The 272165-nt window shown below is 43.3% G+C and overlaps 6 protein-coding genes, 2 long non-coding RNA genes and 1 pseudogene across 30 annotated transcripts; 4 read left to right on the top strand and 5 right to left on the bottom strand.

The window, feature by feature from the left end:
• Nucleotides 1–57201: 57201 nt before the first annotated feature.
• Nucleotides 57202–59503, bottom strand: LOC106613047 (zona pellucida-like domain-containing protein 1). The gene is made up of 6 exons (XR_006756806.1): nt 59404–59503; nt 58548–58731; nt 57973–58165; nt 57667–57734; nt 57362–57459; nt 57202–57223 (listed from the first exon to the last, which is right to left on the bottom strand). It is a non-coding gene; the product is annotated as a zona pellucida-like domain-containing protein 1 (long non-coding RNA).
• Nucleotides 59504–63212: 3709 nt separating this feature from the next.
• On the bottom strand, nt 63213–67492 carry LOC106613048 (zona pellucida-like domain-containing protein 1). Its single transcript, XM_014214925.2, has 11 exons — nt 67357–67492; nt 66890–67003; nt 66510–66730; nt 66126–66307; nt 65689–65761; nt 65386–65483; nt 64844–64924; nt 64445–64616; nt 64108–64210; nt 63747–63776; nt 63213–63432 (listed from the first exon to the last, which is right to left on the bottom strand). The coding sequence occupies exons 2-11, from the start codon at nt 66993–66995 to the stop codon at nt 63257–63259; spliced, it is 1242 nt and encodes a 413-aa protein (XP_014070400.1). The 5' UTR covers nt 66996–67003; nt 67357–67492; the 3' UTR covers nt 63213–63256.
• Nucleotides 67493–85230: 17738 nt separating this feature from the next.
• On the top strand, nt 85231–111605 carry LOC106613010 (phosphatidylinositol-binding clathrin assembly protein). 16 transcript variants are annotated; one of them, XM_014214826.2, is made up of 24 exons: nt 85231–85772; nt 97759–97901; nt 98198–98273; nt 98449–98551; nt 98975–99068; nt 99349–99460; nt 99685–99791; nt 99964–100005; nt 100789–100800; nt 101539–101624; nt 101954–102077; nt 102296–102429; nt 102712–102812; nt 102975–103130; nt 105198–105281; nt 105642–105737; nt 107086–107190; nt 107270–107383; nt 107607–107637; nt 107744–107843; nt 108035–108097; nt 109127–109234; nt 109577–109681; nt 110177–111605. In XM_014214826.2, the coding sequence occupies exons 1-23, from the start codon at nt 85643–85645 to the stop codon at nt 109667–109669; spliced, it is 2214 nt and encodes a 737-aa protein (XP_014070301.1). In that variant the 5' UTR covers nt 85231–85642; the 3' UTR covers nt 109670–109681; nt 110177–111605. The 16 variants fall into 16 exon arrangements, with proteins under 16 accessions (XP_014070301.1, XP_014070298.1, XP_014070306.1 ...); XM_014214823.2 differs by having other exon boundaries at nt 98434–98551; XM_014214824.2 differs by having other exon boundaries at nt 85232–85772; nt 98434–98551; nt 102302–102429.
• Nucleotides 111606–112129: 524 nt separating this feature from the next.
• Nucleotides 112130–137991, top strand: LOC106613012 (uncharacterized). 2 transcript variants are annotated; one of them, XM_014214837.2, is made up of 19 exons: nt 112131–112543; nt 114850–115102; nt 123347–123501; nt 123959–124067; nt 125974–126040; nt 126228–126333; nt 126838–127749; nt 127998–131084; nt 132219–132323; nt 132459–132509; nt 134898–134992; nt 135095–135211; nt 135519–135688; nt 135855–135957; nt 136075–136236; nt 136510–136588; nt 136780–136888; nt 137128–137333; nt 137444–137991. In XM_014214837.2, the coding sequence occupies exons 2-19, from the start codon at nt 115002–115004 to the stop codon at nt 137590–137592; spliced, it is 5883 nt and encodes a 1960-aa protein (XP_014070312.2). In that variant the 5' UTR covers nt 112131–112543; nt 114850–115001; the 3' UTR covers nt 137593–137991. The 2 variants fall into 2 exon arrangements, with proteins under 2 accessions (XP_014070313.2, XP_014070312.2); XM_014214838.2 differs by lacking the exon at nt 135095–135211 and having other exon boundaries at nt 112130–112543.
• Nucleotides 137992–150052: 12061 nt separating this feature from the next.
• On the top strand, nt 150053–157149 carry LOC106613013 (heat shock cognate 70 kDa protein-like; annotated as a pseudogene). Its single transcript, XR_006771181.1, has 9 exons — nt 150053–150275; nt 151913–152122; nt 152223–152428; nt 152606–152758; nt 152907–153462; nt 153886–154088; nt 154315–154513; nt 156214–156446; nt 156621–157149. The product of XR_006771181.1 is annotated as a heat shock cognate 70 kDa protein-like (transcript).
• Nucleotides 157150–157869: 720 nt separating this feature from the next.
• Nucleotides 157870–160005, bottom strand: LOC123744745 (uncharacterized). Its single transcript, XR_006771182.1, has 2 exons — nt 159841–160005; nt 157870–158510 (listed from the first exon to the last, which is right to left on the bottom strand). It is a non-coding gene; the product is annotated as an uncharacterized lncRNA (long non-coding RNA).
• A 5223-nt stretch (nt 160006–165228) lies between these two features.
• On the top strand, nt 165229–166240 carry LOC123744744 (heat shock cognate 70 kDa protein-like). The gene is made up of 2 exons (XM_045724640.1): nt 165229–165524; nt 165699–166240. Exons 1-2 carry the CDS (start codon nt 165321–165323, stop codon nt 165897–165899), a joined length of 405 nt encoding a protein of 134 aa, XP_045580596.1. The 5' UTR covers nt 165229–165320; the 3' UTR covers nt 165900–166240.
• Nucleotides 166241–166775: 535 nt separating this feature from the next.
• On the bottom strand, nt 166776–168921 carry LOC106613049 (lens fiber membrane intrinsic protein). 4 transcript variants are annotated; one of them, XM_014214930.2, is made up of 6 exons: nt 168625–168823; nt 168482–168544; nt 168008–168195; nt 167508–167657; nt 167220–167354; nt 166776–166951 (listed from the first exon to the last, which is right to left on the bottom strand). In XM_014214930.2, exons 2-6 carry the CDS (start codon nt 168487–168489, stop codon nt 166890–166892), a joined length of 543 nt encoding a protein of 180 aa, XP_014070405.1. In that variant the 5' UTR covers nt 168490–168544; nt 168625–168823; the 3' UTR covers nt 166776–166889. The 4 variants fall into 4 exon arrangements, with proteins under 4 accessions (XP_014070405.1, XP_014070406.1, XP_014070407.1 ...); XM_014214931.2 differs by having other exon boundaries at nt 168008–168183; nt 168625–168799; XM_014214932.2 differs by lacking the exon at nt 168482–168544 and having other exon boundaries at nt 168625–168921.
• A 24069-nt stretch (nt 168922–192990) lies between these two features.
• Nucleotides 192991–249514, bottom strand: LOC106613016 (roundabout homolog 2). 3 transcript variants are annotated; one of them, XM_045724639.1, is made up of 26 exons: nt 248987–249514; nt 226608–226934; nt 218988–219145; nt 218467–218587; nt 218023–218161; nt 213905–214032; nt 211953–212077; nt 206986–207157; nt 206557–206762; nt 205033–205114; nt 204595–204769; nt 201892–202058; nt 200881–201002; nt 200530–200746; nt 200146–200264; nt 199276–199459; nt 198789–199007; nt 198418–198460; nt 198017–198159; nt 197435–197791; nt 197077–197215; nt 195784–196181; nt 195276–195392; nt 194684–194863; nt 194232–194371; nt 192991–193691 (listed from the first exon to the last, which is right to left on the bottom strand). In XM_045724639.1, exons 1-26 carry the CDS (start codon nt 249063–249065, stop codon nt 193680–193682), a joined length of 4269 nt encoding a protein of 1422 aa, XP_045580595.1. In that variant the 5' UTR covers nt 249066–249514; the 3' UTR covers nt 192991–193679. The 3 variants fall into 3 exon arrangements, with proteins under 3 accessions (XP_045580595.1, XP_045580593.1, XP_045580594.1); XM_045724637.1 differs by having other exon boundaries at nt 192991–193593; XM_045724638.1 differs by having other exon boundaries at nt 192991–193593; nt 195784–196178.
• Between the last annotated feature and the right edge of the window lie 22651 nt (nt 249515–272165).

The raw sequence follows: 272165 nt of genomic DNA, 5'->3' as shown, positions 1-272165 counted from the left end.
GGAGGAACGGGCCAAAATTCACCCAATTTATTGTGGGAAGCTTGTGGAAGGCTACCCAAAATGTTTGATCCAAGTTAAACAATTTAAAGACAATGCTACCAAATACTAATTGAGTGAATGTAAACTTCTGACCCACTGGGAATGTGATGAAAGAAATAAAAGATGAAATAACTCATTCTCTCTATTATTATTCTGACATTTCACATTCTTAAAATAAAGTGGTGATCCTAACTGACCTAAAACAGGGAATTTTTACTAGGATTAAATGTCAGGAATTGTGAAACTGAGTTTAAATGTATTTGGCTAAGGTGTATGTAAACATCCGACTTCAACTGTATGTTTATATAAAGTACTTGCCTTTCACAATGTAATGCTCACTTAACTTTTGATATGATTCTCTTCTCAATGGTTAAAATACATTTTACTATTACTTAATCCGACTGTTCTTAATTGGTCATCAATTAACCGTTTGGTAAACCTATAGATTTTAAACTGGCTTGTCTAGTACAGATTTTGAGAACTAATAATAATAATGATGAAATAATAATAATTAATAATAATGAGCTAATAATTCAAATGTATGTTTGTAAAATATAAACATATAAAGTATGATTAATACTGCAATGTACTATTATAATGAGGATTATTCTGATTTTATTTCAAAGTAAGTTTTAGAAAATCTGATATTGTCAAAATCAGAGATGTACTGTATGTAACAGCCTTATTCTAAAATGGATTAAATGAAAAATGTTCCTCATCAATCTGCACACAATACCCCATAATGACAAAGTGAAAACAGGATTGACATTTTTTTAAATTGAAAATAATAAACAGAAATACCTTGTTTATATCTAGTACCTGTCAAAGGTTTGGACACATCTACTCATTCCAGGGTTTTTCTTTATTTGTACTATTTTCTACATTGTAGAATAATAGTGAAGACATCAAAACTATGAAATAACACGTATGGAATCATGTAGTAAGCAAAAATGTCTTAAACGACTCAAAATATATTTTATATTTGAGATTCTTCAAAGTAGCCACCCTTTGCCTTGATGACAGCTTTGTACACTCTTGGCATTCTCTCAACCAGCTTCATGAGGTAGTCACCTGGAATGTATTTCAATTAACAGGTGTGCCTTCTTAAAAGTTTATTTGTGGAATTTCTTTCCTTCTTAATGCATTTGAGACAATCAGTTGTGTTGTGACAAGGTAGAGTAAGGGTGGTATATAGAAGATAGTGGTAAAAGACCAAGTCCATATTATGTAAAGAGCAGCTCAAAAAAGTGAAAAGAAATGACAGTCCATCATTACTTTAATATATGAAGGTCAGTCATTCCAAGTCAAAGTCAAACCAAAAAGGACAGGCAAAAGTAATTTGTTACTGTCATGACAAGAGTGGTGACAAGAACCTGTGGAGAGCATGTTGTCGAGCGCCAGAGGGATGACTGTACAGAACTCCTGTCCTTCAACCCCCTCTCTCAATTTACAGCCAGGTAACACCTGATCCAGTTCAACTTTCTGTCAACGGCTCAATCATCAAACATAACTGATTAATAGATTGGTTCAACAGAGGTAGTTCACTCTAAGGATGGCCTAGGGGGCAAAGCAGAACAGCAGAGAAGGTAAGCCCCGTGACATTTGAATCTGGGGGATTTGTGTGGCTTAAGCCCCCAGGACCTGTTACTGGTAGAACTACCAGTTTTGTTTTTCTACAACAGTCATGTGGAAGAGCCAGAGTCTGTTTGGTTTTAAAGATGGCTCCGGCCAGGCTGACGTCATCTTTCTCTCTCTGACTCCCCTGGGCGCTGAATAACAACATGGTGGCCGGTACCTTAACGCTCTGACTGCCCTGGGCGCTGAATAACAACATGGTGGCCAGTACCTTAACGCTCTGACTGCCCTGGGTGCTGAATAACAACATGGTGGCCGGTACCTTAACGCTCTGACTGCCCTGGGCGCTGAATAACAACATGGTGGCCAGTACCTTAACGCTCTGACTGCCCTGGGCGCTGAATAACAACATGGTGGCCGGTACCTTAACGCTCTGACTGCCCTGGGCGCTGAATAACAACATGGTGGCCGGTACCTTAACGCTCTGACTGCCCTGGGCCCGCTGAATAACAACATGGTGGCCGGTACCTTAACGCTCTGACTGCCCTGGGCGCTGAATAACAACATGGTGGCCCTGTGCGCTGAATAACAACATGGTGGCCGGTACCTTAACGCTCTGACTGCCCTGGGCGCTGAATAACAACATGGTGGCCGGTACCTTAACGCTCTGACTGCCCTGGGCGCTGAATAACAACATGGTGGCCGGTACCTTAACGCTCTGACTGCCCTGGGCGCTGAATAACAACATGGTGGCCTGTACCTTAACGCTCTGACTGCCCTGGGCGCTGAATAACAACATGGTGGCCGGTACCTTAACGCTCTGACTGCCCTGGGCGCTGAATAACAACATGGTGGCCGGTACCTTAACGCTCTGACTGCCCTGGGCACTGAATAACAACATGGTGGCCGGTACCTTAACGCTCTGACTGCCCTGGGCGCTGAATAACAACATGGTGGCCGGTACCTTAACGCTCTGACTGCCCTGGGCGCTGAATAACAACATGGTGGCCGGTACCTTAACGCTCTGACTGCCCTGGGCGCTGAATAACAACATGGTGGCCGGTACCTTAACGCTCTGACTGCCCTGGGTGCTGAATAACAACATGGTGGCCGGTACCTTAACGCTCTGACTGCCCTGGGCGCTGAATAACAACATGGTGGCCAGTACCTTAACGCTCTGACTGCCCTGGGCGCTGAATAACAACATGGTGGCCTGTACCTTAACGCTCTGACTGCCCTGGGCGCTGAATAACAACATGGTGGCCGGTACCTTAACGCTCTGACTGATAAACTAAGATTAACATGGCAATGAATACTGTTTGGAAAAAACTGACTCATGCGGAGAGCCCATGAGCCCATGATTGGTATATGGCCTAAAAGAGACCGTTCAGCATGCGATGTGCACATAACGTGTGTGTACAGCAAATGTTCTGTGTGGTGATATATTTATGTTTACGAGTAAACACAAGTTGCAGGTTACACTTTGAAACTTAGCATCGTATAAGCCTTGAGATACTGTTTCCAATCAAATCAAATTTTATTTGTAACATGCACCGAATACAACAGGTGTAGTAGACCTTACTGTGAAATGCTTACTACAAGCCCTTAACCAACAATACAGTTCAATAAAGTGAAGTAAGAAAATGATGAAAAGTAACACAATAAAATAACAATAACGAGGCTATATACAGGGGGCATAGATAATAGACAGCGCGTAGCAGCAGTGGAAAAACAAATCAGGGGTGGGGGGAATTGTCGATGTAAATAGTCCGGGTGGCGATTCGATTAAATGTTCAGCAGTCTTATGGCTTGGGGGTAGAAGCTGTTAATGAGCCTTTTGGTCCTAGACTTGGCGCTCCAGTACAGTTTTAATTATATATATATTTTTTAAACCTTTATTTAACTAGGCAAGTCAGTTACGAACAAATTCTTATTTACGATGACAGCCTACCGTCTTGGATGGCAGAAAGCTTGTTCCCAGTGATGTACTGGGCCGTACGCACTACCCTCTGGAGCGCCTTACGGTCAGATGCCGAGCAGTTGCCATACTAGACCGTGATGCAACCGGTCAGGATGCTCTCAAAGGTGCAGCTGTAAAACTTTTTGAGGATCTGGGGACCCATGCCAAATCTTTTCAATCTCCTGAGGGGGAAAAGGTGTTGTTGTTGTACCCTCTTCATGACTGTCTTGTTTACTTTGAAGCTCATTGCTTGAGTTATTTTAGAAAACCTGGGAATTTATTAGAGTGCAGTGCCTTCTAGCTCAAACATATTTTGAGATCCTGAGGCACATATGTTGACAACCCCCCTTGTTTTGGAGATCAAGATGGAATTAATCTTGTTAAGTGCTTGCTGCAGATTTTAATTACCTTTGGTAGAAAAGGTTTCAGTGCAGGAACACATGGGGGGGGGGGTTCTAAGTAATTCAGCACTTGACTGAGCAAGCCCCTGTGTCCCTGCTCTGGTGCCTTCTCACTCCTCACAACCTCCACTGCCTCCCTCAATGGCCTATTTGAAACAATTTAACTTGGGGCCTAATTTGTATCCTTTGTTGCATTAATTTCATATGGAGATTATCAAACTGTGCCATTCAAACCTAATCTGTTCTAGTGAAACACAATCTTTATGAAATGGATTACCTGTTTCAAGAGGAGATGATTTGTCTCTGAGAATGTAGCAGGTAACAGTAAAGCCCATCTTGGCAATATTTTTCTCCCTATAGCAATGCCTTTGATAAGCCTTGTGATGGTGCAGTGGTTATGAAGCAGGATATGTAAATGTTTGATGACTAGGTCTATTGTAAGAATCCAGACAGTATAAGACATCTGAAAAGAATCAATTCATTTCTATGTAGCCTGTAGTCACAAAGATGCTTGTCTGTAAGTATTCTACATGGGGGGTACACGGTTTCTTTTATTTGATGTTCTTTTTCAACTGTTGTTTTGTGCAATTTTGTTTCATCTCACACCGGGTACTTTCATTCATAGGGAAATATGTTCTGATATTAAAATAGCTGACAAAGAAATGGAATCCAATATTTTCTCCCGATTATGGTTGAGGATTGTTTGCTACATGAAAACAACTTGAATCTATCAATTCCAATATCTAACAACCTGTGATGTTTTTCTCAAAAGGAACTAAATCTATTTGAACCCTCTTTAATTCTTTGACTCTTGGTACTTGGTAGGTCTTGGTAAATGTGTTGGAGAGTGTGGTACTACTGTGATTTTAATGTACTTGTACCAATGGGGATCTGATTCCTACTCTATACAACACCAAAGTATCATGACACAAGGCGAGACCCAGATGCAGACAAAGGAGGCAGATGGTTGGAGTCTTACAATGTTTATTACAGTTTTTTCCAACTGCTTACACACAATCTTTTCATGTCACACGATTTTTGAAACCTCTCACTCAAAGTGCACAACTACACACCAAATATCCAAAACCATAAGCTATTTCTCAGCCTTTGACTCAGGTCAAAGGCTGAGATTACCTGTTTTGAACAATGGATGCCAACAATGGACAGAGAGCAAGAGGAGTAGGAGGGAGAGGCAGGGGACACCAACGAGGACAAATTCAAAGACGAAGACTTGGAAGAGGAGGAGTAGGAGGAAGAGGAAGAAGAGGACGAGGGCAAAGAAGAGAAGGAAGGAGAGCCATCTCTGATGAGATTAGGGCAACACTTGTTGATCATGTGATCAACCATGGTTTGACCATGAGAGAGGCTGGATTGAGAGTCCAGCCCAACTTGAGTCGATTTACAGTGGCGTCCATAATTCGAACCTTCAGAAATGAGAACAGGTATGCAACTATCTAATGACTATTTTAGCATTACAGTAATGTACTGTAAAATACGTATGACTGCATAGTATTGCATGAACATTTGTAACTCTAAGCCATCCATTTACTGCACTGCACTGCATTGAATGAATGAGGTTGGTTATCATGCTGTACTACCTTTTTTTGTACGTTGTTTACAGTTCCTATGCTGAACACATACTGTGTTTGAATTCTGTACAGAGTGGAAAGGCAAAGACATCATGGAGGACGAGGACGCTTGTTTACAGATGTACAAGAGACTGCAATTATAAATGTGGTTTTGGCCAACAATGCAATTAGGATTCGAGAGATAAGAGAGCATATCTTGAATAATGACACCATATTTAACAACATCAATGCTGTAAGCCTGTCGACCATACAACGCATCCTCCAACGGCACCAAGTGATGATGAAACAACTTTACAAGGTGCCATTTGAGAGAAACTCTGACAGAGTCAAGAATATGCGACATGACTTTGTAGAGGTATGTATGCAACACTACTTCCAGTACTTCAGACATACCATATTTACTCATCTGTATATCCTTTTGTCTGTTACAGAGAGTATTGGAGCTGGATGCCCATGTAATTCGCCATTAATTTATTTATGTGGATGAGGTTGGCTTCAACCTCACCAAAACCAGGCACCGCGGAAGAAATGTAATAGGACAGAGGGCAATTACCAATGTCCCTGGACAGCGTGGGGGTAATATAACTATGTGTGCTGCCATCACTCAAAACGGGGTCCTCCATCACAATGCCACACTGGGTCCGTACAACACTGGCCATATGCTCACTTTTCTGGATGCAATTTACACAATGCTTGTCCTTGATCCAGATCAGGAGCCTGCTAGATTTGTGGTTTTGTTGGACAATGTATGTTTTCACCTGGCTGTTCTGGTCCAAAACTGGTTTGCCACCCATCCACAATTTGTAGTTTTGTACCTACCCCCATATTCACCTTTTCTAAATCCCATAGAGGAATTCTTCTCAGCCTGGCGCTGGAAAGTGTATGATCGCCAACCCTATGCCCGCATGCCGCTTCTCCAGGCAATGGAGGACGCATGTGGGGACATAGAGGTTGCCTCTGTCCAAGGTTGGATACGCCATTCTAGGAGATACTTCCCTCGATGTTTGGCAAGAGAAAACGTATCTTGTGATGTGGACGAAGTATTGTGGCCAGACCCAGCCCAGAGAAGAGATGAAGTGTAGCTTAGCACTGGTGACTGCCCCCCCCCTACCAATTCCTGGACTGCCCCCCCAGGACCCCACACACACAATTGTGTTCTTTACTGTATTCTAAAGAATATACTTTTGGTTTACATATGTTTATGGTTTTGTTGTATGCTACTGTATACAACAGTAATGTTTGGCCTAATAAATATGTTCTGTTTCTACATTGCATTGGTGTTTACAGTGTACTTGTTACCCCTCTCAGCAGATTACTTTCACTGTAGAACATTGTATTGAAATGTAGATATAAGCCTATGAAAGACCAAAGAGCTTTAGATTTAGAACAACAGTGTTTACATGGTATATCCAAAAATGTACTATTATGAAAGCAGTGTTTGCCATTTGATGCAAACGCTTCATTCTGACATGTGTTTATGGCATTTTGAATACAGTGTTACATTTTGAAGGAGATGTGAGGCATTTTGTGTGTGCAGTTTAGGGAATTGTGTGTAGAGTTTTGAAAAAAGAAGACAGTTTTGAAAACGTGTGTAAGCAGTTGGAAAAAACTGTAATCCAAAAGGAGTAGGCAAGAGAATGGTCATGGACAGGCAAAAGGTCAATACCAAATCAGAGTCCAGGAGGTACAGAGCGGCAGACAGGCTTGTGGTCAAGGCAGGCAGAAAGGTCAGGCAGGTGGGTACAGAGTCCAGAAACAGGCAAGGGTCAAAACCAGGAGGACTAGAAAAAGGAGAATAGCAAAAAGCAGGAGAACGGGAAAAACGCTGGTCGACTTGGAAAACATACAAGACAAAATGGTACAGAGAGACAGGAAAAACAGGGATAAATACGCTTATAAAATAAGCGACACCTGGAGGGGGTGGAGACAATCACAGGGACAGGTGAAACAGATCAGGGTGTGACACAGAGGCCCATGGCCAGCCCCATGGTAAAGTGCACAAATTGATGCATTTAGTGCCTGCCACCCAATACTTTACATCAATGCATTCACAAATCAAGTCTTCTCTTGAGTTGGGCTCGGGGATTGAACAACTGTTGAACATATGAGCTTGTGATTGTTTGTCGGGGAAGGGTGGGGAGTGTGTGTGTGTGTGTGTGTGTGTGTGTGTGTGTGTGTGTGTGTGTGTGTGTGTGTGTGTGTGTGTGTGTGTGTGTGTGTGTGTGTGTGGTTCATGTAACCCATATCTGTTGCTATTGGGCAATGATGTTAGACACAATACAGGATGAATCACAATAATTGTTTGCAGAAATAATTGCTTGCCAAAAATGTAATTTTAATGTAATGCTAATCTTGATTATAGGTAACAAACCTTCGTATGAATTGCCAGCATTATTACGCATATTATTCGTTAATTGTGGAAGTAAATTAAGATATGCAAGATTTATTTATAATATATATTTGTAATTTTTTTAACATTATTTAACTAGGCAAGTCAGTTAAGAACAAAATCTTATTTTCAATGGAACAGTGGGTTAACTGCCTTGTTCAGGGGCAGAATGACAGATGTTTACCTTGTCAGCTCAGGAATTTGATCTTGCAACCTTTCAGTTACAAGTCCAACACTCTAACCACTAGGCTACCTGCCACCCAGTATATAATTGAAGTCGGAAATTTACATACACTTAGGTTGGAGTCATTAAAACTTGTTTTTCAACCACTCCACAAATGTCTTGTAAACAAACTATAGTTCTGGCAAGTCGGTTAGGACATCTACTTTGTGCATGACATAAGTAATTTTTCCAACAATTGTTTACAGACAGATTATTTCACTTATAATTCACTGTATCACAATTCCAGTGGGTCAGAAGTTTACATACACTAAGTTGACTGTGCCTTTAAACAGCTTGGACAATTCCAGAAAATGATGCTTCTGATAGGCTAATTGACATAATTTCAGTCAATTGGAGGTGTACCTGTGGATGTATTTCAAGGCCTACCTTCAAACTCAGTGCCTCTTTGCTTGACATCATGGGAAAATCAAAAGATATCAGCCAAGACCTCAGAAAAAAATTGTAGACCTGCACAACTCTGGTTCATCCTTGGGAGCAATTTCCAAACGCCTGAAGGTGCCACGTTCATCTGAATAAACAATAGTACGCAAGTATAAACACCATGGGGCCATGCAGCCGCCGTACCGCTCAGGAAGGAGACGAATTCTGTCTCCTAGAGATGAACGTACTTTGGTGGAAAAAGTGCAAATCAATCCCAGAACAACAGCAAAGGACCCTGTGAAGATGCTGCAGGAAACAGGTACAAAAGTATCTATATCCACAGTAAAACGAGTCCTATATCGACATAACCTAAAAGGCCGCTCTGCAAGGAAGAAGCCACTGCTACAGAACCGCCATAAAAAACCTAGACTATGGTTTGCAGCTGCACATGGGGACAAAGATCGCACTTTTTGAAGAAATGTCCTCTGGTCTGATGAAACAAAAATAGAACTGTTTGGCCATAATGACCATCGTTATGTTTGGAGGAAAAAGTGGGAGGCTTGCAAGCCGAAGAACACCATCCCAACCTTTTTTTATTTATTTATTATTTTACCTTTATTTAACTAGGCAAGTCAGTTAAGAACAAATTCTTATTTTCAATGACGGCCTAGGAACAGTGGGTTAACTGCCTTGTTCAGGGGCAGAACGACAGATTTGTACCTTGTCAGCTCGGGGATTCGATCTTGCAAACTTTCGGTTACTAGGCTATGCTACGCTACGCTGTCACCGTGAAGCACGGGGGTGGTAGCATCATGTTGTGGGGGTGCTTTGCTGCAGGAGGGACTGGTGCACTTCACAAAATAGATGGCCTCATAAGGAAGAACAATTATGTGGATATATTGAAGCAACATCTCAAGACATCAGTCAGGAAGTTAAAGCTTGGTCGCAAATGGGTCTTCCAAATGGACAATGACCCCAAGCATACTTCCAAAGTTGTGCAAAACGGCTTAAGGACAACAAAGTCAAGGTACTTGAGTGGCTATCACAAAGCCCTGACCTCAATCCTATAGAAAATCTGTGGGCAGAACTGAAAAAGTGTGTGCGAGTAAGGAGGCCTACAAACCTGACTCAGTTACACCAGCTCTGCCAGGAGGAATGGGCCAAAATTCACCCAACTTATTGTGGGAAGCTTGTGGAAGGCTACCCGAAACGTTTGACCCAAGTGAAACAATTTAAAGGCAACGCTACCAAATACTAATTGAGTGTATGTAAACTTCTGACCCACTGGGAATGTGATGAAAGAAATAAAAGCAGAAATAAATTGTTCTCTCTACTATTATTCTGACATTTCACATTCTTAAAATAAAGTGGTGATCATAACTGACCTAAGAAAGGGAATTTTTACTAGGATTAAATGTAAGGAATTGTGAAAAACTGCGTTTAAATGTATTTGGCTAAGGTGTATGTAAACTTCCGACTTTAACTCTATATACAGTACCAGTCAAAGGTTTGGACACACCTACTCTTTCAAGGGTTTTTCTTTATTTTTGATGTCTTCACTATTATTATACAGTGTAGAAAACAGTACAAATAAAGAAAAACCATTGAACGAATAGGTGTGTCCAAACTTTTGACTGGTACTGTATATTTTTTTACTAACTGTATACAAAGCAATCGAGGTGAGTGCATTGGAAATGCTTTTGGCAGTTAATCTGCTTCTGTTCTATGGGTCGCAATGTGTGATCTTTTTAAAGGATTGGTCCCAGTCTCTCAAAGGTAAAGGGAAAAGGGGATACCTAATCAGTTGTACAACTGAATGCCTTTTCCGCATTAACCCAACCCCTCTGAATCAGAGAGGTGCGGAGAGCTGCCATAATCGACATCCACGTCTTCGGTCGCCCGGGGAACAGTGGCCCTAGGATACAGGTGGACAGGGGTGGTCTGCCAGTCACTGGGACGACAGTCCAACTTGGGATGGGGGGAGGTTTTAGCGGGTGGAATAGTGGAGAAAATTGGTCTGTGAGAGCCGGAATTCTTACTGGTTGGTAGGTGATCAAATACTTATGTCATGCAATAAAATGCAAATTAATTACTTAAAGATCATACAATGTGATTTTCTGGATTTTTGTTTTAGATTCCGTCTCTCACAGTTGAAGTGTACCTATGATAAAAATTACAGACCTCTACATGCTTTGTAAGTAGGAAAACCTGCAAAATCGGCAGTGTATCAAATACTTGTTCTCCCCACTGTATATGGCGGAGGCTCAATCAAGCTAGTCGTCTTGACTACTTTCTTATGTCATTTTCGCTGGCACCAAAAGTTTAAAAAGTGTTGATAGTGGACAGAATTCAGTCGGACCATCAAACAATTGGCATATACATTACTCTTACAAAATGTCCATGTGGGAGAGGGTATTGAAAATGTAATCAAAGCCTATTTATTGGCTGTCAACTTGTTTTTAACCAGGACAGAATAATCTATAACTTACTTTTTCCTACATAATATAGGTACAGCAGATCCCCTTGTTATATGGGACACTTTTAAATGTGACTTTAGAGGCCATGCAATTCAATACGCGTCTTTAAAACAAAAGCAATTTAAGTCAAAATAATGAATATTAAGAAAGGAAATAGAGTGACTAACAGTACAGATAGATAGCAATAAAAACAGTACCATAGAGGCACAGAATACATTAGACGAAAAACAAAAATAAATGGAGGAACTTATTCAAGAAAGAACAAGTGTAATATATTATAAAAAGCGGACTGGATGGAATATGGTGAAAAATGCCAAAATGTTCTTCATCTTCAGCATAGAAATGCTACCAAAAAGAATTTACTGAAACTTACAAATGACGGAGTCACCCATGATTCACCAAACAATATTTTGAAAGATGAAGCAAAGTACTTTAAGCATATATTTTTGTTTCAGTCTCCATCTCCACTAAACAAAGTTAATTGTGAGGATTTGTTTCCTATTAATCATGTAAAATTGACAGCTGTACAGAAAGACTCATGTGAAGGCCAAGTTACAGAGGAGAAACTTAAAGCCTTAAAGTCAGAGAAAACTCCAGGGCTGGATGGCATACCAGTAGAGGTATACAATTCCTTTTTGATGTAGTCAGAGGACCGTTATCAGCACGTTTTAACCACTCCTATAAAAATGAAAGATTATCAGATACTCAACAAGAAGGTCTGATTTCATTATTACTGAAACAGGATCCAAGTGGTAAATATAAAGATCCAGTCCTCAAATGTTTTTGGAGGTCCCTGTAACGTGTGTGCTGGGAGTCGGAAAACAAGTTCAGGGAGTGAATACATTTAATGAATGAACGAAACATAATACAAAACAAGAAACATGAACAATGCGCAGACATGAAACTGAAACAGAAACAATAATGCCTGGGAATGGAACCAAAGGGAGTGACATAAATAGGGCAGGTAATCAAGGAGGTGATGGAGTCCAGGTGAGTGTCATTAGGCGCTGATGCGGGTGACAGGTGTGCGCAATAATCAGCAGCCTGGTGACCTAGAGGCCGGGGAGGGAGCACACATGACAGTACCCCCTCCCCGACGCACGGCTTCAGCCGCAGGACGCCAAACCAAAATTATGATCCCGGGGATCAGGAGCTGACCGGTCACATCTGCTGAGGCTTAGGAACCTGTCATTCCGGTTGAGGCGTGGGAGCATGGCGACCTAGAGCGCTGAAGAAAGAGCATACGTGACAGCCCCTTACACAGTGTTGTGATGCAAAAATTCTAGCAAAGTGCATAGCGCATAGAGTTAAAAAGGTATTGTTGGATATTATTCATCCTAATCAGACAGTTTTTTTTTACATGGATGATACATTGGAGATAATATAAGACAAGTACTGGAAACAATAGAACGCTATGACAAATCTGGGGAAAAAAGGCCTGGTATTCATAGCTGACTTTGAAAATACTTAAAAAAAATTATTTCACCTTTATTTAACCAGGTAGGCTAGTTGATAACAAGTTCTCATTTACAACTGCGACCTGGCCAAGATAAAGCAAAGCAGTGCAACACAAACAACAACACAGAGTTACACATGGAATAAACAAGTCGCAGGTCGCCGTGGTCAATAACACAATAACACAATAGAAATAAAGAAAGTCTATATAAAGTGTGTGCAAATGGCGTGAGGAGGTACGGCAATAAATAGGCCATAGTAGCGAAGTAATTACAATTTAGCAAATTAACACTGGGGTAATAGATGAGCAAATGATGATGTGCAAGTAGAAATACTGGTGTGCAAAAGTGCAGAAAAGTAAATAAAAATAATATGGGGATGAAGTAGGTAGATTGGATGGGCTATTTACAGATGGGCGCAATCGGCAGAGATCGGTTAGCTGCTCTGATAGCTGATGTTTAAAGTTAGTGAGGGAAATATAAGTCTCCAGCTTCAGCGATTTTTGCAATTCGTTCCAGTCATTTGCAGGAAGGAAAGGCGGCCAAAGGAGGTGTTGGCTTTGGGGATGACCAGTGAGATATACCTGCTGGAGCGAGTGCTACGGGTTCGTGTTGTTATCGTGATCAGTGAACTGAGATAATGCGGCGCTTTACCTAGCATAGACTTATAGATGACCTGGAGCCAATGGGTCTGGCGATGAATATGTAGCATGGGCCAGCCGACTAGAGCATACAGGTCGCAGTGGTGGGTGGTACATGGGGCTTTGGTGACAAAACGGATGGCACTGTGATAGACTGCATCCAGTTTGCTGAGTAGAGTACTGGAAGCTATTTTGTAAATGACATCGCCGAAGTTGTGGATTGGTAGGATAGTCAGTTTTACGAGGGTATGTTTGGCAGCGTGAGTGAAGGAGGCTTTGTTGCGAAATAGGAAGCCAATTCTAGATTTAATTTTGGATTGGATATGTTTAATATGAGTCTGGAAGGAGAATTTACAGTCTAGCAAGACACCTAGGTATTTGTAGTTGTCCACATATTCTAAGTCATAACCGTCCAGAGTAGTGATGCTGGTCGGGCAGGCGGGTGCGGGCAGCGAATGGTTGAAAAGCATGCATTTGGTTTTACTAGCATTTAAGAGCAGTTGGAGGCCAGCGAAGGAGTGTTGTATGGCATTGATGCTCGTTTGGAGATTAGTGAAGATAGTGTCCAAAGAAGGGCCAGATGTATACAGAATGTTTTCGTCTGCGTAGAGGTGGATCAGGGAATCACCCGCAGCAAGAGCGACATCATTGATATATACAGAGAAAAGAGTTGGCCCGAGAATTGAACCCTGTGGTACCCCCATAGAGACTGCCAGAGGTCCAGACTATAGGCCCTCTGATTTGACACACTGATCTCTGTCTGAGAAGTAGTTGGTGAACCAGGCGAGGCAGTCATTTGAGAAACCAAGGCTGTTGAGTCTGCCGATAAGAATGCAGTGATTGACAGAGTCGAAAGCCTTGGCCAGGTCGATGAAGCCAGCTGCACAGTACTGTCTTTTATCAATGGCGGTTATAATATAATTTAGTACCTTGAGTGTGGCTGAGGTGCACCCGTGACCAGCTCGGAAACCGGATTGCACAGCGGAAAAGGTACGGTGCGATTCAAAATGGTCAGTGATCTGTTTATTAACTTAGCTTTCGAGACTTTAGAAAGGCAGGGCAGGATGGATATAGGTCTATAACAGTTTGGGTCTAGAGTGTCCCCCCCTTTGAAGAGGGGGATGACCGCAGCAGCTTTCCAATCTTTAGGGATCTCGGACGATACGAAATTAGAGGTTGAACAGACTGGTAATAGGGGTTGCAACAATGGCAGCGGATAATTTTAGAAAGAGAGGGTCCAGATTGTCTAGCCCAGCTGATTTGTACGGGTCCAGGTTTTGCAGCTCTTTCAGAACATCTGCTCTCTGGATTTGGGTGAAGGAGAAGCTGGGGAGGCTTGGGCAAGTAGCTGTGGGGGGTGCGGAGCTGTTGGCCGGGGTTTGGGTAGCCAGGAGGAAAGCATGGCCAGCCGTAGAGAAATGCTTATTGAAATTCTCGATTATCACGGATTTATCGGTGGGGACAGTGTTACCTAGCCTCAGTGCAGTGGGCAGCTGGGAGGAGGTGCTCTTATTCTCCATGAACTTTACAGTGTCCCAAAACCTTTGGGAGTTAGAGCTACAGGATGCAAATTTCTGTTTGAAAAAGCTAGCCTTTGCTTTCCTGACTGACTGCATGTATTGGTTCCTGACTTCCCTGAAAAGTTGCATATCGCGGGGACTATTCGATGCTAGTGCATGCAGCCACAGGATGTTTTTGTGCTGGTCGAGGGGAGTCAGGTCTGGGGGCTACATCTGTTCTTAGTTCTACATTTTTTGAAAGGGGCATGCTTATTTAAGATGGTGAGGAAATTACTTTTAAAGAACGACCAGGCATCCTCGACTGACGGGATGAGGTCAATATCCTTCCAGGATACCCGGGCCAGGTCGATTAGAAAGGCCTGCTCGCAGAAGTGTTTTAGGGAGCGTTTGACAGTGATGAAGGGTGGTCGTTTGACTGCGGACCCATAGCGGATGCAGGCAATGAGCCAGTGATCGCTGAGTTCCTGATTGAAAACAGCAGAGGTGTATTTGGAGGGCAAGTTGGTCAGGATAATATCTATGAGGGTGCCCATGTTTACGGATTTAGGGTTGTATCTGGTGGGTTCCTTGATAATTAGTGTGAGATTGAGGGCATCTAGCTTAGATTGTAGGACTGCCGGGGTGTTAAGCATATCCCAGTTTAGGTCACCTAACAGAACGAACTCTGAAGATAGATGGGGGGCAATCAATTCACATATGGTTTCCAGGGCACAGCTGGGAGCTGAGGGGGGTCTATAACAGGCGGCAACAGTGAGAGACTTATTTCTGGAGAGATTAATTTTTTTAATTAGAAGCTCGAACTGTTTGGGCATAGACCTGGAAAGTATAACAGAACTTTGCAGGCTTTCTCTGGAGTAGACTGCAACTCCTCCCCCTTTGGCTGTTCTATCTTGACGGAAAATGTTGTAGTTGGGTACGGAAATCTCAGAATTTTTGGTGACCTTCCTAAGGCAGGATTCAGATAAAGTACGACTGGAATTTATATATAAATGCCTGGAATATTTCAATTTTGGAGAATCTCTTATACAATGGGTTAAAGTTATGCATAGTAAACCTAGTTTCATGGCTCAGGATAAGACCCAGATGCAGACACAGGAGGCGGATAGTTCCAATCTCAGATATTTATTATAACACAGGGAGCAGGCAAATGACAGGTCGAGGGCAGGCAGAGGTTCATTAACTAGGTCAGAGTCAGGCAGGTACAGGACGACAGGCAGGCTCAGGGTCAGGACAGGCAGAAAGTGCAGAACCGGGAAGACTATAAACAAAACTTGAGAATAGGAAAATAGGAAACATGCTGGTACGACCTGACAAGACAAACTGGCAACAGACAAACAGAAAATGCAAGTTTAAATACACAGGAGATAATGGGGGAAAATGGAAGACACCTGGTGGGGGGTGGAGACAAGCACAAGACAGGTGAAATAGATCAGGGTGTGACACCTAGCTGTAAAATAGTAAATAATGACTAACTCTCGAAAGTATTAAACTGTAAAACAAGATTCTCCACTATTAGCATATCTATTTATTATGAAACGTTAGCTATTAAAATCAGATCCAACAATAATATCAAGGGCCTAGAAATCCACGGCTTAAAAACAAAGGTGTCATTGTAAACTGATGATTCGTGTTTGCTTTTAAACCCACAGCCTCATAGATGATCTAGATACATTTTCTAACCTCTCTGCATTACATGATGAGTGTAATATTACGTATTGTAAAAGTAGTGTAATATTACGTATTGGATCACTAAAAAATACAACTTTTACATTACCGTGTAGTTCACCAATAAAATGGTCTGACGGTGAAGTGGACATACTCGGTATTCATATCCCGAAGGAAAGAAATTATCTCACTACAATACATTTTAATTAGAAAGATGGGAAAAATAGAAAATTCCTGTCTATTTGTGGTAAAATCACCTTGATTAACTCTTTAGTCATATCCCAATTTACCAATTTGCTTATGGCCTTGCCTACAGCTAGCGACTTAAATAATAATATACAATTTTATTTGCAACGGCAAGCCAGAGAAAATCAAACAGGCTTATTTATATAATTAATATGATTTCGGAAGGCAGAAATGATTCAATATTAAAGCATTAGACCTCTCACTAAAGGCTTCAGTAATACAGAAGTTATACTTAGATACAAGCTATAGTTCTCTAGCAGATTAGTAAGAATGTCTCAACCCCTGTTCAAGAATGGTCCTTTTCCCTTTAATCAGATTACAACCTCTTACTTTTGGTTATTTGAAAATGAAATAATCTCCAAAAATATCGCTATTTTTAAAACAAGCCATAGAAAGTTGGTTGCAATTTCAGTTTAATCCACCAGAAAAGACAGAACAAATATAGGAACAAATATTATGGTTAAACTCCAATATACTAATTGATTGATAAAAAAACTATATTTAGGTACAATCTAAAAAGGTATAATCTTTGTAAATGATATCATAAATAGGACTGGTGGAGTTATGTCACACACAACAAAATTACACAAGATTACAACCAACTATCTGCAGCATTACTGCAAAATGGAAGAGGCAAGTGGATTAAAGACCAAATTGGCTAAAGGAAATTGTGATAAATAAAAAAGTGTTCCAGTTTCATTTAAGGACAAAAGAATTGACAGCTGTGCCATATAGATTGCAAAATAATTGGGAAGAGATTTTCAATGTACCGATTCCATGGTACATGGTTTATGAACTGATACACAATTTAAATGATTATACAACATTCTTGCAACCAATAGAATGTTATATATATGGGGGACACAACCTTCCCAGCTCTGCAGATTTTGCTGCAAAAAACAGAATCATTAGATAATATGTTTTGATACTTTCCATATCTAGCTTGCTTTTGGTCGCAGGTTTGGGAATGGCTGAAGAATTGCAACATTTACCTGGAGTTAACTCTGCAAATAGCACTGCTGGGTGATTTAAAAAGTAATAGTCAATCGATCAATAATATAATAATACTCTTAGCAAAAATGTTTATCTTTAATTTACAATATGTAGAATCTATGAGAATAGAAACGTTCAGAACTTTTGTGAAACATCACAGCACAGTTGAAACATATATGACAAATAGAAACTGTATGGTGTTCAGAGATAGATGGGAGGGGTTGAGTAGAGCTGAAGGATGGGACTAAAAACAAACAAAAGATAACTATTGTAAAATATACTGTGTCCGTAAAATGTATATTGTATAAGCTGGAAGTAGAAGCCTAAGTGTTGTTGTCCATTAGTTTACTCCAATTAGGGGAGGGATGGCAGAGTTAGGGGAACATAATAAAGGACAATACATAAAAAATATATATTGTATATAATTTATATATGTTTACAAAATATTTATGGGGGATTGTAAATGATGCAGACCATTACATTGACGGAAGCCACAATGTATCTGAAATATTAAAGCTGATCTACCATCTACATAAAAAGAAAATAACATGTTTTAATAAAATATAAAAAATACGACTTTATATCAATATAATGGAAGATCAGGTGTAGTCTTCAAAGGCCTCCATGTTCTCTACACATCAGCATCACACCAATGGCACGACAGACTACAGTAACAAAACAGTCTTGTGTTAGTGGATGCCTACACATGGATGTATGATGAATTATGTACAATGATGTCTGTACTGGGAGACAATTACCATTTTATCGGAAATTTATTCAGATTCCAAATAGTGGTTTGACTTTTTACTCCTCAATAAATGAAAATGTTACGGATTGACTTAGCATAACCAAACTGATGTGTGTCAATTAAGACATTTCGGGGGCAATTCAGAGGAAGATTAATTTCACCAAGCTTCAGAGGCCAATTTATTCTGTGCATAATAAATGGTTTCATCCAATCGTCTTGTCTATTTTGCCTGTGTTTTTGTTTTGCCACATAACGATATGCGGCCTGCAGCAAGGAACTCATGATTTCACCTTCTGAGAATGCTAAGGTGAAGAAGGGAAATGACAAATCTATCTGTAACACAACTTGAAGGGGGTTTGCACTTGCATTCATAACACATTAACAATTCATGACACCATAATATTCCATTTTTATTACAGAATTCTAATCATATTATTGTTTTATTATCATAGATCACCATAGATCGCAAATGACCCCATATTGCACATTGTCCATCTTGCTATTGAACAAACACAAAAAATATCATTCAGGTCTGTGTGCAAACTGGAATGAACAGTTAATGGATGGATCCACCATGCGCCCACCATGCCATCTGCTTCCTATTGCAATGTTTAATCTTTACTTGAGGAACAACTGTTTTTGTGGACCATTTTCATGGCCACATTCAACTTGAGGGCAACAAACACAGAAACACCAACATTTATCATAAAAGCGAGAGGTACTGGAAATATAAACATTTTGAAATGGAGAGAAGGGAATTGAAAAAGTGTTGGAAATTAAAGATTGTAAAAGCTCTCATAGAGGCATTTTCAGTGCCCACAGACCAGCAGCATTGCTTGTGTCCACGGAAATATAGGTCAGGATTTCAAGGTGTGTCTGTTACATTGAGGCATGCTTGCTTTCAAAACTGTCTTCTTTCTCTTCAGGGAAAATAGACAAGAGGCTTATTGTCTGTCCGCACCGCAGCACAATGCTGCTTCAGAGGTGAAGGCTAATGCCATTATTCAGTGATGCCATCCACTATTCTCACCCAGAGAATCTGCCTGGACTGATAATGAGTGGGTTGGCCCATCTCTGATGAAAAAAACCCCAAACAATTAGAAGAAGGCTCTTTGCCGTCTCTCCTCAGAAGCATCCTGGTGCCTGGCCCACAGAAAGCCACTTCTCATTCATCTTTCTGCCCACCATGGCAACTGTCACAAGGACAACAAACCATTAATCTGAGCCATACGTGGACAGCATAACATCCCTGTCACATTCCCAAGACCACCTTCCAATGCCTTTGCTGAGGGTGAATTTGAATGCTTGACATTCACAGAAATACCACAGACGCTGTTGCGCTCAGTTGCTCTGTCTCGTTTCCCTTGTCCACATAGTAAGACATCACAGTGGAGGTGAAAAATACATAGCAGGCTATGTTTAGCTATATCATAGCACAATAATTCTCTCTCAGTTTTAATGATTACACATGTTAATTGCGTATTTACTAATCGCTACAATGTGCCTTCCTTGCCCAAGGCCACAACAGCAGTGCTAGCTCATGAAATTAGCCCCAGTAAACCTCTTGTTACTGGTTAATTTTCCTTGTTGGTACTGCAGCTTCCTGCGATGACAAACCCACTGTGTTCTAGTATTACTCAGACTGTGTCTGGTTCCTACTCCTGACTCCATGAAGCCTTCTGGCACTTTCTCTCCGTCTAAACAGAACAGGGCTCTAATCCCGTCAGCACCGGGCATATTCCACGACAAGGTCAGAGGTCAGGCCTTCAGCCTTCCCACAATCCCACGAGCCGGTACCCATTTTCTATTCAAAGATGAGAACCCATATCCAGAGGTCTGTCTTTAACAATGAGGCTTTTGTAAGTCAGTCCACCATGCCTCTACAGCCATGATCTATCCACTACAATCAAACACGTGCATGCACACACATATATGCACAAACCAAACTCACACATACCAAAATACGCATGCACACACCCACATACCCCAACCTTGTAAACAAAATGAAATAGAAAGCTGAAGATATACACCTAAAATTCTCCAAAACACTTGACTGCAGAGTATAAAACATTTAAATAATACACTGAGGTTCATTAGATCTTCTGAACCTAAACTCACGCTGCTTACTTAATCCACCTGAGTTTGAAAGGATCTGCCTGCCTTTTCACTCTCCTTAAATACAACATTGATGAACTAATTAAAGAACAGATTATTTCTCTCTGCACCTTCTCTCTTTGTGCTTCATCAAAGGATTAGCCAAACCCATTTAATGTTTAATGTGGAATTTTCGGAAACACACCTTCATCCCATTATTCATTCATTTTAATTTCGTGACCAATTTTCTACTCCCACCACCACAGCTTAGTGTAGAATGAAAAGGCTGAAACGATCTTGATGTTTCCACTCTCAGAGAGACAGAGACACCAAATTGAAGTCATTGACGGCTGTCTGGGGCTTCAGGGCGAAGACTGACTGACAACTACCGAAGGTAACAGCACAGTCATGCTCTGTTTATGCTGGCCGTTGAATCCTTCATAACCCATGTAACCAAACGAGCCACGCTGAATATATTCATGACTACCTCTGTTGTTTAGAACCCCAGCCACAAGTACACAACCACAACAACAGCCACAGCAAAACGAATGAGACAGGGCCACACCCCTCTCTTAAACTACATCTCCCAGCAGACCTTCTCAGGTAAGGCCCTTAGAAAATGAGAGAAAACATGTCTGAAAGGGTATAAATCTTTAATCAAACGGTGGTGATGTGCCTAGCCTCCAGCACTCACGCCCCAATCCGGATGATGCAGAGAGCTCAGATGTTTCTCCCCAACAAACATGATGATGAATCCCCTATTTTCAGGGATGTGTCATGGGAAAGGTGTATCTGTGTTTTGGGATTCCAGCTCCTCAGTTCCCATGGGGATCTCATCTTCCCATTGTATTCAAATTAGGGTGGAGCACAGTTGGTAGACAAGCTCATTTTTCATTATTTTACTCCTCAGTTAACGATCTGAAACCTCAATATCCCTGATGGTTTTCATGAACATCTTTAAAGAGAGTAGTTTTAGTCAGTTCTCTGCAGGTTGTTTTTGTGGTTTTACCGTGGGATTTGAAGGATATCATCATCTACAAATGTCTCTCCCTGAACCTAGACGTTTTTTGAAAATGCTAAAAAGGAAACACCATACCTCACAAGCAATGTTCCCTTTCATTTTTTGCGTTCACTGTGAACACAGGCTGTACCCACTTTAAGTGACAGTTTTAACAGTGGCTATTTGATCATAATGTAGGCCTACCAGAGTGGACTACCATCAAAAACAATTGAGAAAATGCATACCATAACATTTTAACATGGAAATAGCTGTTCTCTCATTCAGCCTACAGCACCAGCCAATGTGTGGTGTTCAATGTAGGCCTACATGCCATGAGACTTTTGATTGACATCAACCTGTTTATCTCCTTCAGATAAGAAGGTGACTGAAAATGTTGTTGTGTTGTTATTACGGAGAATCTCAAAATACAACCCTGCCCATTTAAGATGAAAAAAAGCTCTTTACCTGACTTGCTTTTTAAAGATGTCTAGAAATGTACACGTTTTATACTCTTGTAGGAAGCAATCACTCCACTATTGCTGACTACAAATGATCTAAAACTGGGCTAATAACACACTAACTAGCAAAGGATATGAACAAAATATGCACACATGGCAACATGCACCTCTCAAAAGAAGCACATCTACTTATGACCACAGCTGTAAACACATGTCATGCTCTGACGTGAGAGAGCCTTTTTATGTCTCTATTTAGGTTTGGTCAGGGTGTGATTTGGGTGGGCATTCTATGTCCGTGTTTCTATGTTTGGGATTTCTTTGTTTTGGCCGGGTATGACTCTCAATCAGGAAAAGCTGTATATCGTTGTTGCTGATTGGGAGTCATACTTAGGCAGCCTGTTTTTCCTTTGGGTTTTGTGGGTAGATGTTCCCGTTCCCAACTTCCCGTGCTTACAGGAGGCAGCGTGGTACTAGTCAGGCACCGTGTTATGCGGCAGAGCGCATGGTGTCCCCAGTACGCGTTGAGCACCCGGTGCGCTACATCCCAGCTCCTAACATCTGCCGGGCGAGAGTGGGGATCGAGCCAGGACGGGTTGTGCAGGCCGTGCGCTCCAGACCTCCAGTGTGTCTCCAGGACCTGGTCTATCCTGTGCCTGCGCCCAGAACCAGGCCTCCTGCATGTCTCCCCAGCCGGGTGAGTCCTGTGCCTGCACCCAGAGCCAGGCTTACTGCATGTCTCCCCAGCCTGGTGAGTCCTGTGCCTGCGCCCAGAGCCAGGCTTTCTGCATGTCTCCCCAGCCTGGTGAAGCCTGTGCCTGCGCCCAGAGCCAGGCCTCCTGCATGTCTCCCCAGCCTGGTGAGTCCTCTGCCTGCGCCCAGAACCAGGCCTCCTGCATGTCTCCCCAGCCTGGTGAGTCCTGTGCCTGCGCACAGAGCCAGGCTTCCTGCATGTCTCCCCGGCCTGGTGAAGCCTGTGCCTGCTCCCAGAGCCAGGCCTCCTGCATGTCTCCCCAGCCTGGTGAGTCCTGTGCCTGCGCCCAGAACCAGGCCTCCTGCATGTCTCCCCAGCCTGGTGAGTCCTGTGCCTGCGCCCAGAGCCAGGCCTCCTGCATGTCTCCCCAGCCTGGTGAATCCTGTGCCTGCACCCAGCCAGTCTGGGCGTCTGTCCGGAGCCGCCAGAGTCGCCCGCCTGTCCCGGAGCCGCCAGAGTCGCCCGCCTGTCCCGGAGCCGCCAGAGTCGCCCGCCTGTCCGGGCGCAGCCAGAGTCGCCGCCTGTCCGGGCGCAGCCAGAGTCGCCCGCCTGTCCGGGCGCAGCCAGAGTCGCCCGCCTGTCCGGGCGCAGCCAGAGTCGCCCGCCTGTCCGGGCGCAGCCAGAGTCGCCCGCCTGTCCGGGCGCAGCCAGAGTCGCCCGCCTGTCCGGGCGCAGCCAGAGTCGCCCGCCTGTCCGGGCAGAGCCAGAGTCGCCCTCCAGCCGGGCGCAGCCAGAGTTGCCCTCAGCCCGGGGCCTGCTGCGAGGGTCCCCAGTCTGTGGTCGGCGGCAGGAGATCACGCTCTAGGGGAGCCATTTAAGTGGGGTGAGCCAGTGGTGGAGCGGGGCCTGCGTCCCACTCCAGAGCCTCCACCGCGGAGAAATGCCCACCCAGACCCTCCCCTATAGGTTCAGGTTTTGCGGCCGGAGTCCGCACCTTTGGGGGGGGAGTTACTGTCACGCCCTGACCTGAGAGAACCTTTTTATGTCTCTATTTAGGTTTGGTCAGGGTGTGATTTGGGTGGGCATTCTATGTCCGTGTTTCTATGTTTGGGATTTCTTTGTTTCGGCCGGGTATGACTCTCAATCAGGAACAGCTGTATATCGTTGTTGCTGATTGGGAGTCATACTTAGGCAACCTGTTTTTCCTTTGGGTTTTGTGGGTAGATGTTTTCTGTATAGCTACTTTGTCTTATGGAACTGTGTAGTCGTTGTTTTGTTTATTTTGTAAGTGTTCACTATTCTCAATATTAAAAAAAGATGAGCATTCATATTCCTGCTGCGTTTTGGTCCTGTGTTCACGACGACCGTTACAACACAGTCCAGTTCAAAGTAAACGGCACAGATCTATATATGGCATTGGTTTATTTGCATATAGGCCTACTGCAGCTCTGATTGGTTATGCCACACTGGTCTGTGTAGAGGAATAGAATCCTACTCCAATGCGTTCTGCCTACAACAAAATCTCTTGCATAGTTCGTTTTGTTTCGGTATGTTGCATTGAAAGTGGCTAATATTGCGTTGATTCGATCACAAATGCCACATTGAAGGGAAATGTTGATAGTGTTAACTAACAGGGAAAACTCTAGAAAGTTGAGTGAAGTTCAATCTCGTGTTTCCCTCCACGGGCTGATATTCTTCTGCACTCTGCGCAGCAGTCCCAGGGAAGCTGCTCAGCAGTCTCGCAGCTTAGAGGGAACATTGCTCACAAGAGAAGAGAGAATCTGAGTTTACTCCCGACATGCACCATTACAATATGTCATTTAGGCACTTCATGGATATCTCTAGCTAATCCAAGAGGTCTGATGAAGCTTCACATAATGATACGAGATCTCTGGGGCTTAATGGCAGCAGCCTTATCTACTTTAGCTCACTTTACACTCATAGCTAAAAAGGATTCTTCGGCTGTCTCCATAGGAGGACCCTTTGAAAAACCCTTCTTGGTTCTAGGTAAAAACTCTTTTGTCTTCTATGTAGAACCCTCTGTGGAAATAACCAAAAAGGGTTCTCCTATGGGGACAGCCGAAGAACCCTTTTGGAACCCTTTTTTCACCAATGAAAACCATGCTGTACAGATGTCTCATTTATTGTCTTGCAGATGGATGTGTTAAGTAAAATTATGCTTAAGCTCTCATTTATTTATAGAAATACTTTGTTAGATGAACTTATCAAAGGTTGAAAGAAAGAGAGTGGGTGGGTGGGAGAGAGGCAATGTGAATAATAAATAAGGAAGAGTTAGTGAGGGGGAAACTCACCCCTGTGGGCAGAAGAATGATTGCGAAGAAAATAAGTAATAGCACTTGCATTTATTTTTTTCACCTGAAATGAGGAGTTAGAAATGAGGTACAGCACATTAAGCACCTCCACTCTTTCACATTCTATCAGAAGGAGAAACGGGAGTAGGTATGGGAAAACATGGAGCTGCATTTCAAAGGCTGCACAAACAACAGGGCATTGAAAACTACACAGGGCATTGAAAACTAACAGAGCATTGAAAACTTACAAACAGACATTATTTTGATAGTGTCACGCTCGTCTAAAGGAGTAGACCAAGGCGCAGCGTGCTTAGAGTTCCACATGTTTAAAACCTGTTGGGGCTAGGGGGCAGTATTTTCACGGCCGGATGAAAAACATACCCAATTTAAACAGGTTACTACTCTGGCCCAGAAAATATAATATGCATATTATTAGTAGATTTGGATAGAAAACACTCTGAAGTTTCTAAAACTGTTTGAATGGTGTCTCTAAGTATAACAGAACTCATATGGCAGGCAAAGACCTGAGAAACAATACAAGCAGGAAATGAAAATCTTGTGGCTGTACTATTTTCAAGTCATTGCCAATAAAACACACAGTGACAAAGGATTCATTTTGCACTTCCTATGGCTTCCACTAGATGTCAACAGTCTTTATAAAGTTGTTTGAAGCGTCTATGATGAACAGAGACCGGATGAGAAGGAAGGGAAGTTGATGTCCCTGGAATGTTGTCACTTCATTATTGCGCGTTCATGCGCGTTCATGTGCATTCATGTGAGATGAGACCTTTTTCAAAACGTTTTTCATGACACAGGAAAGGTCCGGTTGAAATATTACTGATGTTTCACGTTAACCTCTATGGGACCGGCGGGACGAATTCGTCCCACCTACGTAACAGCCAGTTGAATCCTGTGGCGCGATTTTCAAAACCTTTGAAATGCTATTACTTCAATTTCTCAAACATATGACTATTTTACAGCTATTTAAAGACAAGACTCTCGTTAATCTAACCACACTGTCCGATTTCAAAAAGGCTTTACAACGAAAGCAAAACATTACATTATGTCAGCAGAGTACACAGCCAGAAATAATCAGACACCCATTTTTCAAGCTAGCATATAATGTCACAAAAACCCAGAAGACAGCTAAATGCAGCACTAACCTTTGATGATCTTCATCAGATGACACACCTAGGACATTATGTTATACAAAACATGCATTTTTTGTTCAATCAAGTTCATATTTATATCAAAAACCAGCTTTTTACATTAGCATGTGACGTTCAGAAAAAGCATACCCCCGCAAACTTCCGGGGAATTTACTAACAATTTACTAAATTACTCACGATAAACGTTCACAAAAAGCATAACAATTATTTTAAGAATTATAGATACATTACTCCTCTATGCACTCGTTATGTCCGATTTTAAAAGCACATTTTAAAAGCACATTTTGCAATATTCTGAGTAGAATGCCCGGCATCACAGGGCTAGCTATTTAGACACCCGGCATGTTTAGCCTTCACCAAAATCCCATTTACTATAACAAAAATGGTCTTACCTTTCCTGTTCTTCGTCAGAATGCACTCCCAGGACTGCTACTTCAATAACAAATGTTGGTTTGGTCCAAAATAATCCATCGTTATATCCGAATAGCGGCGTTTTGTTCGTGCGTCCCAGACACTATCCGAAATGGTAAATAACGGTCGCGCGCATGGCGCATTTCGTGACAAAAAAATTCTAAATATTCCATTACCGTACTTCGAAGCATGTCAACCGCTGTTTAAAATCAATTTTTATGCCATTATTCTCGTAAAAAAGCGATAATATTCCGACCGGGAATCTGCAATTAGCTAAACAGCCAAAGGAAAATACTGCACGGGGTCGAATCGGGCACGCGCCTAATTCCATTGTCCTCTGATGGGCCACTTGGAAAAGGCGATAATGTGTTTCAGCCTGAGGCTGCCTCGTCATCGTTCAGGTTTTTCCCGGGCTCTGAGAGCCTATTGGAGCCCTAGGAAATGTCACGTTACAGCTAAGATCCTGACTCTTCAATACACAGAAGCAAGAACAACAACACCTTGTCAGACAGGCCACTTCCTGCATGAAACCTTCTCAGGTTTTTGCCTGCCATAGGAGTTCTGTTATACTCACAGACACCATTCAAACAGTTTTAGAAACTTTAGGGTGTTTTCTATCCAAAGCCAATAATTATATGCATATTCTAGTTACTGGGCAGGAGTCGTAACCAGATTAATTCGGGTACGTTTTTTATCCGGATGTGAAAATACTGCCCCCTAGCCCAAAGAAGTTAAAAATGGCCCTAAAGATTGATGCTAAACAACGTTTGACATGTTTGAACGAACGTAAATAGATTTATTTTTTTACTTTTCGTCGTGACTTTTCCCTCCCGCGCCCTACATTTTGAGTAGCCTACCGAACGCGCTAACAACACGGAATTATTTGGACATAAATTATGAACTTCATCGAAAAAAACATTTGTTGTGGACCTGGGATTCCTGGAAGTGCCTTCTGATGAAGATTATTAAAGGTAAGGGAATATTTCTAATGTTATTTATGATTTTAGATGATTCCAACATGGCGGCTATCTGTATTGCGTAGTGTATTTTTCTGAGCAGAATACTCAGATTATTGCAAAGTGTGCTTTCCCAGTAAAGTTATTTTGAAATCTGTCAATGCGGTTGCATTCAGGAGATGTTAATCTATAATTCTTTGAATAACAGTTTAATACTTTAACCATGTTTTATAATGAGTATTTTTTGTAAATTCACTGGCAGTTTTGGGGGAGACACATTTTCTCAACGAGACGCGCCGATGTAAAATGCTGTTTTTGGATATAAATATGAACTTGATAGAACAAAAAATGCATGTATTGTCTAACATAATGTCCTAGGAGTGTCATCTGATGAAGATTGTCAAAGGTTAGTGCATAATTTTTGCTGGTTTTCTGCTTTTGGTGACGCCTGTCCTTGAATTGAAAATGGATGTGTGTACTTTTTTGGCTATGTTCTCTCCTAACATAATCTAACTTTATGCTTTCGCCGTAAAGCTTCTTTGAAATCGGACAATGTGGTTCGATTGAGGAGATGTTTATCTTTCAAATGGTGTAAAATAGTTGACTGTTTGAGAAATTGAAATTATTCGATTTTTGCTGTTTTGAATTTCCCGCCATGCTAGGAATCCTGTCAGTGGGATTCTATCCCCAAGAGGTCCCTAACAGGTTTTAATAAATATGAAACTCACCAAACAATACAAATGAAAACAAAGCGTGACTTTCTGGGCTGCTCACAGGCAGCTACACAAACACAAAATCCCACAAAGCACAGGTGGGAAAATGCTGCCTAAGTATGATTCCTAATCAGAGACAACGATAGACAGCTGCCTCTGATTAGGAACCCTACTCGGCCCAAAACAAAGAAATACAAAAACATAGAAAAAGGAACATAGAACGCCCACCCCAGTCACACCCTGGTCTAACCAAAATAGAGAACAGAACCCTCTCTATGGCCAGGGCGTGACAGATAGTCCATCTGTAGATGCTCTACAGCAGGGCTCTCTAACCCTATTTCTGGAGAACTACTGTCCTGTAGGTTTTTGTTCCAATCCTAATCTAGCGCACCTGATTCTAACAATTAGCTGGTTGATAAAGTGAATTAGGTTAGTTACAACTGGGGTTGGAGTGAAATCCTACAGGAGGGTAGCTCTCCAGGAACAGGGTTGGAGAGCTCTGCTCTACAAACTATCTACAGCTCTGCTCTACAAACTATCTATCAGTAACATGTCAACTAACTATCTAGTAACCCTAACGCTAGCTCTAACCCTATCCTTAATCCTTATCCTAACCCCAAACTTAACCCTTACCCTAACCCTTATTCTAAACCTAACCCTAACCCTAACCGTAGCAAGCAGTTGCTTATCAACAGATAGTTTGTAAAACAGTATGAAAATCCGGACTATCCATTAAAGTACAACTGACAGTATTAACAAATAATGAACAAATACATTAAAACTACAGCACATGGAAAACAATGAAACTTAATTAAATGTTTTGCTGATGTCTGAGACTGAGTGAATAGGCCCATATATCATGGATTGCATTGAAACCATGGACCAGGCAGCTATTCTTACATTTTCTCCAAAATCCTATCCAGCCAAAGCTGGCAGCCTGACTCAATCGTAATATGGCAATTACTCTAAATGACAGTTCTGACATTTCAGGACAAACTGAGACCAATCTGAAGAGTTGAGACCATCATTGAGAAACCCAAAGGATACATTTTTACAGGGGTTTCTGCCTGTACCATTAGCATATATATTTTTTATTTAACTAGGCTAAAAACAAATTCTTATTTACAATGACAGCCTAGGAACAGTGGGTTAACTGCCTTATTCAGGGACAGAACGACAGATTTTTACCTTGTGAGCTCGGGATTCGATCTAGCAACCTTTTGGTTATTGGCCCAACATTCTAATCACTAGGCTACCTGCTGCCCCATTTCACCACAGCTTCACCACCATAAGCTTCAGCAGCCATAAGACTGCTGAACAATTAATCAAATCAAATCAAATGTTATTGGTCACATACACATGGTTAGCATATGTTAACGCGAGTGTAGCGAAATGCTTGTGCTTCTAGTTCCGACAATGCAGTAATATCTAACAAGTAATCTAACAAATTCACAACAACTACCATATACACACAAATGTAAGGGATGAATAAGAATATGTACATATAAATGTATGGATGAGCGATGTCCGTGCAGCATAGGCAAGATGCAGTAGATGGTATAGAGCATATGAGATAATTGATGTAGGATATGTAAACATTATTAAAGTGGCATTATTTAAAGTGACTAATGATAGGCATAGGCAAGATGCAGTAGATGGTAGAGAACAGTATATACATATGAGATGAGTAATGTAGGATATGTAAACATTATTAAAGTGGCGTTATTTAAGGTGACAAGTGATACCTTTATTAAGTCAATTTATTAAAGTGGCCAGAGATTTGAGTCTGTATGTTGACAGCAGCCTCTCTATATTAGTGATGGCTGTTTAACAGTCTGATGGCCTTGAGATAGAAGCTGTTTTTCAGTCTCTCAGTCCCAGCTTTGATGCACCTGTACTGACCTCGCCTTGGATGATAGCGGGGTGAACAGGCAGTGGCTCGGGTGGTTGTTGTCCATGATGATCTTTTTGGCCTTCCTGTGACATCGGGTAACGTAGGTGTCCTGGATGGCAGGTAGTTTGCCATTGTGCAGACCGCACCACCCTCTGGAGAGCCTTGTGGTTATGGGCGGTGCAGTTGCCTTACCATGCGGTGATACAGCCCGACAGGATGCTGTCGATTGTGCATCTGTAAAAGTTTGTGAGTGTTTTAGGTGACAAGCCAAATTTCTTCAGCCTCCTGAGGTTGAAAAGGCACTGTTGCGCCTTCTTCACCATGCTGGGTGGACTATTTCAGTTTGTCCATGTGTACGCTGAGGAACTTAAAACTTTCCACCTTCTCCATTACTATCCCGTCGATGTGGATTGGGGGGTGCTCCCTCTGCTGTTTCCTGAAGTCCACGATCATCTCCTTTGTTTTGTTGACGTTGAGTAAGAGGTTATTTTCCAGACATCACACTCCGAGGGCCATCACCACCTCCCTGTAGGCTGTCTCGTCATTGTTGGTAATCAAGCATACCACTGTAGTGTCGTCTGCAAACTTGATAATTGAGTTGGAGGTGTGCATGGCCACGCAGTCATGGGTGAACAGGGAGTACATGGCTGAGAACGCACCCTTGTGGGGCCCCAGTGTTGAGGATCAGCGGGGTGGAGATGTTGTTTCCTACCTTCACCACCTGGGGGCGGCCCGTCAGAAAGTCCAGCACCCAGTTGCATGGGGCGGGGTCGAGACCCAGGATCTCGAGCTTAATGACGAGTTTGGAGGGTACTATGGTATTAAATGCTGAGCTGTAGTCAGTGAACAGCATTCTTACATAGCCTGTTTAGGATAGGGGGAAGTATTTTCACGGCCGGATAAAAAACGTACCCGATTTAATCTGGTTATGACTCCTGCCCAGAAACTAGAATATGCATATAATTGTTTGATTTGGATAGAAAACACCCTAAAGTTTCTAAAACTGTTTGAATGGTGTCTCTGAGTATAACAGCACTCATATGGCAGGCCAAAACCTGAGAAGATTGCATACAGGAAGTGCCCTCTCTGACCATTTCTTGGCCTTCTAGGGCATCTTTATCGAAAACAGAGGATCTCTGCTGTAACGTGACATGTTCTAAGGCTCCCATAGGCTCTCAGAAGGCGCCAGAACGTTGAATGATGACTCTGCAGTCCCTGGCTGAAAAACAGAAGCGCATTTGGATAGTGGTCGATCTGAGAACAATGAAACGGGTGCGCGCGTGCACGTGAAGAGTCCATTTTACATTTTCAGTCTTTGAACGAAAACGACGTCTCCCGGTCGGAAAATTATCGCTATTTTACGAGAAAAAAATCGCATAAAAATTGATTTTAAACAGCGTTTGACATGCTTAGAAGTACGGTAATGGAATATTTTGAAATTTTTTGTCACGATAAGCGCCGGCGCATCACCCTTCGGATAGTGTCTTGAACGCACGAACAAAACACCGCTATTTGGATATAACTATGGATTATTTGGAACCAAAACAACATTGGGTGTAAACTAGAAGTCCTGGGATTGCATTCTGATGAAGAACAGCAAAGGTAATCAAATTTTTCTTATAGTAAATCTGAGTTTGGTGAGTGCCAAACTTGGTGGGTGTCAAAATAGCCTGGCCATCATGGCTAGCTATCTACTCAGAATATTGCAAAATGTGCTTTCACCGAAAAGCTATTTTAAAATCTGACACAGTGATTGCATAAAGGAGATTTGTATCTATAAATCTTAAAATAATTGTTATGTTTTTTGTGAACGTTTATCGTGAGTAATTTAGTAAATTCATCGGAAGTTTCGGTGGGTATGCTAGTTCTGAACGTCACATGCTAATGTAAAAAGCTGGTTTTTGATATAAATATGAACTTGATTGAACAAAACATGCATGTATTGTATAACATAGGAGTGTATAACATAGGAGTGTCATCTGATGAAGATCATCAAAGGTTAGTGCTGCATTTAGCTGTGGTTTTGGTTTCTGTGACATTATATGCTAGCTTGAAAAATGGGTGTGTGATTATTTCTGGCTGTGTACTCTCCTGACATAATCTAATGTTTTGCTTTCGTTGTAAAGCCTTTTTGAAATCGGACAATGTAGTTAGATAAAGGAGCGTCTTGTCTTTAAAATGGTGTAAAATAGTCATATGTTTGAAAAATTGAAGTTTTTGGATTTCTGACGTGTTTGTAATTCGCGCCACACCCTATCATTGGATATTGGAGCGGTGTTCCGCTAGCGGAACGTCTAGATGTAAGATTAAGTATTCCTCTAGTCCAGATGGGATAGGGCATTGTGCAGTGTGATGGCGATTGCATCGTCAGTAGACCTATTGGAGCGGTAAGCAAATTGAGTGGGTCTAGGGTATCAGTTAGGGTGGAGGTGATATGCTCCTGGAGTAATCTCAAAGCACTTCATGGTGACAGAAGTGAGTGCAACGGGGCGATAGTAATTTAGTTTAGCTACCTTAGCTTTCTTGGGAACAGGAACAATGATGGTCATCTTGAAGTATGTGGGGACAGCAGACTGGGATTGGGATTGATTGATGTCCGTAAACACACCAGCCAGCTGGTCTGCTCATGCTCTGAGGACGCGGCTAGGGATGCCAGCAGCCTTGCCAGAGTTAACACGTTTAAATGTTTTACTCACGTTGGCCACGGAGAAGGAGAGCCCGCAGGCTTTGGTAGCGGGCCATGTCAGTGGCACTGTATTGTCCTCAAAGCGAGCAAAGGAGTTGTTTAAATTGTCTAGGAGCAAGACGTCGATGTCCACGATGAGGATGGTTTTCTTTTTGTAATCCGTGATTGACTGTAGACCCTGCCACATACGTTTCGTGTTTGAGTTGTTGAATTGCGACTCTACTTTGTCTCTATACTGACGCTTTGCTTGTTTGATTGCCTTGCGGAGGGAATAGCTGCACTTTGCGCGAATGCTGCCATCAACCCACGGTTTCTGGTTAGGGAATGTTTTAATAGTCACAGTGGGTACGACATCTCCAATGCACTTGCTAATTGTCACATGCCGACTCATAGCCTGTGGCAAAAATGAGAGGACATCAACAACCGGTATAGGCCAATTAAAAAAGTTCTTTGTTATAAAACAAAACTATTAATTCTAAACAAAGAAAAAGGAATGCGGTGTGGAAATGTCATAATGTAGGGTGTATGTAGGGTGCATGGATGCATGAATATATGTGTGTAAACATGACTGAGTGGAAACTAAATAAACCAACAAAGGAACAAACAAAACAGGATCATACCTGGAGGAGCAGGGAGAGAGAGAGCAAGCGAAGTGAGAGAGAGAGAGGTTAGTGGAGCAGTTTGTTAAATACCCTGAGCCCAGGTGGCTCCAATCACACCAGCTCCAATCACTAACGACCATCTGCCTGCAGGAGGAACCGCCCCTGCACTGCAGAGGAGGAGCCGTGACACCCCCTCCTTAAAATGAGGGTCCCACCCTGAATTCAAATTACGACCCAACATTTTTAACATAATCCAAATTCCCCCCCCCAAAAAAAACAGATACCAGTCCCGGCTCCTAGTAGTAGCCCCGTGTCCCCTAGCTGACTCTCCGTCCTCAAACTCAGCAGCCCTGGTACCTGGGGAGCAAATTAAGAGGAAAGAGGCGCAGACAGCCCGCAGGGTTCAGCCGAGAGAAAATACAAACTAGATTAAAGGAGCACGGGACAGAGCATCAGCAATAATATTATCCTTACCCCTAATGTGTCTAATATCGAGGTTGAATGGTTGCAAGAACAAAGCCCAACGCATCAGGCGCTGGTTGGGATTTTGCAAGGACTTCAGAAAAGTGGGTTGTGGTCTGTGAACACAGTTAAAGGGGTTAAACCAGAACCAACATAGACCTCGAAGTGCTGTAAAGCCCAAATGAGACCTAAAGCCTCCTATTCAATTACAGAATAGTTTTTCTGATACTTCTTACATTTCCGGGAAAATAAACTGACTGGACACTCAATATTGTCATCATTTTCCTGGAGAAGCACAGCCCCAGCACCGATTTGACTGGCGTCTACTTGCAATTGGAAAGGTTTCTCAAAATTTGGTGCTACCAACACGGGTGACAAACACAAAAGAGCCTTAACTGCATCAAATGCCTCTTGACACTGGGTGGACCAGAGAAAATCAGCCTTGGCATTCAACAGATTGGTCAGGGGGGACACTACTACCGAAAAGTTTTTACAAAAAGCACGGTAGTACCCCGCCATTCCCAGGAAGCGCATCAGTTCTTTCTTTGTGGAGGGCTGTGGGAACTGCTTCACAGCCTGAACCTTGGCTTCCACGGGACAGACAACACCCTGACCAACAACCTTGCCTAGGTATGTGACTGTAGCTTTGGCAAACTCACACTTGGCCAAATTGATAGTCAACCTGGCCCACACCAGTCTTTCGAACAGGGCTCGCACTCTACAGACATACTCCTCCAAGGAGTCTGAGTAGACAACCACGTTGTCCAATTGCAGTCTCTTCTCCTCAGATACACAATAAAATCTCTGTTTGATAGGCTCAGCATCTCCGATGTCTATGTCATGCTCAATTAAGTGGGTTTTAGAAAGAGTGTCAGAAAACTAAACAGGTTAGCTTCTAATAAGAGCAACAAATCATCACGTTTCTCAGAGTCTAAATGATCTACCACAACCCCAAGGTTTTGCAAAGTCTGGGAGTTTTTCAACCGACCTTGTAAGACCTCATCCAAAACCCTAACTACCTCCTCTTCTCCCCCCTCCACAAAGTTAAAGCCACAAGATGCAGTGACTGGAGCAGCAGTCAACGCTGACCTCACTGCTGGAGTGCCTTCCACTTTGCTTAGATCACGGGAGTGATAACATTTTAACAGGTTCCATGGCACAATTTAGAGGACTTCCTATGACCAGGGGTTTCAATAAGATAGTTCAAATCTGACACTTTGCGCAACACAGTGAAAGGACCACAGTATTTTGCCTGAAAAGGTGAACTTACAAGAGGCAAAAGAGCAAGTACACGATCACCGGGACTAAACTCACGTAGCTCAGCCTGTCCGTCATATTTCAGTTTCATTTTCTGTTGAGAACATTTTAGTTTTTCTTTCGCCAGTTCACCAGCCCTATACAACTTGAACCTAAAACCATTTACATTGTCAATAAGGTTCCGAGTGGGTTCCTCAGGCAAACAACCATCCTGCAGTACTGCTAAAGGCCCACGCACCTTATGACCAAACACTAAGTTATTTGGGCTAAACCCAGTGCTTTCCTGCACTACTTCACAAGCAGCTAGTAACAACCAAGGTAACCCCTCCTCCCAATCTGCAGACAGTTCTGTACAGTATGCACGAAGCAAGGATTTTAAAGTTTGATGAAAACATTCCAAAGCTCCCTGACTCTGAGCATGGTACGCAGTAGACTTATTGTGTTTAACTTTAAGCTTTTTGAGAACCTGAGCAAATAAATGGGAGGTAAAGTTAGATCCCTGATCTGGCTGGATGATTTTTGGAATCCCAAATGTTGAAATAAATTGAGTTAACGCTTTAACTACTGATTTTGAAGTTATGGTACGCAAGGGAAAAGCTGCCAGATATCTAGTTGCTTGACACATAACAGTTAATAAGTAGCTATGACCTGACTTGGACCGTGGTAAAGGCCCAACACAATCGATAATAAGATGCTCAAAAGGTTGCCCTACGGCTGGTATTGGATACAATGGTGCTGGCTTTACAACCTGGTTTGGCTTGCTTGTGCGCTGACATGTATCACAAGTTTTAATAAACTGAGATACATCCCGCTTTAAACGTGTCCAGAAAAAATAACGGAGTACGCGATCATAAGTTTTACGAACACCCATATGACCTGCCACATCACCATGTGAAGTTCGCAACACTTTATTTCGCAAAGTAGTAGGTACAACTATTTGAAAGACTGGTTCTCCTAGACCCTGATCATAGTGTGGAACCCATTTCCTAACCAACAGCCCATCAAGTAGAAAGTAACACTGAGCACTATTCCTCATCACTGAATCAGGAACAACTTTCTCAAACAGATCATCCAAAGTAGTATCAGCCTTTTGCTCAGCTATCAATGAATCTCTAGAACTAGTCAACTGTTCTGTCTGGAGTTTGACTGGCAACTCAAGACTTTCTGGCTTACTCTCAACCTTATTACGAGAGGCAGCGCGGGTAACAGCACAAACTGGAAATATCTCAAGAGATACACAGTTGCTATCTGGAGATACCCTTGCTGGGGACACTGAAGGTTGCTTTGTAAAGATGTTTAGTTTTCCATCTGCCCACATCTTACTACCTGCCATATCATTCCCCAAAATCATGTGGACTCCCTCTACTGGCAACTGGGGTCTAACCCCAACATCTACATCACCCTCTACCAGACCACATTTTAAGGTAACTTCATGTAAAGGAGAAGAGAATGGAACTAAACCCATACCACGTACCATTACACATCTGCCAGTATCAGACTCCTTAGAGAACGGCAAAACAGATTCCAGCATAAAAGAATCTAAAGCTCCAGTGTCTCTTAAGATCTTGATCGAAACATTCTGGTTGCCATCTTTCAGGGACACTACACCATCTGAAATAAAGGCTGAAAAATCACAGTGGGAAGACTGAGAATCAAACTCAACTAGTGGCTGAAAAAACTCACCCTGGTGGTCAGAGGCTGAAACAGGAGCTGCCATCACAGCAGGTTTAACTTGACCAGACTTTTTTGATTTAAGTAGAGGACAATCTTTCTTCCAATGTCCTTCAACTAAACAGTAGCGACAGGCATTAGCATTCACCGGTGCTTTAAGTCCTCCAGACCCAAACTTCTGTTGAGGCCTTTGGAAAGAAGCTCCAAAAAAATTTGACCAACTATTCCTGGAAGTAAAGTTATTTTTATGGTACATGTCACTGTTTGACTCAAAATTGCTTTTTTTGTGTTAGCCTGTACTCATCTGCAAGGACTGCTGCATCACTTGGAGACTTAACTTTACGTTCATTCATGTATGTAGCAACCTGGTCAGACACAGAATTTTTGAACTGTTCTAACACAATCAAATTAGACAGATCCTCAAAAGTACTAACTTCTGAAGCTGTACACCAACGATTAAATGCAGAAGTCAAATCACGAACAAACTCAGAATAGGTTTGTGAATCTAGCTTTTTCCTGTAATGAAAACGTTGACGACATGCCTCTGGCACAAGTTCGTAAACCTTCAGAACTGCTGATTTAACTTTAGCATACACTTTACTGTCAGCTACACTCAGTGCTGTAAAAGCCTTATGTGCTTTACCTGTAAGTACACATTGCAACAACATAGTCATGTCCAAATCAGACCAAGCTCTGGCTTCCGCAATACGCTCAAATAAAGTAAAGTATGAATCTGGATCTGACTCATCAAATTTAGGCAACAAACGAAGATTCTGTGCAACATAAAACTGTGGTAGTCCTTCTGGTCTATTAGCATGTCGCAATCGCTCTATCTCCAACTGCATTCGCAACAGCTCCCGCTGCTGCTCAAAAGTTAATGAAGTACTAGACTGAAAACTTGTACCTTCATTACTAGCAGATTGATCTGAAAAAACACCTATTTCCATAAGACCCTGCTTTAATTTAGCTTTAATAGTCTCTTTAATTTTTTTATCAACAATCTCAATCTGATAATGTTCAGCAATTTCAATTAACTGCTCCTTAGTACACAACTCTAAGGCTACCTCTGAAGGAGCTTGAACAAAACCACTCAGAATGGTGGCTCCAATCACACCAGCTCCAATCACTAACGACCCTCTGCCTGCAGGAGGAACCGCCCCTGCACTGCAGAGGAGGAGCCGTGACACTAATGAATTCGCTCACCGAGTCAGTGTATGAGGAGCGCAATGTTGTTCTCTGAGGCTATCCGGAACATATTCCAGTCCACATCGAAGCAATCTTGAAGCGTGGAATCCGATTGGTCAGACCAGCATTGAACGGAACTGAGCACGGGCTTTTCCTGTTTTAGTTTCAGTCTATAAGGCTGGGAGCAACAAAATGGAGTCATGGTCAGATTTGCCGAAGGCAGGGCGGGGGAGGGCTTTGCATGCATCGCGGAAGTTCGAGTAGCATAGATCCAGAATGCAAGCAGCCCGTGTCGCGCATTTGATATGCTGATAGAATTTAGGAAGTCTCGTTCTCAGGTTAGCTTTGTTAAAATCCCCGGATACAATAAATGCAGCCTCAGGATGTATGGTTTCCAGTTTACATAGAGTCCAGTGAAGGTCTTTCAGGGCCGACGAGGTATCTGCTTGGAGGGGGATATACTCGCCTGTGACTAGAATTGAAGAGAATTCTCTTGGAAGATAATTCGGTGGGCATTTGATTATAAGGAATTCTAAGTCAGGTGAACAAAAGGACTTAAGTTCCTGTATGTTGTTGTGATTACACCATGAGTCGTTAATCATTAGGCATACACCACCGCCCTTCTTCTTACCAGAGAGATGTTTGTTTCTGTTGGTGCGATGCATGAAGAAACCGGGTGGCTGTACCGACTCTGACAACGTATCCAGAGTGAGCCATGTTTCCGTGAAACAGAGACTGTTTGTAAAGCCTGGGCGCTGCTGGTGAAGAAGTCGGGTGCAGGATAGCAGAGAGTTGTGAAACAAGCGCACACTTTATTTGGCAGGCAAAGTGTACAGCGTGAGAAATCACAACCTGAATAAGGTTTAAAACAAACCATCTACGTGTACACAATACACAGAACAAACCAGCTATACCCGAAACACCACGTAACACAAAACAATTTCACACAAAGACATGGAGGGGAACAGAGGAATAAATACATGCAGTGTGATTAGGGAATGCAAACCAGGTGTGAAGGAACCAAGACAAAACAAATGGAATGATGAAAATGAAGCAGCGATGGCTAGAAGACCGGTGATGTCGACTGCCGAACACCACTCGAACAAGGAGAGAAGCCGACTTCGGCGGAAGTCGTGACAGTACCCCCCCTTGACGCCGGCTTCAGCAGCGCGCTGACACCGGCCTCGGGGACGACCCGGAGGACAAGGCTCAGGGCGATCCGGTCGAAATCCCCAGATCCAATATGTCCGCCACCAGAACCCAGCACCTCTCCTCCGGACCGTACCCCTCCCACTCCACGAGGTACTGAAGGCCCCTTGCCCGGCACCTTGAATCCAGGATGGAACGGACGGCGTACGCCGGGGCCCCCTCGATGTCCAGAGGGGGTGGAGGAACCTCCCGCACCTCAGATTCCTGGAGCGGACCAGCCACCACCGGCCTGAGGAGAGACACATGAAACGAGGTGTTAATACGGTAATCAGGGGGAAGCTTTAGCCTGTAACACACCTCGTTTTTTCTCCTCAGGACTTTGAAGGGCCCCACAAACCGTGGACCCAGCTTCCGGCATGGCAGGCGGAGGGGCAGGTTACGGGTCGAGAGCCAGACCCGGTCCCCCGGTGAGAACACTGTGGCCTCACTGCGGTGACGGTCCGCGCTGGTCTTCTGGTGTAGCGCGGCCCGCTGGAGGTGACCATGGGCGGCCTCCCATGTCTCCTCCGCGCGCCTAAACCAGTCGTCCACCGCAGGAGCCTTGGTCTGACTCTGATGCCATGGTGCCAGAACCGGCTGGTACCCCAATACACACTGAAAGGGGGAGAGGTTAGTGGAGGAGTGGCGGAGTGAGTTCTGCGCCATCTTGGCCCAGGGTACGAACGCCACCCACTCCCCCGGCCGATCCTGGCAATAGGACCGCAGAAACCTGCCCACATCCTGGTTCACTCTCTCCACCTGCACATTACTCTCGGGGTGGAAACCCGAGGTGAGGCTGATCGAGACCCCCAGACATTCCATGAACGCCCTCCAGACTCTCGAAGTGAACTGGGGACCCCAATCAGACACTATATCCTCAGGTACCCTGTAGTGCCGGAAGATGTGTGTAAACAGGGTCTCCGCAGTTTGTAGGATCGTAGGGAGACCGGGCAGAGAGAGGACATGACAGGACTTAGAGAAACAATCCACAACGACCAGGATCGTGGTGTTTCCCTGTGAGGGAGGAAGATCCAGGTGTGACCAAGGTCGTGGTGGAACGGGCAAGGGATGTAGCTTACCTCTGGGCAGGTGTCTAGGAGCCTTACACTGGGCGCACACCGAGCAGGAGGAAACGTAAACCCTCACGTCCTTGGCCAAGGTAGGCCACCAGTACTTCTCAATCAGACAGAGCACCGTCCGACCGATCCCCGGATGACCAGAGGAGGGTGACGTATGGGCCCAATAGATCAACTGGTCATGGACAGGCAGACAGAACGTACATATGCCCGATGGGACACTGGGGGGACGTGGGCTCTCTACGTAATGCCTGCTCAATGTCCATGTCCAGCTCCAACACAAATGGCGCTACAAGGCAGGAGGTCGGGAGTATGGGAGTCTGATCCATGGACCGCTCCTCTGTGTCATACAGCCGGGACAGTGCATCTGCCTTCACATTTTGTGAACCTGGTTTGTATGACAGGGTAAACACAAAATGGGTAAAGAACATGGCCAACCTTGCCTGACGAGGGTTCAGACTCCTCGCTGCCCAGATGTACTCCAGGTTGCGGTGGTCAGTCCAGATGAGGAAAGGGTGTTTAGCCCCCTCAAGCCAATGTCTCCACACCTTCAAGGCCTTAACCACAGCCAACAGCTCCCGGTCCCCCACATCACAGTTCCGCTCTGCTGAGCTGAGCTTCTTCGAGAAGAAAGCACAGGAGCGGAGCTTCGGAGGCATACCCGAGCGCTGAGAGAGCACGGCTCCTATCCCAGCCTCGGACGCGTCTACCTCCACTATGAACGCCAAAGAGGGATCCGGATGGGCCAGCACGGGAGCCGAGGTAAACAGAGCTCTTAGCTGCCCAAAAGCCCTGTCCGCCTCAGCCGACCACTGCAACCGTACAGGAACCCCCTTCAGCAGTGAGGTAATGGGAGCAGCCACCTAGCCAAAACCCCAGATAAATCTCCGGTAGTAATTGGCAAACCCTAAAATCCGCTGCACCTCCTTTACCGTGGTGGGAGTCGGCCAATTACGCACGGCTGAAACGCGGTCACTCTCCATCTCCACCCCTGATGTGGAAATGCAATACCCTTGGAAAGAGACGACCTGCTGAAAGAACAGGCATTTCTCAGCCTTGATGTACAGGTCATGCTCCAACAGTCGTCCAAGTACCCTGCGCACCAGGGACACATGCTCGGCGCGTGTAGCGGAGTATATCAGAATGTCATCGATATACACCATTACACCCTGAAAATCTTGTCTACAAAGGATTGGAAGACTGATGGAGCATTCATTAACCCGTACGGCATGACAAGGTACTCATAATGGCCTGAGGTAGTACTAAACACCGTCTTCCACTCGTCTCCCTCCCGGATACGCACCAGGTTGTACGCGTCATAAGATCCAGTTTAGTGAAAAAGCGCGCCCCGTGCATTGACTCAATCGCCGTGGCGATGAGAGGTAGCGGGTAACTGTACCTCACCGTGATTGAATTGAGACCTCGATAGTCAATGCACGGGCGCAGACCTCCCTCCTTCTTCTTCACAAAAAAGAAACTCGAGGAGGCAGGTGAAGTGGATGACTGAATGTACCCCTGACGCAGAGATTCAGAGACATATGTCTCCATAGCCTCACTCTCCGCTTGCGACAGGGGATACACGTGACTCCTGGGAAGTGCAGCATCCACCAGGAGATTTATCGCACAATCCCCCTGTCAATGGGGTGGTAATTGTGTCGCCTTCTTCTGGGGGGATACGCACGGTGGAGACCTGGTCTGGACTTTCCACCGTGGTAGCACCATTGGAAACTCCTACACACCTCCCCGAGCACTCTCGCGACCACCCCTTGAAAGCCCTCTGTTGCCATGAAATGGTGGGGTTATGACGAGCCAACCAGGGAATGCCTAGTACTACGGGAAACACAGGAGAATCAATGAGAAAGATACTGATTCTCTCCTCGTGACCCTCCTGCGTCACCATAGCCAGGGAGATGGTGGCTTCCCTGATTAGCCCGGACCCTAATGGTCGACTATCCAGAGCGTGTACCGGGAAAGGTCTAATCACAGGAGTAATGGGTATCCCTAAACTAAAGGTGAACGCTCTGTCTATAAAATTCCCAGCTGCGCCTGAATCGACGAGTGCCTTATGCTGGGAATGCGGGGGAAAACTCGGGAAAACAAACATCTACAAACAAGTGAACAACAGAGGGCTCTGGATGAGAGTGGTGCAAACTCACCTGGGGTGATGCCAGAGTGCCCTGCCTGCTGCCTCGACTCCCAGAGGAACCAACCCGGCACCGACCTGCAGTGTGCCCTCTGCGGCCATAGATGGAGCACGAGAAGGCCCCTCCTCTTGCCTCCCTACGCGCAGCCCCTCCCAGCTCCATGGGCCCCGGAGCGGGAGGGCTGGAAGATGGAACTGACAGAGCCCCCTCTGGACGTCCGCGGGTGACCAACAGGTTATCCAACTGAATGAACAGGTCCACCAGTTGGTCATAGGTAATGGTGGCATCCCTGTATGCCAACTCCCACCGGACGTCCTCTTGCAGGCTGCATCGGTAGTGGTCGATGAGGGCCCTGTCGTTCCATCCCGCTCTGGCAGCCAAGGTCCGGAACTCCAGTGCGAACTCCTGTGCGCTCCGCGTCCCCTGCCTCAAGTGGAAGTGCCTTTCCCCTGCCGCTCTCCCTTCGGGCGGATGGTCGAAGACGGCCCGGAAGCGGCGGGTAAACTCCTCGAAGTGGTCCAACGCCACATCTCCTTCTCCCCACGCGGCGTTGGCCCACTCCAGGGCTCTCCCCAAGAGGCACGAGACGAGGGCGGACACCCTCTCCCTTCCCGAGGGAGCTGGATGAACGGTGGCCAGGTATAGGTCCAGTTGTAATAGGAACCCCTGGCACCGTGCTGCCGTCCCATCATATTCCCTGGGAAGGGAGAGACTTATCCCACTGGGACTGGATACAAGAGGGACGTGTAGAGTTTCCCCCGGTTGTACTGGTCGAGGCACTGGAGAGACTCCCTGTCTCTCCCAGCGGTCCAAGGTATGGACAACGCGATCCATCATGGCACCGAGATGTTCTATCATTGCCGAGTGTTCCTGGATGCGCTCCTCGACTCCAGGAACACAGACGTATTCCTGGTCGTAATGATGGTAAGTTGTCATCGCTTTTATATCTAATAGTTCTTCCCGGCTGTATGTCATAACACTTGAGATTTCCTGGGCTAACAATGTAAGAAATAATACATAAAATATGACATAAAAAAACAAATAACTGCATAGTTTCCTAAGGACCTGAAGTGAGGTGATCATCTCTGTCGGCGCCAATCAAATGGCCCCCCGGACTATTTACATTGAGACCTCCCCCCTTTGTTTTTACACTGCTGCTACTCACTGTTTATTATCTATGCATAGTCACTTTATCCCTACCTACAGGTACCTTGACTAACCTGTACCTCAGGACATTGAATCGGTACCGGTACCCCCTGTATATAGCCTCGTTATTGTTATTTATTGTGTTATTTTAATTTTATTTAGTAAATATTTTCTTAACTCTATTTCTTGAACTGCATTGTTGGTTAAGGGCTTGTAAGTAAGCATTTCACGCTACGGTCTACACCTGTTGTAGTCTGTGCGTGTGACAAATAACATTCGATTTGATTTGCACTTAACTCATTACAATTTGCTCTGCAGGTCCTCGCTTTGAGAGTTGACACTTGACTGCACCGAGGGGGGATTTCTCCCAACTATTTAGTACCATGCTGTTCGCCAGCACTTTATGCCTGAACAGCTCGCCAGTTCCCCTTTCATGCCTAATCACTCCAAAGACCTGAGTGAGACGAGAGGGGGGTCTTCTCCACTATTCGCCATGGAGGGCATGCAATTACATGGACCCCATCAACTTGGTAGCTGTGGCTGGCAGGTTAAAGTGCCAATGTACAAGTATGAGGGTCTGTCTGTCTGTCTCGTCTGTCTGTCTGTCTGTCTGTCTGTCTGTCTGTCTGTCTGTCTGTCTGTCTGTCTGTCTGTCTGTCTGTCTGTCTGTCTGTCTGTCTGTGAGTTTGGGTCACAGTATGCTATGTACCACATGCATAATGAAACAGGTTGGTTTAGCTTAGCAGGCCCACACCCCAGGCAGTCTGCCCCCAGTTTGGGGATGTCTGGCTCCCTCCATGAATTATGAAAGGTGATCCTGCCCCTCAGGTCTCCCAGCGGCTCACACAGGGATTTGTACACGTTCACCCATCTTAGCCAGAGTGTCAGAGGGCATTTGTGTTGTGTGAGTGCACCGAGGGTGTCTCTGATAATGCCATGTGGGGGTGGCTGGCCTGCCTCCCCCTACACCCCCTTGTAGACTGCATTAGTGTTGGGTCAGCAGGGCTAAGTGGGCATGCGTTCCTCCAGTAGAGTAGAGTAGGTGTGGTTGCAGAGAGACAGCCAGCCACACACTCCACACTAATGGTCCCACTCTCTACTCTCTGCTGATTGCACCACACAACATTTTCCTTTCAACCACTCCCCCTCCCATCCTCCCTACTCCACTCTCTGCCCCCAAGTCTGTTGACTACTAACTCTGTGATTGCAAAATCAGGGGTCTGCCATAATATATGTGCTGGCTCGACAATGTCAGCACTTTATCTGTTCTACATACTTCCCTTTCGCTGACAATATGACAACTTAGGAGGTTGTAAGGGATGCACCAGAATCTTTTAAAAGGAAACATATGTTTTTGTAAAAGCTCTGAGCCGTGAGTGTTGATAAAGCAAAAGCTAAGACTTTACTGTGTGCACATCTGACAAATACATTCTTAAGAAAATGTTGCTTCTACCAAATTAAGGTTGGTGCTCTTCAGGGCTCCCCCACTCCCTCAGCCCCCTCTCTGCCTTAGTCCCTCCCTGCTTTCTGTCTGCCTGGCTGTGCATTATTGATGGGGTTTAAATTAAATGTGCCTTTGTTCCATGAGAGACGGACACAAGGCGTGTTCCCTTCACTTACACTCACAGAGTAGACAGGAGGAGCCTTCTGCCCCCTATCCCGGCATGCAGCGGGGGCTTCATCCATCACATTAAGAGGTGTTCACATCAATCATTAACAAGTAGCCCAATGTTGAGAGAATGGTGGCTAGCTTGACAAATATGTTAAGATGAAGCAGGACAGGGTGATGATGATCTTACCCGTTTCAGAAAATGTATTTAAGACTATATGGGATATCAAGATGGGAACAGGGGAATTAATTTCATAGAGAGAGAAAGAGATCAACTCTGTTCAAGTTTATTCTGAAATAAGTAAAAGTCTCAAACCAGACTCAATAGATGAGCTTCACTATCCTTTAAAGGGGGTTTGGTGGACTCCTGATGAGTTGTGAATCTGACACTCAAATCCTGTTTCTTGGGTGGCCACCACTTCCACAGGGGTTTTCTTTACTCTACTCTTCTGTAGGTACCTATAGTTTGATAATAGTCTAGTAACCTCTTAAAATACGTGTAATACGTTTGTGTAGTGGTCAAGAAGAAAAACAGGGCTATTCCTCGAAAGTATTATTACCCCTCCTTTTGGGGGATTTGACATACTTTTTGTCTTTCTTTGTCTGCTGTACTGGTTGCATAAAGACAGAGCCAGACCCAACCCTCTTGTTGTCTCATATCCACATATCTGCTGCAAATAGGGAGACAATTTGAGAAATTCCAAATCTAAACCAGGTGCTTGGGTCATAAGATTAGAAATCACCTTTGCATGACCATAAACATTTTGCCTTTATCTTCTAACACTTCTCCTGGTTAAAACATGTATTTGTGAGTCTAGGCTCCGTATCTAAAGAGATGTCCACGGTGAACTACAGAGCAACTGGTCAGGTTTCTCTTTGAAAGAGATGTCAGTCACACACACGTGGCACACACACCTCAGACACATGAGCACATATGCACAAATACACTCATACACGCATGATTGTGCACACACCCAATCCTCTTTATCTCTATTATGAGTCTTTCAAACATCTAAATCTGGTGTACTAGTGTCTCTGGGGCCACATCTAATGCGTCATCTAATGCATCTTCAGCTGGTCATATCTGTTCTAAGGTCCATACATTTTACCTGCCTGGTATCCATGCCAACATTAACACTCTTTTCAATTCTGTAAGAATACAGAGCTCTATGACAGACAGAGACCTTGGCGATGTGTCTGTAAAGAAAGAAAGAGAAGGCTTTGTTGATTTAATACGTGAAATTGATAGACTCTCACTCTTCATATGGCTGACCTGAATTACAGTAGGCCAGGTCTATCAATCCTTTATACTTGTCCTGCCTGACCAATTCAAACACAGTACCATGCAAACGGTTGCTCAGCAATAGAATCCCCCAAATAATGTACAGCTGAATCAGTGTAATATTACCCTTAATGTCACACCTTGATCTGTTTCACCTGTCTTGGTGATTGTCTCCACCCACCTCCAGGTGTCTCCTGTTTTCTCCATTAGTCCCCGGTGTATTTATCCCTGTGCTTCCTGTATCTCTGTGCCAGTTCGTCTTGTTTTGCCAAGTCAACCAGCATTTCTCCTAGCTCCTATTTTTCCCAGTCTCTGTTTTTTCCTAGCCCTCCTGGTTTTGACGCTTGCCTGTCGTGACGCTGAATCCGCCTGCCTGACCACTCTGCCTGTTCTGACCTCGAGCCTGCCTATCCCCTTGTACTGTTTGGACTCGGACCTGTTCACTGAACCCCTGCCTGTCCTGACCTCGAGCCTGCCTATCCCCTGGTACTGTTTGGACTGGTTTATGAACTCTCGCCTGTCCCCGGCCTGCATTTGCCTACCTATTTTGGTTTAATAAATATCGGAGCTCAACCATCTGCCTCCTGTGTCTGCATTTGGGTCTCACCTTGTGCTCTTATACTTAAAGATGGATCAATAGATTCATTAGTCTCACGCCACTGGGCACACACTGGTTGAATCAACTTTGTTTCCACGTCATTTCATGAAATGACGTGGAACAGATGTGAAATAGATGTTGAATTGAAGTCTGTGCCAAGTGAAACAGCTCTTGAGATAGTGATTGTTTCTTGTTTCTTTCATTCTGGGGTGAGCCATCATTCTGTGCTGAGTGTGGCTCAAAAAAGGTGTATACTCTAAAACCACATAAGATTTTCTCCCACATTGGCAAAATTCAATCTCAACTGATTGCATGATTTATTTATATTCTGTACTGTATATAAAGCAACAAGAATCTGTAGAAGGCAAGGCACTGGTTGCAGGCAGCTGGTTTCCCCAACAATACTAACAGGCACTTACCTAAAACAAATCACATCATGAGCATGCATTATTGTGTTACTGTAATGGTCATGTGTTCCATCTGGCCTGTCAAGTTAGGCCCAGATAAATACAGTAGCAACAGAAGCAGAGCAACCAAACAGAACACAGAGTTCCAAACCAACCCCTCCCCAGACTAGATCCAGAGTATTAACATTTTAGAGAACCATCTGTAGCTAAAGGTTAATATCCACACTATTAGAGAAGCACATGCCTGTCCTTGTTATTTTAATTCACCTATAAAGAAGCCCTTACAAAGAGAGGGGAAATTTATGCCTAACACACAATTACACTAATCATTATGGAGATTACTTACACAACTGATTTATCTTCTGCTGTTTCGAAATGAGTCATCCTGTCACAGAGTTTGTCATGGCCTACTTAAAAGGCTAAGGACAGTGCCTCGACCTTTCCCCCCTATTTCAGGCAGATCACTTTTCATAGGTTCACACAACATATTCACCTTGTATTTTTTAGGACACCATTATCAAACAAAGCCAGAACACTCACTTTACCTGTGAAGAATATGATGCTAAGATTACTTTGAAGAGACATCACTAGTGAATCATGATATACAGTGCCTTCGGAAAGTATTAGGACCCCGTGACTTTTTCCATATTTTTTTAGGTTACAGCCTTATTCTAAAATTGATTAAATAGTTTTTTTCCCCTCCCCAGTCTTCACACAATACCCTATAATGACAAAGCAAAAACAGATTTTTATGTTTGCTAAATGATTAAATAAAAAACCCTGAAATATCACGTTTAGATCCTTTACTGAAGCAGCAATTACAGCCTTGAGTCTTCTTGGGTATGACGCTACTGTCACGACTTCCGCTGAAGTCGGTCCCCCTCCTTGTTCGGGTGGTGTTCGGCGGTCAACGTCACCGACCTTATAGCCATCGCTGATCCATTTTTCATTTTCCATTGGTTTCGTCTTGTCTTACATCACACCTGGTTCCAATCTCATCAATTACATGTTGTGTATTTAACCCTCTGTTTCCCCTCATGTCCTTGTCGGTGATTATTTGTATGTATGTGATGTGCAAGTTATGTTCTGGTGCGCGACGGGTTTTGTAACCACTTGTATTATTTTGTATATTTTGGTTTTCGGAGTTTTGTGAGCACTTATTAAACGACTCCGTTTATACCAAGTTCGTTCTCCTGCGCCTGACTTCCCTGCCACCAGCACGTACCCATTACAGCTACAAGCTTGGCACACCTGTATTTGGGGAGTTTCTCCCATTTTTCTCTGCAGATCCTCTCAAATTCTGTCAGGTTGGATGGGGAGCGTTGCTTCACAGCTATTTTCAGGTCTTTCCAGAGGTGTTCAATCAGGTTCAAGTCCTGGCTCTGGCTGGGCCACTCAAGGACATTCAGAGACTTGTTCCAAAGCCACTCCTGCATTGTCTTGGCTGTGTGCTTAGGGTCATTGTCCTGTTGGAAGGTGAAACTTCGCCCCAGTCTGAGGTCCTGAGCACTCTGGAGCAGGTTTTCATTAAGGATCTCTCTGTACTTTGCTCCGTTCATCTTTGCCTCGATCCTGACTAGTCTCCCAGTCCCTGCCGCTGAAAAACATCCCTATAGCATAATGCTGCCACCCCCATGCTTCACCGTAGGGATGGTGCCAGGTTTCCTCCAGACGTGAAGCTTGGCATTCAGGCCAAAGAGTTCAATCTTGGTTTCATCAGAACAGAGCATCTTGCTACTCATGGTCTGAGAGTCTTTAGGTGCCTTTTGGCAAACTCCAAGCGGGCTGTCATGTGCCTTTTACTGAGGACTGGCTTCAGTCTGGCCACTCTACCATAAAGGCCTGATTGGTGGTGATGCAGAGATGGTTGTCCTTCTGGAAGTTTCTTCCATCTCCACAGAGGAACTCTGGAGCTCTGTCAAATTGACCATCGGGTTCTTGGTCACCTCCCTGAACAAGGCCCTCCCCCCCAAATTTCTTAAAACCTTTTTTCGCTTTGTCATTATGAGGTATTGTGTGTAGATTGCTGAGATTTATTATTTTTTTAATCCATTTTAGAATAAGGCTGTAATGTAACAAAATGTGGAAAAAGTCAAGGGGTCTGAAGACTTTCCAAAGGCACTGTAAGTGCTCTAATTTATTGGAGGGCCAGTTAAACAATAAAGGCACTCCCTACCACTGCATTGCAGACAGCACAAGCTTATCTTTGAGGATTCCTCCCTATCACTATATCCTTCGTTAGTTAGAGTAGTAGTAAATCATAGACTCACTAACATTAACCCTATGCTGAAAAACTGAAAATGGTGGTTAGATACCCCCTAGTGGGAAGATGCTGGAAGAGCAGCATGTACTGTACTGTACTTAGAAGGAAAATCATCCTATGACAGATGAACAAATCTACCAAATGTTTACTGTATGGTAATGAATAGGCAGTCTGTGTTTACATTCCATCAAATACACTCCATTTTTTTTGTCGCCCTACATTTTTTAATTACAAATTGGATTAGGGTCAGTTCCATTTCAACCCAGTCATTTGTTATTGGCAATCATTTTGAGTGAGTTTTGAACGTTTCAATTAACAAAATGTTCATACATTTTCTGATATTCACATGAAAAGAACTGACCACAACTCTGCAACAAGACAAGCATCTCTGGCTTCAAGTAGAGTAGCCTAGCCTGTTCCAATCCATCCCAAAGGTGTTTGATGGTGTTGAGGCCAGGGCTCTGTGCAGGCCAGTCAAGTTCTTCCACACCAATCTCGTCAAACCATCTCTGTATGGACCTCGCTTTGTGCACAGGGGCATTGTCATGCTGAAACAGGAAAGGGCCTTCCACAAACTGTCACCACAAAGTTGGAAGCACAGAATCGTCTAGAATGTCATTGAATGCTGTAGCATTAAGATATCCCTTCACTTGAACTAAGGGGCCTAGCCCAAAACATGAAAAACATCCCCAGACCATTATTCCTCCACCACCAAACTTTACAGTTGGCACTATGTATTGGGGCAGGTAGCGTTCTTCTGGCATCCGCCAAACCCAGATTCATCCGTCGGACAGGCAGATGATGAAGCGTGATTCAGCACTCCAGAGAACGCGTTTCCACAGCTCCAGAGTCCAATGGAGGCGAGCATTACACCACTCCAGCCGACGCTTGGCATTGCACATGATGATCTTAGGCTTGTGTGCGGCTGATCGGCCATGGAAACCCATTTCATGAAGCTCCAGACGAACAGTTCTTGTGCTGATGTTGCTTCCAGAGGCTGTTTTGAACTCGGTAGAGAGAACGGCACTCCACGGTACCGTTCTGTGAGCTTGTGCGGCCTAACACTTCGTGGCTGAGAAGTTATTGCTCCTAGACCTTCCACTTCACAATAACATCGCTTACAGTTGACCGAGGCAGCTCTAGCAGGGCAGAAATTTGACAAACTGACTTGTTGGATAGGTGGCATCCTATGACAGTGCCACGTTGTTTTTCTATGGAGATTGCATGGCTGTAAGCTCAATTTTATACACCTGTCAAGAACAGATGTGGCTGAAATAGCTGAATCCACTAATTTGAAGGTCTACATACTTTCATGTGTCTACATACTTTTGGCGGTGTAGTGTATATACAGAATTTAAACCATTCACTTCTTGGAAATATACAAAGGTTTCAGATAACAGTTTCCACAACATAGATTTTAAGCATCAATCCAAAAGTAACGCCACAGAAACCCACCTGAGTATCCATGATACAAGAATCACACAAGCCTGGAAATTATAGGTCGTCATACGTGTAAGATTATTCGAAAAAGTCCTATTTTAGACAGGAAAAGGTTGCAGTCCTTAGTCTCACTTCCTTTGGATATAAAGGTCATGACTTAATTAAATAACAAAATTAATCTTAACATCAACTTTTAGTAATCTTTCTGGAATACAGATTTTTTTTTAAAGTACACTTATCACTTTCACTCATTCTTATGGCATCTGAGATTACTTGATTGAAAGGTACACTCATTTACAACCAATCTTTAATTCTATATAACATGCAACAAAAATCAAGATTACAATAATATAAAGTTTTGAATTCAACTTTAAAATGCAGCTCTGGATTGTACATACACACAGATTAGGTTTCTTACAGGATCAGTAGTCAACTATCTGTGTTTACCATAGTCACGCTCCATCCTACTTGTTAACACAGTTATTAACTAGGATAGCCATAAGGCTTTAAACCAATGAGAATATTCATGTTACCACCCCTGAAACAGTTTCTCAAGTGATCCAAAGAAACGTAAACGACGCCAAAACGATAGTCAAGGTTGAGTGAGTAGAAGAGGACACTACTTTCACACCTCCACTAGTATTGAAATGCTACCTTGTCAAACTCATGTCATGTCTCTATCTCCTGATGACCAAAGGGCTTTGGCATGGTAGTCTTAGACACTGGCATTAGCTTAACCACTTCAGTTTGCAGTAAAAGGTTGCAGCCATCAGTGGAGCAGCCACACCAACCACAATGAGAACTGCTATGGCAATCCCCAGGCCACCAGGCGCACCCAAGCTGCTCCCTTGGCCACTAGAAAGCACTGTGCACAAAGGGGAGAGGGAGCTACATGACACATTACACCAACAGCCAGTGGAAAAGCTTCTTCCCATTTGAGCAACTCAATAGATAGGCCTACTGAACATAAGGATGGTGAAATTATCATTACAATTAACAAATGTCTTTTAGGAAAGATATGACGTCCTATTATAAGCATATTGCTATATAGAATGTAGGTACATAGAGAGTGGACATACAACTCTCTGCCATGGTCTTGATGGGTCCTGAGGTGAGGGTAGAGGTAACATAGAAAAAAAATCCAGAACACTGAAATTAGTATCATATATTACGTTTGGCATGTATGTTACGTGTGGAATGTATTATTTTGGATGTCCATCATCCATTTCTGTAAGGCGTCTAGGTGTAGCAGGTAAGGCGGAGTCAGGCGCAGGACACAGAGATGAGTAATTCACGTAACTTTACTCAAAACAACAAAATTCCAAGATGGAAAATAATCAAGCTCACAAAATACAGACCAACTTACAACGAACAAACACGCACAAAACCATGGGGGAAACAGAGGGTTAAATAAGGAACATATAATTATGGGAATGGAAACCAGGTGTGTACAATGAAGACAAAACAAATGGAAAATGTAAAGTGGATTGGTGGCGGCTAGAAAACCGGTGACATCGACCGCCGAACGCCACCTGAACAAGGAGAGGGACCAACTTCGGTGGAAGTCGTGACAGTACATCCCCCCCCCCGACGCGTGGCTCCAGCAGCACACCGACACCGGCCTCGGGACAACCCAGAGGACGAGATTCCTGGAGTGGACCAGCCACCACCGGCCTGAGGAGAGACACATGGAACGAGGGGTTAATACGGTAATCGGGGGGGAGCTGTAACCTGTAACAAATCTTGTTCAGTCTCCTCAGGACTTTAAATGGCCCCACAAACCACGGACCCAACTTCCGGCAGGGCAGGCGGAGGGGCAGGTTTCGGGTCGAGAGCCAGACCCGGTCCCCCGGTGCGAACACCGGGGCCTCACTGCGGTGGCGGTCGGCGCTCGCCTTCTGCCACCTTATGGCCCGTTGCAGGTGCACATGGGCGGCGTCCCAGGTCTCCTCCAAGCACCTATACCATTCATCCACCGCAGGTGCCTCGATCTGGCTCTGATAACACAGTACCAGAACCGGCTGATAACCTAGTATGCACTGGAAGGGAGATAGGTTAGTGGAGGAGTGGCGGAGTGAGTTTTGGGCCATCTCTGCCCAGGGGATGAAAGCCACCCACTTCCCCGGGCCGGTCCTGGCAATAGGACCGCAGAAACCTACCCACATCCTGGTTAACTCTTTCCACCTCCCCATTACTCTCGGGGTGAAAACCTGAGGTGAGGCTGACCGAGGCCCCCAGACGTTCCATGAACGCCCTCCAGACCGTGGACGTGAACTGGGGACCCCGATCAGAAACGATGTCCTCAGGCACCCTGTAGTGCCGGAAGACATGGGTGAACAGGGCCTCTGCAGTCTGTAGGGCTGTAGGGAGACCGGGCAAAGGAAGGAGACGGCAGGACTTAGAAAACCGATTCACAACGACCAGGATCGTGGTGTTCCCTTGTGACGGAAGAAGATCCGTCAATAAATCCACTGATAGGTGTGACCACGGCCGTTGTGGAACGGGTAGGGGTTGTAATTTCCCTCTGGGCAGGTGTCTAGGTGCCTTGCACTGGGCGCACACCGAGCAGGAGGAAACATAAACCCTCACGTCCTTAGCCAAGGTGGACCACCAGTACTTCCCGCTAAGACAGCGCACTGTCCGACCGATGCCAGGATGACAAGACGGTGACGTGTGGGCCCAATAGATCAAACGGTCGCGGACAGCAGACGGAACGTACAGACGCCCAGCTAGACACTGGGTGGGAGTGGGCTCTGTACGTAACGCCTGCTCGATATCCGTGTCCAGCTCCCACACCACCGGTGCCACCAGGCAAGAAGCCGGAAATATGGGAGTGGGATCCATGGGCCGCTCCTCTGTGTCATACATCCGGGACAGTGCGTCTGCCTTAGCGTTTTGGGAACCTGGTCTGTAGGATAGGGTGAAAACAAAATGGGTGAAAAACATGGCCCACCTTGCATGGCGAGGGTTCAGTCTCCTCGCCACCTGGATGTACTCCAGATTGCGGTGGTCAGTCCAGATGAGAAAAGGGTGTTTAGCCCCCTCAAGCCAATGCCTCCACGCCTTCAGAGCCTTTACGACAGCCAACAGCTCCCGGTCTCCCACATCATAGTTTCGCTCCGCCGAGCTGAGCTTCTTCGAAAAGAAGGCACAGGGGCAGAGCTTTGATGGCGTACCCGAGCGCTTTGACAGCACAGCTCCTATCCCAGCCTCGGACGCGTCCACCTCCACTTTGAATGCCAAGGAGGGATCCAGATGAGCCAGCACGGGAGCCGAGGTAAACAGAGCCCTCAGGTGACCAAAAGCCCTGTCCGCCTCAGCTGACCACTGCAGTCGCACCGGTCCCCCCTGATAAACATCCGGTAGTAGTTGGCAAACCCTAAGAACCGCTGCACCTCCTTTACTGTGGTTGGAGTCGGCCAATTACACACGGCTGAAATGCAGTCACTTTTCATCTCCACCCCTGACGTGGAAATGCGGTACCCTTGGAAGGAGACGGACTGTTGAAAGAACACACATTTCTCAGCCTTGACGTACAGGTCATGCTCCAACAGTGGACCAAGCACCTTGCGCACCAGGGACACATGCTCGGCGCGTGTAGTGGAGTATATCAGAATGTCGTCGATATACACCACTACACCCTGCCCGTGCAGGTCCCGGAAAATCTTGTCTACAAATGCCTAGAAGACTGATGGAGCATTCATCAACCCGTACGGCATGACGAGGTACTCATAGTGCCCAGAGGTGGTAATAAATGCTGTCTTCCACTCGTCCCCCTCCCGGATACGCACCAGATTGTAAGCACTCCTGAGATCCAATTGTGTGAAGAAGCACGCCCCGTGCATTGACTCGATCGTGCTGGCTATGAGAGGCAGCGGGTAGCTGTACCTCACAGTGATCTGTTTCATACCTTGATAGTCAATGCACGTGCGCAGACCTCTTCACAAAAAGAGAAACTCGAGGAGGCAGGTGAAGTGGAAGGCCGAATGTATCCCTGCCCCAGAGGATACACGTGACTCCTGGGAAGTGCTGCGTCCACCAGGAGATTTATCGCACAACCCCCCCGTCGATGGGGTGGTAGTTGAGTCGCCTTCTTCTTCGAGAAGGCGAGAGCCAAATTGGCATATTCTGAGGGGATGTGCACAGTGGAGACCTGGTCTGGACTCTCCACCGTAGTCGCACCGATGGAAACACCTACACACCTCCCCGAGCACTTTCGTGACCATCCCTTGAGAGCCCTCTGTTGCCACGAAATAGCGGGGTCATGATAGGCCAACCAGGGTAGGCCCAGCACCACGGAAAACGCAGGAGAATCAATAAGGAAGAGACTGATTCTCTCCTCATGACCCTCCTGCGTAACCATGCATAGTGGAGCGGTGGCCTCCCTAATCAGCCCTGACCCTAATGGTCGAATATCTAAGGCATGCACAGGGAAGGGCATATCAACAGGAAAAATGGGGATCCCTAAACTATGGGCAAATGAACGGTCAATAAAGTTCCCAGCTACGCCTGAATCTACTAGCACCTTATGCTGGGAATGCGGGGAAATCTCTATAAACACAAATTCTATCTAATTCTATAAACACAAACATGTGAGCAACAGGGGGCTCTGGGTGACTCTGGTGCCTACTCACCTGGGGTGACACGACAGTGCCCTGCCTGCTGCCCCGACTCCCTGAGGAACCACCCCCCCCCCCCCAGCACCGACCAGCAGTGTGCCCTCTGCGGCCACAGATGGTGCAGGGAATGCCCCCCTCCAGTCACCCTAAGAGCAGCACCTCCTAGCTCCATGGGTGTCGGAGTGGAGGTGCTGGGGGATGGAACTGACGGACCCCGATCTGAACGTCCGCGGGTGGCCAGCAGGTTATCCAGCCGGATGGACAGGTCCACAAGCTGGTCGAATGTAAGGGTGGTGTCCCTGCAGGCCAGCTCCCGATGGACGTCCTCGCGCAGACTGCACCGGTAATGGTCGATCAGGGCCCTGTCATTCCATCCCACGCCGGCGGCCAGGGTTCAAAAGTCCAAAGCAAAGTCCTGTGCGCTCCTCGCCCCCTGCCTTAGGTGAAACAAGTGTTACCCTGCCGCTCTAACCTCAGTCGGATGGTCGAAAAACCGCCCGGAAGAGGCGGGTGAAATCCTCATAGTGGTCCAATGCCGCATCGCCCTCTCCCCATACGGCGTTGGCCCACTCCAGAGCCTTCCCGGATAGACAGGATACGAGGGCGGACACTCTCTCGCGTCCCGAAGGAGCCGGGTGGACGGTCACCAGGTAGAGCTCCAGCTGGGGTAGGAACCCCTGGCACCCGGCAGCCGTCCCATCATATTCCCTCGGGAGCACGAGCCGCTTATTACATAAAGAAGAACCTGGATAGAGATAGTTAAATTATCCAGTGAGCAGGTGCACTGTGTCTGAATGCAAAGGAGGCAAGATGTTTAATCAAGCCCAGTATTACAATATATAGACGTATATATAGACTTTCTTTTTTCTATTGTGTTATTGACTATATGCTTGTTTATTCCATGTTTAACTCTGTGTTGTTGTTTGTGTCGCACTGCTTTACTTTATCTTGGCCAGGTCGCAGTTGTAAATGAGAACTTGTTCTCAACTAGCTTACCTGGTTAAATAAAGGTGAAATAAAAATACAAATAAAAAACAATGAATACTCATTTTGTCACAGGGGTCGGGGAAAGGAGACCAAGGCACAGCGTGTAAAGTGCTCATTCTTTGTCTTTAATGAATACACCTCAACAAATAAACAACAAACAACCGATAACAGTCCCGTCAGGTACACAAGATTAAACGGAAACCAACTACCCACAAACCCCAAAGGAAAACAGGCTGCCTAAGTATGGCTTCCAATCAGAGACAACGAAAGACACCTGCCTCTGATTGGAAACCATTCCCGGCCAAAACATGGAAAACAAAACATAGAAATAGAATACTAGAAAAACCCACATAGAAACAGAAAACCCAAAATACATACAAAACAAACCCCCATGCCACGCCCTGACCATACTCCTATGGCAAATGACATTTTTCACTGGTCAGGACGTGACACATTTGATATGAACCGGGCAACTAACACTTTTTCAATATTTGATTGAAGATTGTTTTTTATTTTTTTGACTTACAAAAAGATTAAAGAATGTTGAGATTGAGAGCAGCAGGGAGAAGGACACATAACATCAGTCCAGAAGCACATAGTATCTGTAGAGAAAGAGTGAGGTCATCAGAACTGAGTCAGACAATTCAGATCACAACTAGAACCCTTTATACACATTCTAAAACTGTTCGATTATTAATTATTACTAAGGCTAAGAGGGAACACAACAAGAAGGTTCTTACTGGCAAGTCAGGTTGGCAGCTAAAACCTGAACGTAGACATTAGTCCTCAATAACCAGAGAAGGGATAGCCAGGTGTGTGGTATAGTTTGCATCCTGGTGAAGGAAGAAAGGAAGATGGCACCATTATAAAAGCACATTTACATAAGATCTGACATATGATCAGACATGTTTACACATGTTGGTATAGGTTTACAGTTATTTTATAAGGTGGCTGCACATTGGCAAATTGGCACTTTGCCATGTCGCAGCCGTGTGTATATGAATGGGGGTGATTCGTAGGTGCTGGTTGTGTTATCCTAACCTGAACAGGGCATTGCTCAGAGCACTGATGAAGCTACCATTGTTGTTCTTCACAGTAATGGAGGAGGCTGACCTGAAGAGGAGAAAAGAGAAAGGTCAGACAGAGTACCTAGATCCAGTGTAGCTGACTGATTACTACAGCAGGACCCAGGCTAACACTCTCCCCACAGAAAGATCAACTGCTTTGAACTGTGTTTGAACTGTGTAATATCATGCTGCAAACAAAACAACTGTATGGGTGCCGTTTCAATTGCAGAGCAGTGTCTGATTTTCAAATGTAAGCGATATATCTAGTAAATCTTTTCACTTACACGTCCACTAGGGTGTTCTTGACGAGGTACTCCAGAGGGTAAGCACATGAGTAAAAGTACTTGAGCTCAGCATTATAGGTGACCGTTCCAATGTTGGTGTCGTATGATCGGACCACCACGCTCACATTGACCGTCTGGAGGCTGGAGAAGTCTGAGAATGTCCCTGTTCCTGGAGGACATGTTGATCATGTGGCTTTGAAGGTTGATGTGTGCAATAGTGTGTAGAAAATAGCATTTCTCTCTGTCAGAAGGACACCTCTTCAGCACACAAGCAAACCAGAAAATGAGATCTCTCGTTCCCTTGAAATTTATTTTATACTGAAAGCCATCACCTATTCTTTAGTGTAAATGGGCTTTCAATTTAGTGTTACTTTCTAGCTTGTGATAAGGTAAGTTTCAAAAGTTTTAAAAGTTTCACAGGAGTCAAAACCTCTCAGAGAAACATACATTCTCCGCTCCCTCATTCCCCTCAGTCAAGGTCAGTGGTGCTGCGAGTCTTCCCTCTATCACAACACTCCTCCAGGGCAGAGGAGAGCATACATAAACATTATCCTATTAATAATCACCAAGAAGACACTCCCCTTGGCAAAGGGGAAAGCTGAATCACAGGACAGGAGGAATCACTCTGGTGTTCAGAGTTCCCTTACAGACTGTGTTATACATGATGTGGCTCAGGATCAACAGACTAGATGGCATGGCAGATTTGAATAGCCAGGTCAATGTAGGAGGACCCCCAGACCACTGAGGAGTCTGTGTATTCTGATAGATGCAGGAAGACACTGAGTAAGATTAAAAACATTCAAATGTATTCTGAGCTAATGTATACAGATAAACCACTATAGTTTGCTCTAAAGCAATCTAGCTGTTTCAGACATGATTCAAATAACAATTTAACAAGACTATAACCCTAACCACCTCAAACCCTTTTTTTGTGTGTATTTTACCCTCTTTTTGCTATCCATTTACGATCCAATTATGATCTTGTCTCATCCCTACAACTCCCCAACGGCCTCGGGAGAGGCGAAGGTCGAGTCATGCATCCTCCGAAACATAACTCGCCAAATCGCGCTTCTTAACACCCGCCCTCTTAACCCGGAAGCCAGCTGCACCAATGTGTCGGAGGAAACACCGTTCAACTGACGACCGAAGTCAGCCTGAAGGCGCCTGGCCCGCCACAAGGAGTCGCTAGAGCGTGATGAGCCAAGTAAAGCTCCCCCGGCCAAACCCTCCCCTAACACGGCCGGTTGTGACACAGCCCGGGATCGAATTCGGGTCTGTAATGAAGCCTCAAGCACAGCGATGCAGTGCCTTAGACCGCTGTGCCCACCTTAAATTATTTTATCATAAACACTGCCTTAGATGAAGCTGAGATGGTTAGGATTAGCTACAGTAAACAAGAGTTGAAATGTAGAAGTGATGTAGTTACTATACCTGGTTGTCTGGCGTAAGCCCCACATTCAGCAGGGGTGAGGGCCTGATCATGGCCCACAATGCACAGGGATGTCAGGATGAGGAAGCTGCATAAAACCATCTCACCAATCTGTTCTCGCTGAAGATCTGCAGCAAAACACACAGATGTCAATGTCAAGCACAAAATGTGCAAATCCAAAATCCAATTTATAGACTAGCATAAAATGCTATGGGATGACTCCATATTCCTAGATGTGTGCAATCTGTAGTACATTTACTGTCGACTCGTTGTATATATAGGGACCAGGACTAGTTATATAGTTCTCATACTTCCTTGGGATTGGTTGGAAACAGGGTCATTGCCATCTTGGTGGGGTTGTTTCAGGTAGTGGGAACCATTAACTTTTGTGGATAAACCACTGTGGGTCTTATCCTGGAGGCAACTAAAGGAAACCCTACACAGTCCCCTTCAAAGTTATATGGTAAACATAGGGCAGGTGGCTTTGTGACTTTGTGTGTGATCCTGCTCCCCTTTGTATGCTTATATGAAACGTAATAATCAAGTAAGTATATGGTTCATGGTCTTTAGGGACCACACACACAATGTGAGGGGTGTCGTGTTGTTTTCTTTAAGTTCTAATACGATTTAGGTGACCCACACCTAGTTTTCAACCACTTTTAAGGGAGGGGGCTTCAGCACTATAGTATATGAGCATTAAAATGTGATATTTTTTTTATGTTGGGTGAGTAATTAACATAACATTAAAAATGTCATCTTTAAATCCCTATGCTAATCAAGTGAATCCCTTTGTTGATACGATCATTTCAAATACATTACAGTGAGCACGTACTGATTACAGTTATCAAAAACACTTTGAACAAATTCAATTCTTCCTGTGTTGGGGAAAGTACTAATATTATACAGAGCATGTCTGAATAATATAAAGCTCCCGTCCAGACACATATTCATAATGAACCTTTGAAAAAAAAATCATGCGACTCCAATTCAAATAAAACCAAATATGATATGTAAATGTCACCAAAAACGTTACCAAGAAACGTGCCCTGTGTGACTTTGAAGAGTGAGTCCACATACTTATTATGCATCATGTCTATATCTAGTGTCTATATCTAGTCTTCTTCTTCGGTCTGGAATCAGTAGTGGGACTGAAAGGAACTGCATGAAGGTCAGTGGTAACCTGATCTTGTCAGGTCAGCCACCTGGGAAGGGAAAACATTTACTCTGATTAATAAATAATAATAATAATAATAATACATTTAATTTGTATAGCGCTTTTCATACAGAGTTATCCCAAAGTTCAAATTTGACTAGAGTCATATCAGAGCACATGGGTGGTTACCATTGTCCCTTGTGAAGTGCACAAAACCATGGAGAGGATTATGGACACACACACACACACATGACATTGTCATTGTCATGACATGTACACTTATTAAACATATCAGGGTCTTTCTACCTTTTTTCACAGATCATGTGTTTTCTGGTCACTACAAAAAACAAAATGCAGCCTGGGTTTGGACCTGGCAGTGACCTGAACTTGGGTTGAATATTGTCCATGAAAAAACAAAACATAATCGCTTATCAAAGATAGTAAATCTAGAGGGTGATGACTGCTCTCATTTCTCTCCTCTCAGTCATCAACAGCCATTGTGGACATAGAATATAATGTATACTAGCTGCTGAAATATGGGATTAGCACAATAAAGGGCCCAGATTGCAGGATTGTAGTGTGGGTTACATTTCGACAATTGGCATGTTATAGTTAGACATGTTATAGCAGGTCACTGGGACCATATTCCTCTAATATGGAGGTATAAAAATCATGATCATCATATAATTGAATTACAATTGCTGGAATTCAAACGAAAATAGCAATATTTAGGCTGTATCTTTGTTTACAAACTACCTGCACATTTATTCTGAAAACTGGAAACTTTCTACAATATTAAAAAAAACCTTCTGTGATTTTATTTGACCTTGGGTAAAATACCAAATCAGGTCCGATTGAACTCTAGCTTGAAGTCTCAAACACGCCACAACATCAGTGTTAAAATGATACTAATACACTATGAAGGCCAGTAAATAATATCATTAGGCAGACTGATATGTAAAAGATTTATTTGAAAAATACCCCCCCCCCCCCTCCTTGTAACTCCTATCAACATGATTATAACTTTAAACACATAATACGAAATTAAGTAATTATAGTAAATGGATTATTGCTTTCTTTTTTTAACCTTCCACATCAAATAGCACATTCCCGAAAAAAAGGAAAAACACATCTTCCTCAAATAAAAAAAGCACAGGGTGAAATCCTGACTTGAGCAAGTAATTAGAGATTTCTTTAATTAAGCATTTGTAACAGTGTAGGTTCCCGTCCCTCTCTTTGCCCCAACCCGGGCTCGAACCAGGGACCCTTGCACACATCAACAACTGACACCCCACGAAGCATTGTTACCCATCGCGCCACAAAAGCCACGGCCCTTGCGGCGCAAGGGGAAACCCTACTTCAAGTCTCAGAGCGAGTGACGTCACCGATTGAAATGCTACTAGCGCGCACCACCGCTAACTAACTAGCCATTTCACATCGGTTACACATTGATGGCAAAAACTTTCACAAACATTCAAGTTATGTGGAAGTCAGGATTTCAGCCATACTTAATACCAATAAGTACTGTACATACGGTACATAAATATTCATCATGATCATACATATAGAATGATGAATCACTTCTTCAATTCTCCTCACATGTTAGTACTATACTTAAGTCTACCTTATCTCAGGTTAAAATAGGCAGTGCGTTATAGAAATAGCTACAAGTAACGTTTTGGTGTTGGCCTTTGTAGAGGACAGTATCAGTCATCCCCAGGTGTCAGGGTTATTTGAATGACCCTTTATTTATTTAATGTAACTGACAGCGTGCCAAGCAATGGATGACAAAAAGACACTAAGGTATTGAAAAGATGGGAAATCAGCCTCACATACTGACCTGGGTCAGTTTTATTACACACTACCTGTAAAAAACAATACACTGGTCTATCAATGGATCAGAACAAAACAAGGAAAACAGTACATAACATGATTATTATTGAACATATACTGTTCCCCTGTACACAAAGTAGGAATTAACTATTTACAGTATCAATATGCGCTTGAGTATGTGTATGTACATGTACACGTGAATGTGTGACAGAGTTTGGCATGACAGTGACTGTTACAGCTGCCGGATAAGAGTAAGTTAGCGAAATGGAGAGTAAGTACACATTCAGGGAAGGTAGAGTAAGTAAACCTTTCAGAAAATACAAGTCCCGCTCTACAATAACTGTCCCTATTATGTATTGATGTATTTACTTGGTAGGTACATAGACACATAGTGAAACTATTGCTTGTGGCTAAACCTCCTCTTACTCTAGAATCATTGTTTGAGATCACAGTTATCTCTACTGTGAGTTTATTTGCAAGTTATTGACATTTTGCATCGTATTTTCACTACAATTACACTGCACCTGCCTATTTTAGCTACAGTACAAATGCATACTGTAGGTATTAGTTATAGTTAGATGGATAAAAAAATGAGGGGGAGAATGAGACAGGGATGATGAGAGAGAGAGAGAGAGAGAGAGAGAGAGAGAGAGAGAGAGAGAGAGAGAGAGAGAGAGAGAGAGAGAGAGAGAGAGAGAGAGAGAGAGAGAGAGAGAGAGAGAGAGAGAGAGAGAGAGAGAGAGAGAGAGAGAGAGAGAGAGAGAGAGAGAGAGAGAGAGAGAGAGAGAGAGAGAGAGAGAGAGAGAGAGAGAGAGAGAGAGAGAGAGAGAGAGAGAGAGAGAGAGAGAGAGAGAACACCCATGAGAGGTTTATTTGAAGCCAGGGTTCCATGCTCCTGAGGGTGTGGCTGTAGGGAGGTGGGGTCTGCGGAGGAGGCGGAGCGAGAGCAGGAAGAAGCCCAGACTGAACACGCCCAGAATGACCACACCTGACAGCAGAGCACTGGTCACTGGGTTCAACGGGAGGGAGGGGCCACTCGATGCAGCTGGATTACCACACACAAACACACAAAGAGTAAGTATGGGCAGACACAAATACTCACTGATATAGGCAAAAATTACCACAGTTAATGGTTCAAAAACACAAAAGGGAAGTGAAACTTGTGAGTTAACCATTACTATCCTCATTTCCACTGTAAATCCGAGGGTGTCATATTTTCATTTGAAGGTAGTGAATGTATAAAGAATGTAAATATGTAGCACAGAAAAATTGTCTTTTGACATCATAAAGTGTATAGATTAAGTAAATATATCACTTGTCAAGGCATTGCACAAGCAGTGACAAAGTGAGAGAGCTTACCGAGTTGTGAGTTATTCATTGGAGTTTCATCTGTAAAGAAAAAAAATCAATCATTGATGCTTTCAGAGTTTCAACATTATTGAGGAACACAACCATGCATTTTAATACAAATGTACTGAATAACCATTGAGTATACTGTCAAATCCCACCTCATTTTATTCTCACATAACCCTCCATCAGCAGATTTCAAGACTATACAATATATAATCGAAAGGGATTATCGTGTATAGGCTACATCACATAATACAGTATTAATACTTACTCTACAACTATATCATGGATATCAAAATAATCTAAATGAAGTCAGACAAAACTATAGTCTAAGTTTAAGTGGTTATGGATGAAGAGGTATCCTGCGTACCAATCCTGGTAATGATGGGTCCAGCAGTGATGATTGCATCCCCAGGCGACGGCCTAGACTCCAGGCTATCCTCTACGTCCCTCCTACGCCGACGGCCACAGATCTTCCAATATTATATTAATATAAAATCACATACATATACTCCTTTATATGAAACTGTATTCAATACGGAATAGTGAATAGCGCTAAGGTATTAATGAACTATGTGAAGCTTCATACTGATCAGAAGCCAAGAAATATGGTACATGTTTTCTGATATTTGCAGAGCATTGAAGTTCCCTCTACTGACTGTACTGATGTTGAACACACCATTTGGTAAGGTGTCAAATGTTCTTACCGGCATGAGCAGGACACAGTCATCTACCCGACACAGCTTGGTGACACAGTGCAGAAACACAGTGGACATCTTCTGGTGTCTGTGTTTGACAAAACGGAACACTTCGAAGGCAAAACGACCCATCTGACTCTTCCCATTCTCAAAAACAGTCGTCTGTGGGTCTTTATGGCAGCTGTTTGGAAAGAGCATCGCACGTGCACAAGCATGCACACAAGCACGAACACACACAAAATGCACTGAAACGTCTAGACCTGTTTTAACTGCTCAGTGAGAAAAATGTCCTATCATTCACCATGAAAACCCATTGTAAGGGTCTCTATGATAAGTGGTTGAGGGTGAATGGGTAATGGGACACTTTTGTCGTTTATCCTGGCATCATTTGAGAAAAAGCGTGATTACCCAAAGAAAAGGTCGTAGCGCAGTTCATCATTGGGATTCCCTGAGGGAGTGGTGTAACAGTAGTCCATCAAGATATTCCATCTAGAGAGAGACAAAACAGTACGGGGCTGATACAGGACAGAGATCTAACCACACAACACAACAGGACAGATCAGACATTCTTAGCACCACCACTGGCGCCTTCACACAGTCATAGAGGACAGCTGAATGGCAATGAACCAAAGAGGATAGAACTGAATTGGTAGGCGGCATGGAGGATAGGTCTTAAACGATAGCGTATGTGTATGACATACTGTGTATAGCATAGTGCAGTTGTACTTGACTACTATATCAATTCTATGCCATCCAGGTTATGTGGGAGAAGGTTACAGCGATTCCATTTTTTTTAAACAGCACTTATAATGTCATAATCATAGCTTTCTGTTCACATCATGTTGGAAATCTTTGTGCTTCTCAGATCATAACCCCATCTGTATTGTGAATAATAGTAACTAGAACAAAATATATAACTTTTCATATCTGAAGATCTCCTTATGTCTTACCGTTTGTCCAGGTTTGTGGCTTTCACTGCAGAAAACACTCGGGTTTTCAAAGCCAGTCCGGCCATTGGGATAGAGAGTTGTTGGTTGTAGGTTGAGTCCTGCACAAAAAGGAGTTTGGCCGTGAATCAAAAAGTTGCCTATTTTTATGATACTGTATGTCTATTTCTACCTAATAAAATTGTCTCATCATTTGTTTAGTATTTTGAGCATGTTCTAGTTATTATTTGACATTGAATTCCTACTATGAGGGCCCTGTTATGAAGTCCTTGTGTGCACTAAAAAACAGTGATGTTGTGTACTCACATTGTAAAGGACCATACTCAATGTGCTCACAAAGGTACCGTTGCTGTCCTTCACTGATATTGCAGCTGATGACCTAGTAAAGGTTCAAATTAATTAGTACAGTTTTGTACAGTGTTTTTTGTATTTTATTACGATCCCCATTAGCTGTTGTGAAAGCAGCAGCTGCTCTTCCTGGGGTCCACGCAAAACAAGAAACATGCCATAATGCAGAACATTAATAGACAAGAACAGCTCAAGGACAGAACTACATCAATTTAAAAAAGGCACACAAGACACAAACTATCGAGGTCAATGTGAAATTGCTGACTGACTTCAAATGTCAAATTCATCTTCCAAATGTCAAATTCATCTATCAAAAATACTGAAATATCTCAACTTATTCAATAATTAAATTGTATTCAAAATAAGCCCTTCAGGTGTTTATTGCAGGCACCTACGATGCCAGCTGTGAGTTGTTGACCAGGTATTCCAGGGGGTAGCTGCAGCTGAATTTGTACAGCAGGCCGGGCAGATAGCTGATGATGGATGGTGGGTCTGGAGTGTCGATGTACCCTGAGATATTACCAATCTGCACCAGCGACATGTTCCCGTAGGCATTAGCCCCGTAAGCTGTTGTCACCTGAGGACAGGGACATTGTCTCAAAATACACAACAACACAACTAGTACAACTCCTACCTTAGCCTCAAGCAAGACGTGCTCCCAAAATATAAAACACATTAGATTCTGGTGGTCATACTAATACAAACCTGTGTAAGTATAAAACATAACAGAAGGTGTGTGTGTGTGTGTGTTCGTCCGTCTGTGTGTGTGTATTCCTTACCACCAGGCTATTGCCGCAGGCCTCCAGTGTGCTGAGGCTGATGCTGAACAGTACTGCCGTGGGGAACGTGTTGTTATTGATGAAGCCCCGGCAGTGGGTATCGCCATGGCGACCATTGAGCGCAAGGTCTGCAACGGTGTAGCCGGAGAACAGCACCGGGCAGAAGTTAATCTTCAGGGTCATGGTCTGAACCCCGCAGTACACGCTGATGTCGCGCTCCGCTAAAGAGAGTAAGAGATAGAGAGACAAAAAGACAAAGAGAAAAATAGACAACGAGATAAAAGGGTAAACAGCAATTCTAACAACAATTCTCAGAACTAAGAATAAGTTAAAATGATTTGACAGAATTTACATAGAGATGAAACGACTGTCATCCTCACCGGGAAACCTACTGTGGTAGTTGGCATCACAGTTGTATCCATTAAACTGTGCCAATACTGAAGTGGTCCTACTCATCAGCAGGAGGATCAAACATATCCGCTCCATCTTAACACCTAGAGAGCAAGGTTCACACATTTCCATCCTTCAGAATGTTAACAATGGATAACCTTCAAAATATCTAGGGTGTTGCATGAATGTCTGTAACTGTACTGTACTCAAGTTAACTAAAAGGCTTTTCAAATCCCCTAAAGTCCTCCAACACTTCTCATTTAGACCACCTCTTACCATAAACCCTCTTGCCCTGGCCCCCTTACTGCACCTCTTTCCAAAACTCAATACCCCAGCCCCTTTACTCTAATCCCCTAAATACTTTAACAAGTCCCCTCTTTCTAAGACCCCCCAACCCCTTTTAATCCGGTTCCCTTCTTTTTCTGAACCCCTTGCCCTGGGCCCGAGCCCATCTTACCCTGGTCTGTGTAGTGGGTAGCTCACCGGTGCTCCATCTGGTCTCGGCTGCAGCAAAAAAACGAATGGACAGGCCAGCTCTCTCCACAAAATGTGTGTGCCAACGTGCGTGTGTGAGCGCATATGTGTGTGCCCACGCAGCGATAGAGAGAAATGGGGACTCATTATGGAAACACTTCAATAAAAAGTGCTTCCCAGCAGAACATGGGAAACTCCATCAGAGGTGAATGGCCTGGACAAATCTTTTCACGGTGCTCGAAACCTGAGCGGGCTTGCAGGGTTCCCACTCATCTCCCCTTGGTCTGATCTCCGTCTGTCATCCCACACAAACGGCCACCTCAGCAGGGGGCCAGACCTGGGAATTAAGCTGTCATCAGGTGCTGAGGAGAGCGGGCCGTGGCCTACATTCACATGAACATAAAAGTAAACTCACGTCTGGTCTGCATGGTCTAATATAGGGCTGTGTGTAGGTAATTGTGATGCGCAGGGTATCACTTAGGGTAAAGTTAATTCTGTGATTTAAACTGAAGAGTTTATGGTGTAATTTGGACCTACTTAGACTTGGAAGTTTTGTTTTGAAGGTTGTTTACATGAATTTATATTACTTTTGATTAATAAAACTTTAAGCTGCAAAGCTCTAAATTAACTTTAGTCATTGGTAGCACTGGTGCTCCCAACTTAAAAAAGTTAGGAACACACCAAACAGTATTTTCGAGCACCAGAAAAGTGATTGATTAGATATGGACTACATAAGCCCATCTCCTATCCAGGAGCCTCTTTCCTTTCTTCCAGTGCCATCTTAAACCACACAGGTTAAGTTACTAGGTTACTAGCCAGCAAGGTAACATGACTGGACAAGGTTGTTTTGTTATCAAACAAATACTTAGCAACCCATGTGTAGTTTAAAACAGTATGCAACATGGTATATGAATTTATAATGACCACAATTAAAAAATCTATCTCAGGTAATATGAGTTATACATTTTGAACGGTTTGGGCTAGAGATTAGATGTTTTCTAAATGGTAAACGTGTGGTGGAACCATGACGGTCACAAATACTACTCTTGGTACAGCAAAGCATCATCAGACAAGGCTTGGCAGTGTGTTCATGGTTCTCAGGTGCAACGGGAAGTGAATTGCACACTGCTGCTACCTCGCTCCAAGATCCAACCAAGGTGCATAAATTGAGGAGCAAACAGAATCAATAAGAAAATGAAGGAGGCTTTTATACAGTATATATAAAAATGTCCTCTGTTAATGGACCAATCACAATGGGCATACAAAACAAAACATTATGTTATTGGTCATATTTTTAAAACTTATTTACCAATCACATCATGTTTTTGTTTTCCCATTGTGATTGGCCCCTGAACCAGAGACGTCGCTGGTAGCAGGGAAATTGACAGTCTGGGGGGTTACTGTAGTGGCGGGCTGCCTCACAGACAATCCACGGAATTGCTCCAGCAATGTGTTGAAGGCATGGTCCTGGCGTTCTGCAAAGGTCTGGAATCCTTCCATAAGACCATAAAGTAACTCCTTGTGTCTTCCAATGGTGGCTCCCTGGGAGCAGACAGCGTTGCGGAGCTGGCCCGAGTCTGCTGTATTAGTCATGGCCAGTTCATACTATCATAACTCAGTATATGACCCAGATAAAGATACGGGAAGTGGATAGTACAACATGAGCACAAGAACTGTTGGTCGGGAGCTTCATGAAATGGATTTCCATGGCCGAGCAGCGACACACAAGCCTAAGTATCACGACTCAGGATATGACCCAGATGCAGACATCTGGGTCATAGTTCTCAGATGATTTATTAGAAACACCGGGCAGGCAAAGGGCAGGTCGAGGGCAGGCAGAGGTTTGTGATCAGGTCAGAGTCAGGCAGGTACAGGACGGCAGGCAGGCTCAGGGTCAGGGCAGGCAGAATGGCCAGAAACGGGAAAAACTAGGAAACAGAACTAGAGAAACAGGAATGCGGGAAAGAACACTGGTAAGACCTGACAAGACAAGACGAACTGGCAACAGACAGAGAACACAGGTATAAATACACAGGGGATAATGGGAAGATGGGCGGCACCTGGAGGGGCGTGGAGACAAGCACAAAGACAGGTGAAACAGATCAGGGTGTGACACTAAGATCATCATGCGCAATGCCAAGCGTCGGTTGAAGTGGTGTAAAGCCCGCCGCCATTGGACTCTGGAGCATTGGAAACACTTTCTCTAGAATGATGAATCACGCTTCACCATCTAGCAGTCCAAAGGACGAATTTGGGTTTGGCGGATTCCAGGAGAACGCAGCCTGTCCGAATGCATAGTGTGAACTGTTAACTTTGGTGGAGGGGGAATCATGGTCTGGGGATGTTTTTCATGTTTCGGGCTAGACCCCTTAGTTCCAGTGAAGGGAAATCTTAATGCTACAGCATACAATGACATTCTAGATGATTCTGTGCTTCCAACTTTATGGCAACAGTTTGGGGAAGGCCCATTCCTGTTTCAGCATGACAAATCCCCTATGCACAAAGCGAGGTCCATACAGAAATGGTTTGTCGAGATCGGTGTGGAAGAACTTGACTGGCTTGCACAGAGTCCTGACCTCAACCCAATCGAACACCTTTGGGATGAATTGGAATGCCGACTGCGAGCCAGGCCCAACCTCACTAATGCTCTTGTGGCTGAATGGAAGCAAGTACCCACAGCAATGTTCCAACATTTAGTGGAAGGCCTTCCCAGAAGAGTGGAGGCTGTTATAGCAGCAAAGGGGGGACCAACTCCATACCAATGCCCATGATTTTGGAATGAGATGTTCGACGAGCAGGTGTCCACATACTTTTGGTCTTGTAGTGTATCAGAAATCTTCTGTGAAGGAGTCAGGTTGGATACACATCCATGGCTATCGAGGAGGGAGGACACACTTCCATTCGCCTACGAAACAACTTACACTCTCCTCAACTACACAATAGTGCCCTCAAAGCTCATCAATAAGCTAAGGTCCCTGGGACTAAACACCTCCCTCTGCAACTGGATCCTGGACTTCCTGACAGGCCACACCCTGGTGGTAAGGGTACGTAACAACACATCCACCACGCTGATCCTCAACACAGGGGTCACTCAGGGGTACGTGCTCAGTCACCTCCTGTACCCCCTGTTCACTCATGACTGCACAGCCGGACACGACTCCAACACCATCATTACATTTGCTGATGACACAACAGGGGTAGGCCTGATCACCGACAATGACGAGACAGCATATAGGGAGGAGGTCAGAGACCTGGCCGTGTGGTGCCAGGACAACAACCTCTCCCTCAACGTGATCAAGACAAAGGAGATGATTGTGGACTACAGGAAAAAGAGGACCGAACATGCCCCCATTCTCATCGATGGGGCTGCAGTGGGGCAGGTTGAGAGCTTCAAGGTCTTTGGTGTCCACATCACCAACAAACTAACATGGTTCAAGCACACTAAGACAGTCGTGAAGAGGGCAAGAAACAACCTATTCCCCCTCAGGAGACTTCTCAAAAGGTTCTACAGCTGCACCATCGAGAGCATCCTGACTGGTTGCATTGCTGTCTGGTATGGCAACTGCTCGGCCTCCAACCGCAAAGCACTACAGAGGATAGTGCAATGGCCCAGTACATCACTGGGGCCAAGCTTCCTGCCATCCAGGACCTCTATACCAGGCGGTGTTAGAGGAAGGCCCTAAAAATGTCAAAGACTCACTCCACCCTAGTCATAGACTGTTCTCTCTGCTACCGCACAGCAAGCAGTACCGGAGCACCAAGTCTAGGTCCAAGAGGCTTCTAAACAGCTTCTACCCCCAAGCCATAAGACTCCTGAACATTTAGTCAAATGGCTACCCAGACTATTTGCATTGCCCCCCCTCACCCCCTCTTTACACCACTGCTACCCTCTGTTGCCACTGCTACTCTCTGGTGTCACTTTAATAACTCTATCTACATGTACATACTACCTTAATAAATAACCGGTGCACCAGCAAATTGACTCTGTATCGGTACACCCCTGTATATAGTCTCGTTATTGTTATTCCACTGCTGCTCTTTAATTACTTGTTACTTTTATCTCTTATTCTTATCTGTATTTTTTGGTGAATTGCATTGTTGGTTAGGGCTAGGTGTCCCGCGAGCGATTGTTTGAGGATGGCGCCCCACGTAAAAATATTTTTCCACCGGCAAAGGTTTCATAAATTCACAAATAGCGATTAAATATTCACTTACTTTTTGAAAATCTTCCTCTGATTTGTCATCCAAAGCGTCCCAGCTATAACATGTAGTGTTGTTCTGTTTGATAAAATCCTTCTTTATATCCCAAAAAGTCAGTTTAGTTGGCACCATCGATTTGAGTAATCCACTCGTTCAACATGCTGTTAAGGCAGGGCGCTGCTGGTGAAGAAGTCAGGTGCAGGAGAGCAGAGAGTTGTGAAACAAGCGCACACTTTATTTGGCAGGCAAATTGTACAGCGCGAGAAATCAGAAATCACAACCTGAATAAGGTTTAAACAAACAAACCATCTACATGTACACAATACACGGAACAAACCAGCTATACGCAAAACACCACGTAACACAAAACAATTTCACACGGGACTTTGAAGGGCCCCACAAACCGCGGACCCAGCTTCCGGCAGGGCAGGCGGAGGGGCAGGTTACGGGTCGAGAGCCAGACCCAGACCCGGCCTCATTGCGGTGATGGTTCACGTTGGTCTTCTGGTGTAGCGCGGCCCGCTGGAGGTGACCATGGGCGGCCTCCCATGTCTCCTCCGCGCGCCTAAACCAGTCATCTACCGCAGGAGCCTCGGTCTGACTCTGATGCCACGGTGCCAGAACCGGCTGGTACCCCAATACACACTGAAAGGGGGAGAGGTTAGTGGAGGAGTGGCGGAGTGAGTTCTGCGCCATCTCGGCCCAGGGCATGAACGCCACCCACTCCCCTGGCCGATCCTGGCAATAGGACCGCAGAAACCTGCCCACATCCTGGTTCACTCTCTCCACCTGCCCGTTACTCTCGGGGTGGAAACCCGAGGTGAGGCTGATCGAGACCCCCAGACGTTCCATGAATGCCTTCCAGACTCTCGAAGTGAACTGCGGACCCAGATCAGACACTATATCCTCAGGCACCCCGTAGTGCCGGAAGACGTGTGTAAACAGGGCCTCCGCAGTTTGTAGGGCCGTAGGGAGACCAGGCAGAGGGAGGAGACGACAGGACTTAGAAACGATCCACAATGACCAGGATCGTGGTGTTTCCCTATGAGGGAGGAAGATCCGTTAGAAAATCCACCGACAGGTGTGACCAAGGTCATTGTGGAACGGGCAAGGGATGTAGCTTACATCTGGGCTGGTGTCTAGGAGCCTCACACTGGGGACACACCGAGCAGGAGGAAACGTAAACCCTCACGTCCTTGGCCAAGGTAGGCCACCAGTACTTCCCAATCAGACACCGCACCGTCCGACCGATCCCGGATGACCAGAGGAGGGTGACGTATGGGCCCAATAGATCAACTGGTCACGGACAGCAGACGGAACGTACATACGCCCGATGGGACACTGGCGCGGGCTCTCTACGTAACACCTGGTCAATGTCCGCGTCCAGCTCCCACACAACCGGCGCTACAAGGCAGGAGGCTGGGAGAATGGGAGTCTGATCCATGGACCGCTCCTCTGTGTCATACAGCCGGGACAGTGCATCTGCCTTCACATTTTGGGAGCCTGGTTTGTATGACAGGGTAAACAAAAAACAGGTAAAGAACATGGCCCACCTTGCCTGACGAGGGTTCAGTCTCCTCGCTGTCCAGATGTACTCCAGGTTGCGGTAGTCAGTCCAGATGAGGAAAGGGTGTTTAGCCCCCTCAAGCCAATGTCTTCACTTCTTCAAGGCCTTAACCACAGCCAACAGCTCCCGGTCCCCCACATCATAGTTCCGCTCCGCCGAGCTGAGCTTCTTCGAAAAGAAAGCACAGGGGCGGAGCTTCGGTGGCGTGCCCGAGCGCTGAGAGAGCACAGCTCCTATCCCAGCCTCGGACGTGTCCACCTCCACTATGAACGCCAAAGAGGGATCCGTATGGGCCAGCACGAGAGCCGAGATAAACAAAGCTCTAGCTGCCCAAAAGCCCTGTCCACCTCAGCCGACCACTGCAACCATACAGGACCCTTCAGCAGTGAGGTAATGGGAGCAGCCACCTGGCCAAAACCCAAGATAAATCTCCGTTAATAATTGGCAAACCCTAAAATCCGCTGCACCTCCTTTACCGTGGTGGGAGTCGGCCAATTACGCACGGCTGAAACGCGGTCACTCTCCATCTCCACCCCTGATGTGGAAATGCAATACCCTAGGAAGGAGACGACCTGCTGAAAGAACAGGCATTTCTCAGCCTTGACGTACAGGTCATGCTCCAACAATCGTCCAAGTACCCTGCGCACCAGGGACACATGCTCGGCGCGTGTAGCGGAGTATATCAGAATGTCATCGATATACACCACTACACCCTGCCCGTGCAGGTCCCGGAAAATCTTTTCTACAAAGGATTGGAAGACTGATGGACGGGCTGACGGGCTGCGGCATTCTGGATGAGTTGAAGGGGTTTGATGGCACAGGCAGGGAGCCCCGCCAACAGCGAGTTGCAGTAATCCAGACGGGAGAAGACAAGTGCCTGGATTAGGACCTGCGCCGCTTCCTGTGTGAGGCAGGGTCGTACTCTGCGAATGTTGTAGAGCATGAACCTACAGGATCGGGTCACCGCCTTGATGTTAGTGGAGAACGACAGGGTGTTGTCCAGGGTCACGCCAAGGCTCTTAGCACTCTGGGAGGAGGACACAATGGAGTTATCAACCGTGATGGCGAGATCATGAAACGGGCAGTCCTTCCCCGGGAGGAAAAGCAGCTCCGTCTTGCCGAGGTTCAGCTTGAGGTGGTGATCCGTCATCCACACTGATATGTCTGCCAGACATGCAGAGATGCGATTCGCCACCTGGTTATCAGAAGGGGGAAAGGAGAAGATTAATTGTGTGTCGTCTGCGTAGCAACGATAGGAGAGACCATGTGAGGATATGACAGAGCCAAGTGACTTGGTGTATAGCGAGAATAGGAGAGGGCCTAGAACTGAGCCCTGGGGGACACCAGTGGTGAAATCACATGGTGCGGAGACGGAGTCTCGCCATGCCACATGGTAGGAGCGACCTGTCAGGTAGGACGCAATCCAAGAGTGAGCCGCGCCGGAGTTGCCCAACTCGGAGAGGGTGGAGAGGAGGATCTGATGGTTCACAGTATCAAAGGCAGCAGATAGGTCTAGAAGGATGAGAGCAGAGGAGAGAGAGTTAGCTTTAGCAGTGCGGAGAGCCTCCGTGACACAGAGAAGAGCAGTCTCAGTTGAATGACCAGTCTTGAAACCTGACTGATTTGGATCAAGAAGGTAATTCTGAGAGAGATATCAAGAGAGCTGGCCAAGGACGGCACGCTCAAGAGTTTTGGAGAGGAAAGAAAGAAGGGGTACTGGTCTGTAGTTGTTGACATCAGGGGGATCGAGTGTAGGTTTTTTGAGAAGGGGTGCAACTCTCGCTCTCTTGAAGACGGAAGGGACGTAGCCAGCGGTCAAGGATGAGTTGATGAGCGAGGTGAGGTAAGGGAGAAGGTCTCCGGAAATGGTCTGGAGAAGAGAGGAGAGGATAGGGTCAAGCGGGCAGGTTGTTGGGCGGCCGGCCGTCACAAGTCGCAAGATTTCATCTGGAGAGAGAGGGGAGAAAGAGGTCAAAGCATAGGGTAGGGCAATGTGAGCAGGACCAGCGGTGTCGTTTGACTTAACAAACGAGGATCGGATGTCGTCAACATTCTTTTCAAAATGGTTGACAAAGTCGTCCGCAGAGAGGGAGGAGGGGGGAGGAGGATTCAGGAGGGAGGAGAAGGTGGCAAATAGCTTCCTAGGGTTAGAGGCAGATGCTTGGAATTTAGAGTGGTAGAAAGTGGCTTTAGCAGCAGAAACAGAGGAAGAAAATGTGGAGAGGAGGGAGTGAAAAGATGCCAGGTCCGCAGGGAGGCTAGTTTTCCTCCATTTCCGCTCGGCTGCCCGGAGCCTTGTTCTGTGAGCTCGCAATGAGTCGTCAAGCCACGGAGCAGGAGGGGAGGACCGAGGATGCAGAAAGGGAGGAGAGGAGGGTTGAGGAGGCAGAATCAGGAGATTGGTTGGAGAAGGCTTGAGCAGAGGGAAGAGATGATAGGATGGAAGAGGAGAGAGTAGCAGGAGAGAGAGAGCGAAGGTTGCGATGGCGCAATACCATCTGAGTAGGGGCAGAGTGAGTAGTGTTGGAGGAGAGCGAGAGGGAAAAGGATACAAGGTAGTGGTCGGAGACTTGGAGGGGAGTTGCAGTGAGATTGGTAGAAGAACAGCATCTAGTAAAGATGAGGTCAAGCGTGTTGCCTGCCTTGTGAGTAGGGGGGGACGGTGAGAGGGTGAGGCCAAAAGAGGAGAGGAGTGGAAAGAAGGAGGCAGAGAAAAATGAGTCAAAGGTAGACGTAGGGAGGTTAAAGTCACCCAGAATTGTGAGGGGTGAGCCATCCTCAGGAAAGGAACTTATCAAGGCGTCAAGCTCATTGATGAACTCTCCAAGGGAACCTGGAGGACGAGGGCGATAAATTATAAGGATGTTAAGCTTGAATGGGCTAGTGATTGTGACAGCATGGAATTCAAAGGAGGAGATAGACAGATGGGTCAGGGGAGAAAGAGAGAATGTCCACTTGGGAGAGATGAGGATTCCAGTCCCGCCACCCCGCTGACCAGATGCTCTCGGGGTATGCGAGAACACGTGGTCAGACGAGGAGAGAGCAATAGGAGTAGCAGTGTTTTCTGTGGTAATCCATGTTTCCGTCAGCGCCAAGAAGTCGAGGGACTGGAGGGTAGCATAGGCTGAGATGAACTCTGCCTTGTTGGCCGCAGACCGGCAGTTCCAGAGGCTGCCGGAGACCTGGAACTCCACGTGGGTCGTGCGCGCTGGGACCACCAGGTTAGAGTGGCAGCGGCCATGCGGTGTGAAGCGTTTGTGTGGCCTGTGCAGAGAGGAGAGAACAGGGATAGACAGACACATAGTTGACAGGCTACAGGAGAGGCTACGCTAATGCAAAGGAGATTGGAATGAAAATTAACTAAACAACTGGGGAAGCGAGAGAGCAGGGCCTCCCTCACTAACCATTTGCTGAAACACTCAAATATAACTATTCCAACTTCCAATTAGAAATTATAATTGATGTAAACTACAGTGGTTCAATGTTTCCAGGAATAGGCTCAAACTTAGTTTATTCAGCTAGATAACTCGGTACAGTATTCTTCCGTGAAACCCACCCAGTGCACCGTGTCTTATGACGCCGTAGCTAACTAGCATGCTAACATCCAATAACACACGGTTAGCACCAATACTTGGTCACAACAAACTACCAATGGATCATTCGTGTCCGTGTCTAGTTCCTTTCATAACGCAGAAGTAATTAAACGTTGGCTAGCTAACACAAGTGGACTACACAACTCGAAAGCTTACGTTTCAAAAATCTTATTGACTAAAAATGATACAGTACTGCTAGCTGGTAGCTGGTAGAGTTGGCTAGCTAGCAGTGGCTGCGTTTACCTTTATCTTTGATACAAAGACAACTGTGTAGCTAGCTAACGTTACACTAATCAAATCGTTCTGTTGTAATGTATTTAGTTTCTACAGTACCGCTAGTTGGTAAAGTTGGCTAGCTAGCAGTGGCTGTGGTGTTGTGATGTTGCCGCCGTTTGGAAAACGGCGCGGACGAACGAATACAGCTGGCTAGCTGGCTAGCTAACCTTGTTAGTTTCTCAAAGTTAGTTTCTCAAAGCTACACCTACACCTTTAGCTACACCTTTATCCTTGATGCAAAGACAACTATGTAGCTAACTAGCACACTGCAGGCACCGACCTGCAGTGTGCCCTCTGCGGCCACAGATGGTGCACGAGAATGCCGCTCCTCTTGCCTCCCTACGCGCAGCCCCTCCCAGCTCCATGGGCACCGGAGCAATCAACAGGTTATCCAACCGAATGGACAAGTCCACCAGTTGGTCGAAGGTAATGGTGGCATCCCTGCAGGCCAACTCCCGCCGGATGTCCTCTCGCAGGCTTCATCGGTAGTGGTCGTTCCATCCCGCTCCGGCGGCCAAGGTCCGGAACTCCAGTGAGAACTCCTGTGCGCTCCTCGTCCCCTGCCTCAAGTGGAAGAGCCTTTCCCCTGCCGCTCTCCCTTCGGGCGGATGGTCGAAGACGCCCCGAAGCGGCGGGTAAACTCCTCGAAGTGGTCCAATGCCGCGTCTCCTTCTCCCCACATGGCGTTGGCCCACTCCAGGGCTCCCCCCGAGAGGCATGAGACGAGGGCGGACACCGTCTCCTTTCCCGAGGGAGCTGGATGAACGGTGGCCAGGTATAGGTCCAGTTGTAATAGGAACCCCTGGCACCGTGCTGTCGTCCCATCATACTCCCTAGGAAGGGAGAGACTTTTCCCACTGGGACCAGATACAGGAGGGACGTGTAGAGTTGCCCCCGGTTGTGCTGGTCGAGGCACTGGAGAGACTCCCTGTCGCTCCCAGCGGTCCAAGGTATGGACAACGCGATCCATCATGGCACCGAGATGTTCTATCATTGCCGAGTGTTCCTGGACGCGCTCCTCAACTCCTCTGACCGGGGTACCTGCTCCTGCTGACTCCATAACAGGGTGTGAAATTCTGTTAAGGCTGGGCGCTGCTGGTGAAAAAGTCAGGTGCAGGGGAGCAGAGAGTTGTGAAACAAGCGCACACTTTATTTGGCAGGCAAAGTGTACAGCGTGAGAAATCACAACCTGAATAAGGTTTAAACAAACAAACCATCTCCATGTACACAATACACGGAACAAACCAGCTATACGCAAAACACCACGTAACACAAAACAATTTCACACAAAGACATGGAGGGGAACAGAGGAATAAATACATGCAGTGTGATTAGGGAATGCAAATCAGGTGTGAAGGAAACAAGACAAAACAAATGGAATAATGAAAATGAAGCGGCGATGGCTAGAAGACCGGTGACGTTGACCGCCGTACACCGCTCGAACAAGGAGAGGAGCTGACTTCGGCGGAAGTCTTGACACATGCAGAGAAAGGAATCTGAAAATCTACCCCTAAACATTGTTTCAACAAGTCAAAATACATTTCAATTTACTCCTCAGATACCCTAAAATGTAATCAAACTTTAATATTTCTTACGGAAAGAAGTATGTTCAATTGGAAAAATGATATTAGCAGGTGTGTCCTGTCTTCATGGCGTGCGCAAACACGAATTTCCAAGACTATGTCCCTGTACTTAAACTGATCTTTCTTATTTGTTTTGAAGTTACAAGCCTGAAACCTTGAATATAGACTGCTGACACCTCGTGAAAGCCATAGGAATTGCATCCAGGGAGCTAATTTTCAATATGACCTTATACTTGCCATTCTAAGAGGATAGTCTCGCAAAAAAGCAAAATGTCCGGTTGGTTTTTCTTTGGATTTTCTCCTATCATATCTATTGTGTTGTATTCTCCTACATTATTTTAACATTTCTTCAAAGTGTTTTCTTTCCAATGGTACAATTATATGCATATCCTGGCTTCAGGGCCTGAGCAACAGGCAGTTTACTTTGGGCACATCATTCAGGTGGAAATTTAGAAAAAAGGGGCCTAGCCCTAAGAAGTTATTAACTGTTTAGCAGTCTAATGGCTTGGGGGTAGAAGCTGTTAAGGAACCTTTTGGACCTATACTTGGAGCTCAGGTACCACTTGCCGTGCGATAGCAGAGAGAACAGTCTATGACTAGGGTGGCTGGAGTCTTTGATAATTTTTAGGGCCTTCCTCTGACACCGCCTGGTATAGAGGCCCTGGATGGCAGGATCATGGCCCCAGTGATGTACTGGGCCGTTCGCACTACTCTCTGTAGCGCCTTGCGGTCGGATGCTGAGCAGTTACCATACCAAACAGTGATGCAACCAGTCAGGATGCTCTATTTTTGAGGATCTGAGGACCCATGCCAAATCTTTTTAGTCTCCTGTTGGGGAATAGGCATTGCCTTGCCCTCTTCATGACTGTCTTTGTGTGTTCCCTGCCACATCCGACGAGCATCAGAGCCGGTGTAGTAGGATTCAATCTTAGTCCTGTACTGATGCTTTGCCTGTTTGATGGTTCGTAAAAGGGCATAGCGGGATTTCTTATAAGCATCCGGATTAGTGTCCCTCTCCTTGAAAGCGTCAGCTCAAGCCTTTAGCTCAGTGCGGATGTTGCCTGTAATCCATGGCTTCTGGTTGGGATATGTACGTACGGACACTGTGGGGACGACGTCGTAGATGCACCTATTGAGGAAGCCTGTGACTAATGTGGCATACTCCTCAATGCCATTGGATGAATCACGGATCTGTGCTAGCAAAACAGTCCTGTAGCTTAGCATCCATGTCATTGGACCAGTTCCGTATTGAATGAGTCACTGGTACTTCCTGCTTGAGTTTTTGCTTGTAAGCAGGAATCAGGAGGATAGAATTATGGTCAGATTTGACAAATGGAGGTTGAGGGAGAGCTTTGTATCCATCTCTATGTGTGGAGTAAAGGTGGTATAGAGTTGTTTTCCTCTGGTTGCACGTGACATGCTGGTAGAAATTAGGTAAAACAGATGAAAGTTTTCTTGCTTTAAAGTCCCCGGCCACTAGGAGAGCCGCTTCTACAGTATATGTTAAGGAAGCTTGCGAGAACATTGGTGTTTGCATTGATTCACGTATGAAGAGCAGTGTGTCATGTTGTAGGCTACTCATGAAATATGTCTAGTGTATTTCCTTCTTGGATCAATACACACTTCATGAGGGAAAATCAAGTCTGAAACAAATGTCAAAGTGGAAATCACAATCCCCAGAAGCCTTTTTAAATACACTAAACGTTTTAAATGTCCTGCATTGCGGGAAAGTTCTCCTGCAACAGGGTGACCAAATCAAGATCATACATCTGTATGTGTGTATTGTCCTTGTGTGTGTGTACTTGTCTTTTGTATTTTGGTTTGTTTGTTAACACCCCATAATACTGTATGCACCCCAATAGAGCATTAGTGTATTGATAGCAGCCTCCCTCATGTGTCACACTTGGTGCTAGATTGAAGCTAGGCCACAGCTGGTCACAAAGCCTTCAGCACACAACGGGAAAGGGGACCCTACTATTCATTAGCATAATGAGGCTGGGCTGTAATCAAATATGAAGCGCACACAAGAATACAACTGCCATTGAGAACAAATAGCCATGTACACAAAAAATGTACAGATGTAGGATCTTAATTTGAGCCAGTTTGCTACAGGAAAGAGTCTTGCAGCAACAGGAATTGTGAATTATTATGTGGATTCAAAATTATGGGCATTGTTTGTAGGGGCTGATACATTTTCCTTTAGGGCAAATCAAGTCTGAAATTTTAAAGTGGAAATTTCAAACTTTAGAAGCATTTCTAAACCTCGAATACACTAGAAGTTTTCATTTCCTGCCGTGCAGGAACATTCTTGGCAACAAAAGAGTGATCAAATTAAGATCCTACATCTCTATACAGATCAAATTAAGATCCTATATCTGTATACAGATGTAGGATTTGATCACTTTTGTTGCTGAGAATTTTTCAGGAAATGAAACTTGTAGTGTATTAAGATCCTACATCTATACACATAGTGAAACCATTACCATCTAACACATGCACTACTTGGCCATGTGTTCCACTTAAGTCATTACTTTTAATAAGAAGCATATATTGTTAAGGCCACCTTTAAGGTGTGTGTGTGGGTGAGATGCTCTTCGTTATTTAGAAATCTTATTTTCAATGTTATGGTTATTACAGCATATACTGTACATTCCATAATACAAATAACATAATTTATTTGTATGCTGGAATGAAATGTTTGCCTAGTGAGATTCTGCCATGCTTTTACACTGTACAATAGCCTACCCTATGTCCCTGAGGTTCAACCTCTGGGCTTTAGGAGAAAGTGGTTTCTATAGTGTTCTGAAATCTCCAAGGTCACTTAGGTGAGTTGTGAGTTCTGCCAGATATTACAGTCTCTATCAGATCACCTTCTAAAAACAGCCTGGCCCAACAGACACGCTAATCCTACAATCTGAGTTCATCGCAAAACTGGTGAGTTTCAGTGTAATTTGACACTCCAGCTTTAACAAGAACATGGAAACCTAGTCCTCATCAAAGACTGTTCTGCATTTGATCTTCAGTGAGCAATGTTTCTAAAAAGCGATACAATTCTTCTACCATGGGACTGGGTTTAAAGTGGATTTAAAACCACTATATATGAGCCTGTCCCATGAGTTTCTCTTATTCAATATACACAAATAAATTGATATATCAAAATCAAATCAAACTTTGTCACATGTGACAAATACAATAAGTATAGACCTTATCGTGAAATGCTTACTTATGTACTAGACACAGCAAGAGTTGCTCATTGATAAAATACACTAAACAAAACACTCTGGGACAACCAAATTCCACTGGGTCTTGAATTTTAGGATATAAATGACACTAAACTACTAGGATAAAAGCCTTATGTAGTGTATGCTTACATGAGTGCAATATGTTATGGTAATGTAAGCAGAGCTTTGCGTCTCTCTTGAACTTTGACCATGAATGGAAATGTGCAAGGGTCTTTTGTTGAGCGAGAACCATGCTGCTAATATTCCCATGTGGGAGAGGAAAACCACAGGATGACATACAGTTGAAGTCGGAAGTTTACATACACCTTAGCCAAATACATTTAAATTCAGTTTCACAATTCCTGAAATTTAATCCTAGTAAATATTCCCTGATTTAGGTCAGTTAGGATCACCATTTTATTGTAAGTATGTGAAATGTCAGAATAATAGGTGAGAGAATAATTTATTTCAGCGTTAATTTCTTTCATCACATTCCCAGTGGGTCAGAAGTTTACATACACTCAATTAGTATTTGGTAGCATTGCCTTTACATTGTTTAACTTGGGTCAAACGTTTTGGGTAGCCTTCCACAAGCTTTCTACAATAAGTTGGGTGAATTTTGGCCCATTCCTCCTGACAGAGCTGGTGTAACTGAGTCAGGTTTGTAGGCCTCCTTGCTTGCAAACGCTTTTTCAGCTCTGCCCACAAATTTTCTATAGGATGAGGTCAGGGCTTTGTGATGGCCACTCCAATACCTTGACTTTGTTGTCCTTAAGCCATTTTCCACAACTTTGGAAGTATGCTTGGGGTCATTGTCCATTTGGAAGACCCATTTGCGACCAAGTTTTAACTTCCTGACTGATGTCTTGAGATGTTGCTTCAATATATCCACATCATTTTCCTCCCTCATGATGCCATCTATTTTGTGAAGTGCACCAGCCCCTCCCGCAGTAAAGCACCCCCACAACATGATGCTGCCACCCCCGTGCTTCATGGTTGGGATAGTGTTCTTCGGCTTTCAAGCCTCCCCCTTTTTCCTCCAAACATAACAATGGGTATTATGGCCCAACAGTTCCATTTTCGTTTCATCAGAACAGAGGACATTTCTACAAAAAGTACAATCTTTGTCCCTATGTGCAGTTGCAAACCGTAGTCTGGCTTTTTTATGGCGGTTCTGGAGCAGTTGCAAACCGTAGTCTGGCTTTTTTATGGCGGTTCTGGAGCAGTGGCTTCTTCCTTGCTGAGCAGCCTTTCAGGTTATGTCAATATAGGACTCGTTTTACTGTGGATATAGATACTTTTGTACCTGTTTCGTCCAAGCATCTTCACCAGGTCCTTTGCTGTTGTTCTGGGATTGATTTGCACTTTTCGCACCAAAGTACGTTCTCCGTCTCCTTCCTGAGCAGTATGATGGCTGCGTGGTCCATGGTGTTTATACTTGCGTACTGTTGTTTGTACATATGAAAGAGGTACCTTCAGGAATTTGGAAATTGCTCCCAAGGATGAACCAGTCTTGTGGAGGTCCATAATTGTTTTTCTGAAGTCTTGGCTGATTTATTTTGATTTTCCCATGATGTCAAGCAAAGAGGCACTGAGTTTGAAGGTAGGCCTTGAAATACATCCACAGGTACACCTCCAATTGACTCAAATGATGTCAATTAGCCTATCAGAAGCTTCTAAAGCCATGACATCATTTTCTGGAATTTTCCAAGCTGTTTAAAGGCACAGTCAACTTAGTGTATGTAAACTTCTGACCCACTGGAATTGTGATACAGTGAATTATAAGTGAAATAATCTGTCTGTAAACAATTGTTGGAAAAATTACTTGTCATGCACAAAGTAGATGTCCTAACCGACTTGCCAGAACTATAGTTTGTTTACAAGAAATTTGTGGAGTGGTTGAAAAACAAGTTTTATGGCTCCAACATAAGTGTATGTAATCTTCCGACTTCAACTGTATTGTTTATGTATGTAACGCAACCCTTTACATAGAGAATAAGGAGAGTGTCATAAATACTCAGTCAAATATCAGTCATCCATCTTCATTGAAAATAGAAAAGAAAGGCAAGCAGGATAAGGGAAATGAAAAATGGGCTTTATATCCAGCGCAATGACAATAGAGGAGATCGTGAAGTCATGATGGATGCACCTGCAATAATCTGATGTTATTATAATAAATTAAGAATTTACATAGGCTTTTGGACTGTCAAGACAAAATTAAGAAATAAAACATTTGTTGTTCAACACTAGCCCTTTCCTTTTAAGGTTCTGTACATTACAGCCTGTCTCATTTTGACATTTATTTTTATTTAACCTTTATTTAACTAGGCAAGTCAGTTAAGAACAAATTCTTATTTACAATGACGGTCTACACCGGCTAAACCCGGACGATGCTGGGCCAATTGTGCATCGCCTTATGGGACTCCCAATCATGGCCAGTTGTGATACAACCTGATATAGCCTTCCTCATGGGTCAAGGCACTTGACACACAAATGTAACTTTTTCCTTCCAGTGTTGTGATGTATAGACCTACTCAGAGCCAGAGCCATATTAGAATAAAATATATGGCTCTGGGGCTACTTTGTAATTGAAAAATGATTACAAACAGTTCAAATGAATCTAACTTGAGGTTATCCAATAACTTTAGCAGTCATTTAGTTATCGAAAGGGCTCCAAACTATTTCTATAGATGTAAACTTAATACCTAGAGTGACTCTGCTTTTTCACAGTAACTGTACAATCCTTTTTCTTTACAGTCTATGATGAATAGATGAATGGATGTTCATTGTTCAGGGTGGGATGGGGATGAAGGATGTGATCATGTTGTTGAGAGTTTTGTGGCACTATACTTCCCCCCGGTGGTATTTGGTAGTGGTAGCACTGAATTGAACCACAGTTAAATAACGTCCAAGATGATTCCATAGGTTGCGTTCACACAGGCAGCTCAATTCTGATATTTTCTTCACTAATTGGTCTTTTGACCAGTCATATCAGCTCTGATAAAGATCTGATGTGATTGGTCAAAAGACCAATTAGTGGAAAAAGATCCGAATCTTGGCTGCCTGTGTGAATGCACTTACAGAGCCTGTGTAGCCTAGGCCTAATCAACAGAAACGAGTCAATAGCAGCCTGCAGGGAGTGGAACTTGGACATATGTGTTGCAAAAAATAAATAACTGTGGGCATATGCCTGTTTAGCAGTTTATCTTGAGATTTGGAAAATATTATTATATTATTGGTGAAAATTGATTAAGGTCTAACTGCTTTCGTCTGGCATATTACATTCCCACCAAAACCACAATCAGTTGTGGACACCTGCACAGAATAACATTTAATGGATTATGATGTAAAATCTGATTCCAGGTCGGCATGCTCCGTGTAAACGTCATACATCCTAACCTTTCTGAGAACAGAGCAGGCCCGCCATTTCCCTGAATGCTTCTAGTCCTTTAAACCCAGTAGGAGTGGCGATACGAAGACACACAGGGATCCAGTGAGCGAGAGATCGGGATGAGAGATAGGCAGAGAATGAGTCAGCCTACCAAATGTACCACCGCATCTTTATTTATGAAATCAATTTGATCAAAGGCGTCATTCGGATCAACACTGGACTGAAATAAGCAAGCTTTGGATACGTTTGATACGTTTTGTTGTATAATTTTTCTTCTGCCTCGTCGCCCTGTCTTTTTCTTTCAGTTTTCCCCCTTTCTTTATTTTTAAATAGGTGGTGGACTGGAGGTGTCGACCGTGGAGATTATATAATTCAATTAATTTGGAACTTTATAGACATTGTGATTTTTCAAATTCTTTGTTGCATCAATAAACGAAGATGTCGGGGCAGAGCATTACTGACAGGATAACTGCAGCCCAGCACAGTGTAACTGGATCTGCTGTGTCGAAAACAGTATGCAAGGCCACCACACATGAAATAATGGGTCCGAAAAAGAAACATTTGGATTGTAAGTATCGAAATGATCGAGAGTTTCTGATGTGTCATTCATTAAAACCAGTCGGAGGTCTTCATCTCGTGAGTTATGGCGATGCTGACAAGGCCTGAAGCCTGAGTGGATAGGCTAATGTTATTGCTATGTTAGCTCCTGTCAAAATGTATCAAGCATACATTTTAGCAAAACGAGAGCATACAATGAGACTGCTCGTAACATTATTTAACTGGACGTTAACAGTAATATCCGATTTTTTGATAATTTCAGTGTAGGCCTACTCATCATCACTGTCACATTAGCTAGCTTTCTAGCCGTCTGTTAAGTGGTTTCATTCATTCTGCATAGCTTTAGGCTGCCCTCCCAGACCTAAACAGTTAACATGTAATTATCAGTCATAGTGTATCTTATCTTACCATTTATTGACAAGTTCTCTATGATACAGTACATTAACGTTTTGGCTATACAAAAATGCCCCCCAAAATATATGTTCCAGGGAGTAAATTCAGTAGACCTATTTTATCTATTTACCAGAAGAGGGTATAACAACCACATTTGAACAGCTCAGCTGTGGAAACTACCTTGTTCATTTTTCAGAGTAGAATGCTTTGTCTCATATGTAAGGTGTAGCCTACATTATCATCACTACTAGCACATGTACAGTGCCTTTTTGAAAGTATTCATACCCCTTGACTTATTCCACATTTTGTTGTGTGACAGCGTGAATTCAAAATTGATTAAATATAATTTTTTTCTCTCCCATCTTACCATAATACCCAATAATGCTATATATTTTTCAAATGTATTGAAAATGAAATACACATATCCAATTTACATAAGTATTCACACCTCTGAGTCAATACATGTTAGAATCACCTTTGGCCGCGATTACAGCTGTGAGTCTTTCTGGGTAAGTCTCTAAGAGCTTAGCACACCTGGATTGTACAATATTTGCACATTATTTAAAAAAATCTTCAAGCTCTGTCAAGTTGGTTGTTGATCATTGCTAGACAGACATTTTAATTTCTTGCTGTAGATTTTCAAGCAGATGTAAGTCAAAACTGTAACTAGGTCAATCAGGAACATTCAATGTCGTCTTGGTAAGCAACACCAGTGTACATTTGGCCTTGTGTTTTAGGATATTTTCCTGCTGAAAGGTTAATGTTTCTCCATTAGTGTCTGTTGGAAACCAGACTGAACCAGGTTTTCCTATAGGATTTTGCCTGTGCTTAAAATAAACTCCCCAGTCCTTGCCAATGAATAGCATACCCATAACATGGTGCAGCCACCACTATGCTTGAAAATATAAAGAGTGGTACTCTGATGTTGGATATGCCCCAAACATAACCTTTGTATTCAGGACATATCAAATAACATTTTATTTGTCACATACGCATGTTTAGCAGATGTTATTGCGGGTGTAGCGAAATGCTTGTAAAGTACATTTCTTTTCCACATTGTTTGGCAGTTTTACTTTAGCACAGGGTTGTCAAACTCATTCCATGGAGGGCCAAGTGTCTGCTGTTTTTTTTTTTTTTACTTTCAATTACGACAGACAACCAGGTGATGGGAGTTCCTTACTAATCAGTCACCGTAATTCATCAATCAAGTTCAAGTTAGGGGAAACCCTGCATTAAACTCTGGTAACTATTTTAAAATCACGATTGGCCTCATGGTGAAATCCAAATTCCTTACACTCCGGCAACTGAGTTAGGAAGGACGCCAGTATTGTTGTAGTGACTGGCTGTTGGCTGGGCTCCCTGCCTGTGCCATTAAACCCCTACAACTCATCCAGAACGCCGCAGCCCGTCTGGTGTTCAACCTTCCCAAGTTCTCTCACGTCACCCCGCTCCTCCGCTCTCTCCACTGGCTTCCAGTTGAAGCTCGCATCCGCTACAAGACCATGGTGATTGCCTACGGAGCTGTGAAGGGAACGGCACCTCCATACCTTCAGGCTCTGATCAGGCCCTACACCCAAACAAGGGCACTGCGTTCATCCACCTCTGGCCTGCTGGCCCCCCTACCTCTGAGGAAGCACAGTTCCCGCTCAGCCCAGTCAAAACTGTTCGCTGCTCTGGCACCCCAATGGTGGAACAAGCTCCCTCACGACGCCAGGACAGCGGAGTCAATCACCACCTTCCGGAAACACCTGAAACCCCACCTCTTTAAGGAATACCTAGGATAGGATAAAGTAATCCTTCTAAACCCCCCCTTAAAAGATTTAGATGCACTATTGTAAAGTGGTTGTTCCACTGGATATCATAAGGTGAATGCACCAATTTGTAAGTCGCTCTGGATAAGAGCGTCTGCTAAATGACTTAAATGTAATGTAATGTAAATGTAATGGGTGTATTGATACACCATCCACAGTGTAATTTAGTAACTTCATGCTCAAATGGATATTCAATGTCTTTAAAAAAAATAAAAAATGTATTATCCATCTACCAACCAATAGGTGCCCTTTGCGAGGCATTGGACAACCTCCCTGGTCTTTGTGGTTGAATCTGTTTGAAATTCACTGCTCGACTGAGGGACCTTATAATTATCTGTATGTGTTGGGTACAGAGAGGAGGTAGTCATTCAAAAATCATGTTAAACACTTATTGCACACAGAGTGAGTCCATGCAAATTATTATGTGACTTTTTGTTACTCCTGAACTTTAGGCTTGCCATAACAAAGGTGTTGAATACTTATTGACTCAAGACATTTCAGCTTTTCATTTTGTATTAATTTTTAAACATTTCTAAGAACATAATTACCTTATGGGGTATTGTGTGTAGGCCAGTGACACTATCTCAATTTAATCAATTTTAAATCCATTTAACACAATGTAGGAAAAGTCAAGGGGTGTATGTCACTTCCAACTATTTTATGGTCTGTCTCACTCACCTGGTCTCTAGTTACAAAGGTGTAGAAATTGCTCACAGGAAAGGGAAATAGAATGTGTAAGGATGCCCTTTCATTGCAATGGGGTGTTATGCATAATTGAAATTCAAATGGACTGGTAGAGTATCAATAATCAATTCATGATTGTGGGTGTTTTATACATTTCTATATAATTTTTTTATAATCAAGTATAGTACACCCAAATCATATTAGAATTGTTCTCTCAATATTGGTTGGTAGGCCTATCCCTTTGCAATATTTGCTCAATCAGAAAATCAGAAGTCTAGCCAAAGCTGTGTTTGCACTTGAGGTCTGTGAATGGTTTGGCTGCCTGTGTAGCAGAGCTGCCTGGTTACTTGCCAGTGGAGTAAGAGTTATTTGGTACAGAGAGCTCTTTATAGCAGTCAGGGCCAGGCACAAGGATTTTCCACTGGACTCCAGTAGTCTGATTTAATCAGGCTGTAATACACAATTAATTGGTATATACTTTGTCTCAAATTTTGAGCAAATTTTGAGCAACAAACCACACAGACAACTGGTGAATGTAATTGTATTCAACATTCTAGCGTGTAAGGAACATTTACACAATCTTGCAGGCATTAGTTTCAGGCTGTATATACCAATTAATTGTAAATTACAGCCTGCTTAATCAGACGAATATATACACTACCGTTCAAAAGTTTGAGGTCACTTGTTTTTCCTTGTTTTTGAAAGAAAAGCAAAACATTTTTGTCCATTAAAATAACATCAGATTGATCAAATACAGTGTTGATATTGATAATGTTGTAAATGACTATTGTAGCTGGAAACGGCAGATTTACTTTATGTATGTAATATCTACATAGGCGTTCAGAGGCCCATTATCAGCAATATTAGCTAATCCAAATTTATAATTTTAAAAGGCTAATTTATTATTAGAAAACCCTTTTGCAATTATGTTAGCACATCTGAAAACTGTTGTGCTGACTTAAAGAAACAATAAAACAGGCCTTCTTTAGACTAGTTGAGTATCTAGAGCATCAGCATTTGTGGGTTCGATTTCAGGCTCCAAATGGCCAGAAACAAAGAGCTTTCTTCTGAAACTCATCAGTCGATTCTTGTTCTGAGAAATGAAAACTATTCCATGCAAGAAATTGACAAGAAACTGAAGATCTCATACAACACTGTGTACTACTCCCTTCACAGAACAGCGCAAACGGACTCTAACCATAATAGAAAGAGGAGTGGGAGGCCCTGGTGCACACCTGAGCAACATATCATATTGCAGAATGCTGTGCTAGCCATGCTGGTTAAGTGTGTCTTTGAATTCTAAATAAATCAGACAGTGTCACCAGCAAAGCACCATCACACCTCCTCCATGCTTCACGGTGGGAACCATACATGCGGAGATCATCCATTCACCTACTCTGCGTCTCACAAAGACACAGCGGTTGGAACCAAAAATCTCAAATTCTGACTCATCAGACCAAACAACAGATTTCCACCGGTCTCATGTCCATTGCTTGTGTTTCTTGGCCCAAGCAAGTCTCTTCTTATTGGTGTCCTTTAGTAGTGGTTTCTTTGCAGCAATTCGACCATGAAAGCCTGATTCATGCAGTCTCCTATGAACAGTTGATGTTGAGATGTGTCTGTTACTTGAACTCTGAAGCATTTATTTGGCCTGTAATATGAGGTGCAGGTAACTCTAATAAACTGAACTTCTGCAGCAGAGAACATTTTCCGGATTGACTGACCTTCATGTCTTAAAGTAATGATGGACTGTCGTTTCTCTTTGCTTATTCAAGCAGTTTCTACCATAATATGGGCTTGGTCTTTTACCAAATAGGGTTATCTTCTGTATACCATCTCTACCTTGTCACAACACAACTGATTGGCTCAAACACATTAAGAAATTCCACAAATTAACTTTTAAGGCCCACCTGTTAATTGAAATGCATTCCAGGTGACTACCTTATGAAGCTAGTTGAGAGAATGCCAAGAGTGTGTAAAGGGTGGCTACTTTGAAGAATCTCAAATATAAATATATCTTAATTTGTTTAACTTTCATTTTTTAAATTTATTTTTTACTATGATTCCATATGTTATTTCATAGTTTTGATGTCTTCACTATTCTACAATGTAGAACATAGTAAAAATAAAGAAACCGTTGAATGAGTAGGTGTGTCCAAACTTTTGACTGGTGTGTGTGTGTGTGTGTGTGTGTGTGTGTGTGTGTGTGTGTGTGTGTGTGTGTTACATAGTACCTTCGGAAAGTATTCAGATCCCTTGACTTTTTCCACATTTTTCTACGTTAGCCTTATTCTAAAATGGATTAAATAAAAAATCTTCAGCAATCTATACACAATACCCCATAATGACAAAGCGTAAAACATTTTTTTTGCATTTTTAGCAAATGTATTAAAAACAGAAATGCCTCATCAGACCCTTTGCTTATGAGCTCAGGTGCATCCTGTTTCCATTGCTCATCCTTGAGATGTTTCTACAACTTGATTGGAGTCCGCCAGTGGTACATTCAATTGATTGGACATGATTTGCAAAGGCACACACCTGTCTATATAAGGTCCCACAGTTGACAGTGCATGTCAGAGCAAAAACCAAGCCATGAGGACAAAGGAATTGTACCTAAAGCTCCGAGACAGGATTGTGTTGAGGCACAGATCTGGAGAAGGCTACCAAAACATTTCTGCAGCATCCCCAAGAACACAGTTGCCTCTATCATTCTTAAATGGAAGAAGTTTGGAACCATCAAGACTCTTCCTAGAGTTGGCTGCCCAGCCAAATTGAGTAATTGGGAGAAGGGCCTTGGTCAGGAAGGTGACCAAGAATCCGATGGTCACTCTGACAGAGCTCTAAGGTTCCTTTATGGAGATGGGAGAACATTCCAGAAGGACAACCTTCTCTGCAGCACTCCATCAATCAGGCCTTTATGGTAGAGTGGCCAGACGGAAGCCACGCCTCAGTAAAAGGCACATGACAGCCCGCTTGAAGTTAGCCAAAAGACTCTCAGACCATGAGAAACAAGATTCTCTGGTCTGATGAAACTAATATTGAAATCTCTGGCCTGAATGCCAAGCTTCACGTCTGGAGGAAACCTGGCACCATCCCTCCAGTGAAGCATGGTGGTGGCAGCATCATGCTGTGGGGAGGTTTTTCAGCGGCAGGGACTGGGAGACTAGTCAGGATCGAGGCAAAGATGAACGGAGCAAAGTACAGACAGATCCTAGATGAAAACCTGCTCAGGACCTCTTATCGGGGCAAAGGTTCACCTTACAACAAGACAACACAGGAGTGGCTTCGGTACAAGTCTCTGAATGTCCTTAAGTGGCCCAGCCAGAGCCCGGACTTGAACCCGATCGAACATCTCTGGAGAGACCTGAAAATAGCTGTGCAGCAACGCTCCCCATCCAACCTGACTGAGCTTGAGAGGATCTGCAGAGAAGAATGGGAGAAACTCCCCAAATACAGGTGTGCCAAGCTTATAGCGTCATACCCAAGAAGACTCGATGCTGTAATTGCTGCCAAAGGTGCTTCAACAAAGTACTGAGTAAAGGGTCTGAATACTTATGTAAATGTCCATTTTTATTTGTAAGATTATCATTTTTTTGCTTCGTTTTTCCCGCCCTCAATCTACACACAATACCCCATAATGACAATGTAATCCATTTTAGAATAAGGCTGTAAGGTAACAGAATGTGGAAAAATTCAAGGGGTCTGAATATTTTCCGAAGGCACTGTATGATAAAAAAAGAACTTGACTTTTTCAAGTTTTTTTTATCTGTGTGACCATCCTCAGAAACACTATTCGTCACAAAGATGCACAAGTAACAGTGAATGCAACGAAGGACCTCTCCATTTAATTCACTCTCACTTTAATACATTTAATTATATACTGAACAAAAATATGAACGCAACAATTTCAATGATTTTACTGAGTTACAGTTAATTTAAGGAAATCAGTCAAAGGCCCTAATCTATGGATTTCACATGATTGGGCAGGGGTGCAACCATGCGTGGGTCTGGGAGGGAATAGGCCCACCCACTTGGGAGCCAGGCCCACCCATTGGGGAGCGAAGCCCAGCGAATCAGAATTAGTTTTTCCTCACAAGGCTTTATTACAGCCAGAAATACTCCTCAGTTTCATCAGCTGTCCGGGTGGCTGGTCTCAGACGATCCCGCAGGTGAAGAAGTTGGATGTGGAGTTTGTGGGCTGGCGTGGTTAAACGTGGTCTGCGGTTGTGAGGCCGGTTGGACATACTGCCAAATTCTCTAAAACGACATTGAAGGCGGGTTATGGTAGAGAAATGAACATTAAATTATTTGGTAACAGCTCTGTTGGAAATTCCTGCAGTCAGCATGTCAATTTTCATGCTTCCTCAACTTCCCTGTAGCTCAGTTGGTAGAGCATGGTGTTTGCAACGCCAGGGTTGTGGGTTCGATTCCCACGGGGGGCCAAGTACGAAAAAAAAAAAAATATGTATGAAATGAAAAAAATAAAATGTATGCATTCACTACTGTAAGTCGCTCTGGATAAGAGCGTCTGCTAAATGACTAAAATGTAAATGTAAATGTTAAGACATCTGTGGCATTGTGTTGTGTGACAGAACTGCACATTTTAAAGTGGCTTTTTATTGCTCCCAGCACAAGGTGCACCTGTGTAATTATAATGCTGTTTAATCAGCTTCTTAATATGCCACACCTGTCAGGTAGATGTATTATCTTGGCAATGGAGAAATGCTCACTAACATGGATGTAAACAAATTTGTGCACAAAATTTGAGAGAAACAAGCTTTTTGTGCATATGGAAAATGTCTGGGATTTTTTATTTCAGCTCAAGAAACACGGGACCAACACTTTTTACATGTTTTTTATATTTTTCTTCAGTATATGTGATTCAATTTCAAGCATGTTATATCTCTTCTGCAAGCAGGTTATGCATAATAGGTTACCGTTCAAATGTCATTTTCATTATGGGAGCATATTGCATGACACACAGGTACAATGACGTGGAGGTTGCTGGTTCAGACCCCAACTGAAGCATGTAGTAGGCTAGCTACATTATTTATTTTCCTAAATTATTTTGGGAGACATTGCCCTTTGAAATTACTGGAAAACTGTGTGAAACCAAGGTGATCACTGGTCAGTTAATCTGAAAGTGTCCACTTTTAATAACTTTTTAATCCTATGGACTATCTATGCTAAAGTTGTGAATTGATTCAGCCAGCCTGTTGTTTCACACCTGTTACTCCTGAGGTACAGGAGTCTTGATCTAACAGTATGAGTGAAAGTCGCCCCTCCCAGTCTTCCCTGAATAATCAGCTAGCCATGCTAACTGCTGCTCTGGAAGGTTATACTGTCCTACTTAGACTCCTGAAAACATGAGAATATAGGCCAGAAAGCCAGGCCTGGTTATTACACTGACTATCTGTTCATCACTCAGTCTGACTCTGAATGAGAATGGGTAAGCACAGGTTTGACTGGCATCCCCCATTCTCTACATCAGGGCTCCAACCCTGTTCCTGGAGTACTACTGTCCTGTAGGTTTTCACTCCAACCCTAATTTAGCGCACCTGATTCTAATAATTAGCTGGTTGATAGATTTAATCAGGTTAGTTACAACTGAGGTTGGAGGGTAGCTCTTCAGGAACAGGGTTGGAGAGCCCTGCTCTACATGAATTCTCTAACCATGTTCCTGGAGAGCTACCCTTCTGTAGGTTTTCGCTCCGACCCCAGTTTTGACTAACCTGGTTCAGTTTATCAACCAGCAAATTATTAGAATCAGGTGTGCAATATTACGGTTGGCTCGATGCATGAGCGCATTCAGTAGTATGACATAATGAGTTACTATATGCGGAGGAATGAGACTGAAATGTTTTAATGTGTATTATCGGAAGCAACAGAGACCAATAAGTCCAATAGACCAATTTTGACATAGTAGTTTTCAAATCAAATGTTATTTGTCACATGTGTAGACCTTAGAGTGAAATGATTACTTACAAGCCCTTAACCAACAATGCAGTTTTAAGAAAATACCCCCCCCCAAAAAAAAAGTAAGAGATAAAAGTAACAAATAATTAAAGAGCAGCAGTAAATAACAATAGCGGGGCTACTGTATATACAGGAGGTACCGGTACAGAGTCAATGTGCAGGGGCACCGGTGTCGAGGTAATTGAGATAATATGTACATGTAGGTAGAGTTATTAAAGTGACTATGCATAGATAATAACAGAGTAGCAGCAGTGTGGGGGGGGGGGCAATGCACTACCCCCTGTAGTTCCTTGCAGTCGGAGGCCAAGCAGTTGCCATACCAGGCAGTGACGCAACTCGTCAGGATGCTCTCGATGGTGCAGCTGTAAAACCCTTTGAGGATCTGAGGACCCATGCCAAGTCTTTTCAGTCTCCTGAGGGGGAATAGCTCTTGAACCATGTTAGTCTGTTGGTGATGTGGACGCCCCGTCGATGAGAATGGGGGCATGCTCGGTCCTCCTTTTCCTGTAGTCCACAATCATGTGTCTTCATTACGTTGAGTAAGAGGTTGTTGTCTTTGCACCACATGGTCAGGTCTCTGACCTCCCTATAGGTTGTCTCATCATTGTCGGTGATCAGGCCTACCACTGTTGTGTTATCAGCAAACTTAATGATGGTGTTGGAGTTGTGCCTGGCTGTGCAGTCATGAATGAACATGGAGTACAGGAGGGAACGGAGCACGCCCTGAGGGGCCCCCGTGTTGAAGATCAGCGTTGCGGATATTGTTACCTACCCTTACCACCTGGTGGCGGCCCGTCAGGAAGTCCAGGATCCAGCTGCAGAGGGAGGTGTTTGGTCCCAGGGTCCTTAGCTTAGTGATGAGCTTTGAGGGCACTATGGTGTTGAATGCTGAGCTGTAGTCAATGAATAGCATTCTCACATTGGTGTTCCTTTTGTCCAGGTGTGAAAGGGCAGTGTGGAGTGCAATAGAGATTGCATCATCTGTGGATCTGTTGGTGCGTTATGCAAATTGGAGTGGGTCTAGGGTTTCTGGGATAATGGTGTGCTTCCCTTTGTAGTCTGTAATAGTTTGCAAGCCCTGCCACGTCCGATGAGCGTCAGAACCGGTGTAGTACGATTCGATCTTAGTCCTGTACTGACGTTTTGCCTGTTTGATGGTTTGTCAGAGAGCATAGCGGGATTTCTTATAAGCTTCTGGGTTAGAGTCCCGCTCCTTGAAAGCGGCAGCTCTGCCCTTTAGCTCAGTGCGAATGTTGCCTGTAATCCATGGCTTCTGGTTAGGGTATGTACGTACAGTCACTGTGGGGACGACGTCCTCAAAGCACTTATTGATAAAGTCATTGTCTTATGTGGTGTACTCCTCAATGCCATTTGAAGAATCCCGGAACATATTCCAGTCTGTGCTAGCAAAGCAGTCCTGTAGTTTAGCATCTGCTTCATCAGACCACTTTTTTATAGACCAAGTCACTGGTGCTTCCTGCTTTAATTTTAGCTTGTAAGCAGGAATCAGGAGGATAGAATTATGGTCAGATTCTCCAAATGGAGGGTGAGGGAGAGCTTTGTACGCGTCTCTGTGTGGAGTAAAGGTGGTCTAGAATTTTCTCAACCATTTTCCTCTAGTTGCAAACATGCTGATAGAAATGAGGTAAAACTGATTTAAGTTTCCTTGCATTAATGTCCCCGGCCACTAGGAGCACTACCTCTGGATGAGCGTTTTCCTGTTTGCTTATCGCAGTATACAGCTCACTGAGTGCGGTTTTAGTGCCATTATCGGTCTGTGGTGGTATGTAGACAGCTACGAAAAATACAGATGGAAACGCTATAGGTAGATAGTGTGGTCTACAGCTTATCATGAGATACTCTACCTCAGGCGAGCAAAACCTTGAGACTTCCTTAGGTATCGTGCACCAGCTGTTGTTTACATATATGCATAGGCCCCTGCCCCGTGTCTTACCAGAGGCTGCTGTTCTATCCTGCCGATACAGTGTATAACCCGCCAGCTGTATGTTCTTAATGTCGTCGTTCAGCCACGACTCGGTGAAACATAAGATATTACAGTTTTTAATGTGCCGTTGGTAGGATAAACGTGCTTTCCGTTTGTCCCATTTATTTTCTAGCGATTGAACGTTAGCTAGCAGGACGGAAGGCAAAGGCAGATTAGCCTCTCATCGCCTGATCCTCACAAGGCACCCTGATCTTTTTCCGTTAAATCTCAGTTTCCTTATCCAGCGAGTAACAGGGATCCGGGCCTGGTTGGGTGTCTGCAGTATATCCCTCCCGTCCGACTCATTGAAGAAAAACTCTTTGTCCAGTCTAAGTAATCGCAGTTCTGATGTCCAGAAGCTCTTTTCGGTCATAAGAGACGGTAGCAGGAACATTATGTACAAAATAAGTTACGAACAACGTGAAAAAAAATTGCATGGTTGGTTAAGAGCTGATAAGATTGTCATGTCTGTGTGCCCAAGAAAAGACCCAGGCCTCAAATAGCAAACATACACAAACGGTTGAGAATCAATTTCCTTCTTGTTATGTTGTGAAGAGAAAATAAGCTTGAAAGGAACTTAGCCTAGAAGCTGACTTGTACTGGTTCATGGGGCTCGTTAGAGTAGAGCTTTAGGCCAACTGAGGCTATAGACGAGTGGAGAGAACTGGTGGCGGAAGGAGCAACTAGTAGTTACTTAAGATATTTGACCAAAAATATATTGTTTGATTTAAAGATGGTGACATATTCATCAGGCTTTCATCTATTGAACTTCAGTAGACCCTCTTGAGGAATTGCCATGGCAAAAAACTTGAGAGAGGCAGCCTGTAGTACCGTAGCATAGTAATTAAGTGTCTTGAGTATAGTTAGGCAATTAGCAAGACCTTGAATTAAAGCTAATTGAATGAGATTGCAGTTAAGGGGAGAGTGCCCGTGTCTCTGTTTTGAACAGATTTAAAAACAGTGTCATTCATAGACTATTAACTGACTTGACCCCAAAATTCAACTCCCCCATAGGGGAAATGCCTTGTATCCAAAGTTGTTTTAACCTCTACTGGCCACTACTGTTACTACAAGACATCAATTATCCATGGTCTTCGTAGACATCGAGCTATCGCTAACATGTCTCTGTCTGTCTGTCTCGTCCTTAGACCTGATCCATTGCACCAATGAGATGAACGTGAACATTCCCCAGCTGGCTGACTCACTGTTTGAAAGGACCACCAGCACGAGCTGGGTGGTGGTCTTCAAGTCGCTCATCGCCACACACCACCTCATGGTCTACGGCAATGAGGTGAGCTGAGCTTACAATCACCACTCTCTACAGTATTCTCTATGTCTACATTCACCACTCATTACATTATTGTCTGTAATATATATTATTTCTATAATAGCAATGCTATAGTGTTGAAGTTTTCAGTTCAGACATTAAGACAATCAATTGCTAACCATGGAATTTCTAGGTTTATATCATAATAAATATTTTTATAAAAATCTGGAAATTACTCTGGTGCGCCGGTCCAATTCTATTTCTGTAGATCAATGGAAATTAAGAACACGTGTTGATACCCCTCTTTTTCTTTGATACAGCGTTTTGTCCAATACTTGGCTTCAAGGAACACATTATTCAACCTCAGTAATTTTTTGGACAAAAGTGGTTTACAAGGTAAAGTATGAGTACTTGGCTCTCAACTGCTGTTTTCAAGCTCATCTTTAACTGTTAGTGACAAATACTTATAAGCGGAAACAATATAACTTATGAACGAATATAGCATGATTCTCATGTAGGTTTTCATGACAAATGTAAGATTTATATCACTTCTCAGGTCTCTCTCTCCCAGGCTACGATATGTCCACATTTATCCGGAGGTACAGTCGATATCTGAATGAAAAGGCTGTGTCATACAGACAGGTTGCCTTTGACTTCACTAAAGTAAAGCGAGGGTAAGAAATTCCCAACATATCAACAAAAGAAAGTGGTATGTTTGTTTTTGACTGACCCTCTCCTTAGCTGAATGTATGTCTATGGAGTTTTAAAGGCTCAAACAATTTCTTACAATAAACACTTTCTCCTTGCTGAGCCGCCCGCAGGTGTAAAAATAATGAAAATATTTATGACAGCTCAAATATTTAGTTTAGAAGAGAACAAGATTCTTGTCAGTTTTAACGACAGAATGTCATTTTTTTCAAAATGTTCAACGCTTTTTATATCCCATGAAGTAATCACAGGGGTATTTCTGTAACTCTGGGAACGATTTGTTAACATGCAGTAGAAATTGACTGGCTGCGGCTATTCTCACTGATTCCCTCCCTCTCTGTCATTTGTGCTTCTAACACCTATGTAACACTACACACACATCTCAACAGGGTGGATGGGGTGATGAGGACCATGAATACAGAGAAGCTACTGAAGACCATCCCTATCATACAAAACCAGATGGACGCCCTCCTCGACTTCAATGTGAGTCTGAGGTCAACCTCCCCAGAACTGTGCTGCTCAGGTCCTGTAATATGTACTGTAATATGAGAAGGTTCCTGGGGCTAACAGATTGTCAGGAATACTGATTACTGAATGGACAATGCTGAAACCAGAGATAGATACAGGCTGAAACCAGAGATGGACGCATATTCCTCCACACTGACCTGCTCTTTAATTGTTTGTCAGCGAAGCCAAAGTCATTATTGTGTGTTAAAAGGGCAACTTATGGCTTATGTGAAACTGAATGATGTGTCTCCTTCAGGTTAATGCCAATGAGCTCACAAACGGAGTGATCAATGCAGGGTTCATGCTCCTCTTCAAAGATTCTATTAGGCTTTTTGCTGCATATAACGAAGGCATCATCAACCTGCTGGGTAAAACCTCAACTCCAACTGTATTTTCTTCACTAGTTTCTGATGAATACTCTTTTAAAATGTTTAGTCTGGAGATGCTTTGTAGATCCTAGTACTGTAGATCTTTTGATATGTACAGTACTACATTTTACTAATGGAGACTAGATTCTCTACAGAGTTTATCCCTAGTGTGTTTACAGACTTTGAGTTAATGTCTGCTGTTTTTTATTTTTATTTTACCACAGAGAAGTACTTTGACATGAAGAAAACCCAGTGTAAAGAGGGCCTGGATATCTACAAGAAGTTCCTGACCCGAATGACCCGAATCTCAGAGTTCCTTAAAGTGGCAGAGGTGATTTCTTCTTCACCTGCTTTGAGTTTGATGCTATTCATTCATTCACTACCATTCATTGAAGGGAACATCCTCCGATATATTTACATTTTTGTGAGAAAATTGTAGTGGTAGAAAATAAGTTTTAATTTAGAGGCACCACTATAAATTTGCACATATTCTCATTTGACAGCAGGTGGGGATTGATCGAGGAGACATTCCAGACCTTTCCCAGGTAAGGCCTTACACTCAACTCCCTGAATGAGCCTTGCAGTATGAGGGATTTACTGGTAAAACCTATTAGACACACTCTCTGAACAAAAAGCCTACACACCAAACTTACTCTATCCATTTGTCTCTGCAGTTGGATTACTACTCTGTCTCCATCTCTCTCTCTCTTGCTCTCACTTTCTCTCCCTTATTTCTCGCTGTCACTTCCTATTTTCTACTCTCATTCTGTATTCTCTTTGTATGTGTGTCTCTCAGTATTAACTCCTCTTATTTAATCAGCTCTGTTGCCCCACCACACTATATTTACTCCACCCTGCACACGTCTCCCAGAGATAAGGCACTGCTCAGTGCATGAAGTCCTCCAATGCATGTTGCCAATTGTTGCCTTATTTTTCTTCTCATTTTTCTTCTTCTTGATTAGGCTCTATCTACGGTAAATAAAGGTGTTAAGCTGTTAAGAGTCCAAACTGACTGTGTATCTTACAGTACTTCTGATTTCACACTGTACAGCAAATTGAATAGATGGCCCCCCACACCTGTTGCGCTACAGTCAGTATTTTACAGTGACACTGGTTATATTACAGTATTTCCAAGGAAAATCCCTCCTCCACCAAGGATCATACTTTTCCTTGAAAGTACAAGTGCACTAGCTGTGTGTTATGTCCCCTAATACATTTTTTATGAGGCACCTGTAACAGTGTTATACACTTCAAATACATTATAGTTATTTATCTCTGACCATCACCACCTTTATATTCTGTATTTCCCCTTATCTTTCCACCTTTAGTTCACAGTTTGTGTAAGTATTCTCATCTCACTCTTCTTCTGTGTCTGTGACTTGCTTTGGTGTTGTCTTTGCATGCCTCTACTCTAACTCTGTGTCTGATTGACATTGTGTTTTATAGGAGTGAAGCAAATTGTACACAAAGGTCTCTTTGTCACATGAAATGTACATAGCCCATCCAACATGGCTGCCCAGGTGTGCTTAGGCATTGCAAATTCAACACCACATACTGTATGATGAAAGTGCTGTGGTGTGTGTCATCCACATACATTTCAATATCACTCATCCAATGGGGCTTTTAGCTGAAACGCATACAACCATTGACTGGTGGTGGGCTACCCACAGTCCTTTGTGTTTCTGCTTGTCCATCAATGTATTTCCCCGTCCCCACAGGAGGCCTTTTGCCTTTTGGTAGGCCATCATTGTAAATAAGAACTTGTTCTTAACTGACTTGCCTAGTTAAATAAAGGTTCAATCAAATTTAAAAAGTGCTAGAATCCAATAACTAAGGTATAGTGGTATATGGGACAGTATAGTTAGGGACCTGAGTTTTTCTCGCCACGTAACATGACCAGCTGAACGTTTTCCGAAAGGTTGTCAGGAAAAACTCAAGTCATATAGCTAGTGTATGTACAGTACATTAGATGAACTAGGTTGACCACCACTGCCTTAGATGGTTGTGTTCATATAGTACAGTGTAGCTGCATGTTTCCAACCCTGGCCTTTACTAACTGCTGTTCTCCATTACAACAGGCTCCCAGTAGCCTTCTGGAAGCTCTGGAGCAGCACCTGGCCTCACTAGAGGGGAAGAAAGTCAAAGACTCCACCGCTGCCAGCAGGTATGTACAGGATGGGCTACGTCTCAAATGGCACCCTATTCCCTACATAGTGCACTACATTTGAACATACCTTGGTCAGAAGTAGTGCATAGGAAACAGGGTGCCATTTGGGACGTATCCTATGTCTCACACTGGAGTGTCTTTGGCACTGAGTCCACTATTCCCCCTGCAGGTAGCCTAGAAGCGGCTGCCACTATAATAACTGATTTGCTTTGTGCACAAGCTGTTAAGCCAAGATTGCTTGAATTATTATTCATGGTAATGGTTATTGATGTTTTCAGCCAGGGTTGCTGTAGTATTCTGCCTAAAGGTGTTTACTGTTGTTTCAGGGCCAGTACTCTATCCAACGCAGTGTCCTCGCTGGCCAGTACAGGGATGTCTTTTACTAAAGTAGATGAGCGGGAGAAGCAGGCTGCTCTGGAGGAGGAACAGGCTCGTCTCAAAGCACTGAAGGTACAGCCATCATGACACGTGGATCACAACATCAATATGATTAGAATGGACATGGTTTCATGTTGCCTGTCCCATCTACATGTGAAGGACAGTGATATGTTGCAGTATGCAGGCAATGATTTGAACAATTCAAAGCCTTGTTTGGTGGATCCAGTATGGCCCACATGCATGACTACAATCATCGCCTACTGTATTTGACTTGGACTCTTTCCACCCAGGAACAGAGGCTGAAGGAGCTCTCGAAGAGGCCTTCCTTTGCCACCACAGACACGTCTCCTGTCTCCACCACCGGGGTCACTATCAGCACAGCCCCAGCCATCGACCTTTTCTCCACACCCAGCTGCTCCAATGGGTAAATGTTCACCTATGACCTGTGAAGCTTACCCACTCATGTGGTTGACCAGAGAGGTCAGTGTGGATTATGTATAAATTACTCCTAACCACTGATACAGGGTCAGATATTTCTTCATTTTCCTAGTGGTTAAGGTTAGGATTTAGAGTGCTCTGATTCTAGATCTGTGGTTAGGGGGAACCTCTACCTCAATACTTCTGTGTGTATCTGGTAATGCTGATGTTTAGCTACATGTCCCAGTGTGGATTCAGGTATCGCATCACTGCTGTCTTCTCTCCTCAGTGCTCTGAAGATGGAGAGTGACCTGTTTGACATTCAGCAGACGTTTAACCCTTCAATGCAGGCCAGTTCTACAGGGCTTCCTGTGGCCACCGCATGGGCAGGTAGGAGAAACAGCCACCACCACAGGACCACTCTATTGTCTAGTATCTTCTACCATGTTCTGTTCTTCGTGCTCTCCCTCTCTTCCTGTTGTGTCTGACTCTGATGTCCTCCTGTTCTTCTCTTCTGTATCTCGTCTTTCTTTCTCTCCTCTGCCTGCCTAGATCCTTTCACCTCTGCTGAAGCTGGAGATGACTCCATGCCAAACCTTAATCCTTTCCTGTCAAAAGTCGTTGTCGATGCAGCTGCTCACTTACCTGTCGTGTCCTCCGACGGTGTTAGCTATTCCTCTAGGACGTCTGGTCATGAAATGTTTAGTGGTAAAGATGCTCTTTGTTCCTCCTGAAATATCCTTCCTGTGTCTCTGGGAATTTGAAGGAAGTCTCTCATAACTGTTACTTCTGTCTACATGTACAGTCAATTGGGAAAGTATTCAGACCCATTCACTTTTTCAACATTTTGTTACGTTACAGCCTTATTCTAAAATGGATTAAATTGTCGTCCCCCCCAATCTGCACACAATACCCCATAATGAGAAAGCAAAAACAGGTTTTTAGATTTTTTTGCAAATGTATAATAATTTAAAAAAACTCACATTTTACATAAGTATTCAGACCCTTTACTCAGTACTTTGTTGAAGCACCTTTGGCAGCAATTACAGCCTCGAGTCTTCTTGGGTGTGACACTACAATCTTGGCACACCTGTATTTGGGGAGTTTCTCCCATTCTTCTCTGCAGATCCTCTCAAGCTCTGTCTGGTTGGATGGGGAGCGTTGCTGCACAGCTATTTTCAGGTCTCTCCAGAGATGTTTGATCGGGTGTGGGCTCTGGCTGGGCCACTCAAGGACATTCAGAGACTTGTCCAGAAGCCACTCCTGCGTTGTTTTGGCTGTGTGCTTAGGGTTGTTGTCCTGTTGGAAGGTGAATCTTCGCTCCATTCTGAGGTCATGAGCGCTCTGGAAAAGGTTTTTATCAAGGATCTCTCTGTACTTTACTCCATTCTTTCTCTCAATCCTGACTAGTCTCCCAGTCCCTGCCACTGAAAAACATCCCCACAGCATGATGCTGCCACCACCATGCTTCACCATAGGGATGGTGCCAGGTTTCCTCCAGATGTGAAGCTTGGCATTCAGGCCAAAGAGTTCAATATTGGTCCTTTAGGAGCCTTTTGGCAAACTCCAAGCAGGTTGTCATGTGCCTTTTACTGAGGAGTGGCATCTCTGGCCACTCTACCATAAAAGCCTGATTGGTGGAGTTGCAGAGATGGTTGAACTTCTGGAAGGTTCTCCCATCTTCACAAAAGAACTCTTGAGCTCTGTCAGAGTGACCATCGGGTTCTTGGTCACCTCCCTGACCAAGGCCCTTCTCCCCTGAATGCTCAGTTGGCCAGGCGGCCAGCTCTGGGAAGAGTCTTGGTGGTTCTAAACTTCTTCCATTTAAGAATGATGGAGGCCACTGTGTTCTTGGGGACCTTCAATGCTGCAGAAATGTTTTGGAACCCTTCCCCAGATCTGTGCCTCGACACAATCCCGTCTCGGAGCTCTACGGACAATTCCTTCGACCTCATGGCTTGGTTTTTGCTCCGACATGCACTGTGACCTGATATAGACAGGTGTGTGTGCCATTCCAAATCATGTCCAATCAATTGAATTTACCACAGGTGGACACCAATTTGCAGAAACATCTCAAGGATCATCAATGGAAACAGGATGCACCTGAGCTTCATTTCGAGTGTCATAGCAAAGAGTCTGAATACTTTTGTAAATAAGGTATTTCTGTTTTTTATTTTTAATACATTTGCTGAAATTTCTAAAACCTGTTTTCGTGTTTTCATTATGTGGTATTGTGTATAGATTGATGAGGAAAAATTGTATTTAATCAATTTTAGAATAAGGCTGTAACGTAACAAAATGTGGAAAAGTCAAGGGGTCTGAATACTTTCTGAATGCACTGTAAATGATCTCATGGCTGTCTAAAGTTAAATGTTTGTTGTGTACCTTGAAATGCAAAGCCTCCACTTGCTATATTGTTATTGTAGCACAGTCCTATAATGGAAGCTAAGGTTTGAACCACAAGCTAACACTGTGACGTGGAGTTACTGGTTTTGATAGGCTCCCATGCCAGTTCAGTCTAATATGAGGCTTTATCCATTGAGGTCTCACATTTTAGTGTCTAGTAAACCCATGTCCAAAATTATTCTGACTAAGTGGTTGTGTTCAAATTATGGTTTTCCTGCTGCTGATATATATTGTTTCATAATGTATTCAAGTAGGCTATTGCTTCTAGATATTACAAACCAATAATTTGATTATTTTCTCTTGTAGTATTCTCTTAGCAGTATAAGTTGAAATCTGTTTCCCTTACTAATATTATTTTTGATTCTCTAGATCGTTATAATCCCTTTACTGACACAAACTCGTCCGTTTCAACCAATTACAAACGCACAGTGCGGATAGAACACTCCATCTCAGGTACTATGATGGCTCACCATCCCAGCCTATGTTTCCTGAGCCCATAGGCAAACATAGACCCCTCAACCCATGTAATGTGTTTAGTGGCCCCATAATAACCCTATGGTTAGGGTAGTCTGGTGATTTAGATGACTTTAGTGTCAATAGGATATTTTTATAGCCTTTATATCCTTGTACTCTGCAGCTCCTGTTTTGATTTTGTTAGAATTAGGGACACTAACAAGTAAAACTAAGTGTTTTCTGTTAACTGTCTCCTTTTTGTCTGTACTGTCACTTTGCCTTGCTTGCCTTTCTTGCCGTGCCTTGAAATGCCTTCCTTTGCTCTCTTCCTTCTTCCTGCCCATACTTTGGCGTTGTCAGACTCCTTCTGTGGTGGTCCAGTGGCCATGGCCCAGCACCTTCCACACCAGGCCCCCTACCCCACTGAGCCCTCTGCTGTAGCAGGTCAATTCAGAGGTAGAGTACTAGAGAACCTGTACCTCTACTGTAGCAGGTCTATTCAGAGGTAGAGTACTAGAGAACCTGTAGCTCTACTGTAGCAGGTCTATTCAGAGGTAGAGTACTAGAGAACCTGTAGCTGTACTGTAGCAGGTCTATTCAGAGGTAGAGTACTAGAGAACCTGTAGCTCTACTGTAGCAGGTCTATTCAGAGGTAGAGTACTAGAGAACCTGTAGCTCTACTGTAGCAGGTCTATTCAGAGGTAGAGTACTAGAGAACCTGTAGCTCTACTGTAGCAGGTCTATTCAGAGGTAGAGTACTAGAGAACCTGTAGCTCTACTGTAGCAGGTCTATTCAGAGGTAGAGTACTAGAGAACCTGTAGCTCTACTGTAGCAGGTCTATTCAGAGGTAGAGTACTAGAGAACCTGTAGCTCTACTGTAGCAGGTCTATTCAGAGGTAGAGTACTAGAGAACCTGTAGCTCTACTGTAGCAGGTCTATTCAGAGGTAGAGTACTAGAGAACCTGTAGCTCTACTGTAGCAGGTCTATTCAGAGGTAGAGTACTAGAGAACCTGTAGCTCTACTGTAGCAGGTCTATTCAGAGGTAGAGTACTAGAGAACCTGTAGCTCTACTGTAGCAGGTCTATTCAGAGGTAGAGTACTAGAGAACCTGTAGCTCTACTGTAGCAGGTCTATTCAGAGGTAGAGTACTAGAGAACCTGTAGCTCTACTGTAGCAGGTCTATTCAGAGGTAGAGTACTAGAGAACCTGTAGCTCTACTGTAGCAGGTCTATTCAGAGGTAGAGTACTAGAGAACCTGTAGCTCTACTGTAGCAGGTCTATTCAGAGGTAGAGTACTAGAGAACCTGTAGCTCTACTGTAGCAGGTCTATTCAGAGGTAGAGTACTAGAGAACCTGTAGCTCTACTGTAGCAGGTCTATTCAGAGGTAGAGTACTAGAGAACCTGTAGCTCTACTGTAGCAGGTCTATTCAGAGGTAGAGTACTAGAGAACCTGTAGCTCTACTGTAGCAGGTCTATTCAGAGGTAGAGTACTAGAGAACCTGTAGCTCTACTGTAGCAGGTCTATTCAGAGGTAGAGTACTAGAGAACCTGTAGCTCTACTGTAGCAGGTCTATTCAGAGGTAGAGTACTAGAGAACCTGTAGCTCTACTGTAGCAGGTCTATTCAGAGGTAGAGTACTAGAGAACCTGTAGCTCTAGCCATTTAGAAGGAGACCACCATTTTCTGTAAGGTGACTTTCTGTAGCTATTTAGCAGCTCTGACTTTGACACCAATGGAATAATACTTCTCCATCATTGCACCTGCTGTGTTCTGAGCAGCCTCCCCTCTGACCTCTTTACAGGGTACTCCACAGCAACACAGGCCCCTCCCCCAGGAGCACTCCAAGTGGACTTCGAGTCAGTCTTTGGAGCCAAAGCTTCTGGTGCTAACAACATGGAATCTGATGGTGAGGTGTTGACTATTATACTGTTTGATACACATGGTGTTTCACATCCAACCAATGTACATCTCTCTGTCCTCCTTAGACATCCTGAAACCCACCATGGTTGGCTCCAATCAGGCCCTGTGCTCAATCAATCAGCTGTCAGACAAACTGGTGGGAGATGACCTGGACTCCTCCCTGGCCAACCTGGTGGGAAGTAGGTGTCACAACGTCATTCTAGGATATTTCATTCAGGTTAAACTCCCAGAACAGAAAACTATGAATTAAGAGAGATCAACACCCATCTCTGCCTGAGTGGTGTCTATTTATATTTTATTTGATATACTCCTAGGTTAGACCGCACTATGTCACATAGCTATAGCAGAATGAACTGTTTCTGGATGTGTATATCTCACATTTATATTACTATCCTCTTCTAGATCTCGGGATTGGAAATGGCACAACGAAAAAGTAAGTGAGCTGTTCAGTCTCTTCAACGTGCTGTGGTCAGTGCTAGATGAAGAACTGTTCTGTATAGCCAGCAGCCAGTGCTAATATTAGCTGTCTTAATCTACAGTGACATCCACTGGAGCCAGCCTGGGGAGAAGAGGCTGACTGGCGGTAGCAACTGGCAGCCCAAAGCAGCCCCAAACACCACCTGGAACCCCGTCTCCATGGTAATACACACTACACTGGCCTCTTAAGTACTGGTGCTCTTATCTGCCTGTGATGAGTGTTTAGCTAATGTATCACTCTAGTGTTGGTTTCAGACAAACAATGTTAAGAAGTTCTTGACTTGACATTGGTCTGCTGTATTCTCTGTGGGAGAAGATGTTGCGTCATCATTTGTGTGTTTGTATCTCCACAGACCCCCCCAGTCATGGCCTACCCTGCAACAACACCCACAGGCATGATGGGGGGATATGGCATGGTCAGTATCTGTCAGCTGGATGTCTGGATCCATTCCATTAGCTAATCCATGACATAGCCATGCATTAGCTAGCCCTGAGGGACGTAGCCATGCATTAGCTAGCACTGAGGGACGTAGCCATGCATTAGCTAGCACTGAGGGACGTAGCCATGCATTAGCTAGCACTGAGGGACGTAGCCATGCATTAGCTAGCACTGAGGGACGTAGCCATGCATTAGCTAGCACTGAGGGACGTAGCCATGCATTAGCTAGCACTGAGGGACGTAGCCATGCATTAGCTAGCACTGAGGGACGTAGCCATGCATTAGCTAGCACTGAGGGACGTAGCCATGCATTAGCTAGCATGAGGGACTTAGCCATGCATTAGCTAGCACTGAGGGACTTAGCCATGCATTAGCTAGCACTGAGGGACGTAGCCATGTATTAGCTAGCACTGAGGGACGTAGCCACGCATTAGCTATCTCTAAGGAACAAAGCCATGCAGTAGCTAGTATTGCTCCTCTGCTGGTCTCCTTGTCCCCCCCCGCACCACATACAGTAGAGATAGCACTGAGAGGTAATAGCCATACAGTAGAGATGGCCCTGAGAGGTAATAGCCATACAGTAGAGATGGCACTGAAAGGTGATAGCCATAGAGCAGAGATGGCACTGACCGGTAATAGCCATACAGTAGAGATGGCACTGACCGGTAATAGCCATACAGTAGAGATAGCACTGAGAGGTAATAGCCATACAGTAGAGATAGCACTGACAGGTAATAGCCATACAGTAGAGATAGCACTGAGAGGTAATAGCCATACAGTAGAGATAGCACTGACCGGTAATAGCCATACAGTAGAGATAGCACTGAGAGGTAATAGCCATACAGTAGAGATAGCACTGACAGGTAATAGCCATACAGTAGAGATAGCACTGACCGGTAATAGCCAATAAGAATAACAGTAATACGTGCTATACATGCTTCTGTGCTATGCAATCTACTGTAGCATGTCTCTTATGCTTGATGTTTCTCTATGCTATTGTCTTTAGCCACCCCAACAGCTTGGCTCTATGGGTATGATGAACCAACCCAACATGATGTACAACCAGCCCGTCATGAGGCCGCCCAACCCCTTCAGCTCTGTATCCAGCGCTCAGGTGTGTGTTTGTATAATAATCAGTTCTGTGTGTGTGTGTGTGTACCATGCACGTGAGTTCAGTGTCCAGGTGTATTCAGTGCTGTGTATAGTTACATTAGCTGTGTGTGTGTGTGTGTGTGTACTACCCCCTGTGATAACAACAGTGTTCTAGTTTATTCTTACCTCTCAGGAGGAGAGGGACAAAATCTGTCTGTCATCCCTTTCCTCAAGAGTCCGCAATTTTACCCCCCTTGGTGTAACCTGTCTTTCACCCGATCTGATCCCTCCCTCTCACTCACACTCTCTCTCTCTCTCTCTCTGACCTCTCCTCTCCATGTGTTTCTCCCTCTCCCTGTAATAGCCCTCTGCAGCCTCTAGTCCTTCCAGCCAGAGTCCTCTCAGAGCCCCTGGACAGGATCCATTTGCACAGCTCTCTCTCAAGGATTTCTTGTAGAGCGTCTCTTAGGTACAGCTTGCTCTGTGCTTGCGGATGTACATGCATGCACAGCGCGGCTTTACACTCATGCTTCTCTTTTTTTTCTCTTCTCTTACTCTTCCTTCATTTGAAAACTCACTGCTTCTTCCATCTGATCAACCACTGCTGTTTATTTCCTCTGGCTATATCTCTTGCACTTTATATTGGCCTGATTTAATTGGTTTGTGTCTTGCTCGCTTAAACAATCAGCAGATGCATTTCAGCATTTTTTAAATTGTTTTATACTTTCCACAGATACGGTAGCCATTACGTCTTTGCTGATATGCGTTTTTCCCCATGCCATGACTTTAGATATAGTATTGTCGTTTTCAGCCAATAGGTTGCCATTGTGACGGTTGCTTTTGCTCTGAGGACATTGTGATGCCTTTTCATTGTATTTATTCAGTTTACTATTTCAGCACCACCATGAGTGAGCTGGTAATACTCTGGTCTAATCAATCCTTGTATGATGATTTCCACCCACAGATGCAGTTCATGTAATACGAAGTGTCTCTCAGAAGATGAAGCACTTAGCAGCAAAGCTTTGTCCTCATTGCCAGTCTAACTCTTCACGGAAATGTTCACCCCCTCCCCCCCAAATACAGACATGTCAAGAACACAACGAACAGTGCAATGACTGGAGGAAAACCATGGAAACCATGTCCAAATGACGCTGGGAAGAAGAGAATTCACCACCTATTATTCTGTCATTTGTCCAAGACCTCAAGTGATGCTGCTGTAAAAAAAATAAAAAATAAACCTATAGGGATTCCATAGCCATTTTATAATCTGTAAAGATAGCTATGGGTGCTGAGAGACTTTGATATCTAATGTATTTGGAAATACTACTGTGGTTGGATGTAACAGCTTGGTGTTCTAATCGAGGGGGAGGGGGGACATGAAGAAAGAGGAATCCTTCCCTCTCTTGATCCGATCATCAGTCATCCATTTCCTAGTTATTTAACTGTCACTGAGTAGTGATGCTAATGACGTTTACACCTGTTTTAGTTTGTCTTTTTTACTGTGTTTACAGTAGACATTCCTTGTGTGTTTTATTTATTTATTATTTGGTTTTAAGACTGGGGGAAAATCTATAGTACATTGAACACCTGTGGGAGTGCTTCAGCATTAAACATGGATGTTGGATTGTTTCATTGGAGCGGTAGAGAAAAGAAAATACATATTATATAAAATACACATATAAATGCAATGATAGAGCACTAAATGTTCTCCAAGTTTTGTGTTAAGAACAATTCTTACTGGCTCAAATCCCATGATCTCCCCTGTGCAAGTGGAGTAGGGGGTTCCAGTATGAGTCAGTAATCTATATAGTCAATTCTGTGCCTAGAGTTTTTTGCAATGGAACAACTTTTCTGTCTAGTTGAAAAACACTTCATCCACGTTTCTGAAGCATCACACTGGGGTGGGATCCATTTTGCTTTAAGCTTGGCATGCCATCGACTCACTGACCGTTTAAATGGCTGCCTTTACTCTGAATGTGAAAGAATTGCTTTTATATTGCACACATCTTTACGCTACCGCAACAGCTCCTCAGCTCTGACTCCCTGGGAGCCAGACGAGAGGAGAGTGTGTCTGGGTGTTGCAGATACTAAACAAGGGTTACAGTTTTGATGTAAATTAGTTGTATAAAGATCCAGTGGAACAGGGTGAGAGAGGGGCACTGTTGATCGGTGCTCTGTGTATATAAAACTGACTGTTCAACGGAGAGGGAAGTGAAAGATGTATGAAATATGAAAGCAATTCAATCAAAATCTGACTCTACCTAAGTTTGATTCAGGATATTTTCTGCATTTGTCTGGCGCAGATTATATTTTTGTTTATGTAATTAGAACGTGTAGCAGACATTGACTGAGTTTTTTTCTTTCTTTTTCAAATAAAGAGCAGCTTCCACAAATTGATGTTCTTAAACATTTTATTAAAATGTGTTGGTGAATATTGCAACAGTGATGGCATCTTTGGCACTATGGTTAGTATATATGTGGATTCTCTTAGTTTTTGGATTACTTTTTGCCTTTCTCCTGTATTTTAATATTGTATGTCCTCAGCTTCCTTTGTAGGAGATTTCATGGAGCCTCGCCACAAAACGTATTGCATACTTGTATACTTTATCTGAACAAGACTGCCACCCTGTGTCCAATTTCTATACTACAAACCTTTGGTTATTACACAGTAATGTAGCTTACTGTATATCTGTATACTGCATGTGGATGAAATCTACTTTACTCCAACAGCATGTATGCAGTCACTTGGAGACTATTTACAGTGTTGTTTTTATCAACATTCACGTTTGCATTTGTACCCGCCAGCCTGTTCAAACACCTGTCCTCCAACAAGCATCAGGTCTACACTCCTCCTTGACAAACATACTCACTGCTATTATCGCAACAATCATCATGACTTTGTGGGTTGGATCTTGAAGTAAAGAATGTCACAATTGGCAGGGAATATGCCAGATGGCACGGCTAATAAATTAGCACCTTGTTAGTGTTCCTCGTGTACATTTTACACAATTTTACTTATTCCCATTGTGGCATTGGCACTGTAATAAGATTGTAGTACGATTACATTAACGTTAGCCTAGATACCCGTATGAAAAAACGATAACACTCGTTTTGTTGGGACAGCTGTCTTTTCAACGATTTTAGCTCATCATACACTTGAAGTTGCTACATTACAGGCTGCTATCAAAGTTGGCCGTTGACATTGAACAGTGACCAGCAGTCATTATGGGCACTTAACCCGTTTGAGTGAAGCGCATACCTCCCCTGAGTCTGACCCACCTCCCTCCAGTGGATGTCCGAATTTCTCTTCAGAGGTAGCTTCCAAAACAAGGTAAAACTTTTTACTTACTATTTTTTGGCTGGTCTGTATTTATCTCCAAAAAGTTACAAAATAAGGTATCAACCTAATGTTCTTTCAGATTTTAACGTTTTATGAGGAAAACATGAGGGCGTTGTGAAGCCTTACCCACAATGACATTTGTTCTTGACTTAACAGGCTTTTTATTCGCTGTCAATCCTCACTGTTCAGAAGGCAACACTTGTGAACGAATATGATTACAAGCTGCCTCAAATGTCCTAAGGCTCGACAGAAAATATCATACAATGAATTTAGACTTCAGAGACCTTTGCTGTGTATTCTTTATTATTCTTTATTTAGGCCACTTTTTGGTGGTGTTTTTCATGTCGTGGGCATGTGCAGGTGTACATCAAATATATATATAAATAATAATTATAAAATGTTTTTCTTTATAAGGCTGATCCCATTGTTGTCCTATATACAACAAACGTAAACTTATTTTAAAGAGCTTTAGGGCGTCTCTTTCTGAGAAGACATGAGTCTATGCAATTTAATTATCCAATTACACTAACATAGTTATGAGACAGATTAAGTAGGCAAAAACATCACATTGCACAAAACATTTCCTTTTATAAGTTATCACTGTTGTCTGCTACTAGGCTACTATATAAAAAAGCCTACCTCTGATTTATAGACAGTTCACACCCACAATATGACATTACGAAATGTCTTACATTGAACTATAATGTGAATAGCTAACATCAATGTCCAAATCCCTGAGACAGGACAGAGTTAGCATGCATTATGTGGCTTCCATATTCATGTATCTTTTTATCTGACAACATTTTAGCTGTATGCTTTTTAGCTGTTTGCCCAACATTTATAAGCCATTTTCACTAACAAGTCTTCACAAGGTTGCTGGTGTTGTAATTGCTGTTGATAATGAAGGACAAAGTATTCATAACTTCTATCAGATTTGACCTGAAGTCAACAGGAGGGGTAATCTCTGGTCAACTCAAGTTGTGTAGTATTTAACGTGCAAAAGTTGGATTTTGGATCAAGGATCATGTCTCTGAATATTCAATTGACAGTGAATTCTAGTGTCAACATCAATTTTCTTTTACTTTATCATCGATTTGGCGATAACAATACTTAAATTGTGTCTTTGAATGTAGCCTACTGGGTAGCACAAACTATAAAATGTATTTATAGAGATGTGATTGATTTAAGTAAAGCAGGCAACCTGTCTAAATTCAAACTAAGGGAAGTCAGCAGAATTTCATTGAGAAGGGAAAACAATGTTTGATTCTGAGCCAATTCTGAGCTTTTTTTCAGTAATTGGTCTTTTGACGAATCAGATCAGCTCTGAAAAAGATCTGATGTGAAAAGATCTGATGTGATTGGTCAAAAGACCAATTAGTGGAAAAAATATCAGAATTGGGCTGCCTGTGTGAAGGCAGCCAGTATGTCAGATGGTTTACACAGGAATAAATCCTTACCTATTTAGGGATTAATTATACCCAGCATCGGTATGGCAAAATTACGGTCATTCTGATTTCAACTGACTGCCAACTCAACATAGTCTTTTGTTTCTCAATGACTGTAAATCATGATTAATCACCTTATTTCACTCACTGTATGTGATTTATTTAACAAGGCATTGATCTCTCCAGTGTTCAGAAAAAACTAAAGCACATTAATTGAACCACTTTAGTCCAACTCTCCACCCACTGCACACCATCAGAGCTGTTTGTAGTTGAGAGAAAATAATGCAGAGTACACTTAGTCCATGTGACCGCAGAGGAAAATCACATTAACTTAAATTAATTACTGTTTGATCCAGCATGATTTACTGAATTGCTGTTTGATCCAGCATGATTTACTGAATTGCTGTTTGATCCAGCATTATTTATTGAATTAGTGTTTGATCCAGCATGATTTACTGAATTGCTGTTTGATCCAGCATTATTTATTGAATTACTGTTTGATCCGGCATGATTGACTGAATTAGTGTTTGATCCAGCATGATTGACTGAATTAGTGTTTGATCATGCTTGATTTACTGAATTACTGTTTGATCCAGCATGATTGACTGAATTAATGTTTGATCCAGCATGAATGACTGAATTAGTGTTTGATCCGGCATGATTTACTGAATTAGTGTTTGATCCGGCATGATTTACTGAATTAGTGTTTGATCCAGCATGGTTTTCTGAATTAGTGTTTGATCCTGCTTGATTTACTGTTCATTTAGTCTTCACAACATTCTCCATGCAGAGCCTAATCTTGACATGAAGAGGTGTATCACCTTACCTTGAATATTCATATCAACTCTGCAGATGCTAGCTACCTGAGCAATGCCTCTGAAGCTCTGAGCTTAGAGACAGACGCTGCCCATCACATCCCATCACTGACTGCCTCAACAGGCCACAAGGCCCAACTCCAGGCCCTTTCCATACCTGCCTGGGCGAGAGAGAGAACCTGAGTCACCATGATAGACTTGAGCCATCTGACGGAGGAGGAACAGTCGATGATCATGACTGTGCTGAAGAGAGACGAAGAGCTAAAGAAAGCAGAGGAGGAGAGGATCAAGTAAGTTTATGATAGCCATATTCTCACAGCTCTGAACCATGACTGGGATTAGAGTATTTCCTAGTTTTCACATCTTATTTTTACAGCATTAGTGTTGCCCCACTTAGCATCTCCACCCTCTAGCTGAAATTATAGTTATGTAATCAAATACATACTTTGTGTATTGCAAGTAAATATGCAATATTTTATTAGATAATGTTATGTTTTCAATATTGTTTTATTTTTTAGTGCCTATTCATTCCCTTTCATTCTGAGTAGAGTGGTTCTATGTCAACCTCCCCAACCTGTGTGGGAGTGGTAAACAGGCTAGTGAGGTGATGTTTGTTTGTCTGTCTGTAATATAATATCAACTCAGCCGGATACAGACACAGCCTCCACCACAGAGAGGCTTCAATGTGAGATAAGCAATTCGATTACCACTCCAATTCAACGTTACAGAACCACGTAGGAGAGAAAAATGCAGGCTCGATGGTCCGAAATAGATACCCTCAGAGGTAGAACACAGAGATACACCTCACTGCATTTAACCATGGAATCCTGAGGCACATCCACTAACTACATAAACAACCTTGTGTTGATGTATACTCAGACATACTTAGAATTTCTTGTCATGTCATTACACATTCAGACGTGCCAACTAAGGACAACTGGGTATCTTAAATTGTCTTAAGCCTTCTTGTCAAAGCAGTTCCACAGTGAGACAAAAGTCGAGAAACAAAGGCCTATTCATTCTGTAATGGAGTTGGCCTAACAAGTCTATTTCTAACAGAAGAAGACTGGAGACTGACTCTGTATGGTTGACTTGTCTGTGTACAGCTTTTGCCTTAGCGTAAAAGGATTAGCGCCAATCATGTGTAATACTGTGCTACCCCCTTTCACATGACCAGGGTTGTTTACATTCTCTTTTCCACCTTCTCCCTCCTTAATCCTCCCCCCCCCTTTTTGCGGACGACTTTGTCAATCATTTTGAAAAGAAGGATGACGATATCCGCTCCTTATTCACTCAACCTATAGAGTCCACTGGTCCCACTCACACAGAAGTACCCTACACCTTGACCTCTTTCTCCCCACTCTCTCCAGATGAAATCCAGCGACTAGTGAGGTCCGGCGCCCAACAACCTGCCCGCTCGACTCCATCCCTTCCTCCCTTTTCCAGACCATCTCTGGAGAACTTCTCACTTCCCTCATCAACTCATCCTTGACCACTGGCTATATCCTCTCTGACTTCAAAATGTCCCAAGTGGTTCCCCTCCTCAAGAAACCAACACTCAACTCCTCTGATGTCAAAAACTACAACCTGTATCTCTTCTTTATTTTCTTTCCAAAACACTTGAGTGTGCTGTCTCTCGCCAACTCTCTCGCTATCTTTCTCATAACGATCTTCTTGACCATAACCAGTCAGGCTTCAAGATAGGTCACTCAACCGAGACTGCTCTTCTCTGTGTCACGGAGGCTCTCCGCATCGCCGAAGCTGACTCTCTCTGTTCTTATTCCCCTAAATCTATCCGCTGCCTTTGACACCGTGAACCATCAGATCCTCCTCTCCACTCTCTCAGGGCTGGGCGTCTCAGGCTCTGCACACTCTTGGATTGCATCCTACGTGGCAGGCCACTCCTACCAGGTGACTTGGAGAAGATCTGTGTCTGCACCACGTACTCTCACTACTGGTGTCCACCAGGGCTCGGTTCTAGGCCCTCACCTCTTTTCTCTATACACCAAGTCACTCAGCTCCATCATATCCTCACATGGTCTCTCCTATCATTGCTATTTTTTCTCCTTCCCCCCTTCTGACACCCAGGTGGCGACACGCATCTGCGTGCCTGGCAGATATTTCAGCTTGAATGTCGGCCCACCACCTCAAGCTCAACAAGACGGAGTTGCTCTTCCTCCCAGGGAAGGCCTGCTCGCTCAAAGACCTCTCCATCACGGTTGACAACTCCACGGGGTCCCCCTCCCAGACTGCAAAGAACCTTGGCGTGATCCTGAACAACACTCTGTCATTCACTGCAAATATCAAAGCAGTGACTCGCTCTGCAGGTTCATGCGCTACAACATCCATAGAGTACAACCTTTCCTCACAAAGGAAGTGGTGTAGGTCCTAATCCAGAAACTTGTCATCTCCCGTCTGGACTACTGCAACTCGCTGTTGACTGGGCTCCCCACTTGTGCCATCAAATCCCTGCAATTTATCCAGAACGCTGTAGCCCACCTGGTGTTCAACCTTCCGAAGTTCTCCCATGTCACCCTGCTCCTCCCCACACTACACTGGCTTCCAGTCAAAGCTCGCATCCACTACAAGACCATGGTACTTGCCTACGGAGCAGCAAGAGGAACTGCCGCTCCCCACCTTCAGGCTATGCTCAAACCCTACACCCCAACCTGAGTACTATGTTCTGCCACCTCTGGTCTCTTGGTCCTTCCACCCCTATGGGAGGGCAGCTTCCGCTCAGCCCAGTCCAAGCCTTTCTCTGTCCTGGCACTCCAACGGTGGAACCAGCTTCCCCCTGAAGCTGAGGGCAGCAAGGTCTGTGTCCATCTTCCAGAAACATATGAAACCCTACGTCTTCAAAGAGTATCTTAAATAATCCCACAGCACCCACACTTCTCACCGCAACCCCCCCCCAAAATGTAAAATGCAAAAGGAAAGATGATTCCTAACCCTGCTAGTGGCAAAACCTTTGAGATTCCCAATCATGTGCACTGTTTCTCTTATTGTAACAGAATTATGTTTCACACGAAAGTTGGCAAACAGCAAAGACGCTGTAGCTTTTCAAAGATGTCAGGTTCATCATCAAGTTCCAGTTTAGCCTTTTCTCTAGTTTGCATATTTAAAAAGTAAACAAATGCAATTAAATATTATTTGATTAGAAACCTGATATCACTTCCGTAATCGAATAAATTGTGTTATATAAACTCAGCAAAAAAAGAAACGTCCCTTTTTCAGCACCCTGTCTTTCAAAGATAATTCGTAAAAATCCAAATAACTTCACAGATCTTCATTGTAAAGGGTTTAATCATTGAAATGCTTTTTCAATGAACCATAAACAATTAATGAACATGCACCTGTGGAAAGGTCGTTAAGACACTAACAGCTTACAGATGGTAGGCAATTAAGGTCACAGTTATAAAAATGTAGGACACTAAAGAGGCCTTTCTACTGACTCTGAAAAACACCAAAAGAAAGATGCCCAGGGTCCCTGCTCATCTGCGTGAACGTGCTTTAGGCATGCTGTAAGGAAGCATGAGGACTGCCAGGGCAATAAATTGCAATGTCCGTACTGTGAGACGCCTAAGACAGCTCCACAGGACAGACAGCTGATCATCCTCACAGTGGCAGACCACATGTAACAACACCTGCACAGGATCGGTACATCCGAACATCACATCTGCGGGACAGGTGCAGGATGGCAACAACAACTGCCTGAGTTACACCAGGAACACACAATCCCTCCATCAGTGCTCAGACTGTCTGCAACAGGCTGAGAGAGACTGGACTGAGGGCTTGTAGGTCTGTTACATTTTTACATTTTAGTCATTTAGCAGACGCTCTTATCCAGAGCGACTTACAGTAGTGAATGCAGACATTTCATACATTTTTTTTTCTGTGCTGGCCCCCCGTGGGAATCAAACCCACAACCCTGGCGTTGCAAACACCATGCTCTACCAACTGAGCTACAGGGAAGGCTATGGGCACAAATGATGTAAGGCAGGTCCTCACCAGACATCACCGGCAACAACATCGCCTATGGGCACAAATCTACCATCGCTGGACCAGACAGGACTGGCAAAAAGTGTTCTTTGAAGAAAAAAAAATGTTTTAACCAGGTAGGCCAGTTGAGAACAAGGTCTCATTTACAACTGCGACCTGGCCAAGATAAAGCAAAGCAGTGCGACAAAAACAACAACACAGAGTTACACATGGGATAAACAAACGTACAGTCAATAACACAATAGAAAATCTGTATACAGTGTGTGCGAATGAAGTAAGGAGGTAAGGCAATAAATAGGCCATAGTGGCGAAGTAATTACAATTTAGCAATTAACACTAAATACAGGTGTGCAAAAGAGCAGAAAAAAAAACAAAAAAAGCATATGGGGTTGAGGTAAGTAGTTGGTTGGATGGGCTATTTACAGATTGGCTGTGTACAGCTGCAGCGATCGGTTAGCTGCTCTGACAGCCGATGCTTGAAGTTAGTGAGGGAGATATTAGTCTCCAACTTCAGTGATTTTTTAAATTTATTCCAGTCATTGGCAGCAGAGAACTGGAAGGAAAGGCGGCCAAAGGAGGTGTTGGCTTTGGGGATGACCAGTGAAATATACCTGCTGGAGCGCGTGCTACGGGTGGGTGTTGCTATGGTGACCAGTGAGCTGAGATAAGGCGGAGCTTTACCTAGCAAAGACTTATAGATGATCTGGAGCCAGTGGGTTTGGGGATGAATATGTAGCGAGGACCAGCCAACGAGAACATACAGATCGCAATGGTGGGTAGCATATGGGGCTTTGGTAACAAAACGGATGGCACTGTGATAGACTGCATCCAATTTGCTGAGTAGAGTGTTGGAGGCTATTTTGTAAGTGACATCGCTGAAGTCAAGGATCAGCAGGAGAGTCAGTTTTACGAGGGTATGTTTGGCAGCATGATTGAAGGAGACTTTGTTGCGAAATAGGAATCCGATTCTAGATATCATTTTGGATTGGAGATGCTTAATATGAGTCTGGAAGGAGAGTTTACAGTCTAGCCAGACACCCAGGTATTTATAGTTGTCCACATATTCTAAGTCCGAACCGTCCAGAGAAGTGATGCTAGGCGGGCGGGTGCGGGCAGCGATCTGTTGAAGAGCATGCATTTAGTTTTACTAGATGTTTAAGAGCAGTTGGAAGCCACGGAAGGAGTGCTGTATGGCATTGAAGATCGTTTGTAGGTTTCTTCACTGACAAGTCGCGTTTTTTTCTCACCAGGGGTGATGGTCGGATTCGCGTTTATCATCAGAGGAATGAGCGTTACATGAGGCCTGTACTCTGGAGCGGGATCGATTTGGAGGTGGAGGGTCCGTCACGGTCTGGGGCGGTGTGTCACAGCATCATCAGACTGAGCTTGTTGTCATTGCAGGCAATCTCAACGCTGTGCGTTACAGGGAAGACATTCTCCTCCCTCATGTGGTACCCTTCCTGCAGGCTCATCCTGACATGACCCTCCAGCATGACAATGCCACCAGCCATACTGCTCTTTCTATGCGTGGCTTTTTGCAAGACAGGAATGTCAGTGTTCTGCCATGGCCAGCAAAGAGCCCGGATCTCAATCCCATTAAGCACTTCTGGGACCTGTTGGATCGGAGGTTGAGGGCTAGGGCCATTCCCCCCAGAAATGTCTGGGAACTTTCAGGTGCCTTGGTGGAAGAGTGGGGTAACATCTCACAGCAAGAACTGGCAAATCTGGTGCAGTCCATGAGAAGGAGATGCACTGCAGAACTTAATGCAGCTGGTGGCCACACCTGATACTGACTGTTACTTTTGATTTGGACCCCACTTTTATTCAGGGACACATTATTCCATTTCTGTTTGTCACATGTATTTGGAACTTGTTCAGTTTAGGTCTCAGTTGTTGAATCTTGTTATGGTCATACAAATATTTACACATGTTAAGTTTGCTGAAAATAAACGCAGTTGACAGTTTGAGGACGTTTCTTTTTTTGCTGAGTTTATGAGGTGGCATTAGTGAGGAGTTGTGTTCAAACAGATATGCTGCAGCTTCAGATGGTTGCATGTGGTGGTATGGCCCTTTTGTGTGTCCAAGGTATTATGTTTCCCTCATAATATGAGAGTAGAGTTACACAGAACAACCATGAATAGAAACTAGTAATGGTGTCACTGTCTTGGTCAAACTCGCTTGTTCACTTGTTCACAGGCAAATATTGTATGAACTCTCAGTGCATATCCAGCTAAACAATGTTGTTACAAAGAAAACATCTTACTTAATCACCAACAACGAATTCTAAGGGAAATCATTGTTGAGCTTTCCCTCATTTAATACTGATTGAAGGAAATAAGTGTTTTCTCCTCCCAAAGAATGTGGAACTATTTGGCACAAGCTTTGTATTGTGTTCCCATGTCTATTGGTTTAGATTGTTAACTCATGTGGTGGTAAATGTACCTTTTCCCGTCAACGTTTAGCCTATAGTGTGTCTCAACCAAATAAAATGGTTAGCAGATGTTAATCGAATGTAGCGAAATACTTATGCTTCTGGTTCCGACAATGCAGTAATATCTAACAAGTAATCTAACAAATTCACAACGGCTACATTATACACACAAATGTAAAGGGATGAATAAGAGTATGTACATATAAATATATTGATGAGCAAGATGCAGTAGATGGTATAGAATACAGTTGAAGTCGGAAGTTTACATACACCGTAGCAAATACATTTAAACTCAGTTTTTCACAATTCCTGACATTTAATCCTAGTAAAAATTCCCTGTTTTAGGTCAGTTAGGATCACCACTTTATTTTAAGAATGTGAAATGTCAGAATAATAGTAGAGAGAATTAGTTATTTCATCTTTTATTTCTTTCATCACATTCCCAGTGGGTCAGAAGTTTACATACACTCAATTAGTATTTTGTAGCATTGCCTTTAAATTGTTTAACTTGGGTCAAACGTTTTGGGTAGCCTTCCACAAGCTTCCCACAATAAGTTGGGTGAATTTTGTCCCATTCCTCCTGACAGAGCTGGTGTAACTGAGTCAGGTTTGTAGGCCTCCTTGCTCGCACACGCTTCTTCAGTTCTGCCCACACGTTTTCTATAGGATTGAGGTCAGGGCTTTGTGATGGCCACTCCAATACCTTGACTTTGTTGTCCTTAAGCCATTTTGCCACAACTTTGGAAGTATGTTTGGGGTCATGGTCCATTTGGAAGACCCATTTGCGAACAAACTTTAACTTCCTGACTGATGTCTTGAGATGTTGCTTCAATATATCCACATCATTTTCCTCCCTCATGATGCCATCTATTTTGTGAAGTGCACCAGTCCCTCCTGCAGCAAAGCACCCCCACAACATGATGCTGCCACCCCCGTACTTCATGGTTGGGATGGTGTTCTTCGGCTTGCAAGCCTCCCCCTTTTTCCTCTAAACGTAACGATGATCATTATGTTCAAACAGTTCTATTTTTGTTTCATCAGACCAGAGGACATTTCTCCAAAAAGTACGATCTTTGTCCCAATGTGCAGTTGCAAACCATAGTCAGACTTTTTTTATGGTGGTTTTGGAGCAGTGGCTTCTTCCTTGCTGAGCGGTCTTTCAGGTTATGTCGTTATAGCACTCGTTTTACTGTGAATATAGATACTTTTGTACCTGTTTCCTCCAGCATTTTCACAAGGTCCTTTGCTGTTGTTCTGGGATTGATTTGCACTTTTCGCACCAAAGTACGTTCATCTCTAGGAGACAGAACGCGTCTCCTTCCTGAGCGGTATGACGGCGACTTGGTCCCATGGTGTTTATACTTGCGTACTATTGTTTGTACAGATGAACGTGGTACCTTCAGGCGTTTGGAAATTGCTCCCAAGGATGAACCAGACTTGAGGAGGTCTACAATTCTTTTTCTGGGGTCTTGGCTGATTTCTTTAGATTTTCCAATGATGTCAAGCAAAGAGGCACTGAGTTTGAAGGTAGGCCTTGAAATACATCCACAGGTACACCTCCAATTGACTCAAATGATGTCAATTAGCCTATCAGAAGCTTCTAAAGCCATGACATCATTTTCTGGAATTTTCCAAGCTGTTTAAAGGCACAGTCAACTTCTGACCCACTGGAATTGTGATACAGTGAATTATAAGTGAAATAATCTGTCTGTAATCAGTTGTTGGAAAAATGACTTGTGTCATGCACAAAATAGATGTCCTAACCGAATTGCCAAAACTATAGTTTGTTAACCGAAAATGTGTGGAGTGGTTGAAAAATGAGTTTTAATGACTCCAACCTAAGTGTATGTAAACTTCCGACTTCAACTGTACATATGAGATGAGTAATGTAGGATATGTAAACATTACTAAGGTGGCGTTATTTAAATTGACTAGTGATACGTTTATTAAATCCATTTAATTCAATGGCATTACCTAAAGGTAATTATTCAGAATCACACCCTTGACTGAACTGTGTTCTAGCCATGACCTCTGCTTCTGTAATGTGTTTAATGGGTAACCGTAACGTATACTGTAATGCACCTGTGTGTGTTTTTCCCATCAGGCAGCTGCAGAAAACCAGCGCCCCTGTGGAGAGCAGGCTCAAGTATCTGACAGGAGAGTGGTTTTACGAGGCCAAGTCTATGAGACACAGGGATAAGATCCATGGCTCTGAAATCATCCTGGCCTCCATGAAGCAGAGGAAAGCAGGTTCTTTAGGTGGGTCAAAAACACAGTTCAAACACTAATTAAGTGCTGCATACAGTAAGTCATTGTCACACAAAGATAAGCATGTGTGCAGTACACACATACTGCCGTATAATGAAAACGCTATACCAGAGTAGAATGTGTACGGAAGAGTGCTACCAAACCACACTGTTTTGAGTTCAAAGTCAGGCCGCAAAGGTACTGTATTTAGTACTAAACGCGTATTGCATCATGATTGCAAGGTATCCCGATATCTTTTCAACTGTACCATTATCTGGTTATAATGTCCATTCTATAACGCCCTTCTAACCAATCAGGAATGACTATTCAACAATGCTGTGGTATAAGTCAAGTTTATGATATCGAGTTGGTATGTACAGATCATCAGCAGACATGGGTTTTTGAGTTTATAGTGAGGGTACTGTAAGCACTTATTGTCTGTCTGTCTGTCTGTCTTTCTTTCTTGCAGATGGGTCTCTGTCCAGACCCAGAGCAGTCAGCGGTAAAGTCTCAGACATCACCCCCCCTCCAAAACCTGCCAGGCTCCTGGTGGCACCAACACAGCCCCAAGAGAACAGGTGAGCCAATGCACCCCTCCCACCCCTCTTTCCTCATCCATCCCTAACCCATTCCTCTCGCTACTGTAACCCATTAAATCAAATCAAATATATTTATATAGCCCTTTTTACATCAGCTGATATCTCAAAGTGCTGTACAGAAACCCAGCCTAAAACCCCAAACAGCAAGCAATGCAGGTGTAGAAGCACGGTGGCTAGGAAAAACTCCCTAGAAAGGCCAAAACCTAGGAAGAAACCTAGAGAGGAACCAGGCTATGAGGGGTGGCCAGTCCTCTTATGGCTGTGCCGGGTGGAGATTATAACAGCACATGGCCTAGATGTTCAAATGTTCATAAATGACCAGCATTGTCAAATAATAATAATCATAGTAGTTGTCGAGGGTGCAACAAGTCAGTAACACAAGCGTAAGTGTCAGTTGGCTTTTTCATAGCCGATCTTTGAGAGTATCGCTACCACTGCTGCTGTCTCTAGAGAGTTGAAAACAGCAGGTCTGGGACAGGTAGCACGTCCGGTGAATAGGTCAGGGTTCCAGCAGGTCTGGGACAGGTAGCACGTCCGGTGAACAGGTCAGGGTTCCATAACTGCAGGCAGAACAGTTGGAACTGGAGCAGCAGCACGGGTAGGTGAACTGGGGACAGCAAGGAGTCATCAAGCCAGGTAGTCCTGAGGCATGGTCCTAGGGCTCAGGTCCTCCGAGAGAGAGAAAGAAAGAAAGAGAAAGAGAGAATTAGAGAGAGCATATTTAAATTCACACAGGACACCGGAAAAGACAAGAGAAATACTCCAGATGTGACAGACTGACCCTAGCCCCCCGACACATAAACTACTGCAGCATAAATACTGGAGGCTGAGACAGGAGGGGTCAGGAGACACTGTGGCCCCATCCGATGAAACCCCCAGACAGGGCCAAACAGGTAGGATATAATCCCACCCACTTTGCCAAAGCACAGCCTCCACACCACTGGAGGGATATCTCCAACCACCAACATACCATCCCGGGACAAGGCCGAGTATAGCCCACTACCTAGTCTCATAACCATGCCTTAAGGCTAAGTCAGTATAGCAGTTCATCATGATTGATCAATCATAGTGCTTGCCTGCACAGAGTGAGTAAGATACTCAGGTGTTTGAACAGCTCCTGAGTCCTGTGGTGTGTGTGTGTGTGTGTGTCTTAGGTGTGTCTCGTGACTCAATTGGAGTCAACATAGGTGGTGCTCACTGTTTGCATGGAATCTGTCTGCTCTGTTATACTTTCAGGATGTGGTCTCACGAGGATAGGAGTCAGTCACTATGGGAATGCTATAAAAAGTGATTATTTTGAGAAGACGGTAATTCAATTTGATAGGCCTGTAATTTTACGTTTGGCTGTTATTGTACAGATAACGTGGCAGTATGATTCTCTGCCCAGTCACTTCTATTTTAATTGGTTCAAGTTCGGGAGGGGGGCTGCCAAGGGTTTGCGAAGGGAGGGGGTTTGGAAGATTTTGGAAATAGTTTCCTGAAAAATTTTAATTCTTATATCTTACACCACTTCCTAAAGTCAATACAAAGTGAAGTCTTGTAGTGTTTGGTGTGTTTGGCATGCTATGCATGAGGTCATATGGGCTGTGTTTACCTCCCTGAGTCCCAGTGGGCAGCAGCCAGCTCTCTAGGTGAGTCGGCTCTTCCACAGCCCTGCCTCCCTTTGATGTCACAATTAATCACATGTGAGCAGGCATCAGTTATGCAGGAGGCGTGTTCACTGAACAGCCAGTCACAGAGGTGCTCAGGAATTTAATGAGGAAATGCAAATAGGCCACAGATTCCAGTACAGTGTATCGTGGTGCTCTGAGGGCTACTCATTTATAGTATACAACCCCAACCCCAATTCTATTTTGATAGTGGTCATTCTGTCTTTTTTTTGCAGCGAAAGCCTCAGTGCATCAGATGCAGAGAAAGAGAGACTAAATTCAGTGGTGCGCTCCCCGGGAAGGGTATGTGAGATTTCATTTGCAGAGAATATATGTGAAGCATGAACAGAATAAACAAACAAAGGATTTTCATCTTGTTCTGATTTACTTCTGTTTTTCCAATCACCATATCACAGTATGACAGTATTATGAAATATAGAACCATAAACCAATTGCATTTCCTAATCATGTTCTTCTCTTCTCATTCCAGCCAAGGCACAATCCTTTTAATCGAGCATCCCTTATTCTGGAGATAGAGAAGACAGAAAAACAGTTATCCAATGGAAATCAAGAGGCTGAGAAAGCATCTGAAACAGGTTAGAGTGCAGTGCATACACCTTTTTACACAATCAAGCATTATGCAAACATACAGGTAAATAGAAGAAAAGGAGGTTGAGTCAAATTGAGTAACCTGATCTTTCAGGATGCTATGAGAACCTATTTTGGCTGATTCACAATAGTGATTTACAAATGTAGGATCTTCATTTGGTCATTATTTTGTTGCTCAGAATGTTCCTGGACTTCAGATGAGCTTTGTGATTTACATAAATTCTGAAAAAACACACAGTTATATTAACAATATTGCACTTTTCATGGAGCCACCTTTTGGCTAGCTAATAGCATATTCACGATCAAGCAACATTATGAACTAAACGTTCAAATCCTTTTGCTGCAGGATTATTTTAACTCTGGCAATATATGTAAAATTAAGATCCTGCATCTGTAGTATGTTGATACTGATGCCAACCAGGCCTGTGATATGGCAAGAACTTATCACAGTAAATAATCATCATCTCCTCCATCATCTCTCACGCACACAGAGCCCGTATCTCCCCTGAAGATTCACATGACAGCAGACTCCACCAGTCACAACTCAGCAGGGTCTGCCACCTCCGAAGGGTCCTCTCTAGGATTCAGGCCTGTGCCCAAGAAGAGAACCTTCCTCTCCCGGCGCTCTCAGAGCTCTCTTACAGGCAGTGATGTCTCCGCCCCTGGGCAGCAAGGTCATGTAGCTGGGTCAAAGGTTACTGCCCCTGCCCCCCAGGGAAGTCTCCAACATGGCTCCTGCTGGGGCTCCAACCAGTCCAGCCAGGGGGCATTGGACGTTCAGTCACAGAAAATTACTCCATCTCCCATCTGTGAGTTACAGAACAATGCAACTCCAGTTTCTCCCTCTAGTCAGCAACTGAACACTTTGAGTCACCTCTCCCATAAGCCACTGAAGGATTTAACCCTAGTCTCCACCAATACTGAGCTGGAGAGAGAGAAAGAGGCCCTAGAGAGAGAGAAGAGAGCAGAGGAGCCCTCAGATAACTCAGTGAGGACTCCCTCTCTTCTTAGGGAAACTGAGAGTTCCAAAGTTCCATTGAGACCCCTGAGTGAGCCAAAGCCTCTCAGACTGTTGGACCTTAGACCAGCCACACACTCTGATAATGACAGACACACAGATAAATCCTACACAGGTGGTCAGAAGAGTCACGATGGTCTCATCCAGAGAGAGTTTGTCAGTGTGGGTCCTCCTCAGGGCAGAGAGAGGTCTGATGGTCCATTTTCAGAACCTCTGTCCATACCACTCTCTCCGAGTTCAGAACTAACAGCCCCTACTCACCACCAGCCTTCTCAGCATGCAGCCTTTCAACTCATTGAGATGCAGGACAAGGAGATGATAAGAACCTGCAATGTGGGCACCGCAATCAGACAGGAGGACCGTAGTCTGCCTCCAAGCACTGTAGGTAAGTCCAAAGACAGAAAGTGAGAATTCATGGAGCCCACACTACAATTTAAAACCAGTGTGAAAATGTATTCAAAGTCATTCAAGTGCTTGGCTCAAGGGTACTGTTTATACATGAACGTGATCAATCAATGGAATTCTCACTAATGATGAAGGGTATTACTAGGCCACGGTTGAAATGTCTAATCTTGAGTTTTTCAGCTTATTTTGTCATTCATCATAACACTTTCATTAACTTTCTTTTTTCAGCTCAATGGATGCATCATGAACTCCATAACCCTGGGGATAAGCCTGATAAGCATGTTCGTAAAAAACAAGTAGGGCACAAACCTGCCTATAAATCAGCCCCCCGTAGTCCCCAATCCACAGGGGAGGAGGGCGACTCCATATCTAAAGTCTTAGAGTGGTTCAGCCGCAGCACAGACAGCAATGACTGGCTGGAGACTGAAAGTGATCAACCAGACATGGAGGAAGACGTGATTGGCTCTGCAAAAACAGATACAGATGACCGGCCTTCCTTTGAGAGCAGGTCTCAGCAGACGGAGGGGAAAGCTCCAGAGATGAAGAGAAAGCTTCTACATGTTGACCCCAGCCTGGATATACAAAGTATTGGAGAAGGAGTGTCAGTATGTTTAACACCAGATGTAGAGGATGGATCTCAGTCTGAATCCTCTGTGAATCAACCTCTTGACCAGTCACCTCTGAATACAGAAAGATCATACCAGCCCAAGAGACGCATGTCTGAGGCTGAGAGGCTGAGAGCAGCATATAGGAAGGAGTTCAAGCAAGTGATGTTAGATAGAGAAGAGGATGTGATATATAGGCAAGAGGATGTGAAGAAGGTCAGTGGCCCTCCAGCCAAAGCTGCTGGACCACAGGTCACAACACAGGAAGTCAAAGAGAAGGAGGAGGTCCAAGATGAGAACCAACCACCCAAAATTTCCCACCTGAAGTCCTTCTGGGAGAAGGGCAACACCGGGCCCAAGATACTCATCAGCAGATCAATCACTGACAAAGGACAGAAACAAATGGAGAAAGAGAGAGAACTAGCAGAGAAGTCTCATAGAACTGTTCCTGGCCCAGAGTCATACAGTGTGGAGGGGTCGTCCAGGAAGAATCTCGGGGATGGAAAAGAGGATGAACGGTTAAGCCTAGATACTCAACAAAACTCTACTAGTCAAGATGTGAGAAGTGTTCAGCCGAGTGTTAGCCCTTACAAACAGGAGGTATACACACACAAACAGAGTGTTGTTATTGCTCCCTCTATAGAGATATGTACACTGCCAACCTGGGATGTTAGCTACACTCCTGCGGCTCAAAGTGAGAAGGATGATTTGACATTAACAGAAGAAGATCTCAGAAGATTCCCAATGACAGTAGACAGAAGAAGCTCAGAGGCAGAAAAAGTCTTCCTAACTAGACTCCATCCTCAGCCTGACACAGTGTCCCAGTCCAGACTCAGTCTAGAACCTCAGAGATTCTCCCCATCCACACTTAGTCCTCAGCCTGAGCTGCTCCTCCAGCCCACAGTTAACCCCCAAACTGTGAAGCTCTCACCTGCCATACCAAAACCCCAACCTGAAATGCCGTTCAGTCCCAATCCACTGCATGAACTACTCTTCCAGCCTGCAACCAGCCCAGACTCTAAGAAGTTCCATCAGTCTAGACACAAGGTTGAAAAAGAAAGTGAACAGTTTTCCCCCAAAACTCAGCAGAGCTATGTCAATGAAGAAACAAAGGAGGGTAAAGAATTGAAAAGAGATTTTGTGCATTCAAGTGTGTCCAGTAAAAAACAAGACCACAACATTACAGATAAAGGAAATAGCCCACACACTCTGAAGCAGGTTCCCCCTCGGCAGGACAGCAAGGCAGACAAGATAAAGCAGCTCAAGTGCTTCTGGGAGCAGGAGAAGAACAGGCCTATATTTTATACAGGTAAATCAAAAGAAGCAGGGGACTCCAGCATGACTCAAACTCCATCATCGGCCCCAGGAAAGCTGAATAAAAGGTTTACCAAGTCTGAGTTTGACCTGAGGTCAATCTGCAACGAATCAGACAGCGACCACAAAGGGGATTCCAACCTTTCCTCTGACAGAAAAAGACAGAATTTCACAGTCTTCACAATGAATCAAAGACTGGAGAAGTCGTCCCCAGGTCTTGGAGCAAACCGCTCGCAGTTTAAGAATCTTCGTAACTTCTGGGGTGAGGCCACTTCGAATAGCAGAGGGCCGATCTCTTCTGACGAACCCAAAAGCCTCAGAAAGAAGGAGCCAATGGATGCCCAGAACTCAATGCTTGAGTTAAAGCAATGTGTTGACCCTGATTTCTATAGCAAATCTTCCCCCAGCCAGTCACAAATGGTCAGTGCTAGACCACCTTTGGATGAGAGCCGGCTTAAGAAAACATCTTCACCTTCTTCACCATCTTCTCCATCTCGCCCTCCATCTTTAGTCAGGGGGAACAAAGACAGAGAGCACCAGTCGAGGTCTAAATCGATTGGAGCGGGTTCAGGAGCTATGATTGACACTAAAGCGCACCAGTCAAAGTCTAGATCAGTTGGTGTGGGATCAGGAGCTATGATTGACACTAAAGCCAACTTCTCACCTCAAATCACCGTAGAGTCAGAGCTGCAAAGAGCCCCTGGGGCTCAGAACAGGGGCTCAGAACAGGACTTCACCAAAGAGGAAAAGGCCCTGAAGCCCCAAAGCACCTCAGGAAAGGAATCTTGGTCTCACAAAGCTAGAAAAGACAGTTTTGGAAACTCAAGTGGAAGTGGACGTGCAAGTTCTCTTCGGCGTGCCACCAGTATGTTCACATTAGACATGAATGAGGAACAGGACCAAACTTCTCTGTTGTACCCTAAAAAGACACTAGATATTAGTGCTTTTCAAGCGAAAAGGACACAGGGTAGACGACAGAGTGCTGACAAGCAAGCACTTCTTGGTCCAAGGAGGTCCTCAAAATCATCAGACGAGTCTGAATCTCTGACCCCTCGCGCTCGGGCCTTTGTTCCCAGAGACTACCGCCATTACCTGGGGATCACAGAGAAGACCAGCGTCCACACTGCTCTGGCCCTGGCAGTGAAGGAGCAGAAGGAGGGAGAAGGCCCGCCTGGGGCTGAACTTGACCTGAGTGGTGGGCTTGTCAGATCCAGCACCCTAGTGGACTCAGAGGAGCGCTACAGCAGGAGGAACAGCAAGATAACCCAGCGCCCCCTGGCCCTCTGGTCAAACCAGGGCAGCACTGACACAGGACATGAGTCATCATTCTGTGCCTCTGAGAGAGCATCGAGCAGCACATCTGAAACTTGGTCTAACGCCAGGATAAGTTCAAATCGTGAGTTTTGATGATCTACTGTATACTGTAACACCCTGTTGTCTTAGTACAAGTGTTATGTAACCTGTGTTATTTCATGAGAACATACAATATTTATTTGTTTATCTGGGTTCCATGTGAAGTCATCTACTTGTAGATGTTTTTGTAGATGAGGCAGCATCCAGGATGCAGTGTCCTTGGCTATCTGTGTCAGTGTAAATAGAGTGTGTGCAGGGAATCAGCTGCCTGTGTTTAATTTGTGGGTTGGACGATAGGCTTTTGTAACTTTATTGACATCACATGGTTCTCTAATAGAGCCAACAGCCAAGTAGCCAAGTTTTTTTTTGCTTGAGTTAAGCATTCCAGTTCAGGATAGATCTAGAACATTCTTGAGTTAACTTTTATGAGTGATGATATTTACAATATAGCCAGTAAAACAAATTATTTTCAACAACCTCAAATATATTTTTCTCTTCCAACTGAAAAACTCTAGAGAAGCTTGTAAACACCAGACTACATACACTGAGTGTACAAAACATTATGAAAACCTGCTCTTTCCATGACATAGCTTTCATCTGGATTCACCTGGTCAGTCTATGATCCCTTATTAATGTCACTTATTAAATCCACTATAATCAGTGTAGATGAAGGGAAGGAGACAGGTTTAAAAGGATTTTTAAACCTCGAGACAATTGAGACATGGATTGTATACTTGTACCATTCAGAGGGTGAATCGGCAAGATAAAAGATTTAAGTCCCTTTGAACGGGGTATGGTAGTAGGTGCCAGGTTGAATTGCTGCTGGGTTTTTCACACTCAACAGTTTCCCATGTGTATCAAGAATGGTCCACCACCCAAAGGACATCCAGCCAACTTGACACAACTGTGGGTAGCTTTGGAGTCAACATGGGCTAGCATCCCTGTGGAACTCTTTCGACAACTTGTAGAGTCCATGCCTAGGCAAATTGAGGCTGCTCTGACGGCAAAAGGGTGCAACTCAGTATTAGGAAGGTTAATGTTTTGTACCCTCAGTGTAAATGATCAGTGTAAAGAGGCCGCATGTAATGTTTTTTTTAACACGTCCATGTGTGGTCTTTGTTGAAGTCATCTGCATGTACAGTATGAGCAACTCTTTCTCTAATTTCTGATATTTTAGGTGACAATTATGATGACCATGTACAGAAGGCATTGAAGAGAGCTCAGGCCCGCCCACGAAATCTGGCCAAAAGTCTTGAGGACATCACAGCATCCATGCCACCACGTGAGAAATGTCCCTTGTCTTCTCAACCACTATACAAGCATTATAGGGGTGCTGTCAGGATGGCTTAGGTACCAGTATTAATGCAGGTTGGGGTGAAAAAGTAATGTTGTCTTTGTTTTCCACCATTCACTACAGGACAAGATAGAAGGCTAGCTCCTCTTGATGACATCAGGCGAAGCAGTGATGGTTAAGATTTGTTATGTTATTTGCCTTTGGATCGATATTGGGTTAGACAGTTTATACCAAATATAATGTAGGGGTTTATTATTCTATGTTGTAGAATGCTAGCATTGTTGGGTAATTCAATAGCTACAGTAAGTGATCTATGATAAGGTTAATCAAATCAAATTGTATTGGTCACATACACATGTTTAGCAGATGTTACTGTGGGTGTAGTGAAATGCTTGTATTTCTAGTTCCAACAGTGCAGTAATATCTAACACTTCACAACAATACACACAAACCTAAAAGTAAAATAATGGAATTAAGGAATATATAAATATTAGGATGAGCAATGTCAGAGTGGCATTGACTAAAATACAGTAGAATAGAATACAGTATATACATATGAGATGAGTAAAGCAGTATGTAAACATTATTAAAGTGACTAGTGTTCCATTATTTAAGTGGCCAGTGATTTCAAGTATATGTATAGTTGAAGTCGGAAGTTTACATACACCTTAACCAAATACATTTAAACTCAGTTTTTCACAATTCCTGACATTTAATCCGAGTAAAAATTCCCTGTCTTAGGTCAGTTAGGATCACCACTTTATTTTAAGAATGTGAAATGTCAGAATAATAGTAGAGAGAATGATTTATTTCAGCTTTTATTTCTTTCATCACATTTCCAGTGGGTCAGAAGTTTACATACACTCAATTAGCATTTGGTAGCATTGCCTTTAAATTGTTTAACTTGGGTCAAACCTTTTGGGTAGCCTTCCACAAGCTTCCCACAATAAGTTGGGTGAATTTTGTCCCATTCCTCCTGACAGAGGTGGTGTAACTGAGTCAGGTTTGTAGGCCTTCTTGCTCGCACATGCTTTTTCAGTTCTGCCCACACATTTTCTATAGGATTGAGGTCAAGGCTTTGTGATGGCCACTCCAATACCTTGACTTTGTTGTTCTGAAGCCATTTTGCCACAACTATTGAAGTATGCTTGGGGTCATTCTCCATTTGGAAGACCCATTTGCGACCAAGCTTTAACTTCCTGACTGATGTCTTGAGATGTTGCTTCAATATATCCACATAATTTTCCATCCTCATGATGCCATCTATTATGTGAAGTGCACCAGCCCCTCCTGCAGCAAAGAACCTCCACAACATGATGCTGCCACCTCCGTGCTTCACGGTTGAGATGGTGTTCTTCGGGTAGTCTGACTTTTTTATGGTGGTTTTGGAGCAGTAGCTTCTTCCTTGCTGAGCGGCCTTTCAGGTTATGTCGATATACGACTTGTTTTACTGTGGATATAGATGCTTTTGTACCTGTTTCCTCCAGCATCTTCACAAGGACCTTTGCTGTTGTTCTGGGATTGATTAGCATTTTTCGCACCAAAGTACGTTAATCTCTAGGAAACAGAACGCGTCTCCTTCCTGAGCGGTATGACGGCTGCGTGGTCCCATGGTGTTTATACTTGAGTACTATTGTTTGTACAGATGAACGTGGTACCTTCAGGCGTTTGGACATTGCTCCCAAGGATGAACCATACTTGTGGAGGTCTACAATTTTTTTGCTGAGGTCTTGGCTGATTTCTTTTGATTTTCCAATGATGTCAAGCAAAGAGGCAATGAGTTTGAAGGTAGGCCTTGAAATACATCCACAAATACACCTCCAATTGACTCAAATTATGTCAATTAGCCTATCAGAAGCTTCTAAAGCCATGACATCATTTTCTGGAATTTTCCAAGCTGTTTAAAGGCACAGTCAATTTAGTGTATGTAAAGTTCTGACCCACTGGAATTGTGATACAGTGAATTATAAGTGAAATAATCTGTCTGTAAACAATTGTTGGAAAAATGACTTTTCATGCACAAAGTAGATGTCCTAACCGACTTGCCAAAACTATAGTTTGTTAACAAGAAATTTGTGGAGTGGTTGAAAAACGAGATTTAATTACTCCAACGTTAGTGTATGTAAACTTCCGACTTCAACTGTATATAGGGCAGCAGCCTCTAAGCTGCAGGGTTTCGTTACCGGTTGGAAGCCACCTAGTGATGGCTATTTAACAGTATGATGGCCAGCACCTGTACTGACCTCGCCTTCTGGATGATAGTGGGGTGAACATGCAGTGGCTCAGGTGGTTGTTGTCCTTGATTATCTTTTTGGCCTTCCTGTGATATCAGGTGCTGTAGGTGTCCTGGAGGGCAGGTAGTTTGCCCCCGGTGATGCGTTGGGGATACTGCACCACCCTCTGGAGAGTCCTGCGGTTGCGGGCGGTGCAATTGCCGTTCCAGGCTGTGATACAGCCCGACAGGATGCTCTCAATTGTGCATCTGTAAAGGTTTCTGAGGGTTTTAGGTACCAAGCCTAACAATTAACTTCTCATCCCTCTCTTTGTTCTGTCCTCCCTCAGCATCTACCCTCCCCTCTCCCTCCTCATCCCTCTACTCTGACACTGAACATTTGAAGAAGATGAGCAAATCTGTTCCCTCGTTCCTGCAAAATGAGGTAAAGTCACTGCAGCTTTATCCCATGCAAGCACTTTAGGTCAAAGAACACTGTATGTCTGTATGTGCACTGGGCATTCTAGCTCTGCTGTCTGTGTTCTAGAGCGATGGCAGAGACACTGACTCTGCCTCTGAGGACAGTTACCATGGAGGCAGGCAGAACACGGGCAGATCTATGACTAAACTCAGCAGCTCCTCTGGCATGGCATCTGTGTCCTCTGTATGTTCACTTCACGCATGCCCTGCTAACACGCAACCACTGTTCACATTCAAAGCATGCACATTTTCTGCCTAACCAAGTTTAACTGGCATTTTCTATTGGCAACTATCATGATTATACAATATTAACAGTCTTATTAAATCTCTTAATTGTCCCATTAACCACAAATATGATAGTTTTTCACATCCTGACTTTGATAAGAACTGCCTGCCGGGCTATGGTTTTATGTAAACTGTTTAAACGTTTTTAACTCTGTGTGTGTGTGTGTGTGTGTGTGTGTGTGTGTGTGTGTGTGTGTGTGTGTTAGCTGAGTGGCAGTGTGATGACAATGTACAGTGGCGACTATGGAGGTGTGGAGGTGCAGGGGAACATCCAGTTCTCCATCAACTACGTCCAGAAGCTCAGGGAGTTCCACATCTTTGTGGCTCAGTGCCAAGATCTGGCGGCCGTCGACCCCAAGAGGGGCCGCTCTGACCCGTGAGTATAGTACCACTATTACACTAGGCCCCTGATTGGATTCCTTATGGTCCTTGAATATTGGGAATATATAGCCTTGCTTTCTTATTTACTACTCCATAATTGATTGGACACTGCTGAAATACATGGTACTTTGTGTGTATGATTCTTGTGTTTCTTGTCGTAGGTATGTTAAAAGTTACCTGGTGCCTGACAAAGCCAATCTAGGGAAGAGGAAAACGTCTGTGAAGAAGAAGACTGTCAACCCCATTTTCAACGAGCTCCTCAGAGTAAGAGATTTTCTAAAAACTCTATATGATTTACGTTAGAGTAATGTATTTTTACACATACATCAGGTCTGACATAAAGTGCTTTAGCAAAACCTCTCTCTCCTGTTCCTTCATCAGTATCGGCTTCGTATGGAGTACCTTCGAACTCAGACCCTCATTCTCTCTGTCTGGCACCACGACACCTTTGGCAGGAACAGTTTTCTGGGCGAAGTGGATGTGGACCTGTCCAAATGGGAATTTAACCACACCCAGATGAACTACTTAGCTCTGAAATCCAGGGTAAGACAACAACACAACTGCTTTGTCTGTGTACTGGTCTCATTCAGTACTGTACTAAAACAATAATCCAAGACTGAAATCCATATCTCTGCTTTTGTTATTTATTTCAATGGCTGTGCATGTTAGTATTGTTTGACATGACATGTGTATGCTGCTATACACAGTAGGTTGTGGAGGTGTGAGTGTGGTTTGGAGTGTGTCCAGTGAGGTGGTGGTGCTATATCGTAAATTGGGGTACTCTCTGTGCTGACTGTCTTCCCCTGGCCTCCTCAGCCCGCCTCCAGTCTGCAGCCCTCAGATGACAGAGGGGAGATGAAACTGGCCATACGCTTCCTGCCTCAAGTCTCCCACAGTAAGAGTCTGTACGCCTCACGTCTTAACTGTAACCAGTCTCTATAAGCAATTTATTATATAGAAAATTGATATTTTATCAAGAAAATGTGTTGCTTTCGTTAACTAGTTACCTTACATTAAAATATGACTTTTGTGCAATAGAAAGCTAGTGTACACGTTCACTGAACCATGCTTGATTCTGACCCCTAGGCCTAGGCAAGGACCCCCCCTCTAACAAAGGTGAGGTTCACATTTGGGTGAAAGACTGCAAGAACCTTCCCCTCATCAGAGGGGCCACCGTCGACCCATATGTCAAGTGGTACGTACGACACATGCCATAAATAATATCAACATTTGAAATGTATGAATGGCTAAATATGATCAAGGAGAACTACAGTATCTGGGGAGAACAGAAGATGTGGAGGCCCATCAAAGACATATTCCCTTCTTAGCCTCGATTTCCAGCCTTTCAAATTTGCTTTTCTCAGGATAGTTGTAGGTTGTTTAAGTAATATTTCTGAAACAATTGCCTGACTTGTGAGACTATCTCCTTCGTAGCTTCGTGCTCCCAGACACGAGCAGAAAGAGTCGTCAGAAGACACGGGTGCTGAGAAGGACGGTGGAGCCGGTGTTTAACCACACCATGGTGTACGACGGCTTCAGACAGGAAGACCTGAAGGAGGCCTGTGTGGAGCTGACTGTGTGGGACCGTGACAAGTTGGCTAGTAACTTCCTGGGGGGTCTAAGACTGGGGCCTGGCACAGGTACTAATGGAATTTCTATTACATTTTCTCGATTTCTCCATAGAAACACGTTCATTTTATTCAATTGATTTCAATGGCTAAGCCTAGATTCTCTCCATCTCTCCATACAGGCAGAAGTTATGGGGCAGTGGTGAATTGGATGGACTCGAATTCTGACGAGGTAGCTCTATGGGAACGAATGATGACCTCTCCAAACGAATGGGTGGAGGATGTGCTGCCACTGAGAATGCTGACCACAGCAAAGACTGTGCTAAAATGAGAACGACTCTGTGAGAAAGGCTTCAACTTGCCACAGTTCAAGTAACATTGTTGCTTTTTATATTATATACTGTGATGTGTAATCTAGATTAATCAAATACATTTTATATTGGAATATATAGGAATGAAGAAGCACTTGTAAAAATCTACTTAACAAGTTGATGATCATATATATCTTTAATACATTTATGTTATATTAATGATAATCATACAAGCCAAATATTATTATTATTATTATCATCATCATCATCAGCCAAAACACACTTATTTTTGGTGTTTAATCCTCAATTACAAGAAGTTTACTCACTCCATTATTTATATTTGTTATGACAGAATTTTCCATGACGAATGTACATCCTAACATTATTAACCACAATTAAAGAATGTGCAATGATGAGTATTCAGTGTTTTGATCATTGATAGTTAGTCCAGAAGATGTGAAAAGTTTTAGTAGCTCCATGGTCTGTCTGTGTGTGGGGATGATGTACAGTCTACTCTGTACCCATCTCTTCAGACATAACTGCCTGAGTAACGGCCCTCACTGCATGTGACTTTGTTCATGGTCTGCCAGATCAGTTTGGCCAGAAAGCACTAAGCGCACTGCATCAGCAGCCCCACCAGGTGGACCAACACACAAACAGCAGGACTATTATTTTACCATGCACGGTCAGGAAATTGTTGGTTTGGGAACCTGTGACTGATTTTCATTATTTTCAAACTGTTGGTAACATTCTGGAATGGGATCTTTTTGGTAGACAATCAGTTGAAACAAGGCATTTTGTCTTGTTTCATTACCTGTATATTTTTCATTGAGGGTAAGTGAATTTATGTCCTACTGTATCTGAGGACCTCTCATAGAATGATGGTTCTCTTCCTGTAACACACAACCAAGCACAGAGTGAGACTGTAGCATAATACACACACACACACACACACATACATACTACCATATATATACTACCGGTCAAAAGTTTTAGACCACCTACTCATTCCAGAGTTTTTCTTTATTTTTACAATTTTCTACAAAGTAGAATAATAGTGAAGACATCAAAACTATGAAATAACACATATGGAATCATGTAGTAACCAAAAAAGTGTTAAACAAATCAAAATATATTTTATATTTGAGATTCTTCAAATAGCCACCCTTTGCCTTGATGACAGCTTTGCACACTCTTGGCATTCTCTCAACCAGCTTCATGAGGTAGTCACCTGGAATGCATTCCAATAAAAAGGTGTGCCTAATAAAAAGTTAATTTGTGGAATTTCTTTCCTTCTTAATGCATTTGAGCCAGTCAGTTGAGTTGTGACAAGGTACAGTAAGGGTGGTATACAGAAGATAGCCCTATTTGGAGAAAAAAAGTCCATATAAGGGCAAGAACAGCTCAAATAAGCAAAGCGAAATGACAGTCCGTCCTTACTTTAAGACATGAGAATGCCAAGAGTGTGCAAAGCTGTCATCAAGGCAAAGGGTGGCTACTTTGAAGAATCTCAAATATAAAATATATTTTGATTTGTTTTACACTTTTTTGGTTACTACATGATTCCATGTGTTATTTCATAGTTTCGATGTCTTCACTATTATTCTACAATGTGGAAAATAGTAAAAATAAAGAAAAACCCTTGAATGACTAGGTGTGTCCAAACCTTTGACTGGTACTATATATATATATAATCTCTACATCCTCACACTAGTGGGCTTTGTGAGGGTTCCCAGGTGATGACAGAAGTGGTCATTGAGACAGGGCTGGTTGCTCATGAACTCCATGGTTCTGGAGAAGCAGAGGGAGGTACAGAGCTGGGCCAGCGTGTCACTGCAGTGCAGCTGACGATCCGTCTTCACCATCTCAAAAGACCTCAGCCTCACGTCTGGCTCCCAGCCCTCCCTCAGAGTGTAAAGGGAACAGGTGCATCTGATCCAGGGCAGTGGAGAGTCAATATCCCATCAATCAGCATCCCAAATGGCATCCTATTCCCTATATAGTGCATTACTATTGACCAGGGCCTTGGTCAAAATTAGTGCACTATCAATGGCATAGGGTGCCATTTGGGATTTAGACCATGAGTCATAGGGGTAAATATAAGTATGAAACTGTTAGTGACAGAGACGTAGAGCTATATGCATGTCCTTATCTAGAAGTTTCCCACAGTGCAATACTGTACAGTACAATCTTTGTACATTAGTGGGTGCCACCCACTGCTACATTTTGAATTGCTTTACATGTTTGTCACCTATGGGATAATATATTAACTCTTTGGATAACGTTTTTATGACCTTGCCTTTTTTTTGTGCCCAAAAAGTCCATCAGCTCCTTTTTCTCTTGTGGGTTTGAAGAGTAATTTCTCTCTTCATCGTCTTAATCCATTTCTTGGCAGACCACAGCCAGGAGGAGTGCAGCCAAAAAAAGCCCTGCCAGTCAACTAGGCATTCAGTACACACACCCAAAGAGAACCCAAACAGTTCTGTACACACATATCACGCCAAAAGAGTGTTTTAGACTACTGATGGATGTGAGAAGTTAGACTACTAGTACTTCAATCTGTTACCAAAACTGTACTTTGTTATGCTGCTGGTTTAGGTTTTCTTTAGACTTTTACACATTCTTTGACTGAACTAATATTGTATTTAGGATACTGAATAGACAGAAACCAAAAGACAGGTGCCAGGTGAAATTTCTTAAATAAGACAAATAGTCAAAAATAATTACTTGTGTAGGTTCTGTGAAAGCTTTTCAACATGCTGCTGTTTTGACTTGTTGCACAAAGGGAGAACATTCTCCATAATCAAGCTGAAGCTACACTTGAACATTTGAATGATACATCAACATAACCACCCAACCAAGACATCCATGATACTCTCCCCACTGACAGTCCACGGCTGCTTTCCCAGTAATACAGCACCCATTGTCACAAAATAAACGATAGGAGAATCAAACTAGTATAACTTTTCTTAGGTAAAGGCCTAGACTAGTGTTGCCAGTTTTGTTGGCCCAAGAGCAAACATCTAAAAATGACATTGAGGATGGACAATTATTTCACACACAAAAAATATTAATAAAATCCTTTAATATGAATCTGTCAAGCAAGTGCATACAACATTTGCTCTGGCCTTTAGCTATCAAACATTTACTCTGACTAGCAATCCGCTACCATACAAAAGATTCTGCTCATGCCATATATAGGAACTATACATTTAGGTGTGTTGAAGTTTACCTCTAGTGCCCTGCTGCTACTTCAATTATATTTTTTTTATTTCACCTTTATTTAACCAGGGAGGCTAGTTGAGAACAAGTTCTCATTTGCAACTGCGACCTGGCCAAGATAAAGCATAGCAGTTAGACACATTCAACAGAGTTACACATGGAATGAACAAAACATACAGGCAATAATACAGTAGAACAAAAAGTCTATATACAGTGAGTGCAAATTAGATACAATAATTTGCAATAAATAGGCCATGGTAGCAAAGTAATTACAATATGGCAATTAAACACTGGAATGGTAGATGTGCAAAAGATGGATGTGCAAGCAGTGATACTGGGGTGCAAAAGGAGCAGAATAAATACATAAATACAGTATGGGGATGAGGTAGATAGATGGGCTATGTACAGGTGCAGTGATCTGTGAGCTGCTCTGACACCTGGTGCTTAAAGCTAGTGAGGGAGATGGGAATCTCCAGCTTCAGAGATTTTTGCAGTTCGTTCCAGTCATTGGCAGCAGAGAACTGGAAGGAAAGGCGACCAAAGGAGAAATTGGCTTTGGGGGTGACCAGTGAGATATACCTGGAGCGCGTGCTACAAGTGGGTGCTGCTATGGTGACCAGTGAGCTGAGATTTTTTATTTTTTATTTTTTTTATTTCACCTTTATTTAACCAGGTAGGCAAGTTGAGAACAAGTTCTCATTTACAATTGCGACCTGGCCAAGATAAAGCAAAGCAGTTCGACAACATACAAAAACACAGAGTTACACATGGAGTAAAACAACATACAATCAATGAATGCAGTAGAAAAAAAAAAAAAATAATATATATATATATATAAATTTTTTAAAAAATAAAATAAAATAAAATAAAAAAATAAGACTATATACAATGTGAGCAAATGATGTGAGATAAGGGAGGTAAAGGCAAAAAAATGCCATGTTGGCAAAGTAAATAAAGTATAGCAAGAAAAACACTGGAATGGTAGATTTGTAGTTTGAAGAAAGTTCAGAGATAAAATATAAATAATATGGTGCAAAGGAGCAAAATAAAATAAATAAATAAATACAGTAGGGGAAGAGGTAGCAGTTTGGGCTAAATTATAGACGGGCTATGTACAGGTGCAGTGATCTGTGAGCTGCTCTGACAGCTGGTGCTTAAAGCTAGTGAGGGAGATAAGTGTTTCCAGTTTCAGAGATTTTTGTAGTTCGTTCCAGTCATTGGCAGCAGAGAACTGGAAGGAGAGATGACCAAAGGAGGAGTTGGCTTTAGGGGTGACCAGAGAGATATACCTGCTGGAGCGCGTGCTACAGGTGGGTGCTGCTATGGTGACCAGTGAGCGGAGATAAGGGGGGACTTTACCTAGCAGGGTCTTGTAGATGACCTGGAGCCAATGTGTTTGGCGACGATTATGAAGCGAAGGCCAGCCAACGAGAGCGTACAGGTCGCAGTGGTGGGTAGTATATGGGGCTTTGGTGACAAAACGGATGGCACTGTGATAGACTGCATCCAGCTTCTTGAGTAGGGTATTGGAAGCTATTTTGTAAATGACATCGCCGAAGTCGAGGATTGGTAGGATGGTCAGTTTTACGAGGGTATGTTTGGCAGCATGAGTGAAGGATGCTTTGTTGCGAAATAGGAAGCCAATTCCAGATTTCACTTTGGATTGGAGATGATTGATGTGAGTCTGGAAGGAGAGTTTACAGTCTAACCAGACACCTAGGTATTTGTAGTTGTCCACAAATTCTAAGTTAGAACCGTCCAGAGAAGTGATGCTGGACAGGCAGCGATCGGTTGAAGAGCATGCATTTAGTTTTACTTGTGTTTAGGAGCAGTTGGAGACCACGGAAGGAGAGTTGAATGGCATTGAAGCTCGTCTGGAGGGTTGTTAACACAGTGTCCAAAGAAGGGCCAGAAGTGTACAGAATGGTGTCGTCTGCGTAGAGGTGGATCAGAGATTCACCAGCAGCAAGAGCGACATCATTTATGTATACAGAGAAAAGAGTTGGCCCAAGAATTGAACCCTGTGGTACCCCCATAGAGACTGCCAGAGGTCCAGACAGTAGGCCCTCCGATTTGACACACTGAACTCTGTCAGAGAAGTAGTTGGTGAACCAGGCGACGCAATCGTTTGAGAAACCAGTGAGATGGGTAGTGTTTGGGGCTTTGGTGACAAAACGGATGGCACTGTGATAGACTGCATCCAGTTTGTTGAGTAGAGTGTTGGAGGCTATTTTATAGATGACATCGCCGAAGTCGAGAATCAGTAGGATGGTCAGTTTTACGAGGGTATGTTTGGCAGCATGAGTGAAGGATGCTTTGTTGCGAAATAGGAAGCCGATTCTAGATTTAATTTTGGATTGGAGATGCTTAATATGAGTCTGGAAGGAGAGTTTACAGTCTAGCCAGACACCAAAGTATTTGTAGTTATCCACGTATTCTAAGTCAGAGCCGTCCAGAGTAGTGATGCTGGATGGGTGGGCAGGTGCGGGCAATGATCGGTTGAATAAGAGCAGTTGGAGGCCACGGAAGGAGAGTTGTATGGCATTGAAGCTCGTCTGGAGGTTAGTTAACCTCTCTGGGCCAGTGGGACGTTTGCGTCCCACCCTATTCAACAGCCAGTGGAATCGCGTGGCGCGAAATACAAATACCTCAAAAATGCTATAACTTCAATTTCTCAAACATATGACTATTTTACACCATTTGAAAGATAAGGCTCTCGTTAATCCAACCACGTTGTCCGATTTCAAAAAGGCTTTACAGCGAAAGCAAAACATTAGATTATGTCAGGAGAGTACCCTGCCAAAAATAATCACACATCCATTTTCAAAGCAAGCATATGTCACAAAACCAAAACCACAGCTAAATGCAGCACTAACCTTTGATGATCTTCATCAGATGACACTCCTAGTGTCACGGTTTTCATCGTGTTGCGGAAAAGACCAACATGCAGCGGGATTGTGGACACTCATGTTTATTAAAGAAAACATGTAAAGCATCCACTTGAACAAAAAAAACAATAAACAGTACTTACAACGGCAACAGTGTGGCAGGCTCAAACAAACGCAGTGCACACAAACAATCTCCCACAAAAGACATTGGGACTCTCAATTGGGACTCTCAATCAAAGGCAAATGGACAACACCTGCCTTCAATTGAGAGTCCCAACCCCAATTGACCACACATAGACATACAACAGCTAGATCAATCATAGACATACATAACAAGGAACAGTGCCCAAAAACCCCGGAATACACAAATCAAATCCCCTACAACAAACACACCACCCCGAATCACATGAAACGAATACTCTCTGCCACGTCCTGACCAAACTGCAATAACAATTAACCCTTATACTGGCCAGGACGTGACACGTAGGACATTATGTTATATAATACATGCATGTTTTGTTCAATCAAGTTCATATTTATATAAAAAAACAGCTTTTTACATTAGCATGTGATGTTCAGAACTAGCATACCCACCGAAAACTTCCGGTGAATTTACTAAATTACTCATGATAAACGTTGACAAAATACATAATTATTTGAAGAATTATAGATACAGAACTCCTTTATGCAAACGCTATGTCAGATTTTAAAATAGCTTTTCGGCGAAAGCACATTTTGCAATATTCTGAGTACATAGCTCAGCCATCACAGGCTAGCTAATTTGACACCCACCAAGTTTGGGACAACCTAAACTCAGAATTACTATTAGAAAAATTGGATTACCTTTGCTGTTCTACGTCAGAATGCACTCCCAGGACTTCTACTTCAACAACAAATGTTGTTTTGGTTCCAAATAATCCATAGTTATATCCAAATACCTCCGTTTTGTTCGTGCGTTTAGGTCACTATACGAAGGGTAACGCGCGAGTGCATTTCGTGACAAAGAATTTCAAAATATTCCATTACCGTATTTAGAAGCATGTCAAACGCTGTTTAAAATCAATTTTTATGCTATTTATCTCGTAAAATAGCGATAATATTCCAACCGGACAACGTTTTATTCATTCAAAGAGAGAAAGAAAAAAATGGCGAAGTCTCGTGAAGCGCATCTCCAGTGTCACTGTCCCCAGGCAGGCCACTTACAAACTCTGCTGCTGTACCTTGCCCAGAGACAGGAGACGCATCATTCCGTTTTCTAAAGGCTTTAGAGAGCCAATGGAAGCCTTAGAAAGTGTCACGTAACAGCACAGATGCTGTAATTTCGAGAGAGATGCAACAGAAGGACAACAAATTGTCAGACAGGGCACTTCCTGCATGGAATCTTCTCAGGTTTTGGCCTGCCATATGAGTTCTGTTATACTCACAGACACCATTCAAACAGTTTTAGAAACTTTAGAGTGTTTTCCATCCAAATCTACTAATTATATGCATATTCTCGTTTCTGGGCAAGAGTAGTAACCAGTTTAAATCGGGTACGTTTTTATCCGGCCGTGAAAATACTGCCCCCTAGCCCCAACAGGTTAACACAGTGTCCAAAGAAGGGCCAGAGGTATACAGAATGGTGTCGTCTGCGTAGAGGTGGATCAGAGAATCACCAGCAGCAAGAGCGACATCATTGATGTATACAGAGAAGAGAGTCGGCCCGAGAATTGAACCCTGTAGCACCCCCATAGAGACTGCCAGAGGTCCGGACAACAGGCCCTCCGATTTGACACACTGAACTCTATCGGAGAAGTAGTTGGTGAACCAGGCGAGGCAATCATTTGAGAAACAAAGGCTGTTGAGTCTGCCAATAAGAATGCGGTGATTGACAGAGTCGAAAGCCTTGGCCAGGTCGATGAATACAGCTGCACAGTAATGTCTCTTATCGATGGCGGTTATGATCCTTCCAGGATACCAGGGCCAGGTCGATTAGAAAGGCTTGCTCGCTGAAATGTTTCAGGGAGCGTTTGACAGTGATGAGTGGAGGTCGTTTGACCGCTGACCCATTACGGATGCAGGCAATGAGGCAGTGATCGCTGAGATCTTGGTTGAAAACAGCAGAGGTGTATTTAGAGGGCAAGTTGGTTAGGATGATATCTATGAGGGTGCCCGTGTTTACGGCTTTGGGGTGGTACCTGGTGGGTTCATTAATCATTTGTGTGAGATTGAGGGCATCAAGCTTGGATTGTAGGATGGCTGGGGTGTTAAGCATGTCCCAGTTTAGGTCACCTAGCAGCGCGAGCTCTGAAGATAGATGGGGGGCAATCAGTTCACATATGGTGTCCAGAGCACAGCTTGGGGCTGAGGGTGGTCTATAGCAGGCGGCAACGGTGAGAGATTTGTTTTTAGAGAGATGGATTTTTAAAAGTAGAAGTTCAAATTGTTTGGGTACAGACCTGGATAGTAGGACAGAACTCTGCAGGCTATCTCTGCAGTAGATTGCATCACCGCCCCCTTTGGCCGTTCTATCTTGTCTGAAAATGTTGTAGTTAGGAATGAAGATTTCAGAGTTTTTGGTGGACTTCCTAAGCCAGGATTCAGACATGGCTAGGACATCCGGGTTGGCAGAGTGTGCTAAAGCAGTGAATAAAACAAACTTAGGGAGGTGGCTTCTAATGTTAACATTCATGTAACCAAGTCTTTTACGGTTACAGAAGTCATCAAAAGAGAGCGTCTGGGGAATAGGAGTGGAGCTAGACACTGCAGGGCCTGGATTCACCTCTACATCACCAGAGGAACAGAGGAGGAGCAGGATAAGGGTACGGCTAAAAGCTATGAGGATTGGTCGTCTGTGACGTCCAGAATAGAGAGTAAAAGGAGCAGGTTTCTGGGGGCGATAAAATAGCTTCAAGGTATAATGTACAGACAAAGGTATGGTAGGATGTGAATACAGTGGAGGTAAACCTAGGCACTGAGTGATGATGAGAGAGATATTGTCTCTAGAAACATCATTGAAACCAGAAGATGTCATAGCATGTGTGGGTGGAGGAACTGAAAGGTTGGATAAGGTATAATGAGCAAGGCTAGAGGCGCTACAGTGAAATAAGCCAATAAACACTAACCAGAACAGCAATGGACAAGGCATATTGACATTAAGGAGAGGCATGCTTAGCCGAGTGATCAAAGGGTCCAGTGAGAATTAGACAGCTAGCCGAGCCATAGGTAGCAAGCTGGTAGAAGATGGAGGGAGGTCTGTTTTTAGCCACCTTGTGCGTTTCCATCTGCAGATTAGTGGGGTTCCGTGTGGTAGGGGCGACCAGTTCAATTGGCAAAATAGTTATAGTTATAGTGGCCCAAGAAAATTGTCCGATAGACCTATTCAGATAGCAGCCGATAAGACAGCTGACGATTAGCGGGCCGCAGATGGGCGTTCGGGTTACGTCACGACAGAGGGACCAGTTGGATAACTCCCTCGGGCAGATAACGTCGGTAGTCCAGTCGTGAAGGCCCGAAGGGGCTCCGCATCGGCAGTAAAACGGGTCCATATAGGCGATTGTAGCCCCGGAGTGGCTGATGGAACTCTTCAGCTGGCTAGCTCCGGAATAATTTATGTTAGCTCCGGGACCGACGTTTGCCAATAGTCACTCAGGTAGCAGCTAGCTAGCTGCAAGATCCAGGTGTAAATGTCCAGAGCCTGCGGTAGAAATCCGGGGATATGGAGAGAGAATAGGTCCGGTATGCTCTGGTCTGAGTCGCGCTGTACAAAACTGGCGATAGCTTTTCGAGCTAATGGATAGCTGATGACTGCTAACCGTGGCTAGCTGAACTCCAACGTTAGCCAGTGAACTGGCCAACCTCTGGCTAACCTCTGGCTAGCTTCTGTTGAGGATTTCAGATTTGAGGTAAATAATACTTTTTTTTTTAATTGGTGAGGCGGGTTGCAGGAGAGTGTTTTGAGGTTGAGTTTTTAGAAAAAAAATATGTAAAAAGATATGCAAAGAAAATATGTAAACATATATATACACGGGACACGACAAGAGGAGGACAAAGGACGTCTGACTGCTATGCCATCTTGGGGCAAAAAAAGATAATTCGTTCACCCACACCACATCACACAAAGACACGGCTGTTGGAACCAAATTCTCAAATTTCGACTCCAGATCAAAGGATAGATTTCCACTCATTTCCACTGTCCATTGCTCGTGTTTCTTGGCCCAAGGAAGTCTCTTATTATTATTTGTGTCCTTTAGTAGTGCTTTCTTTGCAGAAATTCGACCATGATGGCCTGATTCACAAAGCCTGATTCACACAGATGTGTCTGTTACTTGAATTCTGAGAAGCATTTATTTGGGCTGTAATTTCTGAGGCTTATACTCTGCAGCAGAGGCAACTCTGGGTCTTCCATTCCTGTGGCGGTCCTCATGAGAGGCAGTTTCATCATAGCGCTTGATGGTTTTTGCGACTGCACTTGAAGAAACTTTCAAAGTTCTTGAAATGTTTCATATTGACTGACCTTCATGTCTTAAAGTAATGATTGGCTGTCGTTTCTCTTTGCTTATTTGAGCTGTTCTTGCCATAATATGGACTTGGTCTTTTGCCAAATAGGGCTATCTTGTGTATACCCCCTACCTTGTCACAATACAAATGATTGGCTCAAATGCATTAAGAAGGAAATACATTTCACAAATTAACTTTTAAGAAGGCACACCTGTTAATTGAAATGCATTCCAGGTGACTATCTCATGAAGCTGGTTGAGAGAATGCCAAGAGTGTGCAAAGCTGTCATCAAGGCAAAGGGTGGCTATTTGAAGAATCTCAAATATAAAATATATTTTGATTTGTTTAACACTTTTTTGGTTACTACATGATTCCATATGTGTTATTTCATAGTTTTGATGTCTTCACTATTATTCTACAATGTGGAAAATAGTAAAAATAAAGAAAAACCCTTGAATGAGTAGGTGTTCTAAAACTTTTGACCGGTAGTGTAACTTCCAATAAATAGGTTAGTCCTAAATATTTCAAAAACTAAAAGCATTGTACTTGGGAAAAATCAAAAGCTAAACCTCAACTAAATCTTGTAATGAATAATGTGGAAATTGAGCAAGTTGAGCAACTGCTTGAAGTAACCCTGGATTGTAAACTATTATGGTCTAAACATAAACAGTTGCTAAAATGGGGAGAGGTCTGTCCATAATAAAGCACTGCTCTGCTTTCTTAACATCTCTATCAACAAGGCAGGTCCTACAGGCCCAAGTTTTGTCGCACCTGGACTACTGTCCAGTCATGTGGGCACAAAAAGGGACTTAGGACAATTACAATTGGCCCAGAACAGGGCAGCCCGGCTGGCCTTTAAACGTACACGAAGAGCTAACAATAATATGCATTTCGATCTCTCCTGGCTCAAAGTAAGTGGAGAGATTGACATGTTGAATGCACCCGCTATTAGCGCGCACCACCGCTAACTAACTAGCCATTTCACATCGGTTACATATGGGAGGCTCACATAACTAACTACCTTGAGCCATGACTACATTCAATTATGCACATCAAGTAACTCATGCAAGCAGTAAACTCAGATTTAAAAAAGAGATACAAATATATTTTATGGAACAGTGGGGACTGTGAAGAGACACACACAGGCACAGCCACACGCATACACACACATGATAACATACGCACTATACACACATGTACACATGGATTTTGTGTTGTATATATGTAATAATAGAGTAGTGGCCGGAGGGCATGTGATCGTAAATTCACTCTGGAGTGCCAGAGTGTACTCCAAGCGTTTCTATCGGAGCGTTCAGACCGCATACTAGATGATCTGGCTGAGGAGTAGGGTTGATCTGAGAGTTCTGACCTCACAACGGCAGTCAAGAACCCAAGCTAACTGGCTAACGTTGGCTAGCTTGCTAGCTACAGTACTTCCAGAAACAAATGAGAGAACACCTCACTCTGACCATTTTACTTGCCCTAGCAAAGCTGGTTAGGCTGGTTCCATGTAACTGTGCTGCTCGCAACAATTTAATTGCGTTTTTTGCCGACGTTTACTGACACCGGCCATAAATGAATCAGTTATTCTGAACACTAGCACTCTCAGACAAGAGTGCTCTGAAATCGGAGTAGACAGCCAGAGTGAATTTATGAACGCACCCTTAATGTGTTGTGAAATCTGTTGCGAAATGTTTTCAATTGTTTATAACTGCTTTAATTTTGCTGGACCCCAGGAAGAGTAGCTGATGCTTTGGTAGGTCATCATTGTAAATAATAATTTGTTTTTAACTGACTTGCTTAGTTAAATAAAGTTTTTAAAAAATTGGTTGGAATAATACTGTGAAATTGTTTAGGTGGGATAGAGTTTTGGCCTGCCTAGGACATCATTTTTTGTGACACTTGCATTCAATTAACTCCCCCTCCCTGTGGCACACACGAAGCTTGACTTGATTGGCTTCGTCGCTCAGTTCTAGACTGTTCTGCGGAAATCTTTATATTCCTCAAAAATCACCAGCCCGCCCAGTTTCTGCGAGAATATTGTAGAGGCGGAAACCTTCTGTACTGTTCAGGGTGAAGCTACATTTTCTGTCTGATTTCTAATCTTTAATAAGGTAAGCATTTTGAAATGGAGGTTGAATATCAGCATTACAATTGTTGGAGATGAAAAACAGTAAATTAGGCTAACAAGTTTGAAGCAATACTGAAACAGCAAGCATAAGTGGCTATATTAGGCATAATCTGGATTCACAGGAAACGTTACCTACGGTTGGGTTTCATATTCAACGTCTCCTGTAAACCCAGATTCTAATTGAAAATGGCTACATTATTTTTGAATGCAAAAATAGTTTCAACGATTGCGTCGTCGGATATGGCAGTTTCCGTTTGCTTGCAGTTTAAAGGGACACTCTTGTTAGGCTAACTGTGAAAAAGGCTTGCCTTCCAACATTAACCTATTCAGTTGAACAATTGGTTTACCTTTTTCGATGTAGCCTAATGTCCTGGTAACATATGTTCTAGTTTAAATAATTGCGTGTGAAACCTGTTTTAATGGGAAGCCTACGTGAGTTGGATGGTGGTGAAGTTGAACAGAATGTTCCAGCAATTTCCCAACCCGCAGGGCAGGGGCGTGCCCTCAGTGACACAACTCCCGGCAGAATGTTTGTTTTGTATTTGAGTAGGCGATAGTGAGGAATCGCTTCCAGGATTTGTTCTATCATGTTCATTTGGTTAAAGTGTCAATAAGTATGGAGTTACTTTAGCTATTCAGTTAAAACAGGCGGACATTAAAAAAACGTAAACAGTACTTGCACTTAACCCCCCCTCTTTCTAACTCTGACTGCTGATAGCTACTTTATTGAGGAGAAATGTACTTTCAATGCCTGTGATATGTGGTTGGGCCACCTTAAAATGAATGCACAAACTGTAATCGCTCTGGATAAGAGTGTCTGCTAATGACTCAAATGTAAAATGACGTAATAAAGCACGTCTTCTTTACCCCCCCTGCCTACTCCCAACCTGTAACTAGGGAAACACTTTTCACGCTGCTTCGATACCGAAGTTAATTTTTCGTAGCAGGTTATGAGACTAAGGTTAGCGAAATTGCTCTTCTAACCTGCTACTAAAATAACTGTCTGTATCAAGACGAAATGCTTTGAAGAATGTATGGTTGAAAGACAGCTGTTGCACTGAAGGTCAAGACAAGGATGAGTCTTTTGAATGCAGAATCGCATTAGTGGAAACTAAGACTGTTCTCAGGGCAGACCTGTTTGTATCTAGCTTTGTGGGGTTGTGACAATTTTAGCAATGTCTAACCCTTTTCCTAACCTTAATCTAATTATCCTAACATTACACATACATTTTCCTAACATGCCATATTAATTATCCTAACCTGCTGCTTAAGTTCTCATAAACCTGCTACGAAAAGTCACTTCCGCTAGTAAAAACCGTCAGACCTGCCTTGAGAGCAGTGTGAGTATCCAATAATGCCATACTCCTTTTTGAACAGGTGGTCCCGGGGTCTTTCAATGACACGATAGGCTACTATTGTATGAACTTTTCTGAAAATAGCATCATGTGTCACAGGCCTATACTAAAATAGACCCAACTTGACCAGTTGTACAGAGTTGTCCCCTAGAGTCTACCCTCAGGATCACTTACCTGGGTCAATGAGTTCATACCTAGATCTCTTAAAAAATCTCAACTTTGCCACCACACAGTTTGTTTTAATGTTATCGCTCTTCATTTTCAGACACCATGTCAAAGGGACCAGCAGTTGGCATTGACCTGGGCACCACCTACTCATGTGTGGGTGTGTTCCAGCATGGCAAAGTGGAGATCATTGCCAACGACCAGGGCAATAGGACCACACCCAGCTACGTTGCCTTCACAGACACAGAAAGGCTGATTGGGGACGCCGCCAAGAACCAAGTGGCCATGAACCCCACAAACACAGTGTTTGGTAAGAAATTAACTTGGAGAAATTGATTGAATACCATGTACGGTATATAAGATGTACTTGTGTGGCATTAACTCCTGTTTACCCTCTTATCTTTTCCCAGATGCGAAGCGGCTGATTGGGCGGAAGTTTGATGACAGTGTTGTCCAGGCAGACATGAAACACTGGCCGTTTACAGTGATCAACGACTCGACACGGCCCAAGGTCCAAGTGGAGTACAAGGGAGAGACCAAGGCCTTCTACCCAGAGGAGATCTCCTCCATGGTGCTGGTCAAGATGAAGGAGATTGCAGAGGCCTACCTGGGCAAGGTGAGCATCACAACAGTCCTATCACTCTGTCTTCATAGCAATGCATGTTATGGTCTTTTGGGTGTTACTGAATGGTTTAACAAAATATAAATGCATTCTTTTCACACTGTAGAGGTGACTTTCAAAAATGAAGACTGTCTTGTCTGTTCACTTAGTTGTAAATATTTCCTCCTGCAGACTATAACCAATGCAGTGGTCACTGTGCCAGCTTACTTCAATGACTCTCAGCGCCAGGCCACCAAAGACGCAGGGACCATCTCAGGTCTCAACGTACTCCGCATCATCAATGAGCCAACCGCTGCTGCTATCGCCTATGGCCTGGACAAGAAGGTTAATTTATATATATTTATCAACACTAACAACAGTACTTAGAACTCAGAACTGTAATGCATACCTGAGGCCCATTGACCATGTGTTTTGAGAGACAAATTTTCACCCAAAAAATAATTTAACTCACAAAAAAAAAAAATGTTTTTAGGTGGGAATGGAGAGAAACGTCCTAATCTTTGACCTGGGCGGTGGTACGTTTGATGTGTCCATCCTGACAATCGAAGACGGGATCTTTGAGGTGAAGTCCACTGCCGGAGACACCCATCTTGGAGGAGAGGACTTTGACAACCGCATGGTCAACCACTTCATCTCAGAATTCAAGCGCAAGTACAAGAAGGACATCAGCGACAACAAGAGGGCCGTGCGTCGTCTGCGCACTGCCTGTGAGCGTGCCAAGCGCACCCTCTCCTCCAGCACCCAGGCCAGCATCGAGATCGACTCTCTGTATGAGGGTGTCGACTTCTACACCTCCATTACCAGGGCTCGCTTTGAGGAGCTGAACGCTGACCTGTTCAGAGGCACCCTGGACCCCGTTGAGAAGTCTCTGAGGGACGCCAAGATGGACAAAGCCCAGGTCCACGACATTGTCCTGGTGGGAGGCTCCACGCGCATCCCCAAGATCCAGAAGTTGCTGCAGGACTTCTTCAACGGGAAGGAGCTCAACAAGAGCATCAACCCTGACGAGGCTGTCGCCTATGGTGCAGGTGAGGCTCTTTGTTTTTCTAGCTCCCTCTTTTATCTGAAGGTTTACTGGGCAAAGCTTTGCCCAGTAAACCTTCTTGTCAACTGTCTTTTCCTGTTCTACCCTTTCTAACCTTCATCCAGAGAAGCCCTAATCAAATCAAATTTATTTATATAGCCCTTCTTACATCAGCTGATATCTCAAAGTGCTGTACAGAAACCCAGCCTAAAACCCCAAACAGCAAGCAATGTAGGTGTAGAAGCACGGTGGCTAGGAAAAACTCCCTAGAAAGGCCAAAACCTAGGAAGAAACCTAGAGAGGAACCAGGCTATGAGGGGTGGCCAGTCCTCTTCTGGCTGTGCCGGGTGGAGACTAATATGGAAAGGGCATTGTAAATTCTTTGATGGTTTGTTTAAGAATGAGTGATGACCCCTGTGTCTGACAGCTGTCCAGGCGGCCATCTTGTCCGGAGACAAGTCTGAGAACGTGCAGGACCTGCTGCTGCTGGACGTCACACCACTGTCCCTGGGCATTGAGACGGCCGGAGGGGTCATGACCGTGCTCATCAAGAGGAACACCACCATCCCCACCAAGCAGACGCAAACCTTCACCACATACTCAGACAACCAGCCTGGGGTGCTCATTCAGGTGAGGGGGATGTACTATGACTCATTCCTAGGTACCTCAATGGATTGTGTCCATCAGTGTCAAAATGTTAGCATATACTCTAGTTGATATTTAAGTTGAATTTGGATTGGAGTCAATATTGACCCACACACTAATTTATTTGTTAGTGTTTACATTAAAACTTGAAATGAGAATTTGAATGTATCCACATCAGTGTTGACCTGCGTGTGTGTCTGTGTCCTGTCAGGTGTATGAGGGGGAAAGAGCCATGACCAAAGACAACAACCTACTGGGGAAGTTTGAGCTGTGTGGGATCCCACCAGCCCCCCGGGGTGTGCCTCAGATAGAGGTCACCTTTGACATCGACGCCAATGGCATCATGAACGTGTCCGCCTCTGACAAGAGCACTGGCAAGGAGAATAAGATCACCATCACCAATGACAAAGGTAGACTTAGTAGTAGTTACAGTTAAAGGGCAAATCTGATTTTCAAACAATAAAAAAAAGCACCCAACCACCACTGTTTTGGGGGGAAAGTTGAGGGATGGGGCTGGAGAAATGTAACCTCTCTCAAATTTATAGACCTAGCTATGGATGCAAGGACTGATCATCCATGATATCAAAATGATAGTTTTAACCATGTTTTGAGGCTGAACAGTGTTTGTTTACAATTATATTGTTTACAAACAAAGGAGTTAATTAAAGTAGCATATATGTGACCGACCGACTCGATCCGGTCTTATGTAGCAAAATGTTAAATCATTTTTTACTTTGGATCAAAGTGGAGACTGAGCTAGAAAATAGTATATCATACGCTACAGTTGAGGAACAATGGGAAAGTAATTCTGCTTTGAAAGTTTGATAAACTTAGAACCTCACTTTTGAGAAAATGGCCTTGGAATGTTTTGGTGCATCTACTGGAGAGCCCCTCTTTGTCTACACCTATTCAGCATCGTTCACACCCTCAAGCTTTAGCCCCACCCATCTCTTTAAGAATTTGCATGTGAGGTCGAGGAGTAGGTTTGATCCAAGCATTCTCTCCTAACAGCAGTCAAGCACCCAAGCTAACGTTGGCTAGCTTGCTAGCGACTTCCAGACACAAATGAGAGAACGGCTCACTCTGACCATTTTACTCGTCCTAACATATCTGGTTAGGCTGTTTTATGTTATCCAGATCGTAAGTGACTGCAACTGTGCTGCTGGCAACAATTTAATTATGCTTTTTTTCCAACGTTTACTGACATGGGCCATATTCAATGACTGTTGAGCGTTCATAAATTTGTCAGTTATTCTGCGCTCTGAATTTACCAACTACGTCTATCAATAGTTGTTACAGTGACATCATTAACTTTTAAGACATGTAGCTAGCTAAACAATGATCCATAATCCCAGCTCATGACGTTACTACCCTGCATGAATCTGCAGGCAACAAAAACCAGGTTCAAGGTTGGCTAGCTAACATTAGGCTATAACTAGCAAGCAAATTGCTCTGCGGTACGAATAATATTACTACAAAGATCGTGCACGTAATGTTCGCTAGCGAGCCAGCTAACATTAGCTAGCTCGCTAACAGTACACTTCAACTTAAATGAAAATGACTTTCTGACTAAATTAGAAACGTGTAATATCTGAATATTATTTTTGGTTCCGACGGGGTACTACTGTTGAACTAGGCTCATGAGGTATTTTGAAGCTACTTTGAACAATCTCATATATTTTGATTTGTTAAACATTTTTGGTTACTACATCATTCCATATGTGTTATTTCATAGTTTTGATGTTTTCACTATTACTCTACAATGTAGAAAATAGTCAATACTAGTCAAGACTATAATAGTCAAGACTAGGTGTGTCCAAATGTTTGACTGGTACTGTGTGTGTAGATATATATACAGTATATTCAAAAGTCCAAACATGGCTGAACCAATCACAGATTGCCTTGTAAATCTATAGTCTGGGATCTGGGTATCTGTTCATGGCAATTCAATTGTTCATACTTACCCTTTGATTCTTGAACATCCAAATCCCAGAATGTAGCTTTAAACACTATGCCATTTTAAGGTATGCACATCATTTTAAATAGGGATGTCCTCTCCAACAATGCTTTAACAAAGCCTCCATCTCATTGTCTGTCCCTCTCTCCATAGGTCGTCTGAGTAAGGAGGACATAGAGCGCATGGTCCAGGAGGCTGAGCAGTACAAAGCTGCGGACGACGTCCAGAGGGACAAGGTGGCGTCCAAAAACGGCCTGGAGTCGTACGCCTTTAACATGAAGTCCACCGTGGAGGACGAGAAGCTCAAGGGCAAGCTCAGCGACGAGGACAAACAGAAGATCATGGACAAGTGCAACGAGGTCATCAGCTGGCTGGATAAGAACCAGGTACAGTTACTGCCTCTGGGTCTTTCAACCAGAATGGAGTGGATTAATGTTCATATCTAAAATCAAGTATAGCGCTCTGAGTCCCTCATTGTAATTTGATTAAACAAATGTCTGGTGGTTCAACAAGGAGGTTGGAGCACTAATGTCTATCTTTCTCTTTCTCTCTCCTTGTAGTCTGCAGAAAAGGAGGAGTTTGAGCACCATCAGAAGGAGCTGGAGAAGGTGTGTAACCCAATCATCACCAAGCTGTACCAGGATGCAGGGGGGATGCCAGGGGGGATGCCAGGGGGGGATGCCAGGGGCTGGTGGTGCCACACCCGGAGGAGGCGGAGCCTCTGGACCAACCATTGAGGAAGTCGACTAAACCATTCCGAGTATACATTTACTCCTGATTGGATATGGCTAAATAGTGGTCACCATTCTAAAGCTTGGAATGGGCTTAACCTTTATTTTCACAATCTGCATTGACTACTTATGTTTGTTTTGGTCATTCATCTTTTTATGCTGAAAGCAACCAATGAATAGAATATTTTTCATGGGCACTGTTCTACCTATTGTTAAACATTTTCAGTTTAACCAGTGAATGGTTACTATACAGAGCATGTTTTTCACAAGTGGAATTCTGTGACTGCAAAATGTTTTTGTCTTTGCACTGCACTGTTGGCTAAAGATGACTATTAAAAAATAAAGAGTCTTGAATTCACGCTCTTCTAGATCCTCCTTTTAATTTTGACACCTATGACAGTCTTGATGACCATCAGGGTTTATCATTTAGATGTTAAAGCTGTGCTATGCAGAAATCACTCGCCATTTCCTGGTTGCTAAAATTATAATAGTTTGCCTAATTTCAGTTGTTACAAAAAAAGCACATATAGTGTGTAGAGAGAGAATCCTTGTACCATCTAAACAACTGAAATATATTTACATAACCAAAAATATTGTATATTCAGCCTTTTAAAGCTGGTGTACAAAACTGAAATGTAAAAGATACAAAAATTAAACTTAAGAATGGGAAGCATAGAAAGGGTGCAAATAGAACATTTGCCACTTAGATTTGATTTTAATGAGTGACTGATCTATAACTCACATTTCTATGTGAATTTGGTCTGGTCACCCAAAAAGTTACAATGCAGCTTTAAAGAAATGTTCTAACTTATAACTGAACATAATTATAACTGGTGTATATTCTTATCAGACAGATGAATACCACGCAATAGAAGACAGACAATTTAATTAACTCATATTCAATAGAGGTCAGGTAAACAGGAAATGACGTAGGTGCGTAAACCCCGGTCTCAGCTGTGTTTACTTTTTTTTTTTTATTATGTAAAATTAGCAGGAGTTGGTGTTTCTCAGGCATTCATGCATCCTGTAGGCACACATGTAAAAGATACCTGTAAAAGAACATTGGAAGAGATTACCATTCAGTTCATGGACATACTGTCCACTGGTTTATTTACTTATGTGAAGAAAAATAAATATTCAAATGAATCATGTTGGACAGAGCCATCTCAAACGGCACCCTACAGGACACCTACATCACCCGATGTCACAGGAAAGCCAAAAAGATCAAGGACAACAACCACCCGAGCCACTGCCTGTTCACCCCGCTATCATCCAGAAGGCGAGGTCAGTACAGGTGCATCAAAGCTGGAACCGAGGGACTGAAAAACAGCTTCTATCTCAAGGCCATCAGTCTGTTAAACAGCCATCACTAACATTGAGTGGCTGCTGCCAACATACATATTCAAATCTCATGTCAGTTAAGAACAAATTCCAATTCGGCCTAGGAAGAGTGCCTAACACTGCCTTGCTCGGGCAGAACAACAGCTTTTTACTTTGCCAGTTCAGGGATTCGATCTTGCAACCTTTCGCTCACTAATCCAACGGTCTAACCACTAGGCTACCTGCCTAGTGGTTAGATGAAGAAGAGGATGCTGGCAGCAAACGTCTTGTCAAACCCACTGAAGGAGGAGAGTATGAAAGCCATGACGCCGATCACAATTCCAATGAAGCAGGCCAGCAGGGAGAGGATCATGAAGGCACGGGTGGCATCCCAGTACGCTGGTGACAGAGAGGACAAGGCTGATACTCAGTACAGTACAGGTACTTACCCAATAAGCATTACTACTATTCCTGTCTACTACTGAATTACATTTCACACTTTACTCAAATGTGACATCACTTAACATTTACCTATTACACAATATTCAATATATTGCACCAAATATTGAAATGTGATTTATTCCCAACTAAACCTGCTCAAATAAAAGGAGCTGAGCCGACTCCAGCACAGAACAACCCTCTGCCCATGAAGCTGTACATCCTGCCAAGCACAGGAGGAGGAGACAGTTATCCTTCAGCACAACTGGCGGGGACACTGAAGCATCTCTATACACTACCATCTCATGGCTGGTGAATACAGCATAGAGTAACACAACATTGCATGCTTCGAATAGTTGAAAGGGTCTGAACCAATTACATTTTCCAAAGAATAATCTTTCAAGGTACACATTCATATTCCACTTGTTTTATCATAGTGTCACGAGAATTTTCAATGACAATAACTAACAATTATTTAAGCTTTGACCAATCCCTGAGGTTTGTAAGACCCTGGGTTTAATAATAATTAGGCAAAGACTCAGTTTATGCAAAAGGTCCGTACAGTTTATTCAGAGAAAGTTCTAAAGTAAAAAAATGTGAAGACATGACATTTTATAACTCTTATTGCCCCCACCTCCTTACACGCACATACAGACACACAAACAGTAGGTGGGATGTATCTTCCCCACAGTCCGCATTCCTCGACTATCACTACCAAGCTGGCAGTTCTATCCTCCCGAGAATTGACGGACCTCGACAGGACTCAGTTTCCTGTCGTAAGTTTCTTAAAGTTCCAACCAGGTCAGGTCATGAATAGTTTAATTGTCCTCTGTATTTTGTTAGTCACACACACACATGTCTCTCCCTTACTGGTCTCAACCAAACCTTATTGGACTTAAGTTTATCAATTTAATTATTCATTATACATGTTACATAATCTGATAATTACTAATAGTTACATTTGTCTAATTATTCATAATACATGTTACATAATCTAATAAATATGTTTCAGGGTGGAATTATTTTGTCATTACCTTAAACAAATAAATTCCCTTATCACATAGGCCTGCTGCTTTTAGACAGTTTGTTAGAGCAAGGTATTTTCAAATGGCCATTACATAGTTTTAGCTTTGATATGCTGCATTTAACCTGACATGACTGATCTGTCTCTCTTCTGTCCTCTCTCTTCTGTCCTCTCTTCTGTCATTTCTATGAAGAAATATTAACTTTAAGTCACCTACATTATGTCAAAGCACACATGACATAACATTTTAGGTAAGTAATAACCTACCTTTATCATCCTTTTTGGAACAAAGTCAGAAATTCCAATATTACAGGGGGTTGTCAAAGCACTCCGGAGCCTGATATTGCCCAGGCTGGCAGGAAAGTTTAGTTTGTGTGTTGGAAACCAGGCACACTAGAGCATGCTGAGCCACAACCAATCACATGGAATGAGTTTTGTGTTTTAGGGAATCTGCTGAAAATACAAAACTATTGAAGTGCTGGGTAAGTCACAGTAATACTGATGACACAGGGGTATAATTCAAAATGCTGCACTACCATCCACAGTGGACATGGGTTGGCAATAGGCTCCCACACTATGCAGTAAAAGTACATTTCACATAGTTATTTCACACAGAACATTTTCAAAAGTATAGTTTGGGCTCTCATGTTGGGAAAGTTACATTTAGATAATCTTATCTCTCACAACATCAGATGTTAAAATATTAAAATCTTTATCGAAACTACAATTGAACTCCCAAAACTGCTTACAATTAATTGAATTTCAACTGGCCAGTAATTCTCTGACCTTGATCCAAAAAGCAGCTTCAAACACACACTGTGATGAATATGAGTCACTATGTAACACTTTCCCCTGCTAGGGTAGCAGGTGTCTTGAACAAATGATGGTACATCTATTTTATAATCACAAAACAGTGATTCAAGTTATTCAGTGCTATTCCATAAGTAACACATTTTGAGTAGCAGCAATCAATAATTATGTATTCAAACATTTTTGGTGGAGAGTTAAGTCTTTTTGGAGGCGGGAACATAATCAGAAAACATTTTATCAAACATTTTACACGGTGGTGTCTGAAATTCTTGACAACCTTGATAAAGTTGAACAAAAATGACTGTATGAAATAAATCATTCAAATACTGAGCTATGCTCAAATAAATGGGGAAATTCTATTCTTTAAAACTCATACAATTGCTCTCCAAAAGGTAGGGGAGGGGCAATTAGTTGAATTCAAGTGTCACAAAAAATTCTGTTCAGCCGATTTCATCTCAATATCAAATTATTTCTGGGTTACAATTTAGTACCTTACTGTGCTTGTTTTCAATTTAAAAGGACAAAAATAAACAAAAATAGATTCTAAGCAAAGAGCCATTTCTCAAGCAAGAACTAAGCTAGGACTCTGGGAGTGGTCTGAGTTGGGAGGGGAAAACTGAAAACAGACTGTTATTGGCAGACAAGAATGGAACTCTCTTTCTTGTTGGTCTATCAACTAATTTACCCGCTGGTGATGTCGCTAAGCAGTCCAAAACTCCATCCCACCTAATCAATTTCACAGTATTATTCCAACCTCATAGTGTGGACATTATATATATATATATATATATATACAGTTGAAGTGAAAAGTTTACATTCACCTTAGCCAAATACATTTTAACTCAGTTTTTCACAATTCCTGACATTTAATCCTAGTAAGAATTCCCTGTTTTCGGTCAGTTAGGATCACCACTTTATTTTAAGAATGTGAAATGTCAGAATAATAGTAGAGAAAATGATTTATTTAAACTTGTATTTATTTCATCACAATCCCAGTGGGCCACAAGTTTACATCCACTCAATTAGTATTCGGTAGCATTGCCTTTAAATTGTTTAACTTCGGTCAAACGTTTCATGTAGCCTTCCACAAGCTTCCCACAATAAATTGGGTGGATTTGGCCCATTCCTCCTGACAGAGCTGGTGTAACTGAGTCACGTTTGTAGGCCTCCTTTCTCACACACACTTTTTCAGTTCTGCCCACACATTTTCTATAGGATTGAGGTCAGGGCTTTGTGATGGCCACTCCAATACCTTGACTTTGTTGTCCTTAAGCCATTTTGACACAACTTTGACAGTATGCTTGGGGTCATTCTCCATTTGGAAGACCCATTTGGAACCAAGCTTTAACTTCTTGACTGATGTCTTGAGATGTTGCTTCAATATATCCACATAATATTCCTGCATCATGATGCCATCTATTTTGTGAAGTGCACCAGTCCCTCCTGCAGCAAAGTACCCCCACAACATGATGCTGCCACCGTCCTTCACGGTTGGGATGGTGTTCTTCGGCTTGCAAGCCTCCCCCTTTTTCCTCCAAACATAATGATGGTAATTATGGCCAAACAGTTCTATTTTTGTTTCATCAGACCAGAGGACATTTCTCCAAAAAGTACAATCTTTGTCCCCATGTGCAGTTGCAAACCGTAGTCTGGCTTTATTATGGCGGTTTTGGAGCAGTGGCTTCTTCCTTGCTGAGTGGCCTTTCAGGTTGTCGATATAGGACTCGTTTTACTGTGGATATAGATACTTTTGTACTTGTTTCCTCCAGCATGTTCACAGGGTCCTTTGCAGTTGTTCTGTGGTTGATTTGCACTTTTCGCACCAAAGTACATTCATCTCTAGGAGACAGAACGCGTTTCCTTCCTGAGCGGTATGATGGCTGCGTGGTCCCATGGTGTTTATACTTGCATACTATTGTTTGTACAGATGAACGTGGTACTTTCAGGCATTTGGACATTTCTCCCAAGGATGAACCAGACTTGTGGAGGTCTACAATTTTTTTTCGGAGGACTTGGCTGATTTCGTTTGATTTTCCCATGATGTCAAGCAAAGAGGCACTGAGTTTGAAGGTAGGCCTTGAAATACATACACAGGTACACCTCCAATTGACTCAAATTATATCAATTAGCTTATCAGAAGCTTCTAAAGCCATGACATCATGTTCTGGAATTTTCCAAGCTGTTTAAAGACACAGTCAGTTTAGTGTATGTAAACTTCTGACCCACTGGAATTGTGATATAGTGAATTATAGGTGAAATAATCTGTCTCTAAACAATTGTTGGAAAATTACTTGTGTCATGCACAAAGTAGATGTCCTAACTGACTTGCCAAAACTATAGTTTGCTCACAAGAAATGTGTGGAGTGGTTGAAAAACGAGTTTTAATGGCTCCAACCTATGTGTATGTCAACTTCTGACTTCAACTGTATATATATATATATATATACTGCTCAAAAAAATAAAGGGAACACTTAAACAACACCTAGATCTGAATGAAAGAAATAATCTTATTAAATACTTTTTTCTTTACATAGTTGAATGTGCTGACAACAAAACCACTCAAAAATAATCAATGGAAATCCAATTTATCAACCCATGGAGGTCTGGATTTGGAGTCACACTCAAAATGAAAGTGAAAAACCACACTACAGGCTGGTCCAACTTTGATGTAATGTCCTTAAAACAAGTCAAAATGACGCTCAGTAGTGTGTGTGGCCTCCACGTGCCTGTATGACCTCCCTACAACGCCTGGGCATGCTCCTGATGAGGTGGCGGATGGTCTCTTGAGGGATCTCCTCCAAGACCTGGACTAAAGCATCCGCCAACTCCTGGACAGTCTGTGGTGCAACATGGCGTTGGTGGATGGAGCGAGACATGATGTTCCAGATGTGCTCAATTGGATTCAGGTCTGGGGAACGGGCGGGCCAGTCCATAGCATCAATGCCTTCCTCTTGCAGGAACTGCTGACACACTCCAGCCACATGAGGTCTAGCATTGTCTTGCATTAGGAGGAACCCAGGGCCAACCGCACCAGCATATGGTCTCACAAGGGGTCTGAGGATCTCATCTCGGTACCTAATGGCAGTCAGGCTACCTCTGGCGAGCACATGGAGGGCTGTGCGGCCCCCCAAAGAAATGCCACCCCACACCATGACTGACCCACCGCCAAACCGGTCATGCTGGAGGATGTTGCAGGCAGCAGAACGTTCTCCACGGCGTCTCCAGACTCTGTCACGTTTGTCACGTGGTCAGTGTGAACCTGCTTTCATCTGTGAAGAGCACAGGGCACCAGTGGCGAATTTGCCAATCTTGGTGTTCTCTGGCAAATGCCAAACATCCTGCACGGTGTTGGGCTGTAAGCACAACCCCCACCTGTGGACGTTGGGCCCTCATACCACCCTCATGAAGTCTGTTTCTGACCGTTTGAGCAGACACATGCACATTTGTGGCCTGCTGGAGGTCATTTTGCAGGGCTCTGGCAGTGCTTCTCCTGCTCCTCCTTGCACAAAGGTCGGAGGTAGCGGTCCTGCTGCTGGGTTGTTGCCCTCCTACGGCCTCCTCCACGTCTCCTGATGTACTGGCCTGTCTCCTGGTAGCGCCTCCATGCTCTGGACACTACGCTGACAGACACAGCAAACCTTCTTGCCACAGCTCGCATTGATGTGCCATCCTGGATGAGCTGCACTACCTGAGCCACTTGTGTGGGTTGTAGACTCCGTCTCATGCTACCACTAGAGTGAAAGCACCGCCAGCATTCAAAAGTGACCAAAACATCAGCCAGGAAGCATAGGAACTGAGAAGTGGTCTGTGGTCCCCATCTGCAGAACCACTCCTTTATTGGGGGTGTCTTGCTAATTGCCTATAATTTCCACCTGTTGTCTATTCCATTTGCACAACAGCATGTGAAATTTATTGTCAAACAGTGTTGCTTCCTAAGTGGACAGTTTGATTTCACAGAAGTGTGATTGACTTGGAATTACATTGTGTTGTTTAAGTGTTCCCTTTTTCTTTTGAGCAGTGTATAAAAAATGTAAACATTTTAGAAATTATAAAATTATGTGGATATATTGAAGCAACATCTCAAGACATCAGTCAGGAAGTTAAAGCTTGGTTGCAAATGGGTCTTCCAAATGGACAATGACCCCAAGCATACTTCCAAAGTTGTGGCAAAATGGCTTAAGGACAACAAAGTCAAGGTATTGGAGTGGCCATCACAAAGCCCTGGCCTCAATCCTATAGAACATTTGTGGGCAGAACTGAGAAAGCGTGTGCGAGCAAGGAGGCCTACAAACCTGACTCAGTTACACCAGCTCTGCCAGGAGGAATGGGCCAAAATTCACCCAACTTATTTTGGGAAGCTTGTGGAAGGCTACATGAAACGCTTGACCCAAGTTAAACAATTTAAAGGCAATGCTACTAAATACTAATTGAGTGTATGTAAACTTCTGACCCACTGGGAAAGTGATGAAAGAAATTAAAGCTTAAATAAATCATTCTCTCTACTATTATTCTGACATTTCACATTCTAAAAATAAAGTGGCGATCCTAACTGACCTAAAACGAGGAATTTTTACGAGGATATATGTCAGGAATTGTGAAAAACCGAGTTTTTAAATGTAATTTGCTAAGGTGTATGTAAACTTCCGACTTCAACTGTATATATATGTCCAAACATGGATGATCCCATCACAGATTGCGTTTTTAGTCTATAGTCTGGGATCTGGGAATCTGTTCACTGTCATTTCAATTTATTGATATTTACCCTTTGAATCTTGAACATCTGAACCCCAGAATGTAGCTTTAAATACTATGCTATTGTAAAGTAAGCACACCATTTTAAATAGGGATGTCCTCTCCAACAATGCTTTAACAAAGCCTCCATCTCATTGTCTGTCCCTCTCTCCATAGGTCGTCTGAGTAAGGAGGACATAGAGCGCATGGTCCAGGAGGCTGAGCAGTACAAAGCTGCGGACGACGTCCAGAGGGACAAGGTGGCGTCCAAAAACGGCCTGGAGTCGTACGCCTTTAACATGAAGTCCACCGTGGAGGACGAGAAGCTCAAGGGCAAGCTCAGCGACGAGGACAAACAGAAGATCATGGACAAGTGCAACGAGGTCATCAGCTGGCTGGATAAGAACCAGGTACAGTTACTGCCTCTGGGTCTTTCAACCAGAATGGAGTGGATTAATGTTCATATCTAAAATCAAGTATAGCGCTCTGAGTCCCTCATTGTAATTTGATTAAACAAATGTCTGGTGGTTCAACAAGGAGGTTGGAGCACTAATGTCTATCTTTCTCTTTCTCTCTCCTTGTAGTCTGCAGAAAAGGAGGAGTTTGAGCACCATCAGAAGGAGCTGGAGAAGGTGTGTAACCCAATCATCACCAAGCTGTACCAGGCTGCAGGGGGCATGCCCGGGGGGTTGCCAGGAGGGATGCCAGGAGGGATGCCAGGGGCTGGTGGTGCCACACACGGAGGAGGCGGATCCTCTGGACCAACCATTGAGGAAGTCGACTAAACCATTCCGAGTATACATTTACTCCTGATTGGATATGGCTAAATAGTGGTCACCATTCTAAAGCTTGGAATGGGCTGAACCTTTATTTTCACAATCTGCATTGACTACTTATGTTTGTTTTGGTCATTCATCTTTTTATGCTGAAAGCAACCAATGAATTGAATATTTTTCATGGGCACTGTTCTACCTATTGTTAAACATTTTCAGTTTAACCAGTGAATGGTTACTATACAGAGCATGTTTTTCACAAGTGGAATTCTGTGACTGCAAAATGTTTTGGTCTTTGCACTGCACTGTTGGCTAAAGATGACTATTAAAAAAGAAAGAGTCTCTTGAATTCACGCTCTTCTAGATCCTCCTTTTAATTTTGACACCTATGACAGTCTTGATGACCATCAGGCTTTATCATTTAGATGTTAAAGCTGTGCTATGCAGAAATCACTCGCCATTTCCTGGTTGCTAAAATTATAATAGTTTGCCTAATTTCAGTTGTTACAATAAAAAGCACATAGAGTGTGTAGAGAGAATCACTGTACTATTTAAACCGCTGAAATATATTTACATAACCAAAAATATTGTATATTCAGCTGTTTGAAGCTGGTGTACAAAACTGAATGTAAAAGATGCAAAAATGAAACTTAAGAACGGGAACCATAGAAATGTTGCAAATAGAACATATTTACCACTTAGATTTGCTATTAATCAGAATGACTGATCTATAACTCATATTTTTATGAATTTGTCGGGTCACCCAAAAAGTTACATAATGCAGCATTAAAGAAACGTTCAAACTTCTAACTGGACATTACCATAACCGTGGTGTATATTCTTCATATCAGACAGATGAATACCACGCAATAAAAAGAAGACACACAATTGGATTTACCCTTTTTATTGCATATTCAATAGTGGTCAGGTAAACAAGAAATGACATAGCTACTGTTGGTGTGTAAACCCCGGTGTCAGCTGTGTTTTGTTTTGTTTGTCAAATCAGCGGGAGTTGGAGTTTCTCGGGCATTCATGCATCCTGTAGGCACACATGTAGAAGATACCTGTAAAAGAAAATGGGAAGACAATACCATTCAGTTCATGGACATACTGTCCACTGGATTATTTACTTATGTGAAGAAGAAAAAATATTCAAATTAATCATGTTGGACTGAGCCATCTCAAATGGCACCCTACTGCTTATATAGTGCACTACAGAGCCCTATGGGCCTTGGTCAAACGTAGAACACTACAGGCAATAGTTTGCCATTTGGGACACACAGATAGTAAATGAATGCATTTAGCTCTATAGGCAGAACCACATCATCCTACCTGAGAAGAAAGTGAGAACCACGGCCACCCAACCCATGATGTAGGACCAGGAGAAGCGCCAGTTCCCATATCGTTTCCCATAGTAGTTCACCGTCACCCCAGTGTACACAGCCATCGCTAGCAGTACAAAGAAACCTGTGGAGAGTAGTCAATCAAACACTGCTTTATTCCCTTTATCACATCCCTCAACAGGGACTTGATCGCATGGAATTAATTCATTCTATTTCTATGCTTGATATAGAGAGTGACAGGGAGAAATGACAGGAGGAGGGGGAAGGAAACACTTACAGGAGATGAAGAAGAGGATGCCGGCAGCAAACGTCTTGTCAAACCCACTGAAGGAGGAGGAGCGTATGAAAGCCATGACGCCGATCACAATGCCAATGAAGCAGGCCAGCAGGGAGAGGATCATGAAGGCACGGGTGGCATCCCAGTACGCTGGTGACAGAGAGGACAAGGCTGATACTCAGTACAGTACAGGTACTTACCCAATAAGCATTACTACTATTCCTGTCTACTACTGAATTACATTTCACACTTTACTCAAATGTGACACATCACTTAACAATTACTTATTACACAATATTCAAAATATTGCCCCAACTATTGAAATGTGGTGATTTATTAGCAACTAAACCTGCTCAAATAAAAGGAGCTGATTCCTTTATTGTGGAAATGATTTTACACTAGATATTCACAGCATGGAACAAATGACTGAACGTGACCTCATCAAGGCCTTTATTTAACTTACAGTACATTTGATGACAAAGGAGACATGTTGCTCTTACCAATGCTATCTGTATGTGTCATGCATTTCCCTGGCATACAGTAGCGCCACAGGCCCTGATGCATGTAGTTGTTAGATTGACGATACTGCATCCAGTAATCGGTTGCTGTGGAGATAATAAGGAGTATGTTCCCGACTCCAGCGCAGAACAACCCACCGCCCATGAAGCTGTACATCCTGCCAAGCACACTGACAGAGGAGACAGTTAGCCTACAGCACATCTGGCTGGGACACTGAAGCATCTCTATACACTACCATCTCATGGCTGGTGAATACAGTATAGAGTAACACAACATTGCATGCTTTGAATAGTTGAAAGGGTCTGAATCAATGATATTTTGAAAATAATAATCTTTCAAGGTACACATTCATATTCCACTTGTTTTACCATAGGCCTGCTGCTTTTAGACAGTTTGTTAGAGCAAGGTATTTTCAAATGTGGCACATAGTTTTAGCTTTGATACACTGTATTTACCCTGACATGACTGATCTGTCTCTCTTCTGTCCTCTCTCTTCTGTCCTCTCTTCTGTCCTTTCTCTGAAGAAATATTAACTTTAAGTCACCTACATCATGTCAAAGCACACATTACGTCAAATTTTAGGTAAGTAACAACCTACCTTTATTATCCTTTTTGAAAAAAAGTTAGAAATTCCAATATTACAGGGGGGTTGTCAAAGCACTCCGGAGCCCAGTATTGCCCAGGCTGGCAGGAAAGTTTAGTTTGTGTGTCGGAAACCAGGCGAACAAACGGCCTCGAGGCACAATAGAGCATGCTGAGCCACAACCAATCACAGGGGATGAGTTTTGTGTTTTAGAGAATCTGCTGAAAATACAAAACTATTGAAGTGCTGGGTAAGTCACAGTAATACTGATGACACAGGGGTATAATTCAAAATGCTGCACTACCATCCACAGTGGACATGGGTTAGCAATAGGCTCCCACACTATGCAGTAAAAGTACATTTCACATAGTTATTTCACACAGAACATTTTCAAAAGTATAGTTTGGGCTCTCATGTTGGGAAAGTTACATTTAGATAATCTTATCTCTCACAACATCAGATGTTAAAATATTAAAATCTTTATCGAAACTACAATTGAACTCCCAAAACTGCATTCAATTAATTGAATTTCAACTGGCCAGTAATTCTCTGACCTTGATCCAAAAAGCAGCTTTAAATACACACTGTGATGAATATGAGTCACTATGTAACACTTTCCCCTGCTAGGGTAGCAGGTGTCTTGAACAAATGGTGGTAAATGTATTTCATAGTCACAAAACAGTGATTCTAGTTATTCAGTGCTATTCCATAATTAACAAATTTTCAGTAAAAGCAATCAATAATTATGTATTTAACATTTTTTGGTGGAGAGTTACGTTTTTTGGGAGGCAGGAACATGTTTTAAATTTGTATATACACGGTGGGGTCTGAAATTATTGACAGCCTTGATAAAGATGAGCAAAAATGACTGTATGAAATAAATAATTCAAATACTGAGCTATGCTCAAATAAATGGGAAAATTATATTATTTTAAACTCATACAATTGCTCCGAGAAAAAGATTTTGTTTAACAAGTAATACTTTTTTTCTCTCAAAAAGGTAGGAGTCAAAATGATTGACACCCCTTTTTTAATACCTAGCCCTGCAAGAATAACAGCGTGAAGTCTTTTTCTAAAGAAATGTATGTGTTGGAGAACACATTGGGAGGGATCTTAAGACCATTTCTCCATACAGAATCCTTCCAGATCCTTGATATCCTTTGTCTGCGCTTATAGACTGCCCTCTTCAATTCAAACCATAGGTTTTCAGTGGGTTTCAAGTCCGGAGAATGAAATCCAAAGCAAAAATAAATATATTTAATAAATTACAAGTATACTAAAGTGTTCTTATATATAAAAAATTATAATAATATACTTAAAATACGAAATGTACTATTCTATACTATATACTACACACATATATATATATATATACATATACTATAATTACACTTCAACACACTTATTAAAATTGTACTTTATATTCATTGCTATTTCAGTCTTTTAGTATACTATAAATACACTATCATCAACCTTCAATATGCTTATTAAAAGTGTACTTTAAATTAATTGTTTTTCAGTCTTTAAGTATACTATATGCTCACTATCATTAAACGTACAGACTCATTAAAACTGTACTTCAACTTCAAACACTAATTGGAATTCAGTATATTCATTCAAACTCTGCTTATGAGTGATCAAGTACACTATAAGTATACAGCAAGTGTATTCTTCACTCTATATTGTGTTACAATGTGCGATTAAAATGTATTTAATTTAATTATTTTTGTCAACAATGAACTCAAATTCTCTGTATGATTTCAACACTTGGTGATTTTAAAACAGTTACAGAGTTCAATGCCTGTGATGGGAGAAAACTGAGGATGAATCAACAACATTGTAGTGACTCCACAATGACTTAAATGACAGAGTGAAAAGAAGAATACAAATATACAGAATACAAATGCAAAACATGCATCTTGTATGCAACAAGGCACTAAAGTAAGACTCCAAAAAAACACGACAAAGGAATACACTTTTTGGCCTAAATGCAAAGCCTTATGTTTGGGGGTAAATCCAACACAACACATCACTGAATAACTGCCTACTTATTTTCAAGCATGGTGGTAAGTGCATCATGGAATGGCTATGCTTGACATCAGCAGATACGGATTCGTTTTTTTTCAGGATAAAAAAAACCAGGATGGAGCTAAGCACAGGAAAAATTGTAGGGAAAACCTGCTTCATTCTGCTTTACATCAGACACTGGGGGGGGAATTCACAATCCCCAACATCTTGACAGCACTTGAACAATTATGAAAAGAATAACGGGATAATATTGCACAATCCAGGTTTGTAAAACAATTAGAGAATTACCCAAGAAAACTCACCGCTGTAATCACTGCCAAATGTGTTTCTAACATGTATTGACTCATGGGGCTGAATACTTATGCAATGACTATATTTTAGCTATTACATTTTTATCAATCTTTACAATTTAAAAAAAAAATCTTCCACTTTGACAGAGTATTTTGTGTAGATTGTTGACAAAACATCACAATTAAATCCCTTTTAATCCCACTTTGTAACAATAAAATGTGAATAAGTCCAAATGAGTATGGAGCCAGTTCCGTAGGCCTCTATTACTCATCTAACCAGTATCTGGCCAATTGGTAATAAGCATGTGAGTGTTTCTTGTCATCCTCCACATGGTATCTGACTCCGGAGTATTTTGTCAACAGTACATGTGATCATCTCTGCAAATTTTCTCCATGATGTCAACCATGCTTGATTTCTAATCTAATCTATATCACATTAAATGCATAGTCCCATTTGTAACAATAGAATGTGAAGAATCCAAAGGGGTATGAATACTTTTGCGAGGTAATGTAGTTTCAGTGCCAATGAGGAGTTAAGTACTTTCTTAATTCCTGTTCAGAAGAGTGCAGAGAAAGTTGACAATGATAACAATTGTTTATTCCACTAAGGAAACATGCACAGCTGAGAAACATGCTTCCTGAAAGTATACTTTTCATATCTCAAGAAAATATACTTAAGTATACTTTCACAAAAGTATATTCAACTTAAATGTCCACAAAATATATTTAAAGTTTACGTTCAAAAAAACGCTAAAATAATAGTTAATAATAATAATAATAATAATAGCATCCTTTTCTGCATTTTTTTTATAATTTATAATATTATATTGTTCTAATTTTTAGCTTATTCAAATGTTTTGATGTTCATTTTCAAACTGAATAATGTTGTGCTTTCAATTACACATTTTATTGAAATGGTACTTTATCACTGTAATGTGAACAACTAAAGTGTGAAATGCCACTGATGCACAAGTACTGTATCATATATGTTACTTTTAAATTGTTGCTCCAGCCACAACTGCTTTATAAATAGCATGTTAACATTCACTGAAAAAAGGTAACCTATACATGGATAATTACAATAGCTAATGTGGTTAATGAGTAGAAGTGTATTTGTAAAAGTAAACTTGAAACACATTATAAATACACTTTATTTGTAAAAATAACAATACAGGAATTCTAATTCAAATACCATTTTAGTATACTTCTAATTTATGAGAAATATACAGTACCAGTCAAAAGTTTGGACAGACCTACTCATTCCAGGGTTGTTCTTTATTTTTACTATTTTCTACATTGTAGAATAGTTGTGAAGACATCAAAACTATGAAATAACACATATTGAATCATGTAGTAACCAAAAAAGTGTTCTTCAAAGTAGCCACCCTTTGCCTTGATGACAGCTTTGCACACTCTTGGCATTCTCTCAACCAGCTTCATGAGGTAGTCACCTGGAATTAATTTAAATTAAATGGTGTGCCTTGTTAAAAGTTAATTTGCGGAATTTCTTTCCATCTTAATGCATTTGAGCCAATCAATTGTGTTGTGACAAGGTAGGGGTGGTATTCAGAAGATAGATTATTTGGTAAAAGACCAAGTCCATATGGCAAGAACAGCTCAAATAAGCAAAGAGAAATGACAGTCCATCATTACTTTAAGACATGAAGGTCAGTCAATCTGTAAAATTTCAAGAACTTTGAAAGTTTCTTCAAGTGCAGTCGCAAAAACCATCAAATGCTATAATGAAACTGGCTACATCTGCTGCAGAGGATAAGTTCATTATTATCATGTTTCAGGTATGACCCAGATGCAGACAGTGTTGAAGAAACAAAAGTTTATTTCTAAAACAGGGGCAGGCAAACGACGGGATTTCACCCGGAGGGGAAGATTCCGCGTGGACAGCCGTACCATCTGCCCGAGACGATACCGGGGAGCCGGGGTCCGGTGACGATCCGCTTGTCGTTGATACCTGGAGGTGCTCTTGAGGAGGGCCGACCGGGCTCTCCTCAAGGTACGACGACAGCGGTGAACAAATATCTGGGCAGAAGGTATGCCTTCTGCGAAGAGCGGGGGCTGATACCCCAGGGAACACTCAAAAGGGGATAGGCCCGTGGCAGAGCAGGGAAGGGTGTTGCGGGCGTATTCGACCCACACAAGCTGCTGGCTCCAGGTGGTGGGGTTGGCGGAGACCAGGCAGCGCAGAGTAGTCAGTCTCAAGGTCCTGGTTGGCTCACTCCGAGTGGCCGTTGGACTGGGGGTGGAACCCGGAGGACAGGCTGACCCAATGAGGGTGCAGAACGCATTCCAGAACCGGGACGAGAATTGAGGACCCGGTCGGAGACCATGTCAACGGGCAGTCCATGGATCCGGAAGGCGTGCTGCACCATGAGCTGGGCTGTCTCCTTGGCAGAGGGTAGCTTGGGGAGAGGAATGAAGTGAGCGGCTTTGGAAAACCGATCCACAATGGTAAGGATGGCGGTGTTGCCATCATGGAGACCCGTGCCAAAGTCCAGGGAGATGTGAGACCAGGGACGGTGAGGGACAGGCAGAGGTTGGAGGAGACCAGCCGGAGCTTGCCGAGGAGTCTTGTTCTGTGCACAGACCGTGCAAGCGGCAACAAATGCGGAGATGTCAGGAACCATGATAGGCTACCAAAAGTGTTGTCGCACAAAAGCCAGGGTCTGCCGGTAGCCCAGGTGGCAGGCAAGCCTGGAGGAGTGAACGGACCGCATCAGGCATGAACATCCGGTTATCTGGACCCCCCCCCCCGGGGTTCGGCTGGGAATGTTGCATCTCCCGAACCTGCTTCCCTATTCCCCAGCTGAGTCCCGTCGCCAGGCGGGAAGGACGGTCTCAGGTTCTGGGGTAGTAGTCGTGGGGCTATAGCGACGTGACAGTGCATCTGGCTTGACATTCTTGGATCCCGGCCGGTAGGAGAGGGAGAAGTTGAACCGGGTGAACAATAGGGCCCACCTAGCCTGCCTGGAATTGAGGCGCTTGGTGGTGTGGAGATATTCCAGGTTCTTGTTATCGGTCCACACAGTTAATGGATGTTCCGCCCTCACCAGCCAGTGCCTCCACTCCTCCAACGCCATCTTCACCGCGAGAAGCTCACGATTCCCCACATCATAGTTCCTCTCTGTGGCGTTGAGGCGGTGGGAGAAGAAGGCGAAGAGGGATGCAACTTGAGGTCCAGGGCAGACCATTGGGACAGGACAGCGCCCACTTCAACATCCGAAGCATCGGACTCCACCACAAACTGGCGGGACGGGTCAGGATGAACCAAGATGGGAGCTGTGGTGAAGCAGTGTTTGAGATCCCGGAACGCCCAATTAGCAGCTGGGGACCATGTGAACGGAACCTTGGGAGAGGTGAGTGCAGACAGGGGGGAAGCTAGGGTGCTGTAGCCCTGGATAAAGCGCTGATAAAAGTTGGCGAAACCCAGGAACAGCTGCACTCTGGACGTAGGCTGGGGTCAATCCACCACCGCTCACCTTCTTGGGATTCATCTGTACGCTCCCTGCAGCGATGATGTAACCCAGAAAGGGGATGATGGGGCGATGGAATTAGCACTTCTCTGCTTTTACAAAAAGCTGGTTCTCCAGGAGGCATTGGAGAACCTGTCGGACATGGAGCACGTGTTCTTGGGTGGAGCGGGAGAAGACAAGGATGTCATCGAGGTAGACGAAGACGAACCGGTTCAACATGTCACGGAGAACATCGTTAACGAGCGCCTGGAACACAGCAGGGGCATTGGTAAGGCCAAAGTGCATGACCAGGTACTCGTAGTGGCCGCTGGCCATGTTGAAGGCAGACTTCCACTCGTCCCCTTCCCGAATACCCACCAGCTTGGAGAACATGGTGGCCCCCTGGAGCGGCTCAAAGGCAGGAGAGATGAGAGGTAGTGGGTAGTGGTTCTTCACCGTGATATCGTTGAGACCTCGGTAGTCGATGCACAGGCGCAGGGTTTTGTCCTTCTTCTCCACAAAGAAGAACCCTGTGCCGGTGGGGGAGGCAGAAGGGTGGATGAACCCAGCAGCTAGGTAGTCCTCAATGTAGGTCTCCATAGCCTTGGTCTCCGGACCCGACAGAGAGTGCAGTCATTCCCGGGACGGAGTGGTGCATGGGAGAAGATCAATCCCGCAGTCATATGGTCAGTGCGGCGGAAGCGAAGTGGCCCGGACCTTACTGAACACCTCCCGGAGGTCCTGGTACTCTGCGGGAATGGTGGAGAAGTCCGGGGCAACTTCCGAGGCCCCAGGAAGATGTCCTGGGACAGGCTGCGCTGACTTCAGGCCTTCACGGGCTCCAGCCCATGATGGCACCGGCAGACCAGTCAATAAGGGGATTGTGTCACTGGAGCCAAGAGAATCCCAATACCTCGGGAACCTGAGGATACTTAATGAGCAGGAACTGGATCGTCTTGCTGTGGTTCCCTGACACACGTAGGTTGACGGGGGTGGTATTGTGTGTGACCCGACCTATAGAGCGCCCGTCCAGTGCTCTAACATCCATGGGAATGGAGAGGGGCTGAGTGGGGATATCCAGCTCGGAAGCCAGGGTAGCGTCCATAAAGCTCTCATCGGCCCCGGAGTTAATGTGTAAGGGGTGTTTAACTGGCGGCAGAGAAGTCAGACGCAGGAGAGAAAGAACTGTGTTTCCAACGGCGCAGTTTATTAAAAAGAAAAACACCGGAAAACATAATAATAAAAATCAATGGGTAAACATAACCCGACGCACACCAGTACAGACGTACACAAACACTTACAATAAACAATCTCCGACAAAGACATGAGGGGAAACAGAGGGTTACATACGCAACATGTAATTGATGGGATTGGAACCAGGTTTGAAGGAAGACAAGACAAAACCATTGGAAAATGAAAAATGGATCAGTGATGGCTAGAAGGCCGGTGACGTCGACCGCCGAACACCGCCCGAACAAGGAGAGGGACCGACTTCGGCGGAAGTCGTGACACATTGAGGACCCGGAGAGATTTCGACTGGTTCCCCCACAGCAACATGGCATGAAAAGGGATGCGAGTAAGGGGAGAGGAAAAGTTCTCCGTATGGCCCACCAGAGTACTCACTCCTACCGGAGAGCCTGGGCTTTTAGTGGACAGGTGGAGACAAAATGACCAGTAGTCCCGCAATACAGGCAGCTCTTAATGTGAAGCCTGTATAGCCATTTATCTGGAGACAGCCTACCTCTGCCTAGTTGCATGGGCTCGGGAAGAGGTGAATCGGCAGCCTCCGGAGACTCTCGGGGTTACTCGGCTAGCCTCGGGTTCTCTCGGCAACGGAGCCGTCGGGGACTTCCGTGATACCTCGGAGGTGAGGTGGAATCCAAAGACGGGCAAGTGAAATCGAATCTCCTCTCCTTCCTACGTTCCCGTAGTCGCCCATCGATCCGAATGGTCAAGGCAATGAGCGAGTCGAGATCCGTCGGTAGTTCCCGAGCAGCAAGCTCGTCCTTTACTTCCTCTGAAACTCCATGCAGGAACATGTCGACAGTGCTTCCGGGTTCTAGGCAATCTCAGCTACCAACGTGCGGAAATCCACTGCGTAGTCTGCCACACTGTGGGAGCCTTGTCAAAGCTTGAGTAACTTCCGGGCAGCCTCTCTCCCGGACAATGGAGCATCGAAAACCTTCTTTACCTCTGCCACGAATTCCTCCAGTCTGGAGCATACGGCCGACTGTTGTTCCCATACTGCCGTAGCCCAGGCGAGAGCCCTCCCGGACATCAGCGTGATGAGGTACACTATCTTAGAGCGGTCCGAGGGGAAGGAGGAGGGCTGCAACTCGATGATGAGTGAACACTGAGGTAGAATCGCCCGATAGGTGCCCAACTTTCCATCGAAGTGCTCTGGGGGAGGTAAGCCATGTTCCCGGGAGACCGGGGTGACGGCGCTGCTAACAGACAGGTTACTGAGGGGCTGGGAGGTTACCGTCGTGGTAGGCTGCATAGTAGACAACCCATGGAATTGCTCTAGAAATGTGTTCAATGCTTGGTTGTGACTTTCGGTCAAGGTCTGAAACCCTTCAATAAGACCACGAAGCAACTCCTCGTGCCTTCCAATGGTGGCATCTTAGGAGGAGAGGGCGATGCGGAGCTGGTCCGAGTCTGCTGGGTCAGTCATGGTCAGTTCGTACTATCACATTTCAGGTATGACCCAGATGCAGACACTGTCGAAGAAACAAAAGTTTATATCTGAAACAGGGGCAGGCAAACGACTGGTCAAAGGCAGGCAGGGGTCAATAATCCAGAGAGGGTGCAAAGGGTCCAGAACGGCAGGCAGTCTCAGGGTCAGGGCAGGCAGAGGTCAATAATCAAGTACGGTGGGGTAAAGTACAGAACGGCAGGCAGGCTCAGGGTCAGGGCAGGCAGAATGGTCAAAACCGGGAAGGACTAGAAAACAGGAGCAAGAAACAGGCAGGAGCAGGGGAACAAACGCTGGTAGGTTTCATGAACAAACGAACTGGCAACAGACAAACAGTGAACACAGGTATACATACAGAGGGGATAATGGGGAAGATGGGCGACACTGGGAGGGGGGTGGAGACAAGCAAAAAGAAAGCTGAAACAAATCAGGGTGTGACAATTATAGCTAACTGCACCTCAGATTGCAGCCCAAATAAATGCTTCACAGATTTTAAGTAACAGACACATCTCAACATCAACTGTTCAGAGGAGACTACGTGAATCAGGCCTTCATGGTCAGATTGCTTCAAAGAAACCACTACAAAATGACACCAATAATAAGAAGAGACTTGTTTGGGCCAAGAAACCCGAGCAATGGACATTAGACCAGCGGAAATCTGTCCTTTGGTCTGATGAGTCCAAATTCAAGATTTTTGGTTCCAACCTACGTGTCTTTGTGAGACGCAGAGTAAGTGAACGGATGATCTCTGCATGTGTGGTTCCCACCGTGAAGCATGGAGGAGGAGGTGTGATGGTGTAGGGGTGCTTTGCTGGTGACACTGTCAATGATTTATTTAGAATTCAAGGCACACTTAACCAGCATGGCTACCACAGCATTCTGCAGTGATAAGCCATCCCATCTGGCTTGCGCTTAGTGGGACTATCATTTGTTTTTCCACAGGACAATAACCCAACACACCTCCAGGCTGTGTAAGGTCTTTTTGACCAAGGAGAGTGATGGAGTGCTGCATCAGATGACCTGGCCTCCACAATCACCCGACCTCAACCCAATTGAGATGGTTTGGGATGAGTTGGACCACAGATTGAAAGAAAAGCAGCCAACAAGTGCTCAGCATCTGTGGGAACTCCTTCAAGACTGTTGGAAAATCATTCCTATTGAAGCTGGTTGAAAGAATGCCAAGAGTGTGCAAAGCTGGCATCAAGGCAAAGGTGGCTACTTCGAAGAATCTCAAATATAGAATATATTTTGATTTATTTAACCTCTCTAGGGTAGGGGGCAGTATTTGCACGGCCGGATAAAAAACGTACCCGATTTAATCTGGTTATTACTACTGCCCAGAAACTAGAATATGCATATAATTGTTTGATTTGGATAGAAAACACCCTAAAGTTTCTAAAACTGTTTGAATGGTGTCTGTGAGTATAACAGAACTCATATGGCAGGCAAAAACCTGAGAAGATTCCTTACAGGAAGTGCCCTCTCTGACCATTTCTTGGCCTTCTACACTCTCTTTATTGAAAACTGAGGATCTCTGCTGTAACGTGACACTTCCTACGGCTCCCATAGGCTCTCAGAAGGCGGCAGAACTGGCTGTTGGTTGTTGAGTAGGTGGGACGATTTCGTCCCACATACCCTAGAGAGGTTAACACTTTTTTGGTTACTACATGATTCCATATGTGTTATTTCACAGTGTTGATGTCTTCACTATTATTCTCAAATTTAGAAAATACTAAAAAGAAAGAAAAACCCTTTTATGAGTAGGTGTCCAAACTTTTGACAGGTGCTGTATGTAAATAAGGTATTTCTGGTTTTGTTTTCTTATAAATTTGCGAAATTTAAAAAAGAAAAAAACGATCTTCACTTCGTCATTATGGGGTATTGTGTGTAGATTTGTGAGGGAACAATGTATGTAATCCATTTTAGAATTAGGCTGTAACGTAATGGAAAAAGTGAAGGGGTCTTAAGACTTTCCGAATGCACTGTACTTAAATGCTAATAAAACACAAATATTAAATGCATTTAAAATAGTTCCAATTTAAATCATTTTAAATATGCTTTAGTATATCAGGGGCATACTTATATATATTTAAATATATTAATGAAGTATGATTCCAGTATGATTCATCCAAGATGGCGTAGCAGTAAGAGGTCTTTGTCTTTGTCCTGTCGTGTCCCTTGTATATATCTTTTAATATCCTTTTCTTCGCATATCTTTTAAAAATATTTTACTAAACCTCAACTTCTAAATACTCTCCTGCAACTCGCCGCACCCAATGTGGCGGGTTGCAATTTCTATTTACTTCGGATCTGGAATATCTCAGCTGAAGCTAGCCAGCTAACTACCTACCAGCTATCAGTCAGCAAACCACTGCTAGCGGTCATCAGCTAACCTTCAGCTCGGAAAGCTCTCGCCAGTTCGTATAACGTGACTCAAACCAGAGCATAACGGACCTATTTTTTTCTCTCCATATCCCTGGATTCCTACCGCAAACTCTGAACATTTTCATCTGGATCTTCGCAACTAGCTAACCGCAATCCTAGGTGACTACTCCTGGCTAGTGTTTCCATCCCGGAGCAAGCACCAATTAGCCTGAAGCTAGCCCGGCTAGGGCTCCTGGGCTACCACCGAAGCCCACTCCTGGGCTACAATATCCGGACCCCTTCTACTGCCAGTTCGAGGCACGGAACCCCGCCAATCCTCTAGGATTGGAATACCGACATAATCTGCCCGAGGATTCCAACAGGCCCCTCCGCTGAAGGCCCTTTTTGCTAACCGCGGCCTGCTAGCTACCTAGAGCTACTTGGAACCCTACTAATCCACGACTGGTCTATAGACGTCAGCGCACAAAGAGGCAAAAACAGACTTACCTCCATCGCGACATCCCCCAAAGGCCCTTCTGCTAACTTGCTAGCCCCGGTCTACTAACTGCTAGCTTGCTAGCCACGGTCTGCTAACTGCTAGCTTGCTTGCCCCGGTCTGCTAACTGCTAGCTTGCTTGCCCCGGTCTGCTAACTGCTAGCTTGCTTGCCCCGGTCTGCTAACTGCTAGCTTGCTTGCCCCGGTCTGCTAACTGCTAGCTTGCTTGCCCCGGTCTGCTAACTGCTTGCTTGCTAACCCGGTCTGCTAACTGCTAGCTTGCTAGCCCCGGTCTGCTAACTGCTAGCTTCTTAGCCCCGGCCTACTAATTGCTAGCTTGTTAGCACCGGCCTGCTAACTGTCTGAATCGCCGTGTCCCCAGCTAGCCCAACCACTCACTGGACCCATATGTTCACTTGGCTACGCATGCCTCTCTCTAATATCAATATGCCTCGTCCATTACTGTCCTGATTAGTGATTACTGTCTTATTTCACTGTAGAGCCTCTAGCCCTGCTCAATATGCCTTAACCAACCATGTTGTTCCACCTCCCACACCACCTGGTTTAAACGTCTCTAGAGACTATATCTCTCTTATCATTACTCAATGCCTAGGTTTACCTCCAATGTACTCACATCCTACCTGTACACTACGCCTTGAATCTATGCTATCGTTCCCAGAAACCTGCTCCTTTTACTCTCTGTTCCGAACGTGCTAGACGGCCAGTTCGTATAGCCTTTAGCCGTACCCTTATCCTACTTCTCCTCTGTTCGTCTGGTGAGGTAGAGGTTAATCCAGGTCCTGCAGTGCCTAGCTCCACTCACACTCCCCAGGTGCTCTCAATTGTTGACTTCTGTAACCGTAAAAGCCTTGGTTTCATGCATGTTAATATTAGAAGCCTACTCCCTACATTTGTTTTACTCACTGCTTCAGCACACTCTGCCAACCCGGATGTCTTAGCCGTGTCTGAATCCTGGCTTAGTAAAACCACCAAAAACTCTGAAATCTCCATCCCTAACTGTAACATTTTCCACCAAGATAGAACTGCCAAAGGGGGCGGTGTTGCAATCTACAGCAAAGATAGCCTGCAGAGTTCTGTCTTACTATCCAGGTCTGAACCCAAACAATTCGAGCTTCTACTTCTAAAAATTCACCTTTCCAGAAACAAGTCTCTCACTGTTGCCGCTTGCTATAGACCACCCTCTGCCCCCAGCTGTGCCCTCGACACCATATGTGAATTGATTGCCACCCATCTATCTTCTGAGCTCGTGCTACTAGGTGGCCTAAACTGGGACATGCTTAACACTCCGGCCATCCTAATATCTAAGCTTGATGCCCTCAATCTCACCAAATTTTCAATTAACCTACCAGGGACAACCCCAAATCCGTAAACACGGGCACCCTCATAGATATCATCCTAACTAACTCGCCCTCCAAATACACCTCTGCTGTTTTCAATCAAGATCTCAGCGATCACTGTCTCATTGCCTGCATCTTTAATGGGTCTGCGACCAAACAACCACCCCTCAATACTGTCAAATGCTCCCTAAAACACTTCTGCGAGCAGGCCTTTCTAATCGACCTGGCCGGGGTATCCTGGAATGACATTGACTTCATCCCGTCAGTAGAGGATGCCTGGTAATTCTTTAAAAGTGCCTTCCTCACCAACTTAAATAAGCATGCCCCACTCAAAAAATGTAGAACTAGGAATAGATATAATCCTTGGTTCACTCCAGACCTGTCTGCCCTTGACCAGCACAAAAACATCCTCTGGCGTTCTGCATTAGCATTGAATAGCCCCCGTGATATGCAACTTCTCAGGGAAGTTAGGAACAAATATACACAGACAGTTAGGGAAGCTAAGGCGAGCTTTTTCAAACAGAAATTTGCATCCTGTAGTAAGTACAAACTCAAAAAAGTTCTGGGACACTGTAAAGTCCATGGAGAATAAGAGCACCTCCTCCCAGCTGCCCCTGCTCTGAGGCTAGGAAACACTGTTACCACCAATAAATCCACTATAATTGAGAATTTCAATAAGCATTTCTCTACGGCTGGCCATGCTTTCCACCTGGCTACTCCTACCCCGGTCAACTGCCCGGCACCCTCCACAGCAACCCGCCAAAGCCCCCACCATTTCTCCTTCACCCAAATACAGCCAGCTGATGTTCTGAAAGAGCTGCAAAATCTGGACCCCTACAAATCAGCGGGGCTAGACGATCCGGACCCTCTCTTTCTAAAATGATCTGCCGAAATTATTGCAACCCCTATTACTAGCCTGTTAATCCTCTTTCGTATCATCAGAGATTCCCAAAGATTGGAAAGCTGCCGCGGTCATCCCCCTCTTCAAAGGGGGTGACACTCTAGACCAAAACTGCTACAGACCTATATCTATCCTACCCTGTCTTTCTAAGGTCTTCGAAAGCCAAGTTAACAAACAGATTACCGACCATTTCGAATCCCACCGTACCTTCTCCGCTATGCAATCTGGTTTACCGAGCTGGTCATGGGTGCACTTCAGCCACGCTCAAGGTCCTAAACGACATCATAACCGCCATCGATAAGAGACATTACTGTGCAGCCGTATTCATCGACCTGGCCAAGGCTTTCGACTCTGTCAATCACCACATTCTTATTGGCAGACTCGACAGCCTTGGTTTCTCAAATGATTGCCTCGCCTGGTTTACCAACTATTTCTCTGATAGAGTTCAGTGTGTCAAATCAGAGGGCCTGTTGTCCGGACCTCTGGCAGTCTCTATGGGGGTGCCGCAGTGTTCAATTCTCAGGCCGACTCTCTTCCCTGTATACATCAATGATGTCGCTCTTGCTGCTGGTGAGTCTCTGATCCACCTCTACGCAGACGACACCATTCTGAATACTTCTGGCCCCTCTTTGGACACTGTGTTAACTAACCTCCAGATGAGCTTCAATGCCATACAACTCTCCTTCCGTGGCCTCCAACTGCTCTTAAATGCAAGTAAAACTAAATGCATGCTATTCAATCGATCACTGCCCGCACCCGCCCGCCCGTCCAGCATCACTACTTTAATTTCTAGTAGTAGCTAGAAAAGTTATATTTTAGCGTTTTAGTGTTTCAGTGAATTGTTAGTGAGGGAGGCCCTGCTCTCTCGCTTCCCCAGTTGTTTAGTTAATTTTCATGCCAATCTCCTTTGCATTAGCATAGCCTCTCCTGTAGCCTATCAACTATGTGTCGGTCTATCCCTGTTCTCTACTCTCTGCACAGGCCATACAAATGCTTCACATCGCGTGGCCGCTGCCACTCTAACCTGGTGGTTCCAGCGCGCACGACCCACGTGGAGTTCCAGGTCTCCGGCAGCCTCTGGAACTGCCGGTCTGCGGCCAACAAGGCAGAGTTCATCTCAGCCTATGCTACCCTCCAGTCCCTCGACTTCTTGGCGCTGACGGAAACATGGATTACCACAGAAAACACTGCTACTCCTACTGCTCTCTCCTCGTCCGACCACGTGTTCTCGCACACCCCGAGAGCATCTGGTCAGCGGGGTGGTGGCACTGGAATCCTCATCTCTCCCAAGTGGACATTCTCTCTTTCTCCCCTGACTCATCTGTCTATCTCCTCATTTGAATTCCATGCTGTCACAATCACTAGCCCATTCAAGCTTAACATCCTTACCATTTATCGCCCTCCAGGTTCCCTTGGAGAGTTCATCAATGAGCTTGACAAGTTCCTTTCCTGAGGATGGCTCACCCCTCACAGTTCTGGGTGACTTTAACCTCCCTACATCTACCTTTGACTCATTTCTCTCTGCCTCCTTCTTTCCACTCCTCTCCTCTTTTGACCTCACCCTCTCACCGTCCCCCCCTACTCACAAGGCAGGCAATACGCTTGACCTCATCTTCACTAGATGCTGTTCTACTAATCTCACTGCAACTCCCCTCCAAGTCTCCGATCACTACTCCGATCACTACCTTGTATCCTTTTCCCTCTCGCTCTCCTGCAACACTACTCACTCTGCCCCTACTCAGATGGTATTGCGCCGTCGCAACCTTCGCTCTCTCTCTCCTGCTACTCTCTCCTCTTCCATCCTATCATCTCTTCCCTCTGCTCAATCCTTCTCCAACCAATCTCCTGATTCTGCCTCCTCAACCCTCCTCTCCTCCCTTTCTGCATCCTTTGACTCTCTATGTCCCCTATCCTCCCGACCGGCTCGGTCCTCCCCTCCTGCTCCGTGGCTTGACGACTCATTGCGAGCTCACAGAACAGTGCTCCGGGCAGCCGAGCAGAAATGGAGGAAAACTAGCCTCCCTGCGGACCTGGCATCTTTTCACTCCCTCCTCTCTACATTTTCCTCCTCTGTTTCTGCTGCTAAAGCCACTTTCTACCACTCTAACTTCCAAGCATCTGCCTCTAACCCTAGGAAGCTCTTTGCCACCTTCTCCTCCCTCCTGAATCCTCCTCCCCCCCCCTTCCCTCGCTGCGGATGACTTCGTCAACCATTTTGAAAAGAAGGTCGACGACATCCGATCCTCGTTTGTTAAGTCAAACGACACCGCTGGTCCTGCTCACATTGCCCTACCCTATGCTTTGACCTCTTTCTCCCCTCTCTCTCCAGATGAAATCTTGCGTCTTGTGACGGCCGGCCGCCCAACAACCTGCCCGCTTGACCCTATCCCCTCCTCTCTTCTCCAGACCATTTCCGGGAGACCTTCTTCCTTACCTCACCTCGCTCATCAACTCATCCTTGACCGCTGGCTACGTCCCTTCCGTCTTCAAGAGAGCGAGAGTTGCACCCCTTCTCAAAAAACCTACACTCGATCCCTCCAATGTCAACAACTACAGACCAGTATGCCTTCTTTCTTTTCTCTCCAAAACTCTTGAACGTGCCGTCCTTGGCCAGCTCTCCTGCTATCTCTCTCAGAATGACCTTCTTGATCCAAATCAGTCAGGTTTCAAGGCTGGTCATTCAACTGAGACTGCTCTTCTCTGTGTCACGGAGGCTATCCACACTGCTAAAGCTAACTCTCTCTTCTTCTAGACCTATCTGCTGCCTTTGATACTGTGAACCATCAGATCCTCCTCTCCACCCTCTCTGAGTTGTGTATCTCCGGCGCGGCTCACTCTTGGATTGCGTCCTACCTGACAGGTCGCTCCTACCAGGTGGCGTGGCGAGAATCCGTCTCCGCACCACGTGCTCTCACCACTGGTGTCCCCCAGGGCTCAGTTCTAGGCCCTCTCCTATTCTCGCTATACACCAAGTCACTTGGCTCTGTCATATCCTCACATGGTCTCTCCTATCATTGCTACGCAGACGACACACAATTAATCTTCTCCTTTCCCCCTTCTGATAACCAGGTGGCGAATCGCATCTCTGCATGTCTGGCAGACATATCAGTGTGGATGATGGATCACCACCTCAAGCTGAACCTCGGCAAGACGGAGCTGCTCTTCCTCCCGGGGAAGAACTGCCCTTTCCATGATCTCGCCATCACGGTGGACAACTCCATTGTGTCCTCCTCCCAGAGTGCTAAGAGCCTCGGCATGACCCTGGACAACACCCTGTCGTTCTCCGCTAACATCAAGGCGGTGACCCGATCCTGTAGGTTCATGCTATACAACATTCGCAGAGTACGACCCTGCCTTACACAGGAAGCGGCGCAGGTCCTAATCCAGGCACTTGTCATCTCCCGTCTGGATTACTGCAACTCCCTGTTGGCGGGGCTCCCTGCCTGTGCCATTAAACCCCTACAACTCATCCAGAACGCCGCAGCCCGTCTGGTGTTCAACCTTCCCAAGTTCTCTCACGTCACCCCGCTCCTCCGCACACTCCACTGGCTTCCAGTTGAAGCTCGCATCTGCTACAAGACCATGGTGCTTGCCTACGGAGCTGTGAGGGGAATGGCACCTCCGTACCTTCAGGCTCTGATCAGGCCCTACACCCAAACAAGGGCACTGCGTTCATCCACCTCTGGCCTGCTGGCCCCCCTACCTCTGCGGAAGCACAGTTCCCGCTCAGCCCAGTCAAAACTGTTCGCTGCCATGGCACCCCAATGGTGGAACAAGCTCCCTCATGACGCCAGGACAGCGGAGTCAATCACCACCTTCCGTAGACACCTGAAACCCCACCTCTTTAAGGAATACCTGGGATAGGATATAGTAATCCTTCTAACCCCCCCCCCCAAAAAAAAAATATATATATAGATGTACTATTGTAAAGTGGTTGATCCACTGGATATCATAAGGTGAATGCACCAATTTGTAAGTCGCTCTGGATAAGAGCGTCTGCTAAATGACGTAAATGTAAATGTACTCTGGACGGCTCTGACTTAGAATACGTGGACAACTACAAATACCTAGGTGTCTGGTTAGACTGTAAACTCTCCTTCCAGACTCACATTAACCTGTTATGGATAGGGGGCAGTATTTTCACAGCCGGATAAAAAACGTACCCGATTTAATCTGATTATTACTCCTGCCCAGAAACTAGAATATGCATATAATTATTAGCTTTGGATAGAAAACACTCCACAGTTTCTAAAACTGTTTGAATGGTGTCTGTGAGTATAACAGAACTCATTTGACAGGCCAAAACCTGATTAGATTCTGTACAGGAAGTACCCTGTCTGACCATTTCTTGGCCTTCTTTGCCATCTCTATCCATTACAAAGGATCTCTGCTGTTACGTGACACTTCCTACGGCTCACATGGTCTCTCAGAAGGCGGCAAAAAGCTGAATCGTGGCTTTGCAGGCTCTGGTTGAAACAAAGTAGCGCGTTTGGGTAGTGGCTGGTTACAGTACTGTGAGACTCAGGCGCGTGCCCGCGTCGACCGAATGCTTTGTTTTCTTTCCTCTGTTTACCTAAACGCAGATTCCCGGTCGGAATATTATCGCTTTTTTACGAGAAAAATGGCATAAAAATTGATTTTAAACAGCGGTTGACATGCTTCGAAGTACGGTAATGGAATATTTAGAAATCTTTTGTCACGAATTGCGCCATGCTCGTAACCCTTATTTACACTTCGGATAGTGTCTAGAACGCACGAACAAAACGCCGCTATTTGGATATAACGATAGATTATTTTGGACCAAACCAACATTTGTTATTGAAGTAGCAGTCCTGGGAGTGCATTCTGACGAAGACAACAAAGGTAATCAAACTTTTGTAATAGTAAATCGGAGTTTGGTCAGGGCTAAACTTGGTCGGTGACTAAATAGCTAGCCGTGATGGCTGGGCTATCTACTGAGAATATTGCAAAATGTGCTTTCACCGAAAAGCTATTTTAAAATCGGACATATCGAGTGCATAGAGGAGTTCTGTATCTATAATTCTTAAAATAATTATTATGTTTTTTGTGAACGTTTATCGTGAGTAATTTAGTAAATTCACCGGATGTTTGCGGGGTGGGGGGGGGGGTATGCTAGATCTGAACGTCACATGCTAATGTAAAAAAGCTGGTTTTTGATATAAATATGAACTTGATTGAACAAAACATGCATGCATTGTATAACATAATGTCCTAGGGTTGTCATCTGATGAAGATCATCAAAGGTTAGTGCTTCATTTAGCTGTGTTTTGGGTTTTTGCGACATATATGCTTGCTTGGAAAATGGCTGTGTGATTACTTTTGGCTATGTACTCTCCTAACATAATCTAATGTTTTGCTTTCGCTGTAAAGCCTTTTTGAAATCGGATAATGTGGTTATATTAATGAGAGTCTTATCTTTAAAATGGTGTGAAATAGTCGTATGTTTGAAAAATTTAAATTATTGCATTTTTTTGATTTTTTGTATTTCGCGCCACGCTGTTCCACTGGCTGTTGAATAGAGTGGGAAGGTCACGTCCCACCTAGCCCATAGAGGTTAACATTATGTTTCCGAATGACATCACCAAGAGGTAAAATATATAGTGAAAACAATAGTGGTCCTAAAACGGAGCCTTGAGGAACAGCGAAATTTACAGTTGATTTGTCAGAGGACAAACCATCTACAGAGACAAACTGATATCTTTCCGACAGATAAGATCTAAACCAGGCCAGAACTTGTCAGTGTAGACCAATTTGGGTTTCCAATCTCTCCAAAAGAATGTGGTGATTGATGGTATCAAAAGCAGCACTAAGGTCTAGGAGCACGAGGACAGATGCAGAGCCTCGGTCTGACACCATTAAAAGGTAATTTACCACCTTCACAAGTGCAGTCTCAGTGCTATGATGGGGTCTGAAACAATACTGATGCGTTATGTATACATTGTTTGTCTTCAGGAAGGCAGTGAGTTGCTGCGCAACAGCTTTTAATTTTTTTTTAGAGGAATGGGAGATTCGATATAGGCAGATAGTTTTTTATATTTTCTTGGTCGAGGTTTTGCTTTTTCAAGATAGGCTTTTATACTGCCACTTTTGGTGAGTTTGGTACACATCCGGTGGATAGAGAGCTGTTTATTATGTTCAACATAGGAGGGCCAAGCACAGGAAGCAGCTCTGTCAGTAGTTTAGTTGGAATTGGGTCCAGTATGCAGCTTGAAGGTTTAGAGGAGAGGTCGACCGATTAATCGGAATGGCCGATTTCAAGTTTTCATAACAATCGGTAATCGGTATTTTTGGCCACCGATTTTTTTTTTTACACCTTTATTTAACTAGGCAAGTCAGATTAAGAACAAATTCTTATTTTCAATGACGGCCTAGGAACGGGGGTTAACTGCCTTGTTCAGGGGGGATTCAGGGATTCGTTTTTGCAACCTTCTGGTTACTAATCCAATGCTCTAACCACCTGCCTTACATTGCACTCCACGAGGAGCCTGCATTGCAGGCTGACTACCTGTTACGCAAGGGCAGCAAGAAGCCAAGGTAAGTTGCTAGCTAGCATTAAACTTATCTTATAAAAAACGATCAATCTTAACATAATCACTAATTAACTACACATGGTTGATGATATTACTAGTTTATCTAACGTGTCCTGCGTTGCATATAATCGATGCGGTCCGTGTTCATTTCTCATCGAATCACAGCCTACTTCGACAAATGGGTGTCACGTCCTGACCAGTAAAGGGGTCATTTGTAATTGTAGTATGGTCAGGGCGTGGCAGGGGGTGTTTGTTTTGTGTGTTTTGTGTTTTTTGGTTCTATTTTTCTATTTCTATGTTTCTTTTTTCCATGTTTGGCCGAGTATGGTTTCCAATCAGAGGCAGGTGTTTTTCGTTGTCTCTGATTGGAAGCCATACTTAGGCAGCCTGTTTTTTCCTTTGGGTTTGTGGGTGGTTGCTTTCTGTATAGTCTGTGTACCTTGCAGAACTGTTGATTGTCGGTTTGTTGTTTTCGTTTAAGTGTTCACTTTATTAATAATAAAAGAAGATGAGCAATATACCCGCTGCGTTTTGGTCACCTTTCATCGACGCCTGTGACAAGGGCGATGATTTAACAAGCGCATTTGCGAAAAAAGCACTGTCATTACACCAATGTACCTAACCATAAACATCAATGCCTTTCTTTAAAATCAATACACAAGTATATATTTTTAAACCTGCATATTTAGTTAATATTGCCTGCTAACATGAAAATGTGTCACTGCTTTTGCGTTCATTGCCTGGCTCGTTGCGAACTAATTTGCCAAAATGTTACGTAATTATGACATACCATTGAAGGTTGTGCAATGTAACAGGAATATTTAGACTTAGGGATGCCACCCGTTAGATAAAATACGGACCGGTTCCGTATGTCACTGAAATAAAAAAACTTGTTGTTTTTGAGATGATAGTTTCCGGAGTCTCAGACCCCGTAACGGGAGGAGTAGAGACCAGAGAAGGCTCGGCCTCTGACTCCGACCCGTTGCTTAATGGAGAGAACCAGTTGAAAGTTTCTGTCGGCTGAATGAGCGACACCGGTTGAGCATTCCTACAGCATTTCCTTCCAGAAACCATGAGAAAATTGTACTATCTGTACTTATTGGTGGCACAGGCGCTGTTTCATCCTTTCCTACACTTAAATTACCCTTGCCTAACGAGTGCATCTAAAGCTGGGTTTGCAGCACAGCTATCATCGCCATAAGGCGATCGTTTTCCTGTATATTATGAGTACAGCGACAGCAATTAGAAGGCATAATGTTAATGTTACTACTTAGCTTCGGCTGGTGGAGGTCCTGACGAATCACGTCCAGGTATGGAACATTTACATTACATTTAAGTAATTTAGCAGACGCTCTTATCCAGAGCGACTTACAAATTGGTGCATTCACCTTATGATATCCAGTGGAACAACCACTTTACAATAGTGCATCTAAATCTTTTAAGGGGGGGGTTAGAAGGATTACTTTATCCTATCCTAGATATTCCTTAAAGAGGTGGGGTTTCAGGTGTCTCCGGAAGGTGGTGATTGACTCCGCTGTCCTGACGTCGTGAGGGAGCTTGTTCCACCATTGGGGTGCCAGAGCAGCGAACAGTTTTGACTGGGCTGAGCGGGAACTGTGCTTCCTCAGAGGTAGGGGGGCCAGCAGGCCAGAGGTGGATGAATGCAGTGCCCTTGTTTGGGTGTAGGGCCTGGAACCCTGACCTGTTAACGGACGTGCTTGTTGCACCCTCGACAACTACTATGATTATTATTATTTGACCATGCTGGTCATTTATGAACATTTGAACATCTAGGCCATGTGCTGTTATAATCTCCACCCGGCACAGCCAGAAGAGGACTGGCCACCCCTCATAGCCTGGTTCCTCTCTAGGTTTCTTCCTAGGTTTTGGCCTTTCTAGGGAGTTTTTCCTAGCCACCGTGCTTCTTTCACATGCATTGCTTGCTGTTTGGGGTTTTAGGCTGGGTTTCTGTACAGCACTTTGAGATATCAGCTGATGTACGAAGGGCTATATAAATACATTTGATTTGATTTGATTTGAGGTAAAGCGTCTGGAGTGAAAAAGTTGAATGAAAAAAGTCAAGCGAGGGAAAAACTAAAAATATAAAACGGAAATTAAAAATTAAAAACCGTAAAGTTGGCAGGTAGCAAGGTAAGGTTAGTAACAAACCGCACAGCAGCACGTAAACAAGTCTAACGTTACAATTAAAGGGTCTGAATACTTATGTAAATAAGGTATTTCTGTTTTTATTTTTAATAAATGTGCAATAATTTCGAAAAACCTGTTTTTCGCTTTGTCATTATGGGGTATTGTGTGTAGAGTGATGAGGAAAAAACGAATTCACTCAATTTTAGAATAAGGCTGTAATGTAACAAAATGAGTTAAGGCAAGGGGTCTGAATACTTTCCAAATGCACTGTATACAGTCATTATTTATCATCTTTATCAAGGCTGTCAATAATTTCGGACCCCACTGTATATATATATATATATATACATATATATATTTTTTTGTGTGTGTGTGTGTTTCGTTAGGCTGAAGATGTCTGTCAACAGCCAGTGATTTGTTGAGAGTTCTTTTAATATAAATGCCATTTAGAATAAATGCACTTTTATCCAAAGCAACTTAGCGAGCAAAGCAAGTTGTGAGTGCATAAATATATACATATTTTTTGTACACATTTTGAATTAATTTACTAGTTTTGCTCAAATTTTGAGTCATGCTTGAGCAAGTTAAGAGACAAAAAAATGCTCCATTATGACAGCGTCTGTGTGGCCTAATGTGGTCTTCCGAGTGGCGCAGCGGTCTAAGGCACTGCATCTCAGTGCTAGAGATGTCACTATAGACCCTGGTTCGATTCCAGGCTGTATCACAACCAGCCGTGATTGGGAGTCCCATAGGCCCCAGCTTCGTCTGGTTTAGGGTAGGCCGTCATTGTAAATAATAATTTGTTCTTAGCTGACTTGCCTAGTTAAATTAAATTAATAATGATCTGCACATCCTATGTACACTATGTAACAGCCACTAGATGGTGCCTTCTATCAAGTTATACATCCACATATGGAGCCAGTTCCGCAGGCCTCTATTACTCATCTAACCAGTATCTGGCCAACGTCATCCTCCACATGGTAACTGACTCTGGAGTATTTAGTCAACAGTACATGGGATCATCTCTCCATGATGACAACCATGCTTGATTTATAATCTACATTACATTTATTATCCCATCATCTACCATTGATATCAAACATGTAGGTATTTTATGTTCTTACTGTGTGTATGGGTTCATGGTGGGTTCATGGTTGACCTATATGAATCTCTACTGAACAGATCAGTTCTCATATTTACAATCCCATCATATACAGCTGATCAGGGTTGGAGTCAATTCCATTTCAATTCCAGTCAATAAAAAAAAAAGAAATCAAATTAAAATAAAAAATGTTCCTCATCGAAAAGCATTGAAGAGCATTTGAATTTTAGTGTACCTCCTGAATTGACTAATTTATATGGAATTGACCCCAACCCTGCCACAGATATAAAACATCTCAATAGATGTTTGTTTATTTCTGTTCCTATATTTATGATGAAAAAACATTCTATACAGACAAACCCCTACATGTTCTTACCTAACAACAGGATCTTAAGCGGAGGTTTTCAGAATGACTTGAGACCAGTTATTGAAAGATAACTGCATGGATTTATGATTGATACCAGTGTACCAGTCACTAGAGACACAGAATAAAGGAGGTTCATATTGTACACAGAGGAGCTTCTAGAGGCCTGGGAAGAGTGCGTCTCAGGTGGAACAGCTCACATGCTCCTCTCTCTCCCAACCTCATCCACCACGCTCCCAGCCAGTCAGTTGATTTAACACACCTCACATATCCTGCCCAATATTCCACACAAAATAAACACTTCTCCCTCCTCTGGTTACCTTTTAACTGTAGAATATCCCTGCCTGATCCAGTTCTCTACTGTAGTTTTGTGTTGGGTTGTCCCCCTCACCACCTTACTGTTAACTACTTTCTACTGTCTGGCAGAAAAACCAATCTGAAATCGGTCTGGGTTTAGCAGTTAACAATTACATCAAAGTCAGTGCACAGTGGCACAATACAAAGAACCCAGGGAAAAGGGTACTTTTTTATTGTAAATGTGAATCAATATAGCAGGTTTTTAGGATAGGATTACCTACACTAGATCGATTCCAGGAAACAGTCTAGAGAAACATGTCTTTAGAGTAACAAATGTTTTATTGGTATTTTTTAACAAATCATTCCACTGATGACAGAACATAACAATTGGTGTTTAACAAGGGTATAGGATCACACATTTTCAGCATCACAACCTAAAATGACAAGGCTGCTTCATCTGCTGTTGAAAAGATCGATATGCCCGTTCAGAAGAAGCAGGAGGTTGACTCCACAATGACAGCGCGCGAGAGAGAAAGAGAAACTGTTAACACACTCACAGAACCTCACAGATGCCCAACTATCAGAAGGTCTTGTTAACAGTTTCTGCCTCATATCCTTTCATTACACAAACATCACCATGGTAAACAATAAACATAAGGTACATTCAAACATCTGATGTATAATATCTATAGTCATTTTAAGACTTTCTTTCCCTTTTCTTAAAATACAATATATTATCTTTATCCCAGGTTATGTTTAAAAAAAGTTGCAAAGATGTTTATATACAGAGGCAGGACATCAAATCACATACAAATTATGAATAAATAAAAAACACAAATATGAACTAATATTGAAAAAGCAGGTGGCAAGCCTAAATGCTCTCACTTTCGTCTTCAGCTCTTCTTTGACACCATGGCAACAGGCTGGATTTCAGCAAAAATGGAAGAAGCAAAACAACCTTTTAAAAAACACATGGCGGAGAACATCACATCACATAATCTGCTTCCAGCTACATGAGGTTCTGAAAGTAAACAAACACACAACACAATCATCCCATGGGGCTGGTGCCAAAAACAAATCCTGACACTGTAATTTAGCCACGGTTTAGCCACACAAATATGAGTATTCCATTTATGTTGCGCTCTCATAAATCTACTGACCCCCCATATTTGCCTACATCTATGCCATTGTCAAAACATTAGTTTGACATGTCCATAATCTACCCTGTGCAACATACTATAGATGGAAACACTGCAGTCTTGATTTGGAATTAATATTAACAACATGTTGGATAAACCATCCCAGACTGGTAGAGAAATTAAAGCAGCGGAGAGCCAGGTGTCTCTTGGGCCACTGGGTCTCTTGTCTCTCTGTGCCTCACCAATCAACACTTATTAAGACCCAAACTTGTCTTGGATAATCACCAAATCATTGCCTTACATTAACCCACTACAGTACTAGACTTTAGTAGAACATCAACACTGATAACAACTACAGGACTAACATCATGTCTCTACTGAGCCATACCAGGTAGTTCTGCTGTCCTTCATCCTGGACTCACCTCGTCCCTCCTCCGGACAGCTCCAGGCCCTCTCTGTCCAGTTGAAGCCCGCAAGGAGGCCACTCCACCAAGGGAACCGTAGCCTGACATCTGGCCCCGGGGCAAAAAGCTGGATGGGCAGTACGGGATTACCCCCTCATCTGCAGATGACAATATGCAATCACTCAAAAGTGCAGCTGGAATTATATGGGTCAGATTCTAAGTGCTGAACCAGACTAGACCTTCCACCATCTCTGTCCACCTGAGTAGAGGGGATTGCTGCTAGATATGTGTGCTTAAACCAATGCATTATTTTAAGTCCACAAAGGATTTGTATGCGTATGAATGTAGACGGAGCATTACTAGACCTCAATCACAATATGTGTCTGTGGTTATGGCTTTTATAATACTGTACTGTATGTGTATTTGCATATTTGTATTAATTTGCATTAATTAGATGGTTTGATGCATACCCTGTGAGTCCCACATGGCAGGCCCCCTCTTATGGGCTGAGGAGTAGTCTCCTCTCCTCTGCAGAGCCGGCGAGCTGTCCGCCGACGGTGTCCGGCTGCAGCCCAGCACATCAGCCAGGAGCTGCAGGGGGTCGTCTGCGGCAGGGGGTGGGGCCGGCGGCGGGGGCAGGTCTGCACAGACTGATTGACAGCTCATGATAAAAAAAACACTGCCTTCATTTGACCTAACAGGTTGCCTCTTTAAAGCACTGCAGTCTATCTATTCACAGTTGGATGCACACTGTAGGACTTTAACCAATACGTACTGGATAAGACCACCTGTTAAATTACCAAAATGTAAATACACTGTACTGTAAGGATGTGGCTTGAATCCCAAGGCGGGAATGTTACTCATGTGCATTTAAAAACCTCCTCTAGCAAAATACCAAGAAGTTAGAGCCAGTAAGAAACATTTCTAAGTTCTTACAAATAATAAGCTGGAGTAACTTGTTATTCCAAAAGCTGTGTGTGTTGCCTTGTATAAAAGCCTCTACAAAGAGAAGATATGATATGAAGATAACATAAATGTAGCCCAGTGTCCAATATGTCTTACCTGCTTGGTCATGCAGCTCTCGTCGGTGCTGACCCTCCCTGAGGACTTTCTTCTTGCTCCTGGTTCTTTGCCCCTGAGTAGCGTGGGCGGACTCAGCCAGGAAAGGAGGATATTGTCCTGACAGAAAAGAACAGTGATGTCATCGTCAAGTAGACATTCAAAGGGAATAAAAGACACAGCACCATCTTCATATACAAATACTTGGTGTTAACGTAACATGACAACATTGAATAATTCAGGATAAGTATGCAGTTATGGATTAGCCTGGTAGTAGATCTGTGTGTGCTTTAGCCAACTCCTCTTGTCCAGTTCATTATCATGCCAAACACAGACTGTATGCATGGCATGGCAACACATGACAAAGGACGTGGCTTAGGCACAAACAGTTCTGTGACCAGGCTGGTCATATTCAAGAGGCTAGCTACACATATAAATAATTATCCTATGCATTAGAACTATGAGAGGGGAACAGGTGTGTAAAGACAGGGGATAGGTGTGTACAACTAACCTCCTCCGTCACACCTCTCTGAAATATAGCTCTCCCCCATGAAGGTGTCTCCCCATTGGTTGGTGTGGTATGGCCCGCTGACATCATATGGCCCGCTGACATCATCCTTATTGGCGAACAGGTTGGGGTTGGAATGGGAGACCTGGGAACTGGGCCCGTAGCAGGCCAGCAGGTCAAAGTGCTGCAGCGGGGGGCTGTCGTTGGGGTTGAGGGGGTTTGTCTCCTCCTGAGGGGATGGGGGAAGTATGGCTGTGGACCGCATGCTGGAGGTGGAGCCCTGGGTCAGCTCCTCTCTTCTGGAGGAGGGCAGGCTGGGTAACTCATCCCTGGAGCCTTCCATCAGGTAGGTCCTGGCTGGCAGCGGGGGACACCAGTCCTCCTCATCCTCATCTGAGCTACTGGGAGCAGGAGGAAGAGGAGAAAAGACCCCTGGTTTAACAACTAAGAGGACCTGACACATTGAGTGAAAAACATTGTCAGTAAGACCCCAGTATAAATCTAAGGGGTATATCTTACACAATACTTGTACTTCATAAAGAAAAGTCTTCGAGGCACATTAACAGCCATATCCAGAGACAGTAACAGTAGTTGACAGAGTTACATTTTAAAAGAGGAACCAACAGCATTGGGTTACAAAACACAAGAGTGACTTCAAATGATTTATGTTGCCGTGACAACGTCAGAGGACATCAGAGCAGATTTAATAGAGGACTTGTTATTGAAACAGGAAAGTGCTAATCCACACTGTCAGACGGTGGCTAATGTCATTACAAAAGACGCTGTACAGTCAGAGCAGCTAGGTCCCCCCAGTTATGGTCACAATCTCATCTGTCACAGTCAGTTAGAGGACACTCTACACTCCCCCTGATGCAGCCACAATAAGAGTCTCTCCTGAGTCTCCAGACAAGAATGTTTTTAACTCCAACTTTAACCATAGTAAACATCATTAGAGTTTACAATCTGGTTTGAATCAGAGGACAGGTTCTGGCCCTAACGTCACGAACTCTTGCTATATAGTTCAGGTAAACTATCAGGTCAAATAGAGTGCAAGCCATACATTCAAACTAAACATAGCCCTCAAATGAGGGTGTCAGAGAATAGATAAAAAGGAAACATCAGGAAAAAAATCACAATGAGTTATGGAGAAAAGGTTGAATATGTAACAACTTCAGCACTCCTGGTTTTCCTTCCCTCTACTGCCATTTCCCTCCATACACCGTTAGTTCCCTCATCTGTACTTAACAAGCTGTCCCATGGGAGGGTGTCTACAGGGGATATGGCGCTAGGTGTTACCTGTTCCTCCCCTCATCCCTGTCTCTCTTTGTGTAACTCCGTTCTTTATTAGCAGGCAGTGGTAGAGACAGCACGTCCTCCCAGTTGAGTGGTGCAGGCTTGGATGGAGGACACGTGGACCTCTGCTTCACCAGCTTGGCTACAGTAGAGAGACAGCAGACAACCCACACACTTATTTAAATCAAGCTGAGGAGAACATTAGAAATGAGCTATGTTAAACATATGTATGTACAATACATTTGTGTACAGCATACAAACACCCACATCAACTATGTAACAGAATTAGCTATATCCTCACTAACGAACATTCCATGAGCCCTTAACTACAGTACATGAGAAGTGTAATAGCTGCCTCTACCATTGCTTGTCCTGGCGTACTGCAGCTTGGCGTACTCTCTAGACTGGATGGTCAACTGGTCCAGGTCCTGCTCCAGACTGAAGAGGCCAGAGTTGGAGAGGACGGGGGTAATGGCGTAGGGGTCAGGGCCCTGGGTGTAGGAGCCCTGGGTGTAGGAGCCCTGGGTGTATGGGGTGTTGGAGCCCTGGGTGTATGGGGTGTTGGAGCCCTGGGTGTATGGGGTGTTGGAGTATTTGTTGTAGTAGGCTAAACCCTGCAGGTCCTCGGCAGCAGCTGTATTGATGGTGCTGTAGATGGGACTGTCTGTGGACACTGAGCTGTACTTCTCAGACTGGCTCAGGTAATTGGAGATGCCAACTGCGGGACAGAAATAGAAAGTAAATAAAAAAATGTAAAGTGGAACCCATTTCCTTGAATGAACCACTTCATCTTCCCTCTGCAATTTCCTGGTCAATCACAAAAGCTCAAATAGCTTCCATCATTTGAGCAGCAATGGCGGCTTATTACTATTAATTTTGCCTCTGTTCAAACTACTGCATTTTATCCCACCCTAAGTTGCAAGAAGTGACTGTGGGCTCTCACCATTGTAGTATCTGTCTGTAGAGTCCAGTTTGCCAGAGCAACAGTTGACTGAGTCTTTTCCATTGTGGGCAAGGCCAGGGGCTGGCCAGGAGTCTGCTAGCCATGGGTAGTTCCCCATGTTGGAGCCCAGCATCCCTGGTCTACTGTAGGCAGATGGAGAGAACTAAAAGGTCAGATATTACTGTAAGTCTATGCTGTTTGTAATAAAAAGAGTGCACTCATTCCTTTAATTAGATTTGTGTGTGTTGGGTATATGTTATATATTACTACACTGTCGGAGCTAGAAACACAAGCATTTTGCTATACTCGCAATAACATCTGCTAAACACTTGTATGTCACCAATAAAATTTGATTTGATTCTTGTTCACATTGAATATCTGAGTAAAACCAAGATCTCTACCTTCCGTTGCTGAGACCAGATCCTTCACTGTGAGCAAATCCAACTGCAGGAAAAACAACAAAAGCAATGGCTGCAATTAAAAACATATCTTACTCAAAGCAGTGGAGGCTGCTGAGGGGAATGGCATCAAACACATGGCAGCCATGCTGCTGAGTTTGACCTAGATACACTAAAAGGCATAGATCACAGCAACACTAGGATTCTGAACCCACAGATTACAACAAGTCACATTATAAGATACTCAGATACCCAGACTTGGCAAATGTGATGGTGACAGAATTGGGACAGATTAGTGGTGTAATGCTAATGGTATTGTTTGTATGCTATGTGAATACAATGTTGGGGTTGAGGTTAAGGATGTTACAGTATACCTGCAGGTGTGTAGGCAAATGAGGTGGTGTAGTGTCCCAGCTCTTTCCTCTTGCGGTGGCGACAGTATAGCCAACCACTGAAGCCCATGAGCGCCAGCCACGAGGCCACACCCAACCCAGCTATGAATGCTGGTTGGCTGACCACTCCCGTGATCTGCTCTGATAGACTGACGCTGCTGTCTTTCTGCAGAGGGTCTGAAGGCATGTCCAGTGACAGGGCTGAATGATAGAGAGTCCAGGTTATCAGTCTGGCAAATTAATTTCCAATATGGCTTCCTGAATAAAGAGATAACTAACTTACCCCATTGGTTTTCTAGCAAGAAGTGTTGAAATACCGTATACCAGTAACAAACAATTCAAAAACCTCAAGCCTCGTCTTTAGTCTTCTACCATACTGACTGAGGACCAGGGTATTAATTGGCTATTAATGTTGGCTATTAATGTTGCAGCTAAGGAAGGGTCTCTTCTAGTGGTAAAGCTGACTCACTGAGGACCAGGTCTATAGGTGGGCTGTGTTCACCCACTCCCAAGTTGGTGACTGCAGCCACCATCACACTGTACTGGAGGTCTGGTAGCAGTCCAGTCAGTAGGATGGACAATACTGCTCCATCCACTGTCCTGTTGATATGGCTCTCTGTCTTCAACTCAGTGTCACTCCCCAGGCACCAGACCTGGCAGACAGAGAAACAAGCTTGATACTGAGTGGTGGAGAGACAGAAACTCTGGAGGAACAGAAATGGGACAGAAACTCACGAGGGACAGAAATGGAACAGAAACTCCAGAGGGACAGAAACGACCTACAACATTTAATAACACTAGAAGCATCAAGTCGATCATGTTGCCAAGAGGACAACTGAACCAGAAGTGGAGATATTTTGTTGCTAGCCGGCACGACATGGGTATACGATAGACTTTAAAACGCCTTTCCAGAAAAGTCTGAGAAAATACGTTTTTTTTTGTTGACTGCAAAGCAAAACCAAGAGGAGATCCAATCGACAAGATGAGGACAAGTGATTTAAATCTGAGGACTAAATTAGTTAAATTGTGTTTTTGCATCCTACAGAAGTGTTGCAGTTAACTGATACTAAGCAGGCAGCAATGTGCAATGTTTAATTAAAACCACTAGCACAGCATTTCTGTTCAGCACAGCATGTTTTGGCAACAAGGATAAAACCGACTGCTTAAAATCAGCACATTGATGATTCAAACAATTAATTAATTTTCTCTTTCCCACGACCAGCTGTAGTGACTAATTAACTGCCCACTTTTCACTAAATTAACATCAGACAGAGTAGTCTAGAGTAGCACCTTCCTCCAGCCAGGTACAGCTTCAACAGTCTCCATGCTGTAATCTCACCTTGTACTCCAGGACTGTACCACTCTGCACATCAGCGGGGGGAGGTTCCCAGGAGACACTGATGCTAGAGCTGTTGCTGAGCTGGACCACCGACACAGCCTGCGGGGGAGCACTCAACACTGGAAGGATGTGAACATGGACAACTGTTGGTTAATGAGACCCAGGAAATCAAAAATAGACTTTGGTCAATAAAATAGATTTTCCTATACGCATGTGCTGTGGTGTCCTACAGTAACACATCACAGCATTGAGTCATTTTAGAAGCAAACAAATCTTTATCAATTCTAAGGGAAGTCTGAGCAGCAACAATAAAATGTAGTGAACTACTGTATGCCTACGGACTTCACAGAGAAGGACCGTCCTGCATCCCGCTGCGTGTCTTACCCTCCTCAGGGGTGCGTAGCTGCACCAGGGGGCTGTCCAGTCCCTGCAGCTCGTTGAAGTAGGGGCGGACCTTCACCTCGTACTCTGTGTCTGTGTGCAGGTCTGATAGGACAGTGGTGAGCTCAGGCCCCACTTTCACGTCCTGGACTAACCAGGCGCTGCCAGTGGAGCGGTACAGCAGCCTGTATCCCTGCACATACTGAGACTGACGTGCCACCTGACCAATGACAGAACACAGGGGGAGGGACATAGAGGTGGTTAATTATATATTTCCCGAGATATTATAAAGTATAAAGCACAGTACAAAGTAGCATATTGTTTTTCCAGGTTATGACACTCAGTTTTACTCACAGTCCAGGAGACCTGGGCACTGGTGGGTGATAGGACCACAGGCTTCTGCAGGTAGAGAGACACCTCCCCTAGTTCTCTCTGCACCTGTCTGCGGTCTACCCCCTGCTCTGTAGGACTCCCATCTACAACACCACAAGAGAATTGCACTCAGAACAGCCTGACGTCATACCACACTGCACTGAGAATAGCCTGACGTCATACCACACTGCACTGAGAATAGCCTGACGTCATACCACACTGCACTGAGAACAGCCTGACGTCATACCACACTGCACTGAGAACAGCCTGACGTCATACCACACTGCACTGAGAACAGCCTGACGTCATACCACACTGCACTGAGAACAGCCTGACGTCATACCACACTGCACTGAGAACAGCCTGACGTCATACCACACTGCACTGAGAACAGCCTGACGTCATACCACACTGCACTGAGAACAGCCTGACGTCATACCACACTGCACTGAGAACAGCCTGACGTCATACCACACTGCACTGAGAACAGCCTGACGTCATACCACACTGCACTGAGAAAAGCTTGATGTCATACCACACTGCACTGAGAACAGCCTGACATCACCACACTGCACTGAGAAAAGCCTGACGTCATACCACACTGCACTGAGAACAGCCTGACGTCATACCACACTGCACTGAGAACAGCCTGACGTCATACCACACTGCACTGAGAACAGCCTGACGTCATACCACACTGCACTGAGAACAGCCTGACATCATACCACACTGCACTGAGAAAAGCTTGATGTCATACCACACTGTACTGAGAACAGCCTGACGTCATACCACACTGCACTGAGAACAGCCTGACGTCATACCACACTGCACTGAGAACAGCCTGACGTCATACCACACTGTACTGAAAACATCCTAATGTCATAACACACTGCACTCAGAACAGCCTAACATCACAGAACACTTTACTACGAAAAAGTCCAAGTGATTGACTGATTATACACATATTATATGCTGTTCTGTGTCCATACTGACCCTGTGTCCTGATGGGTTCAGAGATTGGGCTGGGGTCACTCAGACCATAGGAGTTGACTGCTCGGACGATGAACAGGTAGACAGTGTTTGGGTACAGGCCGATGACGGTGTGCTTCTCCTGTTTCACATGGTCAGCTACCGTCTGCCACACACTGCCAACGGATTGGCTGGAAAATAACATTAATCAATTACAGGTTGAATTCTGGGAGGATTGTCTGGCCTTGTCCTTATCCTGATATGACAAATAACGCAACAATGAGTGTGGTTTGACAATTTGGGTCCTCCAGCAAAGATGAATGTTGGGTAAATGAATGCTATTATCGTCTCAGTCCAGTGAGGACCTACAGTACATATTACCTAGTCTATGGTATGATTTGTCCAGTCAATTACCCAGTGAGTGATAAGCGACCAGTCAAAATGCATCAGCATGCTTCATTTCGGCTGGCACCTAGCCAGGAACCGACTGAGTGTGCTCGCATACTCCCTTAATAAAACACCTTCACTTGAAAAAGAAGAAAAAGCGTCAATAGTACTGTTTGACCATTTTTAGACGCCGTAGCCAGTAAACACTTCCTCAAAATAGTCTGAATTAATCTAAAATAACTCCAGAAATCTGTGATTCATTTTGACATTTTTGCAGAGGATTTCTTAGTTGCGTAATTTACTACTAAGATGTTTGGTGTAGTCTTTCCCAATGAAAAAATGTGCATGAAAACGAGTCGTCTCTGGTTGAATCACAAAAAATAAGAATCCCTAATGTTGACCAATCACTGATGAAGGGATGAAAACTTCGGCTCCGAAGAAATAAATGTGTGCCCGAACAGGCGAAAAAACCCTTCTGAAGTACAAAACGAACAAAAACACATCACAAAATGTTGTCATAATATATGCACGAATTCTTCCGAACTGATTTGCCTGGAAAGCATGTGGACGCCTTAAGGAAGCAGCGCTAGAACTCTGACCTGCTCCTTAACCTCACTAGGGTAGGGGGCACTATTTTCACCTCTGGATGAAAAGCGTGCCCAAAGTAAACTGCCTGCTACTCAGGCCCAGAAGCTAGGATATGCATATAATTAGTAGATTCGGATAGAAAACACAGAACTGAAATGGCAGGCGAAAACCTGAGGAAAATCCATCCAGTAAGTGCCATTACTTTGAAATGGCTGTTTTTCCAATGAAAGCCTATCCACCATTTAAAGGGATAGGACCCAGATTCCGTTCCCTATGGCTTCCACTAGTTGTGAACAGTCTTTAGACATTGTTTCAGGCTTTTATTCTGAAAAATGAGGGAGAATGACAACATTGAGTGAGTGGACCCTGGGATGTCCTCAGAGCTGGTTACTGCGCACGACCGAGAGCGCGCCTTTCTTGTTTTTCTTTAATATTGATGACGCTATTGTCCGGTTGAAATATGATCAATTATTTAGGCTAAAAACAAACTGAGGATTGATTATAAACATCGTTTGACATGTTTCTACGAACTTTACGGATACTATTTGGAATTTTCGTCTGCCTCTTGTGACCGCATTTGAGCCATTGGATTACTGAACAGAACGCGCCAACAAAATTGAGATTTTTGGATATAAAGAGGGACTTTATGGAACAAAACAAACATTTATTGTGTAATATGGAGTCTTGTGAGTGCAACCATACGAAGATCATCAAAGGTAAGTGATTCATTTTATTGCTATTTCTGACTTTTGTGACTAATCTACTTGGCTGGTAACTGTATGTAATGTTTTGTGTGCTGAGCGCTGTCCTCAGATAATCACATGGTTTGCTTTCGCCATAAAGCCTTTTTGAAATCTGACACGGCGGCTGGATTAACAAGAAGTTAAGCTTTATTTTGATGTATAACACATATATTTTCAAGAATGTTAAATATTTGAATTGAGTATTTTTGAATTTCGCGCTCTGCAATTTCACTGGATGTTGGCCAGGTGGGACGCTACCGTCCCACACCCCCTAGAGAGGTTAACTGACTTGCCTAGTTAAATAAAGGTAAAAGTAAGACCTGCGTAACAATATGCCCTCTGCTATCCTCCAACCATCCCTCTCTTCTTCCATTAAGCCCTGTTCTCCAGCCCTAGGAGGGTTAGCGGAGGAATAATAGGAGACGTCCCCATCCAGCAGCTAGCTCTATTTAAAGACTGTGCTCTGTTAGATGAAGTTTGAGGAAAGTAGCTAACAGCTACCCATGGGAATGTCTTGTCTCAAACTGTGCTGTCAGTCTCAGTGCCAATCAGCAGGCAGCTTGTTGCTCTGTATGTGTGTCTGGCTCTGCCTGCCCAGAACCTCTACCCTCTCTGCCTCTGTGATAAGAGCTCTCTGGCTATTCTCTCCTTCCAGGACCACAGGGAAAATGCAGCTTTTTTCTTCATGCGACCGATTCTAGGATTCTCTGCTCCAGAATGCTTTAAGCTTTTATTTAATCTGCCATGGCTCATTTGCCCTTCACGTCATTATTTCCTGCCACTGTAGCACATGTATGTTAAACCAAATGGAGAATCTCTGTATGTGAATACAAATCAAGGACACAACTGATATAGCAACAGACCTAGAAAGGCCCCAGTAGTACCCAGCAGTGAAATAGAAATCCCCTATTTATATAGTACCCTGCAGAGCCATGTATTAAGAGAGGTTGGACAATGCGGTTTCTAAATATATGGCTCTGGTACCCAGTCCTTGCATGTCATACTGTACCTGAAGGCCTCGATGATGTAGGAGGTGACAGCAGCCCCACCCTCGTGGGGGTTGGACTGCCAGGTGAGAGTGACTGTATTCCTGGTCACATCCGTCACCACAGGCTTCTGGGGCGGCCCTGGCAGCTGGATGGACTCTGACACCCGGGGAACTGATGACCCAGGGGCTCCGTCCTCTGGGACACAAACAGGGATACGGCATGAGATAACATGAGACACAGTGGTGGTGTGTGATAATGGTAACTTGGTGTACCGGGATATAGTCTGAGTTTGACTGTATTTTTCAAGTCTATTGATATCCACACACAGTAGTGATGAATACTGTAGCTAAAGCAGGAAAGTAGGTTTCCATAAAGCATAATGTACATGTACTGTATCATTTGAAACCAATGGGGTTTGTATGGTTTTGTGAGGCGCCAAGAGGAGTGTTTGTGTTTACCTCTCATGGTGAGTGTCCCGCTCCAGCTCGACTCGCCCGTGGCGCTGGACACCACACAAGTGTACATTCCCGAATCCTTATCCTAGCAACAGCAAGGTGCATTTTAGCTCCCTTTCATGAGGAGAGGCGACCCAAAACATTGGAACCACAGTGCTTTAGATACTTTCTGTGTTTGTTAATCCGAGTGGAGCAAATCTCAGCGGATCTCCTCTTTTTACTTATTAATTGCTTCTTTGTTCACTGCTTTGCCGCCGTCCTGAGACTCACTTTTAGAAGTGTAAAGTTAAAATATTTTATGAAATGCCACTTTGCCACAAAGCAGACATCACTCAGCCACAGTAGTAGTAGGAGTCCTATGCGCTGAACACTCCTGAGAGAACAGCAGTGGAAATGTGATTCATCTCCCAATGTGCATGGTCTCCCTCACAGGTGTCTAACTCATTCCACGGAGGCCCGAGTGTCTGCGGGTTTTCGCTCCTCCCTTGTACTTGATTAATGAATGAAGCTCACTTATTAGTAAGTCACTCCACTTACCTGACTGTATAGGTCTGAATTGAAAGGAAAAAACAACAACCAGCAGACACACGGCCCTCCATGGAATGAGTTTGACAACCCTGGTCTACCTGCTCTCCCTTTCCACAGTACTGTATGTATATATGTCTTCCACTGGCCTAATGGTGGAGTGCCAGTCTACTGTAACCAACATAAATCCATGTTAGATCATTCACCACAGCATCGACCTCTGGTTTGTGGATTGGTAGTATGTGGACAGATGAACTCGTTGTGAGTTTAACCACTGCTGAAATATTGAAGACTAGGAGGGGGCATCTCTAGGCTAAATATTTTTAGCCCCTCTTTCTCCCTCTACATCTCGTCCTCTCCATTCCCCCCCCCTTCTCCCTCCCTCCCTACCTCCATCCCTCTCCATGCCAAGCTAATGCATCTCTTCTGTTCCATTGAGCGCAGTGACATGGCAGATTTCCCCTGCCTCAATGACGCATTGGACCTTGTGTTAATGCTCCAAGTTTGCTGAGCACCACTGCTGAGAGAGAGAGTTGTGCCAGGGATGTAATTAAAGGCTTTGAAATCGTTAATCATGCGTGACCACAGTCAATTAGCACAAACCATGCTGCTCTCCCCGCTCTGCACGCTCACCTCCAGGTGAGGCCACAGCACAAAAGGGCCACGGACTGCTCTTTCATCAAAGCAGAACACATTTACATTTACAAACAAGCCCCTTCATTAACATTACAATTACACACTGCGTAGGCAGGTAATCGCGCCAGAGAGGTCGGTTTGAAATTCAGTTTCACCTTGATTTCTTTTTCAACGCAGAGTGGTATTTATAATGGAGGAGAACATAAAAACATTTGTTGGTTGCCCTCTGGCTTTGGAAAAAGTAAAAATATAACAATGATGGATGGCAGGCATTTCTGTACAGCCGCGCGATACTAATTTATTAATGAGGATCAAAAGACAATCAGATCACAGCCATATTTTTATTCCATGACATCATACACGTACCTCAACATTAGTGATCTGCAGTGTCCCGTTCTCCATCAGAGTCATGCGGGGGTCGTCCCCCACAATCCTCTCCCCGTCCTTTTCCCACATGATCCTTAGTGAGGGTCCACCAATCGCATGACACTGCAACTGGGCAACGGACCCCAGACCCAACGTCTGATTGGCTGGGCCTTGACGGATGATTGGTGGAACACGGTCTGAAGGACCTATGGGTGAAAGGGAAGAACAGACAGGATATTATGTCAGTGGGTCCTGTCACACACACTAATGTCCACTTTATTTGACAGTGGTTATGTAGAGCTGTCGAAGGCTATCTGCCCATCCATATATGTGTGTTGTAATATCAATATATTTTTGCTGGGCTCTCTTCTCCCAGTACCATATGTCCTTCCTCGTCCCAAAGTAACCCCCTCCATCCCTCAAACTCACCCCCTTCCACCTCCAGCAGGGCTTTGGTCAGGACACTTCCTGCTACACTGATGGCCTGGCAGATATAATACCCAGAATCCTCTAGGTGCACGTCGGTGATGGACAGCTCACCACTCATGGAAACAGAGTAGCGGCCGGACTGGGAGAGGGGCTGGCCAGGAAACAACAGCATCTACACACACACAGACGCACACACACAGACAGACAGAGAGAGAGAGAAAGAAAAACTTGCATCTTAGCTAGTGATGAATCAGAGAGATTGTGTATCCATGCATTATATGGCCATCACTTTTCCAACACAATACAGAATAGCAGGAGAACTACAGACTTTTGGTTTGGTCTGTTGGCTTGATGTGAGCTGACAGATGCTTTACACACGGCCAGAGTGATGAGAGGGGGAGATGGGCATAAATAGGGGGAAGGGACAGCCATCCATCCATCCATCCATCCATCCATTTCATTCCTCTAAGAGGCTTAGACTGAGTGAGAGGAGGACCAGGGTTATAAGGTCACAAGATAATCCCAAAAGTACAGCAAACCGCTTCACAAACAGGGGACCAGGCAAATCAACTATCACATAGACTGGAACACATTGCAACTTATTCAGAGAGCCTCAGGCCAACATCCCTCTGCCTGGTGGATCTGAGGGTTAACTCCTCTATGTTCTCTACTAGAACCATCTAGACTAAGTGATATTGATTGTTACCCCACTGTTATCAGAATGTTATCATTAGGTATTTATAGAAAGTTATAATGATAGAAGGTTTTAAACATAGTGTTTCTATGCCTATTTCCCAAGGAGGCAGCTCCTCTCCCACCTGATGCTACTGTTTATAGGCCTCCTGGGCCATATGCAGTGTTCCTCACTGAGTTCCCTGAATTCCTATCGGATCTTGTAGTCATAGCAGATAATATTCTAATTTTTGGTGACTTTAACATTCACATGGAAAAGTCCACAGACCCACTCCAAAAGGCTTTCGGAGCCATCATCGACTCAGTGGGTTTTGTCCAACATGTCTCTGGACCTACTCACTGCCACAGTCATACTCTGGACCTAGTTTTGTCCCATGGAATAAATGTTGTGGATCTAAATGTTTTTCCTCATAATCCTGGACTATCGGACCACCATTTTATTACGTTTGCAATTGCAACAAATAATCTGCTCAGACCCCAACCAAGGAGCATTAAAAGTCGTGCTATAAATTCTCAGACAACCCAAAGATTCCTTGATGCCCTTCCAGACTGCCTCTGCCTACCCAAGGACGTCAGAGGACAAAAATCAGTTAACCACCTAACCGAGGAACTCAATTTAACCTTGCGCAATACCCTAGATGCAGTTGCACCCCTAAAAACTAAAAACATCTGTCATAAGAAACTAGCTCCCTGGTATACAGAAAATACACGAGCTCTGAAGCAAGCTTCCAGAAAATTGGAACGGAAATGGCGCCACACCAAACTGGAAGTCTTCCGACTAGCTTGGAAAGACAGTACCGTGCAGTATCGAAGAGCCCTTACTGCTGCTCGATCATCCTATTTTTCCAACTTAATTGAGGAAAATAAGAACAATCCGAAATTTCTTTTTGATACTGTCGCAAAGCTAACTAAAAAGCAGCCTTCGCAAATGGAGGATGGCTTTCACTTCAGCAGTAATAAATTTATGAACTTCTTTGAGGAAAAGATCATGATCATTAGAAAGCAAATTACAGACTCCTCTTTAAATCTGGGTATTCCTCCAAAGCTCCATTGTCCTGAGTCTGCACAACTCTGCCAGGACCTAGGATCAAGGGAGATACTAAAGTGTTTTAGTACTATATCTCTTGACGCAATGATGAAAATAATCATGGCCTCCAAACCCTCAAGCTGCATACTGGACCCTATTCCAACTAAACTACTGAAAGAGCTGCTTCCTGTGCTTGGCCCTCCTATGTTGAACATAATAAACGGCTCTCTATCCACCGGATGTGTACCAAGCTCACTAAAAGTGGCAGTAATAAAGCCTCTCTTGAAAAAGCCGAATCTTGATCCAGAAATTATAAAAAACTATCGGCCTATATCGAATCTTCCATTCCTCTCCAAAATTTTAGAAAAAGCTGTTGCACAGCAACTGACTGCCTTCCTGAAGACAAACAATGTATACGAAACGCTTCAGTCTGGTTTTAGACCCCATCATAGCACTGAGACTGCACTTGTGAAGGTGGTAAATGACCTTTTAATGACGTCAGACCGAGGCTCTGCATCTGTCCTCGTGCTCCTAGATCTTAGTGCCGCTTTTGATACCATCGATCACCACATTCTTTTGGAGAGATTGGAAACCCAAATTGGTCTACATGGACAAGTTCTGGCCTGGTTTAGATCTTATCTGTCGGAAAGATATCAGTTTGTCTCTGTGAATGGTTTGTCCTCTGACAAATCAATTGTACATTTCGGTGTTCCTCAAGGTTCCGTTTTAGGACCACTATTGTTTTCACTATATATTTTACCTCTTGGGGATGTCATTCGAAAACATAATGTTAAATTTCACTGCTATGCAGACGACACACAGCTGTACATTTCAATGAAACATGGTGAAGCCCCAAAATTGCCCTCGCTAGAAGCCTGTGTTTCAGACATAAAGAAGTGGATGGCTGCAAACTTTCTACTTTTAAACTCGGACAAAACAGAGATGCTTGTTCTAGGTCCCAAGAAACAAAGAGATCTTCTGTTGAATCTGACAATTAATCTGGATGGTTGTACAGTCGTCTCAAATAAAACTGTGAAGGACCTCGGCGTTACTCTGGACCCTGATCTCTCTTTTGAAGAACATATCAAGACTGTTTCAAGGACAGCTTTTTTTCCATCTACGTAACATTGCAAAAATCAGAAATTTTCTGTCCAAAAATGACGCAGAAAAATTAATCCATGCTTTTGTTACTTCTAGGCTGGACTACTGCAATGCTCTACTTTCCGGCTACCCGGATAAAGCACTAAATAAACTTCAGTTAGTGCTAAATACGGCTGCTAGAATCCTGACTAGAACCAAAAAATTTGATCATATTACTCCAGTGTTAGCCTCCCTACACTGGCTTCCTGTTAAGGCAAGGGCTGATTTCAAGGTTTTACTGCTAACCTACAAAGCATTACATGGGCTTGCTCCTACCTATCTTTCCGATTTGGTCCTGCCGTACATACCTACACGTACGCTACGGTCACAAGACGCAGGCCTCCTAATTGTCCCTAGAATTTCTAAGCAAACGGCTGGAGGTAGGGCTTTCTCCTATAGAGCTCCATTTTTATGGAATGGTCTGCCTACCAATGTGAGAGACGCAGACTCAGTCTCAACCTTTAAGTCTTTACTGAAGACTTATCTCTTCAGTAGGTCCTATGATTAAGTATAGTCTGGCCCAGGAGTGTGAAGGTGAACGGAAAGGCTGGAGCAACGAACCGCCCTTGCTGTCTCTGCCTTGCCGGTTCCCCTCTTTCCACTGGGATTCTCTGCCTCTAACCCTTTTACAGAGGCTGTCACTGGCCTACTGGTGTTCTTCCATGCCGTCCATGGGAGGGGTGCGTCACTTGAGTGGGTTGAGTCACTGACGTGGTCTTCCTGTCTGGGTTGGCGCCCCCCCTTGGGTTGTGCCATGGCGGAGATCGTTGTGGGCTATACTCGGCCTTGTCTTAGGACGGTAAGTTGGTGGTTGGAGACATCCCTCTAGTGGTGTGGGGGCTGTGCTTTGGCAAAGTGGGTGGGGTTATATCCTGCCTGTTTGGCCCTGTCCGGGGTATCATCGGATGGGGCCACAGTGTCTTCTGATCCCTCCTGTCTCAGCCTCCAGTATTTATGCTGCAGTAGTTTATGTGTCGGGGGCTAGGGTCAGTCTGTTACATCTGGAGTATTTCTCTTGTCTTATCCGGTGTCCTGTGTGTATTTAAATATGCTCTCTCTAATTCTCTCTTTCTCTCTTTCTGTCTTTCTCTCGGAGGACCTGAGCCCTAGGACCATGCCTCAGGACTACCTGGTATGATGACTCCTTGCTGTCCCCAGTCCACCTGGCCGTGCTGCTGCTCCAGTTTCAACTGTTCTGCCTGCGGCTATGGAACCCTGACCTGTTCACCGGACGTGCTTGTTGCACCCTCGACAACTACTATGATTATTATTATTTGACCATGCTGGTCATTTATGAACATTTTAACATTTTAACATTTTGACCATGTTCTGTTTTAATATCCACCCTGCACAGCCAGAAGAGGACTGGCCACCCCTCATAGCCTGGTTCCTCTCTAGGTTTCTTCCTAGGTTTTTGGCCTTTCTAGGGAGTTTTTCCTAGGGAGTTTTTCCTAGCCACCGTGCTTCTTTCACATGCTTTGCTTGCTGTTTGGGGTTTTAGGCTGGGTTTCTGTACAGCACTTTGAGAATATCAGCTGATGTACGAAGGGCTATATAAAAATAAATTTGATTTGAAATTTGATGTAGCTCATCTGAGTCACTCCCCTCATCTACCCTTCCTCCCCCTCTCTTCATCTGTCTGCAGGTAACAGTGACTTCCTCGCCAGGAAATGTCCTGTGATTCCTTCCAACACCTATTGGTTGTCGCCTCTCACAGCCAAATACAAACGAGCTCCCTCCCTCATTTCACCTCGGCCAACGTCTCTTTAAGAGCATGGGCAATCAAGAAAAATGTGTGAAAAGCATTGTTAAATCAAACAATTCCCCGGCTTGTTTCAAGCTGAGAGAAATGAGTCACCACCAAACAAACATGGTGAGAAAACTATTTGTCTGCTGCTGATCAAAATAAGGCTAAAACAAATCAAAATCCTACTTAAATGTGACATAACATCATTACTTTGTTGATCAGTTTAAAGGGCCATTTATCAATGACAACATATGTTGTAGTTTCTACAGTACATAGTTGGAATTTTATTAGTCATTTTTTAAATGTTTTATTTAGGAAGTAGTCTTTCTTGACCACTCACTTCCTGTTTGTCATTTTTACCTGGCTTCCTTCTTTCTTCCAGAAGATGGCAGGTGAGGGGTTTCCTCTGGTGCCACAGCGGAAGGTGACACTGCACCCCTGAGCGGAGATCTGGTCCTGGGGTTTAATGGTGATCTGTGGGGGCACTGGAGAGTAGAGCAGAAACACTCGGTTAGAAGATTCAGATTTTAGGCTTTAAATTATAGTGTTTAAATTCACAGTTTTCTCCTGCCTCCCCTGCATAATCAATACATACTATGTAATTCCAGAACAGTATTTATTCAACATTTAGCATATAGAACTACCCTTTTTACTCCATGATTTGACTGCTGTCTTTAACTCTCTTAACTCTCTTTAACCCTCAGCCAGTTGATATGGTTTCCCTTTGATTAATCTGCCTTCTCATTTTCACATTATCGAGTGAAGACATTGATGCATATCTTTCATACTGAGACGAGCCATCATCTAATTCCAATCTTAAACTATTGTGATGGTATTTGTGGGTTTACTTTGGAGTGATATCAGTGGAAATGAACTGGCAGTCAGGTTGTGTGTTGTGGCCACAGCTTGCTTCTGATCCCACCACATCCTGTCTTCCTATAGACTTTGACTGCACAATTGCAGCATTGACTCCAATTCCATAGATTCTGAGCTCTCCTGCTGTTTACTCTCCTCAGCAGGCTTCTTCCCTGTCTTCATACACACAACGCACACACACATGGGATCAGGCTAAATCCTCAAGGGAACTGAGTCATCTGTGTCGTGTCTTGATTTTCACTCTGAGGGAGAACACAGCAGATCTTCCCACATCTGAGATGGAGCACGCACACACAGCCACAGAGAGAGACTGACTTCACTACACTAACATCACTAACCAGCCAGCAGGGGGGATGTAACTATGACAGGGAACCGTGTAGAGAAACCATGTTACTCAACATTAATGTGGTTTATGTTCACTTCAAATAGAGTCAGGATGAGAGTGAACATGTATAGGCAGTTCTGTTACCTTTTAATATTTAGATATTTTTTTTTACAATATAAATGAATAGTGGTATTTTTCCATTGGAATAATTTTGCATTCAGCAATCATGGGTTTCTATGGTAACAAACAAAGTGAATGTCTGAACTTTGTGACCGCATATCTCAACATACTTCTTTAATAAGAGCAAAAACAGCAGATGTGTTTGTTTGATACCAATCCTTAATCTGGTACACATTAAGTCACTGTGTCAGAGTACAGGCTTACTTACTGCACTGCCTGAGTGCTGCAACAAGCCAGTAGACTAGAATCCCAACCACGCAGTAAGTCATGTTTACAGGCTCTTTTAAACCATTAGGTGCTGATGATACTGAATGCATTAAATATTATAACCCCCCCTAGCTTTTAAAATGTATTTGAAAAAAATCTACAAACAAAGTCAGAATGGTGTGGGGGAAATATAATTAAACGGAATGAGATGGCTGACTACAGTAAAATGAAAACATGACATCTACTACATAGTCAATGAAACATGGAACAGAAGGAAGGGAATGCATTGTTTGAAGAGGTAGGGTTTATATTTCATCAGGACTGACAAAAGCAATGGAGGATAAAGTCAACTCTGCTGCCCACTCAGCCAACACACACACACACACACACACACACACACACACACACACACACACACACACACACACACACACACACACACACACACACACACACACACACACACACACACACACACACACACACACACTTCTTATTAATAGTGGTCCTGCTTTTTGGCAGTGTTAAAGTGCACCATCTCCCAAACAGCTGTCAGAGGGAGTAATCCATACGGTTTAGCATAAGCTTCTGTCAGTGGAGTTGAAGAGAAGAGAGCCCACCACAAATACATTGATATGCCAACACGTATTCCAACACATACGGATGGATGGGCATATCAGTGTGTGTGACTGAGTGAGAGAGAGAGAGAATCTTTGTTTCTTACCATGGACCTCTAGCGTGGCTGAAGCCTCTGTCTTGCCCACGCTGTTCTCAGACATACAGGTGTAAGTTCCCTCGTCCTCCTCTCTCACCCTAGTCAGACGTAGGTTGTTGTCACTGTGGATCTCAAACCTGGAACAGAGACACACAGAGTCAAAAGTATTTTCATGAATCTAACCATCGAGACAGAAAGACCATGCCCGTGTCAGAATACCCATATTTCCGTTCTAAATAGTAGGCATTTTAGGTATGCGAAAATAGAACGTTTTATAGTATGTGAAATTTCAAGACTCAAGTAAGCTTTAAAATGCCAGGATGTTATACTCATTTCAGGTTTTCATCTAGTAGAATTCAATGCACACTTTTAAAGAAGAGAATCGTCATTCCAGACTCACGTGTGATAATCAATTAATAATGAGATAAGGGAATGCGCTGTACTCAAATGAACGAATGGAGGGAATCAACGCAATTGTGCATTAGACGACACATTCTCAGTAGGATGAGCCCAGTATGATGATATTTGTTGCTTACTGCATTTGTTTTTACTACACAGTATGTTCTAAATGGTATGTAGTACGATTAGTGCACAGTATGTCGTTTTAGTAAGTAGTCGGCAAGACAGATTTTGGACACGTCCAGGTGTGAGAAGCACTGCCTTGAACTATGTAAAAGTGACCTTGAATGTACCTGACCCATCAAAATGTAACTGTATAAAGTAATGTGAAACTGTAGATTAAAAAAAACAATTAAATGCAGAAAGGATGAGTCAACCCAATAACTTAATACATCTGCAGAGAGAGATGCACACGTCAACTGTGTTAGGGTCAAATAGCCAATCAGAATGGGCAGAGTGAGTCACCTCCGTCACCATGAGACCATCTTAGAGTAATTAAAGTATTTTTATTTTCTTACCCACCCACCCACCGCCCCTCCCCATAGTTACAGTATAATCATAATAATATAAATATTTATATTTTGTCCCCCGGATGATCTTTCAACTGTATAGTGAAGTCGTAGAGTCACATGTTAACTAATGAATCCTCACTGGCCTTCAATTCATGAATTTGTATTGGCTGAGGGAAGGGAAGGCATGAATAAATGAGTAATTACTGTAGCTGTGCTTTCTTGGTCACATACTTTAATCCCATATGTATCCCTGGTGAACGGGCTTCCCTAATTCTGTCAGTCTGTCTGTACCTCCAGCACTGCATCAATCAATATGTCATATACTTTAAACCCATATGCATCCCCAGGGCCATGCACAGACCTTTCAGAGGACATGTGCTCAAAATGACCGACCACTTAAAAAAACGTAACTTTTATAATTCATATCTCGAAATTATACTGAATGCCTTTGTAACAAAAAAATAAGCATAGCCCTATTTATTTCTGCAACACACTTGCTCATCACAAATTATATGCAAGCTAGTTACAGTGCCTCCTAAACACATGATTGACATTGTCCCTCTCCAAAATCCACCAAGGAATGTGCTTTGTCTACACAGACAGTCTTCACGCCGAAACTCAATTTGATTTTGATTTGATTTCTCTAACACGTCCTAAAAGTGAATACTGGAACATATTTCTAACATAAGAATGTGGGGAATGGTCAGTGGTGATCTAAAGAATAATCATGTCATATGGGTTGTTATTTTGTAATGCCATTAAAAAGGTTATAAAGGAAATACTGTAACTTGAAAAGTACACACACTATAGGTATGAAGTCTCCATCCTTAACGTTGTATATAAAATATGTAAAAAAATTTTTTGTTAAGATTGGAATGTGATTTTAGGAGCCATAGGATAATCTATCTCCTATAAACTGTACATGGTAGGTAGCTACGCCCAGAGTGAGGTCAGAGAGCGTGTCAGCCTGACGGAGCCATCCCCTTCGGCCAGAGTGCATAAAATAATTGGTGGAGAAATTAACATTAGACCAGAAATGCGTGGAGCGGAAGCTACACATTTGAAATGGTTGGAGCATTGAACCTCAAGACGAGGTGGAGAAAATAAACTCACCTCCCAGACCAGATGCGTGTAGAGCTGCAGCTCACATCCAGAGTGGTTTGAACCTTGAATATCAACACGACGAAGAGGCGAGAAGCTCACCTTCCAGACAATCACTGGTACGGCTAATTAGCTGTTCTACGTCAAATATCTAGAAAAGTGAATTTAAGTGGGACCATCCTACTACTCTTCTCAAATCACCATATTCTACTACTCTCATCACCAATGGGAACCATTGACACGGCTGGCTAGCCACCTTCCAAGGAGCATCTTCCAGAGTGAACAACAGTAGAAGACGGGAAAGGGAAGACCCCTTTCGGACAATCAGAGCCATACAAGCGTGCCTCCTGAAAGGCCAGTGAAAACATTCATGATTTCTTACTTCAAACGGGTGACAGTTTGTGTGCAAAGTATTTGATTACTGTGAGAAAAGTTTCTAAAATGTATCAATGATAAGTGTCTTTCTTTTTCTCTCTCTCTCTCTCTCTCCATGTTGTTGTGTAAAAAGCCACCATATTGTGTTAGTCCGCTAGGGACCTTTTCCTCATTTATTATGTGGGTATATTTATTCTGTGTTATTATTTAGTTAGCTAGTAAATAAGTAATTAAACCAATTTGTGTAGTACTGAATCGTAAGTAAGGCTGGGGTTTTTGCAGATGCATGAGGTTACGACTGTTCAGAACGATGATATGATAAGCTTCACGACACCAACGGAAGGTGGCGCCCCTCCTCGACCGGGTGGCGCTCGGCGGTCGTCGTCGCCGGCCTACTAGCTGCCATCGATCCTTTGTTTCACTTTCTGTTGGTTAGGTCTAGGTAGGCACACACCTGTTTTGGTTTAGTTATTAGTAGGGGGGGTTATTTAGTCTAGCAAGGTATGTCTGTGTTTGTGCGTGATCATTTTCGTCAGGTTGTACGTCTGGGGAACAGGTGTTTTTTTCCTTCTGCCTGTGGGTTTTGTGGCAGTGTGTTTTGGGCTGCGTCCCTACGCTGTGTTCGGGCTGTTAATGGGTATTTGTTTTACCTTGCCCTGCCCTACCTGTTTTTTTGGCAAGTGTGGATTATTTATTAAAGACAAGTGTTCACGGACTTGTGTCTCCTGTGCCTGACTTCAACCCTCCTGCTTCCTTGAGCATTCTGACAATAAGAGGTTATCATTTAACACGTTGACTGTTTTATGGATGTGATAGTAAAGATCTTTAGAGTTTAATTCGGGAGATGGTAACTCTTTAAACAACCGCTCTCATGGTGCCCCAAACTCCTAATGAGTTAATTGTAACATGATTCATTTAAATCAGGTAACAATTAAACATAGTTAGTTGATTCAATAAATAACAGTCATCAGATTAATGAAAGTAAAGTCACAACAACATCGAAAAAGAGGGTGGGCTATCAATTGATCATTGATATTGATGATTGATGTAAATCTGCTAGTGACCTAGAGAGATTTCTTTTACTGATTATGATTTCTCTTCAATGCTCATATCAAATAATAAGAATAACTTAATTATATAATATTAATAATCTTCTAACTCATGATATATGGCTGGCTGTCAGTTGCTTGTGTTGATATTTTAGTATATGGTGGTTAGCTAGAGTCTAGACTGCCTGTGTTGCTGCTGCCCTGACATACATGTGCAACTCCCGACTGAAGAACGGGTGGAGTTGGGTCCGAGGGTCGTTGATGCAGCCTCTCCTCTCTATGTGTATCAGCCAACCAGAGCAAATATTATTGATGGAGGCTAAATCAAGTGTTATCAAGTGTTAATCAAATGTTGAAATTTAAACTAGGGGGGTGGCAAACTTGATGACGCCACAACGAATGTGGTAGTGGGTTCCGAACAACAATAACACAATATTTATACAACAAATTAATTTTGGGGAAGATTATACCACCACCAAAAAGGGCACTGGAAGAGGAAAAGGGCATGAGCTCTGCACAGGGAGAGCCCTATCTGCATTCCTGGTGAATGGGCTTTCCTCATTCTGTCAGTCTGTACCTCCAGCACTCCATCAATCAATGTGTCACTGAGTGTTTTGTCTATCTCTTCAGATGTCAATTAATCAGTTTATTTTCTATTAGTGAGTGGACCTGTCCGTCAATGTGTCCTCACCTCCCGCGGGGGAGCTCCCCCTCCTCTCGACGCCAGCGTACTGTGGGGGCGGGGTCTCCATGTACCTCACACAGGAAATCAACGGTCTCTTCCTCCATCACCACCTGGTTCACCGGCCTCCGTATCAGCACAGGACGCTCTGCATAGAGAGACCCAGAGTTACACACGAAGACAGTGTAATGCGCACACACGCACGCACGCACGCGCGCGCGCACGCACGCACGCACGCACGCACGCACGCACGCACGCACGCACGCACGCACACACGCACACACACACACACACACACACACACACACACACACACACACACACACACACACACACACACACACACACACACACACACACACACACACACACACACACACACACACACACACACACACACACACACACACACACACACACACACACACACACACACAGGTGTGAGAGACTCACCATACACCACCAACTCAGCAGGATCACTGTCCCTCTCTCCCACCATGTTGGTGCCCACACACACATACATGCCAGCATCACTCTTCCTGGTGTGGGAGATCATCAGCTTGCCCCCACGCATCTGAAAAACAAGACAATGATGACAGGTCATCATATCACTCCATGTATTAGCCTTTGGGCTTTTCAGAGGAGAGGCAGTACTTCCACCATCTGACATCAGCACTTCAAATGGATGTATAATTTATGATTCCACCTTCATCAGCATGTATCATTAAGGATTCCACCATCATCAGCATGCATCATTAATTACATTAATGGCCTTTGAGACAGTTTGGGTTGACTTGGTTCTTAACTGCACTGAGCTCAGTGAGGTTTGGTTGGAACTTGAGTGGGTTGGAACTCTAGTGTATGCAAACTCTAGAGGGTTTTACTTCTAAGTCTAATGAGCTTGATGCTGAAACTAGGGGGTCATAGTTCAGGGGTCATACAGTGGCGTGAAAAACTGTATAGGTGAGACTCACAGAGATGCGGTCATCCTTGTTGCTGACGCGGGCATTGTTCCTCTTCCAGGAGACGGTGGGCTCAGGGTGACCGCGGGGGGGAACACACTCCAGGACCGCTGGCTCACCGGCTGCCACCACCACATCACTGGGGGCCTGGCGGAAGTCATCCCTCAGGACTGGGAAGAGGAGAGCATTGGCATGGTTTAGTCTATCTATTCATATTACTGTACTTCTATTTGACCCTGTAGGTAAACACATTAGGAAAAATATACAGAGTCAAACTATATAGCAGATTGTTTTTATCTATTAATTTAGTACCTTTAAATGTACACTACCGTTCAAAAGTTTGGGGTCACTTAGAAATGTCCTTGTTTTTGAAAGAAATGCAATTTTTTTGTCCATTAAAATAACATCAAATTTATCAGAAATACAGTGTAAACATTGTTAATGTTGTAAATGACTATTATAGCTGGAAACGGCTGATGTTTAATACAGTATCTACATAGGCCTAGAGGCCCATTATCTGCAACCGTCACTCCTGTGTTCCAATGGCACGTTGTGTTAGCTAATCCAAGTTTATCATTTTCAAAAAGGCTAATTATTAGAAAACCCTTTTGCAATTATGTTAGCAAAGCTGAAAACTGTTGTTCTGATTAAAGAAGCAATAAAACTGGCCTTTTTAGACTAGTTGAGTATCTGGAGCATCAGCCAGATCAGCCATCTGCCCAATAAACTAGACAATCTAATGAACTTGTCCTCTTGCTCAGTTGTGCACCGGGGCCTCCCACTCCTCTTCCTATTCTGGTTAGAGCCAGTTTGCGTTGTTCTGTGAAGGGAGTAGTACACAGCGTTGTACGAGATCTTCAATTTCTTGGCAATTTCTCACATGGAATAGCCTTCGTTTCTCAGAACAAGAATAGACTGATGAGTTTCAGAAGAAAGTGCTTTGTTTCTAGCCATTTTGAGCCTGTAATCAAACCCACAAATGCTGATGCTCCAGATACTCAACTAGTCTAAGGCCAGTTTTATTGCTACTTTAATCAGAACAACAGTTTTCAGCTGTGCTAACATAATTTCAAAAGGGTTTTCTAATGATCAATTAGCCTTTTAAAATGATCAACTTGGATTAGCTAACACAACGTGCCATTGGAACACAGGAGTGATGGTTGCTGATAATGGGCCTCTGTACGCCCATGTAGATATTCCATTAAAAATCAGCCGTTTCCAGCTACAACCGTTATTTACAACATTAACAATGTCTACACTGTATTTCTGATCAATTTGATGTTTTTTTTAATGGACAAAAAAATTGCTTTTCTTTCAAAAACAAGGACATTTCTAAGTGACCCTAAACTTTTGAACGGTAGTGTATGTTATTGAGAATATGTTGTCTTTCAAATGCAACCTATATGAGATATATACATCAGAATTGGAGTACACATCCATCTCCAATGTGGTATTCTGTCAATGTCATCACAAGTGTAATCTCAAATATTGTCCTTAAATATCAATTTGAGCATATTTTATATGTAGAGTTTCTGTTTGAAGGTTAGACGAGAGGAAAACAAGCTGATTGGGTGAAAGCAGTAGATTGTGTTTTGTGCTTGTACATGACTGTTCAAATCCCTGGCAAATTCCTTGTTGTGCAGTGTTTTGATGTTTCCTGTGCTGCATCCTAGTCTGCAGTCTCTACTGTCAGAGTGGATGAATAATGCACATCTCTCAGTCCAACACAGAGTAAACAAATACAAACACATTAATAATTTAACCTTTCAGAGGGAAACATGGCATCACACATTAATGCAATGCTTCTGCCTCACACTGGAAACTATGCTAACTCACATCTCCGCACTACAAATCTGACAGTGACACAAAACGACGACAGAACTAAAAAAGGGGACATGATCTTTATGTCACTGTCATACAGTGAGTTTAGCAGCCTTTTCTCTGCAAAGGAAGACAGGATGAGAGGCTTGACTTGGCAGCATCCTTTGTCATTAAATCCCAGCAATGATTGACAGAGGAAAGAAACTATGTGCTCTGATGCCTGGCCGAGGCCTCAGGAAACCTGTGCAGCACTACTATTCCAGCGTTGAAAATGCATACACACACACACACACACTCTGAGGGTCTGCAGGTGACCCTCTCTATGAACCCTTTCCTCTGGCTTTTTCCTTGACCAACACACACTACTCCAGAAAACCATATCTTCTTATACCTTTATAAATATTTTAGGTTGGCATTTTACAAAGTAAACAATCAGACCAAGACCATCTACCTGCCTGTCAAACTATCCATCTGTTAGCACGGTAATGCATCAACATCCAATCAAATCAATTAGGACTGCAAATATGCTGTGAATTAGTCCAATCTCAAACATCAGGTAATCTATACTAAACACATTAGTGAACTCATCACCTGTCTGTCAACTGGACGTCTCTCCAGCTAAGCCACACTACCCCCATCACTTATCCCCTGACGTGTGTTTGACAGATCCCTCATCAACACAGCAGCTACCTGTGTCTTTTAAAATGGCATTTATATTCAAAGCTACAGTGACTGACTGACTACCATCTCATTTAGTTTATCACAGCCATCTAGAGCGTAGAGACTGGCTCTCCTCTATCTTGAGTTGTAAGGGCTGCAATTATCTTGGGAAACGTGTTGCTATGAATATTCCAATCTCTGAGAAGCAGACAAATGGTGGCTGAGCCGTCGCTGAGCCGGCTGCGTTTCAGATCCGCTGTCATGATTGAAGTGGTCATCTGTCGATCTGTCTGCTCAACCTCCCCCCTCTCGCCAGCCCCCCAATATGAGACAATCTGTCACACTCTCTGGCTGCCTGAAGTCGCTGCCTGTTCAAATGCAGCAGTATCTCTACTTTTGATCATTTGGAGGCATTTTTTCTGTATTATAATGAAGCACATTTAATTCCTCAGCTGAGACTAGACTTTGTCATTGGCGTGACATTTAAACTTTTAGAAAAGTCGATTTCGGTTTCCCATTTGTTTCAAAAGTAAAGGCTTGTTCAGAACATTAAAAAGCTTGTCAGAATACCTCATCACATCCAACTGGAGTTTTTTCTGTCTCAGATTGTAATATATCCACCTCATCTGAATCTAAGATACACAAGGCCTATCAGCTCATCCAAATAGTAGCAGTTGCGCCCCTGCAGTCTGGGGTGAGTTAAGTACATAGGCAGGGGGGCAGTTTAAGGGAACATTTACAGGCATGCGCTGCCTGAACATCTGTTCCTTCAGGGGTATAACGGAACCCCCTGAGCTCCCGTCCCACCCGCCCCCAAAACCCAACAAAAGGAGACGCCAACACAATTAAAGAACCCCCTTTAGACAATTGATGGATGAACTATAACCTGTCAAAGCACACACCCGTCCCTCCCAACAGTCTGTTCAGTAGTCCCCACTCAGCTGGCTGCTTGTTTGAAAAGCTTCAGACAGCTGAGAGCTAATTGAAAGTGGTGAATTATTTTTAGAGCTCAGTCTGTAAAGGGCCGGTGTGGAGACGAGACCAGGAGCACAGAGAACATCACTACCCAGCCATGTCGAGGGAACTGAAGAGAAGACATGGTTATAGAGCCAATGAGCTAATCCCATAACCATACACACACACAAACACCTCTCCACTCTCACCCACACATTCAACCACAGAAGTCCCAGAATGTGGGCCATTTGAGGGCTTGAAACAAGTGTCAGAGAGCGGAAAGTAGCCTCAGATAATTTCCCCCCAACTCTGCAGTGCGAGCAGCCAAGAGCAACTCTTTGAAGCTGTTGGAAGTTAATATGATCCCTCCTGCACCCAAGCTTTAAAGGCTGACATGCTAAAAGTCGTTTCACAGAACTCACACACTGTTATATTTTTATGAAATGATGATGGCACCACAGGAACCTCTGATATTCTCAGACAGACAGATGGCCAGGGGACTTCCTGAGGTAACATCCAAAACACAGGCTTTGTACCAGACGTGACTCACACTGTGATTCCCAATGGTGGTGAGTAAGTACCAGGACATCCTGAATCTGAACTATCCCAACCTCACCTTACGGTGACAGGAGTGGGGAAGAGGGCACCTAAGGTCCTGGCCTGGGGATAAATAAAGCCCATATTCATCTACCTCCTGCTATTTCTTTAGCTCAGCTTAAACAATGTTGTTAAATGACTGACCATTATGCTCCATGGTTACTACCGTAATAATTGTTACATTTACATTTTAGACATTTAGCAGACACTTATCCAGAGCGAACTACATTGAGTGCATACATTTTCATACTTTACTGTTACTGCTACATTCCTATTCTGGGACAGTGCCATTTATTTTCATAATTGTAATGCTTCAGGGATATACAGATTAAGAGATTAAGAATATCCTCAGAATATTCAGCACTGTATTTTTAAGTGACATTAATCTCAATATTTTGCATTTAGTAAGAGTGCAGCTTTAGTGCAGTCGTAGTGGCCATCTGTTAATGTTTTGAAGTGGGGAGATGGGAGAGTAGTCATGGCAATAATAGGCTGTTTTGCATCGTGTGGCCCTTGTCAGTCAGTTCACTATGGACACCACTAGACTAAACATCAGTCAGTGACCAGATTCACTGAACATTCTCAAGGCAGGATGGAGGAGTAGGATTGACAGGATTGGGGAGTTGTGTAGGGAGAAGGTGAGGATGGAGGGGGCACTCTAAAGGTGACGTGGGGGACAGGGTTGAGAGGTTGGGCAGAGTTGTTGGAGGGACAGAGTGCAGGTTGACATCAATTGGGATGAGTCTTTCCCTTGAGACAGAACTGAGCGATATCCACTAGATGAGCCAGCTGCAAAGTCAAAATTGTCTACATTGTAAAAAAAGCATGAAAACAAAAATGTGATTTTTGGTCTTAATTTGTTAAGAGTTAGGAATTAGGTGTGGTGTGGTTAAAATCAGATTTTATGACTTTGTGGCTGTGCCAGCTAGCGACCACTCTGCAGAACAAGATTTATGACAAAAAAACAATAACCAGAGGACACAGTGGCGAGCTGTGTACAGCAGCGCAAGGCAGCTCCCGCTCCGTCCAGTCAGAGCTCTTCTCTGTCCTGCCACCCTCCACACCTTTCCTACTAGCACTGACTTTGCTAATAACATATTTATTGAGGGAAAATGTATCCGCTATGATTGTGATATGTAGTCGTCTTACCGAGCCATCTTGAGATAAACACACTAATTGTAAGTCGCTCTGGATAAGAGCGTCTGCTAATTTACTAAAATGTCAATGTAGATGAAGATGTGTGTATGGGATAGGAGCCTGGCAGGCAAGTGGAAGTGTTCTAGCTGAGAGCAGGTCCTAGAGTAAAGTGACCTGATGGTCAGTCAGTCATTGTTCTTTTGTCTCAGTACAGTAGGAGTACACCCATTAGAGGTGGTCTAATCCTATCTCTCTGCTACTGCCGTGTCATGGCTAATAGAGCCAGTGGGCGCCTGTCGAGAGGAGGGATTGATTTAATCCAGCCATTGTCTGTGTTTACTGAGGTTAAAGAGGGACTCAGGCAGTGCCAGGTCTCCTGAGCCTGTTGTGTTTCAACGGTTGGACGAGTGGTCAACTCATGCCTACAAATTCATCCTTAGGCACTTGTTAAGGCCAACTTGATTATTCAAAATCTCTAATCCTTTATGTAAATGATTATGATAAGAAAAAATGAGTAACGTGTTGTCGTAACAATAAAGAGAGTTCAAATGAACAGTTTGGCCACTGCGATATCTGTCCATACAGAAAACATCTCTCATGTATTTCTTCTTCAGGCTTTAAAGAAGAGACCAGTGGCAGAGTTGTAGTGTAGAAGAGGCCAAGAAACAAGCTGCAGCCCAAAATGTCATTCCTTCATAATCTCCCCATCAGGAGAAAGAGGGACATCTGGCCCTAAAGCCTTTTAAGCAAGTTTTATTTTTTATTTGTCCTACTTTATTTTAATCCAGCTCAAAGAACGCGGCTGTTTGCTCCCTCAGACAGACATTCACATTCACGGCTTTGAAATAGATACCGCTTTCCTCTTCTTCTTACATAAAGGCTAACCGACAGAGCAGAACACTGCTGTTTCTGGGAGGAATATGTGAATGGATTCATACACAATATCTCATTATCTAGGTGCTTCAACAGCCCTGCTATTCAGCTGGTCGCTTACAGCTTATTCATGCCAACAACAAGAACACATCCAGCAATAACTGACTGTTTAGTATTTCCATACCCAACATGAAACTTATTCTGAGGAAGTCAAATGAAGCAACAGTGTCTAGTTATACTGAAGCCTGAGTTGTGGACCCCGAAGGCGAAAAACATTTAAGCATGAAATACATGTCACTTCCGATGCATTTGTGCAGTGAAGGGACTGATTGTGTGGAAGGAATGAACTGTGTAGAAATCTAAATTCGACAACCGCGTTGAGGTAAAACTCTACTGTAGCCAATCCCCATGACAGTCAGGGCAGGGTGAGGTGTCATGGTTCAGAGGTCAGATCTAGGCATGCCTACATGCCACAGCAATTCAATGTATCTTTCCTCTGAGCTACTGCCAAGCCAGGAGTTGCATTGATCTCAGTGTGACATTTCACTATCGTTACCATGGTAGCAATTCAGTCCTAATCAATCATAATCAACATATTCACCAGCTACCCAGAGGCACCAGACCTAGGACAATAGTCATTACTACAGTTAGTCACCGTTAGAGTTCTTGCATCTAGGTGATGCATAGCCTTACTGGTAGGACTGTCATCTCCGGCTACATCTCCACTGGCTGAGGAGAATTCATCATCAAAAACAGCGATATAACTGTGGCGCTTAAATGTTTTTCTCTGGAAGCTGTTCTGCTCTAATATTTTTAGTTTTTCTCTAATATTTCATGTTCTGCCGCTTATGAGTGTGGATATATCACTCAGTGTGGAAGCTGAACTAAAGCTGGCCCTATTTTTGAACATGAGCTGTGGAAGTCAGTGAGCAGTTAGAGGCCGAGGCTGAGGGAGGCCTGGCTGACTCTGTGCTCTGGTGGAAGATAAGATGCAGGCAAATTGCTGTTTTGTGCTTTTAAACGAGGAGACATTCCCTAATCTGTTACGCTCCTTTTCCTAATCAGCACACTCCGCTAATCCATTTCCTAACGGCAGAAAGGACCTGTGTTCAGCCCAAGGTCACGCCACATTGCCACAATTACAAGGAGAAAGAGGCAAGTAATGCGGTTGTCACTCGTTACCACAGACACAAAGTCATAATTTGTTATATATATATTTTTTTAAATAAAAAAATAATATTATTTTTGGTCTTAATTTATGGTTAAGCAAAAGGTTACAGTGTGATTAAAGTTAGAGTTAAAATAAGATTAAAAAATATATATCAATTGTAGAAATAGGCAGGGTTTATGACTGTGACAACTAGTGATGACCACGTGAGCCTAAGGGCCAGAATAATAGACAAGTCTCTCTAAAGGTCATATTTTCAGAAGTTCAAGATAGCAGCTGAAAGCCTGTCCTCTTCACCTGTTGTGATTTGAGAGAGACAGAGAGAGAGACAGAGAGAGAGACAGAGAGAGACAGAGAGAGAGCGAGAGACAGAGAGAGGTCATGGGGTGACATTTACAGCAAGTAAAATTACAAAGACTTACTGGCTACTTCCAGTGAAGCGTTTCGACTGACAGCCTCTCCAAGGTAGTTACGTGCCACGCAGGTGTAAACGCCCTCATCTGGTTTGGAGCGTCGTCCGTGGACGATACGCAGGAAGAAGAGAGAGCCGCTGGGAAGGAGCATTCGGTGAGATCGAGGGTCATCCCGGTCCGTTTCCACCCGCTCCCCGTCCTTGTACCACTCCACAGTGGGGTTAGGCCGCCCCTCTGCCTTGCAGTTGAGGGTTGCGGGTTCCCCCTTGGACACAATCAAGTCAGAGGGGTCCTCCAAGATCCGAGGTGGGCTGTCCTCAAAACGTGCACGGGACCCTGTGAGGTGAAAGAAGTTTACTATCCATGCAGCTGTCTATCAGTCACTCCTACTGTAGCCCAAACCTGCAATCTCTGAAAGAAAACATCACAACACAATGTAATCCCATTGAGAAAAAAGGCAGTAGAAAACCTCTATGGCAGGCTAACCCAAATCCATCTCCACTAACATGGACGTATAGATGCATGAAGTCTGAGGGAGAGACAGATGGGTTGGACAATAATAGAGAAATGTCTGTCACTCACCACTGAGATCTGATGCACCATGATAGTAAAGCTGACAACAAGGATCAGAACTTTGGTACTGAAGATCTCATGTTGTTGTTGTTGTTTCTTCCAACTCCATAGAGATAAATCACATCTTTATTTTACCTTCTGGGCCTTTGTTATTCTAGTGTTTAACAAAACACCTTATCAGACATTCCCTTGAGCAAGTATCCTGCTTGTATACTCTTCACACTGTAATGACTTCTAGCCTTTTAACCAACTTTGTTCGTCCATTGAAATGTCATTTGTCAGTAATGGTTGGTAGCCTGCTGAAGAAGACAGGTTTTATTCTGATGGGGTATTTTCAAAGGAGGAAGAAGCCACAGGAGATGGTAATGGCCAATCTCATTGTCAGTCAGGATTTCAGCAGAGAAGACATGAAGGCCAGTGACATGCTAACTAAAACAAGACAGAGAGAGAAAGCCAATAAAGATTGAAGTAGGTAGAATATCAGAGAGAATGAGAAGGAGAAAGAGAGAGGAGAGAGAGAAAGCTCTCCTATATCCCTCCCTCTTGGGATCCATTACTGTTACCCTCTGCTGTATGGGAGAAGAGTACTTCTCCAAGCCAAGGGCTTTTGCTAAGCTTTTAGAGTAGATGGCTCGAACAATGCATACTACAGTTTTGGGTCTGGAATATACACTGCTCAAAAAAATAAAGGGAACACTTAAACAACACAATGTAACTCCAAGTCAATCACACTTCTGTGAAATCAAACTGTCCACTTAGGAAGCAACACTGATTGACAATAAATTTCACATGCTGTTGTGCAAATGGAATAGACAACAGGTGGAAATTATAGGCAATTAGCAAGACACCCCCAATAAACGAGTGGTTCTGCAGGTGGGGACCACAGACCACTTCTCAGTTCCTATGCTTCCTGGCTGATGTTTTGGTCACTTTTGAATGCTGGCGGTGCTTTCACTCTAGTGGTAGCATGAGACGGAGTCTACAACCCACACAAGTGGCTCAGGTAGTGCAGCTCATCCAGGATGGCACATCAATGCGAGCTGTGGCAAGAAGGTTTGCTGTGTCTGTCAGCGTAGTGTCCAGAGCATGGAGGCGCTACCAGGAGACAGGCCAGTACATCAGGAGACGTGGAGGAGGCCGTAGGAGGGCAACAACCCAGCAGCAGGACCGCTACCTCCGCCATTGTGCAAGGAGGAGCAGGAGAAGCACTGCCAGAGCCCTGCAAAATGACCTCCTGCAGGCCACAAATGTGCATGTGTCTGCTCAAACGGTCAGAAACAGACTCCATGAGGGTGGTATGAGGGCCCGACGTCCACAGGTGGGGGTTGTGCTTACAGCCCAACACCGTGCAGGACGTTTGGCATTTGCCAGAGAACACCAAGATTGGCAAATTCGCCACTGGCGCCCTGTGCTCTTCACAGATGAAAGCAGGTTCACACTGAGCACGTGACAGAATTGACAGAGTCTGGAGACGCCGTGGAGAACGTTCTGCTGCCTGCAACATCCTCCAGCATGACCGGTTTGGCGGTGGGTCAGTCATGGTGTGGGGTGGCATTTCTTTGGGGGGCTGCACAGCCCTCCATGTGCTCGCCAGAGGTAGCCTGACTCACCCCTTGTGAGACCATATGCTGGTGCGATTGGCCCTGGGTTCCTCCTAATGCAAGACAATGCTAGACCTCATGTGGCTGGAGTGTGTCAGCAGTTCCTGCAAGAGGAAGGCATTGATGCTATGGACTGGCGCGCCCGTTCCCCAGACCTGAATCCAATTGAGCACATCTGGGACATCATGTCTCGCTCCATCCACCAACGTCACGTTGCACCACAGACTGTCCAGGAGTTGGCAGATGCTTTAGTCCAGGTCTGGGAGGAGATCCCTCAGGAGACCATCCGCCACCTCATCAGGATCATGCCCAGGCGTCGTAGGGAGGTCATACAGGCACGTGGAGGCCACACACACTACTGAGCCTCATTTTGACTTGTTTTAAGGACATTACATCAAAGTTGGATCAGCCTGTAGTGTGGTTTTCCACTTTAATTTTGAGTGTGACTCCAAATCCAGACCTCCATGGGTTGATAAATTGGATTTCCATTGATAATTTTTGTGTGATTTTGTTGTCAGCACATTCAACTATGTAAAGAAAAAAGTATTTCATACGATTATTTCTTTCATTCAGATCTAGGATGTGTTGTTTAAGTGTTCCCTTTATTTTTTGAGCAGTATATATAATTCAAATTAAGAAAAAAATCCAATGTGCAGTGAATGAGCAAATGTATTTTATTTTTTACAATCAAAAGTAATTCTCTATGGATCTCCTTTGTTTAATTCTATTCTTATGTTTTCCTGTCAATCTGTTGACTTTTGCTTACTTGTTTGCCTGTTGTTTTTAAACTACTTCAACCAAATAGCCCAGGAAATGCAACAGTTAAGATTTTCTGAATTTGAATGTTCACCATGCCATCGAATATCGTGTTAGAGTTATTTTTACTGCAGTCAGTCTATAAATCTCCAGTGAAGTGAAAATCTTACATTACCAGAAGTGTATGGTGGGGAGGAGCATACAGCAACCAATTGACATACAGTGAGCTCCAAAAGTATTGGGACAGTACATCTTTTGTTGTTATTTTGGCTCTGTTACTCCAGCACTTTGGATTTTAAATGTTACACTGACTAGGAGGTTAAAGTGCAGACTGTCAGCTCTAATTTGAGGGCATTTCTATCCATATCAGGTGAACCATTTTGAAATTACATATTTTTTTAAATAGTCCCCCCATTTTAGGGGACCAAAAGTATTGGGAAAAAATTCACTTAGATGTGTATTAAACTAGTCGAATAGTTACGTATTTGGTCCCATATTCACAGCATGCAATGACTACATCAAGCTTATGACTACACATTTGTTGGATGCATTTGCCATTCGTTTTGGTTGTGTTTTAGATTATTTTGTGCCCAATAAAAAAGATATCCCGAAAAACTGCAAAAGAGTTGCTAATGCTTTCCACTTTCTGGAGGACCGAGTTTTGAAATCAGTGGAATGCCGGTGGAAGCAGAGTATGATAGCAAAGGAGATGGAGAAAATTCAGCCATTTGGTTGCAACTATGCGGAGGGAGTCAAAAAGAGAATACAAAGAAGGCTGTTGTGTAAAACACCTGCCTCCGGATTACAGTTTCAAACTAAGGGCAACAATGGCATCTGTAACAGAGAGGGAGAAGCGTTCAACCATGTACACGAGTAAGACAGTCTAGCTAGCTACATATTCAGATATGATACGTTTCTAATTTTGTCATGAAGTCATTTTCATTGCAAGTTAAAGTGTATTGTTAGCTAGCTAGCTAACATTAACTGGCTGACTCGCTAGCTAACATTACGTGTAAGATCTGTGTAGTAATATTAGTATCTCAGAGCCATTTGCATTGCTAGTTATAGCCTAATGTTATCTAACTAGCTAACATTGAACGTAGTTGGTAAGCTTTAGATAACTATAGAGTCATGTAGGGTAGTAAAGTTATGAGTTGGAATTATGGTTCATTGTTTAGCCAACGAGATGTCTAAACAAAAAAAAGACTCTACCATCCAAGTAACCATTTCACTGTACCGTTTACACCTTCTGTATCCTGTGCATGTGACAAATACTTTTATTTTATTTGATATAGTGTGCGTTTAACAGAGACAGTAATGTGAAGAACAACCGGACCTGAACCAAAGTCAAATTAGGATATAACGTTTGGCCAACCAGTGTCCAAGTAAAGAAAAAGCCCTTTAGAATGCCCTGCTTTATTTCGTCACACTCACAACCATAAGTTATTTTATGTAATTAGCTCACCATTAACTTGTAAATAATGATCTTGTTGTGAGTTTATTTTCCTGTAATAATGAATACAAATTAGCTAAAGTTAAGACGTTGTCAGCTATATGATATAGTTATTATTTGAACTGGCTAGCCAGCTAACTTAACGTTAGTTAGCTAGCTAACAAGCTAGAAACAAACCAAAACAGAGCAATTGTTTAGAAAGTTGCTTTTAGTTGCCTGGTTTGCTAGATTGACATATACTACATTTATTTTTAAATGGATGTGTTTGTGTTAAAATACACCAGTTATGCTATTTTGGACCACCAGGCTGCTGATGTCATGCAGCCTGTAATTTTTATGTTCATACGTTTTCATAATGACAAGTTTGATGTCGGACGACAATAGAATGTTCATGATGTCACTGCGACAACTGTCTACAGACATGTCGATAGACGTAGTATAAACCAGCTTTTAGTCTTGAAATCTTTGGTTGCTTAGTACACTAAGTATTCCCTCGTTATAGCACATGGATGGCTGGGGCTAATGCTTAAGAGGGTATGAACGATGCTGAATGGGTGTAGACAAAGAAGAGCTCTCCAGAAGGTGTATCAAAATATTCAAGGGGGGTTTACAAGTTTATCAACTTTCAAAGCAGAAATATTTTCCCCTTCTTCCTCAACTGTATTGTATGATATACCATTTTCTAGCTCTGAGTCTCTACTTTTATCCAATGTAAAAAACACAATTTCAAATGTTGCTACATAAGACCAAATCGAGCCGGTGGTTCACATATCTGTGGGTCTGTAACTTTCTCGCTCATCATTATTCACGATTCATTCAGGACTATCCGTAATCATGGTAGCATCAACATTAATGTAGAAGTGTTTAGAAACATTCTATTCTTATTGACAATAAAAGTGACTCCAAAATGACACAATACATTATATACCATTCATTTCTATTAGAAACAAAATAATCTGAAACATAACCAAAACAAACAGCAAAAGAATCCAACACGTTTGTAGAGTCACAAGCTTAATGCATTTTTTTCTTTTTATTTCATTTTTACCTTCATTTAAAAACAGGGAGTCACCATTGAAACCAGAGTCTCTTTCGCAAGGGAGCCCTGTACATACAATTAATAGACCAATCAAATCAAAATCAGATTAACAAAACTAAAATACAGCACAACAATCAAGAAAAACAGGCACATTCCTCACCAAATAGTTCCACAATCAATATTTTAAATTGCCCAAGCTGTATCAGAGCGGCCAATTGCAGTGTATTTTGCAGTTGGTTCCAGCAATGAGATGCATTAAAACTAAAAGCTAATTTTACCTAGAGTAATTCGGTGGAGACCCAAGGAACCTCAAGAGTTAACCCACCCTGTGAACGGGTTTGGTATCTAATGTTTTTTTTTATATACTTTAACAACAAAGTCAGGTAAGTTGGAAGCTTGTGTAATAATGAAGTGCTCTACAGGACTTCAATGAGGACCAGCTAACCTCATTGCGTGCTAGGAATATGGGACCAAATAGTAAAAACTTTTGACTACTTTATTACACAAATAAGTGAATTTGTCCCAATACTTTTGGTCCCTTAAAATGGGGGGGGACTATGTACAAAATGTGCTATAATTTCTAAACGGTTAACCCGATACGGATGTCATTACACTCAAATTAAAGCAGACAGTCTACACTTAAACCTCAGTCATTCAATCATTTCACTTTTGGAGCTCACTGTACATGCTGGCTTCTACACTATAGTCGTTACATCTGAGACGTGTGTATAAATCCAAGCTTTTAGCTGTAAGCAGATTTGTTTTTTATGACCTCATTTGATGCACATCAGAAACACTGACCAACATGCCATGAACCTGAGGAAAACACCCAAACAACAATCGCACCACGGTAGCTGTACCAGCTAAAACCCACAGGTTACGCACGAGGGCAGCTAATACTAATGCAGGATGCGGATGAATGCTTGAAGAGGGCCACATAAAATCTGTTGTTTTTTGCCTGATTCTGTCATTTTTTTCCATTTTCAGGTTTCCATTTTTCCATTTTGTTTCTCCTATCAAATTCACATTAAATTATTTTTTATTTTATAGAAGAACAACAACATTGGATGTTCTAAGTCCACAACAATGTTTAAACCACACAAGGAGACAATTTTTTTAAGTCTGAGAAATGTTACCCTTAAATGCAAGTGTGCACCAGAAAGAAACCTTTGTTTGGTTAAGAGGTGTTGCTGTAGCGCTCATGTGAATGCAGAGTTTGCAAAACAAATGGCCACTGGATTGACACAAATAGTCATGATATCATTCTGCCTGGAAGGCATAGGCTACGTTGTAGTTAACATTTAAGTGAGAAGATTTTTGGGAAAGCCTTTCCATCTCTACCAGAAGAAGGTTATCATTAGCATCATCGCTAACGGCTATACAAAGTGTAGACATATGCACGCACCACACACACACAGACAGGGGCATTCCTGTGCCGTTTCAGAAAGTTGCAGGAAAATATGAATCACTAATGCATTTTGTTCATGTCTTATGATTCACTTGGGCAAATTAATGCATTTCCTAACAAGTTCAATAAAACATTTTAATATTGTTGAATTCCGTTTTAATGTCTGGATTCCATGATTCCATCTGCAACTAAGATTTTATAGGGCCCTAATATCCGATGAGCTGTAGCACTTTTAATGCTCAATGAATTTCTCAATTCAATATTATCCCGAACAATTCCAAATTCAAATACTATTCCCTCAGGCTGAACATTTCACTGTTCAGACAGCCAAGCAAAAATGATTTAAAACAAATCCTATTGTACATTTTTTATACTAAGTTCTTTAATTCCTGGGAAATAACTGGGAAATGTATAAATAATTAAATCCAATACAATTCCAAATATTAAAAGGTTTTCACAATTCCAATTCAAACAGTCTAATTCAAATTCAATAATTTGAATTCAACGTTAATTCAGGAATTCCAATTTCGAATTAAATTGGAATTGACCCCAACCCTGGTACTTACATCATAGCAGAAGCAACAGGCCAGGCCATAAGGCTTTTGTGTTTTACAATTTTGTTGGGGAAAAGCACATAGCTCAGGCATAGTTGAAAGGCTATGTGACAACCAGAAGCAGCAAACTGCTGTGACAAGTGTACTGTATAATCAGTGCAAACTCTGTGGCACCAAGGGCACCTGTGAAGCTGCTGTGATGAATAAATCAGGCTGTTTGATTTACACTGAACAAAATTATAAACGCAACATGTAAAGTGTTGGTACCATGTTTCATAAGCTGAAATAAAACATCCCAGATATTTTCCATTCTCACAAAAAGCTTACTTCTCTCAAATTTTGTACAAATTTGTTTACATCCCTGGTAGTGAGCATTTTTCCTTTGCTAAAATAATCCATACACCTCACAGGGGTGGCATATCAAGAAGTGCATTAAACGGCACAGTCATTACATAGGTGCACCTTGTGCTGGGGACAATGAACGGACACTCTAAAATGTGCAGTTCTGTCACACAATACAATGCCACAGATGTCTCAAGTTGAGGGAGCATGCAATTGGCATGCTGATTGTAGGAATGTCCACCAGAGCTGTTGCTAGAGAATTGAATGTTCATTTATCTACCATAAGCCGCCTCTGTCATTTTAGAGAATTTGGAAGTACATCCAACCTGGAATTTCTGCACACACTGTCAGAAACCGTCTCAGAGAGGCTCATCTGCGTGCTTGACCTGACTGCAGTTCGGCGTCGTAATGGAAGAATCCTTGTTTCAACTGTACAGGGCAGACGGCGTTGTGTGGACGAGCGGTTTGCTGATGTCAACGTTGTTAACAGTGCCAGTATGGTGGTGGTGGGGTTATGGTATGGGCAGACAGACAGAAGCTATCGACAATGAACACAATTGCATTTTATCGATGGCAGTTTGAATGCACAGAAATACCATGACGAGATCCAGAGGCCCATTGTCTTGCAATTCATCTGCCGCCATCACCTCATGTTTCAGCATAATGCACGGCCCCATGTCACAAGGACCTGTACACAATTACTGGAAGCTGAAAATGAACTGGTCTGCATACTCTGATATATCACTCATTGAGCATGTTTGGGATGCTCTGGATCGACGTGTACGACAGCGTGTTCCAGTTCCCGCCAATATCCAGAAACTTCGCACAGCCATTGAAGAGGAGTGGGACAACATTCCTCAGGTCACAATCAACAGCCTGATCAACTCTATGCAAAGGAAATGTGTCGCGCTGCATGAGGCAAATGGTGGTAACACCAAATACTGACTGGTTTTCTGATCCACACCCCTACCTTTTTTTAAGGTATCTGTGACCAACAGATGCAAATCTGTATTCCCAGTCATATGAAATCCATAGATTAGGGGTTCATTTACTGATTTAAATTGACTGATTTCCTTATATGAACTGTAACTCAGTAAAATCCTTAATTGTTTATTGTTTATATTTTTGTTCAGAAGAAGATTATGGGGCGGCAGTTGAGTGCACCTTTTAAAGAGTCACAGGCAATCAACCAAGCTTGCTGTTTGTTACTAAGAGAAAAACATGTCACTGAGAATAACGGAGGCTTCTAAAGCAGTAAAACATTTGATTCTCCTTTGTTTAATTATCCTCTTATGTTTTTCTTGTCCATCTTATTTTTTGTTTACTTGTTTGCCTGTTTTTAAACTGCTTCAACCGAATAGCCAGCCCCACAATGCAACAGTTAAGACTTTCTGAATCTGAATCTGAATGTTGTGTTATTTTTACTGCGGTCCGTCTATAATCTCCTGTGGAATGAAAACCTTCATTACCAGAAGCGTATGGTGGGGAGGAGCATACCTCAACCTATTGACATACATGCTTGCTGCTACACTATAGTAGTTACATCTGAAACGTGTGGACAAATCCAAGCGTTTAACTGTAAGCAGATTTGTTTTATTTATGACAGGCAATTCCAAGGTAACGGAATTACGCTGAAACTCAGATGTCACTTTTAAAATGTATACCAAACAAAAATGTATTGAAAAGTTGAACAAACCATACGGTTTGTGCTGTTTGTGCCGTCATTCTGTTACCAAACTTTGCATCTACACTGTTCTTCAAGTAAATGTGTTTTTGTAAAATTTTTGGTGGAAGTCCTTGTGCATAGAGTGATGTTTTTTTTAAAACCAATGTTTTTTGTTTGGCATACATTTTAAAGTGAAAAATCGGAATCTCAGCGTAATTCCGTTACTGTGGAATTACCCTGAAGTCAGAAACACTGACCAACATGCCATGAACCTGAGGAAAACACCCAAACAACAATCCCACCACGGTAGCTGTACCAGCTAAAACCCACAGGTTACGCACGAGGGCAGCTAACACTAATGCAGGATGTGGGTGAGTGCTTGTAATATCAGATGAGCTGTAGCACCTTCAATCTCGCTCATTGCTTTCATAATGACAAAAAGCAAGGCAAAAGAAAAAAACGAACATTTGAAAATATTATTGCACATTTCATATTCAGTTTAAACTACTCCCCTCTCGACTCATCTCTCTGCAGCCTTCATCATGACACATTCCATCGCTCTTTCCTTTTTTCAAATCTTAATACAATTCCAGCTGAGTTGTTGTTATGACCAGTCTCATCTCCCCTATGGTTCACAGATGCTGGGACTTGATCTGCAAATTTGGCTGAGTTCCCCCACAAGAAGTTAAATCAGACAATAGAGGAGTGTCTGCTGCTTTTCCCATAATGCCATTCTCTGGGATTACTGAGAGCTAATGGGTACTTACATCATAGCAGAAGCAACAGGCCAGGCCATAAAGCTTATGTGTTTTATAATTTTGTTGGGGAATAGCAGACAGCTCAGCCATAGTTGAAAGGCAAACACCTTTATCTGGCTGTGTGACAACCAAAAGCAGCAAACTCCTGTGACAACATCAAACTCCAGTGACAAGTGTATCATCCTTGCAAACTCTGTGGCACCAAGGGCATCACAACACCTGTTCTCTCAGAAGATGCTTTGATGTACACTGAACAATAATATAAAATGCAACATGTAAAGTGCTGGTCCCATGTTTCATGAGCTGAAATAAAAGATCCCAAAAATGTTCCATACATCACCTTTGGAAAGATAATCCATCCACCTGACAGGTGTGGCATATCAAGAAGCTGATTAGACAGCATGATCAGGTGCACCTTGTGCTGGGGACAATAAAAGTCCATTAAAATGTACAGTTTTGTCACACAAAACAATGCCACAGATGTCTCAAGTTGAATGAGCGTGCCATTGGCATGCTGACTGCTGGGATGTCCACCAGAGCTGTTGACAGAGAATTGAATTTATCTACCATAAGCCGCCTTCAACGTCATTTAAGAGAATTTGGCAGTACGTCCAACTGGCCTCACAACCGCAGACCACGTGTAACCACAACAGCACAGGACCTCCACATCCGGCTACTTCACCTGCGGGATAGTTTGAGACCAGCCACACGGACAGCTGATGAAACTGTGGGCTTTGCACAACCAAAGAATCTCTGCACAAACTGTCAGAAACCATCTCAGGGAAGCTCATCTGCGTGCCGTTGTCATCACCAGGGTCTTGACCTGACTGCAGCTCGGCGTCGTAACCGACTTCAGTGGGCAAATGCTCACCTTCAATGGCCACTGGCACGCTAGAGAAGTTTGCTCTTCATGGATGAATACCGGTTTCAACGGTACTGAGCAGATGGCAGACCGCATGTATGGCGTTGTGTGGGCAAGCAGTTTGCTGATCTCAACGTTGTGAACAGAGTGCCCCATGATGGCAGTGGGGTTATGGTATGAGCAGGCATAAGCTACGGACAATGAACACAATTTTATTTTATTGATGGCAATTTGAATGCACAGACATACAGTGATGAGATCTCGAGGCCCATTGTCGTGCAATTCATCTGCTGCCATCACCTTACATTTCAGCATGATAATGCAAAGCCCCATGCTGCAAGAATCTGTACACAATTCCTGGAAGCTGAAAATGTCCCAGTTCTTCCATGGCCTGCATATTCACCAGACATGTCACCCATTGAGAAAGTTTGGGAAGCTCTATATCGACAGCGTGTTCCAGTTCCCACCAATATCCAGCAGCTTCGCACAGCCATTGAAGAGGAGTGGGACAACATTCCTCAAGCCACAATCAACAGCCTGATCAACTCTATGCAAAGGAGATGTGTTGCGCTGCATGAGGTGGTCACACCAGATACTGACTGGTTTTCTGATCCACGCCCCTACCTTTTTTTAAGGTATCTGTGACCAACAGATGCATATCTGTATTCCCAGTCATGTGAAATCGATAATTTAGGGCCTAATGAATTTATTTCAATTGACTCATTTCCTTATATGAACTGTAACTCAGTAACATTTTTGAAATTGTTGCATGTTGGGTTTATATTTCTGTTCAGTGTATGATCAGGATGTTTGCTTTATGAAGAAAAGGAATGCAATAAATGTATTTCCAATGTTGACAGCTGGGCCCTGATTTCATTGGTCAATTTACAAATATCAATAGTACATATAAAAAGCATGAATGGATAACATATGATCATAGATACAATTAGGCTACATCATATAGGCCTACAAAACACAATATAATTTACAATGGATAGCAAAAGTCATAGGAATAGCTTCAAATCAAACTACGTTGAGACCGAAGGGATCGATGGTATTTAAATTAAAGCTCCAGGTCAGACTCTCATTTTAACATTAAATTGTAAAATTCCCCCCCTCTCCTAGGGAGTGTGACGTGTTCTATGCCGATATAACAAAGGAACAAAATAGGGTGGTTTGGTTCCAAAAAGTGGGCAGCAACTGAGTACGTCGAGTTTTTGCACCTAATGGTGCTACGATGCTCAGATATTCTTACTTTTAGTTCACATGATTTTTACCAGTAGGACAAATAAGAGAAATAACTGCCTTAGTGGAGCACATGATAACACCTTTGATTGGGATCTGTTTCCCTGTTTGGGGGTGTTTGAAGGATCTACATTTGTAAGTGCCATTTCATTTCATTTTGGTGTGGTAAATCAGAGTTTATCAATTGATCTCTGAGATTTCTGCCCTGCGAGAATAAAACCAAGGGAGGTTCCGAAAAAACACATTACCGATACGGTCATCAGATCTTATCATGTGCCAATGTTTGTGAACGATTCCCTGAATTTGTTCAGAGCACTTAGTGTGTAGTGAGAACGCAAGAATGGTTATTTTTGCGAAACTGTCCTTGAAAGAGATCTCGATTTGTTTTGGATTTCCTCAATGGCAGTGTTGATCTGACCATTTCTGTACTCTCTTTCAAGGAAATGTCTTTGCATCGCAACCATGTTTCTGTCGGAGTGTGATTGTTTTTTGCAAATTCTTTTGATTTGACAGAACTGGCTGTATGGCAAACTGTTTTTCAAGGGAAGAGGGCGACAGCTATCAGCCTTCAACAAACTGATACAGTCAGTGGGTTTCTTGTAAAGATCTGTGTATAGAACATTAACCTCACAAATAATCAAAAGATCAAGGAAACTGATTTGACGTGTTAGATTGCATAGTAAATCTCAAGTGCTCAAAACCAGAGTTAAGAAAAGCATGGAACGCCTAGATCTGTTCTGCATCACCCCTCCATAGAACTAAAATATCATCAATGTACAGTGTCCAAATCATTTTTGAGAGGATTGAGAATTGACTGTTTCTTCATGTAACGCACATACATATTTGCATAGTTTGGAGCCATCGGGGATCCCATAGCAGTACCCTTCATCTGGATAAAGAAATCCTTTTGAAACATGACATAGTTGTATGAGTACTATTTCAGCCAGTTATAATGTATTTACATTTTTTTATTGAACCCTTATATTACCAGGTAAGTTGACTGAGAACACATTATCATTCACAGCAACAACCTGGGGAATTGTTACAGGGGAGAGGAGGGGGATGAATGAGCCAATTGGAAGCTGGGGATGATTAGGTGGCCATGATGGTATGAGGGCCAGATTGGGAATTTAGCCAGGACACCAGGGTAACGCCCCTACTCTTACGATAAGTGCCATGGGATCTTTTAGTGAAGACAGGGAGTCATGCACTGGAGGGTAGTTAATTTGGGTCACGTTGTAAGGCTGCTTTGATGTGTAATCAGGCTATGTTTGGTTTATGACAAGAAGATTGTGGGTGGCAGTTGAGTGCACCTTTCAAAGAGAGAAACATAAGCAACCAACCATGTTTGTAACAGAGAAAAACATGTATTTGCCGATATTGGAGGCTTTTATAAAGCGGTACAAACATTCAGCTAATACTCATGGCCCATTTGGCCTGGATAGCATTCAACCACATGAAATAAATAGCATGGTGGGTCCTCAGAGAGTTCAATGTGCATATGGAATTCTTAAAAATGCTTTGGTGCGACTTGATTTGCCCCAAATTATAATTCTAGGTCAATCCTTGTTTCCAAATGAACTAACAAAATTAAACACACTAAGGGTGAACAGCTAAGGGAAGGGCATATTCATGAATCCAAATGTCCACATAAATGAATAAACACAGAACAGAGCCAAATCTTAAATCTGTGCTGTGTCACAAAATGCTCCCATCTGTGTTGATCCAATAAGTAGTTATGTAAGGTTTGTGTCATTATTGTAATACTACACACTGGAGAAATAATGTACATACACCCACTTCACAATCAGACTATTCCTTCACTCAACACACGCCACACAGAAGAAGCTTCCAGCGCTATCAAATGCCAGAGCAGGAGCCTGGGTTGTCCGTAAGACTGAATTGTGGGCAACCTTGAAGTGTCTTCCAGAGGGAGGGGCCTATTGAATGAGAGGCTGTTGGCCTCAAACAAGGTGATCACTCTCTACCAGCCTCTCAAGGATATCTCCACGCAGCAGTGAAGGTTATGTACAGAGTAACAGAGAATCTGTCTGGAGCACTGTATGGCTACTAAAGATTCCTGGATCTCTGGTAGGAAAGAAACTTAAAGCAAATAGCTAGCTCCTGTTATGGTCATACCTCATTAGATAGATGTTGTGCAGATTTCAAGAATGAAGCTGACATTCTCTCCCCTCGTTAGGTTAATAAAGCACTAACCTTGATGTAGTAACACAACTACAATTCCATTTACATCTACAACTCGCATACTGTGCGACGGAGTCCAAAGAGCTAATCATTTTAAAGATAATGTTTAAGTCATTATGCAAGGATGATGAGTTTAAATAACATCCATCATCATACACTGTAGATTTATTAAGATAGTAAAAGCTATTCATGGAGAACATGAAGCATCCACAGCAGAGCAAGCAACCAAGCCCTGTCAGAGAGTGACAGCAAAATAAGCCAAGCACTATCTGATAGACAAGCTATTGAATTGGCCCTAATTGCAACTTCAGAAACCCACCCACATATTGGCTCATGACTTCTCATACACTTCTGTCTTATTAAGCAGGCAGAGTTAGCAGGAGAAGAGCTTATGCGAAGATCAAACCCCATCTTTACAGCCCTGTTGATCAAGGCTATATTTGGCCTATGGCTGCTAGCTATGACATTACGTAATTGGGCTTCTTTCATTAATTAATATTTACAAATATTAAGCATGCGTCAGTGTCTTTCTTCCCCAAGGGCATAAGTGTACCCCCGTCATGCTAACATGGTGTGAAAACAACAAAACCAGAGGGAGAACTACGTCCTGCTTCACTTCAAATCCTGTTGTTGTTCAGGGTAAGAGTACCCCTCTAGGTCGGCGCTGGGAACACACACTCCTCAAAACAGAGATGCTACACCCCAGACCCTGTTTCCTATATTTTTCGCAGTATGCAAAAATCAGGGGAGACAGAGTGTACCTGTTGGGTAATAATGTAGCTGGCACACAAGGATACATTCGGCCACCACCACACAAATTTGTAGGGGCTGCTTACCTTGGGGGCTGGTTGCTATCCACTGAGATTTATTCATTAAGATTTCACTTCTTATATCATTTACATAATGGAATGGACCCAAAAGCCCTTGAGAACCATTCGAGAGTCATAAGGAAAAAAGTTTGGTTACTCTTGGCACGCTGTCAAATGGTCTTTGAAGGGCAGACTCATAGTAATGTTCTCAGTCTTAAACTTGTAGTCTTCCATTGACTCGCATGTTACAGTGCATTCGGAAAGTATTCAGACACCTTGACTTTGTCCACATTTTGTTACGTTACAGCCTTATTCTAAATATGTATTTTTTTGTATCAATCTACACACAACACCCCATAATGACAAAGCAAAATCAGGTTTTTAGAAATTTTGCAAATGTATTAAAAATAAAAAACCTAAATATTACATTTACATTAGTATTTAGACCCTTTACTCAGTACTTTGCTGAATCACCTTTGGCAGTGATTACAGCCTTGAGTCTTATTGGGTATGACGCTACAAGCTTGGCACACCTGTATTTGGGGAGTTTATCCCATTACTCTCTGCAGATCCTTTAAAGCTCTGTCAGGTTGGATGGGGAACGTCGCGGCACAGCTATTTTCAGGTCTCTCCAGAGATGTTCGATCAGGTTCAAGTCCGGGCTCTGGCAGGGCCACTCAAGGACATTTAGAGACTTGTCCCGAAGCCACTCCTGCGTTGTCTTGGCTGTGTGCTTCGCCCCAGTCTGAGTTCCTGTGAGCTCTGGAGCAAGTTTTCATCAAGGATCTCTCTGTACTTTGCTCCCTTCACCCTTCGCTCGATCCTGACTAGTGTGCTAAGTCCCTGCTGCTGAAAAACATCCCCACAGCATGATGCTGCCACCACCATGCTTCACCGTAGGGATGGTGCCAGGATGCACCGGAGCTCAATTTCAAGTCTAATAGCAAAGGGTCTGATTACTTATGTAAATAAGGCATTTCTGTTTTAAATTTTTTATAAATTTGCTAAAAAAAATCTATAAACCTATTTTTGCTTTGTCATTAGGGGGGTTGTGTGTATTTAATCAATTTTAGAAAAAGGTTGTAACGTAACAAAATGTGGGAAAAGTCAAGTGGTCTGTGTGTGTGCTACAGTCTCATATAGTTCCCATCTGAGATAGGGCCTTTGCCTGGCAGTTGCCCTTACAGCCCATGACTCATCTCAGTGATGTCATCAGCATGTCCCAGAAGCAGGACATTATTCAGTGATATGACTCAAGCCAGGCTGTGTACTACAGTAGTTGGCTGTGAGCAGACACTGTTCTTGTGGTTTCATCATCCAGACCAGAGACCATTTTCATTAAGTGCAGCTCTGAGGCTTTGGGTGAACCTGCAGCCATGATGTTTCACTAGCTAAGTAACCAGGGGGAGGAGGAATTGGACAGATATCTCTGATGGCTACTTCATTAACTGTCGCCTTTAGAAGGGTGTTTAGCATTGGATTAGTATAACGCCAAGCACAACAAGTGCTCTGAATTTATTCAACTTAACTTCATTGAAATAGCAGTGATTTGTCGTTACATAGAGTAAAACAATTTAATTCCGACCTGAATCAGATTGATCAGTCTGTGCGTGTGAAACACTCTGGTGAGGCAAGTTAAGTGCTGAGACTGCAATCAATATGTTAAGCAGAGACCGTTAGCTCTGGCAACTCTGTCTTGCTCAACCCGAGGCACACAATTCTCCCCCTTTCTGCCTTCAGTCGAATGCAATTTGTGGAGGATCCCTCTTTTTCACGCAATCAAACAGAGGCTTAGAAGGACACATGCAACACACAAGTTCAAAACAACTTAGGAAAGTATTGGCGTATTGATGGACTCCAGAGAGAGAATGGAGACCACGCATTAACAGCCCTGTTCTCACAATAAAGTAAGGTAGTGCTATTTTCAGAGACTGACTCTAAAAGTGGAGACCAAAGTCAACCAAGACCACTGCTGCTAAAATGATGATGCAGCATTGTCTTACATGCACCCCTGTAGTACACAAGTGTCTATCATTTGTGTCTTTAAAGTAAAAGCTAGTTTTTTTAAAAACATGACCGTGGTTTCAATTGTACCCGAGTAGTTCATGTTTTTGACATCAATCATCCTGTCTCAGGGTCATTATTTTCAAATATTGTAGTACTTATCCTTTCATCATAGGATTGCCAGTCTCTCAAAAGATCATAGGAATTCTTGAGGTCCTACAGTAGCCTATGACATAGATGCTCACAGTGACTGAGGCAGCTGCATTGATGTCCTATGAGTCTGTTGTGAGTCCCTGTCAGTGTCAACACAATACTTCTGGTGGAAACATGCATAAGAAAACTCAAGATGTGTGAAGCATATCACTCAATACACTTCACATCATATGGCACCAGTGTGATCTGACAGCGACTTAAAAAGAGTTTGATGGGAGGGGTGTCTGGGGGATAGAATGTCAATTACACACAGGCACGCACAAACGCATGAAAGCATGCACACACACGCATGCCTATGGCATCACATTTGATTAACGAAAGAATTATAAGTCATTTTTCATGAGTCAAAAAACTTTGGAATTTTTAAATGAAAAAAATAAATATAGTGTAATGTTCAAAAAGTATTAAGGAAACAAATAAATATTGTACACAAAAATGAATCAAAAGTATTGCAAGCCAAAAACAAACTACAGTACCGGTCAAACGTTTTAGAACACCTAATCATTCAAGGACTTTTCTTACATTTTTATATTTTCTCCATTGTAGAATAATAGTGAAGACATCAAAACTAGGAAATAACACATATGGAATCATGTAGTACCCAAAAATTGTTAAACAAATCAAAATATATTTTATACTTGAGATTCTTCAAATAGCCACCCTTTACCTTGATGACAGCTTTGCACACTCTTGGCATTCTATCAACCACCTTCACCTGGAATGCTTTTCCAACAGTCTTGAAGGAGTTCCCACATATGCTTAGCGCTTGTTGGCTGCTTTTCCTTCAGTCTGCGGTCCGACTCATCCCAAACCATCTTGATTTGGTTGACGTTGGGGGATTATGGAGGCCAGGTCATCTGATGCAGCACTTTATCACTCTCCTTCTTAGTCAAATAGCCCTGACACAGCCTGGAGGTGTGTTGAGTCATTGTCATGTTGAAAAACAAATGATTGTCCCATTAAGCCCAAACCAGATGGGATGGCGTATCACTGCAGAATGCTGTGGTAGCCATGCTAGTTAAGTGTGCCTTGTATTGTAAATAAATCAGACAATGTCACCAGCAAAGCACCCCCACACCATAACAACTCCTCCTCCATGCTTTACAGTGGGAAATACACATGTGGAGATCATCTGTTCACCCACACCGTGTCTCTCAAAGACAAGGCGGTTGGAACCAAAAACTCAAATTTGGACTCAAGACCAAAGGACAAATTTCTACCGGTCTAATGTTGATTGCTCGTGTTTGGCCCCATATTGGTGACCTTTAATAGTGGTTTCCTTGCAGAAATTCGACCATGAAGGCCTGATTCACACAGTCTCCTCTGAACAGTTGATGTTGAGATGTGTCTGTTACTTGAACTCTGTGAAGCATTTATTTGGGCTGCAATTTCTGAGGCTGGTAACGCTAAAGAACTTGTCCTCTGCAGCAGAGGTAACTCTGGGTCTTCCTTTCCTGTTGCGGTCCTCATGAGAGCCAGTTTCATCATAGCGCTTGATGGTTTTTGCAACTGCACTTGAAGAAACATTCAAAGTTCTTGAAATGTTCCGTATTGACTGACCTTCATGTCTTCAAGTAATGATGGAGTGTCATTTCTCTTTGCTTATTTGAGCTGTTCTTGCCATAATATGGACTTGGTCTTTTACCAAATTGGGCCATCTTCTGTATACCCCCCTACCTTGTAACACAACTAATTGGCTCAAATGCATTAAGGAGGAAAGAAATTCCACAAATTAACTTTTAAGAAGGCACATCTGCTAATTGAAATGCATTCCAGGTAACTACCTCATGAAGCTGGTTGAGAGATTGCCAAGAGTGTGCAAAGCTGTCATCAAGGCAAAGGGATAATTAACTTGTAATATTGATCACCATGTATTTCACCATAACATGCCAATTATTTAGCTAACGTTTCTGCTCACAGGGAAGCACATCAAGACAGTGTGAATGACCAGTGCACCAGTGTTGCACCGAGGTGCTTCCCGACATGAGTTGCTTCCCACTGGGCAGCTGTATGGTCTTCTTCTATGAGGTTTAACGGTGGTTGGCATCCAATTTGTTACATTACCGCCACCTACTAGACTGGAGTACAACTCCCTTATACTTTGCTTGAAAAATAAAAATGTACTAAATAAATACCCTGCCATCTAACACTACACTCACTAATTAAATGTATTTATTCCTACCTCATGCCATCACCACTTAACACACCCTGTAACTCTGATGTCAAGTCTCGCACACCCAAATACCTCTCTGCAGCTGCCATCTCAACATCAATTTTCTGCGACTTCCGTTCCATCCCTGCAGTACAGTTGATAACCATTGCTATAAAATGCTAAAAATCCAATCTTACTGAAACGTATGTATCACTTTTTGGCCTAACCCCCTGTACTGGTATATCTCTACTACTCTCACCACTCCTCCCCCTTAACACATCTTCACTGCCTCCGCATTTGACAACTTCTGCACTACTCAAACACTGGAAACCTCAACCTGCCTCTCTCGCACGGGACATTTCTGATCCCCAGCTCCATGGGCACCCCTACAATTAACACATTCCATTACTTTCCCCAATACTACACATTCCTTTGTCTCATGCCCTTCTGCACACTTCTCACACCTTGGACCCTCCCTCCTACACGCTGCTCAGCTGTATGGTCACATGTTACCTGCTATGGCCAATTTGTTCCATCCCACTTGATTTTATTTTGAGTAGGATGGCAGCCTACATGAGAAATAACTTGGAATATTAGTAGTGGCCATCTGGATGCTACAGCGGTACATAGAGTCTACTGCTCAATGGGGGGAGTATTGGAGCAACTGGGAACACAAAAAAACGAGGTAAAATCATGACATCAGTGATCTTCAGGTTGGAAAGTCAGAGTTGAAAACATTTAATTTATTTTTGTTCCCAGTTGTCTTGAACACGGCATATGCTCTGCAAGCCGACAGTACGACACCTGGGCAGTGTCTTTCACTCCCGCTTGCTGAGCACTACTGTTCCGCAGTACAGCGAGTGATGTAGCTAGGTAGAGGATGACAGCGTTGATGATGTGTTCTGTGGGTGTGGTTGCTGAACTCTCACTCCAAAATGTATTGACCAACAGTACCCCATTTAGTTCGCTCCCTTCTAAACCCAACAGAGAAATAAAAAAATTAAAGCGTAGGGGAAAGAAATATTGTAACCTTAGAAATGTGATTCGAAGAGACTTGAGAAATGCAAGCATGGGTGAAGAAAAGTTGCAAACAAAGCAGAGAAGATTGCTTGTAAGTAACCAGGTTTCCATCCAACCTTTTTATGCGAGTAATGTACATGTCGGACCCAAAAAAATATTACAAGCCTGAGAGGCTCCCGGGTGGCACAGCGGTCTAAGGCACTGCATCTCAGTGCTAGAGGCGTCACTACAGACCCTGGTTTGATTCTAGGCTGTATCACAACCGGCCGTGATTGAGAGTCCCATAGGGCGGCGCACAATTGGCCCAGTGTCGTTAGGGTTTGGCCGTGGTAGGTCGTCATTGTAAATAAGAATTTGTTCTTAACTGACTTGCCTAGTTAAATAAAATAAATACCGCATTTACTTTGATGCAGCCTCCGCAGAAGTCAGAGCATTCATACTTCTTGTACTTTGCGGAGCTGAGCTGTTGTCAAGGAAGTGAGTTTGTGTTTATACAGGACCTCCCGCCCCCACCTACCGTCACCCAATCATGTCAATGTGTAGCTATAGGGAGCCCTCCACGTTGTTACAAAATTTGGAGGCACATGGCGATGCGGACAAGGAGCTCAATTTGGCCTCCGCAAGCCTTCGGAGGATCCACAATTGCGTCACACCCTCCATACTATATTACAAGAGCAAGGATAAATTAGCTTTAAAGCGCCTGTGCCAATATCTCACTATATAAACACAAAAAATTTTTGTGAGAAATGCATCAGCAGAGTTGAAAATGCGATGGAAACCCATTTAACTTATTTTTTATTCTGTACATGGGAATTTAACAGCAAAATGTATTTTTATGTACACTACGTCATCACACACAGCCTTTTATCTGCAACAAGTGAATTTGATGGAAACATCTCTGCTGGGAAAATGTGCCATTGTTTTTATGCAGATTTAAAAATATTCACATGAACATATGTATCGAATTGAATGGAAACCTAGCTAGTGACATGAACATATTCAATTGAAAAGAAAAATTATTGCTGTTTCCTTTTTTATCATTGATATCATTTATTTTTGGATTGCAATAACTTTAGATTCGTTTTTGTTTACAAATATAACATTTTGTCTACAATTACTGTTTTCCTCTCAATATGTTTAGGGAAAAAAATCAAAACGTTTTTAGACTCATGAAAAATACCTCACAATAATGTTTTAAAATCAAATGTGATTCCATACACTCCACACTATAAAGCTATGTTTTGGATAAAAGCAGTGTTTTACAGTGTAATACAGTGATTTGCATAACCTTGTGATATAGCCTTTTAAAATAATAAATATAATGTAAAACTAAAATAAAAAGAAATCAACAGCTTGCATTAATTTTCATTGAATATTAATCCCCATCAAAACATTGTTCCTTAGCCTAGCCTACAGGTAACTGCCAAAATAAAGGAAACATCAACATAGTGTCTTAATAGGGTGCTGGGCCATCACAAGCCGCCAGAACAGCTTCAATGCGCCTTGGCATAGATTATACAAGTGTCTGGAACTCTATTGGAGGGATGCAACAACATTCAGCCACAATAAATTCCATAATTTGGTGTTTTGTTGATGATGTTGGAAAACACTGCCTCAAGGGCCACTCCAGAATCTTCCTTATATTTTGGCAGTTACCTGTACTTGATGCATCAGCTACACGTAAAAGTTGAAAAGATGGAAGAGTTCATATTGTAGTTTCTCTCTTACCCAAGGCGGTACAGATGATTGATACCGCCAATAGCAAGACATGCGTGGTATGTGTCTCCATATTCTTGTAGTTTGTCATTTTTGCGTAGTGACAGGTCGGTCTATGTCCAAACTGGTTTTCAACCCTCAGTCACATTCAGTAACCAAATTTATCAAAGTGTAACAATTACAGTGCTTACTACGAGCTCAGCTGAATTTTTTTCAAACGGTTAAAATTACCCCACAGAACTTCTTTGACAACAGCTCTCCGGACCCCGTGACAATTCTGCCCGAAGAAATACATCGCCGCATCACTTCGCCCCCGCACATTATGCACGCAAAATCATAATGAAATCATATTGTAGCGAAACGTCCTCAGCAAAACAAGAAATCGATACGTAAATATATGAATCTATAAAATATAAACAAGACAGCTTCGTCTGAGAAGTTGCGCTCCCGCTCGCATCTCTGTATGTGTGCCTGGAATAAGAGACCACCACTTTACGAATGGCACCCGACGCACATGCTGAATCAACTGCGTACACAGCTCTCAGCTACAAAACCACAAATACAAGGATGTATTCTTAAAGAGACAGGAGCGACATCTGTGCAGGCTCTGACCTTGCCACTTCAAATCCCTCTGCTGCGCTACGCATGGCTAGATGACCGTGAGATGATTCACAACCTAAAGGTCTGTGTTTCAGCCATGTCAATCTTTACAGTAATTGCAGGTGTCAGTTTCCCCAACTCATATGTGCCTAACATCGTATGGCAAAGCAATTATAGGTAATTCAATAAACATAATCCTAGCCTGTCAATTGTCTGAAATGATTAATGTCATGTGTTGCCTATAAGTAGGCTAACACAAATGGATGAAAACTACATCACAGAGGGCATATGTTGTTATTGACCAACAGAACTGTAATCAAGGGGATAATGATGAGGATTATTATGGTTGTGACTTTAATCATTTACTAAATTATCACAGCTTCTCCTCCTGTTGAAGAGAATTATAATCATAATGATGATGATAAAGGATAATGATATTCTGCTGCTGCTACAGTACATGTACTGCTGCTGATGATGAAGATAGCCTTCCACTGTGATCCACAGTCCAGAGCAGCTCATTCCTTTAACACTGCCTGCCACCGAGCCTCCACAGACCCCAGATTCCATAGTGATTTATTAAACAGGTGCTGGTTCACACCCACTCCTCCTCTCTCTCATTGATCTGCAATCTGCCTCTTGCACAGCCTCTGGTGCCTGTACTCTCTGGGGAGAAGGACACCATGTTCCCCAGGGCAGGCTCCATTTCTCTGCCTCCACCCCAGCCTCTGTGTGCCCCTGCCCCCTGCCCTCTCAATGCATTGTCTCCATGTCTCTTATTGAGAGCCCAACATGATGGAGAGTGCTCATGGACAACCAGGCGCCTACTCTCCCTTTGTCCCCCTGAATTGGGCTGGAAATTGGGCAACAGAAGTGGTCCAGACGCCTGTCCCGGCAACAACAGCATTAACCCCCAGCTCCAATGGAAGCGTGGACCTTATCAAAGTCTACAAAGCTAAACAGAGAAAATGGAAACATCTCATCAGGAGTGTGGCACCATTGGGTGTCAGTCAATATTTAAACAACAACAAATGGCACCAGTAGACACTCTCTCTTCAGGTGTTGGAGGTTATCCATGCACTCATGCCCAATTCTTAGGGATTTCACTCATGATGCAGTCAAAATAAATACATTCCTTTTTGTGCCTTTCTATATAATGTATATCATGTATATAAATGTTTATATATATATGTATTTTTACCTGAGAGCAGTTGTGTTGTTTACTTGGGATTCAGCAATGTGCATTTAGGTAGAGGCCATTGATGTATTTGTGATTTATGATCAAAAATAATGTTGTTAATTGTAATAACCAATGGTCCCAAGCTATGTTTAAAGTCAATTCATCCCTCTGCATGGGGTAGAGTATGTGGATGGTGGGGAAAGTGTGGCGGGGTACAGATGGTGGGACAGGCTAGTGAGTTGGACTCCGGTAGAGAATGTGAGGTTCAGCTGTCCACCCTGAGCCCTGATCTCATGTCTCTCAGATCATCGTCTGGCTCCATACCATAACCTGGAAACCCAATCCAGAGACAAGACTTTCCAGACAACTACATTTTCCCTTTTACACAAACTCTTCAGTATATCCCCCCCAAAAAGATGGCGCCGACAGAGATGGTCGCCTTGCTTCAAGTCCTTACGAAACTATGCAGTAATTCGCTTTTTTATGTATTATTTCTTACATTGTAAGCCCAGAAAATCTTAAGTGTTGTTACATACAGCCAGGAAAAACTATTGGATATAAAAGCGACGTCAACTTAAGAAGAATATGACTTTCCCGAAGCGGATCCTTTGTTCGGACCTCCACCCTGGACTTTGGATCTTATCCCTGAGGCCGACCCAAAACAACATCGTCGCCGCAGGAGAGGCAGACGGAGCAGCCTTCTAGTCAGACTTAGAAGACGAGCACACCATCCACCGCTTCTTAGCATATTAGTCGCCAATGTCCAGACTCTAGACAACAAGGTGGACGAAATTAGGGCACAAGTTGCCTTCCAGAGAAACATCAGAGATTGTAACATTCTCTGTTTCATGGAAACATTGCTCACTCAGGATATGTTGTCAGAGTCGGTACATCCACCGGGTTTCTTCATGCGTCGCACCGACAGAAACAAACATCTCTCTGGTAAGAAGAAGGGCGGGGGTGTATGCCTCATGATTAACGACTCATGGTGTAATCATAACAACATACAGGAACTCAAGTCCTTTTGTTCACCTGACCTAGAATTCCTTACAATCAAATGCCGACCTCATTATCTCCCAAGAGAATTCTCTTCGATTATAGTCACATCCGTGTATATCCCCCCCAAGCAGATCCCTCGACGGCCCTGAAAGAACTTCACTGGACTCTATGTAAACTGGAAACCATATATCCTGAGGCTGCATTTATTGTAGCTGGAGATTTTAACAAAGCTAATTTGAGAACAAGGCTACCTAAATTCTACAAGCACATTGATTGTAGTACCCGCTCGAGCAAATAACTGGACCACTGCTACTCTAACTTCCGCGATGCATACAAGGCACTCCCCCGCCCTCCCTTCAGAAAATCTGACCATGACTCCATCTTCTTGCTCCTCTCCTATAGGCAGAAATTAAAACAGGAAGCGCGCGTGCTTAGGTCTATCCAATGCTGGTCTGACCAATCGGATTCCACACTTCAAGATTGCTTCGATCACGTGGACTGGGATATGTTCCGGGTAGCCTCAGACAATAACATTGACGTATGCGCTGACTCGGTGAGTGAGTTTATTAGGAAGTGCATTGTAGATGTTGTACCCACTGACCATTAAAACCTTCCCTAACCAGAAACCGTAGATTGATGGTTTAGCAAAACTGAAACTGAAAGCGCGAACCACCACATTTAATCATGGCAAGGTGACTGGAAACATGACCGAATCCAAATAGTGTAGTTATTCCTTCCGCAAGGCAATCAAACAAGCAAGCGTCAGTATAGAGACCAAGTAGAGTCGCAATTCTACGACTCAAACACGAGACGTATGTGGCAGGGTCTTCAGACAATCACAGATTACAAAAAGAAAACCAGCCCCGTTGCGGACATCAACGTCTTGCTCCCAGACAAATTAAACAACTTCTTTGCGTGCTTTGAGGACAATACAGTGCCACCGACATGGGCCGCTACCAAAGACTGTGGGCTCTCCTTCTCCGTGGCCGACGTGAGTAAAACGTTTAGACGTGTTAACCCTCGCAAGGCTGCCGGCCCAGACGGCATCCCTAGGCGCGTCCTCAGAACATGCGCAGACCAGCTGGTTGGTGTGTTTACGGACATATTCAATCAATCCCTATCCCAGTCTGCTGTCCCCACATGCTTCAAAATGGCCACCATTGTTCCTGTTCCCAAGAAAGCTAAGGTAACTGAACTAAATGACTATCGCCCCATAGCACTCACTTCTGTCATCATGAAGAACTTTGAGAGACTAGTCAAAGATCATATCACCTCCACCCTACCTGATACCCTAGACCCACTCCAATTTGCTTAACGCCTCAATAGGTCCACAGATGATGCAATCACCATCACACATCCCATCTGGACAAGAGGAATACCTATGTAAGAATGCTGTTCATTCACTACAGCTCAAATTGAACACCACAGTACCCTCAAAACTCATCATTAAGCTTGAGACCCTGGGTCTTGACCCCGCCCTGTGCAACTGGGTCCTGGACTTTCTGACGGGCCGCCCCCAGGTGGTGAAGGTAGGAAACAACATCTCCACCCCGCTGATCCTCAACACTGGTGCACCACAAGGGTGCATTCTCAGCCGTCTCCTGTACTCCCTGTCCACCCATGACTGCGTGGCCATGCACGCCTCCAACTCAATCATCAAGTTTGCAGATGACACTACAGTGGTAGGCTTGATTACCAACAACGACGAGACGACCTACAGGGAGGAGGTGAAGGCCCTTGGAGTGTGGTGTCAGGAAAACAACCTCTCACTCAACGTCAACAAAACAATGGAGATGATCGTGGACTTCAGGAAACAGCAGAGTGAGCACCCCCGTATCAACATCGACGGAACAGTAGTGGAGAAGGTGGAAAGTTTTAATTAAGCTCCTCGGCGTACACATCCCGGAAAAACAGAAATGGTCCACCCACACAGACAGCGTGGTGAAGAAGGTATAACAGCGCCTCTTCAACCTCAGGAGGCTGAAGAAATTTGGCTTGTCATCTAAAACACTCACAAACTTTTACAGATGCACAATCGAGAGCATCCTGTCGGGCTGTATCACAGCCTGGTACGGCAACTGAACCGCCGTCAACCGCACGGCTCTCTAGAGGGTAGTGCGGTCTGCACAACGCATCACCGTCCCAAACTACCTGCCCTCCAGGACACCTACAGCACCCGATGTCACAGGAAGGCCAAAAAGATCATCAAGGACAACAACCATCCGAGCCACTGCCTGTTCACCCCGCTATCATCCAGAAGGCGAGGTCAGTATCGGTGCATCAAAGCTGGGACCGAGAGACTGAAAAACAGCTTCTATCTCAAGGCCATCAGACTGTTAAACAGCCATCAATAACATAGAGAGGCTGCTGCCAACATACAGACTCAAATCACTGGCCACTTTAATAAATGGATTTAATAAATGTATCACTAGTCACTTTAAATAATGCCACTTGACTAATGTTTACATATCCTACATTACTCAACTCATATAACTCAACTTGTTGTTCAGGGGTGGCAGGTAGCCTAGTGGTTAGAGTGTTGGGCCAGTAACCAAAAGGTGGCTAGATTGAATCCCTGAGCTGACAAGGAAAAAATCTGTCGTTCTGCCCCTGAACAAGGCAGTTAACCCACTGTTCCTAGGCCGTCATTGTAAATAAGAATTTGTTCTTAATTTAGTTGCCTAGTTACATAAAAATAAAAAATATGTATATACTGTATTTTATACCATCTATTGCATCTTGCCTATGCTTCACGGCCATTACACATCCATATATTTATATTCTTATTCCATCCCCTTACACTGTGTGTATAAGGTAGACGTTGTGAATTTGTTAGATTACTTGTTAGATATTACTGCACTGTCGGAACTAGAAGCACATGCATTTCGCTACCCTCGTATTAACATCTGCTAACCATGTGTATGTGACCAATACAATTTGATTTGATTTGATTTGAACCAGAAATGTACAACTCTAATGACAAATTAAACACAACTCTCAACCGCAGTACAACTCTAAATGTGAGCCTCTGATCATGGTTGGTTGTTCCCTGTACAGTGTAGAAAGCTCCTTTAGGGACCCTAGTTTCGCTCTACCTGCCTCTCCTGGGCTCACCTCGTCACGTGTTTCTCCTCTCCCACAGAGAGGGTCCTTAGCTGTCAACCTCTGTGGTAACTGATCAGCCAGTCTCATTAGTCACTGGTGCAGACCCTTTGTCTTCCCCTGCCTGCCTACCTGGCTGTGTGAGGGACCTTCAGTCAGCCTGGAGGACTCAGGCTACGTCCCAAATGGCACCCTATGCCCTTTGTAGTGTCCTACTTTTGACCAGGGCCCATAGGTCACTGGTCAAAAGTAGTGCGCTACTGTATATAGGTAACAGGGTGACATTTGGGACACAGCCTCAGCCTGGGGTTTATTTATAGACCTGGTGTCACTGCCATGCAGGGCCCTACGGCAGGTCATTTACATCCAATACAGTACAGTGCTAAGGTAAGCAACTAATAATACAGCTGTATTTGGCGGCCAGCCCATCTTTTCTCATTTCAGGCCCTTCAATATAGACAACGTGAACGTACACTCTCTTATCATGCCCTCAAACATCAGTGGCAAATTGTAGGCGAGTTGTACTTGTATTGAGCCACCCCAGAGGGAATGAGGTGGTTTGTATTACTAATTATTCTTTCTCATCAGTCTACCTGACCAGGAGTGCTGACTGCTGTTGGATCTCCTCCACTAAGTGTTCATGAGCCAAGGAAAACACTTACTTGCTCTTTCTCTGGCACAACTGACTGCAAGTCTTTCTCTGCTATATAGAGTGCCTTAAGAAGGTACCCTTGACTTTCTCCACAAGTGGGATTAAAATGGATTTAATTTATGTTTTCTGTCAATGAACTACACAAAATACTCTAATGTCAATTTTTTAAATATATGAATGGAAAATAAAACACTATCTTTATTAGATAAGTATTCAACCCCCTGAGTCAATACATGTTATAATCACTTTTGGCAGCGATTACTGCTGTGAGTCTCTAAGTGCTTTGTACACCTAGATTGTACAATATTTGCCCATTATTCTTTAGAAAATTATTCAAGCTGTCAAGTTGGTTGTTGATCATTGCTCGACAGCCATTTTCAAGTCTTGCCATAGATTTTCAAGACGATTTAAATCAAAACTGTAACTATGCCACTCAGGAACATTCAATGTCATCTTGGTAAGCAACTCCAGTGTATATTTGGCCTTGTGTTTTCGGTAATTGTCCTGCTGAAAGGTGAAAGAAGTTTTACTCTAGGATTTTTCCTGTGTTTAACTCTATTCCATTTATTTTTATCCTAAAAACTCCATAGTTCCTGCTTATGACAAGCATACCCATAACATGATGCAGCCACCACCATGCTTGAAAATATGAAGAGTGGTACTCAGTCATGTGTTGTGTTAGATTTTCCCCATACAAATGTGTATTCAGGACAAAAAGTTTATTTATTTGCCACATTTTTTGCAGTATTACTTTGCCTTATTGCAAAGAGCATGCATGTTTTGGAATATGTTTATTCTATACAGGCTTTCTTATTTTAAGTCTGTCATTTATGTTAGCATTGTGGAGTAAATACAATGTTGTTGATCCATCTTCAGTTATCTCCTGTCGAAGCCATTAAACTCTGTAACTGTTTTAATATCACAATTGGCCTCATGGTCAGTCGTGGAAAAGTACCCAATTGCCATACTTTAGTAAAAGTAAAGATACCTTAATGGAAAATGACTCAAGTAAAAGTGAAAGTCACCCATTAAAATACTACTTGAGTAAAAGCCTAAAAAGTATTTGGTTTTAAATATACTTAAGTATCAAAAATAAATGTAATTACTAAAATATAGTTAACTATCAAAAGTAAATGTATAAACACTTTCTAATTTATTATATTAAGCAAACCAGATGGTACCATTTTCTTGTTTTATTTATTTATGGATAGCCAGGGGCATGCTCCAACACTCACACTGTTTAGTGAGTCCACCAGATCATAGGCAGTAGGGATGATCTCTTGATAAGCGTTCAAAATGCAACCAGTTCCTTTGGGTGTCAGGAAAAATTTATGGATTAAAAAGTACACTATTTTCTTTAGGAATGTAGTGAAGTAAAAGGAAAAGTTGTCAAAAATATAAATCGTAAAGTACAGATGCCCCCCAAAAAATGACTTAAGTTGTACTTTCAAGTATTTTCACTTAAGTACTTTACACCACTGCTCATGGTGAAATCCCTGAGCGGTTTCCTTCCTCTCCGGCAAATGAGTTAGGAAGGGCGTCTGTATCTTTGTAGTGATTGGGTGTATTGATACAAGTGTAATTATTAACACCACCATACTCAAAGGGATATTCAATATCTTTATTTAATTTTTTTTTTTTTTACACGTCTACTAATTTGTGCCCTTCTTCGCGAACCATTGGAAAACCCTCTGGTCTTTGTGGTTAAATCTGTGCTTGAAATTCACTGCTTGACTGAGGGACCTTACAGATAGTTGTATGTGTGGGATACAAAGATTGTGTAGTCATTTAAAAAGCATGTTAAACACTTATTGCACACAGAGTGAGTCCATGCAACTTATTATGTGACGTGTTAAGTACATTTTTACTCCTGAACTTATTTGTTTGCCATTACAAAGGGGTTGAATACTTAGTGACTCAAGACATTTCAGATTTTCATTTTTAATTAATTTGTAAACATTTCTAGAAACATAAATCCACTTTGACATTATGGGGTATTGTTTTTAGATCAGTGACACAAAATCTAAATTTAATCAATTTTAAATTCAGGCTGTAACACAACAAAATGTGTAAAAAGTCAAGGGGTGTGAATACTTTCTGAAGGCACTGTAGTTGTTCCAGCTTTGGGAGTCTAAGTCTAAGTCTTGCTTGTATTAAAGATGCACTCTCAAACCTTTGTATAATTTCAGCCACTAGTTTTGAAAGTGGTGTTCAGGAGCCAAAACGGGTCCCCATATTTGTGTACTACATCATCAAATTGTGTACTACATCATCCATTTTGTGTGATATGTCACAAATTTTACAATATGTATGATATGTGGTTTTTGCAATTAGTGTGATATGTTACGAATCCATTTTGTGCAATATGATACGCATTTGTTGTGCTTAAGATCCCGGAGTGTATTTTTAAGCAAGTGCATACACCCAGGTGTGATTGAATTGCAGCCTCAAACATGTAATGGTTAAAGGGCTGTTCTTGATTTTGCAGCCACAGTGCTGGAAGCAAGGCAGCTGAGGCTGTATAAGAAAAAAAAATATGTTTTTGTCACATACACCAGTTAGGTGTAGTGAAATGTGTAGTACAGTGCCTCTGGAGCTAATTATGGTTAAGTGCTTTGCTCAAGGGCACGTCGACAGATTTTTCACTTTGTCGGCTCAGGTGTTCAAACCAGTGACCTTTCGGTTACTGGCCCAATGCTCTAACCGCTAGGCTGCCTGCTGCACCTAGAGAGAGAGATTGGATACATGGGGTTATAGTCGGTTATAGTCATTGTCATCATGTCCTTTCACACTGCTCAGATAGATAGACATATGTGCAGCACGTCATACCATACAATGCCATATGGGGCTAGTCAGGCCCAAACATATTACAACAGTTGAAAATATGTAGAACGGGGTAGGGAGCAGGAGGGAGGCAGGAGGCAGGACACAGAGAGTAGTGGAGGGGGAATAAATCACTAGGATCACTCTCAAAGGATTTCTCTTACGAAGTATATATGGCTCATAGTGCCACCTACTGGCCATTCTGTCCAAATGCAGTCCTCTCATGGTAAATTCAACACATTGCCTTGTCATGAAATGTGAATAGGTTCCATATTATATTGAATGGTCCTAAAACAGTGTATATGGTAGCTTAATAAATGTACTTTATATTACAGTTCCCTTATTACTGTGTAATTATAATTACAGTAACAAGTTTTGTAATTACCCATTGATGCGCTGTACTTACATTGTATTTAGGGTTAGGTTTAGGGCTAAGGTTATGATTAGGATTAGGGTTGTGGTTGAGGCTAAGGGGTTATGGTTGAACCAGGATGTGGACATGAAGCTAGGGTTAGGGTTAGGGTTGTGGTTGAAGCTAAGGGGTTAGGTTTGTGGTTGAAGCTAAGGGGTTAGTGTTGAACCAGGATGTGGACATGAAGCTAGGGTTAGGGTTGTGGTTGAAGCTAAGGGGTTAGGTTTGTGGTTGAAGCTAAGGGGTTAGGGTTGAACCAGGATGTGGACATGAAGCTAGGGTTAGGGATGTTGTAACGATGGGTAACCCCACTAGTAATTGTCTAACATGAACAGAGAGAGATATGTTATTGTTTCACAGCTTTTTTTACGAGCCATCAGCGAGATCAACTCACCTGTATTTTTCCAGTCTACCACTAGAGATCACAATAACACAATGTTTGGGAACCTTTCCACTAAGGGTTATCATCACTAGAAGGATCAATGTTATAAAGGCTTGGTATAATGTTTCCATTGTATGAATAAAAAAATATATTATTAAGTCATACACAAGTGGCAAAACAAAAACTGTAAACAGTCATAGACCTCAGTGCTGCATGCAACAAATATCTCAGACTTTAGAGGCCTGAGATGCACAGGAGGTTGGGGGCACCTTAATTGGGGAGGACGGGCTCGTGGTAATGGCTGGAGCGGAATAGGTGGCATGGTATCCAATATATCAAACGGTTTCCATGTGTTTCATGCCATTCCATTTACTCTGTTCTAGCCATTATTATGAGCCGTCCTCCCCTCAGCAGCCTCCACTGCTGAGATGATAGGATTATTTGAAAATAATATACACTACCAGTCAAAAGTTTTAGAACACCTACTCATTCAAGGGATTTTCTTTATTTTTACTATTATCTACATTGTAGAATAATAGTGAACACATCAAAACTATGAAATAACACATATGGAATCATCTAGTAAGCAAAAGAGTGTTATAGGAATTTAAATATGTTTTATAGTTGAGATTTTTAAATAGCCACCCTTTGCCTTGATGACAGCTTTGCACACTCTTGGCATTCTCTCAACTAGCTTCGCGAGGTAGTCACCTGGAATGCACTTCAATTAACAGGTGTGCCTTGTTAAAAGTGAATTTGTGGAATTTCTTTCCTTCTTAATGCGTTTGAGCCAATCAGTTGTGTTGTGACAAGGTAGGGGGGTATACAGAAGATAGCCCTATTTGGTAAAAGACCAAGTCCATATTATGGCAAGAACAGCTCAAATAAGCAAAGAGAAACGACAGTCCATCATTACTTTAAGACATGAAGGTCAGTCAATGAGGAAAATTTCAAGAACTTTGAATGTTTCTTCAAGTGCAGTCGCAAAAACCATCAAGAGCTATGATGAAACTGGCTCTCATGAGGACCGCCACAGGAATGGAAGACCCAGAGTTACCTCTGCTGCAGAGGAAACATTCATTAGAGTTACCAGCCCAAATAAATGCTTCACAGAGTTTAAGTAACAGACACATCTCAACATCAACTGTTCAGAGGAGACTGTGTGAATTAGGCCTTCATGGTCGAATTGCTGCAAGGAAACCACTACTAAAGGACACCACTAATAAGAAGAGACTTGCTTGGACCAAGAAACACGATCAATGGACATTAGACCGGTGGAAATTTGTCCTTTGGTCTGGAGTCCAAATTGGAGATGTTTGGTTCCAACCGCTGTGTCTTTGTGAGACGCGGTATGGGTGAACAGATGATCTCCACATGTGTATTTCCCACTGTAAAGCATGGAGGAGGAGGTGTTATGGTGTGGGGGTGCTTTGCTGGTGACACTGTCTGATTTATTTAGAATTCAAGGCACACTTAACCAGCATGGCTACCACAGCATTCTGCAACGATACGCCATCCCATCTGGTTTGGGCTTAGTGGGACTATCACTTGTTTTTCAACAGGACAATGACCCAACACACTTCCAGGCTGTGTAAGGGCTATTTGACTAAGAAGGAGAGTTATGGAGTGCTGCATCAGATGACCTGGCCTCAACAATCCCCCGACCTCAACCAAATTGAGATGGTTTGGGATGAGTCGGACCGCAGACTGAAGGAAAAGCAGCCAACAAGTGCTCAGCATATGTGGGAACTCCTTCAAGACTGTTGGAAAAGCATTCAATGTGAAGCTGTTTGAGAGAATACCAAGAGTGCAAAGCTGGCATCAAGGCAAAGGGTGGCTACTTCGAAGAATCTCAAATTTAAAATATATTTTGATTTGTTTAACAATTTTTGCTTACTACATGATTCCATATGTGTTATTTCATCGTTTTGATGTCTTCACTATTATTCTACAATGTAGAAAATAGTAAAAAGAAAGAAAAACCCTTGAATGAGTAGGTGTTCTTAAACTTTTCACCGGTAGTGTATACTGAACAAAAATATAAAATGCAACAATTTCAAAGATTTTACTGAGTTACAGTTCATATAAGGAAATCAGTCAATTGAAATAAATTCATTCGACCCTAATCTATCAATTTCACATGACTGGGCAGCGGCACAGCCATGGGTGGACCTTCGAGGGCATAGGCCCAACCACTTAGCAGCCAGGCCCACCTACTGGGGAGCCAGGCCCAGCCAATCAGAAGGAGTTTTTTTTTCCCACAAAAGGGCTTTATTACAGACAGAAATACTCCTCAACATCTCCTCTGGCTGCCCTCTCTGCATCTGAGATGTGTCTCTTTGGCTCTGGGGAATAGGGCTATAATAGATAGCTAACAGACAGATGTATGCTGTCGGTACCCCATAGACTGAGAGTGTGGGGGCCAATTCTATGTAGCTTATTATACACTGAACAAAAATATAAGCGCAAGTGTTGGTCCCATGTTTCACCAGCTGAAATAAAAGATCCCAGAAATTCTCCATATGCACAAAAACGTATTTCTCTCAAATGTTTTGCACAAATTAGTTTACATCCCTGTTAGTGAGCATTTCTCCTTTGCCAAGATATTCAATCCACCTGACAGGTGCAGGTGTGGCATATCAAGAAGCTGATTAAACAGCATGATCATTAAGCAGGTGCACCTTGTGTTGGGGACAATAAAAGGCCAGTCTAAAATGTGCGGTTTGTCACAACACAATGCCACAGTTTTGAGGGAGCGTGCAATTGGCATGGTGACTGCAGAAATGTCCACCTGAGCTGTTGCCAGAGAATTGAATGTTCATTTCTCTACCATAAGCCACCTCCAATGTAGTTTTAGAGAATTTGGCTGTACGTCCAACCGGCCACACAACCGCAGACCACGTGTATGGCGTTGTGTGGGCGAGCGGTTTGTTGATGTCAACGTGATGTCAACGTTGTGAACAGTGCCCCATGGTGGAGGTGGGGTTATGGTATGGGCAGGTGTAAGCTATGGACAACGAGCATAATTGCATTTTATTGATGGCAATTTGAATGCACAGAGATACCGTGACGAGATCCTGAGGCCCATTGTCTAGCCAGTCATCCGCCACCATCACCTTATGTTTCAGCATGATAATGCAATTTGACCATGAAGGCCTGATTCACGTCTCCTCTGAACAGTAACAGTTGATGTTGAGATATGTCTGTTACTTGAACTCTGTGAAGCATTTGTTTGGGCTGCAATTTCTGAGGTTGGTAACTCTAAAGAACTTATACTCTGCAGCAGAGTTAACTCTGGATCTTCCATTCCTGTGGCGGTCCTCATGAGAGCCAGTTTCATCATAGCGCTTGATGGTTTTGCGACTGGACTAGAAGAAACTTTCAAAGTTCTTGACATTTTCCCGTATTGACTGACCTTCATGTCTTAGAGTAATGATGGTATAAGTATATTTGGATTTGTTTAACACTTTTTTGGTTACTAAATGATTCCATATGTGTTATTTCATAGTTTTGATGTCTTCACTATTATTTTACAATGTAGAAAATAGTCAAAATAAAGAAAAACCCTTGAATGAGTAGGTGTGTCCAAACTTTTGACTGGTACTGTACGTTACAATGGTTTAATCATGTCTGAGTATTGCTAAAGATTAATAGAACTTATTTTATGAAAGACAGAAATCCATTTAGTTTTTCTCTCTATCATCTCCCTCCCCTTGAGAATAAGTGCATTAACTTTCCAACCCAGTCCCATCCTAACTGACCTGTTGCTCACTCGAGACCAAGACACCTTGTCGGTTACAGTAATTCAACATACTGAATCTGACTAGAATACTGGAGAGGTAAAAGTTTGCTCTGCTTCTTCCCTTCACTCTTTATCTGTCTTTAGAGCAGACCATATTGGATTATAGTAGTATTTTTCCGATTGGAGACAGTAATCAAGACCGACTTACATTTCAAGGTAGGCTACTGTGCATTCAATGCACACCCTTTTTAAAATAATTGACAACATTCAATACCATACTTAGAAATAGCTGCCACTGTTTTGAGTTTTGTTAGCTGTTAACACATTATATTTGTCAGCCATGATCATGGAACCTGTTTAGCATACTTTTGTAAAGTTAGATAAAAAAAAAGATTATATGTTGAGAAGCTTTTTAAGACTATTCACTCACCATTGAAGATTGTAGCGTTTTCCAGATTCAGAGAGGATATGTTCAGGGAGAAGACTGATGGCTCAGATGCAGGTCTGGGCATATTAGTATAGTTGCTGTAGTTGCTGCTCTAAGGGTCAGCATAGAAGTTAATCTACAGCAGAGTCCGGATAAGATAGAGAAGCATTTTGACTGAGTGAAAAAGTGACAGTCCAGCGGTCCTCTCTGATACCCTTCTTGTCCTGATCCTTTAGGCTGTGTTCTGCATATCAAAGTTTTCCTATGAATTTAAAATTGAACTCTAAAATGACAAAGAAACATCAAAACGTTTTCTAATACTTTGTCTCATGCCCTCTTCTTGTCAAAGGTCTCCAATTCTCTCTCTCTGTTTCACTTGCTCCACCCCTTCCTCAGTCATTCTGGAATTGTGATCGGGGTCCTTCGAGTCTATGGAGTGAGAGGGCATGTGTCGTCAGAGATAAATGCATAAACAGTTGAATCGAAACTATCCCTAGGATTGGGTGGGAAAGTAAAAAACACACAGTATTTAAGTATTTAGGCATACAGCATGTATTTACATATTTCAACATTTCTCTGTGGAACTAGTAGTCCAGCAGGGGCAATAATTTGTCATAGTACACCCCACCATCCCTTTACTGCCACCCATGTCATTCCACCAGCAACTGGGGCAACTAAGGTCCAGTGGGGGTAATTTCACTGACACAATCTCACTTCTGCCCAGTTGTCAACTCAATCTATAGGCTGGCATTGACGAATAGTTGTATTGATGAATAGCGCCAGGCTAAACATTATTGATAAAATGTTTAAAAAAAAGAAGAAAAAAAATAGACATATATCAAGATTAAGGAACATTATGCCAATTCCACAATGGAACTCAAACTAATTAACACAAGTATTTGAAGGAGAAGGTCAATCTTGGGTTCTCCTCATTCTAACCCTGCCTTATATTATGAATTGACCCATCTGGCCAAATATGGAGCTCCATTACTGATGAGCAGCTTAAACAAAGACCATAGGCCAGGTGATGAGGTACTGATTACACACTGAATAATGGGATCTCTCCTGCTCTCATTGAAGTCAGGGGCAGAGGAATAATTACCACAGATAGCACAATACAGATTGCCCCTGGATGTTAGCTATAGCTTGTTTTTTGTATTTAACTAGGCAAGTCGGTTAAGAACAAATTCTTATTTACGACCTAGGAACAGTGGGTTAACTGCTTTGTTCAGGGGCAGAACGACAGATTTTTACCTTGTCAGCTCAGGGATTCGATCCACCAACCTTTCGGTTACTGATCCAACACTCTAACCACTAGGCTACCTGCCGCCCCTTATTGATTTGGTTTGGTTTTGTAAATGCAACATACAGATCCTGTGCCTGGTTGGTTATAGACCATAGCAGATTCTTTGAGCTCAGTGACACAAATCAAATTTTGTTTGTCACATGCGCCGAATACAACACTGAAATGCTTACTTACAAAGCCCTTAACCAATAATGCAGTTTTGAGAAAAATACCTATAAAAAAATAAGAAATAAAGGTAACAAATAATTAAAGAGCGCAGTAAGATAACAATAGCAAGGCAAAATACAAGGGGTACCAGTTCAGAGTCAATGTGCAGGGGCACCGGTCAGTCGAGGTAATTGAGGTAATATGTACATGTAGGTAGAGTTATTAAAATGACTATGCATAGATAATAACAGAGAGTAGCAGCAGCGTAAAAGAGAGGATGCAAATAGTCTGGGTAGACATGTGGTAGCAGAGAGAGTCTATGACTAGAGTGGCTGGAGTCTTTGACAAATATTAGGGCCTTCCTCTGACACCGCCTGGTATAGAGGTCCTGGATGGCAGGAAGCTTGGCCCCAGTGATGTACCGGGCTGTTCACACTACCCACTGTAGTGCCTTGCGGTCGGAGGGATGTAAGTGGACGGATCCCTATTAAATGTCATCCTCTCCTGTTCTGGAGTGTTTCTAAACATCTAACCTACATTCAGTGCATTTGGAAAGAATTGAGACCCCTTGACTTTTTCCACATTTTGTTACGTTACAGCCTTATTCTAAAATGGATAAAACACATTTTCCCCTCATCAATCTACTCACAATACCCCAAATTGACAAAGCAAAAACAGGTTTTTAGGTGTGGCTATCAAGAAGTCAATTAAACAGCATGATCATTACACAAGTGCACCTTCTGCTGCAAACAATAAAAGGCCACTCTAAAATGTGCAGTTTTGTCACACAACACAATGCCACATATGTCTCAAGTTTTGAGGGAGTGTGCCATTGGCACTGACTGTAGGAATGTCCAGCAGAGATTTTGCCAGAGAATTTAATGTTGTTTTATCTACCATAAGCTGCCTCCAACGTCATTTTAGAGAATTTGGCAGTACGTCTTACCGGCCTCACAACCGCAGAAAATGGGTAACCACGCCAGCACAGGACCTCCACATCAGGCTTCTTCACCTGCGGGATAGTTTGAGACCAGCCACCTGGACAGCTGATGAAACTGTGGGTTTGCACAACCGAATAATTTCTGCACAAACTGTCAGAAACCGTCTCAGGGAAGCTCATCTGCGTGCTTGTCGCACTCACCAGGGTCTTAACCTGACTGCAGTTCGGCGTCGTAACCAACTTTAGTGGACAAATGCTCACCTTCAATGGCCACTGGCACGCTAGAGAAGTTTGCTCTTCACGGATGAAAACCGGTTTCAACTGTACCGGGCAGATGGCAGACCGCGTGTATGGTGTTGTGTGGGCAAGCAGTTTGCTGATCTCAACGTTGTGAACAGAGTGCCCCATGGTGGCAGTGGGTTATGGTATGAGCAGGCATAAGCTATGGACAATGAACACAATTGTATTTTATCGATGGCAATTTGAATGCACAGAGATACCGTGACAAGATCTTGAGGCCCACTGTCGTGCCATTCATCCGCTGCCATCACCTCATGTTTCAGCATGACAATGCATGGCCCCATGTTGCAAGGATCTGTACACAATTCTGTACACAATTCCAGTTGTGCAATGGCCTGCACATTCACCAGACATGTCACCCATTGAGCAAGTTTGGGAAGCTCTGGATCAACATGTACGACAGCGTGTTCCAGTTCCCGCCAATATCCAGCAACTTCACACAGCCATTGAAGAGGAGTGGGCCAACGTTCCACAATCAACAGTCTGATCCACGCTGCGAAGGAGATGTGTCGCGCTTAATGAGGCAAATGGTGGTCACACCAGATACTGACTGGTTTTCTGATCCACATCCTTACATTTTTTTAAGGTACAGTATCTGTGACCAACAGATGCATATCTGTATTCCCAGTCATGTGAAATCCATAGATTAAGGCCTAATGAATTTATTTCAATTGACTGATTTCCTTATATGAACTATAACTCAGTTAAATCTTTGCAATTCTTGCATGTAGCGTTTATATATTTTTTCAGTGTAGCACAGCAACTGGACACACACACACACACACACACACACACACACACACACACACACACAACGAACACACACACGAACGAGCATGCATGCATTCACACACGCCTAAACTGAAACAGACTAGTTGTGCTTTATTACAGTCCACACTAATTAGGGTCCCACAGGAAACACTGACCAAAACTTTGGTTCCAACCCTGTCACAATAGGCTTGTTCGACATTGCAGCTGACAGTGCCAACTGACTAATCTACAAATCACTTTCCATCATAAATAATAAGTAGAAACACAACCTTATGGAATAATCCTTGGATAGCTTTTCAGAATTCATCGATAAATTGGCCCACATGGAAAAATAAAGTCATAGAAACCGTAAATGACTTGGTAATAGGAAATACATTTATTTCCATGACAGAAGTAAAAAGTAATTTTGGACTGACCAATGTAGATAGTTTCAAATACATGCAACTTAAAAGTTACATATCACAAAATTTTGATTTGAAATCTTTTGGACTTGAGTCAGAAAAGGATGTTCATATGATAGGGAACATCTACAAAACCTCATAGAAAGCATATCCAAGTGAAAATCTCTTAGAAAAAATAATATACTATTGGAACCAAGACTTAACTCATAACTGATATTGGCATAAGATGGAGGGAAAGTTGGAGCATAACTAACGAATTTACAGTTAACAAAAATGTACGCTTATTCCAGTATAAACTAATGTATAGAATTGATTATACAAGATACGCAATTCAGAAGTTCTACAGCACGGCAGAGTCATGTCTCAAGTGTAAAACTAATAATGACTCAATAATCCATGCTTTCTGGGAATGCTATAAAGTTTGGAAGTTGTAGGCGGAGCTATAAAAGTTGTCAGAAGTATTACAATGTAAACGTACTTTTAATCAATCTCTCTGCATATTCCAAGACATGACATATGGGGGTGTAGTGAGACACCCAATGGGCTGAACGATTCTTTTCTCATTACTCATTTTGAAAAAACATATACTAAAAATGTGGAAGTCAATCAATCCGCCATCATTGACACAACGGAAAAATCAAATTATGTATTATTTAAATATTGAAATAGGATGGGCAACCAAAAAAAAAATTACTGGTACAATTTAATATCAATTGGAAAACAATAATGCAGGCAATAGGGATGGAAGTGTTAGCATGCGTGTCTGGGCGGATGAGATGTAGTCATTGTTTTTATTTGTCTGTAAGTTGTCGTTCGTATGTATACGGTACGTTTGTTTTTGTTTTTGGAATGTAAAAAAAAGAAAAGAAAAGGAAAAAGAACTACTCATTATTATTTGTAGATCAGTCAGTCAGTCACAATGTACCCATGATACACTACAGTTTGATCCTCTCGAACACGGCCATTATCTCTCCTCTAGTGATTGCTCACAAACAGGGAGGCTACAGCCGTCAGGAACAGCAGTACTGTATATGTACAAGTGGGGGAGATATTGTATACATTTAGAGCACAGGGGAACATGATAAAGTGCATTGATGACAGAGAGACAGTCAGAGGTGTGAACGTTACGTTTTTCCCCTCTGTCCGACCTGTTGGAATGAGGGCGGGCAAAAGGGATGGTGGAAGGGAGAACAAAGATACACATATTTAGAAGGCTGTGCATTGATATGTATTGGAGACATACAACCAGCCCATCCACTCTCCTAATAAACCTGGTGTCTCATTCATAGTCAAGTCATTCACATAGTCCCTTTAGGGATTCAAGCACAGGAGGCTTTTGAGGGGAGGATGGCTCATAATAATGACCGGAACATGGAAACCATGTGTTTGATGTATTTGATACCATTCCACCTATTCCGCTCCAGCCATTAACACGAGCCCGTCCTCCGCAATTAAGGTGCGACCAACCTCCTGTGGATTCAAGTATTGTGATCCTACTGTGACTGTGGGATCTGTATATTACGGTATAAAAGTACTGTCTGTGACTGTGATGCTGTACACTAATACATTATGAGGGCGCAGTACTCTAAAGTGGTTAAATGCATCACCCTAATAAGTGCCACAGATGATGAGAGATATGGATATGATGCATTAAAATAGGCTACAATTCTAGTATGTCTAAAATCAACAGATTATTTTTATGTAATCACGGAATCCCGAACCAAATCTCACGTGTGCTGGACATGATAGTCTGTCACGAGAGACTGGTATTTACCTCTTTGGCATCTGTCTGTGTGAATAAAATCATTTTTTCAGTAAAGAGATGCTTTTCAGAGAAAGATGTTGAGACTGAGGGTTCACACAAGGAGATTGGGGGATATCCTCCTTGTAGATTATGTTTCTAGATTTTTCTCAATTTTACATTTAAATTAAAATACTGCAGAATGTCGTCTGGTTGTGAAAACGAATGCTCTTCACCTCTTGACCACTAGATGGCACTAATCAATCATACATTAATAACAAACTAATCAGTGATAGATTCTCTGCTGTATTTGAGTTCCACTTGTTTAGAAAACGAGAAAGTAAACTGAGGAACAAGGCACAAAGAGTTGAATTGAGTCATTAATCGTGCCAGACCAGACACACTATCAAAGCATGGACACCACAGTCGAGGACAGAGAAACCCATATTCCACCTGGAATTGAGATAAGGGGTTCTTCGCACATGAACATGTTTAACAAAGAACTTCTTCAGGAAGTCAACTGCAGCTCAAAGAGAAAAGATACCAAATAATTAGGGAGTACATGCCATTGAAATAAGCTATTATACAGAATGGATGGACAACAAGGAAGTACTTATTTAACAGGATCGGTGTCCCCCCGGGGGACGGATGAGCTAACGTACAGTAGTCTAATGTGATTAGCATGAGATTGTAAGTAACAAGAACATTTCCCAGGACATAGACATATCTGATATATGCAGAAAGCTTAAATTCTTGTTAATCTAACTGAGCTGTCCAATTTACAGTAGCTATTACAGTGAAATAATACCATGCTATTGTTTGAGGAGAGTGCACAAGTTATGAACTTGAAAATGTATTAATAAACCAATTAGGCACATTTGGGCAGTCTTGATACAACATTTTCAACAGAAATGTCATGGTTCATTGGATATTTCTAAAACTTTGCACATATACTGCTGCCATCTAGTGGCCAAAATCTAAATTGCACATAGATTCCTAAGTCATTTATTGGCCTGTTTTTTTCTTTGTATTATCTTTTACCAGATCTAATGTGTTATATTCTCCTACAATAATTTCACATTTCCACAAACATCATAGTGTTTCCTTTCAAATGGTATCAAGAATATGCATATCCCTGCTTCAGGTCCTGAGCTACAGGCAGTTAGATTTGGGTATGTCATTTTAGGTGAAAACTGAAAAGGACCAGTGCAGTCAAAAACATGATTTCCTGTGTTTTATATATATTTCCACTCTACGTGGTTGGAATAATATTGTGAAATTGTGAACAGGATGATAATGCCCTTTTTGAAAAGAGCGCCTGAAAGTTCTGCCTGTTTTGGTGGGATGGAGTTTAGGCCTTCTATGGGGACATCATCCTGAGGTAAATTAGTTAACAAATGAATAAGAAAGAGAGTTCCAAACCTCTCTGCTAGTAACAGCTAGTTTTCAGTTTTCCCCTCCCCACTCAGACCACTCCCAGACAGTCCTAGCTAATTTCTTGCTTAAGAAACTGCCCTTTGCTAAGAAGCTATTTTAGTTTTTTGTATTTTACCCCCTTTTTCGTGATATTCAATTGCAATCCAGTCTCATCGCTGAGTCAAGTAAAGCCCCCCCCTGGCCAAACCCTCCCCTAACCCAGATAACGCTGGGCCAATTGTGCGCCACCCTATAGGACTGGTCACAGCCAGTAGTGACACAGCCTGGGATCAAACCAGGGTCTGTAGTGACGCCTCAAGCACTGCGATGCAGTGCCTTAGAACGCTGCGCCATTGGGAGGCATTTTTGTTTCTTTTTGACCATTTTAATTGACAACATTCACAGTAAGGTACTTAATTGTTACCCAGTAAAGATCAGAGATAAAAATGGCTGCATGGGACTTTTAATTATGTTCACACAAATACATTTTAAGGCAATCCAATTTCACAAATCACAGTTGATCTCACGTGGGATATAGTGTACATTTTATAGTTCCTTAAACAAAGTAACAGTGATATAAAGGCCTACTCTGTAAAGCTTGCCACACAATTTGAAAATCTGTTCTGGGAATATATGTGGAGTGAAAAACACTGCAGACTTAGAATGTTCCCACTGTGCAGTTTGAGATTAGTGTCTCTCTCCATATACCCACCATTAATTATCAATAATTTACACTAGCCATCAGCATCAAGTTTTATTGGTATGTTAGTGTGAATAAGCTGGAGGGGTTCAAATACTAGCTATATCTTTTCAGTAGGCTTTTCAGATATCTTTGGATTTTGTTCCGATCTGGTGAGAGTAAAACATGAGCATCAATTACATAGACAGGTCATGTCAGGGTCTCTCTCATTTACCTATACCTGTCTACTGGAGGACGATGCTCAGAGCCTCAGACAATCACATTTCACCTCCATTCAGACTAGCTGGTGTAACATAACAACTCATGTTATTAATTGAAGGTCTATTTTATAACCAGTGAAAATCTTCTTCGTAAGCTATGACCTCCGTCAAATTGGCTGGCAATGTTAAAAAGCAGGAAAAGCAGGACCGAAAATATGAGGCCATGAAAAATTCAAGAGTCTGCCAGTCAATTATTAACTCTAAGTCGTGGAACACACAGGTCTGATGTGATGAGGTAGTGGGTTGAGGTTAGCAGTCATGTTCGTTGTGTACTTCACCGCAGGTCGAGGTGAGGACAGATCAGTCTAAAAGATGCTGGATTTGATATCATGTAATAAATCCATTACATACAACAACTAAAACAACACATGGGCCCCGCAGACATTCATATTTCACCTGACAACCCATTTATGAGCTGAGGCAGGACCTCAGACTTACACTACAGCCTAGCTCGTGCTCCTATCAGTCCTTTCACACAACAATCTGTTCATGTTTCCTGGGGATTTTTACATGCGAAAGAAGTGTGTCCTATATATATAGAAACTTTTTACATGAGACTCAGGTAATGCACTTTAACTGATTTCGCATCTTTATAGGCTTTATCTGGAATTAAATTCCAGTATGAACTAAATCCCTGAAACGTTATATCTATGGCATTGACCTGAATATACATTTCAGTACAAATCAGGAATAATCTTCTCCATGCTCATTCACAGCATTATTCCATACACCCTATCCCTTCAGAAGACAGGCCACTGCCATGCTTATCTTCTTAGATTTTTGACAAGCCTGTAGGCCAATGCTTGTGTCCCCTTAGCACTTGACCTTAAAGTTCCAATGCAGCCATTTTTATTTCAATATAAAATCATTTTTGGGCAACAATTAAGTACCTT

This window comes from Salmo salar, chromosome ssa09 (genome assembly GCF_905237065.1).
Source record: "Salmo salar chromosome ssa09, Ssal_v3.1, whole genome shotgun sequence".
NCBI lineage: Eukaryota > Metazoa > Chordata > Actinopteri > Salmoniformes > Salmonidae > Salmo > Salmo salar.
This window is presented reverse-complemented; position numbering and strand designations above follow the sequence as displayed.

Bases quoted from the DNA above. Each gene is read 5' to 3' on its own strand.
- LOC123744744 (XM_045724640.1), top strand. From the start codon at position 165,321: ATGGTCCAGGAGGCTGAGCAGTACAAAGCTGCGGACGACGTCCAGAGG. The intron at 165,525-165,698 runs GTACAGTTACTG...CTCTCCTTGTAG, and splicing joins GCTGGCTGGATAAGAACCAG to TCTGCAGAAAAGGAGGAGTT.
- LOC106613049 (XM_014214930.2), bottom strand. The intron at 167,658-168,007 runs GTAAGAGCAACA...CTCTGTCACCAG, and splicing joins GACACATACAGATAGCATTG to CGTACTGGGATGCCACCCGT. The intron at 166,952-167,219 runs GTAGGATGATGT...TTTCTTTTACAG, and splicing joins GGTTCTCACTTTCTTCTCAG to GTATCTTCTACATGTGTGCC.
- LOC106613016 (XM_045724637.1), bottom strand. From the start codon at position 249,065: ATGACAAACTACAAGAATATGGAGACACATACCACGCATGTCTTGCTA. The intron at 219,146-226,607 runs GTAAGTCTTTGT...TCCTCTTCCCAG, and splicing joins CGCTTCACTGGAAGTAGCCA to TCCTGAGGGATGACTTCCGC. The intron at 207,158-211,952 runs GTAAAAATGACA...GTGTGTGTGTAG, and splicing joins GGAAGAAAGAAGGAAGCCAG to ATGCTGTTGTTTCCTGGCCA.
- LOC106613012 (XM_014214837.2), top strand. From the start codon at position 115,002: ATGATAGACTTGAGCCATCTGACGGAGGAGGAACAGTCGATGATCATG. The intron at 135,689-135,854 runs GTGAGTATAGTA...TTCTTGTCGTAG, and splicing joins AAGAGGGGCCGCTCTGACCC to GTATGTTAAAAGTTACCTGG. The intron at 137,334-137,443 runs GTACTAATGGAA...CTCTCCATACAG, and splicing joins AAGACTGGGGCCTGGCACAG to GCAGAAGTTATGGGGCAGTG.
- LOC106613010 (XM_014214823.2), top strand. From the start codon at position 85,643: ATGTCGGGGCAGAGCATTACTGACAGGATAACTGCAGCCCAGCACAGT. The intron at 99,461-99,684 runs GTAAAACCTCAA...ATTTTACCACAG, and splicing joins AGGCATCATCAACCTGCTGG to AGAAGTACTTTGACATGAAG. The intron at 102,078-102,295 runs GTACAGCCATCA...CTTTCCACCCAG, and splicing joins CTCGTCTCAAAGCACTGAAG to GAACAGAGGCTGAAGGAGCT.
- LOC106613048 (XM_014214925.2), bottom strand. From the start codon at position 66,995: ATGGAGCGGATATGTTTGATCCTCCTGCTGATGAGTAGGACCACTTCA. The intron at 66,308-66,509 runs GTAAGGAATACA...CCCTGTCCTCAG, and splicing joins CCTGCGGCAATAGCCTGGTG to GTGACAACAGCTTACGGGGC. The intron at 64,617-64,843 runs GTAATCACGCTT...CTTTCCAAACAG, and splicing joins CGCTACGACCTTTTCTTTGG to CTGCCATAAAGACCCACAGA.